General features: G+C 46.7%; 1 protein-coding gene and 2 long non-coding RNA genes across 9 annotated transcripts; 2 read left to right on the top strand and 1 right to left on the bottom strand.

Moving 5' to 3' along the window:
* The first annotated feature begins 22,255 nt into the window (after positions 1–22,255).
* MEF2D (myocyte enhancer factor 2D) lies at positions 22,256–159,297 on the top strand. Of its 5 annotated transcripts, XM_082203929.1 has the most exons (12): positions 22,256–22,351; positions 23,225–23,617; positions 97,868–98,176; positions 122,304–122,507; positions 134,670–134,807; positions 138,975–139,185; positions 140,818–140,874; positions 144,742–144,932; positions 146,027–146,047; positions 150,356–150,485; positions 155,518–155,755; positions 158,880–159,297. In XM_082203929.1, the coding sequence occupies exons 3-12, from the start codon at positions 98,123–98,125 to the stop codon at positions 159,205–159,207; spliced, it is 1,572 nt and encodes a 523-aa protein (XP_082060055.1). In that variant the 5' UTR covers positions 22,256–22,351; positions 23,225–23,617; positions 97,868–98,122; the 3' UTR covers positions 159,208–159,297. The 5 variants fall into 5 exon arrangements, with proteins under 5 accessions (XP_082060055.1, XP_082060057.1, XP_082060058.1 ...); XM_082203931.1 differs by lacking the exon at positions 23,225–23,617 and having other exon boundaries at positions 22,260–22,351; XM_082203932.1 differs by lacking the exons at positions 22,256–22,351; positions 134,670–134,807 and adding an exon at positions 134,953–135,087 and having other exon boundaries at positions 23,041–23,617.
* On the bottom strand, positions 37,755–53,457 carry LOC309521502. Its single transcript, XR_014214690.1, has 3 exons — positions 52,998–53,457; positions 52,419–52,555; positions 37,755–37,983 (listed from the first exon to the last, which is right to left on the bottom strand). It is a non-coding gene; the product is annotated as an uncharacterized lncRNA (long non-coding RNA).
* A 30,482-nt stretch (positions 159,298–189,779) lies between the features above and the next one.
* LOC309521469 lies at positions 189,780–250,447 on the top strand. 3 transcript variants are annotated; one of them, XR_014214677.1, is made up of 4 exons: positions 189,780–189,878; positions 215,501–215,842; positions 218,325–218,429; positions 250,147–250,447. It is a non-coding gene; the product is annotated as an uncharacterized lncRNA (long non-coding RNA). The 3 variants fall into 3 exon arrangements; XR_014214678.1 differs by having other exon boundaries at positions 189,781–189,878; positions 218,328–218,429; XR_014214679.1 differs by lacking the exon at positions 189,780–189,878 and adding an exon at positions 212,859–212,873.
* The last annotated feature ends 12,419 nt before the right edge of the window (positions 250,448–262,866 follow it).

Genomic DNA, 262,866 nt, shown 5'->3' with positions numbered 1-262,866 from the left:
TGTAACTTAGCAGTTGTCCATAGTGAATTTCCCAGGTTATGAACAGCCAGGGCTGGGAACTACTCTCCCCTGAGACCCCAGAGAGCTGCAGGCAGCAAGAGCCAACAAAATTGGGTAAGATGGCTTAATGCAACCTTCACCAACCTGGAAGCTTCCAAATGTTTGGGACCACAGCTCCCATCAGCTCTCTTGGGATACAACAGCGCAAGTACCCAGAACTCTGTGCTGGGCAAAAGGAAGAGTTTGGTGTAACCTGAAGCCGAAGCCTTGCAGATTCCCACACTAGTATATGTTGTTCCCAAACTATTTCAAAACAACATTTGGTGTGTGTATGTGCATGAATAACGCTTTTGTTTGCACATGATAAAAGATGCGTTGAAGCTGTGCTGATGGGGCTCACCTGGCGCCTTCATTACATATCTTTATGCACCTGGTGAAAACGTTCCTCTTCAGCCAGGTGCTGGGCTGATTAATGTTCTGTGGCTGATTAATGTTCTGTGGCCTTTTAAATGAGGGAGGTCATCGGCTTCTTATGCTTTTCTTATGTATTTTGTTATTTCATTTTGTATTTTTATGTTGTGAACCGCCTTGTGATCTTCAGATGGAGTGGTATACGAATGTAAATAATAATAATACTTATTATCCTTAGGAAGCAGTTTCTTCCCCAGCTACAGGGATGGGAAAACCTGATGCCCTCATTGGACTCCAGCTCCCATAAGCCTCAGCCAGAATGGCCAACAGCCAGGAATTATGGGAGCTGTAGTCCAGCAACATCAGGTCCCCAGTTCTGCCCTGCTCCCTTCCTGGTCTGAGGAGAGACAGTGCTGAATCTTCTGCTGCTGGCATTTTGTGCTGTTTTTTGCCGCACTCATTTTCTCTAGATGTTCTTGGACTCCAGTTTCCTGCTAGCATGGCAAGCGGTCAGGAGTTATTGGAGCAGCAGTCCAGCAACGGCTGGAGGACACCAGGTTCTCCATCCCTGAAACAAAGGTGTTGCCCACCTGTGGATTTTGCAAGATGGCAGATTGGATGTGCTTCCTGCACCAAGCTCTGCTTTATCCCTACCATGTACCCTGTCACGCTCCTTCCTACATGCTGTGGATGTTTTCCATGGCTCCTGCCACTATCTACTTCTTACCTTCCTGACCACTGTCCACTCCCCACTTTTGGAAACGTCTGAAATTAGTGGTGTGGTCCCATGTTTAGAAACCACCAATTGGATCATATTGCTAACTCAGCTTCCTGCCCTCCTGAGGTGGCCCTTTCGCCACCCTCCCAGTCATCCCATCCAGAGATATCTCCCCAAACAAGAGAGACATACACTTCCCTTAGCAACCGTGTTCCTCTTCCATGGTTGCCATGCCTGACTCTCTCCTCCCCCCATCTTGTCTCATTATTTATCATAATTGTCTGTGAGAGCATAAAGTATGTTAAATGAACTGACAGATTGGGGATGGAATGGAATCAGAAATATAGGATATGCGGGGGGGGGGAGTGTGGGGTTGGGGAGGAGAGAGACAACCCACATGGCCAGGTGAATGAACAGAGGTGTTTTGAAACTGGAGTTTGTGTGAGCTTATTGTTTCAGTCCATCCATATTTTCAAGTGAAATAGTGCAGTTTTATTTAAAATAAATAAATAATGAAAACAGTGTTCTACCAATATTGTGTTATTTGGGGACCCCTTGAAATGCTGTCAAAAGTTCAAGGTGTGCCAAAGGGCAGGTGTTTCTTCGTGGCTAAGGCCACCAATACATTTAAAGTGCCATGATGCTATTTTAAACAGTCATGACTTCCCCACCCCCACCCCCCAAATTCAGGGAGCTGTAATCTGTTAAGGGTGCTGAGAGGAGGCCTCTATTCCCCTCACAGAACTACAATTCCCAGAGCGGCTTAACAGTCCAATCCCTCTTCATGGGGAACTTCATAGGAATTGTAGCTCAACAACAACTATCCTCACTTGCGATTCTCAGTGATTGGCATTCAAAGGCACACTGTGGTTAGTCTGTTTTGGAGCCTTGAACCTGTTTTGGTTTATGGTTTTGTTTGGGAAAGAGCCATAGCTCAGTGGTGAACGTTCCACATTCAATCCCTGACATCTCCGGGAAGGGTTGAGAGAAACTTCTACCTTAAATCCTGGAGAGCCACACTGCCTGTCAGAGTAGACAATACAGAGCTAGATGGTATGACTCGGTATAAGGCAACACCTTGTGTTCCTATAGTGCTGGTTTTTGTGGTTTTATTGTAGGAGCCAGTGTGGTGGTGTGGTTAAGAGCGTTAGTCTCGTAATCTGGGGAACCAGGTTCGCATCCCCGCTCCTCCACATGCAGCTGCTGGGTGACCTTGGGTCAGTCACACTTCTTTGAAGTCTCTCAGCCCCACTCACCTCACAGAGTGTTTGTTGTGGAGGAGGAAGGGAAAGGAGAATGTTGGCCGCTTTGAGACTCCTTAGGGTAGTGATAAAGCAGGATATCAAATCTAAACTCCTCCTCTTCTTCTTCTTCATTGATAATACGGAAAGTTTACTATTATTGTAATTATATTCAGTCATTGGTATAAATAAATAAAAAGTATATATTTTTAATGTAATCTGTTTTGAGGGTCACTTCTACTGAAAAGTGGTACATAAACACATTTAATTACAACAACAACAACAACAATAATGATAATTCTGCTTCCGACCATGGAGGCAAAGCATAGCCACCGTGAATCAGTAGCTGCTGATAGCCTTGTCCTCCCTGAATTTGTCCAATACTCTTTTAAAGCCATCCATGTTGGTGACTATCACTACCTCCTGTGGAAAGGAGTTCCATAGTTCATAATAATAATAATAATAATAATAATAATAATAATAATAAATTTTATTTATATCCCGCCCTCCCCAGCTGAGCCGGGCTCAGGGCGGCTAACAACAATCAAATAAACAATCAAATAATAACACATTCTAAAAATATTTCATTATAAAAATTAGTTAAAATCAAATTGATGGCAACCGATTAAACAAAATTCTGTGCAGGTTGCCAGAGGAGGGAGTCAGGCTGCGCCCTGACCAAAGGCCTGGTGGAACAACTCTGTCTTGCAGGCCCTGCGGAAAGATGTCAAGTCCCGCAGGGCCCTAGTCTCTTGTGCCAGAGCATTCCACCAGGTTGGAGCTGCAGCCGAGAAGGCCCTGGCTCTAGTTGAGGCCAGCCTAACCTCTCTGAGGCCTGGGACCTTGAGGGTGTTATTATTTGTAGACCGTAGGTTTCTCTGTGGGGCATACCAGGAGAGGCGGTACCGTAGGTACGAGGGTCCTAGGCCGTATAGGGCTTTAAAGGTTAAAACCAGCACCTTAAACCTGATCCTGTACTCCACCGGGAGCCAGTGCAGCTGGTATAATACTGGATGAATGTGATCTCGCAGCGAGGACCCCATAAGGAGTCTCGCCGCGGCATTCTGCACCCGCTGGAGTTTCTGGGTCAGTCTCAAGGGCAGCCCCACGTAGAGCGAGTTACAATAATCCAGTCTGGAGGTGACCGTCGCATGGATCACAGTGGCTAGGTCAAGGCGAGAGAGATAAGGGGCCAACTGCTTAGCTTGGCGGAGATGGAAAAATGCCGCCTTTGTTATAGCTGTAATCTGCGCCTCCATAGAGAGGGAGGTATCGAAGATTACACCCAAACTCTTAACGGACGGTGCTGGCACTAATTGCACCCCCGCAAGAGATGGGAGTTGCCCCCTCGATCCCATATCGTCCCGCCCCAGCCAGAGGACCTCTGTCTTCGAAGGATTTAACTTCAACCGGCTCCCACGTAACCATCCAGCCACAGCTTCCAGACATCTGGTCAGTGTGTCTGGGGCCGAGTTAGGATGGCCATCCATCAACAGATAGAGTTGGGTGTCATCAGCATACTGATGGCAACCCAGCCCAAAACTCCGGACAAGCTGGGCGAGGGGGCGCATAAAGATGTTAAAAAGCATCGGGGAGAGAATCGCACCCTGAGGCACTCCACACACCACACACATCATCTATGCACTGGGTGAAGAAGTCCTTCCTTTTATCTGTCCTGAGTCTTCCAACACTCTGCTTCCTTGGATGTCCAAGGGGTGGAATCTTTTGCCTATCCACTTTCCCCACATCATTTTTGGTCGTATCTGAACAAGGTAGGCCTGTCTAGCCTCCCACAGTGGCCAACTGGACCCAGGTGGGAAATCCACTGAAGGCAATGCATAGCCAACCTGGCGAGTAGCCATTGATAGCCTTCTCCTTCTCCATGAATTTCTCTAAGACCTCTTTTAAGGCCATCCAAGTTGGTGGCCATCGTCGCATCCAGTGGGGATGTTTTGTTTGTGATGCTGCTTCCTCATGATGGTGGTGATTGTGGTGGCGGCGGCGGCCTCCTTTTGGGAAGCAGGTTCGCATGAAAGCAGGGAATCGAATGTTTTGCCAACTGTCTGCACTGTGTTGTTGCTGTTGCGTTTGTGTGTTTTCTCCTGTTGCTATGGAAATTCTAAGGGAGACAAGCCAGGAGATCAGGCGGGTGGGCAGGCAGGGAGGGGGGAGGGGAGGTAATGGGTGGAAAAGGAGCTGATGATTAAAATAGATGTTTTGAATTAAGGATATGTAACTGTGCTTTAAACCAAGGCTAGACAACGCAGTGCCCTCCAGATGTCATTGGACTCCAACTCCCATCAGCCCCAGCCAGCATGTTCAATGGTCAGGGATGAAGGTAGCTGGAGTCCAGCAATAATAGCCAAAGGGGCCACAGGTTAGCCACCCTGCTTTTAAATCCATATATACATGTGTGAGAGAAATTTTCTCATGAGAGATGGTGGGTGGGGTGTCAGACCAGGACGACCTAACATCAAATCCCCCGCCCAGCCATGAAGGGGATGGGCCATTCTCACTGTGCTCCTTGGAAGACATGAAGGGAAAAACATATTATGTGTCACTAAGGGGACCTAAATAGAGAAATAAATAGGAAAGCAATGTGGAGGCCTTTATTACATAGATTTCACCCCCTTATAGCAAGGGACCTCCCTTTGTAGGAAATACACCAGGGATGAGGAACCTCATGCCCGGGGGAGTGGTAAATGTGGCCCTTCAGTCTTCTCAATCTGGCCCCCAGAATTCTCCATGGGTAGCTCCTCCTTCTCCTCCACCACACCCCCTCTGCACAGGCCATATCCCATGCCAACTCTGCTTCCTAACCTCCTTGAAAGTTCTGGTCTGGCCAGAATGTGCCCTGAATTCGGATGATGCCCCACGATTGCCTGGATGGCAGACAGAGAGGGCTGTGTGTGTGTGTGTGTGTGTGTGTGTGTGTGTGTAAACTAGCTTATCGCACCAAGGTCAAAAATGTGCTGCTGCTCCCCTTTTGCCTCTGGCTTCTTTGGCCATGTAACCCAGAAGGCCACCCGAAAGGAAATGTGCTCCTCAGGCTCAAAATGGCTGCCTGTTTCTGCAATAAACATTATTGAAGTCTTCCTAGCCACCTATTGGGGATGCTGTAGGAGGCGCCTTCCTGCGTCAGCAGAGGGTTGCACTAATGGCCTTGGAGAGACCTTCCACCTCTGTGACCCCATGGAGCCGTTCTAGCTTTGGCCACCAGAACCCTGAAGGGCACAGAGGATCTCCGTCCTGCCAAAACACTTAGTGTCCATCAAAGTACAGAAGGCAGAAGCCAGGCCTCGGCCACAGTCCTTCTGGGGTATTTTCCTCCCTTGAGGTGTCTAAAATGGTATCAGGCACTCCTTGGCCAGAGGCAAACTTGGGGGCTGTTTCTCTGCCTGGCAGGGCCCAGGGTGGCTGTCTTTCCTCTTTGCCCTTCATGCCCTCCTCCTGCTTCCTCGCCCTTCATTTCTCCTTCACAGAGCTCTAGTCCTTGGAGATGTGTCCTCTGATCATTCTGAGTCTGCGCTGCAGATTCCCATCCTCTCTTTCCACACACACACACACACACACACACACCAACTTCTCCAGCAGTTAGATGTTAAGCTTGGCCTAGTTTTTCCTTCCTTTTTCTCTGGCTTCGCCGTTGCAATTGGGGCATGAGCTGATTCAAAGCACATTTGCATTGCTTTAAATCCAGACTAACGCAGCACCATCTTGTTGAGTCAACTGAGAGAGAATGAGTCTTCCCACACCCTTTGGGGCTCCTGTCACCTGCTTTGGGGCAGGGAAGATTATTGATATTTATTTTAAAATTGATATCACCTCTTTTGTCCTATTTTGGGTGGTATGTGACACACACACCCATGTTGGTGTCTTGCTAAAACTGGACTCTGCATTCAACTACTTTCCTGGCTGTCCAGAAATCAGCCGAGGGTTGAGTGAGCCGTTATGCCCCCACCAGGCCTTACATACTCTTTAAATTACATACTTAAATACTGGTACATATTTTATCTCAAGGCATGCATTTCTAAATATGTATTTCTATGATAATATATCTCTTTTAATGTGCTTTGGTATGTTTTTTGAACCTGGAACTGCGCTGCAAAATTTGGAGAATTGCAAAATCTGAAGGATTATTATGATCTGACCCATCAGTTAGTCCAGGAGATGTGGATCAGGTGAGTTGGCTTTAAAATGTGAGCCAAAGGAAAATCTCCTCCATCCCTCAGTGATACCTGTTTACCTGTCACAGCTTTCCCCCAAAGAACCGACTTCCCAAATGTTGGGATCGTTATTTTGTGAAGGACCCAATAATTCTGTTCTTAGCTTCTACTCTATTGTTTTTAAATCTGGTTCAAAACAAACTTAAGTATCAGTGCTCATATTAAAATGAATGTGAAATGGGGTTGACATTCCCCATATTTAGACCCAAAGGAGAGCAAGGTCCTCTGAGGGTAAGGCTGCAGTTGCATGTTGCTTTGATCTCCAATGGCCTCTCCAAGTAAGGCTGGGAGAGACACACACACCTGCCTGAAAACCCCAGAAAGCTGCAGCCAATCACTGTGGACAATACTGAATCAGATGGGCCAATGGTCAGACTTGGTTTAATAAGGTAGCTTCTTACGCTGCAATGCCTGTGTCAGGGATGGGGTGCCTGTGGCCCTCCAGATGTTACTGAACTGCAACTCCCATCAGTCTCTTCCTACACGGCCAATTGGCCATGTTGGCAGGGGCTGATGGGAGTTGTAGTCCCAACATCTGGAAGGCCACAGGTTCCACATCCCTGGCATGTATAGATACCAATGCAAGTTCTGCATTGCCTGAAAGAAAAAGAACTTGGTGAGCATCATTCTGACTGCAAGAAGAAGTTGCGTTTGCCATGTGAGACCCCTTCCCCTCCCACAATAATTACTGGGGGCTGTCTGGCTTCTCCTTCAGCCCCTCAACACCAGTGCCTAGAACAATTTCATTTGTTAGATGGCAAACCTTCTTAAAATTAATGAACATAAGGTTGTCATGGTTGCCAAGGTGACGACACGTCGTCTTGGCAACCGCGGCGATGCAGAGCTGGCAGAGTTTAATAAAGGGTCACGTTAGCAAACACGGGGGAGAAGCGAGAATATTTTTTTGAAGGGGGGGGACGAAAGAGGTGGCGGTGGAGAGAAGGAATCAGCTCCCACCCACGGGATAGCGGCAGCCGGCCCAAGGCCTGTAACTCTCCAATGCCCTCCTACGTTTAAGCTGGCCCTCTGGCCACAGTGAGGGTGGGAAGTTGGGAGAACATGGGGAAAGCGCTAAGCAGGAGGCTTGCTCCACATTCAAGCTTCCCTCTGGGGCCAACCAGTGGGTAGAGGTAGCCTTGTCCAACCTGGCGCCCAGATGTTTTGGGCTAAAACTCCCATCAGCCACAGCCACCACAGCCATATCATTACTGATTATTATTATGTATTCATTAATGAATTTTATTGCCTACCCTTCACCAGCCAGATCCTTCGGCAGGGTTACGGCCATTTATGGTTGTAGTCCAAACATCTGGAGAACACCAGGTTAGTGAATGTGGTGTTTATGTATCTTTGCAGGTGAGCTGAGGAAGGTGTGCATGTATATATTGGGGGAGTCTGTCTATCTATCTAAACAACTGCAGCATCCCCCTCATTTGAGTGCTCAATATTACTTTGCATCTGCACAGTCCTGTGTATTGACATCAATAAAAGGCTTTTCCCCCAAGCCTAACTCTAACTGGGGGAGTGTGTTTTCTTTTTTGGGGGGTCACAGCTGGAGTGGGGAAAGGGTGTGAGAGAATATGGCCCTGCCCATGTTTGGCCCCACCCATTCTGGGTTCCGCACCCCTTATCAGGCTGCTGGGTTGTACAAAGTGTACAAATGCTTATCATAAACAGGTTGTTTTGAAAATCACACTTAGATGTTTTTGCCTGTGAAGATTTTCCATAATTTTTAACCTTCACACAAACAACTGAACCCCCATCACCAAAAAATAAAAGGAGGAAGGAAAAAAAGAACAAACAAAAAGATCAATACTGTTTGTTACAATGCATGTTACACATTAAAAAGAAGAAGTAAGATTCAGAATATACTAACTGCAGGCATCTGCTTAGAATTATTTAAACCCTATTCAGAGTATGTTTCTCTAGTGCCTGTCTGACATTATTTCCTTACTCTAATAATTCCATCTTCCTTCCATCATGGAACCAAAGGCAGCATGGGACATGGGGTGGGTGGCCTTGAATGTCTTCAGGCCATACCCAGGGACCATTCGTTTTTTCCAGCATGCTCAAGATGTGGACCCCATTTTGCCTGTAAACTATAATAACTTTATTTCAATAATAATAATAGATAATAGATAATAATTGATATACCACTTGATTATCCTGCTTTTCAGGAAAACATCCACACAAAGCAGGTACAACTAAACAACACACAATGGCAACATTTGACAGGTGAATGCCTCTGTGATGGCTTCATCCCAACATCCTAAAGTTCCCCAAATAAAATGTGTGTGTGTGTGTGTGTGAGAGAGAGAGAGAGAGAGAGAGAGAGACACTTTCAAGCATAATGGGCAATGACTTTTCTTTTAAGATCAGTCTGTTGAACTTCTGTGACATCACAGCTACTCTACCAATGGCTGCTGATCGGTTAACTTGTAAGCCTATAAGCTGCCTCTCATGCAGCTTGTTCTGGTGGAAGCGGAAGGTTGTCAAGGCAGATGTCCTGATGGAGCACTCCTGGGTGCTGCTGACAGATCTTTCACTATAATTAAGCAGACAGGAAGCCAAAAATAACACAGAGAGCTATGAAATGTGGGCAGGATATTTAAGGGGAAAGAAGCATTCTCTGGGGAGCAGCATCCTTGTCTGTTTACTCCCTACTACTAATGAGTCAGAACCATCTTTCAGCTGAAAGGACTTACACATCATTGCTGTGCCATGGACCAGCCTTCCCCATCCTGATGCGGGACTACAGTTCCCATCAGCCCCCCGCCAACACAGCTGGTCTGGACTAAAGTTCCTCAGCCTACGTCAGCATCACCATAAAGGTAAAGGGACCGCTGACTGTTAGGTCCAGTCACGGACGACTCTGGAGTTGCGGCGCTCATCTTGCTTTACTGGCCGAGGGAGCCGGCATTTGTCCGCAGACAGCTTCCAGGTCATGTGGCCAGCATGACAAAGCCACTTCTGGCGAACCAGAGCAGCACACGGAAACGCCGTTTACCTTCCCGCCGGAGCGGTACCTATTGATCTACTTGCACTTTGACGTGCTTTCGAACTGCTAGGTTGGCAGGAGCAGGGACCGAGCAACAGGAGCTCACCCCGCTGCGGGGATTTGAACCGCCGACCTTCTGATCGGCAAATCCTAGGCTCTGTGGTTTAGACCACAGCGCCACCCACATCCAGTATTGCCATACTGGAATTCAAAACAGGCTGATGTGGGGCCAGGCCATGGCAACTCTTAGATCTCTGGCCTCAGAAATATACAGCAACATAATGTGCGTAATTCAACATTTCCCAGATACTGTTAAAACATGAGTGAGATACCCATTAAAGTGCTTGGAGAAGTGTGTGTGTGTGTGTGAGAGAGAGAGAGAGAGGATGTCCTTGTGAAAATCTGGATGCTGGACCAGACAGAACTTTGGCCTAATCCAGCCAGACTCTTCTTCTGATCTTGGGCTCTTTGGTGCTGCCCTAGGAACTCACAACAGGGAAGCGGGGAGGACGTAACAGCATTTACAGTGGTACCTCGCAAGACGAATGCCTCGCAAGACAAAAAAACCCGCTAGACGAAAGGTTTTTCCGTTTTCGATTTGCCTCGCAAGACGAATTCCCCTATGGGCTTGCTTCGCAAGACGAAAACGTCTCGCGACTTTGTTAAACCGTTAAAACCGTGCTTCGCAAGACGAAAAATTCGCTAGACGGCAAAACTTGCGGAACGAATTAATTTCGTCTTGCGAGGCACCACTGTACTTTAAACATTTGTGGTGTTCTCTCAGGCCTTTGCCTGTTCTAATACTTTATCCTGGGCCTAGCCTCCCCTGTGGAAGGTCTCCCCACGCCTCACCCTGTCCCGCCTCACATTGCCCTTCCAACCATTCACAAATCTTTGCAATAGCACTCAATTCAGATGTTTTCTCCCTCCCTCTCAAAATGTAGGCTGCATTTATTTAAAACATTCACACGCCTCACCTCTCTCCCTCAGTTCCAAGGAGCTTACAACACATTCCGACCCTAAGGAGACGCGATCTTCTGGAGGTTTATTACACTTGAAAGCTTCTTTGGAACAGGCAAATACCTCTCTGATTTTTTATTTATTTTGCCTATGCTGCAAAGCAGGTTTAGCTCCTCCCTGACTTCAACTTGCCCACATTTATTTATTTTTTTTGCGCCTCAGTCTTGTGAGCTTGCCGAGGCTTAGATCACCCAGAGACACCCTTGCCTATTAAACAGAGTTGTAAATGTGTGGTAATTGGTTTTCAGTGGTTATTTTAATAAATTTGATTGACGCTTTACATTCCTGGTTGTTGTTGTTGTGCCTAGTTTATTGTACTTTATTTTGCTTGTACTGTGGTTATCAGCCACCCTGAGGCGGAGTATAAATTTAACAAATAAATCAGAATGAATTACGATCCAGCCATTCCTCCATAGACTGAAGAACACATGAAGAGCCCTGTTGTATCAGGCCAAAGCCAGGCCCATTTAGTCTAGCGTCTCTCCTTCTCACAGTGGCCAACCAGATGCCTGAGGGAAGGGCGGCCTGAGCACAGCAGCACTCTTCCGTCCTGTGGCTCCCAGCAACGGGTTTTCAGAAGCATTGCTGCCTCCATCCAACCTTGGAGGCAGAGCACAGCCATCATGGCTAGTAGCCTTATACCACCCATGAATTTATCCAGGTCACTACTGCATCCTGTGGGAGCGAGTTTCATAGTTTAACTACATGCTGCATGAAGAAGTCCTTTTATCTGTCCTGAATCTTCCAACATTCAGCTTCATTCGATGTCCTAGCATTATGAGAGAGGGAGGAAAACTTCTATATCTGCTTTCTCCACGCCAGGCATAATTTTATAAAATTCTAACATGTCGCCTTTTCCTTGCCTTTTCCGTAAACTAAAAAGTCCCAAATGCTGCAACCTTTCCTCCTAAGTGGGAGTTGCTCCACCCTCTTGACCATTTTGCTTGCCCTTTTCCAACTCTGTGATATCCTTTTTTGAGGTCAGGCCATTGGAACTGCACACAATATTCCAAATGTGGTCACACCATATATTTGTACAACGGCATTATGATATCAGCAGTTTTATTTTCAGGGGGGCATAAATGGTTCTTCAGCCTCACAGCAACCCTGTGAGGTAGGCGAAGTGAGGAGATGGTAACTGGTCTCATGGGTGAGGTGGGATTTGAACCTGCATATCTTAAACCCTCCTGTTGACATGCTAATCCTACATCCCTTGCCCACAATGCCACATCAAATACCAGAGAGACGTGGGTCCATGTATAGGCCACACCACAGAGTACTGATTGGAGGAGAGGGTTCCCTCCCTTATCTGAGCCTGAACCTGCCCCCCCATCTCCCCCCAAGACACAAATGTCAAAGAGCTTTACTGCAATTTTACGTAACCTAATGAAGACCAGACTGGCCCATGTTTGGCATTAAATTTCTGCAAAAGGTGCTTGGGGGAGAATTTGAATAGCCTGAAGGAAAAATCACATATTGCCAAATGAGCAACAGCCTCCTAAATATATAGGGTGGGGGGTGTACTTAAGGGGAACACAAGAAACAGTCAAGGAAGGGCCTTCAGCAAACCTTGAGGTCTTAGCACACAACATCCATCAAACCCAGCTTAAGGACTAGGAATTTGTCCCCTTTTTTTAAAAAAAGCTGAAATTCTCCCGACTAGCCTTTCCTGACATGATATGTCGCAAATGTCTTGGACTGTAACTCCCATCAACTGCAGCCAGCACCTGTTGAAATCCTCACTTCTACACAGAGGCTCTCCAGGGTTTTGAACTACCTGGAGATGCTACTGGGGCTTGAACCTGGGACCTTTTGCAGGTGCTCGACCACTGAGCTACAGCCCTTCCCCAGTAAAACTTTAAAGCTTCCCTTTTTGTTTTCATTATGCATCTGAAGAGATATGCCTAGGTGGGACAGCGAACTAGCTTCACTTTGGAGGAGCTCAGAAAGAGAGAGAGAGAGAGAGAGAGAGAGAGAGAGAGAGAGATGTTATTACTCACCAAAAAAGGAAAACTTGCAGAGGCCCGGCTGCAGGAGGGAGGGAGGGAGAGCTGGTTCGTTTGAGATGCTGTGCATTTTTATTCCGTGAGATAGGGGCTTTTCGTAGCCTCATGCGCTGATAAGCAGCATCCCTTCTGGGACTTAGGCCTCCTGGGTGGAACAAGGCACTTGGCTCCCTGGGCCAATATATACATCAGGGAAGTGAAGTGTGGGAATGAAAGCAGGGGGGGGGGCTGGGGAGAGTGGGAAAAGGCAGCAACACTGCAAGGAAATGCTGGCACTGGACCAAGGCAGCATGGAACTCCTGTACAAGGCTGAGAAAGCGTGGAGGCTTCCCAGTTTTGCGGCGTGTGCCCCAATCCTTCTGTACGTTTTCCTCAGATGGCCATCACTGCCTCATGGAGTGAGTTCCACAGTTTAACTCTGTACTGCGTGAAAAAGGACTTTATCTGCTCTGAATCTTTCAGCTTTCAGCATCCATCTAAAAATTCAGCAGGTGAATCTAACAGAGAGGCAGTCAAACTGGTGCCACCCAGATGTTTTCGGACTATTCCTCCCATTATCCCTCCGAATATTGCTGGCCGTGATGGCTTCAGGAGGGGGGGGGGGAGACTGGGATAAGTAGTAGCCCACAACACCAGGAGTCCATCACAATGGCAGCCCCCCCATCTAATTCATAAAAGGAGATAATGGTGGTGCAGAACATTGGTGTGTAATTATTTCCCAGCAGATCTGAATGTGCTGAGTCCAGTGCTTTTTTCCTGCTGGTACTGAAGGGTACGCAGTACTGGCACCTTCCCTATCCCAAGGTCAAAAGTGTGGCACTTCCTGGTGAGTTCTGGCACTTGTTCTTTTTTTAAAAAGCATTGATTTTAACAGGGATGAGAAAGCTTTTTCTCCCTCAGTCTGGTCACAGTGCCCATTTTCACGCAGTGCTTAGTTAAACCGTGGAACTCCCTCCCACAGGAGGCAGTGACGGCCAGTAACAGGGATGGCTTTGAAAGAGTACGGGACAAATCCACAATCGGAGGCAGCCATGCTTCTGGCTCTCAGTTGCTGGGAATCGAGGGAGGGGAGAGGGCTCTTGTGCTCAGCTCCTGCTTGCAGGTTTCGCCGAAGAAGCACCTGGTCAGCCACTGTGAGAACAGGATGCTGGACTCGATGGGCCCTTAACCAAAGCATCTGAAGGCGAGTATGTCAACTGCGTCGCTTATGGTGTGCAAACGGCCTCAGGATCAGGCCGTACTGGCTTGCCTCGCTACATGCATGCAAGCAAGCAAGCAGGCGAGGCGGGCGGGCAGGCAACCAACTCCCTCCCTCTCCCTCTCCCCCGCCCCCGCCCCTTGCCATCTGCAGCTGCCTCTGGGAGCCAAAACAGCTGCCTGCCTCTTTAAATCGCTCTCTCCCACGTGCTGTCTGGTTGTGCTGGAGACGGTGACGCACTTGTGACGTCAATGGGCGCTAGGGGAGAATTTAGAGCCGGGGAAGGGAGGGGGGCAGCTGGAGAGAGAGAGATGTCAGCTCATTTGCATTAAAGGGCCGGCCAGGATTTGCTCCCCCGCCCTTCTGGTTCTCTGGTGGAGGGAAGGGGCGCAATAGAGAAACGACGAGGAGGTGGGAGTGGGGGGGCACCAAAGTGCAGAGACGCCCCCTCGGACCCCCCACTCCGAGCTCGGGCTCCCTCTGCAGTCTCCTCACAGTCGCAGACCCTGCAGTAAACACCGTGTCCTTCCGCGCCACCAGCCTGAAATAATCCCTCGCCTGCTGTCACTCAGTGACACGATGCCCGCGGTGGCGGCAGCAGCACGAGAGGGCAGGGAGGGGACACGTGAGCGCTGCGCGTGTGCAAGCGGGGGCAGGGAGGTTGGCCGGGCGGGTTGCGCCTGCCAGGCGCAGCCACTCTGTCACCAACCCCAACTTTCCTTACCTGCCTGAGGCAGCAGGTGAAACTTTTTCTGGCAACGGTTCCCTTCTGAATGTCTCAGAGGAGGAAGGACCTCGACTCTGTGCAGAAGGTCCCAGGTTCATTCTGTGGCATCTAGGAAAGTTTCCTGGCAGAAACCCGGATGAGCTGCTGCCAGCCAGTGTAGGCAGAACTGAGCTGGATGGGCTAATGCTCTGACCCAGCAGAAGTATTGATTCATAACCATTTTGGCGAGAACCTTCTTTTATTTTGCATGGCTCAGTGACAGAGCAGGTGATTTGTACCCGGGAGGTCCCAGGTTCAGTTCCCTGCCTGGAACCTGGGAAAGCCCCTGCCAGTCAGTGTGCGCAGTCCTGAGCTAGATGGGCCTAAGTTGGTAAAATCAGTTTATCCTATGCAAATCAATTCTTTGCACAGAACAATGTGGGTTAGAACCTTTATTTTGAGGGAAGGGTGTGAGCTCAATGGTCAAGCACCTGCTTTGCAATCAGAAGGTCCAAGCTCCAACACCTCCAGATATTTAGTTATGAGGCTTGTTGGTCAGATGCTACCCAAAAGCACATTTAAAATATTAATACATTATACCATACGTAGAGCCGTGGCTACAGGGAGAGACACAGTGTGGAGAGACACTGTTGGTCAGTGTGAACAATAATAGGACAGATGATATGTTTGTAAGCAGCAGCAGGAAGACCAGATTAATGCTCACCCGTCTGCATTTATGCAGCACATTTCAAGCGTGACATGCTTCATTTCTGTAATTCTTACAATAACTCAGTAGGGTAGGCCAGTCTCATTTCCCCCAAATTATAATGTATTGAAGAGAGAGAAAGCCACGTGCTTAAGCTTAGTATAGATAAGAATGGAAGGGGCCTGCTGCTGGGATCTTTATCAAGTCCAGTGTTCTGTTTTCCACCATGGCCACCAGGAAATTGACAGGTAGGAGAGGGAAGCAGCAGATTTCCCTTGCTGTTGCTCTCCAGCAATTGGCGTTCAGAGGTAGACTGTTTCTGAACATGGGGGCTCCATTGACTCCCACGCATTTGAGGGACTGGTGGTTGATTTCTGAGAGATTCATGGTTAGTTTCTGTTTGGCATTTGATAACTGTGTACATGATGATTTGGGTATTTTAATGAGCTTCTGTAGGTTTTTTTTAGTGCTGCGTTTTTATTGTATGGATCAGTTTTAATTTTTGTATGCATTGTGCAAGTTGTCTAGATGCTTTATTGTAGTAGGCAGCCAAGAAATTTAATAGACAGAATGATGATGTTGATGATGAAGAAATTTATTGTACACATTTTGATGTCAGCTCAAGATGCACCTTTTTGAACAGGCCTTTGGGGGTCTGGTGGATGAGATCAGAATATCTCTCAAATTTGGCATTTACATATTAAGTGGTTTAATTGTATTGAGCTGTGTGTAAAGTGCTCTGGGTGATGGGCATAAATGCATGGTGATGGGCATAAATAAATTCTTAAAAATCAAATTGAGCTCTTATGCCTATTAGCTAATGATAGACCTGACCTTCTTAAAACAGTGGTCATCCACACACCTTGTGGTGGTGAATTCTGTATCCATTCTGTGGAGCAAGACTTTCTTCTGATTGGCCAGGTCATCCATCTATTTCATTGGTTTGGAAAAGGGCAACCAGACTGATCCATGGAATGGAGTGACCCCCCCCCCCTGAGGACAGGCTGCAGCATAGGTACTTTTTAGTTTAGAGCAGGGTTTCCCAAACTTTAGTCTCCAGCTGTTTGGGGACTACAGTTCCCATCATCTCTGACCAATGGTCCCGCTAGCTAGGGATGATGGGTGTTGTAGTCCCAAAACAGCTGAAGACCCAAGTTTGGGAAACCTTGGTTTAGAGAAAAGGTGATATTATAGGGATGTATAAAATCATGCATGGCATACAGAAAGTGGATAGAGAAAAGTTTTTCTCCTTCTCTCATAATAACATTAGAACTTGGCGACATCCAGTGAAGCTGAATGTTGGGAAATTCAGGACAAAGAAAGGAAAATACTTCTTCATGCAGTACATAGTTAAACAATGGAACTCCCTCCCACAAGAGGTAGGGATGGCTTTAGAAGAGGACTAGACAAATTCATGGAAGATAAGGCTATCAGTGGCTACTAGCCATTATGGCTATGCTCTGTCTCCACACTTGGAGGCAGTGATGCGTCTGAATATGAGTTTCCAGAAGCCATGGAGATCGGGGTAAAGACAGAGAGAGCTCTTGTGCTTGGATCCAGCTTGTGGGTTTCTCACAGAGATGTAGTTGGCCACTGTGAGAACAGGATGCTGGACTAGATTGTCCATTGGCCTAATCCAGCAGGCTCTTCTTATGCTCGTATTGCATGAGCCAGCATTCTAACATTATAGAGTTGGGCTCCTGTGTCCCCATTGATTCCCTCTTAACTGTGGCTTCATTATCAGATTTTTATTACTAGCAGCAGTAGTAGCAGGCAACAATCAGCTTCATGGCGTGAAAAAATTATGCACATCAAGCTGTCATTAAAGACAGAACAGCAGGCCAGGCTTTTTTCCTTGTCAGATGACAACCCGTTTTATCCACCTGGAATCAGTGACTGACAGCCCCAAGATCAAAATTTGCCATGAGCAGTGGAGAACCCCCTGCCACAGATTGCCAAAAGGAGATGGCATGTTTGGCGCGTAAAGGTAAAGGTAAAGGGACCCCTGACCATTAGGTCCAGTCGTGGCCGACTCTGGGGTTGCGGTGCTCATCTCGCTTTATTAGCCGAGGGAGCTGGCGTACAGCTTCTGGGTCATGTGGACAGCATGACTAAGCCGCCTCTGACGAACCAGAGCATCGTACGGAAATGCCGTTTACCTTCCCGCTGGAGCGGTACCTATTTATCTACTTGCACTTTGATGTGCTTTTGAACTGCTAGGTTGGCAGGAGCAGGGACCAAGCGACGGGAGCTCACCCCGTCGCGGGGATTCGAATTGCTGACCTACTGATTGGCAAGTCCTAGGCTCTGTGGTTTAACCCACAGCGCCACCCGCATCCCAGTGTGTGGCGCATAGCCCCTATCTTATCTTCTACACCCCCTTTCCAGAGAAAGTTGTTGCTGACCAGAGCATTTGTGCTAGAAGAGGCTCTCAGGTAGAAAAAACTGGAGTGCAAGTCGACAGATGACTTAGAAAAGACATTTAAAAATTAGGCATTTCCTACAAGGGACTTTATGTTCTCTGCAGAAGACCTGCACGGTTCAACATTTTCCTGGAATCTTGTGCTTGGCACCAGAGGGCGATAGAGTGCCACAACCTCTCTGTACCTTGTTGCCCCAAACATGGTAGGGTTGTCTTTGAACACCAGAAAGGTCAGTGTGATGATAAGGGGGGGAAATGCTTGAGTGCATTAATGAACAAAAATGCTTTTAAAAAATGTTTCTTCTGGATTGTGGGAATAATATTTGCATTTTTAAAAATCACCAGTGAAGTTTCTGGGGTTGTGACTCGTTCTGGGAACTGTAGGGCCAAGATAGGCAAACCAGATGAAGGCTGCCTGCATAGCTCCATTGCCTTATACTAAGTCACATTATTGGCCCATCTACCTCAGTATTGCCTACATAAAGTGTGGGGAGACTTTGGCCCTGCAGAGGCTGCTGAACTACAACTCCCATCATCCCATTGGGCACACTTGCTGGGACTGGTGGGAGTTGTAGTTCAGCAACATCTACAGGGCTAAAGGTTCTCCACATTGCTCTACACTGACTGGCAGCAGCTGTACAGGATTTTAGGCAGGGGACATTCCCAGCTCTTCCTGCAGATACCAGGGATCAAACCTGGGTCCTTCTACATACAAAACTCTCCCTGTAGATGACAGCTTCTTCAGTGGACAAATTGTCAACACAGGAAGTTGTCACCCTAAAGGAGAGCTATTTAGTTACATGGGGGGTTTTGTGCAATGGTAATGGGTAACTTGTAAATAATATGTCCAGTTTAGAAGCTCTTTGGGGAAACTGGATGTAATTACCCAAACTGGAGCTGATCTAGGAGATTGTGGAACACACACACAAAGGAATAATTAGTACAAGGAAATGAGTCTGGTGAATGTGGTTGATATTTTATTTTGGCTGTGAGTCAGTCTGTGTATTTTTAAAATGCAACTTCATGAGGATACTTAGGACACATCCAGATGGAGAACTCTTCCAGGAGCAAACAGATGCAGTCAGACCAGGAATAAAAGTTGAAGTGTGATGGCTTTGTTTGCAAAACCAGACTCAAGCAACTGAGGCTCCAAAAAGGTTTGAGAAGGGGAAATCACTCACCATGCAAAATACATTTTAACAATTAACTTGCAGATGGATTCTTCTCTCCCCGTCTCCTACCCTCCTTGTTTCTAAGTTAAACTTATGGAAATGTGATATTTTGTTGCATTGTTCTCTGACACTGAAAATGGCTTAGGTGTGAATTCATGCAGTGTAACTGGTCTCTCAGCTGTGTGGAAAGCGAGTAAGGTGTGTGTAGGTGTGAGTGGGTGTGAGTGTGAGGTTTCTGTTTCCTGATTTGCCAATTGCAAGTGGATGATTTTGCTATGTGGCACCCCAGGCCTGAAGAAATTCTCTCTAGCTGCATTGTAAATGAGAAGAAAGCCGAAATCACAAGTGCATTTAATGTTCTTTAATTACACACGGGAATCTTCACCCACTTCACCATGAATCACAAGTCCTGCGACTTCTTTTCAGGGGAGATTGTGGCCACATTCGCACCGTACATTTAAAGCACTGTGATACCACTTTAAACAGTCATGGCTTCTCCCAAAGCATATTGGGAACTGCAGTTTGTTAAGGGTGCTGAGAGTTGTTAGGAGATACCTTCCCCCCTCACGGAGCCACAATTCCCATAATTCCCTGTGAAGAGGGATTGGGTCAGACCCTCCAAGTGTCCCTATTTTCCAGTGACAGTCCCAGATTTACAGAAGCCGTCAGAGTTTCTGATTTGATCATGGAATCTTCTGCTTTTCCTTAGAACATCCTTATTTTCATCGGAGAAATGTTGGAGAGTATGGAGTTATTTGACTCCAGAGTCAAGGAGAAAAGTAAGATATCTGAAGGCAGCCATGTATACGGAAGTTTTTTTAATCATTAATGTTTTATTATGTCTTTATTTACGTTGGAAGTTGCCCAGAGTGGCTGGGGCAACCCAGTCAGACGGGTAGAGTATAAATAATAAAATAATCATTATCACCATCATCATCATTATCATCATCTAGTATGTCCCTATTTTCTTGAAGAAGAGACAAGCCCATTTTTCAGTTTCACGCAGCGGTTCTCAACCTGTGGGTCCCCAGATGTTGTTAGACTACAACTCCCATCATCCCTGAGCTCTGGCCTTGCTAGCTAGGGGTGATGGGAGTTGTAGTTCAACAGCATCTGGGGTCCCACAGATTGAGAAAGGCTGCACTAGAGTATCTCAAGCCCATCCCCTAGGCATACCTCTTCTCAGGTGAATATAATTTGGGGGTAGTTTTAGTAATATTCTTTTATATAGACTAGAGAAAAGTCTGCCGTGTTCCCTCTGAAACACTTTTGTGTACCTCCTGGGGGGGGGGTATGCGTGCCACACTTTGGGAAACAGTGCCCTAGGGGAACCCTTCAGACTCCTCATGGACTCATGAGGGAATTATTTTCATTCATTCTAGTCTGTACCTATTTAGAAGTGCTAACTGGCCTTGCAAATGCTTCTATGTATATGTATTACAAGATCTTCTCTCAGTGCTATTTTTTTTCCAGAAAAAGAGGTGCCAGAACTCACCAGGAACACCTCCCTCATTCTCTTAGAATTGCAATGGTGCCCCCCTGAGAGGTGCTGGAACTGAGTTCCAATGAGTTTCCTTCTCCTAAGGGGGAAAAACCACCTTTTTGAATCTGAAATTTATTTATTTATTTGGTGACCCTCTAGAAGAGATAACAGGCCCTCCAGCTGTTGCCTGTGGAAACGTTTCCCTGGCCCTTCAAACCTCGAGTGACAGTGTCAGCTCTCTAAAGAGAAATGTTTTTGATACTCTGGCGCTTTGAAGCGAACAAGTACCCATCACACTTATACAGGGAAGACAAGTTAAATATTATTATAGCTATTACTATTATTATTACTAGTTACAGGTAGGTAGCTGTGTTGGTCTGCCATAGTCGAAACAAAATAAAGAAATTCCTTCCAGTAGCACCTTAGAGACCAACTAAGTTTGTTATTGGTATGATCTTTTGTGTGCATGCACACTTGGTATCTGAAGAAGTGTGCATGCACACGAAAGCTCATACAGTGGAGGTCCGTTCTTAACCTGAAACTGTTCTTAACCTGAAGCACCACTTTAGCTAATGGGGCCTCCTGCTGCTGCTGCTCCGCCGCTGGAGCACGATTTCTGTTTTCATCCTGAAGCAAAGTTCTTAACCCGAGGTACTATTTCTGGGTTAGTGGAGTCTGTAACCTGAAGCATATGTAACCTGAAGTGAATGTAACCCGAGGTACCACTGTACCAATAACAAGCTTAGCTGGTCTCTAAGGTGCTACAGTATTATTATTATTATTACTATCATCATTATTATTAGTTATATACTACTTAATGCCAATGTAGGCTTCTAAGCGGTTTACAAAGTACAGTGGTACCTCAGGTTACATACGCTTCAGGTTACAGACTACCCGCTAACCCAGAATTGCTGCTGGTTTTTCAAGGGTTTCCAGAGGTTTAGAGGGTGTTTGCTGGCTTTCCTTTCCCAATGGGCATTTAAATTATGTGTGATTTCATGTGCAGTGCCTCAGAACATAACCCCCACATAAATTGGGAGTTGCCTCTCTCTGTGTATAGATATACAGTAGATATAAGGGGCAGGGAGTGTCCATCTGCCTGAGTTTTTTTTAGGAAGAAAAAAAAATACCATGTTCTTTAAATAGCTAGTGTAATTTGTGAGTTTGGACCCATCAGGCCTAAATAACGGATGAAATCATGCCAAGTCATGATTCATTCTTGAATCAAAATGGCGCCAGCATCCAAATGTTCATGAAGACTGCCACCTCCACCTCAGAAACCCTTGTGCCAAGTTTGGCAACAGCATTTTGAGAAGTGCCTGAATGCATGGACAAGAGACAGACGAGTTCCTGTAAAGAATCCTGGGAATCATAGTTTGTTAAAGGGTGTTCGGAATACTAGCACACTTTTGTTTTCAAATTTTATGTACCCTTACGTCGCAGTAGCAAGGACCCTTTTCAAAGAAGTATTTCTGGTGATCTCTGAGAAAATGCAAAAGGTATTCTACAGCTTTTTATAGTACTTGAACTGAAACTACCCCCCCTCCCACCAAAAACACCTGCTGCCACATTTTGGCTACCTTTTTAGTTGATTGAAAAGTTTTCTTTATAAAAAAAAATGCAAAAAAGTAGCTGCAAAAGAATAGAATGTGTTTTCTATATATGTAAGCATGAAATATAAATACAATATTATAATGTATTCATGTACAAAAAGCCAATAATGGTTCAAAGAGCTTTGCATATATGTATTAGGTGACCTTGATTTCTATCACATTTTAAGCAAAATGTCAAGTTTGATGAGTGAAAATAATCCATAAGGCCGGTCGTTGTATTGGAATCGTCTTGACCAAATGCAGTTTTAAGCGATTAATCTAACCAGCCAATCAATTAAATGCCACCACCCTCTTATTTATTCTGCTCTCTTTCTCTCTTTCTCCCTCATGGCTTCTTTAGGAATGAACGCACTGAATATTGATGTGTCCAGCTGTTCTTGGAGGCTGGGAGGGAAAAAAGGCTGATTAAGAAAAAAGAAACGAAAGAAAAGGTAAACACACACGAGAGACAGTGTTGTGCAGTGGTTAGAGCTTGGAGCTAGCAGGCATTGCATTCTCCACGCAGCTGCCGCTCCGCTCGACCTGCCTTGCAGGGCTGTTGTGTGGAAAGAACCGGCCCATCGCCCTTTTGATGAAGCGGTAGCATTAAAACGCAAATAAACCTTTGAAAAATAGCTCGTAAAACCTTTTAAAACGCTATAAATCTTTTAAAGGGAGAGACCTTTTAACCCGAATTGCAGGGCTGGTGTAAAAGGTTGGGGGGGGGGGCGGCGGCAAAGCCACGTCCGCTGCCCTTTTGAAGAAAAAGGTAGCATGCAAGAATGCAATACACTTTTAAAAGAAAAAGTGTGCGGAGGAGCAGAGGGAAATCCTAGTGCTGCCATTTCTGCCAAGCCGTCAGAGGGGGCCCAAATCCAGTTGCAATTCGGGAGGAGAGGGAAAAGAGGGCAAGGCGGAGCGCGGGCCGCTTTAAGCGCTCCTTTGGCGAGCTGAACCAACTTCCCGCAGGCGGAAGGATATACAGGCAGAGGCCGCACTGCAACCTAGCTTGCATGTTTGCAAGGAGGAGGAGGAGGTGTGTGTGTATGTGCGTATGTATGTATGCATATATATAAAATTTTGGGGCCTGGTTGGCCCCGCCCTTTCTTTCTCTGGGCCCTCTGATTGGACCCCGGTCGCCATCTGCTTTGCTTCCTCTTAGCCCCCCCCCTCCTTTTCCAATACTTGGGTTGCACACACACACACATACACACACACAAAATCTCTCTCTGGCAACGTTGTAGCCTCTCCTCCACCCCCCCCCCGGGTTGTGCAATGTAGTTGCCTTGTTATTAATTTATTATTATTATTATTATTTAAAAAAGAATTGTCGCTAGGAAGGAAGCGAAGGAAGAGAAGCGCGAGAAGAGGAGAGAGAGAGAGAGAGGCAGAGCGAAGAAAGAAAGAGGAAGAGGAGGAGAAAAAAAAAAAAATCAAACAAGGACGCAGGATTGCAAAGAATCGGCGGCGGCTCCCAGGAGGACGAACTTTAAAGCTGAGGGGGACTGAGATTGGCATCGGGGCTGTATGCTGAGAATGTGCTTGCCCTCCTTTTAGGGGGAGGGAGGTTGTCTGGTTTTTCTCCCCCCCCCCTTGCACTCCCCGCCGCCTTTTTGTTGTTGTTGTTCGAGAGAGGCCCTTGAGCCAGCCAGCCTGTTCTTGGGAGATCAGCTGTCTTTGGAGGCGCTCCGAGGAGCCAAAGGCAGAGAGAGGAGAAGGTAAGTGAAACTTACACGCCTTGTGTCAGTTTTCTTGGGGATGGTGTTGTTCTTGGGTCCTCCAACCCCGCCCCCGCCTCTTTCCGGGGTGCAAAGCAGGATCTTTCTTGAATTGGGTGGGGGAGACCAGATCCCCCCCCCCTTCCCGGGGCCTGGGGTTGTTTGGAGAGGAAGACGGCAGGAGGCTCAACAGAAAAATCAGACATGGACTCTTCCAAGCTCATTTCCTCATGACATTTCTGTTTCCACCCCCCCCACTCCCACCCCGCAAACAAACAAACCAGCAAAATGGTACAGTACTGTAAAGCGAGGAAGCGGGGAGGAGATGTACCAAGGAGAGGCAGCGCAGAAGTGGCTGCTTTCTTAAGTGGGGGGAGATATGTGTGTGAGTGTTTTTAGGGGTCACCGTTGGGGAGGGGGAGATGAGGGAGAAAGTGGAGATGGGCAGCTTCCAGTGGGAAAAGCTAGAGAATTGATCCGTGTGTGTTTGGGTGGGAGTGGTGGGGTGTAAAAAGAGAGGCAGAGAAGGGAGCAAGCACTTGAGGTGGATGTGGAGAGTTGGGGTGTGAAATCTAATGTTGCTGGAAAATCGGAATAGAATGAGGTGAAAGGGAGAGCTGTGGGTGAAAGTGCAGGTAATGGGGTGCATTGGAAAGTGGGGTGCTTGGGTGCCTCTTCAGAGGTGGGAGGGAGAGATACAGGGAACTTTAAAATAGAAGATAGATAGGGAAATTGTCCCAGTATAATGTATCTTGGGGTTATCCTGAAATGCAGGTTTCATTATGGTGTGTGTAGTCAAAGGTTTGGGGCGAAAAGTGCATTGGAAGAATAATTCTAAGTGTGGGTTGTTTTTTTAAGAGAATGATGAGAACTGAGGGAGAAATATTGGGGTGCCTTGATTCTGATGTCATGAGAGGAGGGGAAGAATACCCCCCCGTCCCACTGAATTGGGAAGAGTGAATGGTTAGAAAGGAAAGAGGAAGGATAATAAGGAAATACGATGGGTACAAATTATGCAGTCTGGTTGAAGAATATAAGGGAAAGAATCATGCGAAACTGGAGGAATGGTTTCTTGAGATGTGGAAGGAACTGGTGGAAAGCAATTCTGCAGGAAATGAAAGGGTTTGTGTGTGGGGGGGAGAGGGTTAAAGGGGAGCATCTTTGAGCAAAAAAGCCAACTATTATTTTATGTAACTGGTGCTCTTTAAAATGTGCTAGCCTCTCTAGATCTTGACGTCCTGTCAAGTCAACAGTGTTCCCATTTGACAAATGGAGGACTGAGGCCCAGAGAGACCAGCAGTGCAGGCGTATGTGCCTACCCATAAATAAACCCCATTGAGTTCGATGGCACTTACTACTCAGAATTAAGCACATAAAGTATTTCAGCCTAAGTTTGCTTAAAAGCCACTAATGGAGATGAGAGTCCACCACCTTCCAAGGAAGGCTGTTCCTAAGTCTAGTAAAAAACCCAAACCCTGTCTTGTCATTTGAATCCATCGGTTCTAGAGCAACAACGAAGAAATCTGCTCTATCATCTGTGGGACAGCCCTTCTCAGGACCTTTTATGTTGGTCCTCAGTTGCTGCCCCAAATCGGAAACTGTGTCTCTATGTGCGGATATTCATTGGCAGCTCACTGTCCTTATCAACATCTGCACAAAACAACAGAGCAGCTACGCAGGATTTGTGGGTTGTCCTGTGTGTTGTGTGTAGGACTGTGAGAAATTGCTTTATGCCCCTACGAGGTGTCCTTCGCAAGCCTAGCACCCTCCAGAAGTTTTGGACTACAACTCTCAGTTGTGCTGCCTGAGCTGATGGGACTTGTAGTCTAAAACATCTGGAAGGGGGCAGGTTTGTGAAGGCTGGCTTAGAGGCTTAAGATTCACAGAGACACTTTATTTTAAAGCGTCACAAAGTCTCTAGGATGTTTGCTGTTGGTGGTTCAAGAGTATGAGCCAAGAAGTCTCGGGTTCAGATATTACCTCTGCCATGACCTCCCCAGATACCCTTTGCCAAGTCCTCAGCACACACACACACCTTGCCCCCATATGTCTTGATCAAAGCAAATAATTATTGCTACTAGCCATGGTGAGCCAAATAGAGCCTCCAAAATTGGAGACAGGGTACCTGTGACCGCTAGATTCTGAAGAAAGGGCTGTTGCCGCTGTGCCCTATATATGGCCTTCCTGGGAGTCTTTGTTGGACCCACCTTGACTTGACCCAGCAAGGCAATTCTTGAGTTCATAATACTGGCCTTCTTGCCAGCCTCGTTGCAAGAATTACCATCACAGGGCATGTAAAGAGTTTTGAGTGCTTAAGAGAGAGAGATTTATGGCAGTAATATTAGATTTGCTACGCTACCCCAAACCTCCAAACAGACATTTATATGACAAACTATTTATGACCTCATTGGCCTCAGAAGTAATTCGGAGCTCGAATTAGGCCAAGTGCCATCTTCCAGTGGGACTGATTCTCTTGGAACACAGCTGTGCAAGCCATTGTATTACACAGAATTCTCTGCTGGACAGAATGAAAAGCTGTGTGTAACCTGAAGCCTTCCAGATTCTCACACCAGTATGTGTTGTTTTTAAAACATTTCCCATGTGTGTCAGTGTTAATAGCAGTTTTGTTTGGCTATGCTACGTGGATGGGGCCTGGTAGTTATATTTAGCAAACTGTCTCTTCCCCAAATCCAGAATTGCGAATAGGCAAGGATTATGGGAGTTGTAGTCCAGCAACATCAGGTTCCCCCATCGCTGACCTACTTTGTTTCTGTTCTGATGGGTGATGATTCTGCTGCTGCTGCCATTTAGTGCAACCATTGCAAGCTGGTGTCCTCCACTCAGCTGGCTGGGGCTGATGGGAGATGTAGTCCAAAACATCTGAGTGGAGGACATTAGCTTGCAAAGGCTGCACTGGTGAAATATTAGTGTGCGTATGTGTGTAAGCAATACTTACACTGGTGCCTGTGTTTGGAGAGGGCAGTGTGTCTGGCTTTTACAGCTGGAGAAGTGAAGCACATTGGACTAGCAAAGGCAGATGCTCTTGATAAGCAGAAATTGTGGGCTTTGCTGACCTTCTACTTTGTGAAGGCTGCCAGCTCTGGTTGTTTGGAACCGGTTAAAAGCCTAGAAAAAGCTGGTTGTGTGGACTTCTTCAGCCATTTCCCAGACAGGCTCCATGGGGGAAGAAGAGGAGAGATGATGGTGGCTCTCAGAGGATTGTCGGAAGAGGGCGGCGGGGCATCTGCAGCAGCTGTGCTAAGTGTCAAATTGTTCTTGACATGTTTTTGGGTGTTTGCGTCTCTCCGGCACCCTTTTGGGAAGGGAAGGCTGTAACTTCTGGGCTGGTCCACTGGGCACTAGTACCTTTTCAGGCAGCAGGGAAGACGGGTATTTTGAATTTTGCCAGGAGTGAAAGCAGAATCGTTGTGATGTGCCTGGTGATGGTGGGGACTGGATTTTTTTTATAAAAAGGATGAGCAATTGTCTAGATGGCTTGCCAGCCAAGGAGTGGAAACAAGTCACTTCTCCCAACCTGGCTTATAGCCAGTCCATATTCATCTGCACACCAAACATACTCCTTTTTCCTTGTGGCAGTGGTATCTTCCCCACCCCCCCTTTCTGTTTGCCATCTTAGTTGTGCTCTTGCACAAACATTACACACACTTCAACACTACCTTTGATCTACTTTGTTGTTCTTGTTTTCATAGCTGTTTCCCCTGTGGTACAAGTGTGTTTGTCACTCGGTTGGACCCTTTCCCCTTTATATTACGGTACTTGTTTGCTTGTGACTGATGCTTGTGTGCGTTTACGCAAATTTTTCTCACCTGGCCGAAGTCATCCTCTGACATCCAGTGTTTGCATGGTGATTATTCTCTGTCTGTCTGTCTGTCTGTCTTTGAAACAGAGGCCCATCTCTGTCTGCCCCTGCCTTCCAAAATGAGGCACGTAATGTCTACAGCGAGGGCCTTTTTGGTGATGGTGCCCTGTTTATGAAACACCCTTCCTCACGCCCACCACCCACATTTTGGAACTCCCTGCCTTTTGACATCAGGCAAGCACCTTCACTCTACTCTTTTCAGGGCCTGCTAAAAACAATGTTGTTTAGACAAGCCTTCCCAGATATAAAGAATGTGGATGTGTGCTTTAATCTGTTTTTAGCTTTTCATTCGGTTTAATTATTTTTGAATGTTTTAAATAGCTGTTTTTACTAATAATTTCATTGTTTTATTCTTTTGTAAACTGCTTTGAGGTGTCTTGTTTTTTGTTTCAAGCAGTATATAGATTTTTATGATGTGAATAAAATAAATAGACAGATGCCAGCTCAGGGCCTGTGTCTTCAGTGCTTGATCTGTTTGTTTGTTTGACATTTGAATGGCTAATTGGTTTTTTAAAAAAATCCTTGCATACCCCCATTTCAAGACTTTGAGGTGTATTATTTGCATGTATGATTTATCGCCAACCCTGTTGCAGAAGATTATAAATGGGCAGAACAGGATCTGAATCGATCTGTGTCTTATAAACCGTTGCTGGTGCTGCCTGTTTGAACAGTTGATGGGATGGCAGAATAGAGAGCCTGGGGTTTGAAGCCGTCAGCCTGTTTCCCCAGGATGTTAACTGGCTCACCTGCCCTTTAATCTAGGCCTGGCTGAGTTCAGCTCCAGAGGGATAATCTGTGGTAATGAAGCTGGCTGCTTTTCACCGGTTTGTGCGCACTCTTATTGCCTCCTGTTGTTTTTGCTGGTTTCTATGGTTATTGTTATAATTTGTCACTTTTATGAATGTTGTTGTTGAGCCGTTTTGCAGGCTGGGATGTGGCCCAGTGGCATAAACCAGCAGTGTACATGTTCACCCCACCCTCACTCAAGTAAATATAGGCTCACTTCTGTAAGCAGAGGTGCACAGTCTTGGTTGCTGTTAAGAGTCCCTCTCTCCATATCCAAACTCTATGCAGGTGTGAGAAAGGGGAGCTCCACAACCCTCACCCCAGTATCACACTCCATTTCTGCTTTGATGTGCCCTCTGCAGGGATGTTGGCCTCTGTTATTATGTAAAATTCATACGCCAAGTTTGGATGGTTAGATATAAAAATATCCTATTGGGATACTTGTATTATTATTATTGTCATCGTCATCATCATCATTATTAAAGGTAAAGGGACCCCTGACCATTAGGTCCAGTCGTGACCGACTCTGGGGTTGCGGCACTCATCTCGCTTTATTGGCCGAGGGAGCCGGTGTACAGCTTCTGGGTCATGTGGCCAGCATGATTAGCCGCTTCTGGCAAACTAGAGCAGCGCACGGAAACGCCATTTACCGTACCTTCTCGCTTTGACGTGCTTTCGAACTGATGGGTTGGCAGCAGCAGGGACCAAGCAACGGGAGCTCAGTCCGTCACGGGGATTCGAACCGCTGACCTTCTGATCAGCAAGTCCTAGTTTCTGTGGTTTAACCCACAGCGTCACCCGTGTCCCTATCATTATTATTAATATTGCATTTATATCTTGTCTTTCCTCCAAGGAGCTCAAGATGGCAACATGGTTCTTCCTCTCCTCATTTTATCCTCACAACAACCTTGTGAGGTAAGTCAGGGTGAGAAATAGTGACTGAGCTCAATGTCACCCTGTGAGCTTCATGGCTGAGTGGGGATTTGAACCCTGGTTCCTAGGTCCTTGTCTAGCATTTGAACCACTATACCACACTTGCTCTCAGATTTCAGGTTTCTTCATGGCCTAGAAACATCTTAAGTCAGCCTTCCCCAAATGTGGTGCCAGCTGGGGCTGATAGGAATTGTAGTTCAAAATGATTGCTGGCTGGGGCTTAGGCTTGAGGGGAACTGTAGTCCAAAACATCTGGAGGTCAGGGCACCAGGTTGGGAAAGGCTGTATTAAGGTGGCGTGTTTTTAGATGTCTTGACGGACAGTGTTGCTTGTACAAGGTTTGTTGGGCTCCTCTTAGGACTAGTCCATCTGGCCTCTGTTCCTGATAGAGATGGACTTTACCAAGAGAGCGTACTTTTATTTATCTGCTAAGATAATTTATATCCTGTCTTTCACAACATGCTGTTGGGGCAGGTTACATTGCATCACAAATACTACTCAGCAATGCAAACACTTTACACCTATGAAAATATTGTTGTGCAGTTCCTTTATTTGGCGGCATAATAAATACCGTATTTTTCGCTCTGTAACACGCACCCGACCATAACACGCACGTAGTTTTTAGAGGAGTAAAATCCGTAGGCATGGCACCCGTAGGCATTCCCTCCATAACACGCACAGACATTTCCCCTTACTTTCTAGGAGGAAAAAAGTGAGCGTTATGGTGCAAAAAATATGGTAAATCCTTTCTGCCGGTCAGAGGCAGAATGAAAAAGCAGCATTTTTACCTGCTGTTGGAACCTGCCTGCCATGGGTACCTGTCTAATATGAAAGCGGAGAGCCCTCTGGGTATGGGGTGCCACTCCCAAGAAGGCTCTGTGCTGTTTTTTCTGGACAATCAGATCTTTGCTAATGGTGCAGCTACCAATAGAGCCTCACTAGCTGGTTTCCACTTAGAGGCAGGACAGTGTTTGGAGAGGGTCCCAAGTCGTTCAGGGCTTCATACGCCAGAATCAACACCTTGAATTGCTCATCTGTGTGGGCTCCCAAACTCATAGCTATTTTCAAGGGTCACCCACAAAACACCCAGATTTGGTTTTAACACATGATCTTAGGGAAAATGGGGTTCCTGAGTGTTTGAGTCTTTTGTTTGGCTGCCCAATGTGTCTCTAGCAGGTGACTCTGTTTTCTGCCTTCATTCTCAAGTTTTATTTTCTCTCTCTCTCCCTCCCTCCCTCTCTCTCTTTTCTTCCTTCCTTCCACCAGCTGGTTCAACTGCCTGCCTGTCTCTAACGCAGTGCGGTGGGGCTTATTGCTCTTTCCCCTTCCTGTTTCCTTCCTCCCCCCACTTTATCGTCAGCATCAAAGAACCTGTTGTAAAAAATAATAATATTAAGATGATAGTTGACGGTCTTTGGGTTCTGAACCGCTGTCTGGAGCTGATAATGATAACTGATCTGAGACTGAATCCAGACAAGACAGAAGAGGGTCTTGGTTCCATAGGAACGGTCAATCTAGTACAGTCATACCTCGGGTTGAATACGCTTCGAGTTGAGCGCGTTCGAGTTGCGCTCCGCAGCAACCCGGAAGTAACGGAGCATGCGCAGACGCTCAAAATGACATCACACGCATGCGCAGAAGCGGCGAAAAGCGATGTGCGCAGGCGTGCTGTCGCTAGTTACGTTTACCTCTAGATGCTAACGGGGCTCCGGGACGGATCCGTTCGTATCTAGAGGTACCACTCTAATAGGAGTTGGGTCCATGGGCACATTTGCAAATGGGAGAAATTGTGGTGGGTATCTCTCTCTCTCTCTCTCTCTCTCTCTCTCTCTCTCTCTCTCTCTCTGACACACACACACACACACACACACACACACACACGGGTTACCTGCTCAGACCCTGAGATTTCAGGGCCCAAACCTGAGATCTAGGGGTGATGTTATTAAGTGTGACACATTAAACATTAACCACAGTCACTGAGGGCTTGTCATTAGAATAAAAAAGTATTACAAGTGAGCAAATATGTTGCTGGTTGGAATTTAAGATCGAAACTTTAGCTAAAGCAGTAGTGAGGGGACCGTTCCTTCTCACCTGCTTAGGGAGCCTAGGTAGGGAATATTTAATCGGGAGCCTAGGTAGGGAATATTTAATCTAAAAGGAGAGAATGAAGGAGGACAGAGGACTTCAGAGAGGCTATGCAGTAATTTGTAGCTGGCTCCTGCCAGGCTAAAGCTTGTAAGCTGCATGCACAGTCTTCTTAATCGGCACCACCACCATCATAAGTAATCATCATAATAAAATTTAAGGCACTCTTCCCCACCTGGAGCTTCAAGCGCTCCTCCTGCCACCTGGAGGGGCCTTGGAAAACCTGGAGAATTCAGACAAGCCTTACACACACACATATACACACTGCAATCAAACGGACATCTCAACCTCTTACATTGGCTACAACAGGATGCTTCTTTCAAGCCTAATCGCAGTGTATCTGATACACTTGGTATCTGAAGAAGTGTGCATGCACCCGAAAGCTCATACCAATAACAAACTTACTTGGTCTCCAAAGTGCTACTGGAAGGATTTTATTTTATTTTTATCCTATGAGGTAGGTTATGTTGGGGGAGAGTGGCTCAATTCTGACATGGGGTCGGAAACTTAACTCCGATTTTTGACTTCTGGAATCGTAAACCTTGGTTATAATTCCGTTTCCATCACTCGGGACTGGTGCACCAGGGAGGCATGAGTGAAATTAAGAAGCATGGGTGTTAGAGGATACTGGCTGGCCGCTGTATGAAAATCTAAACCATAGATTTGGCAGTATAAACGATTGGTTTGCGCAAACCATTATTTGATCTTCCTTCCCCTCCTCTACCATGCCAGCTCGTTGCACCCCAGAAGTTTTGGGCGACAACTCCTGCTGATTTGTGTTTTGAAATGATTTCATATTTGATTGTTACTGTAATGATATGTCGATGTGGCCTTTTTTGTTCTGTTTTGTGTGAGCTGCTTTGAGCGCATTTACGTGGAAAAGCAGCATACATCTTTTAAAAAAGAATGGTGATAACTTCCATCAGCTCTGTGCTCGTGAGGCGTGATGGGAGTTGTATTCCAAAATGTCTAGAGGGCACCAGGTTGGCAAAGGGCTGTTCTGTTCAGCTATTGGCCAATGACACTGTTGAGAAATCTGTGGTGGAGGAGAAAATCTGCAAGTAATCTGGGGGAAATTGGCCACGGCAATAGCAAATTTGGGATGTGTTTTGATAAAACATCGGGAGGATTTGAAAACCACCATAGTGTTCCCTTTTTGTCTTCTTTTGCAATATTTTATTTTTTTAAAAAAATTGGGATTACTAATTTTTATGTGTTGTCAACAGTTTAAGTATGCGTGAGGATCTGTTTTGATTTACATTGCGAAATAGGATTCAAAGGTTTTTAAAAGGATTGCAAAACCACAGTGAGGAAGCCCATCAGCTGGAATATCAAGCAGTTCATACCAATTTTTTGGAGGGGGAAGGGAAGTTAATTTGCCCTCCTCCTCCTTGACAGTTAGTTCAAGAGTGGGACAAACTGAGTGAAGGCTTGGGCCTACCACTGTTGAGAGTTGCTGGGCTTGGGGACACCCCAAACCCTCTTATAGAGTAGGACTTCCACCTGCTCAAACTATTTTGCAACGGTTGTGACCTGGATTTTAGATACCTCATCCCTGATCAATGCCTGTCATGATCTTCTCTCTCTCTATATATACAGTACTGCTTTTCAACACTGTTCCCACAGCCAATTAAAACCAATATCAGCAATTAAAATGTCTTTAAAATATTAATATAAAAAGACTGTGGAATACATAAAATCAAGTTTGTTTTTTCCGATTAAGTGGGTCTTGGAATCTAAATAAATGAAACAACCTATTGATTCAATTATCAATAAGTGAATGAAATACTTGGTTAGTGTGTACTGCTAGATTTCCCCTTCTTTGTAACAGAAGAGCACCCCTGCTGGATCAGGCCTCCTAGTCCAGTATCCTGTTTCTATGCCCAAATCTCCAGGAAGTCAGCAGACGGGTGCCACAGGTGTCCTACTGTTGTTAAAGTTCTCATTATTTTAATCTGTATGCTATCTTTCTACACGAGTGTGTCCATGGTTGCTCACAAGACGAGGAAAGCAAGAACAAGAACAGCAATGCATATCAAAGCGTCATCACAACAGTCTATTGTTTAACCAATCAATTTCAAAACAGAATACAGCAATCCAAATAAAACCACACCTCGTTTCAGTCATAATTGCAGCTTTGTAACATTTTAAATTCATTACAAATAGACAATGTCAATCATCAAAGCACCACATCAGTTCCTGTTCTTTATCTGCTGTTAAAATGTGTAAGCCCTCTAGAGTCAAGTATGATAAAATGGTTCCAAGTTTGATATTAATAAGACAGCCTTTGCTAACCTGGTGCCCTCCAGATGTTTTGGACTCCAATACCCATCAGCCCCAGCCAGCACAAGTTGTAGCCCAAAACATCTGAAGGCAACAATCATAACCTGGAGGTTGAGAATGGCTACAATGAAATTATGCCTGGCATGGAGAAAGTGGAGAGAGAAAGTTTTTCTCCACTAGAACTCAGTGGAGACTGTCCTATGAAGTTGAATGTTGGGAGATTCAGGACAGATAAAAGTTCTTCATGCATAGTTAAACTGTGGAACTCTCTCCCACAGGAGGCAGTGATGACCACCAACTTGAATGTCTTTAAAGGATAACTGAAGAAATTCATGACACAGTAGGCTATCAATGGCTACTAGCCACAATGACTATGCTTTGCCTCCACAGTCAGAGGCATTCATGCTTCTGAATGCCAGATGCTGGGGATCACAGGTGGGGAGAGCACTGTTGCTAACATGTCCCACTTGCAAATTGCCCACAGGTATCTGGTTGGCCACTGATAACATGCTGATCTAGAAGATGCACCACAGACCTGATCAACTTCATCAAGGTTCTGCTTAGCTAGATGGTCAGTAGCCATCGGCAGGCCTATATAATATTGTGCAGGCAACTCCCCATCTATGCAGGGTTACATTCCAAGGCACCATGCATTGCATATATTTTGGAACACCATTGAAAAAGCCTGCAAACACCCTCCAAATCTCCTTGCTCAAGCTCCAACTCTCCACAGGCCTCAAAGGTCGGTGCAAAGGCTCCTGGGATTGCATTTGCAAAGGCTTGTGTGGGATTGCTAGACACTGTTTATGTGGTATTTTTGCCGTTTTCACACTCTTTTAGGGTCATTTTTGCCCCTTTTCGTGCTACTTCCAGGTTCATAGAGATGCGTGTGTCTTGAACGTGTGTAAATGAGGAGTTGCCTGTACTATCCTTGTGGATTTGAAGCCCCAGTGGAGATTGGCTGAGCTGTTGTGGTGGCACAGAATGTTTGGGTCTTGTTTTGGAAACTATGAGGAAAGGGACAGTTGTCAGCTTGACTGGGATTGAAATGGCATGTGAGAGTAAGAGGAGGATTGGTAAGTAGGGTAGGTAGATGACAGGGGGCCTAAAGGAAGAATACAGAGCATATTTCAAAAAGTAAAACCAGGACACCCCAAAAGTAGCTGATCTCTTTGTTACGCAAAGATCTAGGACAAAGCTCCGCCTTTGGGAAATCCCTGCCCCCTGGACGTCAATTCTGCCTTTGAAATCCCGTTAATGTCTGAGAAAATCTGGACATATAGCAGCCCTATTTGTGGCTCCCAACTATGGAACTCTCTACCACCAGAGGCAAGTCTGTCGCCTTCACTGAGGTGTTTCTGCCATCTATTAAAAAAAATAAAATACTCCGTTTGGCTGTTGGGGACTGATGAGATGGTCTCCTTTCTGTTCACTGTGAATGATGTATTTGGGGCTGATTTTTGAATGTGGTGATTGTTTGGTTTTATTGTTGATTTTTTACTATATATTTTGCTATATTTCCTATGCACCATCTTGGGATGCTCAGATGAAGTAATAATAAAGTAATAATATTTAATTGAAAGGACAGATACTGTCTTTGCTTTTCAACCAGTTCAAAGCAATGAGGTCCAGCAAGACTTGATTTTTCTCTTGGCTGAGACATCTCTATGATGTAGAGCCTTAACTAAACATGTTGACAAGTTGAACTGCTCCATTTAATGGTTAGTCATTTACTCAGCACTTGTAGTGTTTGGTTTACAAGCCTGATGCCATTCGTCTTTCCAGCCCTTGCAAGGTAAGCCATAATAATGTTCCCATTTTGTGGATGAGACACTGAAACAAACTAGTCAGGGGGAGTGTGAGCTGGAATCTGAACCCTGATGCAGGTCCACTCAAGGTGTATTTGGTGGGGTTTACTCCCAAGTAAGAGTAAAAGGGATTGCAGTAATAATAATGTCTTTTCAAGTTCAACTCCTTCTCTCTGAAGTGTTTATGTTGAGGATGCTGCTGAAGAAGCTATAAAAGGAGGACCAGTCAGACCTTTTATTATTGGCATAGATGATATAATTATTTTGGGATGAGGTTAATAGAAGGGCTTTGGGGTCAAAGCAAATGCCTTAATGCTTAAGCCATTGTTGTAAGAACACCAGTGGTTATGAGTGACCTTTCAGGCAGTCAATCAATAGCAACTGCTTGGCTTTTTAAAAGAAATTGATTATAAATTGCCTCCTAAATGATTGATTTTAGCTCTTTCTATAAGCTGTAAAATACTCTTGGAACCCAGCATCTTGTGGCCACATCTCCAAGCAAAGAAAATAAATTTGTACCGTACAAAATCATGAGGTGAGAGTTTTTTAAGGGAGAACTTTGAATCCCAATCAACTCATATTCTTATTTTTATTATTAGACAGCCTTTGCTAACCTGTAACCCTTCTCCAGATGTTATAGGACTCCAACTCCCATGAGTCCCCAGCACAGCCATTTTGGACTCCCAACTGCGGCTGATGGGAGTTGTAGTCCAAATCATCTGCAGAGCACCAGTCTGGTTGAACGAACAACAGAAGCACCCATTTGGGTCAGATCAGGCTGGGTCCATCTGGTCCAGTCTTCTGTTTCCAGCTGTGGCCAAGCAGGTGCCTCTGGAAAAGCCCTCAAGAGAAAGTTTGGACTTTCAGCAGCTCTGCTGGTTATTTGAAAACAGAGGAAAGGGACAGAATCTGATGAGTAACTTGATTGGGATTAAGAAAACAAGTCTGTCTGGGGCCCTACCAGAGGTGGCCGGTGGCCACGGATGCTGGTGGGTGGCGCTGGGCACATACTTCAGCTTCCCAAGAATTCTCATTTCTGTTTTGTCTTTTAAAAAGTAAGTCTCTAGTCCTTATGGTTGTCAAGATATGCTTGGATTGTGCAGGGACAATTTCCATGGAAGAATTCAGGGGCTGAGCACCATCCCTGAAATATCTGTGTTCTGCAGTCCTCTGCTCTGTCTGTGTGTAATTGACAGCGATATTGTTTTATTACTTTTGTTCCCTCTTGCTTTTTTGGTCAACTCTTGAAGCACCATGCAGATTATTAAATTCTCTGTGCCAGTTCGACTCAAGATCTGGCCTCTAGCCGGGCAGTGAAAGCCCGCCTCCTGATTTCCTGGAAAATGTCCGGGACCTGTTTTATCCTTTTAAATACCGGTTGTTCCAGACTTGCTGAGATGCAAGGCAGAGGGAAATGAGTTTTTCTTTGGCATGGAAGAGGGAGAGTTCCAAGGGGTAGGATGCATCTCTTATTTGCCATTTTCCCCTCCCTTCCCCTCCTGTGATAAAACGGGAATAACCTGGCCAGAAGTGGTCACGTTAGATCAGAGGTCTAGAATGAGTTGCAATTGCAGCCCAGGCTACTGTCAGAGAAACAGTTCCTTTGCGGGCTGAGTTTTGGCACAGCTTTCGCCTTTAAAATTATGACTTTGCTTATGATAATGCTAAATTTGGGACTGGCACACACAAAAAGATTTGCTGGCATTTGAGACACACACTGAGAATCTTGGTTTTCCCAAGGGTGGCGATTTCTCTGGTTATGTTTCTGAGGGCCAAATTTCATTGTTAAGTTTTCTCTGTAGGAGAGAGAGAGAGAGAGAGAGAGAGAGAGAGAGAGAGAGAGAGAGAATATTGGGTGGTGGGAGAAATCTCTTATGTCAAAGATGATTCTGAACAAGAAGCTTAAAAATTTGTGGTTTCTAAGGCTATCTCAGGAGTTTTAGGAAAATCTAAGGCCAGCTCTTTTAGTATTAATTAGACGAGCCAGTGTGGTGTAGTGGTTGTAGAGTTTTGGGCTTGGTCCTGAGAGACCAGGGGTCAAATCCCCACTTTATAATGAAGCTCACTGGATGATCTTGGGCCAGTCACTCTCAGGCTAACCAACCTCTCAGGTTTGTTGTGAGAATAAAATGAAGAGGGGGAGAGTTATGTACACCACCTTGAGGTCCTTGGAGGAAAAGGTGAGATATAAATGCAATAAGTAAAAGTAATTTCCAAACTTGGATGTTTTTTGCTGGACTGTGTGGCCAGCAGTGATAACTTTGCACTCATACATCTGATCACAGTTGCTCTTATGTGTGTGGATTATTGAACAGGCACTGAAAAATCCCCCAGTAATAATGATAGTTTTAAAAACAACAAAACAGCGTTGGGTGAGGCTTTGTAGTACCAAACATCTGGAGGCACCAGGTTGGATAAGTCTGGTCCAGAGAGATGTTCTTGCAACAGTGTTTTCCAGGGTGACCATGGCCTCTTCCTCTAATAATAGGGCATTTGTGACTTCCTAGATCCAGCTAGATGGTATTCTTCCACTGGATGTTAAGAGCCAAGCGAGACAAGGCTTTAGCACTGGTACCCTAATGGCAACACTTCTAACATTTTGCACCTGTTGGAGATCTTAGACTTCCACATACGGTATATTAAAGTTGTCTTGTGTAGCTTTGCTGTATCGTAGCTATAAAAGTTGCCTCTTGCGAACCCCGTTTACTGGAAATTGTGACGCATTCAGTCGCTAATTTACATTAAGAGCGGAATCCCCTGTAAATTCCCAGGCTGTCTTGAAGGGAGCAAAATCAATAGGCCAGGAAGGTGCCAGCAAGTTCAGTGTCATGTCAGGAAACTGCGACCTTTGCCTCCTTTGAAAACCAGCACCTGCCCTCCTACGCAGCCAATCCCTGTCTCTTCTCCCCGCTGTCCCAATTTTTGATCAGTATGCAGACGAACATACATGAACCTCTGCAGCAATCTGTTTCAATTTCATTTTGTGTACCCTGATTTTAAATGCCTCCCCTTCTTTGTTTCCTGCTTGGCAGGGGGTTGGACTCGATGGCCCTTGTGGTCTATTCCAACTCTATGATTCTATGATTCTATTCTATGATTCTTTCCTGTTTTGAAAATGCATAAACAGAGCCTCCTCCCCATGTTGGTACAACCTTAATCTGACACATCTAGACAGCTGGGAAAAACAAACTCACAATTGGATAGGAAGGACATGGGAGGGGGGTGGGGAGCAGAAATATTTTTTGCTCTGTCAAGGCCTGACGCTGCTGAGTCACTGGATCTAGGTGGGGACCCACCAGGGAGTATTTATTGGAGTGGGAGAGGGTGGATGTTGCTTGCTAGGCCTCTTAGCTGAGAGATTAAGCAACACAGAAGAATCTTGCTTCTGCAGAGAACCTGCTAGGTGGCCCTGAATGTGGCCATTTCTCTCTGCCTTGGCCTGTCTGTCTTCAGTCCCTTTGAGGGATAATTCTATCTTACAAAGCTGTTGTAAGGATTAGGAGAAGTGCTTTAAAGGCTCTAGAGCAGCCTTTCTCAACCTGTGGGTCCCCATATGTTGTTGAACTACAACTCCCATCACCCCTAGCTAGAAAAGCCAGAGCTCAGGGATGATGGGAGTTGTAGTCCAACAACATCTGGGGACCCACAGGTTGAGAACCGCTGCGCTAGAGCATTAGGCCAACAGGGTGCCTTGGTTGAAGCTGGTGGGAGACTGGGAGTTACATCTAAAACATCTGGAGGGTTCCAGGTTGGAAGTTGCTGTGCTAGGTGATGATCAGGTAGACGGTGGTCACTATTCCCCTGCCCCTCTCTGCAGTGTTATTTAATGTTTGCGTTTATATCCCACCTTTTTCTCAAGGTGGTGTATACGGTTTGATTCCCACAACAACCCATTGAGTTTCATAGCAGAGAAGGGATTCAAACCCTAGCATAGGAGCCAACTCCTTGGGGCTGAGGTCTCTTCCCCTCCCCCAATAAAATATTTGAGGTAGCTGGGCCCCTCCAAAGTTAATGGGCAATGCCATTCAAATGGCGTGTGCACGCTGCGTCCTGTGATTGATTTATGTGGAGCGGAGCTAATCTGCACCCCCCCAAAAAAGTTATTCAAGTTGACACCCCTGAACCCTGATCTCCTGGGCCCTAGTTTGACGCTCTAACCACTACGTGGCACTGGTTCTCATTTATACAGTGTCACCAGTTTACAAAGTCAAAATGCTCTCAAGTAGGTCACAGTATTCTCAAAACCCATATGCAACCTTATATTATCAATGGGCTTCTTTCTGGTGTGTAGTACATTTTTAAATTCTCCCTTTCTGCTGCTTAGTGTAATTATTAAATGTATTTGTTGTTTCATGCCCATGCCATTTTTAATGATACGTAGAGTTTGGTATTTCTTATTTTAGCTTAGTTTTATTAGTTTAGTACTGTAAACCCCTCTGGAATTTTTTAAACGAAGAGCGAGCAGTAAAAAAAAGGAGCAATAATGCTTGTGGTCATGGTTTATTTATACATTGCTTTTTGGCCCAAAGGCCCCCCAAAGCAGTGAGCAAAATATTAATATGAAAGAAAAAATATGAAAACAGTACAATAAAGAGAGGCAGTGTGTTATAGTGGTTAGAGTGTTGGGCTAGGAACTGGGAGATCAGGGTTCTAGTACTCACTCATCCATGAAGCTCACTGGGTCGCCCAGTCACTGTCTCTCAGCCTAACCTACCTCGCAGGGTTGTTGCAATGAGAAAATGGGGAGAAAGAGAACCATGTTTGCCACCCTGAGCTCTTCGGAGGAAAGGCAGGATAGGAATGAAATCATAATAATTTTTTAAAAATCAATTACAGCAATAGAAATGGAGATGTTTTTTGGAGATGTTGACAAAAAGAAAAGAAAAGAAAGCTCAACAACTTTGTCCTGATTTTCACTTTTGGGATTATGACAACCCTATCTAAAATATCTGGAGGACATGAGGTTGGTGGAGACTGATGTAGGTGCTCCAAGACCGAACTGCAAGGGAGAATGGGCTGAGGCACTGATGGGAACGGGAGACCTTTGGCTTCCTGTATGATCTTTGCTGAACAGGCTAGGCAGTTTTCTTTGCAAGGGGTTTTCTGTGGGTGTCTTCTTAATTTTTTCCTGCCCTCTCACAGTTCAGGGGTGCGTTTGGGATTTCACGATAGCCCAGCTGTGCTTGAATGGAACTGTACATGCATTGGAGGAGGGGGCTGTATTGTGGAACTCTGTCGTAGTGTTTTCCAAACTTCCAGTGTTCATGCAGCACTTGGGTTTCTGAATGGATCTTGAAGGAAAAGCCTTTCTTATGCTTGCTTTTGGGGTTTGGCATGAGGGCACCTAATGAGTTGCAACAGGGAATGTCTTCTTGGGGCAGATAATTTGGCTGCTGAGCCACCTGCTTCTCATGTAGAAGGCCCCGGGTTCAAACCCCAATGTCATTTCCAGGCAAGGCCTAGAAAAGGCCCCCTCCCTGAAACCCTGGAGAGCAGCTGCCAGTCAGTGTAAACAGTCTTGAGCTAAGGAACCACCAGTCTGACTTGGTATAAATTGGTTTTCTATGTTCCTAATTAAGAATCCAAGAAGCTGGAGTCAAGAGGAATGTCTTCACTTGGTGCTGGAATGATGACAATGTCTCTGCTTGATGTACCTGCAAGGGGAGATTATTTCACAAACAGGTTTCCATTTAGTAAATTATACCACTAACTTACTTCTCATGAGCACGGTAGCATATCTCCTTGGGGCAGGCAATTTAGATATTACAGCTTGGGAAAGTGTATATCCGACTTGCGGAGACACAGTAGACTTTGGTGCTGGTGGGTGTTGCTCCTAAGTTGAAAGCCTTTGCCACTTACTCATTGATTATTAAATTTATATCCCGCATCTCCTCCGAAGAGCTCAAGGTGGTCTCCCTGTTTTATCCTCGCAACAAACCTGCAAAGTGGGTTAGGCTGAGAAACGGTGACTGACTGAGCTCAAGGTCATCCATGGAGATTCACTGGATTTGAATCCGGGTCTCTCAGGTCCTAGCCCAAAGCTAGAATCCCTGCACGGAACTTAGCCACCCCCACAGCTCTGGTAAAGAGCATGAGCAGCCACCCCCCTCCAATTTGAGCAAGAAGCTGCACTGTAGGACCCAGAGGGCATCCGGGGAGATCTGACCTCTTAAGATGAAGCAGAGCACTCTCTCCAAAGGGCCCTGGGGTGGTGTGGCTACCCTGGCCTGACCTTGCCTCCTTTCAGAGCTGCTCGCACCCTCAAGTATACATCATAAATAATAGGTAATGCTCGCTCGCTCCTCCGCTCACTCACTTACGTAAGGCTTTTTAGTCAAGGACCTCGGAGCACTTTAAGGAAAGAAGGTCAGTGCCATGATGATGGTGCATGTAGAGAGAGCTTGTAAACTGAGGCAGTGAGGAAGCGGCAGGTGACCTTGGCTAAGGTCACCCTTCAAATTGCTTTTCCCCAGCCTGGAGTCAGAATCCCAAGGAAGCTACAGCCGCGGCTTGCTGAAGCGAAGCCAGCCGTGCTTCAGAGATGAGAGCAGATGACTCTCCCTGCCCCCCCCACCTTGCCAACCCCTTTGCAAGCAGTCATACAGACTGCAATGGCGTCTCCCTGCCGTTTCGAAAACCGTAACAGCCGTTGACTTTCTCTTTTTGATACTTTGGTAATTTAATTTCCTTTCCCTTTTCCTAGATCCTCTACCCTGGTTCATCCTCCCTCCTTGTTCCCACCCTCTTCCTGCCCTAGAATAGCTGGTGCTGATTCTGTAGCATCCTGCTGGTTCCCATGGCAACCCTCTTTAAAGCCAGGCATCCAGACAAGTCATGGGATTATGTTTTCATTGTGGGGGGATCAGGCAGTAAAGGTGTGAAGAAGGGAGCTAGAGAATAGGATGGGTTTTCTCCCCCTTCTCTTGTCTTTCAGAATTCTAAATGCTTGCACTTTGCAAACAGGCAGAAAATGCAAAGCGATATAGGGATGAAAGTAATATTGCCTCATTGCATGCCAGGGACACTTTTAGATACTAAGAAATGGATCCTTCCCCCCAACAGCATGCCAGCCAGGAAGATGCTGTGCCAGCCTTTGCCAACCTAGTTCCCTCCAGATGTTAAGCATAAGAAGAGCCCTGCTGGATCAGGCCAATGGCCCATCTAGTTCAACATCCTGTTCTTACAGTGGCCAACCAGATAGATGCCTGTGGGGAAAACCACGAGCCGGACCTGAGCACAAGAGTCCTATCCCCTCCTGTGGTTTCCAGCAACTGGAAATGCCGGGGGGGGGGGGGGTTGAACCTGGAACCTTCTGCGACCAAAGCAGGTGTTCTGCTAGGGAGCTAAGACCCTTCCTCTAATTCAGAGGTCGCCATTGTGGGGCCCACCAGATGTTCTTGGGTCTTGTTCTCGCTTGAAACTGGCACTGCAACATAGCACTGCCATGGTGGAAGTTGTGTTCCAAAACATTTGGAGGGTGCCAGGTTGAAGAAGTGCTAATGTGCTGCAGTTTTAGAGTGTTGGGCTATAACAGGGGTCAGCAAACTTTTTCAGCAGGGGGCCGGTCCTCTGTCCCTCAGATGATGTGGTGGGCTGGACTCTATTTTGGAAAAAAATAATGAACAAATTCCTATGCCCCACAAATAAACCAGAGGTGCATTTTAAATAAAAGCACACATTCTACTCATGTAAAAACATGCCGATTCCTGGACCGTCTGCGGGCCAGATTTAGAAGGCGATTGGGCCGGATCCGGCCCCCTGACCTTAGTTTGCCTACCCATGGACTAGAGCTTGGGAGAGACCAGGGTTCTAATCTCACTTGGCTATAAGACTCACTGGGTGACCTGGGGCCAGTCACTGACACTCAGCCTAACCTACCTCACAGGGTGGTTGTGGGGATGAAATGAGGAGATTTGGGAGAACTATGTTTGCCACACCTTGAGCTCATTGGAGAAAAAGGTGGGATGTAAATGCAATCAGTCGATGATACTAAACTAGATGAACATAGAGCAGGCATAGGCAAACTCGGCCCTCCAGTTTTGGGACTACAACTCCCATCATCCCTGACTTCTGGTCCTGTTAGGAAGGGATGATGGGAGTTGTCATCCCAAAACATCTGGAGGGTCAAGTTCGCCTATGCCAGACATAGAGCTTCATGCCTTCTTAAGTCCCAGAGTCCCTGACATCACCTTGTATGTCTGGACGTCCCATAATATCTGAACAGACCCTTTTATATATTTGGAATGTCTCTCCCTCTTCCCAGTGCAGCCACGGTTCTGGTGCAGCATTGCATGTGTTAAGGCAGCATATTTTGGGTTGCCGCTGTGGTTTAGGCACCGCTGTGTCCCCTCCTCCCTCCACACAAATAAACACACTGTTGTTGTTTTTCTCCACACCCCCAGAGCTGCTGTTGTGGATGGCAAAGTGCCCAACTCTCTTGCTCTCCTTCCTTCTAAAAGTTACTCACAGCAGTTAGGTCTTGGCCACAGGGGAAATAAAATGGGAGGGAAACTTTTTGTTGGGCTTTTATTTATTTATTTTGGATATTTATTTTTAGAGGATTCCCCCCCCCCTCCAGGAAATGGCTGGACAATCTAACCTCACCTCTCCAGTAGATTTCCATCCTATGTAAATGCCATGGTTAATAACTTTGCGGGGTTGGTAACGCGAACGCTGGAATACTGTACTGTGATTGGGGTTTGTTTTTGCAGATGCAACACTCATACAAGAACAAGCTGTGTACAAATGCTCAGTGCTCAGGACCCTTCATGTATGTTAAGGACATAAGAAGAGCCTTGCTGGATCAGGCCAGTGGCCTTTCTAGTCCAGCATCCTTTTCTCACAGGCCAACCAGATGTCAGAGGGAAACTAGCTACCAGGAATGGAGCACAACTCATATTGAGAAGCATTTCTGCCTCTGAGCATGGAGACAGAGCATAGCCATTGCAGTTGCATGGGAAAGGTCCCAGATTGAATCCCCAGCCCCTCCAGGTGAGGCTGGGAAAGACCCCTGCCCGAAATCCCAGAAAGCTGCTGCCAATCAGTGTAAGCAAGGCATAGCTAGATGCACCCCTATGGTCAGTGACAAAGGCAGCTTCCTGCATTCCTAATAAATGTGTGGCTGGGCTGAGTTTTCAATCGGGAACCTTGTGCATCATGTTCTTAACTATGATGCTACACTGGGAGTGCTTGAAAAAATATGAGTGATGCTTGGTCTCTCAGTAATTGCCAGTATATAAGCATGTCACGTAGGGAAGGCAAGTCTGCCAACCCAGCTAGGGTTCTGTTGGCCAAATTAGAAGTTTATCACGGTTCAGTTTCTGAGTTTGGAGGTTGTGGTTCTCCCAGTGTGGCCATGCGCCCCCTCTTCCATTCTGTCTAATTCCCCTTTTTGGTTGTGAAAGGCTAGTCATTGGCATCTGGAAGCAGAACCCATAGACTTCCCCAGCCTGGTGCCCTCTAGATGTTTTTGGCTACAACTTCCATCAGCCTCTATGACCTGGTCAGCAAGTGGGACCTTATAGTGGTGCCGCCACCTGGGGCTGCCTGGTTGGTGCTGACCCACGGCAGGCTTTTTCCAATAGTGGTTCCCCGGTTGTGGAATGCCCTCCCTAGTGAAGGAGAGCTGTAGCCATCATTGATAACTTTCAGGAGGAACTTGAACACATTTCTGTTTATTCAGATGTTTAGTGGCTGAAGAAAACTGTTCTAGACAACCCAAAGGATGGAAGAATGTTTCCAGTTTTTTTAACGGCTTTTAGAATGTTTTGAACTGTAACTGGTTTCAGGTGTTTTTAATTATAATTGTTTATTGAAAGTTTGCTTCATTTTTCTTTCAAATGTCTGTTTGCTACCCTAGGCTGCTTGGACAGGAAGGGCAGGATGTAAATAATAATAATACAGTTGCGCTGTCTGGGTATTGTAGTCCAAATAACCAGAAGGGCTGGACTAAGGAAACCCAATTTCATAACTCTCACTCAGCCATGAAGCTTGCAGGATGGGCACTGGAACAGTCAGTCCCTCTGTCTCCCAGCCTAATCTACCTTGCAGGGTGGGTGTGAAGGTAAAATGGAGGGGGATCATGCATGAGGCCTTGAGATCCTTGGATGAAGAATGGGACATTGATGTAGCAATGAAGCAAATCTTCTGTGTTTATAAGCACACTGAGGGTTGAGTAATTTTTGGCTTGGGGTTTTATATGGTAACATCCCGAATTACTTAAGGGCAGGGGACAGCAAATAACAACAGTAAATCAAACAGGACCCTTTCACAAGGGCCCTCTCCCCTCCTTTGGTTTCCAGCAACTGGTATTCAGAAGCATTACTGCCTCCAACCGTGGAAGGAGAGTGTAGCCATTGTGGCTCATGTTGGGCTGTGGGTGGAAGGGCCAGTCCAAAGCCTGTTCGGTCCTCCTGTTCGGCAGAGGATGCTGGCAGGGATGGTGGCAGCAGGGAGCAGTAATGAGGTATCCATGTATGGAGCAGTGTGTCTGTTTGTGCGGACGCAGGGCCTATTCTGTGCCCCCTAAGCCAGCTTACTGCCTTCAGATATGAGGGATGATGGTCCCATTGTGAGGTTGCTTGCCCATTGCAAAAAAAGAATAGGGTCTGCTCCCCCCCCAAAAAAAAGAGGATGCACATTTGCAAGTACTGATTTCTGCGTATAGATGCAAATTTAAAACAAATGACTCTCACTTAAATAGAAATGTGTCTTGCCAATGTGGAGAGGGCCTTGACATATGCTATACGTTTAAAGCCTGCCCACTGTACATTTAAAGCACATGGCTTCCCTCAAAGAGCAGTGGGAGCGGTAGTTTCCCCACCACAGTTCCCAGCATCCTTAACAAACAGCAGTGCTCAGGATTTTGCGGTGGAAGCTGTGTGCTTTAATTGTGGGTTGAATATTCTTTAAATGTGTGGGGTGGATCACCCAGCACCTTGCAGGCTGAGGCCAATGCAGTTTGTTTTTTCAACATTGCAGTATATTGTCAGATCGCGATGTTTGGCTGGTGATATACTACAATGTTGAAAAGCTGATATCGCCCAACCCTAGCACAGAGCTGTAGAAAGCCGTAGGTTTCAAGAGAGCCCTTAAACTAGCTTTTTATCATGTGCAGGGGTCAAGGAGGTTGCTAAGGCCCCCAAATCTTTTTCTGGCTGCCCCAAGAGTTTTTGGGATGGTGACGAACCGGGGTGTGGGGGAAGAGTTGAGAGGCTTATCCTGGTTACTGAAATAGGGTATCAATTTGGTAGTAGAGAAAAAAAGAACTTGAGATGATTTGGGGATAATGAAAGGTGGCCGTTGAATTGATATGGAGCAGAATTTGTTGAATGTATTGGGATAAATAGGAGCATGACATAAGATGGGCCTGCTGGCTCAGTCCACTCTGACCCATCTAGCCCAGCCTCCGGTTCTCACAGCGGCCAACCAGATGCCTGTGGGAAAGCCGCAAGCAGGATTCAAACACAAGAGCACTCTCCCCTCCTAAGATGTGGAACAACTGAAACATTGCTGCCTCTAAGGGTGAAAGCACAGCATAGCCAGGGGCAAAACTAGGCTTTATTTCCCCAGGGTCAAGGACTCAGTTTGGCACACCCCCCCCCCCACAGAGGCTAGGAGCCTCGATGGTGCCACTCTGGAGAATTTGGGTGGGAGATTAGTTGCCTTGCCTTCTGAGACGTTTAACATCTAAATGTGCTATCTACACATCTCAATTAGGGCTGGCAAATTTGCATCTCTATGCCAGTGCCTGAGCTCTTTTATCTACCTCACAGCATCCCTTTGATGTGTTGGAGCTGAGTTTGAACACGTTTCTCTACTTAAGGCAGTGTGAGAATCCAGGTTTTCTGACAATGCCTGATGGGTCATGGTGGCAACCAAGTCATTACTCTAGTAGCCATAAGGTTTTATTGTTCCTGCCTAAGTTTAGGGCAAGCCAAGCTTAGACTGGCATTTATAGGCTTTCAGGGAAGCAATGAGTCTTCTTGTTTTCCTTTTCAATGTAACCCCTTCATCTCCAGGGCTGACCCATCTTCCTCCCTCAGTAGTCATGCCTTTCCCCCAGCTGTAACCTCCCGCCCCGAACAAAATACTTTTCTTTGTTCTGGTTGGCTACTCTTGAATAGTAACCTACTAAAAATGTGTGTGTGTGTGCACCCTCTTGTGATAATGATACCCAGTTGTAGTGTAGGGGTTAGAATGTTGGACTAGGACCTGGGAGAGACCAGGGTTCAACAGGGATGTTGTGAAGAGAAAACAGGGAGAGGGAGAAGCAAGTATGCCAGCTTTTGCCCCTTGGAGATAAAGATGGCACACCAATGCAATAAATATAGAAATTAAATTCTATCCATATGTATTTTTGCGTGATACACATATCTATCTATATTTCTGTTTGTGTGTGTCTTGTATATGTTTATGTACAACAACACTAGCTTGGCTGCTGTTCTCAACCTCCCTCTATGCCCTGATGACTTGGGTGTCTAAAATGGGGTGTAGGCCTACCAGCCAAAGACCTGGGTGGTGTTTCATGGAGCGAGTCTATTTCTGAGCAAGGTGTAGCTTCTAAAGCCTTGGGGAGCCCTTCTGAGTCTGTTCTCAGGGTAAGATCCAGGAACAAAGTACACCAGGCTGCTGGTGTATCTTTGAGCTGCTTATTGCCACCCAAATTGCCCTTATGGAGAAATCTAGGCCAAATCTGGGGTTTCCCCCTCAATTCTGAGAGAAGTTCAAATAATTAAATCAAGGCTAGTGAAATGACCTGAGGGAGGTCTTCTGTTGCATCACTTGATTGTCGCTAGATTTCAACAACAACAACAACAACAACAACAGTTTTGATTAGGCATGGGGAATTTCTCAGACATGTCTTGCAAATCTTTAAAACATCAGAAGGGAGACAGACACACTCCCCTAAAAGTTGCAGTGAGGCATTTAAATATTTGCAGCTTTGAGCAAGGCCAGGAAGAAACCCAGTTTGCAAAGGTAGGTGTGTGTGTGTATGTGTTCCTGCTGGGCCAACGCAACCCTGTGCTAGAGAACCTTTCCTGGAAGGAGAGGGTCAACGGTCACACTTTGGCACCACTGTGAACATGTCACTTGTGGTTGTCGTCATATTTGCTGGATCCTGTGGCTACGGGGAGGCACTGCCCTTAACCTGCCTGTTCTTCCTCTCCTGCTGGATAGCTGTGTGGGCCGCAGGCCTCTCTCAGTTTGAAAGCTGATGATGAGCATTTTGACCTATGCAGTGTATGAGGTGGCTCCAGCTGCCCCAATTAACCAAGGGGATTCTCCATTTTCTGGTTCCTGCCCTTGGAAAAAAAATCCCTCTCTATTTTTGCCCTTTGGGGGATACTTATTCATTTTTACTTGTTTATTTCATTTCAGAAATTTATATGTGTCTTGTTAGTAAAAAACAAACAAACCTCAAAGCAGGTTACAAAAAAAGTGTAAAACAATAAATTCATCTGTAAAAGCAGCTATTTAAGACATACAGATCATAATTAGAATCAGTGATAAGCTAAAAACTAATTAAAACAAGCCAACTTTCATTCTGTGCCTCCACATTTGAAGACTGTAAATGCTTCTGAATTGGTTGCTGGCAGGAGGGGAGAGTTCTCAAATCCTCCTTGTGGGTTTCCAGAGGCTACTATGAGAACAGCAAGCTGGGCTAGATGGGCTATTGGCCTGATCCAGCAGGCTTTCCTTATGTTTAGTGCAAAGAGGTCCCATCCTAATGGCCCCTGTCCTGTTGAGACGGACGACGAATACTGAATCCTCTCAACAGGCGCAGCCACAACAGTGTGCTATTTCCCCACTGTTTTCTTCTCTCCTGTCCTCAGAGCGGTTATTGCTTTTGGCCCTTAATGCCTGTTGATTAATGAGATTAAAATCTTAAATTCCTAGTGATTGTATTTTGCATCTGGCTTTCTTAAGGTTTTTTTGTTTGTTTTTGTTTTCAGTTGGTCAGTGGGAACGAGGGAGGAACAGCCTGTCCTGGATCCCGATTTGATAAGAAAGAAAAGGATGGTTTTGCAGGGTGGGTGGGGAATTAATTCCTTCAAGATAATTGTTTCTACACCCATTTGCGTCACCAGTAAACAGCTGGACTGTCTTCAGACTTTTTCGTGTCATTTGCTGCAGAGTTTTTGCAGCTTCTCAGTCTTCTTCCTCTCCCTTCCGTTTTGATTACACCTGTTGTATTATGGAAACCATTGCCAACATGGTGCCCCTCAGATGTTTTGGAGGGAAACTCTTCTCAGCCCCAGCTGTGCTGGCTGATGGGAGTCCAAACTGGCAATGTGGGAGTTTGAGTCCAACACATTGGGGTGGGTGGGCTATGCACTTGAGAGTGGTAGTTTCATGGGGGTTTTTTGCATAAGGCCACAGCTGTTAGGAGGGACGCAGGTGGTGCTGTGGGTTAAACCACAAATCCTAGGACTTGCTGATGAGAAGGTCAGTGGTTCGAATCCCTGCGATGGGGTGATCTCCCAGTTCTCGGTCCCTGCTCCTGCCAACCTAGCAGTTCGAAAGCACATCAAAGTGCAAGTAGATAAATAGGTACTGCTCCGGCGGGAAGGTAAACAGTGTTTCTGTGCGCTGCTCTGGTTCGCCAGAAGCGGCTTAGTCATGCTGGCCACATGACCCGGAAGCTGTACACGGGCTCCCTCGGCCAATAAAGCGAGCTGAGTGCCGCAACCCCAGAGTCGGGTTGGACTTAATGGTCAGGGGTCCCTTTACCTTTTTTACCTTTACAGCTGTTAGAGATTGTGGGCATTTGTACACTCCAGTCCCATGATAGTTCTTTGTGGGCAGAAAATATATGTCACTTCAAATTGTGTTGGATGGAAGGGATTGGAAATAAATATTCCTGCATTGCAGGGGGTTGGACTAGATGACCCCTGGGGTCCTTTCCAGCTCTACAATTCTATGATTCTATGTAGATTCTGTGAAACGATTATATACAAACCATATTTAAGGAAAATAGGGTCTAGGACTGGTCACCTCACCCCATCTCCAAAGAGGATCTTCTAGCATTAGAGAGAGGCAGGTAGAATGATAGTGCAGTATAGTGGTGACACAGCTTGACCAGGACCCCCGGGGGAATCTCCTCAAAGCAGAGGAGGGACCTCGTGGAGTGTGGCTTCTGGCAGAACAGGAGACCTCAAATAACCTGGTATCACGCTAAGCGAGCAGCGGCAGCTCCCCCTTTCACTGCCAGCCTCCTCAGGGTGCAGATGGTGTCATTTCGGAGAAGGAGCATAGAGCTCATCTGACCACCAGGGGCCTTTATTCTTGGGGTCTACATGGGAGTAGGGAGAAGCCAGGAGAGGACCCTGGGAGCCAGCAGGTGACCAGGAAGGGGGAGGAGCTGCCTGAGGATATCATGTTCCCAGTGGGACCTTTACTAGGATAACAGCTCATTTTTGCACTCCCGTAGGTGACTGTAGCTCACCTTCTCTTCAAATCTTGATCTTGGATATTTCAGCTGTGAATGGGGACTCCATGATGAGACTTCTTCTGCCTTGAATTGCTGGGTGCCGAGGGGCAAGCAGCAGGGCACAGCAATTAAATGCATTTTGTGGTTGGAAGGGGCACTGTGCGTCCCCTTGGAATAAAAGTGCCCCCTCCTCAGGGTTGAAGGCCTGGCTGCTTTTCACCTGGCTGCCAGTGTCAAAAGTGTTTGGACGCAAATGGCCAGCCATTAATCTCTTCCCTGTGCTGTTTTGCTAATCCTTAATTAGCATCTTGTTGTAAGTTCGTTATCTAGTTATGAGTTCCATTTAGCAGGCGTTAGTGGAGTTGGCGGCAGGCTAGCAGCCTTCCGTGCTGTAGGTTTTGTTCCAGGATCTAAAACCTGAGAGAGGTAATATTCCAGAAGGGAATCGAAAGGACTTCTGGTATTCTGACAGATGGAGGTGGAAACGAGTGACAGGCTCGCTTTTTCCAAAACCTGGCATTTGAGATTGGCATTATCGTGTTACACACATTTGTCTGCAACTGTTCAGTGTTTAAATGAAAAGGATAGCGCTGTGAGGCACTGTGGAGACCATCTTGTCTAACATTCTGCAATGTGGTGGGATCTGTAATCATCTCCTGCTAAAGCAAGGGTGGAGAATCTCTGCCCTAGGGTGCAAAAGCAGGCCTCTGAACTTCTCTTTCTGGCCCTTGCCAGGCTGGGTTTTGTCTTTGAACTCTGAACACGCATCCTGCTTCCCCTGGAAGCTTGCTCGGAAGGGAAGGTGGCCCTTATTCTGAAAAGGGTTCCCCATCTCTATGCTATAGAAGCTACCTAATATACAGTTTTGCAGCTGCAGCTAAAGAAAGAAAAATGCTGCAATTCTCTAAAGATGTGGACTGCAAAAAGGACCATCTGCAATAGTATACTGTATTGATGTTGTTACTCTCAATTTGTACTGATAATTATTAAAGGTAAAGGTAAAGGTACCCCTGCCCGTTCGGGCCAGTCTTGACAGACTCTGGGGTTTGTGCGCCCATCTCACTCTATTGGCCGTGGGCCAGCGTTGTCTGGAGACACTTCCGGGTCACGTGGCCAGCGTGACAAAGCTGCATCTGGCGAGCAAGCGCAGCACACGGAACGCCGTTTACCTTCCCGCTTAGTAAGCGGTCCCTATTTATCTACTTGCACCCGGGGGTGCTTTCGAACTGCTAGGTTGGCAGGCGCTGGGACCGAGCAGCGGGAGCGCACCCCGCCGCGGGGATTCGAACCGCCGACCTTTCGATCGGCAAGCCCTAGGCGCTGAGGCTTTAACCCACAGCGCCACCCGCGTCCCCACTGATAATTATTAGCTTTATATATTAGCAGTATTATTGGTGCTATGTTTTGTCCCTGCTTCCCTGGTGGTTGTCCCAGCAGGGGGTTTAGATTCAATGCAAATTTGATTGTAGGTCTTCGTACTATTCCCATTTTTTTGTAATTGCTATTGGGTCACAGACAAATAGAATCACTCACCTAATTTACATTTAACCACATGCCTCATTCAGATCTTCTAGATCTGCGGGTTTCATAATGTTATCTATGCACTGTGTGAAGAAGTACATTCTTGTGTCTGTCTTGAATCTTCCAGCATTCAGCTTCATTGGATGGCTCTGAGTTCGGGTGTTATAAGAGAGGGAGAAAGCCAGTGTTAGAAACTGAGATACAAAAGCTAGGTTCTAAATGGCACCTTAAACCTAGGTTATGGGCGCAACAATGGAATGTTTAGGTGCACTTTTTTGTAACAAGAATATAAAGCTAGAAATGAAAGAACTGCAGCTAAAATCTTATGTTTATTTTTCACATGGTCTAGTCCTTCCCTTGCCCACCCCCCTAATATTCTTAAGAGGGTCTCTTCTTCAGTCTTCAGAGAGTGTCTGGAAGTGGGGAGGCAGAAAAAGGCCCTCCTTTCCTTCCACTCTGCAGTTTTAATCTGAAATCTTAGGCGCAGTGCTGTGCCCAGAGCTCAGAAACTGTTTGTGGTAATGAAATTCCCTGTCGCAAAATGGGACTTGCGAACACTGGAGAAAACCATTTCTCCATAATTTCACACACCTCTGTATTATTTGTATCTGACCAAGGTGGGCCTCTCTAGTCTTCCACAGGGGCCAACTGGATGTAGATGGTAGGTCAGTCAGCAGGACAGGAAGACAACAGACATCCCCCCACTGTTGCTCCACAGCAGTTGGTATTCAGAGCTAGACTGTTTCTTAGCATGGAAGTTTCACAGAACCACCTTGCCTAGACAAATTCATAGAGGATAACTCAATTAGGTGTAATGGCATAATGTATTCTCCTGCAATCTTGTGCCCTACAGCTCCAACACCCTTGATCCCTGGCAGTTGGCCATGCTGGCTGATGGGAGTTTGACATCCAACAGCTTCTGGAAGGCATTGGATTGTGGAAGGCTGCTCTAGGGCCACTGAAATCTATGTCCTGATTGAGCTGGAATATGTAGCCAGAAAATCCATCACCCTGTTTACTATATATTTGAGAAGCATTGATCACTCAAGATCTGGCATAATTTTGAATATCAATAATAATAATAATAATAATAATAATAATAATAATAATAATAATAATAATAATAATTAAATAAATTAAATAAATACATTAAATAAGCCAGCTCCAGGTTTCATCCAGCAAGGCCAGGTTGGACATATAAATGCACAAAGTGACAGCAAGTGTCATTCCCTTGTGTGATGCAGACTTGCCGGCTGGATTGAGTTTCCCAAGGGGATGGAGCTTCTCAGTTACACATTTGGAGCTTTTAATTGTGCAAAGAGACTCGGGATTGTGGGGATGGGGGAATATCGCTCTTCCTTCAAGAACCTGGTATGCTACTTCCTCCCCCTATAAAGGCAAGAGATCAACCACAGAAGGGTGGCAGGTAGCTTGTCAAAAGTCAGCAAATCTGAACAAAAATATTGAAGGGGACCCCCAAGCTGAAATGTTCTGGTTTTTTTATTTTACCAAATGCTTATTTGCTTCTTCTTTTTTCAAGAACATAGCTTGCTGGCCCTTTTAAAAATGAGATTCTTTTCAAAGGTGCGTCTACTCCCCAATATTATAGATGAGTGTTGCAAATTGAGCCTATTTAGTTACAGGCTGGCATGCATAGTTTGGCAAGAGAGCAATACGATTCTATAAATAGACCTTCGCCTATGGTGAGAGAGAATCTTCTTGGGTGAACAGACAGGAACCTTCTGTAATTAAGGAAGAGAGTCGGTCCTTTCCCCCTCCTCATTCTTCCCTTCCCAGGCTGTTGTGGTGCAAATGATCAATATAGGTATGTATTGGCAGTTGTGCATGCATATTTTATTATTATTATCATCATTGTAGGCTAGTAAACTGGCACTGTTGGCCAGGCTGGGCTATTCTAAGATTCCTTTCAGATTGGCCTTTTCTCATTATTTTTTTTTTTTAAGGGCACATGTAATAATGTAAAGATTACTCCCCCACTCACCTCCTGCCAACTAGTGAGTAGAAAGGAGCAAAGGGAATGTATTTCGTGAAGGCAGGTGAGGCTGAGGATTTTGTCCCTGGGGTTTCTTATCTCGATGAAACGCTCCACAGTGTTCTTTTCTTTCTGGCTGAGAAAGTTTTGCTACATTCCTAGGGCTGGAACGCACGCAGAAAGTCTGACCCCCTTTCCAGGACTGCAGAGTACAGAATGGCAAGGGGCCAAGTTTAATTATAGGAAAGAAGGAAGAGGAGTGTGTGTGTGTGTGTGTGTGTGTAAAAATTGCCTTTGAAAATTGTCATTGGGCACAGTGCAAATGCAAGTGGTACGGTTCACATCAAATTTCCCTTCATATTGTGCCCAGTGTGCGACAGCTGTGTAAAAGGTGAATTCCATGTTAGGGATCGTTAGCAGAGGAATTGAAAATAAAACTGCCAATGCCATAATGCCGTTATACAAATCTGTGACTGCAACTGGAATACTGTGTATGGTTCTGGTCACCTTACCTCAAAAAGGATGTTGTAGGGTTGGAAAGGTTCAGCAAAGGGCAACTAAAATGATAAAAGAGAATGGAGCAGCTCACTGCAGTGTTTGGGACTTTTTAGTTTAGAGAAAGGGCAAATATGAGGTTTTTTTTCTCCCTCTCTCATAACACTAGAACTGGCCAACATCCAGTGAAGCTGAATGTTGGAAGACCCAGGAGAGATAAAAGGAAGTACTACTTTATGCAGCACATGGAACTCACTCCCACAGGAGGCATTGCTTGCCACCAACTCAGATGGCTTTAAAAGAAGATTAGAAAAACTCATGGAGGAGAAGGCTATTGATGGCTACTTGCCACAATGTCTGTGCTCTGCACTCTGCCTCCACAGTTGCCGGAAACCACGGGGGGGGGGGGGAGTTGCTCTTGCGCTCAGGCCCTGCCTGCAGATTCCCACAGGCATCTGGTTGGCCATTGTGAGAGCATGATGCTGGGGCAGCTGGGCCATGGCCGTGATCCAGTCCCAAACACTGCAACTTCTCTTTATAGGCGAGTCGCTCTTAGTTGGCTTGCAGCATTTTCATTCTCTTTCTTGTTGTGCTCTTAAAAGCCTCCATTCTGACATACACAAGCATCAACTCTAACCAAACCCCAGGACGGTGGGTGGGTGCAAACTACAGATGGAAGGAGCCTGGTTGTGCAGATGGGGAATGGTTTGCTTCCTTTGGATTATATGGGACAAAGGACATTATTTTCTCTGAGAACGCTGTGGATTGGCACCTTCTGTATCTGTATAAGACTCAGGCTCTGCCACGGAGCTGTGCCCCCGTCCTCAAATAAGGCAAATTTTGTTTGCAAGCTTGATGTCATCCAGAATCTGGGGGAAATAGCTGTCCCACCTCCCTTGCAGGGCTTGAACGTGAGAAAACAGGGATAAATATAGTCATGTAGCAACAGCAGAAAAGACTGAAATAAATGACGTGGGTTGTAGTAGCTCCATTTAGGGCATTAACAGCAATGTACATCATGGGCATATAGAGCCCCCCAGGTTGATGTGATTATCATGGACTGAACAAACTGGGAAGGAGAGGCTTTTTTGGGGGGGGGGAGCGCCATGAAAAAGTTTCATCCCCCTCCCAAGGATAGAAACCCAGTTCTCTGAGGTTTGCAGGTTGGCACATTATGAATGTTGCCATCTTGGCTCATTCATCCAAAGTCCATAAGAAAACTGTCTGCCTTCATTCTGAATTCCTCCTCCCTGCACCCTCTTCTCTATTGACTGAAGTCTTTCCCAACCTGGTACCCTCCAGATGTTTTGGATGACCGCTAGAGATGTGAGACCTCCAGGTCTGACCTGAAGTCTCCAGGTTTTCCTGGCCTCCTCCAGGGGGCGGCTGGAGGGCTTTAATCTCCAGGTGAGCAGGAGTGCCTTTAATAAAAATAAAAAAACAAAACAAAACATGTTAAGACTGTACATGCAGACTGCAAGCTTCAGCCCAGCAAGAGTTGGCTGAAAATTATAGCCAAGACCTTTTTTTGGGGGGGTCTGCCCTCCTCTGCTTCCCTCTACCCAATTAACCTACATCTCCAGAGCCCTCTCTGTGACATCACTAAAGGTGGCCTCTTAAGTCTCCGGTTTGGGCCCTGATATCTCAGGATCTGGCATACTTCTGACCTGGCAACCCCATCAGCCCCAGCCCAAAGATGTACATGCTCGCTGGGAGTTGTATTGGGGCTAATGGGAGTTATTGTCCAAAAATGGCTGGGACCGGTGGAAGTTGTACTGATATTTTGGATTCCAGTTCCCATCAGTGCCAACCAGCACTGGAGGGCATCAGGTTAGAGAAAGCTGATTTCCTGTAAAGGAGGGTTGTCAAGTTTCTGGAGGCTCAGATGCAAGGAGCAGAGGCTGGGAATGAGAGAGTGATTCCTGGCAGGTAAGGGAGTGTAGCTTGGTAGTTTAGGGCTGGATCCCAGAGGCAGGAGATGTAGGAATATAGGAAATTGCCCTTATATTGAGTCAAACCATTGATCCATCTAGTTCAGTACTGTCTGCACTGTTAGGCAGCGTCTCTCCAGGGTTTTAGGCAGGGGTCTCTCTCAACCTAACTGGAGATGCCAGGGATCAACCCCTGGGATTTTCTGCACACAAAGCAGATAGTACCATTGAGCTATTGCACTGGTTTGATCAAGAGGGAAAATTGGCAATGCCAGGGCTCTAGGAAGTATAGTTGGAAGAGTGGAATCTCTCAGGCAAATACCGTATATAGCTGTGTGCCCCTTGCGGACACCAAGGAATCAAACCAAAGCTCACAGCCACATCCTGACACCTGGAAATGATCCCATGGTATCCTACATTCCTTTACTCCAGAATAGCCCCTCCCATATTGGATTCCAAAGCAGGTTGAGGGAAGTTATAGAAATGACCACCAACATTTTCCCTTCAAAAGCCCTGCAAAACTTTAAAGTCATGGCCCCAGTTGTACTTCTGACTGATATACCAGCGTGATGCGCTAAACTTCATTCACATCATGCTGAGATACAAGAATGAATGTCATTGGACAACATCGCTATTCCCGCACCCTTTCTGCGCATACCTGCTTCTGTTCCCCCATGATTCCCCCACCAGAGGCGGTGGGCTTTCCTTCCTTGGAGGTTTTAAAGCAGAGGTTGGATGGCCATCTGTCATGTTGAGATTCCTGCATTGTAGGGGGTTGGGCTAGATGACCCTTGGTGGTACCTTCCAACTCTACGATTCTCTGGAAACGGCAGGAAAGAACTGTATGCTGTTGTACTGCCCCAAATTTCACCATTTTATCCCTTCGATTTTCCAAGTTTAAGTGGGCTGCAAACAGATTTTTTTTCCCCTGGGACCGAATAACATGGAAATGTGTGATAAACGTGCACTATATTCCCTTCGTTTTCCAGAAGTGGTTTTTGTGCCATGTGAAAGCCCAAATATGGTGTGGAAATTAGCAGTTAGGGAAATGGAATAAACTGCAGTGTGAATGCAGCCCTGGAAAGTTCCTGCACTTCTGAATGTAACTGCTGCACCTGGTGGTTAGGACACTTGATTTTTCCAGGGGCCAGTATATTGTGGAAGTATGAATAGTAGGAACAGTTATGTTGGCACAAGTTTTGTACATAATTGGGGAGGAGGGGACCATTTAGAGTGGCCCCCCAAATGCTAGTTGTGCCAGTTCCCCTCATTGCCTTCCCCTCAGCTCATGGGCAGCACCAAAAGGCAGGGCAGGAGGTAAATGCCCCCCCCAAAAAAACCAAGGAGTTTGCCCCCCATTGCTGGACTCTTGGCATTAACATACAGGCGTCAACCATTTTGCATGGGGATTCCATTTCTGGCCCCACACACGTCAGCAGTCACACATTAGTTGGACGTGTGCAAAATAATTGCCGTTTGTACTTGTATACTGTTACTTTAACACAGGGGTCAGCAAACTTTTTCAGCAGGGGGCCAGTCGACTGTCCCTCAGACCTTGTGGACGGCTGGACTATATTTTTTGGGGGGGGGGAATGAACGAATTCCTATGCCCCACAAATAACTCAGAGATGCATTTTAAATAAAAGCACACGTTCTACTCATGTAAAAACACGCTGATTCCCAGACCTTACGTGGGCCAGATTTAGAAGGCGATTGGGCCGGATCCGGTCCCGGAGCCTTAGTTTGCCTACCCAAGCTTTAACACATGGTACACAACTCACCCACCCAGAAATATACTTTACCCTTTCTGCGCCTGCCCAAAAATTCTGGTGCCACTGTTTCAGCTCCATTTTGTGGCCTAAGCAGCAATTGCAAGGCTTGGCAGGTGTGCCTGACTGCCGCGGCCCTGGCAATGTGGATAGGCTGTGGTTAGAAAAGCTGTGAGGTGATTCAGAGCCGCCCAGCTCATGTTCACAGCTCCCCTCCCCAGGAATGCTAGCAGCTGCTGCCTCTCTCCTCCAAACGCCTTTTCGCCTAACCTTTTGAAACCCTTCCTTTAAAACTAAAAGCAAATAAACCCCCCCCCCACTTCCTGGGTTAGGTGAAATGACCACTGCATGGGGCATGTGAGGGGATGGCAGGCAGGCACAAGAAAGAACAACTTCACCCAGGGCGTAGCTCACCTATGGAACCTCCTCCCACAAGAGGAGGCCACCAACTTGGATAGCTTTACAAGGGGATTAGGCAAATTCATGGAGGAAGTGGCTGTCTTGCATTTCTGTTGCTGAGAATAACACCTTGGCCACATTCACACCATACATTTAAAGCACTGTGGTTGCCCTGCAAACAGTAGTAGCTTTCCCCAAAGAATCCTGGGAGCTGTAGTTTGTTAAGTGTGAGAGACATTGGGAGGCCTCTAGTCCCCTCATGGAGCTATAATTCACAGGGTTCCCTTTGAAGAGGGATTGATTGTTTAAGCCACTCTAGCTTCATATGAGGGGGATAGGGAGCTCCTAGACACCCTCAGTACCTTTAACAAACTACAGTTCCCAGAATTCTTTGGGAGAAGGCATGACCACTTCAAGTAGTATCATAGCGGTTTAAATGTAAAGTGTGACTATAGTCCTTGGGAGAGTTGTTGTTTGGGTAATAATAATATAAATTTATATGCTGCCCATCTGACTGGGTAGTCCCATCCACTCTGGCGCCTTTCAACAGTTATCAAACCACAGTAAAACATCAAACATAAAAAAACTTCCGTATTCAGTTGCCTTCTAAAAGTCAGATACTAAGACTCTGGGGGACAACTCGAAGAAGGTTCCTCTTCCACTCATTGCTTCTTGCTGAAGAACCCCCTCCCCAACTGTTCCCCCAGCCACCCACCACACAGAAATTCAAATCCAGATTTTTTTTTAAAAAAACAGCAGAGTGGCCCAATGGTCACAGAAAATAATAAAAATGCAGAAAAAAACCGCACAACCTTCCAGATTCTTGCAAACCCCTCCCCAACACCAAGTCCTTGAATTCCAAACACCCCAACCCAAAATCCAACCCCCCCAAAAAAAAAAGTTTTAAAAGTTTAAAAGAAGTTTTGGAAAAGCTTCAAAAATCACCAAAGTCTTCAAAAACCTCAAAAAAGGCTACCACACCGCGTTCTATGAGTTGCTCCTCGAAGTCAAGTCGCAACTGTATTAACGGTTATTAAAACTGTATTAAAAAGGAAACAAACTTGCAAGACGTTTTCGTTTTTCGTCTTGCAAAGCAAGCCCATAGGGAAATTTGTCTTGCGAAGCAGCTCAAAAAACGGAAAACCCTTTCGTCTAGCGAGTTGTCCATCTTGCGAGGCATTCATCTTGCGGGGCATCACTGTAGTTGTTTATTTCCTTGCCATCTGATGGGAGGGCATCCCACAGGGTGGGCACAACTACCGAGAAGGCCCTCTGTCTGGTTTCCTGTAACCACATTTTGCAACAAGGGAACCGCCAGAAGGTGGATCTCAGTCTCCGGCCTGAACGATGAGCTTCCCAGAAGAGGCATTTAGATTTGCCGCTGTGCGAAAAGGATCTTGCACTCAGTGGGCCTTTGGCCTGATTTAGCAGGACACATTTTGTGTTGATATGATAAGTAAGCCACTTGGAGTGGCCTCCTTTTGGCTATGTCCACCCTTCTGCTTTCCCTCCAACCTCATCCAGCAGTTTGCCCCTCCTGGCAGTTTTCAAAGACTTTGGAGGAGAGGGACTTGAACTTGTGTGTTTTGCCCCCCAGCCAGGAGAGGTTCTGCTTCAAACAGTTTTTGGGGAGCTCTCTGTATGTGTGTGTTTGGTTTCCATGGGGATGATGACAGGCCCAGCTGTCACTCAACCTGGGAGCAGGGTGTTTGCGCAGGAGGCGTGGGGGCCTGCTGCCTGAAGTGTTTCTTTAAAGTTGCTGACTCATGTGAAGGGCAAGTGTGTGTTTGTGTGTAGGTGAGCCAGAGAAGGAAGGAAAGCTCTATAGCTTGATCATTACTTCCTGAGCCCCTTTTGACCATCTCTGGATGCTGTCTCCAACCTGCTGGCTTTCTCTCCCGCTTTGAAAGGAGCTGGGAGGGGGAGACCAGCGTCAATACACAGCTTTCCTTCCCAAAATAATACCTCCCATTTCTGGGGTTTTTTTTGTGGTGGTGGTGGTTTGTCAGGTTTTGTTCAGTTTAACCTCTATTCCGTTTCTTGCAATAGCTTCCCACTTCAGCAGCTTGAGAATCGTGCTTTTCATTTGAAAGAACCCAAGCAAGCTTTTAGCCCTCATGGATGCTGTTAGAAGTTTCAAAAAATATATGAGCAGCACCTGCTGTGTTCTCTGAAGCCAAAGTAGGGACACTAGCATTGGCAGAACGGGACAGAAGACATAATTCTTTGCTGGAACCCCTCCTATCAAACATGATACATGATGGAAGCTAAATAAATATACATAACTTGTAATTTGCTAAATCCAGCTTGTTATGCAGAATAAGTTCATCATTTCGATTTTGCAGCTTTGCTCTCAGGTATCTGGAAAACAAAACTTTACTTGAGGTTACCTGCTACCTCCCACACCCACCTTCTAAATGGGAGAGGGCTTCCTTCCCATGCCTTCAAACCTCCTGGGATATTTTTACACACACACACACACACACACACACACACACACACACACACACTGTTCTTGCCTGTTTGCTTGCAGTGTGTTCAGTGGCCTAGGGTGGGGGAAGAGGTTCACTCTGTGATATGTGAGAAGTGACACCTCCGCCTACGTGGGAATTGGCCATCTGTAAGGCAAGCCTGTTCCAGACCAGCAACCAAAGACCTGTAAATCCAGCGGGTGCTCAGCTCCCTCCTCGTAGGTGCCATTGCGTGGCAGATAACGACAGTATTATATAACGCCGCAGCCTACCTTGGCATGCGCTTAGCCGGAGGCTTCTAAATCATTAATGCCGCTGCAATCTTTGCCGTTAAGTAGGTCAGAAATGAGATGAGAATTCGGGAGGGCAGTGCGGAGACTTGGCAGGCAGGATCGTGAGCGCAGTTGGCGAGTGAGCGTGGCTGCCTTCGCCACCTCTGATGCTGCCAGGGACAGGCTCGGGAGGTGGCAGTGGCGAGGGGGGTGGTGACAACGTCTGTAACCAAATCTGGAGCTGGGGACGGGTGCCTTCCAGCCTAAGGTGCTTGCTGGGACTGGCGCTAGGGGATGTGAACTAGGATTAGGTGTGACCTAGCACCTGAAGGTCAGAAGGTTGGCCTGGGAAGGGCAAAAATGTCTGCTCCAAGTGGGGAACACCCCCCCAGGCCCCATCTGTCTGATGTGGTTGCTTCTGTACATGCAGGTCCTCTGTTGTTTACTAGGCTGAGGGGTGCCGCCTGCTCATCCTAAATCCAAGCCTTGGGTGAAAAACATCCTTTTATGACCCAGTTTTCTTTCGCGGTGGGAGGTTGGGGGGGGGAGAACTTGATAGTGAACTTCAAACAACAATTTTGCTGTGTGTGCCAATTTGATCAGGTATTCCCTTCACAAAAGAAAGATCCCTGTTTGCCTCAGGCCCTGGGCTCTTCTTACGCTCTTCTCAGGAATGCAAAGTTGCTTGAGCTACAATCCAGGGAAGGTGGGTAGATAGCTCCTGTGTCCAGAAGATAGGCCAATTGCCTATTCCAGACACAAGGTTGCACCACCTCTGAAGGAGCAGATATTTAGCTTGGGGGTACTCCTGGATTCATCTTTGTCTTTAGACTGTTGATGGGAACGGACAACCGACAGCATATGACACCTCTGCATAAATATCTGCCCATATGCTATGGGGCCAGGTTCAGGGTTTTTATAATGATATAGAAAGCCACAAACAGATTAAATCTGGGGTCCATTAAGGACTGCCTAAGTAAGCTCTTATATCCCAGCTTGATCACTGACATCTCCTGGGGGAAGTGCTGTTAGTTGCCCCCCCCCATGTTTCAGGAACCCCACTAACGTCAACTAGAAATTGGGCATTGAGTGTTGCCAGCCCTATGCGGAGAAACACTCTCCTGCAGAGTTTAGGCAGGCATCTTGGCTACTAACCTGCTTCAGGTGTCTCAAAGATGTTCTGTATATGCCGCCCTGATATTTCACATTAGGGGCAATCCATACATAAAAACGTATGAATTGTACAAGTTGTCAACTTTTGATGACCTGGGTCCAGGACTCTGACCTACAACAACAAAACGTCATTTGGTTCATTTTAACTTTTGACCAGGTCGCTTAAGTCTTTCTTGACAAGTCCTTTCTGCCTGTGCCAGCAGAGTGACCAGATGCTTCGTAGAGGATTGAGCTCCTATGCTTTTTTAATTGTGATACGGAAAAGGGGATTTTGGCTCCCCACCCCCGCATGCAGTATTACAGCAAGGCTCTTAAAATCTATCAATAACACTCTGACCACTAATGTTTGTGGCCCCTCTGAGGGGTGTTCGTTCTCTTCAACCCACCCGCAAAGCGCATACACACAAACATTGTTTTTACCTCTCACCCTTCCAACATTCATCCATCTGTTGGTTTCACTTCTGTCTCTCCCTTTGCAAGAAGGAAGTTGATCAGTGAGACTGAAACTCGTGGTTCTAACAGTCACATTGCTCTGAGGATTGGCAGGCCTAGGGTGAGCCTGGATGATCTTGCAACACACACACACACACACACACACACACACACACACACACATACACATGAAAACACTGCTGCTGCTGCTGCTGCTGCTGTATCCTGTTCATGTTATTATGATTGTTGCAACTACCTCTGCCCCTCCTGATCTAACATCCCCTCCAAATAGGGCCACACTTGTCCCACCCCCAACCCCTTTTAGCACAGATTGCTGACTGAACCTTTCCGCGCCATTGCACATTGTGGAAGGCTCTCCACCGCTTGTGGATTGCTACATTTGTGTTTTTCTATAATTTCTTCTTCTATGGCATGGGTAGGCAAACTAAGGCCTGGAGGCTGGATCCGGCCCAATCACCTTCTAAATCCGGCCTGCAGACAGTGTGGGAATCAGTGTGTTTTTACATGAGTAGAATGTGTGCTTTTATTTAAAATGCATCTCTGGGTTATTTGTGGGGCATAGGAATTCATTCATATCCCCCCCAAAAAATATAGTCCGGCCCCCCACAAGGTCTGAGGGACAGTGGACTGGCCCCCTGCTGAAAAAGTTTGCTGACCCCTGTTCTATGGACTTGAAAATGAAAAGGGTGTCTTATTAAGAACATAAGATGAGCCTCTGTAGTTGGGCTAAGGACCCGCCTAGTCCAGTGTCCAGTTCACACACTAGCCAACCAGATGCCCCAATGCGAAACCCACAAGCGGGACCTGATCACAACAGCATTTCCCACCCCCCACCCCAGTGGTTTCCAGCAACTGGTATTCAGAAGCATTGCTCCCTCCAAGTGCTGAGGCAGAGCAGTGCCATCATGATTCATAGTCATTGATAGCCTTCTCCTCCATGACTTTGTCAAATCCATTTTTTTAAAGCCATCCAAGTTGGTGGCCATCATTGTTTCCAGTGGGAGAGAGTTCCATAGTTTAGCTGTGCGCTGCATGAAAAGCACATTCTTTTGTCTTTTATTCAGATCTGTGGTGTGACCACACTTGGACAGTTCTGTTCACCACATTTCAAAAAGGGATGTTGTGGAGCCAGAAAAAGATGCAAAAAAAAATATCCTAAATTATAAAGGGGTTGGACTGAATATGCTAGGAGGAAAGATGATAATTTTGGGCGTTATTTAGTTTTTTAAAGAGTAAGCAAGTAGGAGGGGGTATAATAGAAGTTTCCCCCCCCTTATTTAACAAGATCTGTATAGTGCTTAATCAACATAAAAACTCTAAGTGGTTTACATATTATGCCATGGTGTGGAGAAAGTGGATAGTCGTTTTTCTTATAATTCAAGAACCTGGACAAGTGGGGTGAGGGGCTTTTCCAGTGAAATATGGTTTGCAGTAGATTTAGAACTGACTGCTGGAACCTTTACTTCACAAAGAACATGAATTTATGGAATTCAGGGTCATAAGGTTGTAGTAGCTTAGATATGGTGGCCATGTGAGAAGATACAGCAGTCCCGGGGGGGGGGGGGCATTTTATGAAATGAGACTTATGATCGGTCAGAATCTAGACTTAGATTCCAGGATGGCATTGTCATCCACAAATCAGAATATCGTTAATAAGACTCTCACTATCGACAGCAAAAGTGGGAGGATTTAGGAGACAACTTGCTGTCGGAATGGTTCCAACAAACTCGGGCAGTTCCATTGATGGAAAAACTGATGCAAAAGGTGAAATACAGGAGCAATCTTTAGAAGACAGAAGGAGAGTTTCAAGCGGCATGGGATCTCTTTATTAAATACATGGCAGAAAAGGAACATCACTGGCCACGTGTGGCCTTCTGTGGAGTGACATAAGATGACACTGTAGACAAAGACAGAGAGAGAGAGAATTCCAGTCATAAGTAAAGTAGAGTAAATGTTGTACAGTACAGTACAGTAGACTCGCAACTCACATGTAATTTACTTATGTGATTGCAGCTTTGCGCAGGTGGCAAGAAAATAAATAAATGGAGGTGGGGGAGTCAGAAGGGGCAATCTGAGACCTCTTATGACCATCCCAGAGCTCTGGATAGGTAGGGATGGTTGCGCAGGCAACAGTTCTGGGAACTTCCTAGCTTTTTGTGATTCTGCCTTTGTGTGTGAACCCTTGCGTAAGTTGCAGGTCCACTATGCATCAGAGATCTAACCAATGCTCATAACTGTATGCTGCATGTATGTTTATGATGCTATACTTTGTTTTGTTTTTGTCGCAAAACAACTATTTTTTAAAAAGGGACTAGTAACTTTCAGGAAAGAGAAATGTGTTCCATCTGGTGGTGCTAGCATGATGGGTTTTAGCAGCCTTTGTCCACCAGATATTTTGGCTTACAATATCTGTCACCTCCAATGAGCACAGCTGTCTTCCCATCGGCCCCTAGCTGACTGGGGCTGATGGGAGTTGTAGGCTGTCACATCTAGAGGGGAGCCAGGCTGGCGAAGGTTGAGCTGTAGGGCCCTCCATATCCACAGGCTGTATGCCACTGAGTGCCAGATGCTGGGGAGAGCTGTTGCCTTAATGCCATGCTTGTGGGCTTCCAGGAGGCATGTGTTTGGTGGCTGTCACTGAGGAGAACAGGGTGAGGGACTAGATGGGCCTGCCTTGGTCTCATCCCAAGGAAAGAATGGCAAACTTTTGGAAAGTTGTCTCCTTTCTTTGTCCCTTGCACTTTTGCCAGCTTTGAATAAACATTACAGACCATGTCCTGGATCCAAAGAATTGTGAAAAACAATTTGTTGAATCCAGAAGGACTTTGGGCTTACTTTATTTGAGTGCTTCTGCTGTGTCACATAGCAAGCTGCGTTTGAACCTGAGGGAGGTTCTTATAATAGTATTGTGGAGCGCAGGGGTGTGTTCCAGTTGTCCTTCCCTTCCCTTGGGCTACCACAAGCCAGTGTGGTGTAGCATTGAAACTGATGGGCTAGAGACCTAGGCTGAAATCTTAACAACCATGAAAGCTCACTATGTGGGTAGCCAGTTATATACCTCAGCCTTAACCTAACTCACACGGTTGTTGTGAGGATAAAACTGAGTGGAAGCAGGGCGGGGAGAGAAGCCGTAAGCTCCTTGGAGGAAAGTTTGAATAGCAATGTAATCAATACCGTAAGTATTATTTGAACCCTGATGGTATATTTACAGAAATGAAATGGTTATCAAATTGGACTCATTTTTTCTGTTTAGACTACTGGCTCTGAACAAAATTGCCTTTGGCTTGTGGCATCTGGCATGTTGAACTGGGAAGGGAGAGTCCTACTGAGGACAGTCCTCTCTTTGGAAGGACTGAGTCTGCTCCACATTTGATTAAACCCTAAGAAGGGAGAGCGGGATGTTGAAATTGTCCATCAACAGTTGTTGTTTTTTAATGGATGCTTATATTTTGTGTGTCACACACACTCACTCACTTGTAAACCATTTGGCTCATTATGTGGCATATAAACAAATCATCATCATCATAATAATGAACACCTCCCGGACAGCAGACTGAGGGCCTGCATACAGCTCACCTGATCACTCTTTCTCCATACCATGAGATGTGTCTCTATTTAAACGAGAGCAATTATTTCTGAGGCTGCGTAGACACACTGTACCTTAAGAGCGCATAATTTTTTGAGGGAAAGAATGCGATTCGAATGTGCTCCAAAGGTACATTGTGTATGTACACAGCCTAAATCTGCAGCAGTGCATGATAAATTAGCCTGTGCATATTTTATGCAAATCTGTTGTGTTTGTTGGTGATGCGTGACCGGCCAAGTTAGTCCAGCATGGAAAGATGGGGATGCTGAGGATGGTGGTGGTGCAAGCTGCTGTCGTGGCTGTGTCGCTTTAATTCACCTCCCTGCCACCCGTTGCCAACCTTCTTCCATCCTCCACGAAGGGAACAGCTGACCTGGTGTGACCTTGGTTAGCTTGAGTGCATTAGGCTGTGTGTGTGCATGCGCGTGTCTGTTGTTTTTGGGGGGAGGGAGAGCATACTTGTATGGTTTGCTGTTAAATCAAGCCTTTTCATTGGGACCGCTTGCTGTGAAAGGCAACCGTCTTCCCCCCCTGCCCCCAAGTTGTAAATAAAAAATAAAATAAAAGCTGAACGTGTCCCATAAACAAGGCGCACAAAAGGCCAGGCGGGGTTAATTCTTTGCCACCTTCTGTTTGACAAGTAAGATTAGGGCTGGCACTTCACCCTGGCCATGCCTTATCGATTAGCGCTAAGGAGATTACTTGGTTGTTCCAGAAGGGCCGGGAAAACTTTTGCAGCGCCTGTTGTCTGTAGGAATTGGGTGCCTCACGCTCCAGGCTCTGATGCAGGCTGATGGCAAAGGCATTTTCCATTGCTAGTGTTTTTTCTTCTTCTTTTTTGGTAATCACACACACACACACACACACACACACACACACAGTCCTGCTCAACGCCAGATGGAAGGGGAACGAGGCAACAAAGGGTCTTTGGGCACCTGAAAGGCCAACTGATTTACTGTGCCAAGAGCTTTTGCTGACAAGAGCCCAGTCACTTGTGCCAGCTGCTCCCCTGCCCAAATTGAGGAGAAGCATGTCATTGACACCTTGTGGCATGCTCTACTCAGGCTGGGCCACAGTCTGGAGGCACTCAAGGCCAGTGGTCCACCCACAAAGAACAGGCTTCAAAGAGAATCATCCCTTTGGAGATGGACTGAGAGTGAAGGACCTGTTCCTGGCCTGTATTTTTAGGCACGGCCCGATTCCTCTTTTGAGAAGGGACAGACGGACAAGGGACTGCAGTCTGGTTCAAGTAAGGGCTGGCCAGCCCACAGGCTTACAGAGGAGAACCATAGAACTCAAGAGGATGAGTGTCTTCATGCAGCTTTCCCCAACCTGGTGCCCCCTAGCAGTTTTGAACTATAACTCTCATTGGCTTAAGGAGAGGTTTCTTGTGCTTTTACCCCCTTTTCAGTAGGAGGGAAAGTTCCACCCGAGTTGTTAGCTTCTGGTTTTTCTGCAATTTAGCTCAAGCATCCAGAGCTGCCCATTCATTTTGCTAACCCTGCTCCTATGCCGGGGTTGGGGAACTTTTATTTCAGCCCTAGGGCCACATTCTCTTCTGGGCAACCTTCCAAGGGCCCCAGTGCGACAAAACTGGTTGTGCTCCCCTAAATCTGCCTCTGCTAGCAGGCTAGTTTCTGCCCACACCTGCAGGCCCCTCCAAGGAAGCAAGAGGCATTATCTGGAGTTCAGGGGCATGATGCAACAAGGGGGGAAAACACCTGAGGAGGGGGTGAATCAGGTCCGGTGAGGGGTGTAGCATCGGGAAAATTGCGAGGGCCAGATAAGGATACCTGGGAGGCACATTTGCCTCCTAAGTCTGTGGTTCCCCACTTCTGTCTTGTGCCTTTCCAGACAGCCGCTCCCCAAAATTAAGTGGGAGGAACTTGTTCTCATTACTTCACTTCCATGCCAGGAAAAAGCCTCACCGATAAGAGTCAGTGTGGTGTAGTGGTTAGAGTTTCAGACTACGATCTGAGAGACCAGGGTTCAAATACCCATTTGGCTGTGAAGCTCACTGGATGTGACTTGGGGCCAGTCACGGCCTCTCTGCCTAACCTACTGCACAGGGTTGGTGTGGGGATTAACTGAGGAGAGGGAGAACAATGTGTGCCACCTCGAACTCCATGGTGAAAAGGTGGGAAATAAGTGCAATAAATAAAGAAATAAATGGTCTCTCCACATCTGCCTGTTGTTACCACCACAGGAACTGAGGCAAAAGAGTGAAAGTTGGCAACCTTTTCAGTGTCTCTGGGCTTCTTTTGCTTTGCACAGAAAAGGAAAGGCGGGGGTGGAGTTTGGGAGAAGGGAGGAATCTCTTTTCCCTCCCGGTTGGGTATATAAGAGATTGTTGACCTGTTTTATTTCATATATTGTAACTCTGATGTTAATCTCGGCCTAAGCCACCCTGAGAACTTGGTTATTTGGCATGCAGATGCCTGAAATAAAAATAAGAAATAAGAAATTTGTGCTTCCTTGGGTCAAGGGGGTGGTGAGAAGCTCCCAGGGAGCAGGACACAGGCATGGTCAGGATCTGAGGGAATTCATGTTCCCAGGCTTTTGGCCATTAGTGGCTACTGGGAAATTCTCTCTGCCCACTCCCTCCCACCCCACCCTCATGGTCTGTCAGATACCATTACTGATGCTATCTGAGGTTTCCATCTCAGGAGACTGCCAGCCCACAACTTTAATGTTTCAGCTCCAAAACCTTGAAAATACAGTGGTACCTTCGTTCTGGAGGTCTGTTCTTAACCTGAAACTGTTCTTAACCTGAAACACAACTTTAGATAATGGGGGCCTCCTGCTGCCGCTGCACGATTTTTTTTTCTCATCCTGAAGCAAAGTTCTTAATCCAATTTACTATTTCTGGGTTAGCGGAGTCTGTAACCTGAAGCGTATGTAACCCGAGGTACCACTGTAAAGAGAATGAGGACTGCTGATTTTGATTCTGGAAATATTGACCTCCTTGAGCAGAGCCAGTGTGGGGGGAAAAGTGACCCAGTCCGAATAGGCAGCCTTGGTTTTCAGACCCCAGGGAAGCCCACTGGAATGTGATTTTACTGGTCAGACGGTTAACATACTAGCAAGGAGGCAACCATCACAGTTCCAGCATCTGCCATTGGGCTAATTGCATTTTGAAAGGCATACACTTGGGCAAAGTAGGAAACAAGAACAAAACCATCCAATTATGGATAATTTGAGCGTTTTGGTTTTTGACATTTATATCCCTCCTTTCTTCCTAGCGCTGCCAGGTGGCCTGTGTAATTCTCCCCCTCCCCATTTTATCCTCACAAACACCTTCTGAGGTAGGTTAGGCTGAGAGATTAATACTGGCCCATGGCTCACCCAGCAAGATTTGTGGCTGAGCTGGGAACTGAACTCTGGTCTCCAAAGTCCTGGCTCCACACTTTAACCCCTAACCCATGCTGGTTCAGCACTCCAGACTGATCCAGTCCTAATCCTGATAGGAATTGCCCATTGACCTTTGCATGTACTTGACTGGCTATAGTTCAGCATGGGGTGGGGGGTGCTTCTCCTTTTCCCCTGCCAGATCTGATTTCTGAATCTGCCAGGTTTCTGTGATTCACTTTTATGATAACTTAAAACCTGCAAGAATCTGGCCTGCGTGAATCCTACTCCTAATGCGACTTTTTGCACCATTTCCACTTTCGTGTGAGAGAAATCCAGTGGTGATTTGAGAGCAAAACCCGACAGATTTTCTCCTTCTCCATATCTCAGAGTTGCCATACGTCTGGGAAAACCCGGATATGCCCTCTTTTTGGGGCCCAAAGTGCCCACCTGGACATATTTTTATTTTTTAAAGGAAATGTCTGGGTTTTTCAAGCTCGGGCTGGCAGCAGCTGGGCTCTTTGCTCTTCAAGATATGCCAATCGTACCATATCTTATCCTCACAACAACCCTGTGAGGTAAGTCAGGCTCAGAGGCAGTGACTGTTCCCGGGTCACCCAGCAAGCTGCATAGCTGAATTGGGACCAGGTCCTAGTCCAATACTCTAACCACTATACCATGCTGGCTCTCCAGGTTGTTTCTAAAGCTGTCTTCATGACTTTCAAGAAAACTGAGGGAGTAAGGTAAAGGAGGGGCGGTGAAGTTAGAGAAATGTATGGGCACGTTTTATATAAATATATATTTTCCTTCATGTTGTAATTTATATCCTTGTTTTAGTGCCCTTACCGTAAACGCTAGCATCTTTTCCGTCTGTAATGAGATTTGTGGCAAGCAGAGTACTGGCAAAACTATTTCTTTCTTTCTTTTTAATTTAATAAAGGTTTTTGGTTTTGTGTAATGTACATTCTGCTGTTCAGAAATCAATAGGAGGGAGCAAATATATATATATATATACACATGAAAATGAACCCAGCGCTGCAAATGTGGGCATCTTAAGTTCATGATGGTTTTAAGACCAGGGGCGGGGGGGGGGCGTGTATATGGAAGGTATTTGAGACTGGATGCATTTGAAATGCAAATTGTTCAACCAAGTCATTTTTGTTAATGTTCTCCCCGCAAGGTCAGGATCGAAAGCATTGATATTTTAATTTATTGTACAATGGGAATGGTAGAACATCTGGACTAATTTCATTCATTTTAATAACTTGTATGGCGCTTAATATAACAAAATCTCTTTAAGTGGTTCGCAACCATAAAACCACAAGCAGAAAGTCACTGGAAAAACTGAAATTAAGCCTTCAGCCTGTAACAGCGCTTAGAAGAAAACATGCAAGTGACCCATGCTCAAACCTTAAACAGTGGTTAATCTTAACCACTTACTGCTGTAACAAGCCAATGTTTGAAGCTGGACTCCAAACTTCCATAATAACCCCCAACCATTGGCCATGCTGGCTGCTGGGAGCTGGAGTCCAGCAACATTTGGAGAACCAGAGGTTCCCCACCCCTGGAGGCAACTGGAGAGCTCTTCCTGCTCCAAGGAAATGAGTGAGATGCAAATCATAGGAATGCCAGAAGCACTGAGATAACAGACATCTCTAGGCCCATTGGCTCCAGAATTGTCTGATTGGCAGCTTGTGGGTGGGGATTTTCCCAGTAGGACCACCCGAGCTCCTTTAATGTAGGGATATGGAACTTTCTCAGCCCAAAGGCCACATGCCAAAATAGGGCTGGGGAAATGGATGTGATTCTTACCTTTCCATTCCAGCAACATACAAGTCAGGGCCTTCTGCACCCACATACATCTTTCTATCCTCCAGGCGCACCCTTTCAGGGCTGATGTGATGCATTTGATGCAGCCAGTCCCAAAGGCCTCACCGCTACTTTTTGTTTTAATTTACAATTTCAGCATAGTCTTCAAGGGCAGTCCCACATTGGATATATTGCAGTAGTCAAAGCATGTTTCCAAGCATGGATACTATGGGAGGCTATCTTCATCTGGGATAGTCCATAGATGGCACACCAACCTAAGCTGCTGAAAGGTGCTTTGTGCCAACAAGGCTACTGGGGTCTGTAGAGACAGAGTCTTAATAGCACGCACAAGGGGCAAGTCTGGATGAAACACCATCCAGAACATGCTGCACAGCTTTTTCCTAAATTGGACAAAGCACCTGCCCACAGTATTCAGTATACAGCATTCAGCAGTGGAGGACAACACTGATCTATGTGATACAGCCTAGCATAAATGTCATGAAGCAGAGCAATAATTCGCAAAGTACCACCACCTGGAATTTGCCAGTGAGAGATGACTAGAAATGCCAAAACACAATGTCCCCGATGCCACATCCAATAGCCACCCCAAGAGGATTCCTTGATGTTTGGTAATGAAAACTTGCCCCCCACCCACCCGGTCCTCCATAGCCTCCCCTTTTAGATGATGGCACAGGTTACTTAAGAAAAAACAATACATGTCCTTTGACATACTGTGGTGTGTTTGGGTGGAATTGCAGCAGGTGTGTTGTTTAAGTGCAGCCCCCACCTTTCGTTTTCTGAGTGTACCTGGAGAAACTGCATCCTTTTTTGTAATTTCCCTCTTTCATGACACTAGAACTAGTGGACGTCCAATGAAGCTGAATGGTGGAAGATGAAGTACAGATAAAAGAAAGAACTTCACTCAGCACATAGTTAAACTTTGGAACTCCTGCAGGAGGTGTGATGGCCACCAACTTGAGTGGCTATTATTAATAGATTGTTATTAATAGATTATTAATTAATTAATATTAATGGTTCTATTAATAGAGGACTGGGTTCATTCATTGAGGAGACGCTTCTGAATATTAGTTGCTGGAAGCCCCGCAAGGGGAGAGTGCACTTGTGTCTAAGTCCCTGTTTGCCTGTTTCCCACTGAGGCATCTCAGGGGCGCCTGTGGGAACAGGATGCTAGATGGGCCCTTGGCCTGATCCAGCAGGGCACTCCTGATGTTGCGACGGGTTTTTTCTGTGCGCTGGAATCCAAACAATCCGGCCAGGATCCGTCTCTCCTGAGGGGGCCCACGAGTCCGCCTCTCCCACCAAAATGTCAAGATCCCTTTGGGGGGGGCCAGTCCTGCCAAAGCCAGAGGGCGGCCAAATTTCCACCCGGCTCTTGCACACGCGCGCGCCTTCCCTCCCTCCTCCTCCTCTCGGCCACAAAGGAAGCGAGAGAGCCCCGGCTGGCTTCGGGCAGCTGCTCCAGCCCCCCCCCCCCGTCCTGCCCGCGTGCGCTCCTCGCCTCTCGCTCTGCGGCGCTGCAGCTGTCGCTGCCCTTTAGCCAGCCCCGGCCGGGCCACCATCCCGGGGCAGGGTCTGGGCCAAGGAAGGAGAGAGAGGCGAGGCTGGCCTTTGGAGGGAGGGCGAGAGCCGAGCGCGTCTGAGCCTTGCCCGAACTGCTCCCGCAATAGCCTCTCGGACCCGATCCAGGGCCGTCGAGGCGCAGACGTGGAAAGAAAGGCCGCCGCCGCCGCCGCCCGCGCGTCTCCGCCCCGCGCCGTGAGTCCCGCTGCGCTTCAGTCTTTCCACTGGAGAGCTAAAATTAGCCGCTCCTCCGCAGGGCCGGGAGGGAGGGAGGGATCCGGCGGGCTTGGCTGGAACCGCGAACCGCAGAGGTAGCCTCCCGCCAGCCAGCCCCCCCTTTTCCAGGCGAGGGGTAGCGTTGGGGGGGGAAGTTCAGCCGGGACCCCCAAGCTCCCCTCTTGGCCCGGCTCTTGGGCGCGCACTCAAACCATTGTGCGCGTTTTCCTGTCCGGGGGCTTCAGATCCCCTCTTTCCGACGGATTTCTTTCTTTATTTTTGGATCTTTTTTATTTTTGGCAATTCCCAAAATAGAGCCTGCCGAGGCGTGTGCTGCTTGTGGGGGAGGGCGCGTTTTCCTGCTGGCTGCGTGGCGGTTTGGAGACGGCTGTTTAAGGTGGTGCGGGGCCGGAGAGAACTCGAGGCCGAGTTTCTTTCCGCAACTTTTTTGTTTGTTTCTGCCTGGGGAGGTTTTTCTGTTGCTTCTAGGCCGAGCTGGTGGGGGTCGCGCACCGATCGTGTGTTTTTCAGGGCGAAGGTTGATCTGGGTTTTGCTGGAGGGGCTCTGTGTGACTGCTGGGTTTCTGACTCGCAGGCTGCTCACTTCCAAACGACCTGTTTGTTGAGCGTTTCCCCTTATTTGTTTGCCCAGAGTTTACAGGGAGAGTATAAGAAGCAGGCTGCATATTGCATATTAATTCTGGTTTGTTTGTTGGGAGGTTATACAGTGTCAAGCAAACTTCAACCCAACACTTTCCAGTGCATTTTGCCGGTATGCAGTTGAATCCTACTGGCAATTCAGCGGTGGTATGAAATTGCCTCCAGTTGTTGAGCACCCATCCTAAATTATACTGCTGAAATGAAGAAATTGGGGTAACCAGGAGTGGGTTTTGCTATAGAAGGACTGCAAGCTCTTATCAGTTCTTGTACACAAAACAAATTGCAGGGCTCAATATTCTATTACTATTAATATATTTGTAAGAGCACATCAAATTTCCTAAAGCACTGTACATCCTTTAAAAACGTGAGACAGCCCCTGTCCTCAGGCTCACAATCCAATGGACATGATACAAAAGGAAAAAGGAATGGGGAGGGAAGAGGAAATCTTAAGTGTATGTTGTGTTGTTGGGTTTGTGGACCAGGGTGGTGGAGCTCACATTTATAATATAATAAATCCCCCCAAAACTGAAGTTTGCCTGTCCTTATGTAGAACTCTAAAATATGTAGAACTCTAAAATTCATTAGAACTTTTATGTGGTTGTTTTCAACAAAGAACCGAACCCTGAGATTAGAGCCATGCTGGGTAATGGCAACCCCAGTGGGACTCCAGCACCCTTCAACACATGTACGTATGTTTCTTGCCACTTGGACCTGCTCTGCTTGGAAGTTTTTCAGGTTGGAAGCAGAGAAGCAATGACTAAGGCCCAGCCCAGAACTGGGAGGCTAGTGTCTAGTTCACTGGACAGTCCTGACTTTTCTTCATTGGTCATCCTTTTCTTCTCAAAACCTTCTGTAGCTTCTCCAGTGAATCCTTCCAGATTTGTCCATGCCCTTTTATTTAACTGAGATGCCTGGAGCTGAACATGGAATGCTAAATGCCTTTGGAAAAGAGAGTGTATTTTTCGGTTATGCCTGATGCTTTGCAATGGAATTGAAGAAAAAATCAGCAGCGTAGAGTGACTGATGTGAGCATATTCTAACTAATAGACTTAAACCATTGCTCAGTAGAAGAGCACCTACAAAGGTCCCAGATTCAGTCGCTGGCAGCATCTGAAGGGATGGAATAGCTGATGATGCATCAGAAAGACCCTTTCTCAGCTGGAGACCTTGGAGACATGCTGCCAGTCAGGGGAGAGCAGCCTTCCCCAACCCTGGGGCCTTCCAGATGTTTGGAACTTCAGCTACCATCTCATCGGGTCCAGTCAGCACTGGGTGGGGCTAATGGCATTTGTAGTCCCAAACATCTGGATTGGAGGAGGCTGGAGCTGAAAATATTAGGTTAAGTGGGTCAAAAGGCTGATTCATTATAAGGGCCAAACTAGACAATTTTGGAAGAAGAAGAAAAGTTGGTTGGGGGTTCTGAGTTCCTTGTATTTCTAGTTTACAGTCTCCTATTCTGCCTTTCATGGGACAACTTACAGGTATAACTATAACTCTCTCCTGATGGGACAAATACTGACCAACAATGTGTGTGTGCATTTTAGATGATTGAGAGGGAGAACTGTGCAGGGAGAAAGGGTTATTACCTCCTGCTCTCATACCCCTCCCACACAGTGCTGTGTCCCTGATCCAATTCCTTCCCACCTGCATTTTGTTTGTTTTTAAAGGAAGGATCTGGAGAATTGGTCTTGGATCTCCTGTGTCTCACCTTGTTTAATCACTCATTTGCTGAAGCAGAGGCAACCAACTGCCCTGTGGCATTTGAAAGATGAACAGATTTATTGGGGTGTAAGCTGTGATGGGGCCGGAGCCTGTTTTGTCAGATGAGTTCTATGATAACATTTTTTTTACAGCAAAAAGTACCTTGGGGAACCATTAACAAATTTGTTAGTTAGCCTTTAACAAATTTATTTGTTAGTCTCTAAGGTGCCACCCGTAGTGGGACGCGGGTGGCGCTGTGGGTTAAACCACAGAACCTAGGACTTGCTGATCAGAAGGTTGGCGGTTCAAATCCCTGTGACGGGGTGAGCTCCCATTGCTTTGTCCCTGCTCCTGCCAACCTAGCAGTTCGAAAGCATGTCAAAGTGCAAGTAGATAAATAGGTACCACCCTGGCGGGAAGGTAAACGGCGTTTCCGTGTGCTGCTCTGGTTCGCCAGAAGTGGGTTAGTCCTGCTGGCCACATGACCTCGAAGCTGTACGCCGGCTCCCTCGGCCAATAAAGCAAGATGAGCACCGCAACCCCAGAGTCGGTCACGACTGGACCTAATGGTCTGGGGTCCCTTTACCTTTTTAAGGTGCCACAAGACACTCTGCTTCTTTTGTTGCACAAAATATGAGTGCAGCTACTCCCCTGGAAATAATATCTTTGGTTGGTTAAAAGGTGCCACCAGATGCTTGGCAGTTTTCTCCCCCAACTGGAGAGCAGTATCTTCAGAAGTTGCCAGATATCTGTAAAGGGGGAACTACAGCACCTTTGCAAGACTAGAATTCTCAGGATTCTTTGGGCAAGGGAGGGGACCACTATGCCTGCATGACCAAAGTGGCATCAAACTAGTTTAGTTTGTAGTGTGGACAGGGTCTCCTATACACCTTCTTATAAGAAACAGGCTCAGTTTTCTGGTCCCTGGTGTTATGCAGTCAGCAAACTCTTTTAGCAGTCCAGTGTCCCTCAGACCTTGTGAGGTTGTGGGGCTGGAATATATATATATATATTTGGGGGGGAATGAACGAATTCCTATGCCCCACAAATAACCCAGAGATGCATTTTAAATAAAAGCACACAGTCTACTCATGTAAAAACACCAGACAGGCCCCACAAATAACCCAGATATGCCTTTTAAATAAAAGGGCACATTCTACTCATGTAAAAACACGCTGATTCCTGAACCGTCTGCGGGCCGGATTTCAAAGACAATTGGGCCGGATCCGGCCCCCGGGCCTTAGTTTGCCTGCCCATGTGTTATACCTATATAAGTTCAATATATGAACTGTGGAGGGCGGAGACAGCTTGTCTCGAGTGCATGTAGCACCTGCATATCTCACACAGCCTGCCATTTTTCACACACTGGCAAAGTTCACCTGTGTAAGTGTTAAAAGTAACTGTTGATAACAGATTGTAGGATGAGAGTGTTTTTCCAAACGTATCTTTAGCCTCTTCTTGTTGTTGTTGCTTTTGGAAACAGTGCTACTGCAAAGTAAGTGGATACAAAATCATATAGCCGTCGGAGCCTTCAGGAATATGAGAGGATGGGGAAATTCCTTGGGGTGAAAATAAGGATGCCCAATTTTTGTCTGTGAAACGTTGGAAGTTATTTGTTCATTTTGCATGCGGCCTTTCTTCTACCGTGGAACCCAAAACAGTGCATGTTAATTAATTGATTTATTTCATACATGGTTCCTAGACTGTCTCCCATCTAGGCTCTGATCAGACTGGGGCCTGCTTAGCTTTAGCAAAGCGGGAACCTTGTGCACTTTCAGACCATAACCTGGGCTCTTCATGTCCCTGTCGAGGGGCATGTAAGGAAGTAACAATCTGAAAGCCCATGGTAGAGCATCTGCTTTGCACGAAGAAGGTTGCGGGTTCAATCCCTGACATCTCCAGATAAGCCTGGGAATGTCCCCTGCCTGGAAACACTGGACAGTTGCTGTCAGTCAGCGTGAGCAGCATTGAGCCAAATGGATTAGTGGCCCGGCTAAGACTTTTCCCCATTTCCTTATGTACCAATAAATACTGTTGTCTAATCCGTCAGTCTTCAGCTGGTGGGAATAGGAGTCCCAAACATCTGGTGTCAGGTGGGTGAAGCCAGATTTAGGTTGTTGATAATTTCTGAATGGATTTCTCTGGCCCCAGACTTCACATCATACACCCTTAGACACACACCCTCTCCTTCATTGCAACATTAGTGGCCGCAGGCCTGAGATAATATGGGTACTGTGTGTAAACTGGGTGATGACCCCCCCCCCACACACACATTGCAGTGTGACACCTGCCAGAGCCTCTTCTTTGCTTGATGTGAAGTTTCACAAGCCTTGCATGTTTTAATATTTTAGCCAGGGTTCCTTTGTGGTTCTCTCCTTGTCGTCACCCTCCCCCCCAAAAAACATTGGCCTGTGTTTCATTTGTGTGGGTGGGTGGGATGGGGGGGTTAGAGAAGGGAAACAGGTGTAGAGGGAGGGCGGAGGACAGAGGACAAATATAAGAACATAGTAAGAGTCCTGTTGTATCAAGCCCATGTCCCATCTAGTCCGGCATCCTGTTCTCAAAGTGGCCAAGCAGATGCCTGTAGGAAACCCGCAAGCAGGACTCGAGCACAAGAGCCCTCTTCCTTCCTGTGGTTTACAGCAACTGTTATTCAGAAGCATTAGGGCCTCTGACCGCGGAGGCAGAGCATAGCTATTGGGGCCAGTAGCCATTGATAGCCTTTAGCTTTCATGAGTTTCTCCAATCCTCTTTTAAATCCATGCAAGTTGATGACCACCACTGCCTCCTGTGGGAGAGAATCCCACGGTCTACCTATGTGCTGCGTGACTAAGTAGATGACTTGATACTGTATAAGGCAGATCATGATGTTCTGAGGCTGTGTCAGGTCCCAGAAGGGTCGGGTTAAATACTGTACCCTTCATGATTTCATAAAGGAAAAGAGAGCCATGCTTGTAACACCCCCAGTTCTTGTACAGCGGATCACTGCCTGAGCTGCATTTATTTATGTCGTTTATTACACTATAGAGGCACCCCTTATGAATGTGTCCAAACCAGGAGTGGCAGAGAAGTTTGTATGGCCCACATTTTTTAAGCCAACTGACCTAATTTTTACTTCCCGGACTGAGAAAAAGGACCATAATGTGATCCACTTTTCAATTTTGTTCATTTTGTGTTGCAGTTCTTGTAGCAAAAGTCACAAAGTATGCATTTTATATTAAATATCTTTAGAAATGCATGCATTGAGGTTAAAAAGCATGCTTAGATGTGCATTTTGTGATGAAACACATTTAAGTATGTGTTTAAAGCCTTGTGGGGAGTTTTTAAAAAATAAATAAATAAAAAGCTTTCAGATTCATGCTGCCACGGAACAGAATGGACTTATAAAATAAAGACCTGCAAAAACTGATGGAAAATGGTCTGCTCCATCAACCCTTACAGTAACAAGCAGTTTACAGTAATTTAAGGGTGAGGAACCTAAGTGTGCCCCAAATGTGGCCCTCCATGCCTCTCTATTGGGCCCTTTGGATTCTCCTCAGACCATAATCCCTCCATGCCTATTTTCCTGAATTGAAGACGGGGAAGCATAGGGAGCTGACTCTTGCATGGCAGGCTTCTGTCACATCTATTGCCACACCCACTTTTGCCTTTGGCCCCACCCACCACTGACATGCGGACCTCCAAAGCTTCGACAAGAGGGAATGAGGCCCTTGGGCTGAAAAAGATTCCTCACCGTTTTCGTAATTTTTGGTAAGATGTGTTAAAACAGTACATTTAAACAATTCCTAACACCAGTTGAATTAGAAGAAGAAGCACATTCCACCCCAAACTGATCAGTCAAGTGGGATCTGAAGCAATGTTGGAGGCTCCTCTCCATCTTTGTCTGTTGCCTTCATTGAATTAGCAACAGCCCAGTCTCTGCTGATAGGAAACAGTTTTCTGGGTTAAAGCTATGTATGAAGAAACACAGTGCTCTTGAGATATGCTATCAACAGTTCAAAATATTCTCCCACCAGTTGCAGGGTGTGAAACAACAGGCTGTTTGGAACATATGCTGTAGGAGAGTGGATGCAGGGCAGGGACTTTCAAGCATCCAGGATTGTATTCGTCATTTCCCCACCATGTGCTTGGTGCCAACCCCAGAACTTTGAGCAAGATGCCCACAGTGAAACCCATCTTACCCTGCAAGGGGAGTGGGCAGGGGAGCATGCTGCAACTCAAGAATCACCCCCTGCTTTATTATTATACGCCACTTTTCATTTATAAATCTCGAAGTTAACAAGAGCCAGTGTGGTGTAGTGGTTAGAGCATCAGGCTAGGACCTGGGAGACCAGGGTTCAAATCCCCTCCTTGGCCATGAAGCTTGCTGGTTGACCATGGGCCAGCCCCTGCCTCTCAGCCTAACTTATCCTGCACTGTTTTTGTGGGGGTTAAATGAGGAGGTGAAGATGCAGCACCTTGAGCTCCTAGGAGAAAAAGGTTGGATATTAAATAAATAAATAAGAAAGAAAACCATTAAAATGAAAACATCCAGATAGCCACAACACACAATTCTAACAACCAAAGCAGCCAGTACTATGAAAGAACTCATTAGCGATAACCAGGAAACACCAGGAAGAGAGAAGGGTCTTTAACCTTTGCGAAAGGCTTCCCTATCGTTAGTGAGAGCCTAATCTTGTCGGGGAGCTCACTCCACAAAATGGAATTCCTTCCATTCCAGCTGCTTCTGATACTCTGTGCAAGGTGAGAGTGATGGGACTCTGGGTCTTTTTGCCCTCTGGGCTCAGCCCTGCTTGGACAGAAATGCCAGAGATGATTGGCTGTGCCTACAGTATACATCAGCATGGTGCCCTTCAGGTCTTCCAAAGGAGGAAGTTGGAAGAGTGGCACTCTTTCCCACTTCCTCTTTCAGCTCTATTGCTTTTCAAAGCTCAGGTTAATTGCACTGGATCTGACTTTTGCCCAGACCCCTTGGAAAAGCAAAGTGTGCGTGTGCACTTACTCCCCATCTGATTATCTTTATGGATTATAAACGAATTACAGGCTGGTGAGATGGATTTGAAGGCCCATAGCTTAGTGGCAGAGGAAAGAGGGCTAGGAAAGGTCTCTACCTGAGGCCCTCCGAGCTACTGCCAGTCAGAACAGACGACACTGACCTAGAGGGACAGAATCTGAGGCAGCTTCATATTTTTTTTTAGCTTTGCTGCAGATCCTTGTGTTCTAATATGAGAGAATGACTGAGGCAGGGCAGGCTTGCTTTATGCACACAGCTTTTCCTTTTTTAAAAAAATGTGCAAAATCTGTTCCTTACAAGTGCTGCCACAGCTGATCAGCAGCTGTCCTAGATTATGTGCATGTGTGTGTGTTTTGTTTCCAGTGAGTGACAGATTCCAGGGTATTTACAAAGGGCTTGCTTTTTCAACCCCTTCTGGTGGGGAGACATCACAGAGGCCCCAAGCGTAATGCGGGAGGTAGTCTGGCTGGTGAGGGAATAATATACTTGAATCCTGCTTGCTTCCTGCTTACCTGTTTTCCAGAGGCATCTTGTTGGCCACTGTGAGAATAGGATGCTGGACTGGATGGGCCATTGATCTGACCCAGAAGGCTCTTTTTGTGTTCTTATGTGCTCCTAGTTTTTTGTTTATTGGTTTGCTGATGAAAAACCTGGGGCTTCCATGAGGGAGAAGACACCAGTCTATGTTTGGGACCTCTGAGATGATTGGAAGGGGCTTGCTCTTTGGAGTGTGGTGCTGAGGGGTCACATTCTGCCTTTCTGCCACGTTTTGGTGGGATCCAACTGGGCTGGAGTGAGAAAATGGCAACAGATGGGAAGAGTTTTGGATATTGATGAATGATGTTCCCTGATTACCCAAGCCTGGTTGCCTTACAAATGTTTTGGATGACACACTTCCTTCAGCCCAACCAACATACAGTAGCTATTTCCAACTCTCAACTCCCATCGACTTCAAGCAGCACTGCCATTTTGGACCACAAACTCACGTCATCTTGGCTGTTTTGAATGTCAGCTCCCATCATCCTTAGCCAGTACAGCTGCTTCTTGGGGCTGATGGGAGTTGTAGTCCAAAACATCTAGAGGGCACTAAGCTGGGGAAGGCTGTGTTTCTGGTGGTAAATTGTGTAGTGATTTTAAAATGATCTGGTTTTTGCTATTTCTAAAGATTGACCTTGAAATCCATTGGTTTTATATACTGGCTCTTTTACACTGAACTTGAATGTCAGTATAATAGAGTAATTAGTAATAGTGTTTCTGATTGTAATGTTGTGAAATGAATTTGAGGGGAGATGGGTCCTTATGCTGTCGATTGATATGTATGTATTTTTGCAGTTATGAATTGCTGTAGAATTAACTTATTGGTTTGTTGCTCTAACAACACATTCAACAGAATCATGGGCAGATGCGCATAATCCATTTAGAGCATCCAACTTCCCCCCCAAAATCCTGGGAACTGTCGTTCCACCTACAATTGCCAGTAGCCTTAACAAACTACAATTCCCAGGATTCTTAGAGGGGAAGTCATGTGCTCTAAATGAGCATTGGGTGTGCTTTAAATATACAGTGCGGACCTCCCCTTTAAGTGTCAAGTCTGAAATATAATGCTACCCAATTGTAGGTGGAGGATTGCATCTCTGACCGCTCACCCTTATTTAAAACTCCCTGCATGTGGGGGAGAAGGGGTTCCATCTTGCCCCCTTCCTGACTTGCTAGTTTTCTATCTGCTAGAAGATTACTTTTTTATGATGTACACAAGCGTGCGTTCTCTTCCCCTCATGCTGCCCACCATCTTAACACAGTGTGAAGTGGCACAGCTCAGGAAAAGGTTTGCCACTAGATCAGGCAGAATGTATTAACTGGCCCTTGGAGAGGGTCTAAGTCTCAGGGACTGACCTCAGGGCGACACCTCTAGGGGAAAGATGCATAACCTAGTTGCCCTTGGTGGTGTTTCTTCTTTTGTAAAGAGGCCTTAAGCTTCTCCTCCTTGGCCTATCTCTCTGATCTGCAGTGCATAATTATTACAGTGTTTCCTCAAAACATGTTTGCTGGGCCAATCCTGATGACAAGTGAAAGGGTGTGTGTGGAGAGCGGCACAGACAGGGATGGGGAACGTCACTCCCAGGGGCTGAATGCCCTCCAAGACCCTCTGCCTGGCCCTTGGGACTCTCCCCAGGCCACTCCCCCATACCAGTTCAGCTCCGCATCCTGCTTGAGTGTTTTGGGCTGGATTAGAATGCGTACTTGAAGTCTGATAATTTGTCTTGCTTGCCTGGGAGAGAGATGTTTCTGTGTATAGAGACGGGCTGTTTTTGTATGAAGATAAAATTAACATGGGTTGCTCCGCCTACTTCCTTCTGACCCTGCGGACCCCTGGCAAGTGAGCCCTGGAGATTTGCGTGGAAGTGAATGCAGCTTAGATTAAAGTACGGTGAGGGAAGACTGGGTCTGGGTCTGGGAGGGAAACGGCCCCAGCTCTGGAACACAAGAAGAACCTGCTGCCTGTGGGAAACCTGCAAGCAGGTCCTGAGGACAAGAGCCAGGGCTGTCTTAAGCATATCCGGCGCCATGGTGCAAAGCTTCCTCCGGCGCCCACCCCCCTGTTTCCCAGAGTTGTCAACCTTTTTTTAGGGAGGACGGTGCTGCTGGGGCTGGAGGAGGCGGCGGGCAGCGGCTGGAGGGCGGCTCCTCTGGCGGGGAAGAGGCAGAGGCTGGCTGCAGCGCCTTCTGGCTGAGCTGGATGCTTCGTGCTGTGGTGGCCATGGCAGACGGAGGCTCCGGGCGCGGCATGGCGGAGGCGGGCAAGGGCGGCGAGCTGGTGCCGGGAGGCGCCGCGTCCAGTCTCTGCCTCTTCCCTGGCGCCCCCCAGAACTTGGGGCCCCATGCCACTAGCCTCTGTGGGTAAAACACCCCTGACAAGAGCATCTCTTCCCCTTGTAGTTTTCAGCAACTGGTATTCAGAAGCATTGCTGCCTCTGACTTTGGAGGCAGAGCAAAACCACCATGGCTCATAGCCTTGTCCTCCATGAATTTTTCTAATCCTCTTTTAAAGCCATGCAAGTGGTGGCCATCTGTGCCTCCCGTGAGAGTGAGTTTGACAGTCTAACTACGTGCTGCATGCAGAAGGACTTTCTTGTTCCTGTCCTGAATATTCCATCATTCAACTTCACCGCACGTCACTGAGTTCTAGTGTTAGGAAAGAGGGAGAAAACCTTTTCTGTATCCACTTTCTCTGTGCCAGGCATAATTTTATTTATTTCTATCCTGCCACTTCTTACTCGACTTTTCTCTAAACTAAAAGGTCCCAAGCGCTGCAACCTTTCCTCATACGGGAGGTGCCCTGTCCCTGCTACCAGGCATTACAGCATTTCCATGGAGACCCAGAAGAAGAAGCAGTGGAGTCGGCTAAGACCTTGCCTCTTTGGCCCTGAGGAGACCTGATCCAAAAGGGGGGAAATATCCCGCAGCTGCTTGAAACATCATATTGTGTTTTTAGAGCAAGCTGACCCTGCGCACCCAAACACCCTGGCTGAAAATACTTCCCAGCCTCGACCAGGTCATTTCCTGGACACAAGCCAGCCTGGCCTTGCTTGTCTGGCTCCTTCTAACCGTCCCTTCTGGCCAGGGGTGCCTGGTCCATGGATCCAAGACTGGGAAGCAGGGGAGTGCTGGAGGAAAAGGGTGGTGACTGGCATATCAGAGTTCGTAGCCCAACGCTCAACCCCTATGCCACACTGGCTCAGCCTTCCAGGATGAACCTAGGCCTGATCCTGATGGAAATTGTCCATTATCCTCTCCACTTCACTGGCTTCAGCTCGGGTTGGGGGGGCTCCCCCTCTCCCCCAGCCCCTTCCAGATCTGATTTCTGCATCTGCCAGGTTCACAGAATTTGCTTTCATGCTAACCAAACACCTGTAAAAATCCCGCTCCTGCCAATGCAACTTTTTGCACTATTTCCGCTTTTTTGCAAAATCCGGTGGCGGTTTGAGAGCAAAATCCTGCTGAGGATGATAAGGTAACCTGGAGGAGCAGAGGTTTTCATTTTTCTCTTTAGTAATTCTTTTAATGAGGACACCTCTCATCCTCCATGCTGAACCTCCTCATTATCAGGGATCTGAATTTCCACTGTGAGGCTAGTGACAGGGAGAAAATCTTCCAGCACCACCTTCTTGCAGAGAGAGATGGCAGTTGGTTATTTCATGCCCTGCAGGGTGCTGAAAGGCGTGTGGGTGGAGGCTGCAAGCTTAATGGCCCCTCACTTCCCTCCATTTAGAGAGGAAGTTCTATTTAGTGCAGGCTGATTGAGGGACGCAAATCACCTGGCTTGCGGCTGGTACCTTTGGAGTGATGGTGGAATGCTCCTTGGAGATGAAATAGAGAAATTCACCGGCAGTTGCCCAGTCTTATTTCCTTACATCAGGGTAGGCAATGTGGCACCCTCCAGACATTGTTGGACTACCAGTTGCATCATCTCTGACCATTGCCTGTGCTGCCAGGGGCTGTTGGGGCATCCAATGAAGCTGATTTTTTTCTTTCTTTCTTACAATCTAGTCATATATAAATTGCATGAAATTAAATAAATAAGTATTGGACTATGTTTCAGATACACCAAGGGTGGCAGTAGGAAGACCACGGGGTTATGGTGTATCATACAGGAAATCCCCGGAAACTTTGGATTCTGTTCGAGTCAGCTGCTGCTTATCCACCCTTTTTTGCTTGTCTTCAGGCAGAAATGAAATATTTCCCCCTATCCCTTAATGTATGCTTCTATTGAGCTTTTTGGTTTTCATACCTCTTTCATCAAGAGCAACAAAATCAGAAGAAGGGAAGGGAAAATGGAGAGCGGAGGAAAAGGCTTCAGCTCACAGGATAAAAGAAGCAAAAATGCCCATGTGGTTTGAAGTGGATTGGCCCCTATCCAACGGAGTCGCACAAACGTGTCCATGCAGACCAGGCTCCTTCAACTCCATATATTTTGGACTACAGCTCCCATCAGCCCCAGCTAGCATAGCCACGGTGGGAGTTGTAGCCCCAAACATGTGGAGAGCGCCAGCATGGAGAAGGCAGATGTAGGCAGTTGTTTCAAGCGGTTTGCTGTAGGTTCAGATACAGAGAGGGTGGTATGGTCTTCAGTCCACTGGTGGATGGCAATAGAAACTTCCCTTTGTTAAGTAGGACTGGTTCTGCTACTTCCCCAAGATCTGGTTTTTCTTTTTCTGAGGGAGAGCCCCCAAAGTGCAGGAATATGATTCAAGACATTAGGGAGTCTTGTTTAAATCTTGATTTTCTGTTGTACAAGCCGCACAAAGAGAAGAGGGCCTAAAAGTCTCAGCTGTGCTCTGCTTCCCTTCTTTAATTCCTTTCCCACTTGATGGGAAGGAGAGACCTGGGGGCAGCTGGCTTCTCAGCAGACTTGATGCAGGCCCCTTCTCTCCCACTGTACAGGTCAGTCTGTAGTTAGGAACTTATTTGGAGCCGAGAAGTTCATGGATAAAGAGAAGACTAACGGCTGGTAGACAGGATAGCTAAAGAGAACTTCCATATCCATATTCAGCAGCTGGATGCCTCTGAACAGTAGTTTCTGGGGGCCAGGAACAAGCAACAATGGGTGCTATTGCCTTTTAGGGAGTTTCCAGAGATAGCAAAAATGTTTGAAGCAAAATGCTGGGCTCAGTGTGGTTTTGGTCTAATCCAGCAACAGCTCGGCTCCTTTATGGCTTAACCGTGTGTGTCCCCCCCCCCCCCATATTGAGTGGTGTTGCGTTGATTTGTCCCTTTATATGTTGAAGCTGGAAAGAGGGATTGCATGGGCCAGCCATGCGATAATGCATCTTGAGCTGTTTCCTTACTCTCTTTTTTTCTACTTGCCTGGGCCTGGGCCATCACTTTGAAGACGTTTGATGATGGCCCCTGCTTCCTTGGGAAATTGCTTGTCATAATTGCTTCCAGGTCCTCCTTTGCCCTGAGACTATAAAGCCCCCCCCCTCTTTTCCCCCTTAACCTTCTCTGTTCTCTCTATCCCACTCTACATTTTCCTGGGCTAATGCAGGGTGAGAAAACCATCTCTGGCAAGCAGTCAGTAACCTCCTTGCCAGCTGGCAGTTCCCCCTTCCATGGGGAGTGGAAGGGCAGGAATGCAGGAGGAAAGGTTGCAGCAGTTGGGACTTCTTAGTTTGGAGAAAAGGCAAGTAAGAGGCGAGTTTATAAAATGATGCATAGCACGGAGAAAGCGAATAGAACTTGTTGAAATGGAATTCAGGGCAGATAAATGAAAGAAAGCACATCTTCACTCAGCGGCATAGTTAACTATGGAACTCACTGCCACAGGAGGCAGTGATGGGGCCTCTTGCATTTCATCAGAGAGGGCATTCTGCAACATCACCACTGCCACCATCGTTGTATTTGTATGCCTCCTTTCCATAGTTGAAACCATGTTCGAGGCAGCTCGCAACATGAGAAGATGTACATAATTACAAACATTTCAAAAATGGTTATAAACGATAAATAAAACACATTAAAAAGTACACTACCAAACTGAACAATTTCCATGTCAATCATAAGAAGATCTAAAGATACAAAATTTAATATCAGTAACAGCAGCACCCCCCCCAAAGAAAATCCCACTAAAAATCCCACATCACCCCAGCCCAAGACTGGTGCCAGCAGTGGAAAAGCCTTCCTCTGCGTTACCATCATGGCCAAATTGTCTTGGTTCCGCTTGCTGATCTGAATGCCTTTACCTAGGCAGTAGAAGCAAAGGTGAATGATGATGATGATTTTATTTTATTTTCATGTTGTTAGTATTATTAATTTAGTTTGCCCGAATGTATGTTGGAACAGGTGCCTGTTCTCTGTTCTGCAAAAACTTGGAAGTTCCATGCATAGACAGGCGCTTGGCTGCTCTCAGCTTGTTGCTATGGTACCTGATTTCCCCCCTAATATGCTTTAGTAAAATGTGCCATGATTAAACTCCCCTTCCTCCCCGCAATAAGGGATAAGTAAATGATTAGTGATCACCTTCTTCCGTTTGAAAAGAATGGGATGCAAAGATCAGGGGACTTGCTGGTCTGTGTCTTGAGATTGCACAGGTAAACTCTGCTAGCAGTTTGAGAAATAGAGAAGAAGAAGAACCTGAGAGTTATTGGGAAGCCCCCTGCTCCCCTCATAGAGCTATAAATTCCAGAGGGGATTAACAGTCATTCCCTCTTCCCAGGGAACCCTGGGAATAGTAGTTCTGTGAGGGAAATAGGGGGGTCTCCTCATAACTCTTAGCACCCCTCACAAATTACAGCGCCCAGGATTCAGGGCAGGGGGAAGCCATGACTGTGATATTAAACTGTTTTAAATGTGTAGTGAGGATGGGGCCTAAGTGCTCGAGAAGGCTGAGCTAGGTGGTGCACTTGTAGATCTAGAGCTCAGTCTGCCAGGTTTGTAGCAGGAAAGTTCCAGAGCATGATCACTGACTTGATCCCGAGTTGAGGCATTCACATAACCTTCTGCATGTTCATTCCACTTATGACCTGGACAGTCCAAAAGATGTGCCGTCTGCTGATTGCAGGAATTGATGTTGCATCTCTTTTTCATTGTGCCTGGATTTTTTGCAGAGTTAGGACAGATAAAAGAAAGTGATAGTATTTTTACAAAGTGAGGAAGTTCTTGTGAGAAAGATGAGCGGGGGAAGGGGACATGCTGGGGAAAGAAGAAGGGAGCACACACTGCAGAAAAATTTCAGTGTGCAAATTATCTCTCTCCACACACACATGGGCATTTAGAATTTAAATCTCAAAGAAGGCGAGGCGACTAATCTTCCCATCCAGTTCACACCAGAAAAAATCCTGCAATTAATTTGACCCCCACCCAGATCAAATCAGTTATGCTTTGATTCATTTACCCCCCCTCAATAAATTTCCCAACTCCAAAACCTCTGAAGCCTGCGTCAATTGCCTTTCGACCACCTTCCCATTACAGTGGTACCTCAGGTTACATACGCTTCAGGTTACAGACTCCGCTAACCCAGAAATAGCACCTCAGGTTAAGAACTTTGCTTCAGGATGAGAACAGAAATCATGCTCCAGCGGCGCAGTAGCAGCAGGAGGCCCCATTAGCTAAAGTGGTGCTTCAGATTAAGAACAGTTTCAGGTTAAGAATGGACCTCCGGAACGAATTAAGTACTTAACCCGAGGTACCACTGTAATTAATCTCCCCTAAATCATGTTTAGATAAAGTCATCTGAAATTAATGCAGTCTCGCAAATTAATACTCCACCTCCTAAACCCAGATCAACCTCCCAATTCAGTTGTCTTCTCCTTCCTCAATGCATTACCCACCTGGAAAAACTTGGGGAAAATATTTTTGGGGAAGGGGCAGTCTTCCTGGACCCACCCCTAGCAACTGTGTTTAGGGCAGAGCAGAATGAGCAGTGGCAGGAACAAAAGGGTTCTCCCTCTCTCCCCCCCCCCCAGCTGCCCATTTTCCTCCCTCTTGGCCCCCCTTTAAAGAGACATATTAAGGATTGCACTTCTCCCCTTCCTGCTTACCCCAACATGCATGGTGTAGAATTTGGCAGGGGCTGTGAAGCCGCAGCTGGCACCTGATATTCTCCAGGGAATGATTCAATCTGGGTCAGGAATATAACATATATGTGTGTGTGTGTGTGTGTGTCTGTCCTCTCTCTCTCTCTCTTTCCCCTCCCTTACTTAAATTCCTCGGGGGACCTGATAGAATTTGTCCTGTCATTTGAGCTTCCTGCAGGTAGAACTCACCTGCTGGTGTTGAGTGAGGGGACTCTGGCTGTTTTTCCCAGGTGGAAGGGCCTGGCCAGCAGTCCTTTGGAACTGGCAAAAGCTTGCCCCTTGTTTCTTTTGAGCGTTCCTGTTTCTTAAGCAGAAAGGGAAACAGGATCAGCTGGGCAAGGGCTGGTCACAAAGGATCTGGACAGGGCAGTGGAAACATGTCGATGTTCCCCTTGGGACATGTCTGGATTGTGCTCCTGGCTCAAGGTCTGGATGATGACAGGAATGGAGCTGGTGAAGGAATTTTCTCTCCTCCCTCCCTCCTCCCCACTCCCAGTTCAGATTTCCCGGGTTGGATTCACATGGTTCCTCATGGTTAATGCTGCAATTAAAAAATAATAATCACCCCCCCCCCAAGCACTTCTGCTGCTCCCACCCTTTTTGCTTTTGCAAAAGTGTATTCCAAAAGAGGGTGGGTTGGATTTTTACACACACACACACACAGGCTTCATTTAATTCTCACTCGCTTCCCCCCTGCCACCCCCCCATCACTGCAGAAAGCAAACTCTTCTCCCCCTCTTCAATTTGAGGCAATTTATTGGGAGTCGGGTATGAATTACAAGGCACAGTGCTAACGAGCACCTGCTTGTATGTAATTGACTTGACTGCTAATTGCTGGGATAATCATACTTTGTGCATAATGGTTTTCACAGAGAAGGTTTGTGGTGCCGTGCACCAGGCGGTAGCTTGCTTGGCTCAGGCGCGGGTTGCAGCGGGGGGAGGGGCGGCACAGACCTGGCTAGTTCTTCCATTTTCGAAGCCTCCAAAAACACCCACACACCCATCTCAACCATTTCACCAGTCTTGGCAAATATGTTGCCTGCCAGATGTTTTGCACTGCAACTCCTCTCCCTCCCTACCCCAAAACTGAGTGATTCGGCAAACTCCAGATTCTTTCGGGTTCGACCCATAACATACCAGGTAGCACCATTTTGGGTTCAGCTCTTGATCCATGAGAGGTTCTGCCCTCTGGTTCATCAGATTAGCACAAGAATCGAGGAGGAGCTTTAGAGGTGGATCAGGCCAATGGGAGCCCCATCTAATTCAGCTAACTGTTCTCACAGTGGCAAACCAGGTGTCTCTTCCGGGAAGCTCACAAGTAGGATTCAAATGCAACAGCCACTCTCCCCACTTGTACTTCTCAACAACTGGGTATTCAGAGGCTGAGACTGGAGGAAGTACACAGCCATGATGAGTAATAAGCTTTGATAGCCTCCTCCTCCGTGAATTTGTCTAATCTCCTTTCAAAGCCATCCATGCTGGCGGCCATCGCTACCTCCTGTGAAAGTGAGTTCCATAGTTTAACTTACACGCTGTATGAAAGACTGCTTTTGTCTTTAATTTTCCAACATTCAACTTCATTGGACATCTGTGAATTCTAATGTTATAAGAGAGGGAGAAAAACTTTTCTCTATCCACTTTCTCCACTAAATGTATAAACTTACAGTCCGAAGTTCCTGCCTGCTTTCTTGGTTGAATTCATATCCAACAACAGCAACATTTGTACCCCGCCCAGCTGACTGGGTTGCCCCAGCCACTCTGAGTGGCTTTCAACAAACTATAAAAACACAACCAACCATTAAAAGCTTCCCTCTACAGGGCTCCTCTTCAGATGTCTTCTAAAAGTCGTATAAACACCTCCTTGACATCTGAGGGAGGGCGTACCACAAGGTGGGTGCCACTACCAAGAAGGCCCTTTCATCCAAGGAGTTCCAGGGTGGTATACATGGTTCTCCCCTCCCCATTTAATCCCCACAACAACCCTGGGAGGTAGGTTAGGCTGAGAGTGAGTCATTCAGTACATGACACCAGTCAAGCTTGCAAAAATCTATCATTTGCCCGATAATAAATGTTGGAAATGTAAAGAAACTGAAGGCACATTCCTTCACCTTTGGTGGACGTGCCCAAGGATTAAGGCTTTCTGGGAGATGATCTATAATGAAATGAAAAAGATATTTAAATATACCTTTCTGAAGAAACCAGAGGCCTTTCTCCTGGGCATGGTCGGCCAATTGCTGCCAAAGAAGGATAGAACTTTCTTTATGTATGCCACAACAGCAGCAAGAATACTCATCGCGAAGTATTGGAAGACACAAGATCTACCCACCCGGGAAGAATGGCAGATGAAGGTGATGGACTACATGGAACTGGCGGAAATGACTGGCAGAATCCGAGACCAGGGAGAAGAGTCGGTGGAAGAAGATTGGAAGAAATTTAATGACTATTTACAGAAATACTGCAAAATTAATGAATGTTAGAATGATGTCAGAATGAAGTTAAGTGGTTTTAGCAGCACTGTTACAAAGGAGTATGTAAAAATGGTTTGTTAACAGGTGAGAATCCAAAGTTACAATATATTAAGTTAAAGGATTAGGATAAAAACAAAGAGGGAAAGGATTTGCTGAATTAACTAACTGAACTGGAATACAAAAAAGGGAGGTGTGAGGAGGTCAGGGAAACAAGTAGATGAAAGACAAGACATGGAAAGATTGATTTGTTTTTAAATGTTTTTATTTTTCTGTATTTTGTATTTTTTCTTTTATTTTTTTCCTTTTTCTTATTTTTGTAACCTTTTTTGAAACTTTAATAAATATCTTTAAAAAAGAAAAGAAAAAGCGAGTGAGTCATTCAGTGAGCTTTACAGCTGAGTGGGGATTTAAGCCCTTGTCTTTCAGGTCCTAGTCTAACACCCTTAACCTCTGCACCACACTCGCTGCCCCAGTGGCCTCTTATTGGCCTCCTTCCCAACCCAAAATCAAAGTAGCAAGAATCTGAGCCTGAGAGTCAGGGTTGCAGTTTTGTGCTTGACTGCTTGCTCCTGTTCCTTCAGAGAATGAGTTGAGGTGGCGAAGACTCACTGATCTGTTCATTTCAGAGAATATGGTCATTGCTAACATTCGTTGCTAACACACATTGCTGTGTGCTTTTAAATTTTGCAGAGGGGTGCTACATTCTGTGTGATGTATTTATTAATGACATGCTTCGTAAGCTTTTCCCTCCAGTGATCTCAAGGTGGCATACCAGGGTCTACCCTCCACCCCCTTAATCCTCACGACAACGCTGTGAGGTAGGTTAGGCAGTGACTGGCATAAAGACACCGAGTGATCTTCATTATTTACTTATTTACTTATTGCCCGCCCTTCACCCTAAGGTCATGGCTGAACATGGGTCTCCACAGTCCTAGTCAACATCATTCTGTCCACTATGCCACATCTACACTGCAGTCAATTTTGAGGTTCCTGTATTCTGCTGATTCCCCGATTCTTGCATTAATTTGGTGGTCTTGTTGGGTCTAACAGGCAAAATAGTTTATGAAGGGCAATGAGAAAGATTTGTGCACCTTACATAGTTTTCTGCTTGCATTGCTCAGTTACTTGGTGGTCATATCTTCTGGCTCATTGAAAGTCTTAGAGTGTAATGAAGTGGCTCTTAGCTTGTGATTTGAAGGAGTCCCCACCCCTTCAAAAACGTGGCGCTGCCAAATCTCTGTGTTATTACTATTATTTATTGCATTTATAACCTACCTGTTCTACAAAGATGGCGTGTGTGGTTGTCCCCTTCCTCATTTAATCCCCACAACAACCCCTTGAGGGAGGCTAGGCTGAAAGGCAATGACTGGAACATGGTGAGTGTCATGGCCGAGTGGGGATTTGAACCTTGGTCTCTCCCAGGTCCTAATCTGATGCTCTAACCACTACACCATTGCTAGTTCTATGTAGTGTGCAGAGAGGAAAGGGAATGAAGGAGGCTGAGAAAGAGAATGCGCGCGCGCACACACACACACACACACACACACACACAGTGGTACCTCTAGTTATGAACTTAATTCGTTCCAGAGGTCCGTTCTTAACCTGAAATGGTTCTTAACTAGAGGCGTGCTTTCGCTAATGGGGCTTCTTGCTGCTGGCACACGATTTCTGTTCTCATCCTGGGGCAAAGTTCTCAACATGAGGTAACTCTTCCAGGTTAGCAGAGTTTGTAACCTGAAGCGTTTGTAACCTGAGGCATTTGTAATTTGAGGTACCACTGTACATATGAGAGAGAAGAATTGCTCCATGGTAATGGTTACCATGGTGACCTCTCTATCTATATCCATGCATCCCAGCTGCCTACATCTTTATTTCTCTGTTTTGCCCCTTACGTCTTTCAGCAATTTAGGGTGAGAGAGAAAAAAAGAAAGAAAGAGTTTGCTAGCTGAGGTGAGGAGAGGCATTCTCCCCTGGCAGGGGTACCAGAGACTAATTGCTGGAGAGAGGCCTGCCTCCCCTCACATAAAGCCATTTGCAGCTCCAGATAGCATTAAACAATTTGTTGTCGATGATGTTGTTATTTACCTGCCCTTCACCCTTAGGTTAGGTTGCAACAATTGAAACACAATGTTAAAAACAGTTTAAAGCAACTTGAAACCACAGATAGGAAATCCAGATCTCAGAGTCCAATCCTCCGGCTCCCCAGTCGTTTGTAAATTTGGCTGTCTCATTGTTCATCCTTCTTTCCAGGTTGTTTTAGGGCGACTGAAAGGCACCAGTCCCAATACTGATCTTTGGGGGACTCTACTGTTTATATACCCACAGTGTGAGAATTGTCCATATTTCACTGGGTGGCCCAGGATCTAGTGTCCAGCAACTAGGAGGGCATGGATTAATGATGCTCCTGAGCTGTTTGGGCTTCCAAAGGCCGCAGTGTTTCTGAGGACATCTTTGTCCGGCCTGTCTCCTTCGAATTGCTGTGCTTGGCATCATCAATGCCACAGAGGTGTTCATGTGGTTAAAAAAGCAAACAAACAATTAAAAGCTTCTAGTCCTCAAGATAGCAAAGGCAGGCGCCAAGGTGTGGGCAGCAACACCGTGCTGGTGAAATTTCAGAAGACAGCTGGGCCAGGGAAGGAAGCGGGGTCAGGAAGTGGGAAATCAGCATAGGATTGTGGGGGGAGAAGCAAAAAACCATGTTTTCTGTTTTCTGACTTTGCTTAAAAATGTATGTAGACTTGCAATAGTCTGGTTGTTGTTGTTATTAATAACAGTAAGTGATTTCTTCCCATCAAAAATTCATTCTTGCTAGTAGGGGTGTGTTGGACCCTTTTAGAGGGTACCATTTTCCTGTTCCAGCTTCCACACTTGCACATGTTCCTTCCCACCTTCCAAAAAGCTGCCAGTTTGTGTTGTGTTGAGCCATCAATCCTGGGAAGTTGCAGAATTGTTTCATCGCAGTGCAAAGGTCCCAGTGAGCCAGTGCTTTCTCCCCAGCAAATATAAGGAAGGCTCACAGCTGCAGTGTAGAAATTATAGGCTTTGAACTCCCTGGTCAACTTCTCTTCCCTACCCCACCCCCAACACATTGATTGAGTTGTTACGGGGTGTGATCAGAGAGAAATGAAAGGCAGAGAAGTTTGCAGAGATAATTACGTGCTTCTTCGCAATGGTAAATCACCCAGTAGTTTTTGATGACACACACTGTCCTGGCATCAGTAAGCCAGTTAACACATACAGCATGCTAGAAATCCTTTGTCCCAGTTTGATCCACAAGTGATAGCATTGGAACTCTTTGGCATGCTTTTCATAAAAGAAAGCACTTCTTCACAAAGCACAGAGTTAAACTATAGTACAGTGGTGCCCTGCAAGACGAATGCCTCGCAAGACGGAAAACTCGCTAGACGAAAGAGTTTTCCGTTTTGGAGGTGCTTCGCAAAACGAATCTCCTATGGGCTTGCTTTACAAGATGACAATGTCTTGCGAGTTCCTGCTGGTTCCCCCCCTTTTTCTAAGCCGCTAAGCCGCTTATCAGCTGATCCGATCAGCATATAAACAGCTAAAAGCCACTAATAGTGCTAATAGCGCTAATCCGCTAATCCGTCAATGGGCTTGCTTCGCAAGACGAAAAAACCGCTAGACGAAGAGAATCACAGAACGGATTCTTTTCGTCTTGCGAGGCACCACTGTACTCACTCCCACAAGAGGCAGTGATGGCCACCAACTTGTATGGCTTTAAAAGAGGATTGGACAAATTCATGGGGGGCTACTAACCATGATGGGTCTGCTCTGCCTCCATGGTCAGAGGCAGCAATGCTTCTGCATATCAGTTGCTGGAATCCACAGGAGAGGAAAGCACTCTTGACTTGGGTCCTGCGTGCGAGTTCTCCGCATGCATCTGAGTGGCCACTGTGAGAACAGGAAGCTGGACTAGATGGGCCCTTGGCTGATCCAACACATTCTTAAGTTCTTACATTTTAAAAACTTGTTTCCCTCTGGTTTACAACCCTGTCCCCCAACCATATAGACATGTGCCTGAATCCAGGATAATACTTCCTACACCTGATGAAGTGAACTGTAGTCTTTAAGGTGTCACAAGAGTCTTTGCTAGTTTTCCTGCAAAGTGACATGTAAACACTAGATGCCCCTCTGGAAATCCTTTGAAGTAGTTTAGGCTTAGGGGGTCCATACTTAACCAGTGGGTTTTAGGGCCATGTAGGATTTGAACTCTGATCTCCATTGCAATAACCACCATACCACATTGAGCCCACATTCACAGCATACATTTAAAGCAGGATCCTATCACTTTAAACAGTCATGGCTCCCCCCCCCCAATGAATTATGGGAGCCATAATTTAGGGGCCTGAGTCAGGAGACACTCTCCTCTCTCTCAGAACTACAATTCCCAGATTTCCTTGGGAAGAGGGATGGATTGTTAACCACTCTGTGACTTGAAGCTCTGGGAGGAGCCTCCTAACAACTCTCAGCGCCTTTAGCAAACTACAGCTCCCAGAATTCTTTGGGGGAAGCCATGGCTGTTTAAAGTAGTACCATAATGCTTTAAATGTATGCTGTGAATGTGGAGTCAAGCAACTGATGCTTTCCCCCTTCTTTATTTTTCTTTAAAAGAGCTGCTTTTCTCGAAGTTGCAAAAGGGGAAAATGATTCAGTTGTTTGTTATGTCTCTTTTGTCCCTGGGTCTTCCAGGTGTACAATGAGTGCTTCCTGTTTATGGCCTTGACACTTTCAGGACTTGTTCTAAGACAAAGTGTTGTGTGGAAACTTTTCCGTAAGGTGTTCCCTGGGGGTGGGGAAGGGGGAGGGCTCCAGAAAAATGTGTTCCAGAACTGAGCTGTTGGATTCTTCTGAGTTCAGTTGCTTTTAGGGCAGAACAGATTGGTGCCATTTTGCTGCCTTAAATGGTGCTGTTTTGCCATTTTAATATACATTTCAATAGTTTCACATGTTGTCCATTTTCACCCATTATTGTACATTTTTATGAATGTGAAATATAATTTTTTGAACTACTACTATCATGGTCAAATGGGGATTGAAGTGGCTTTCAAATTCTACAGGTTCCTGAAGTGTTGCTGACCTTGTCTGTTGCAGCTAAATTATGCTGTAATATATTTGTTATTCTTTAAAATACTGCTTGTAATGTCATGGGAACACAAGGTATATGGGGCTTTATGGAGGGAATAATATCATTTCTAGGGAAGACCTGACTTCCAAGCAGCTGTTCCAACATTACATTCCTCATAAAGCTTATCCAGATGTTTAACACTTATCCCTGTAGGTAGAAAGGCAGCATCTCAGGTTGCAGGGTTCTGATACACTCTTCTGTCTGGCACATGCAGACCTTTGAACCCCCACTTTTCATTTAAAATCAGGCTCCACTGAACCCTGAAGTGTGTCTATGATGTATGCAGATTAATCACCCCACCCCATTTTCTCAATGTAAATCTGTCCTGCAAGCTACTTCTGAATGTACCATATAACAAGAGAAAAAAGCAATAGTGTTAATTCTTTTTCTCCCCCTCTTTCTTTTGTAGGCTTCTTTTATTAAACCTCATCACAAATTCCCAACGCATCTGGATTTGCACAGACAAGTGGAATACCATGAACTGAAAAAGCGGCAACAAACCTTTTTTTGTGCTTAGTTTTTTATTTTGTGATTTTCTACTTTTTTGTTTTTTCAAAACGATTTTTTGGATGACAGCACTTTGAAAAACAAGGTGTTTTCCTTTTTTTAATTTTTGGAAATTAAAAAATTAAGCCGCCCCATACCGTGAGGATCTCCGGAGAAGATGGGGAGAAAAAAGATCCAGATCCAGAGGATTACGGACGAGAGGAACCGGCAGGTCAGTTTGCATTAAATTTTCTCTCTTTATGGTGGTATGGGTGGTGGGGAGAATTTGCCATTTCTGCAGAGTCCCAAAGGGAACGTCACTTTCCCCTTGCTTTGTGCTTCGACTTTGCTAACTCTGAAATTGAACCTGTGCTTTTCAGTAGCACAGTCTCTTGTGAGTGGTGCATCAATTAAGTGGTTTGGAGCTGCTTGGGAGCCTAGCTGGGTTTCCAGGTCTCTTTCCTGAGACTGGGATGGAACAGAGGAAGCTGCCTTATGTTGAGTTGGACTGTTGGCCCATCTAGCTCAGTATTGTCTACACTGATTGGGAGCAGCTCTTCAGGGTCTCCCAGGCTGGGGGCAGGGTCTTTCTCAAGCCTCCTTGAAGGTGCCATTGGGATTGAAGCTGGGGCCTCATGCCAAGCAAATGCTCTGGATCTGAGCAGCTGTGATGGTGGATGAAGTATAGGAACTACAGAGTGTGGTCTTATAGGCCAGGGAGCAAAGGCTGGAAGTTATGTGCCCATCTGGGGAGCAGTTCACACCATAGTTTGTTGTCACTCCCGCACAGCAAAGCAAGTTGATGCTTTCCATAGATTTCAATATCCAAAATTGTCATTGGAAAGATGTGGGGTGGCCTCAGATCAGGGGTCTTGTGCGTTCTGGGATGGAACTTCCTGCCAGAAACCACTGAGGTCGCATTCACGCTACACATTTTCAGCACCCTGATTCCACTTTAAACCATCATGGCTTCCCCCAAAGAATACTGGGAGCTGTAGTTTGCTAAGGGCACTGGGAGTTGTTAGAAGACCCCCCTGTTCCCCTCCCAGAGCTTCAAGTCCCAGAGCGGTTTAACAATCAATCCCTCTTCACAGGTAATTCTGGGAATTGTGGCTCCGTGAGGGGGAAAGGTGTCTCCTAACAACTCTCAGCACCCTTAACAAACTACAGCTCCCAGGTTTCTTGGGGGGAAGACATGACGTTTTAAAGTGGTATCATAGTGCTTTATGTGTGTATTTCCAATGTGGCCACTATCCCCCCCCCCAAAAAAAAAACCACTCATCAGTACGTTGCCAGGTCTAGCTTGAAGCCTCAAAGCTTTATTTTTCCTTGTCAAGGTCACTGGGGAAGGACAGACATCTCAGAGTCATGGCCCAGAATCAAAGGTTTGTGGTGGTAGGCATGCTTGGCTTGAGGGTTTTTGCTATCTACGCCATCTCTGTCAAGCTCTGAAATAAACCATCCAGGCTCTTTCAGCCGCTTCTTCATAACCTGCACTTCTAAAATATCAGGAATGAATCCAGTGGCCAGGAATATGGCTACCACAAGATGCAGTGGCCAGCAACTAAGGCGGTTGGACAGATTCATGGAGGATAAGGCCATCAGTGACCACTAGCCTTGGTGGCTAGTGTTGTTATCTATTTGTTTCATTTAGAAATTACTTCCCTTAAAACATGTCATAGTGTTTTAGACCCCCTCCCCCATTCTTCTGATGGTAAATTGTTTTAACTGATTTTAATATCCTGCTTGTGTAGTGTGGTAAAGTGGTAAGAGTGTCGGACTAAGACCTGGCAGGGACCAGGGTTCGAATCCCCACTTGTTGGCCATGACATGCACTGGGGGTGACCTTGGGCCAGTCAATGCCTCTCAGCCTAACCTTCCTCCCAGGCTTGTTGTGGGATTAAATAAGCGAGAGCTACTTTGTGCTCTTTAGAGAAAAGGGTAGGACCAAAATGCAGTTAATAATAATAAGAAAAGTATTTGTGGTGGTGGTTGTAGTAGTAGTAACCTGCCTTGGGGCCTTCTGCTGAAGACTCGGTAAAATATCTAATGCATAAAAACATTGGTAACAGAAACCATTTCGAGTCCAAAGCAGATACAGACTGGGATAAAAACAACCTTCATTTAAAAGGCTTGTTGAAAAAAGGTGGGGAAAGAAAGGTCTACAGCAGGCACTGGAAAGACAATGCAGGCTGCTCCTGTAATGACATGGTGTGCCTCTCAACCCCCGTTGCTAGGATACGTGAGTGGGGAGAGTAGCTGTTCGTGTCCTGCTTGCTGGCTTCCCAGTGGAGCATCTGGTTGGCCCCAGTGAGAACAAGATGCTGGACTAGATGGGGCCCCATCTCCTCACAGAGCTAAAACCCCCAAAGTTCTTTAGGAAGAGGGATTGGTTGTTAAAAGACTCTAGGAATTGTAGCCCTTAACTAATTGCACTTCCCAGGATTCTTTGGGGGAAGCCATGACTATTTAAACTGGCACCATAGCGTTTTAAATATATGGTTGTGAATGTGCCCCCCCCCCCGCCTAGGATGGAATCCTTGCCTACTTAAACCCTACAATTTCCTTACCTTGGAGGTCCTCCTAAGCCCCACCTTCCAGAATCAGAGCTCAGTTGAATATATATTTATTTCAGGTGGCTTTTGAGCGGCAATACAATTGCCCTAATTGGGTTTTTGTGCTTCTTAGCTCACCCTTGGTCTTTGGGGTGCAACAGGCTATAAACCAGGAGGTACAATAACATAAACGCTGTGTCTTTATGAACATGACATTTAGGCAATTTCTAATCTGCTTCCCACTGGCCAGGGTGACTTGGCCTCCTTCAACTCCCATGTTTGTTAACTGCACCATGAGGACTTGTAACTTGCATACTTAAAGCAAGGATAAAAGCGACTACCCCAAAACAAGCAGATTTGGGGTTTTCAGGGGTGACCTGGAAATCCAGAAGGCTTTTTTAAAAACCCAATTTCTTCTTAGCACCAAAACTACGCACCCTGCCTTGACAGTGTCCTGCACCATGCTTGTTGAAGTGGGGTAGAGGACTGTTAACAACAACAACAACAACAACAACAACAATAACAACAACATGGAACAAGGTACCTGCTGTTCCATTGCTAGCAGAGGGATTGTTCTGCCAGGCAGCAAATTTGCTGCGGCAAATACTTTCCTACCCTTCAGGGAACCACCCTCAAGGTTGTGAGGTCTTAAAATTAACCCATCGTGACAGATGGCCTAGTTCGATTTCCAGCTCCCCAGCAGGTCTGTTCTCTTGGCAACGGCCCCTTGATGCAGACTGAGGTTGTTTCAATAAACACCTGAGAGCGAGCTGTGAATCCCATTTCAAGAAATTAAAACACCAGCCCTCCTTCCCCTGGACTCCACTGTTGACAAAGCCCAAGGGCAGGAGAGAGTGGTTAGAGAGAAGGCCACATTCACATGTACAAAGGCAAGCTCTAGTGTTAAGGACTTCTGTCAAGCTGCTTTGGGAGGGTGTTAATGAATTGTTTGTTGTTGTTCTTTATCTAGAGAGGCCTCTTCCTCACAGTTTCAACCCCCACCCCACAAGGCACTTGTGCAAGGTTAGGAACCACTTAGGCCTCATTCATATCAAACATTTAAAGCTCTATGATTTCATTTCAAACCCTCATGGGTTCCCTCAAACTATTCTGGGAGCTGTAGTTTTTTAGCGGTGCTGAGAGCTGTTAGAAGGCCCCTGTTCCCCTCACAGAGCTACAATTTCCAGAGTGTTTTAGCAATCGATCCCTCTTCTCAGTTCTCTGGGAATTGTAGCTTTGTGTGACAGAGATGAAATACAATTAAAACACCGCTATGACAGCAACTTTCTATATGAAAATGCAAAGTCAATTAAAGGCTGACATTACATGTGGCTAATCTAACACGTGAATCTAACAGCTTTGGAACACAGTTTCCAAGGGTTCTTCACCATGTATCAGAAGCTTTTAGTGTTGTAGACATTCACGCCTGTAAGGGGAGAAAATTCCACTCATGGGGCACTACCACAAAGAAGGCCCTGCTCCAGGTTCCCCATAATGGGCAGCATCAGTTACTTGGGCTGGAAGCAGCCCCCACCTCTTGATTTTTAGGCCCAACCTGGCTGATGTGGAAAGAGGTGCTCTGACAAATATCAAGGTCACAAGTTATTGAGGACTTTATAAGTTAATGTTAGCACTTTGATGTGGGCCTGGTAACATATAGGCAGCAATAATAGATTCCATAGAATATGTGTCACATAATAAAATAAATTCTTGTGACTGCATTCTGCACTAACTGCAGAATGGAAGAAGGAACTGAGCTGAAGGAACTGGAAACTGCAGCAAACTTTGCACTCTTTCAATTCCAGATTTTCATTTCAGAAATTCTCCTAGTTTCACCAAAACTCAGAGCTGAGCAAGCCTACTGAAGAATCAAGGGAAGGAGCCTAATAAATCTCCTGGGTGGAAAACTTGCCTCCTGTGCTCGTGTCTGTCTTTTTGCTGATTGTGTTCATCCCTCGTAATAATAATTAGGGGTGTTACTTGATAAATCAACGTAGCGTGATTTTTAAAATCTTAAAAAAGGTGCTCCCAAACTAATCAGATAGACATTTTCCAAATTAAATTGTTTATTACTTTTACATGGACAAATCCATGAAGGATGCCCATCTTGAATGAGGCATTGTCTTCCTGCCCTCGGTTGCCCCCTTCTCTCACATACAGGAGGGGAACTGTCTTGCCTGCTGCAGCAAGTGCATGTACCATCAAAGTAAAGCCTTTTTAAAATAAAAAATGGAGCTTTCTTCATTTGCATCATGGAAGCATTTCGTCATTTGCAAATTATTGAATAAATTAATTAAAACACACATGATTCTTCCATTAAGATTTCTTTCAGTTGAGTGGCAGCCCTAATAATGATCCCATGTGGCATTCATGCAACACTTGAGAGAGTTCAAGGCATTTTGCATGATCTAGTTCTCAGTACAACTATCCCATGCAGTAGGGCAATAGTATTAGGGACAAATGTAAGGTTCTGCACTTAGGAAGAAACAAATACACAACTACAGGATGGGGGACACCGGGCTTACTAGCAGTATATGTGAAAAGGATCTAGGGGTCTTGGTGGACCACAAGCTTAACATGAGTAAACGTGTGATGCAACAGCAAAGCAGCTAATGCTATTCTACGCTGCATCAACAGAAGTATAGTGTCCAGATCAAGGAACTAATAGTACCACTCTATTCTGCCTTAGTCAGACCACACTTTGAATACTGTGTCCAATTCTGGGCACCACAATTTAAGAAGGATGCCGACAAACTGGAACGTGTGCAGAGGAGGGCAACCAAGATGATCAGGGGTCTGGAAACTAAGCCTTATGAGGAGCGCTTGAAGGAGCCGGATATGTTTAGCTTGGAAATGAGGAGATATGATAGCCATCTTTAAATATCTAAAGGACTGTCATCACATGGAAAAGGAAGCATGCTTGTTTTCTCCTGCTCTGGAGGGTAGAACTCGAACCAATGGCTTCAAGTTGCAAGACAGGAGATTCCGATTAAACATTTTGGAAAACTTTCTGACAGTAAGAGCTGTTCAGCAGTGGAACAGATTCCCCTGAGAGGTGGTGGACTCTCCTTCCTTGGAGGTTTTTAAACAAGAGGTTGGATGGCCATCTGCCATGGATGCTTTAGCAGATATCCCTGCATTGCTAGATGACCTTTGGAGTCCCTTCCAACTCTAAGATTCTATGATTCTATTATTCCTGTCTGCAATATGAGTATGAGGCTAAGGGGAAGAGGGGGCTTCCCTAGTTAGTTCCTGGCAGGGGCAAGAATGGAACTGCAGGCTTCCAGATTCCCTGCCTTAGTCCTTCATCCTATTATAGCTGTCTTCTTGGTGCGGAGGTTTGGTTTTTATACACACCCCTTTCAGTGCACTTAATTCCAAACAGGACATTATGCTGCCCATAACAAGCAATGGCAGGCAAATTTGGTTGGAGTGGTTTTCCTGTTCCCTTTGGAACAACGGGTCTTTTGAGTTTTACTTCTTAAAAGTTTGGGGGAGCCATTTTGCCTGTAAGAGTAACGTCTCACTCTGAATATGACTGACTTGTTTGAAGGATACTATGACTTGAAAACAGAGACTCTGTATGTACTGTTATTACCCAAGAAAATATTTTAATAAAAGCATATTTAAAAACAAAACAAAAAATGGTGGGGGAAGGGGTGATTGAGGAGAAGAGGAAATTGTGAAAGCATCCCAGTTGTTCAAAGCATTTTGTTTGGTTTGGTTTTTGTAAGGCTAGCAGGAAACTTCCTATTAGCAATTATTATTAAGAAAGCTGCTGGAACTTTTTATTGGAGTGGTCATGCTTTGCAACAGAGGGAAGGCCAGCTCTAGGTGCCAAGGACAAGCTGGATGTATGTCTTTCCATGGTTATTTGAAGCAGTAAAAGTGAATGGAAAATACTTTCCAGTTCTTTGGGGGCTTTGATTGAGTCCAGGTTCCACAATCCCGTCAGGAAGGAGGGGAGGCATCCTGTGTCAGAGTGCAGGGCCAAATCGATTGCCTGTTTCTCATCTCTTTCCATTGAGCTGCTGTTTGTGCAGCTAAGCTTTGCAGGAGAGAGCTGTTGAAGAGGCTTCTTCAGGTTAGCAGGTTAAAGTACCTGGCTTATTATTTATTTTGTTACATTTGTCTGCAGCTCTTCTTCAGTCACAGAACCCAAAGTGGTGTGCATGTGGTCCCCAAGCAGTCACCCATTCAGGCACTGGCCAGATACAGACCTTCTTAATTTCAGCAAGGTGCTGGACTCGCATACCTGCTGGCCTGCTTTTACTGCAGTGTCTTTAGAGCCAGAAATGTTCCCATGGGAGACATTGCATGTGGCTGGTTCTCAGTGAGTACTGAAAGCATTCTAAAGGTTTCTGGAAAACCTCATAAGGGTAAAGGGACCCCTGACCATTAGGTCCAGTCGTGGCCAACTCTGGGTTTGCGGTGGTCATCTCGCTTTATTAGCCAAGGGAGCCAGTGTACAGCTTCCGGGTCAAGTGGCCAGCATGATTAAGCCGCTTCTGGCGAACCAGAGCAGTGCACAGAAATGCCATTTACCTTCCCACCAGAATGGTACCTATTTATCTACTTGCATTTTGATGTGCTTTTGAACTGCTAGTTTGGCAGGAGCAGGGATCCGAGCAACGGGAGCTCACCCTGTTGCGGGAATTCGAACCGCCGACCTTCTGATCGGCAAGCCCTAGGCTCTGTGGTTTAACCCACAGCGCCACCCGCATCCCTGGAAAACCTCATAACAGCTAGCTATTGCTACCTTGCAGTGTGTTTACACGCACACAAACCATCAGAATCTGAGGTTGGGCAGGTGTATTTATGTGCCTTCAATGTATGTGCCTTCACTGTACTCATTTATTCCACCGTAGCCCATTTTGCACAGATGTAGGACAGTGGTGCAAAACCAGCACAAACTCCACAAAGCGCCCTGAAAACATGCAGATTTTTTTCCTAGTGTACTTTACCAGTGGCACAAAATGAACCATGCAGTGGGAAGGCTGTGTGTTGTATCATGTGCTAGTCCTACTCAGAACAGGCCCATGGAAAATAATGGACAGGGCTAACTTAGGTCTACTCTGAGTTTAACTTTATTGGATCCAACCCTGTGCCTTAGATCTCATATACATGTGTTACCCTGGGCCTGGGGTCATGATGCATCTGCCACATCTGTCAAGAGATTTAACTTCTAGAGACTTGGGGATGGCAGGGGGACAAGTTAAGGCAGAAGGACAGAGGCTCCTAGAGTCTGTGTTTTCTAAAAGCATCCACATCATCTCCACAAATCAAGATATAAGACAGTGGTGCTTATCAGCAAGAGATCCCAGAAACTCAGGGCTATCCCTGGTCAAGAGGGGTCATTGAAGATGATGTCCTATTCCAGTGCTGGATTTGCCCCTCCTGCAGGGGACATGAGCGGGTGGTTTTTCACTGGGCTGGGAGAGTTGGCAGAAGCCAAAGGCAAGGATGCCGAGCCTGTAATAGTCCCTAATGACATTACAGGGATTTGCAGAGGGGATTTGCCATTGCAGATCAGTCCACTGGTCCTCAGGGCCTGGCCGACCGGCTGGAGAAGCGGCTGGTACCTTGATGTGTTGGGAGGGAGACAGAAATCCTCCTTCAGTTATGCCAGCCTGGACGGTCCAGTAATTCCTTCCACAGTCCTTGGTGCACACGGCTTACACCCTGGAGAAGGAGATTTGATTACCCTCTTCGTCTTAAAAGGTTAATGCCTCCAGATGAGGGTGAGGAGGCCTGACTAAATCCTATCTTAGCCCCAAACTGAGTGAAAGCCTTTTATCATTGTTCTGCCTTGCCCTCCCCTCTTCCTTTCCCTCCCACCCTTAAGAGTTGGCTGCGTTGCTGCAGATGTGAGGTTAGTGCAGCCTTGGCCAACCTGGTGGCTTCCAGATGTTTTGACAGGCTGTTTTGGACTGCAATCACCAGCTAGCACAGCCCTTTTGAACCACAGATCCCGTCAGCCCTAGTCAAGACAGCTCCAGCCATTTCTTCTGCATATCTGTCAGCCCCTAACTTCACCACTACTGAAAAGACAGTGAAGAAATAAGTTGCTGGTTGGGGAAGTCTGTTCAGCAGCAAAATAATATCTGAATGTGACGTATGCATAGATAGGATGGACCTCCATTGCACTATTCCAGCTGTTAAGAACATACTTTTTATTTAATTTATGGTGTTTATCTTTCTCCTTTTTCTACAAGGAGCTGAATGTGGTATACATGGTACCCCCCCCATTTAATCCCCACAACAAACCTGTGAGGCACATTAGACTGTGGCTGACCTAAATTTACACCTAGAGAGCTTCCTGACTGAGTGGGGAATTGAATCCTGGTCTCTCCCAGGTCCTAGCATGACACTCTAACCACTACACCACCACTTGTTCTCTGCAGCTTAGCAAGAGCCTGGTTGCCCCATCTGACCAAGGTGGCTTCATTGAGTTCAGCATCCTGTTTCCTGCAGATCTCCAAATAGGGCTGGGGAAAGACTCTGTCTGAAATGTTAGGAAATGCTGCCAGTCTGTGTGCACAATACTAAGTTAGATTGACCCAATGGTCTGACTTATATTAAGACAGCATTCTAGGTTCCTAGCTGTTATCTGGAGACATGCTGCCTCTAACAGTGGAAGGTCTGCTTAGGGGTGCTGCTTAGGGAGATCCCCTAAACTGGTGGCTTTGGGGGAGTTCAGTATGTGTTCTAAGGCTGCACTCGCAGAAGAATAGATCAGGATTTCCTGACATCTGTGGCAAATGATGAGTCTATTTCAGGCCCTGCCTGGTACCAGGACTTGTGCTGGATCTGTGTGTGTTCATTCTGGATGGAAAGATTGTGACCTAGGTAGACACTTTGCTACCTGGTGAGGTTTAGGCTTACTGAAATTCTTAATCTCTTGTGGGGTAGGTGAGGAAGGTGTCTGTTTTTGGATGTGATGGTTCTAGGAAACACCCTAGAGAGGTCCGATCTGGCCACAGTCATGTCTCAAATGGGATCAGGCATCCTTTTCCAATCTTGTACCCTTCTGGTGTTGTTGGACTACAACTCCCACCATTCTTGATCACTGGCCCTTCTTGACATCCAGTTGTGAAAGGTTGGATTACTACAATGTGCTCTCTGTAAAAGGTAAAGGACCCCTGGACCATTAAGTCCAGTCAAAGGTGACTATGGGGTGCGGTGCTCATCTTGGCGTTTGTCCACAGACAGCTTTTCTGCATCATGTGGCCAGCATGACTAAACCGCTACTGGCTCGCGGAGGAACGTGACGAGTGCCAAAGCGCACGGAAACACTGTTTACCTTCCTACTGCAGCAGTACCTATTTTTCTACTTGCACCGATATGCCTTCAAACTGCTAGGTTGGCAGAAGCTGGGACAGAGCAACGGGAGCTCACCACCGTTATGCGGATTTGAACCACCAACCTAACGTTAGCAAGCCGAAGAGGCTCAGTGATTTAGACCACAGCACCACCCGTGTTTTACCTGCTTTCTGTAGGGCTGCCCCTGAAAAGTGTCTGGAAACTTTGGCTGGTCCAGAATGCAACAGCTAGAAGTATTCTGGGGCCAGCAATGCTTTAGAATACCAGAATGCTGGAAACGGCAGGTCCTGCTGGACTAGATGGGCCATTGGCCTTATGCTCTTAGTGAATGTGCAGTAAATAGCTGGTGCCACCTAACCTCCTTAGCGAACAAGTTTGAAAGAATGCTCAATAGACATGTTGTCTAGAAGTGACCAGGGCTTAATTACTTCTTATAATAAATTTCATAATGAAAGACAGGAAAAAAGGGCTCTCTGGGTTAGGAGTTCCACACTGCCAACTGGAGACCCTCTCTTCTTTCTCCATGCCTTCAAGAGGGAGTGCGTGGTTGCTTGTGGTCTCAACAGGTGAAGGGGTTGTGTGCCATCTGCCTTTTGACAGCTGAAGAAATGAAACTGGAGGAAGCCTGTGGTTTAATGGGGGAAGGGAGAGATGAACCCTAGGAGGGGCGGTGGGGGCTGCAGAATAGAAAAGAACCATAATTACCTCTGTGCCAAGAAACCTCGCAAACAATGGCAGCATACGGAGTTTGGAAGCCTGACAAGCTCGGTGTTTCCATAGCATCCTGGCAGTGAAGAGGCTGAGTTGTGAATCAGGAGGTCCCTACTTCAAATCTTGCCTCTGCCAGGAACTCGCATGGAGGGTGGCTTTGTTAAGCTGTTCTTCCTCAGCGCTCCCCTGCCCACAATATGGGAGACTGACACTCCCCTACTTCATGGGGTTGTTGTGAGGATTTCAGAAATTCATCACGGAATTTTTTATTGATTTACTATTGCTTCTGACAAGGTTTTAGTCTTCTGGGTCGCCAGCCTGTAGCAATCTTGCTTCAAGGGGGTGGGGGGGGGGAAGTAGCCAGTAGTTTTCACATTCCTTTGGAGGAGTCAATGTGCCTCTGCTGTGCTGAGTTAACATAACATTTATTTTTTTAATTAAAATATTTATATACCGCTGTATCATAAAAATATATATCACAGCAGTTTACAAAAATATAACACCAAACAAACAGCAACATAAAAAGTTAAAAAACAAGTTTAAGGCAAAAAGAAATTTAAAAGGCCATTGTGGGGGGTGCACTCTTAAGCACCTGCATAAGCCCGGAGGAATAGAAAACCTTTCAGCAGGCGTTTAAAAGTTGGCATTTAAAAATATGTTATTTTTGGAAAATTAATAAAATATTTAAAAAATAAAATAAGAGTTGGTGCCGTGAATCTCTGTCGGTTGAGTGTTCCACGGCACTGGGCCAGTGACATTAAAGGCTCATTGTTGTCAAATGAGCCCCACCAGCACAGGAAGAGCCTGTTGGACCAGGCCAATGTCTCTTCCAGTTCTCACAGTGGCTGACCAGGTGCCTGTGGGAAACCCGCAAGCAAGACCTGAGCACGAGAGCCATCTCTCCTCCTGTGGTTTCCAGCGAATGGAAGCATCATTGCCTTTGACCAAGGAGGCAGAGCATAGCAGCCATGGCTAGTAGCCATTGATATTCTCTTCCATAGGTTTGTCCAATCCTTTCTCAAAGCCATCCAAGTCTGTGACTATCACTGCTTCCTGTGGGAGCAAGTTCCATAATTTAACTGTGCATTGCATGAAGAAATACGTTCCTTTGTCTGTCCTGAATCCTGAGTTGCAGGGAGGGGAGGAGAGAAGTCCTCTTTCCATTCCCTTCTGTTCTTGCAGTGATGGAGAGTTTTGAGATATTCCTGGTTGGGACGGTTTTTTCAGGGTTTATCTGTGCAAATGTGTGCACGTGAACCCTGCAGAAGAAGGTGGGAATGAACTGAAAGAAAAGAAGGTTGTGCTGTAAAGCTCCTAAGTGGTGCTAAGGGCAAATATGAGGAAGGGAGAACAAAATTGATATATTTTTTAAAAAATTAAATTTATTCAAATAAACAGCACAGTACCACGTGTGTATGAAATAGTGATACAAATACTGTATGAAATATTGATAGAAATACATAGATGTATAAATTGCATGAATAAATACACCATCATTAAATATTGATAGAAATGAAAAGCTGTTGGGTTGTATCCAGCTCAGACAGACTCAGAGGTGACCTATTGAAATCAATGGACTTGAGTTATTCATGATTGACTTAAGTCCATTTGATGTCAACAGGCCTGATCTGAACACTCCCCATTATTTACAATAAGGATAAACTTCTCTATTGAGCAGTATCTAAATTATTTCTAAAACATCAAAGGGTTTTGTGGCACCTTTAAAAAAAGGCTAGAAAATTTTATTGTGGCCAAAGCCAGCCTTCACCAACTTGGCACCCTCCAGATATTTTGGACTACAACTCCCATCATCTGGGGCTGGAAGGGACTTGTAGTCCAAAATATCTGGAGGGCACCAGGTTGGCTAAGGCTGGCATAAGATGTTGTAGATTAGAGTGGACTAGTGCCTTAATAAAATCTTACATATGGCGCAATATCCTTTGCAGCAACAAACCAAACTGTACGCTGCCTCTTTAGAATGTATAGAAGTCTGGGTCTAGTCTTCAGAACAACAATAAATGGAAGTCAGTCATTCTTAACCTTTTTGTTTGTTTTTGTCTTCAGTCTCTCAGCTGCATAAATGCTGTTTCCCCCCATCTTAGCCAACTACTCTCAGTTTAAGTAGAGCTGGAGAGAGACCCGTCTACTTCCGAGCCACCAAAATAGTTTAACAGGCAATCTCTCATCACAGGGAGCTCTGGGCATTGTGGCTCTGAGAAGGGAATAAGGGGTCTCAGCTCCTTTGACAAACTACAACCCTCAGGATTCCTTGGCGGAAGTCACAGCTGTTTAAAATGGTCTGATACTGCTTTAAATGTGTAGTGCAGATGGGGCCTAACTCAGCAGCTGCTTTGTATGAAAGGGTTGGCTGGGCCCCCATGAGTGAATGAGAAAACTATCATTTTGCCTTAAGGAGAATGCTGCCAAGGCATGTGCAGATCTACAGATAGCAACTCGGATTGATCATGGAGAGAAACCAGAACACAGGGCCAGTTGGAGCCTATGGAGAAGATAGCCGATTTTGCATGCAGATAAGACATGAGCAATGGAGGATCGCCATATCTCATTTTAAAAATATTTCTCTCACGCTGGTCTAAGTACTTCTCCAAAAGGAGATGTGAGTTTTCGTTCTTTAGCAAAAGGTCTTCAGAGCAATGCAGAGTACGTCCAGCTCTTCTCTGTTGGAAGGGGTGGGGACAGACTGATGGAGAGAGTGCCTCTGAGCATGTATAAAGTGTCCTTCTACAGGGCTGACCTTACCATTAGGCAGTGAGGTGCTCTTTTTGTGAGGATGAGGTAGAATAATTTTTATTTCATTTGATAACGTATATAAGAGAGAGCAGTTACAACAGCAGGTGAAAATTAAAAGACGAAAAACAAAACTATAAAATAGTCACATAGAATATGCACATGGGTTAAAAATTACAAAGTCCAAGTAAAGAATATCAGCATTATCTGATCATCAAGTATAGTTCCAGATTTGCCAGGCTTGTGACGAGGGTTGCATTGAAAATGATGGCTCCATTGTATATATGACTGAGGTCATGAAAGGGCAGCAAATTGTTGTTTATGTAATTTATTGCATTTTTACTCCTGGGGAGAGGCACTTGTGGGATTTTCTGCCCCGAGTGCCAAGATATATTGGCCAGCCTTGAGTATTACGCACCTTGACTTGGCAGGGGCAGGGAGACGGTACACAGGGGATGTTTGGTTGGGGGCACCAAATGTCTTGCTCTAGTCCTGCCCTTGTCTGAAGAAGCAAAAACTATTAGCCAAGATAAATGAATAGTACTTCCATGTGCTGAAGAAGCATATCTGGAATACCAGGCATGGAGGTAAGCAGAGAAACGGCTTTCAGAGGTGCTGCCTGGACTAGATGCAACCTCACGAAGGACTGAACAGGTTTTAGGCCAGGGAGGTCTCTTTCCATGGCAGTTTGCTACCTTTAAATGGAATATCCAGATTTAGGACCAGTGTACCTCAAGATGTCAAGATGTCAGGGACAAACACAAGGGATTCTCACTTCCCTGTCCTCCTGGAAATACCTGTGTGGAGTGGGTTGCCAGAAAAGATGGACCTGACCCAACATAACAGAGGCCTTGTACAGAGACATTGTACAGAGACATTGGTCCATCTAGCTCAGTATTGTTTACACTGACTGGCAGTGTCTCTCCAGGGTTTCAGACAGAGAGTCTTTCCCAGCCTCACTTGGACATGCCAAGGATTGAACCTGGGACCTGGTGCATGCAAAGCACATGCTCTAATACTGAGCTACAGCTCTTCTCCAGAGGCTGCTCTTATTAAGGGTTCAATGCATTAACCAAACTCCTAAAGAGAGGATTGTTCAAACAGTTAATTTTTATTTTCGATTCTTTTTTGCGAGATGGGCTGGTAACATTCCAGCAGTTTGGCGGCTCTGAAGGGGGCAGCTTATAGATGGACAGGAAAGGTCCAGAAAGGAGAGACAGGAAAAGGCAGGCAAGAGAGATTTGATGTGCAACATTAACTAGTCTGCAGCAAAGCCTTCCAGATGTTTTGGGCTACAACTCCCATTGCCCACAGCTTAAAGGGAGTTGTTGTCCAAAACATCTGGAGGGGCATTAGGTTATATAAGAGCACAAGAGCCAGCTGGGTCAGGCCAATGTTCTGTCTAGTCCAGCACCCTGTTCTCACGGTGGCCACCTAGATGATGCCCATGGGAGACCCCAAGCAGGACCCCAGCACAACAGCCCGATCCTATCCCATGTGTTTTCCAGCAACTGGTATTCAAAAGCATTGCTGCCTCCTGCTGTGGAGGCAGAGCATAGCCCTTGTGGCTGGTAGCTACTGACAGCCTCCATGAGTCAGGCTCTTCTGCTGTCGGATGAGATAAGCAAGAGAGAGATAAGCAAGGCTGGTGAAGTAGTGAGTGCCACTCTGGTGCCCTTTGGACTGAGACGCACCTCACCTCCACCCCCTGGTTCTCTGTGGAACCACTTGGCAACTACAGTGGAACCACTTTATCCCCCTCTCTTGCCAGGGAGCCAGATGGGCAAATAGCAAGAGGCCGCTCGGCTTAACGGGCAGCCTACGGTCTGCAGCCGAAACCTCCTTCATAACGCCGCCTGCCTAAGCAGCCTTGCCTGTCTGTCGGCACAGGCTGGCGAAAGAGGAGGAGGAGGTCAGAGCCGGCCGCTGACCCCTGCCTTGATTCTGAAATGAAGTGATTCGCTTGACGCGGAGCAGGCCAGAGACCCTGGCAACGTGACTGCTGCTGGCTCTGAGGCAGCGAGCCCAGAAGACAAAGTATGGGGCGGCTTAGCCACCTCACGTGGCGGGGAACAGCTGTGTCGTGTGCCATCTTTGCGCTCTGAAGGGGTGAGGCGATTAGAGCCCAATCTTGTTAGGAGAGAGAGTGAGGGAGGGAGGTGGGGCCTGGGCTGCTGCTTCTGGCAGAATGCAGAAAGAGAGGCATTCGCAGACCTGGGCCCTGCTTTCCTAGCTTGCCCCCTCCCTTGCAAAAACAAACAAAAACAAAAACCAGCCTGTTATTTTTGCCTGTGGGATTGTGGTGAACCTCCTAAGGGCTTGGCCTCTTTTGCAAAGCTGCTTCATGCTCCAGCTTTAATAGCATCTCTGAAAAACAATGTACACCACCTTGAGCTCCTTGGAGAAAATGGGGTATCCAGTGTTAGAAACTCAGATATTTAAGCTAGGCGACAAAGGGCTGCTTAAACCAGGGTTGCAGTCAGCAAAACGGGATGCCATTTTTGCATCAGGCGGCTTGAAAGTCACATTTTTCAATACGACTTTGGACTTTCTGAAATTCATTCTGATTGTGCAGGTCAAACGTAACGGGTAGAATTCTATAGGATGTGTTGCTAGTGTGTGAAAACAGGCAAGATCCAAGGATCCACAGACATGCACCTCCAGATGGCAGAGACGTCAGGCACTGTCTTGGCGCCCGGGTGTCTTCACTAGGTCGCAAGCAGCCGATAGCCAGGTGCAAAATGTGCCTGGCAAATTTCAAACGCTGGGTATACCTGTAATAAATGAAATAAGAGGATCCAGGCTGGTGGACCAGACAAAAGACCCATCTAGCCCAGCATCTGGTTCTTGCAAAGGTCAACCAAGGTGTCCTAGTAGGAGGCCAGTAAGCAGGACATGAGTGCAACTGTGCTGTCCTCAGCTGCAGGCCCCAGCAGCTCGTATTCAGACGCAGACCACCTGCAATAATGGAGGGAGAACATAGCCATTCTGACTAGTAGCCTTTGGTAGCCTTATCTTCCATTCATTTCCTCTGGAAAGCCCTCCAAGTTGGTGGTCGTTGCTGCCTCTTGTGGCAGTGAATCCCAGTGTTTAACTACAGGCTCCATGAAGGACTTCTGTTGTCTGTCCAGAATATTTTGATACACAGCGGCTTTAGAGCACTACACTGGATTCTAGTACCATGTGAGAGTGAGGAAACCTCTTCCTCCATTCCATGTCTAATTTTATACACCTCTGCTATATCCCCCCTTCAACCCACTTTTTTTTTTCTGTAGCAGGGTTTTGTTTTTGTTTTTTAAATATTTTCCCCCATTGTATAAGGTATATAAAACAGAGAGAACAGTAGCAACAATAGATGAAAATTAAAAGACGAAAAGCAAAACTTTAAAATAGGCACTTAAAAATAAGTACAGTTACAGATGGTTTAAAGTAACAAAAAATAAATAAATCTAAGTCATAGAAGCAAGAAGCAAGAATAAATGTCTTCACAAAAAGAAAGAGCATTTGATTATCAAGTACAGATTTGCCACACTTGTGACAAGGGTTGTCCCGCTTTATACGTAGTAAAGGAATGCCAAATCATGTGAAAAGTTTCTGGAGGCTCTCATCCTTGTCAAAATCTCAAATTATGTGCCATTTTTTCCATTATAGCTGTATTCCAGAGTGAGTGGTACCAAAAAGTTCAGTGTAATATTTTTTTGGCTGTTTCCCATTGAGTTGCAATTACTATTTGAGCTGCCAGGGTCATATACAAGACCAATTCTTTGGACAAGCAGGGAATTAATTCCTTGGACCTTTAGGTTTTTTCCTCTGGTTCTCCCTTTGCTTCTCCCATCCCTTTGCCCCACCTTGACACACAGGCAGAGAGCCTGGTAAGGAGTGAATCCTCTGAGGCGTCTCAGGTTTCAGCTTGCCTGCCCTCTGCAGTGGCGTGTTCAGGGCATCCTGTCATGGATCAAGTGGCTTCATCAGGAGAGAAGGGCAGCCAAGCCTGTCTCCATTTGTCAGGAGCCAAAGCGGGAGGCAGGATCCGTCCAGCTGAGAACGGGTGGGGAGGTGACATTGCCAAAGGACAGCGCTGGGAAGGGTGGCCCCCTCTGCATGTGATGAGCAATAAGGAAAAATTCACAGGCAGGGTTAGAGAAGCGGCTGGGACGGAGCTTTAATCTGACTGTTTAACCCAGGGGTCAGCAAACTTTTTGGCAGGGGGCCGGTCCACTGTCCCTCAGATGTTGGGGGGCGGACTGTATTTTGGGGGGGGGAATGAACATATTCCTATGCCCCACAAATAACCCAGAAATGCATTTTAAATAAAAGGAGACTCATGTAAAAACATGCTGATTCCTGGACCGTCCACAGGCCGGATTGAGAAGGCAATTAGGCCGGATCCAGCGCCCAGGTCTCATGGTTTAACCACTTTCAGGGGGAGTGGGAGGCTCTGGGTGGGTCTTGCAAGGCACTCTGGGGATTCACCAGGACGGCTTCTTGCCAGTTTAGCCCAGAATGCTCCTGGACATGGGATCTGGTGACTCAAGACAACCAGTCTTATTCTGCTGCTTGGATGAACAAATAATGTCAATTTCAGTTTCTCTCATTTTTCCATTTCCAAAATCAACTTCCTTTCCCCACCCCCCGAGGCTTCAGTATTTTTGTGTGCATTTCACCTAATATACACATTTCGGCATGCAATTTTGCCTAAAATGCACATTTTATGCAAGTAATTCCCACTGTTATAATGTCTCTCAGTCTAACCAACCGCACGTTGTTGTTGTTGTTGTTGTTGTTGTTGTTGTTGTTGTTGTTGTGAATATAAGAAGAGCCTTCTGTGTGTCCACCTCAAAGGTCCTGCAGGTGCAAAGAGCATTAGAGGTGGTTTGTCTATAACTGTCACAGTACTGCCACAAGCACAGATAATCAAGAACGCACAATTTAAAGATTTTGGGAGACAGGGGTGCCCAGTGTTTTCAGTCATTGTATTGGGTAAAGTTATTGAAACTGAGCTATATGGCTGTTCCTGGACTGTTCCACTTTCACCTGGAAGACATAAGAATGTCTCTTCTCCTGCCCCCAAGAAACCCTCAATCCAAAACCACCTCTGCATGCTGCAAACTAGCGTATATGGGGAAAGTGTTCATCTGAGCCTTCTTCCTTGATAGTCCATGTTAGTGGTTCCCAAACCTTTTGGAGCCTCCTCCTCCTAGATTCCATAAACCCATTCCCACTGCCACCTACCTTACCCTATTAAAAACATTATCCAGTATAATGGCTTGCATGGTCCCCTAAGGAAGATAACACTGCAATAAAATTCAGAACAGTAACAATTCATTGCACATTTATTCAAAATCCAATTAAAACTATTTAGTTTAATTAATTCAACACGATTGACAAACTTGAGCCGGTGATCCCAGCTCTTTAAAGTCTCTTAGCACCCCCTTAGGGATCGCAGCCCCAGCCGCCCCCCTATGGTACTGCCCAGTTTGGGAGACTCTGGTCTTTGTGAGAAGAGGAGCCTGTATGTCTGTGAGTATACCATCTCTGCTGCCTCCCATCCTGAAGTGGGACTGCCTGGCTTTAACGCTTGATTTGCTGCTAGTTTGGTTTCAGCCTCTGCAATGTGGAGCAGGAGACTGGGCCACCTGCTTTCTCTGGTTGCTCGTGCGTGCAGTATCTCTCACTCTTCTCCTATCAACCAAATTATTTGAGATGCTCAGCAGGCAGATGCTACGAAAACACACAGGCTGTTCTCACTATTGGAAGCCACGTAGCCCGGAATCAAAGGGAAAATAAATTTCACCCGAGTCCCCAGCTGAGCTTCCATCTGTCTCCTCCTCAGCACTACAGAACCTCTCCCCTCCTCTCTTCCTCCCCTTCCCCCACTCTGCAGACTCCATTGCCTTGGAGTTCACAGAAATACCTCTCTCTTATACTCCAAAAGCAGCATCTACATGCAGCAGACAGCTGGACCCATAGGACTGGAAGAAATGTCATGCATACTGCCTTTTAGGTGTGGGTGCTTGGGTGTCAGGACTCAAGCAGCCCTGGCTGCCCCAATGAATCCCAAATTCATCCCTGCAGCAAGTTATGGTGCTGGTTTTCCACAGTCATCTGTTTGACCACTGTGAGATTAGATGGGCCATCGACCTGATCCAGCAAACTCTTCTTACGTTCCAGACATTCAGGATGTGAATGCAGCAAGGCTAATTGAGCAGGAATCACAAGGAGTGAAGCGAGGCTGTGCTCTGGCTCCCACTCTTTTTAACTTGTATATTGATGATTTGGCACCATATTTAGCCAATGCAATCTCCCCTTCTCCAGTAATTAGGAACAAAAATATTTCAATCTTTATGTATGCAGATGATTTAGTGCTTCTCCTTTTTTCCTGATTGGGCCTCAAAAATCTCTTAGAAGTGTTCAGCACATCCTGTAAACAGGAAAGCCTATCTATATATTACTCTAAGACTAAGACTGTGAATTTTGGCAGACCCAGTCCTAGGTGTATATGGTGCTTGGATCATCCGGCTGTTGAACACTCACTCATTTACTGGTAGATATGGGGTGTACTTTTTAATGCAGAGCTTTCCAAACTTTCCTGTTGGTGACACACTTTTAAACATGCATCATTTTGCAACACAGTAATTCAATTTTACTAGCAAACTGGTGGTTAAACTAACCCCTTTCCAGCCACCAGAGGAGCACAGGGAGCATTCGCACGGCACACCTACACACCTCAGCTGACACACTAATGTGTCGTAAGACACAGTTTGGAGGCAGTCAAAGTCAAAGCATAGAAAACCATGGGGGCATTGATGAAGTTCTGTTACAGTAGGGGAGGGCAGCAGGTTGAACCTGCCCTAAAAATATTTGGTAGCAGAGTGCTTTTCCAAATGCTAGTAAATGTTGTTGAAATCTAGGGCTCTGATTCAAATTCCATTCAAATTTTAGAAACCGCAGAATACTTTTTTTCAGAAGCTATCCACTCTGCCCTCAAGAATTTCAGTAGCTCTTCTTTGTACAGAATCCAGGTGGCCAACAACTGAGACAAGAGTGGGTTGTGCTCAATTAAAGTATACAGTATTTTAAAAATTGCTATGATGCCTATTGAGCATTTTACTGCTCTGTGCTATATGGAATTGGATGAAAACCAACTCTGGAAAGCAGCTTGTCAAGATGTTTTAGCCTATTATTATTTTCCAGAAATGTGTTCTTCTTTGACCTTGAATAAGTGTCAACTAAGGGATTGGCTCTTCTGTATAGAATCCAGAAAGGACCTGCAACTAATTAAAAACGCCAGATTTCCCCCTTTGAATCCACTCTTGAGAACAGAGTATTTTAGAGCTAGTTATCTGACCTAACTCTCACCAGCTTCCTTAAGAAACGCCTTTATTGAGCTGCGTTTCCAGGTGATGGTTTGGTTTCTTTTTTCACTGACTGCAAAAATCAATCAATCAATCAGGAAAAATGAGTTCGATAAAATCACTATAAATTTTTGTGGTGATTTGGAGGTTTAATTTGAAATCGAGCTAGATTCGAGTTTTCTGGTGTCTCTGGTAACCTCTTACATCATGGAAGTTGGCTCATATTATGGATGTATTTTTTATTGGGATTGTTGGTGGTTTGTCGTGCAAGGCCTTTGGCTAGAACGATAAACTTTGATTGGTTGATACTTGAGCAGGGTTTGAAGATGGTGGGGGGGCATTTGCAATCCAGATTTTTACCCTCAAGGTGTCTGTGTAGGCCTTAACATTAAAGGTAAAGGTAAAGGGAGCCTTGACCATTAGGTCCAGTTATGGCCGACTCTAGGGTTGCGACGCTCATCTCGCTTTATTGGCCGAGGGAGCCGGCGTACAGCTTCCGGGTCATGTGGCCAGCATGACTAAGCCGCTTCTGGTGAACCAGAGCAGCACACGGAAACGCCGTTTACCTTCCCGCCGGAGCGGTACCTATTTATCTACTTGCACTTTGACGTGCTTTCAAACTGCTAGGTTGGCAGGAGCTGGGACCAAGCAATGGGAGCTTACCCTCTTGCAGGGATTTGAACCGCCGACCTTCTGATCGGCAAGTCCTAGGCTCTGTGGTTTAACCCACAGTGCCACCCATGTCCCTTCAGGCCTTAACATTGCATTACCTTAAACACACACACACACACACACACAAAGATTTTGGCACAGGAGCATGCCCCCAGAGTTCATGGCTGTGTATGAGTAATGCTCCTGCTGATTAGTATGTTTGTGTGTTGCCTCTGGATTGGCTTCCCCCAACCTGGTGAGCTTCAGATGCTTTGCACTACCACTCCCAGACAGACAGCTGTATGATGGTGCAGATGTTGAGAGCATGATTCTGCTGGCTGGGGCTAATGTGAGTGCTGATCCAAAATGTCTAAGGGCAGCAGTTTGGGGGAGGCATTTCTAGAGACTAAAGCTGCCACCTCTTTTTTTGTAGTTCTGTTTTCAACAGCTGCATACCAGGCAGGGATTCAACTGGCATAGATTTCCCAGGCTTGAAAGCTCAGTGGTGGGTAAATCTCCATATGTACTTCTGACTGTCAGGGCAGCTGCTCCAAAGCATTATGGCCCCTCAGAGAAAGGCAGTGTGGCAATGTAGGGGGCACCCTCGGGGGCTAGTGTCCTCTGGAACTCCCTGCCTATTGACACCAGACAGGTTTCTTCACTGTACTCTTTTTGGCACCTGCTAAAAACATGTAGCCCACCCAAATATGTGGAATGTTGGCAGCTGTTTAAATCCGGTTTTAATTATTTTTCAGAATAGCCATTTTAAAAATAATTTTACTGGTTTATTCTTTTTGTAAACCACATTGAGTGTGCCCCCCCCTTATAATCAGGCAGTGTATAGATTTTATGAAATTAAATAAGTCGTGTCCCAGTTACAGGAAATGTAAGCGTTCTTTAAAGAGCTCCCCACTGAGGGCAGGGTTACAAGTACAGCGAAGTCTGAACAAACCAACATCTAAAGTCGAAAATCAGTCTAGGTCCAAGCAGGGAGTTAAGGTTAAGTACAGCCTAGCAAGACGGAGGAATTAGAATTGGGAACTAGGCGCCAGAAGAACAAGAAGCCAGAGAGACCTAAGTTGCTTCCAGCATCTGGACGCCTCAGGGGGGAGGCCTTATTTACTCTGGCATCCTAACCCAGACCCTTACCACAGTTGCTGATAATGAAGGAGTATCAGGGATTGGTTGCTTGTGGACGGCCCCTTGCTTGCGAGTAGACCAACAACTTGGGTCTTTATTTTATTTATTATTGCATTGATATCTAAGCTTTTCTCCAAAGAGCTCAAGGCAGTGTACAAACTTAGCCCCCTTACCATTTTATCCTCAGAATAAGCCCTCATGTAGGCTAGGTTGAGAGGCAGTGACTGGCCCAAAGCCACCCAGTGGGCTTCATGACTGAGTGGGGATTTGAGCACTGGACTCCTAGTACTAGTCCAGCAATCTACCCACAACTCCATCCATACTGGCATACTGTGTCGTGGCTCTTTGGCCTGGACCCGAAATTTTTGGTGCTCTCAAGGACTGGAAGACAGGCAGGCCATTCCACCTCCCCCTGCTGATCACTTCCTGCTGGAGCTCGTCTACAATGACCTTGCCTTCCAGGTCCTATATCCCATGGTACCACCCTCAGCATTGGATTCAGGATCGTTGGTCAGTGGAATATCTGGGTCGTCTCCTTTGGACTCCCTGCCTGGGACGAAGTCAGGTGGGACAGTCCTTTTCATTGTCTCAGCAGCAGTAAAACGAAACGAAACAGGGAGCCTTGATGGGGCTTCCTAAATGTAATTTCTAGGCTTTATTGAAGGGAGATTCATTTGCATAAAGCTTTAGCACTGTACTTTAGTCAAACACCTTTGAAAAAAAATCCTGATACAACTACATGTACAGTATGTGCGTTGATAAAGATCACACTGAAACAATCTTGATGCAGCCGGCCTACCACATATAAAAAGATTGCTTCCCCCGCCCTTTTCGTAGTGTTCTTCAGTGCGTTGTTAATGTGGAGATGAAAAGACTTGAAAGAATTCAAAGCTGCAGCAAGCTGCCCACGCACCACACCTCAAGAAATATAGGTATAAAATATAGGTATGAAACAGAGAATTCCTAATGCATCAGTTCCGCTTCCGAATCACCTAGGGTGTAAGTGGGGGATGTTGCATACGTCTTCCTGATTATAATGCTAGTGTTTTCTAATGTTAGTTTTGCACGGTTGTACCTGCTGTTTGACGGAACTGTGGCTGTTTGACCGATATACCAGCATGTCACGCTAAATTCCATTCACACCATTGGGTGTGAAGTGACACAAGAACCAACATCAGTGTACAATGTCACTGCTCCCCACCCCTTCCGCACATGCCTGATTCTGTTCCCCCATGAAAACAACACGACAGAAATATATATGCTGGTATACTTCACTCCTGCTATTTTCTAGGTCAGGGGGACTGCAAATGGACATTTTCTAGAATCACATGACACTGAAATGAGCACTAAACATGAACTATATTATGGAAGTGGCTTTTTCACTGTGGGAAAGCTCAAATATAATCTGGAAATTACCAGATAGGGAAATGTCAGGGAACTGGAATAAACTGTCGTGTGTATGCTGTGTCCCAGTGTGGTGTAGTAGAGTGTTGGACTAGGATCTGGAAGACAAGGATTCAAATCCGCACTCAGCCATGAAGCTCACCCAAGGGTGACCTTGGGCCAGTAACTGCCTCTCAGCCTCACGTACCTCACAGAGTTGTTGTGGGGATTAAATAAGAAGTGGGAGAGCCATGTACTCCACCTTGACCTCCTTGGAGATGGGGGGATATAAATGCAAATAATAGTAATAATACATAAAGTCAGCCGTGGGTTTGTTTTTGACACCAAAACCAGAAATTTGGCTGAGAGAAATTGTGGAAGTATCTCTATGGCTACCCCCACCCCACCTCAAATAATTTGTGATATCTGCCATTCAGTTATGTTGCTGTCTCCTGATTTGACCCTCCTTGCTTTCTTGACTTGCTTCCCACAGGTGACATTCACCAAGCGGAAGTTTGGGCTGATGAAGAAGGCCTATGAACTGAGCGTCCTCTGCGACTGCGAGATTGCCCTGATCATCTTCAACCACTCAAACAAGCTGTTCCAGTATGCCAGCACCGACATGGACAAGGTCCTCCTCAAATACACAGAGTATAACGAACCTCACGAGAGCCGGACCAACGCGGATATCATTGAGGTACGACGTGCTGCCCGCAACCTGTGGGTTCCCAGCCTTGTTGAGCTAGCAAAGCATTTGCCAGTGCAATACCCCAATCTGTTGAGGTGGTCTGTCTTTGCTGTTGACAGCTCAGTTTTCTAGCTTTTGTTGGTGTGGTGCCTTCTAGGTGTTTTGGGCAGCTGGAATCCAAAATGGCCACACTTGTAAGGACTGGTGGGCCCCGCTGGCTGGGGGCTGATGGGGGTTGGAGTCTAACAACATCTGGAGGGCACCAGGCTGGGGAAGGTATCTCATTAGTAAGATCTCAAAGCAGCTGACACTACCAAGGCACAAAAGATGAAGACAATATAGGAAACTCCCAGTTTACAGGGGGGTTATGTTCTGAGGCATCATATGCATCAGTGAAATTGTGTACATTTGAAACACCCTCTAAACCACTGGAAACAATTGAAAAACCCTTTAAAAAACCAGCAGTACTTGCCAGATGCCAAACTCCCACCACCTTCTTACTCAAACTCAAAACTCTCCACAGGCCTCAACCATTGGGGCAAGGGCTCTTAGAATTGCACTTGCAAAGGTTCCTGGGATTGTTAGGCACTGCTTTTGTGCCTTTTTTGCACTTTCTGGGCTCTTAGGGCCTTTTTGCCATTTTAAAAGTCACTCCTGGGTTTGGCGCAATGCGCAGTCATGCATCAATTGAGAGTTGCCTATATCACATAGCATAATGAACTATTATTGTAATAATATTGTACGGACCATGTTGTTTTATGGATAATATCTGGTTCCCATGGATAAAGGAAGGGGAAAGCTGTAGCATCTCAGATAAGTGTTGTAGGCTGAGCACTTGCTTTGTACACAAAAGATCCCAGTTCAATCCCCAGTATCACCAGGAAGGACTGGTAGCAAAACTATACAGTGGTACCTTAGTTTAAGAACAGCTTAGTTTATTAACAACTTGGATTAAGAATGCTGCAAACCCAGAAGTATGTGTTTTGGTTTGTGAACTTTGCCTTGGAAGCACAACATGTTTCGCTTCCTGTTGAGTGTAAATTGAGTCCCCTGCTGCTATGGGAAAGCACACCTTGGTTTAAGAATGCTTTGGTTTAAGAACGGACTTCCGGAACAGATTAAGTTCGTAAACCAAGGTACCACTGTACTTGAAACACAAGGGTCTGACTAAGGCCAAATTAACACCATACATTTTAGGTAGTATACTACCAGTTTAAACAGTCATGGCTTCCACAAATGAATTATAGGAGCTGTGGTTTGTTAAGGGAGCTGAGAGTTGTTAGCAGACCTCTAACACCCTCATGGAGCTACAATTCCCAGAGTGGTGGAACAATCTCTGTTTCTTCATTGAGAAGTATGGGAATTGTAGCTTTGTGAGGGAAATAGGGGCCTCCTAACAGCTCTTTAATAAATTGCAGCTCCCAGGATTCTTTGGGGGAAGCCATGACTGATTAAAATGGCATCATAGATCTTTAAAAGTACAGTGTGAATGTGACCTAAGTACAAGGCAGCTTCCTGTGTTCTTGTGTCTGGGGCAGAAACACTTCCAGGGTAATTGCGACAGTAGGCCAGAGGTAAAATGTGAGTCTGAAGTGAGAGCACCCTGTGGCAGAGACTGGCGGGGTCTTAGTCCTCAGCCTCCCAGGTGGCCGCCTGCCTGCCCACTTCCTGCTGCTTCCCTCTTTTTTCTCTAGCGGATTTGCAAGCACAAAAGGTTTCGTTCCTGCCTGCGCTACGTTCCAGAGAGTGGGACAGAGCTGAGATTGGAGCAGTTGCTTTGTCACCTTTCAATGAAAAACTGTGTGTGGGCAGCTCCCTTTTATGCTTGGCAAGATTTAGACAAATGAACGGTTTGGCTGGGTAATTATTGACATTACAAGTGAGCAGAAATTAAGGCACGCAAAACCTTTAGTCATTCAATTTATCTGCTCGAGACGGCATGGAATAGGACAGCGGTGGAGAGTGTGTATGGGGGGGGAGCGGGAGTAGACATTCCAGGGAGGGTCGCCTTTTGGGGGCGCAAGGTGCACATTTCTTACCAGGTTTGCGCATATTTTTGCAGTAAATACATTGTTTGTAATATATGTGTGTGCGTTCCTATATCTATATATTGCATTAACATTGATTTGCAGCAGATGGAATACTTGAAGACAAAAAAATGGATATCAATTCAAAATGCTGTTTTTTAACTGAAGTTCTTTTGTCATACTTTGTGAACAATGAGGCCTCCTTCTCTGGCAATTGTCCAGGGGTTTTGAACCTGGGTTTCCTCAGCCCTGATGTCTAGCCACTGCACCGTACTGCCTATGCCTTTGTCAGCAGGGAGTGTTGCCCCATCCCCTGTAGTCAGCTGGAGTCAGGGCAGGTGCCAGCTGCCTCGGCAGGGTGGGCCTCTTTAGACCACTGAGTCTGCTGTTCAATTCCACTGCTGGCCACCTAGGATAGAATAGACGGGAGGAAGCAAATGATACTTGAATGTCCCAGAGCCCAGCCGTTGTGTCTCAGGGTCTGCTTTGCATGGGGAAGATTCCGTGTTTAACCCACAGTGCCTTCAGTTCAAAAGATCTTGGTTGGCTGGGCTGGGCTGGGCTGGGCAAGATCTGAGATGCTCAAAAGCATACATTTTCAGGCTGGATGGACCACAGCTTTGTAGGCCAGGAACTGGGAATCCCTTTCAGCCTGAGAAAAGCAGTATGGGCAGTCTTCCGGGAACCACATGGCACTGGTGGGTGGGACCAGAGGTGAAAGTGGGTGGAGCAAAGGAGTATTGATTAATTTATGAATTGCCTTTTACATGTCTGCTTCAAGGCGATTTATAGAGAAATAAAAAATGGTTTTAAAAGTTTTTAAAGCAGTAAAAAAACAGCAACTTGAAAACAGGTTTTAAAACAGTTCAATGTGAATGGCTTTCCACCCAGCTGGAAAAGGTTGTTGAAACAAAAATGCTTTCATTTGCTTCTGGTAAGTACAGATAGTGTGCACCTGCCATATCTCAACAAGAATGCTTTTTCACAGGACAAGGGCAGCTGCACCAAAAGCCCTGCTCCAAGGTGCTGTGTAGTGGGCTTCTGAGATTTCGGATGTGAATCTTCCCTTGGTACAATAGCCATGGAAAAGTTAGGAGGTTTTTGCACATGCATTCACCTACTCCTTTCCTTCATTCAAGCAGCTTAGAGGCATTATCACAGCTTATGTGCACATACAAGCCATGCAAAGCATGAGAACATCAGACAAGCCCTGCTGGATCAGGCCAGTGACCCATCTAGTCCAACATCCTGTTCTCACAGTGGCCAGCCAGGTGCCTGTGGAAAACACTGGATCAGGATCCAGGCGTGAGAGCACTGTCCCCTCCTGTGGTTTCCAGCAACTGGTATTTGGAAGCACTATTCCTTCCACCTGTGCACCTAAGGAAGGAGTGGAGCAGGGTTGATGCAGGGACATGGCCTGGTAGAGGACCACATTCAGCCCTCAGATCTGACATTCCCGACCTTTGATGTATTCCTTTGCCCAGTGGTATTCACTTCTCTTAGTGCACCATACTGAACACATTTGTCTTGGCCCAAAAGCATCACCAGCACTAGGAATGGTGTCTCCCTGTCCTCCTCACGGTATGAACTCTCCAAGTGCTTTGAGTCCTTGGCACTGAGAGGAACCCTCTGTGGTTTACCATGTGAGGCTGCCTCCAAAGATGTTAACTGAGCACAGGCTTCTGGGCTCTGATTTTTCATGCCAATTCTTGCACCCTTTGTGAGCCTGACACGTATGCTTATTCTCAGTGAGTCTCACTGGAGTCTGCAGAGCTGAATCCCACACCTTGCACCTTTCATGCAAATGAATCACATTTGCTTTTATCTTCATCCAATGAAGCTGAATGTCGGAAAATTCAGGATAGATAAAAGAAAGCGCTTCTTCACGCAGCATATAACTCAGCTATCGAACTAGCTCCCATCGGAGGTAGTGATGGCCACCAACTTGGATGGATTAGACAAATTCATGGAGGATTAGGCTACCAGGGACTATTAGCCATGATGGCTATGCTCTGCCTCCAGGTTCAGAAGTGGTAATGCTTCTGAATACCAGTTGCTGGAAGCCACAGGAGGAGAGAGTGCTATTGTGCTCAGGTCCTGCTTACGGGTTTCCCCACAGGTATCTGGGTGGCCAGGGAACAGGATGCTGGACTAGCTTGGACATTGGCTAGATCCAACAGGTTCTTCTCATGTTTCTGTGTTCAGGTTCAAGGAGCCAAAGACTTGTGTTGTTCCCAATAACTGGGAGTCTAAAAAAGAAGGCCTTACATGGTGTGGCCTCCCAGACCACACACTAACCACACTCCCTCAGGAGGATACTCAGTGCTGGTTCTGGGGGCCCTTGCCGGCTCCCCAAGGTCCTTGGTTGTGTGTCTCTCCATGTTGGGTTCATCCTCTGAGGAGTCCATCTCTCGTGCTGGGTCAGGGCTAGGCCTGCCATGAGCAGGCCTCTGGTTCTGTGGTTCTTTTCCCAAAAATATCTGACCTACTTTGTCTCCTGTGATCGTTTTGCCCTTCGCTTCTTATACGGTTCCCTATTGCAACCTCCACCGCTGTTTGTCAGCCAAAGGAGGCTCTCGTCTGCCTCACATGCGAGAGGTTGCAGCTGCCGTGCTGTTACACATAGCTAATTCTCGGGGCTTTGCTCTTGCCTATTATTTTTCCGTTCTGAGATGTAGGGCCAGTGGACGGAGGAGGAGAGGGAAGTCCACTGACAATTAGGGCTTGTGCTCTCCGCACAAAATGCTAAGCAAACGGAAGACCGATTTAAAAATAAAACAAATGCACTGTCCAGAACATGGGAGATGATTGTCCTATTTCAACTTTTGGTAAAATGAGAGCATTGGCTGTTGAAATACAGGTGGGTGTGTGCTTAGGAGATTCTAGAGGCGCTGTAATTATTTACAATAGCCCTCCCCAGCCTAGTGTAGTTCAGATGTTTTGGACTACAACTCCCATCAGCCCCAGCCAGTGTTGCCAAGGAGTTTGAATCCAAAATGGTTATGCTTTCTGGGGCTGATAGGAGTTGATTTGCTTGTATATTGGGGTTTTTACAATCATTAGACAAATATAACAATTACAAGTATAAAACAATAAAAGTGTAAAAACAAAGTATTTTTTAAAATTATTATTAATTTCAATGTATACCCACCTTTTCCTTTTATACTGCCAGGGAGGCAGTATAAAAATAATACAAACTTATAAAACTAGTTAAGAATAGTTCCAATACAGCTGCAGCCTTGGATGAAGATCTCCCCTAAAAAGGCTTTCCGAAGGTCTTCATCAGGCACTGAAAAGATAACAGAGGAATTGCAAAGGGTCAGTGCCACCATTCTAAAAGCCCAAATTGTACTTTGAAACATCTGTAGGGCACCAGGTGGGGGGAAGCTGGTTTAGGTGATTGTTTCTTGGGTTTCTTTTTTATGCAACTAATTATCTCAAGACTTAATGAGTCCTTTCCTGGCTTCAGCTTCTAATTTGATTACACCAGTGTTTCTTGGCCTTTTCTAAGATTGCATCTCTTCCTTCCACTTCAGAGCTCTTTCACAGATCTTGAGAGGCTGGGGGCCTCTTTGGCTATACCCACTTGACTCTTCTACCCTTGTGCCACCTCTGAATCCACTATCTGGACACTTAAGGCAAGACCATCCAATGATGACTTGCCCAAAGTGCCTGCAGGAACCCTTTCTACAACCCTGTAAGGGAAGCCAGAATAGAAACATAAAAAGAGCTCTGTTAGAGCAGATCAAAGTTCCAGTCTAGTCCAGCACCCTCTCTCTCAGAGAGTGAGACAGAGGATTCTGGGATTCTCCCAAAAGCAGGGTGTTATGGCCATCCCTTGTGGCTTGTTCCCCAGCACCTGGTATTCAGTGGTAGACTGCAACGGGACGTGGAAGTTAGCTATCATGAATAATTCTGTCAGCTTATATAACCCTTTTCCTGCAAAGACCCAAGATTCTGCTGCTGGGTCAGACCATCTATGCCAGCAAACCCTTTGCCAAAGTGGCTAGCAGATACCTCTTCCAGGAAGCCCACTCACAGGGCAAGAAAGCACCAACCCTCCACCGCAGTCTTCCCCCACCCCACATCCCTCTGTCATCATCCCCTTATCACAGATGAGGATCGTGGCTGAGAGATTTATTTAATCCATTTATATCCTGCTTCTCCACAAGATTTGAGATGGTTTGTTTAAGGTCACCCAGTGGATTCATGGCTGAGGGGATTTGACTTCAGCAAAAGCCTGGTGCCAGCAGTAGCCCAGGTCAGACCCTGGCCTAAGGACCCAGTGGCTCAGGCTCCTCAGTGGCCTGGCCTGGCTGTGCTCCCTGGGTGCCCCGGACGGCTGTTTTAGCCACATACTGAAGGTGCCTGGTGGTGACGTAGGGTGAAACAAGTCAACCCCCCGCCCCTGTGGTGTGGTGTGAATCCAGTCATGGGATACCAAGGACCCCAGGGGTGCCAGAGCAGTTGCGAGTGCTCAAAGAGCCTCACCATCCAAGCACTAGAACATTCTGCAGCCCCTGTTTGTCTAGGAGCTGTTTCCAGCCTGAGGGCTACGTTTCCTCATGAGCAACCTCCTAGAGGCTTCATCGGAGTGCTTGGCATGGCCAAAAGTGGATGGAGCCACAAATTTTGCCTTTGGAAAGTAGGCAACGCTTAAGCCACACACAACTCAGAGAATCCTGCATATCCCTCTCTCCATCCAGGCACGTTCAGAGGCATCTTCACAGTGCAAGGACACATTCCAGCCTGGCAAAAAGCACTTAAGGAAGGGGTCGGACAGCATCAGGTTAGGGGTGTGGCCTGGGAAGAGGCTTGGCCTCGGGGAGACTCCCAAGGGCCACATAGAGATACCTGGGATATGCCACATTTGGCCCATAGACCTGAAGTTCACCAACCATGATTTAGAGCAGGGTTTCTCAAACTTGGTCTGTTTCTGGACTACAATTCCCATCATCACTGATTGCTGGTTCTGCTAGTTGGGAATGATGGGAGTTGTAGTCCAAAAACCACTGGAGACCCAAGTTTGGGGAATCCCGGTTTAGAGCGATCTTCATTTCACTTCCTCTCTGTAAGGGAGGATTGACTGGAAGGTAGAGATTTGCTAGCTCACGGCTGGGCAGGGATTTGCATTTGGGCCTTCCCCATGCCCTGCACAAGCTGTGTAGAGATGGAAAAGGTTCAGAAGAGGGCAACCAGAATGATCAGAGGGATGGAGCGACTCCCCTGTGAGAAAAGGTTGTAGCGTTTGGGACTTTTTAGTTTAGAGAAAAGGTGAGGTAGAGGTGACATGGTTGGCGCTTATAAAATGATGCCTGGCATGGAGAAAACTTACGGACATCCAATGAAGCTGAATGTTGGGAAATTCTGAACAGAGAAAAGAAAGTACTTCTTCACACGGCACGTTGTTTAACTGTGGAACTCCCTGGCACAGGAGGCAGCGATGGCCACCAACTTGGATGACTTTAAAAGAGGAATGGACAAAGTTTTGGAGGCTAAGGCTACTAGCCACAATGTCTATGATCTGCTTCTACAATCAGAGGCAGTAATACTTTTGTAGTAATACTACTAGTTGCTGGATGCACAAGAGAGGAGAGAGTTCTTCTACTCGGGTCCTGCTTACAAGTTTGGCCTCTGTGGGAACAGGATGCTGCACTAGATGGGCCATTGACCTGACGCAGCAGGATCCTTCTGGTGTCCGTATGGTCTTATATCTGTTGCTGCTTTAACAAAAGCCCCTGAGCCCCCCAAATTCCCATGTGGTGAGATCTAGGAAACGGCAGGCTGCCCCTTCTTTTGCTTTGTTTTTGCTTGTGTTGACACTCTGCTCAGGTTACTGACATAAAAGTACTTTGCGTCTTTCTGTAGCAGAGCATGTTGCTTGTAGTGACTGCCAGCTGGAACGGGCTGGATCGGCCCGGCCGGAGCTCCCTCCTTCCGACTCCAAGCCAGCTGCTCAGAGACCCGGCCGGTGGCAGGCCTCACTAGCAGGGCCTAAGGAATCTGCAGTCTGCGTTGCACATGGCTGAGCCCTTATCTGCTGCCCCAGGCTGAGCTACCAAACACTGGCTGTCCCCTGTGCCCAGAGAAAGGCAGACAGCTACGGAAGTTGGATGGTTGTTAACTGGCTCTCATACAGTCTTCTGTGGTGGTTTGCAAAGTAACAGGAGCAATTTAAAACATGGAGGTGTGTGGAGAGAGGGAGAGATGATTCTGAGGAGGAGCCTACAATCTGACTTTCTATGCTGAAGATTCATAAGAACATTGGGAGAGCCTGCTGGATCAGGCCAATGGATCCATCCAATCCAGCCTCCTGTTCTCAAAGTGGCTGACCAGATAATTGCGGGAAACCCGCAAGCAGGACCAGGTCAGACTGAAGGGCAAAGACTTTCATATGTGGGTATGAACCTGGAGTCAGAGCTCTGCTCAAGAGCAAGCAATCCTTGCGGGTAGCAGTTCTGGTTGGAGTGTGGTCCTTGGTAAGTCTTCCTTTTCAGACTCCCAGTTGCTGGAAACAGCACAAGTCTCTGGTTCCTTTTACCTGAACATAAAAATACAGTGGTACCTCAGGTTGCAGATGCTTCAGGTTACAGACTCTGCTAACCCAGAAATAGTACCTCAGGTTAAGAACTTTGCTTCAGGATGAGAACAGAAATCGCACAGTGGCGGCATGGCGGCAATGGGAGGTCCCATTAGCTAAAGTGGTCCCTCAGGTTAAGAACATTTTCAGGTTAAGAATGGACCTCCGGAACGACTTAAGTTCTTAACCCGAGGTACCACTCTATAAGAAGAGCCTGGTGGATCAGGCCAGTGGCCCATCTAGTCTAATTCCTGTTCTCACTGTAGCTAACCAAATGCCCATGGGAAAACCTGCAAGCAGAATATAAACACAAGAGTCCTCTCCACACCCACACACACACTGGTGGCTTCCAGCAGCTGATATTCAGAAGCCTTGCTGCCTCCGACCGTGGAGGCAGAGCGGTGGCTAGTAGTCACTGGTAGCCTTATATTCCATGAAGTTTTTTAACCCTCTTTAAAAAACCATCCAAGTTGGTGGCCATCAGTGTCTCCAAGAGTGAGGTCCACTGTCTTAACCATGCGCTGTGCCGTGTGAAGAAGTCCCTTCTCTCATCTGTTCTTTATCCGTGCATCATTTTATAAACTTGTATAAATCCATTGCTTTCCACGTCTCTTCTCAAAGTATTAGGATCATTCTGTGGTATACATTTAAAGCAGTATTGTGCAACTTTAAACAGTCATGGCTTCCCCCAAAGGATCCAGGGAGCTGTGGTTTGTATAAGGTACTGAGAGTTGTTAGGAGCCCCCGATTCCCTTCACAGAGCTACAAGTCCCAAGAGTTCCTGGGAAGAGGAACTGAATTTTGAACCACTCTGAGGACTGGAGCTCTATGAGGGCTCCACCTCCTTTGAAATCAATGGGTTCTGTGCATGGAGAAGCGCCATCATGCCCATTCATTTCACTGGGCCTTGAGATTTCCTGCTGAGACAAAAGCAGTCAGGGTTCCCATTTCTAAAAATGATTCCTAGCCCCATTTCTGAAACTGCTGAGAGAAAGAGGAAATAGAGATAGGGATTGATTAATAACGTTCATTAATTTCAGTGGGTCCACTCTGAGGATGACTAATGTTGGATATAACCCATTATTTCCAAATCTTCAGCTATATTAGCGTATGCATTTTTCATGCATTTCTTTTTCTTTGGTGAGGTACAAGTGGCTGGTCTGGTCACAGAGACTGCTCACTTGGGTTTTGAGCTAAAATGGTTACCGTAGTTAGGAAAGTCAGGGGCTGGGAAGAACTTTAGATTTTCTCTTTTACTCATGCCCCTTTCAGTTTCTTATTGGCATGGAAAGAGCCCAAGACTTCCAGGAAACATTGCAGCGTTGACTTTTTAAAAGAAATTGGCAAGTGATGATCCCATAATATGGGCTAATTGCTTCTGGTATTTTGAAAATACAATGATTAAGTGTGGCTGAGGAAAGCAATCTTCAAATTGGCTGCCACGCGTGGAACCAAAACTTCTTAGACACGGTATTTGATGGAGGTTTTCTGCCCCAACTCTCCGAGCCCGGTCTTAATGATGCAGATCCAGCATGCATATGAAATGTATAATTGCTCTTCTTCATAGTGGTAGGTGACCCTTGAGAGAGAAAAGTGCAATCCTCTCTCACAGTTCATTAGTGCTTGAGTAATTCTGGAAATCTAAGATCACTGCAAATCCCCAGTATCAGCGTCTTAAGTCTCCAGTTAATTCCACCTCTGGAGATTTATGGTCCCTGGTTCAAACTAGCTCTGCTATTAGCTGCTTCAGAAGCCAGTGGTGACCTCAGAGCTAGAATCACTGTAGTTTGGGGTTGCAAAACATCTGAAGCGGCTCAGTTTGGCTCTCCTCACTCCAAACCCTGATGTAGGATGCTTACAAACCATGGCTCAGCAAACTGGAATAAAATATGGCGTTGTGAAGGGAATTTACAAATAGTGGTTTTATATGAACCCTAGTTTGGCACCACATGTGAACTGACTAACCAGAGTTACTGTTGTCAGACTTTCCCTCCAGGGTTGGTGCACCTAAATATGGGAGTGTCAAGTAGATGGAAAATGAAAACAGACAAGCCATGGTGCCTGTTTTGCCTGTTGTTTGTTTGGAAATTCAGCCTGTGATCCGGAGTTCTAAAACCTGTAGTTACTACAAGCCATGGTCAAGGTGGCATCTGAACTGATCCAGTTACATGGTGGCTTCCACTCCTTCCTGCCATCAACATACCGTATTTTTCGTCCTATAAGGCGCACCGGCCCATAAGACGCACCTCATTTTTTGGGGGGGAAATGAATTAAAAAAAATTATTCCCCCCCCCCCCAGCCCTGGCTGCCGCCCCAAGCCTTGCGCTCAGCTGCCCGAAGCAGGGGAAGCCCTCCGGAGGGCTCCCCGTGCTTCGGGCGACAGGCTGCCGCCCCAAGCCTCGCGCACCCGGTGGGACATCCTGCCGGGCGCGCAAGGCTTGCAGACACTCGCCCGAAGCAGGGGGAGCCCTCGCGCACCCGGTGGGACCTCCTGCCGGGCGCGGGAGGTTTGCAGACACTCGCCCGAAGCAGGGGGAGCCCTCCGGAGGGCTCCCCGTGCTTCGGGCGACAGGCTGCCGCCCCAAGCCTCGCGCACCCGGTGGGACCTCCTGCCGGGCGCGGGAGGTTTGCAGACACTCGCCCGAAGCAGGGGAAGCCCTCCGGAGGGCTCCCCGTGCTTTGGGCGACAGGCTGCCGCCCCAAGCCTCGCGCACCCGACGGGACCTCCTGCCGGGTGCGCGAGGCTTGCAGACACTCGCCCGAAGCAGGGGGAGCCCTCCGGAGGGCTCCCCGTGCTTCGGGCGACAGGCTGCCGCCCCAAGCCTCGCGCACCCGGTGGGACCTCCTGCCGGGCGCGCAAGGCTTGCAGACACTCGCGGGGGCTGCAGGCTGCTGCCCGCAAGCCTTGTGAGCCCGCGGGTACTCCCACCGGGCTTGCAAGGCTTGCAGATAGTTTCCTGAAGCCTGGAGAGCGAGAGGGGTCGTTGCACACCGATGCCTCTCGCTCTCCAGGCTTCAGCGAAAGCCTGCATTCGCCCCATAGGACGCACCCAGATTTCCCCTTCATTTTTGGAGGGGAAAAAGTGCGTCCTATGGGGCGAAAAATACGGTACTTGGCCAAGTCATAACAGTGGGACTTGTCATCGTAGCAACCATCCTAGCCTGATTCACACATAATGCTAAGCCTTGGTTTCTTAAGCTAGGGTTTGTTTGATCATCTGAATCCTGTCTAACAGCTTAACTAGGGTTTATTTACTGCTCGCAAACTACAATCTGAAGCCATTGCTCATTTTGGCCTTACAAACCTTTGTTTTATTTGAACTGTGGCTTGGTGTTACATGAGAACTCAGCAGCCTTCCTTTACTGTGGTTTATTTTGCAAGAAAACAAACTGATTGTTGGAGAAATTAGCCATGGTTTATTTGATCACCCGTTCGACAACTTGAGGTTGCTTATTAAACAAACCATGGTTTAGTGGTCTGTGTGAACCGGACCACTATCTCTTCCTCACTCTCCACCTTTGGTTTTATCTCTGGACCTAAACTTCTCCTGGTTGTGCTTTCAGACATTAAGAAAGAAAGGTTTTAATGGTTGCGACAGTCCAGAACCCGACGGGGAAGACTCCATTGACCAGAGCCCTCTGATGGAAGACAAATACCGTAAAGCCAGCGAGGATCTTGACATCCTGTTCAAGCGCTACGGTGTAAGTAGCTCGCCACCCCAGGCAAAAAATTCTTCATTGTCTCTTTTTTTTCCTTTTTTTGTTCGTTCGTTTGTTGGATTTATCCCTCCCCTCCCAACCCAAACTACCTTCTCCCCCCACCCTCCCCCACCCGGCCACGTAACAGGCGCTGAACAAGAAGCATAGAGAGTGTGAGAGCCCTGACGGGGACGACGTGTTTACGTTGACGCCTCAGACGGAAGAGAAATATAAAAAGATTGATGAGGAGTTTGATAAAATGATGCAGACTTACAGGCTCACAGTGAGTAACAGCTGGTGGCCTGCCAACGCCTCCCCCTCCCACCCGCCCCATGGATAGGGCTGCCAACCTGCCCGATATTTCTTAATAATACGAATAACAGTCCTGTTGAAGTGGCCTAAGCGCTGGTCAAGCCGCTTTGTCCTGAATGCTGATGGCCTGGCCTGGATTTCTTACTCGGTTTTAGAACACAAGGAAGCAAACTGAGGAAGATGGGAGCTAGGAGAATTTTGAGATTATTTCCTTTCTTCATATAGTTAACAAAAGAAAGCAATCTCGCAGAAGCAGCAAAAAAGAGATGGCACCCCTCCAGGGAAATGGTTCTGCGCATGCTTGCTGTCTTAATGGTGAGGCACTCTGCACATGCTCAGAGGTACCAGGACCATAAGCCAATGTAGTTGTGGCTACATATATAGTTATATATACATGTATAGTTGTGGCTATATATAAAATAGCCAGTTCCCTTCATGAAGGAATTGCACTCAGAACATGCCCAGATGCCAGGATTTTTTGTTTGTTAAGCAAAAGTTGGCTGCCCTAACCCATGAGGGAGGGAAAAAGAATATTACGGAGGGGGGAATCTTGCATGGTTTGGCTTTCACAGAGCCTCAGCTAATTTGCACCCCTAAAGCAAAGGAGATGGTTAGGAGAAAGTCCCTCTGACACCCAGAAGGCAATGTGTACCTCGTTGCTAAGGTACTGGACAGCGAGGGATGCTTAGTTACGCCGAGGCCTTGCTAGGCAGCGCTGTGAATTTGTTTGGAAATGCTCTCTTGAAAAATACTTCTGAAGGACAGGCCTTAGTATAAACCTCTGAAATACAAACCTCTCTCCCATCCCCTCAGCATAGGAGTAGGATGAGGATGTTTATTTTATTTTAAACATTTCTATTTATCTGTTTCCCACCCTCTTCCACTAGAGCAGCCTTCCTCAAGCCGGTGCTCTGCAAATGTCTTGGACTCTAGCTCCTAGCAGCCCTGGCCATTCACCATGCTGGCTGGGACTCAGGGAAACTGTAGTCGAAAATGGCTGTGCCGGCAGGAGATGTAGTCTTAACAACACCTGGAGGGCATCAGATTGGGGAAAGGATCTCATTAACAGGATTTCAAAGCAGCTAGCACCAGTGAGGCACAAAGGATCAAGACAATATCCAATAGTGTGATGAACTATTCTAGGGAAAAGCTGAAGCTTTGTTTGCTCCCTGCACCAACAGCGGACTAGCTACTAGATTTAAACTGGTCCAGTGCCAATAGCTGGACAGTGCTAGCATCTATAAAAGGTGCAACAGAAGATTTATTAATCTATTAATCTCATTGTTTGAGGTTTGATGGCTCCATTCTTCAGGGGAGGCGGCGGAGAATGATCCTTATACAATCCTTACTTCAGAAGTGTCATATGAAGCTAAGAACACACACATGTCAAATAATCACCCTGTAAAAAGCAAGAACAGAGCACCAGTAATGATTTAGTCCCAACAAGGCAGCATTTTTTAAAAACGGAAGTAAGATGGTGCAATCTGTGTGACGTTAAATCCACACGCTTCAAACCTTTTGGGTTCAGCATGTGCTTCTCATGAGAACTAACCCCAAATCCTTGGCCAAACTAACCTGTAACCCAAGAACAGCTCCCGCATTCTCAGGATTTTAATTTGCCTTGTTGGTGTGGCTAAATTTGTACCTGGCTGACTAAATAAATCCCCAAGCACTTCTGAGAGATGGTCCAGGCCCTGCCCCACCCAGGTCTGGGACTTTCTTGAGCAAGTCAAATGTGGTTTCTGAGCAGAAAGACTCGGGGGATTCTCTGGTTGCCGTTCCATAGGAGAGCGATCTCTCGACATTAAACTGCCTAATGCAAGGTGAGACCTTTGGTCTATCCAAGCAAGGCACTGTTTATTACAGCCTTCACCGCACTGGCACCCTTCCAGAGGTTTTGGACTACAGCTCTGCTGGCTGAGGTTCATGGGTGTTGTAGTCCATCAACATCTGGAGGTAACCAAGGTGGCTAATGTCTGGTCTTCTCTGATGGTAGGACCTCTCCAAGGTCTTTCCCCCTCTTTGCTACCTGAGATTTTAAAAAAATACTTTGCTGATGAGTTATGGCCTTAACCCAGAGACTCATGTCTGAAAATTCCTGGTACTTCTTGCCCACTAAACCAGGAGTTGTGATCTCGAGGTAATGATCCCAAAACAGTTGCTTCTGAATCCTCATTGTTTGGCACACTTTTCTGACCTTGTGCTCTGAAATAAGACCCTCCTTCCCTTTCTCTCATCTTCCCTTTTCTTCGACTTCTGTAGTATCTGGCTAAGATACAAATAGGCAGGCAATCTTTTTCACCCCAAGGGCCACATCCCGTCATGGGCAACCTTTTGGGGGCCGCATACCAGTGGTGGGCATGGGCAGAAGCAAAAAGTGGGTGGGCCAGAGGCAAAAGATGAGCCGTGTGATGGATGCAACTCTCATCTTTCCACAGTAGGCTATAGTCATGCAAAAGTCAGAGGTTTCCACACAGACCAATTTCTCCATCCTCTGTCCACGCCAGCAAGACACATTTTCACAGTTCAAGGACATACTCCGGCAAGGCAAAAGCACTTGGGGAGGCGTGGCGCAGGGGTGGAGAGAGTGTGTATCCTGGGGAGATTCTCGTGAGCCCAGTGGGGATGCCTGGAGTACCACCACCATCCCATAAGGCTGGTGTTCCCCACCCCTGATCTAGGAAGCCCATTCCTGTTCCTTTCAATGGCATGAAGCATCTTTTCAACTCCCCTATTGGCAAGTGGGGAAAGGGGAAGGCACAAATTGAGCACATTGGTTTCAGTTCACCCTCAAGTGGCAATCTGATGTTGTGGGGAGATCTGGGAGCTTCTGCTCGAATCCTGCTTGTGAGTTTCCCACAAGCATCTGGTTGCTCGCCGTGAGAACAGGATGCTAGACTAGATGGGCCATTGGCCTGATCCAGCAGGCTCTTCTTACATTATTAAACAGATGTTCCTTCAGGCAACATATTTTGGTTACCATCTTTGCTGGGAGCACTGCAGAACCCGGCCCCACCCCATATTTTTTACATGTGCTATTACACGATGTGGGGGGTCCATTTGAAACTGCGCCCATCAAAACATTGCTGAGTTTCATGGTGCCCTCAGTGAAGATTGTAATCAAAACATGTCAGGTAAACAAATGATAATTTACTATAACATACAGCACCCCCTATGGTGCTCTTAAGGGCAACATTTACACCATACATTTAAAGCACCATGAAACATGTCTTCTCCCATAGAATCCTGAGAACTGCAGTTTGTAAAGGGTGAGTTGTTAGGGGACTGCACTTCTCCCAGAACTACAATTCCCAGGGTTGGTTTAACGATCATTCCCTCTTAAGACAACCAGTGTGGTGTGGTGTTTAGAGTGTTGGATCACGACCTGGCAGAACAATCAATCCCTTTTCATAGGGAACTCTGGGAATTGTCATTCTGTGAAGCAAATTAGGGTCTCCAATAACTCTCAGGACCCGTAACAAACTACAACTCCCATAATTTTTTTGGGGGGAAGCCATTACATTTTAAAGTGTTATCATGGTGCTTTAAATGTATGGTGTGAATGTGACCCCCAACTGCTTTGGACTAAATCTCCCATCAGCCCTGGGTGGGGCTGATGGGAGATGTCATCCATTACGCCTGGCAGGCATCTGGTTGGTGAAACCTGCCTTTGCAGGTTCTCTGTTTTTGTTGCTGGAACAGTACAGGGATAGTGGCTGATAACAGAAAGCATCCAGCTGGAAGCCTTGGCTCCAATATGCACTTGTGGTCTTGTGAATGCTGCTTGCCAAACCTAACACCAAAACCCCTTCCTATCAGATTCCTATTTTAAACATGCTTCTCTCTCTCTCCCCTCAGTCTGCAGTTCCGGCTCCAAATTTTGCCATGCCTGTTACGGTTCCAGTGACCAACCAGAACACGCTGCAGTTCAGCAACCCAGGAGGCACCTTAGTGACCCAGTCCCTCGTGACCTCCTCCTTGACTGACCCGCGCCTCCTCTCACCACAGCAACCAACGCTCCAGCGAAACACAGTCTCTCCGGGCCTCCCGCAGAGGCCAGCCAGCGCAGGTTCGCTCTTCATTTATCTAGTTTTATTTACAAAAGTTTCTGCACCGTGAACTCTTTGGCGGCTGTGACAAGTGGGGAGGGGGGTATCATGGTAGTGAACATCAATTGGTGGTGAACATCAATTAAATTGCATTCATAAAACAAGTACCAAATATTTCACAGATTATTATTATTATTATTAATTGAATTTATAAGCCTGCCCTTCCTCCCCAAGAAACCCAGGGCAGCAAAGAACATGGACCGTTTAAAACAAAAACAAAGCAAACATTTTAAAACAGATAAAAACATTCTAAAAGCAGTTATATTTAAGAACATTGAAAATCAATTACCATTAGATCAGCTTCAGACATCAACATTGTATGTGACAACTGAGATGTGTGTTTTCTGGTTCTGCACTCTTCTCATGAATATACTATGTTTTAGCTGTTTTTAAATCTGAATTCTAAATTGTTGTATCTCACTCTGGGACCTCTTGGTTAATAATAATAATAATAATCATCATCATCATCATCATCATCACCAGGAGGTCCCAGGGCACTTTACGACATTTTAAAATTCAGAATTTAAAACAGTTAAAACATATTATATAATATTTCAATTATTATTTTTCAGCATTTTATTAATGTTGTTGGGTCAACATGTTTTGTGTTTTATTTGATACTTCTTCCATATATATCTGTGACCATAGTAAATGACCAAAAAGATTATCCATATCTGGTTTCACAAATGGATGAGAACATCGGAAGATCCTGGCTGCTGGATCAGACTAAAGGACTCCCTAGTCCAGCATCCTGTCTCTCTTAAGTAGGACATGAGAACAATGTCCCTCTCCTGCTTGTGATTCCTAGCAACTGTATTCTGTGACATGGGTACCGAAAAGTTTATAAAATTATGCCTGGCATGTAGAAAGTGTCTAGAGAAAAGTTCTTCCCCTCTCTTGTAACACTTGAATTCACGAACTTCCAATGAAGCTGAATGCTGGAAGATTCAGGACAAGGAAGTCTTTCTTCACACAGTGCATAGGGAACCAGGCAGAGGGCCACCATGTGGATTGCCTTCCCATCAGATGTCAAAGAGATAAATAACTATACAGCTGTTAGAAGACATCTGAAGGAAGCCCTGGTTAGGGAAGTTTTTAGTGTTTGATTTTTAAAAAGGTTTTTATATCTGTTAAAAGCCGCCCAAAGTGGCTGGGGCAACCCAGTCAGATGGGCAGAGTACAAATAAGGTGATGGTTGTTGTTGTTGTTGTTGAACTATGGAACTCACTCTCGCAGGATGCAGTGATGGCCACCAACCTGGATGGCTTCAAAAGAGGATTGTATAAATTAAGAGAAGGCTATCAATGGCTGCAAGCCATGGTGGCTATGCTCTGCCTATACATACAGTAGGAGGCAGTAATGATTCTTAATACCAGTTGCTGGAAACCACAGGAGGGGAGGGTTCTCTTGTTCTTGAATCTTTCTTGTGGGTTTTCAGCAGGCATCTGGGTGGTCACTGTGAGAACAGGATGCTGGGTTAGATGAGCCCTTGGCCTGATCCAGCAGGCTCTTCTTCCATTCCTCTGGATCAGCATGTTGGAATGTAGCGAAACGTCAAGTCTAACTCTCTTTGCCCATCTTCTTCTCTTTAGGGGCAATGCTTGGAGGAGACCTCAACAACACAAATGGAGCCTGCCCGAGCCCAGTAGGTGAGTAGAGGCCAAGTGGAAGCTTGTTGTTCCAACAGCCAGATGTCAGGAAAAGGGTTCTGGAGAGCCTTCCCTTGGATGAATTGTGGTGGGAAGGTTGTTGGCCTTGGGTCCGAGCCATTCCATGCACAGGGACAAGAAAGGGGGTGACTGGGAATGGGGGTCCCACGTAGATGAGGCCCACTCAGCAAACTCAGCCCAGGGTCAGTGTGCAAGCTGCATCCTGGGCGCTGTGACTATAAGGGAGCAGCAGAGCTTTCAGGCCTTGTGATAGAGGAAGGAGCTCCAAGCTTAAAGAGCCGAAATAGAACTTAATGCAGTTTGGGGTGTAATGACTCATAAGGTCACATGTTGATCTAAGGAGCTGCTGATCTATGTGGGTGACACAGAGCAGCTTGAGAAATTTCACATCGCAAGCGGGTAGATGGCAGTGGAGTCAAGGAGGCCTCTTGATGGTTTTCTCCCAGGGCTGGTCATGCAGAGATGCATTTCAGTGTCAGCATCTAGGAGCCAGCTGCTTATGCTCCCAAAGTGGGCCTTGAGAAAGCTTGTCCTGGAGAGCCCCAACCTCAGGCCCTCCAGACCACTCTCACTGGCCCCCAGAACTCTCTCCAGGTCACATCCCTCCCCAGCCCTGCTTTGTACCTTCCTTGAGTTTTTTTGTCTGGCTGGAATGGATGCTTGTTTGGTCAGAGGAACGTAACAGAGAGCTGGGACTGTGTGTGTAGAAATTAGCCCATGCTACAGAGGTAACCTTCACATTAGTGGCTCCATCCACTTTTGCCTCTGGTCCTGCCCAGCGCTGACTTGTGACTTCTGGAAGGTTGCCCAGAAAAGAGTCCCCCACCCCAAAATCAGGTAATTATGTCAGTTAATTAAACAAAATAAATCACACAATATATTCTCATTTAAAAACTATAACATAACAGTTAAAAAATATGGCAAAGCAACAGTGGCTCGACTAATGGTTAGGAAACACTTTCTGAAAAACTTATCTGCAAGGCTGACATAATTACCCACTTCAGAAATCTGCCCTTAGAGGAGGAAAAGGGGTGGAACCCACATTATAGGGCCAAACCAGGCCGAGTCCAGACAAGCAAGTCTTTCTGCGCCAGTTTTAATTAGAGACTGCGCTGCACTTGGGATCACTTTATTTGACCTTGTCAGTTTCAAAACCAGCCCTTGTTTTAAAACTCCTGTTAAAATGACAACCCTTCTGGGTGGCTTCAGAAACCATGCCTGAATCCCTTTTAAACGACTCTTTGTTTGGTTTAATTGTCGCATGGCAATGGGCAGGGATGGCTCTAATTGGACACTGAGACATCCTGGCCTTGAGATGAAATATATCAAGGTGTCCTGCCTCTCGTGGCTTTAATAATTGTGTAGCAGAGAGAATTTCTGAAGGTGCGGCTTCTCCCACCTTGATAGCACTGGAAGGCGAGGAAGCTGCACCCTCCCAAGGGCTGTCTGCTTCCGATGCTTTTAAAGGCAAGTCTGGCAACACTCCCCTTTGTTGCGCCTTGGTGTCCCACTTAGGATCCAGTGGGGGAGGCAGATTGCAAGGTGGATATATGTGTGTTTATATGGATACACATGTCATACATGCATAATGGGGCTGCCAGCCTTGCTCAGCTTGATCCCCAACCCCATCCTGACTTCATCCCAATCCAGGATTGTGAGGTGGCACTACAGATCCTCCATTGGGGGCTGTGTGATGACAACTTTACATTTTACACATCCTAGTGAAACGCATATAGATATATGCCTGGTCTGCCTAAGGCGGTAGAGAGAAGGGATGACAGTAAGGGCTGATGAGAAGCTCAGGCTGTGACTGGATGGAAGGCCTCAAACCTCAAAGACAGATCCCCATGGTGGAGAGGCAATTACTGCTTGTTTTAGAATTGCAGTGTTTAATTGGGTGTGCTTTTTTGAAGATAATTTAAAAAGGTGTGCTGACTATTCAGAGACCAGACTCATTGGAAAATAAAAAACTTTACAGTGGTACCTCGGGTTAAGAACTTAATTCGTTCTGGAGGTCTGTTCTTAACCTGAAACTGTTCTTAACCTGAAGCACCACTTTAGCTAATGGGGCCTCCTGCTACCGCTGTGCCGCCGCTGCACAGTTTCTGTTCTCATCCTGAAGCAAAGTTCTTAACCTGAGGTAATATTTCTGGGTTAACTGAGTCTGTAACCTGAAGCGTATGTAACCTGAGGTACCACTGTATTTTATTTTATTTTAAACCCATAAATAACAGCAGCATCTTAAAAGAAGTATCCCCTTTTCTTTCTTACGTAGGAGGGAATGCCTCTTAGGCCCCATTCACACCACACAGTTAAAGCACTATGACACCATTTTAAACAATCAAAGCTCCCCCCCCCAAGAATTATGGGAGCTGCAGTTTGCTAAGGACGCTGAGAGATGTGAGGAGACCCCCTGTTCTCCTCACAGAACTGCAGTTTCCAGAGTGGTGTAACAAACTGTCCCTCTTTGCAGGGAACTCTGGGAATTGTAGTTCTACGGGGGGAATTGGGGTCTCCTCACAACTTTCAGCACTCTTAACAAACTGCAGCAGACTGTGTGGCAAGGGGAGGCGGATACTGCTTTAACTTCACCTGAGATCCCTGAGTGCCGAGCCTTGGCCCTTCCCAAGACTCCTAGGCACGCTTGCTGTCCCTGTCAATCTTCTGCACACACAACGTCCTGCCTCTCCCTTCATCTCCCCCTCCCCAAGCATCTCCCCTGTCTCCAAAGCAGCCCCCATGTCAGCTGCCGTGCGCGGCTGTTCCGGCTTGTAACTTGGCAGGCCCTGTGAATGTCATCATTGACGTCACCCAAACATTCCCCTCATTCCAGGAAACAGGAGCAGGGAATCAGGAGAGCCCAGGGGGTAGGCCCTGAGAGAGACCTCGCCAAGCCCTGGGACTTTCTCAGGACCTGTGGGGTGTGGGGAGACTTGAGACTCCCCCCTCCCCCACCCGCCCTCTCCTAGCCTCTTGTTCCTCCTCTTGGTGCCAGTCGCAAAGCCAGGAGGCAGGTTGGTGATCTGAGACCTGCCTTGATTTCTCCTGCTAGCCTTATTGTGACATTGAAACACAGCAGCCAGATTATTGGCTAGGGTTCCATTTTGATCTCACTTAACCCGTGTTTTAAAACAGCTGCAATGCTTCCCAGTTCGTTACGGGCCCAATTCAAGGTGCTCACATTAGTGTTTAAAGAACTGTACAGCTTAGGCCCCAAACACCCAAAAGACCCCCTTCTTCCTGCAGACCCTCTTGGGTGCTAAGATCGGCAGAGGGGTCCTCTCGCTAGTTCACTTCCTTCAGAAGCTCGAGGGTGGTGGTAACCTTGGACAGGGCCTTCTCTGTGGCAGCCCTAAGTTGCGGAACTCTCCCCCCCTTCATTATACAGAATCCGACAAATTCTGAAGACACATCTCTTTACCCTGGTTTTTTACACTTGATGTGTATGTTTTGGGACCCACCTTATTTCTGTGTTTGTAAATTGTTTTAAACTGTTTCTAATATTGTGTTTTAATATTGTAACCCACATTGTGACCTTAGGGTGAAGGACATGTAATAAATTATCATCATCAACCCTGGCAGCTCCAGGAAGAGCTGGCCATTTCCCCAGCCTAAAACCCTGGAGGGCCCCTGCCAGTCAGTGTAGACTATACTGAACTAAATGGACCAAGAGTCTGACTTTGGAAAGGGCAGCTTCCTGTGTAAACCGGGAGAAAATAGAGATTACTTGAGGCACACTTACTTTGACTTATGTTTGGGCATGGGGACAAGTTTAAGATATTTCCCAACGTTGTCCATTCTTTGAAAAATAATATCTGTTTTTCCCCCTCTCTCCTTTTTCTCCAGGGAATGGTTACGTCAGCGCCAGAGCCTCCCCGGGTCTCCTTCCCGTGTCCAATGGCAACAGCCTAGGCAAGGTCATCCCGGCAAAATCGCCACCACCACCCTCCCATGGCACTCAGCTGGCTGCCAACAACCGCAAACCGGACTTGCGCGTCATCACCTCACAGAGCGGAAAGGGTCTCATGCACCATTTGGTGAGTCCAACTTAGGGCAGAGAAATCCTGTGTGTTTCCAACTTCAACAGGCTCCTGGGCCTGATCCACCACCCTCCATTTTACTGAAAGGCTGAGCCAAGGAGGAGATACCAGCCCTGACTTTGGTCTGCATGGAAACCTCTTCCCACAATCCTCAGGATATCTTTTTGTCAGTGTTTCACAAGAACGCATGATGTTTTAGACCATGCTACACTCTTGAGAGCGTGATGATTGTAACTGTTTAGACTGGTGCTGCAAAAATCCCATAGCTGTGCTTGCAGATAAGTGTATCAAGCAGGGCTGTTACGGCACAATTCTAAGCATGTTTATGCAGAAGCCATTCCCTCTGAGTTCAATGGGAATTATTGCCTAACAAGCAGAATTCCATCCCGGGTTGGTTAATCAATTGCATCTGCATAAATGTGTTTATCAGAAAGGAAGACTGGCTACCTGGTGTAGAGATGATGAATCTGCCCCTTCTTCTCTCACACACACTGGGAATGCCACTTCTAAAACAAATAAAACTTCTGAAATAAAAAACACTCTGCTTAGATATTTTTAAAATACATACTGAGTTGTCTATAGATTGATTAAAAAAATTAAGAGCCTGTTTCTATTTTTTTTAAAAACCTGATGGCCAATTAGTTGGTGACAAGCAGTGAAAGGTTTATTATCTATTAATCTAAGCAATTAATTGATTAAATGTTGCAGCGAGAATTCCAAATATACGACACCAGCATGTGTGAAACTGAAAATACCTTTCTGCTCTCCACACTTGTGACTCTCAGCAGCTTGCATTCAGAGGCATACTGCCTCTGACAGTGGAGCTGTATCATCGCCATCCTAGCTAGTAGCCATTTCCACCTTGGATATTATCTGGCACTCCCAAGCACAGCCTGTTCTTTCTGTGGTGTCCCCTTGTCATCATCCCCCCACCCAATGTTTTCAACCAGTATCACACAGCAGACCCTTGAACTTCTGGTCTGCCCTGCGTGATAGAGAACAGGATACTCAATTAGTGTTAAAAGTGGCATCAAAATTAAGCATTAAACATAACAATTTCATTTTGGTTTCATTTTTATTCCACACCCCAGACAGAGGATCACTTGGATCTGGTGAGTTTCCATGCTTGCAAGTGTTCTGTGTGTGTGTGTGTGTGTGTGTGTGTGTGTGTGTATGTGTGTGTCTTTGGGTTCTGTTCCCTTTTTAAAAAGAATAATTGTCTTGAAATTGTGAGACAGGGGAATGTAGGGACTTACTAGAGGAAACTCAGTCTGCTTTCAGGCCTCTTCTAGGGTGCCTTGATTGGTCCAGGAAGGTGGGCTGGCAGCCTGCCCCCCAACAGCTGGCACGACTTTAGCAGCTGCATTGAATGGGTATGTGTGCCTGCACGTTGCCTCTTCTGTGTCCTGGAGTGGTGGAATTGCAACTCTAAACCAGGCGAGAATGGAAAGTGTCCCCCTCACATGCTGTCACTGGGCCTGCTTAAGCAAGGCCCCCTTTGTCCATCCCATCTGGCGTTAGATATGGGTCTCTTCTGCCTCATTCCTTCAGCTGTCTGCACAACAGCCTTTTCTGTGTGGGGTACTCTGCCCCATCTTTTCTGCTGCTGAGGGGCTACCTTCAAACAGCCCTCCTCCTACCCCTGTTCAACGTTGTCACTGCATGTGATGCATTTCCCTGCAGATTGTGGGAGTTCTCACCAGGTTGGCAAAAGCTAATCTGGGCTGCTGGTGGGGAATGGTGAGCCTGCTGAGGGAGGTGGGGTGCCACAACAGAGAAGGCCCTCTCTCCCCACACATCACCCTCCTCACCCTGGACAACAGCAGCACCTAGAGAACAGTGCAAAGTTGCCTGTATGGCAGTCAAGTGAGTCCCTGTGGTGAGGCTGGCAGCTTCATGAGCTACTTTTATTTGTTCTCTCTCACATTCTGCCTCAAACAGCCACCCAGATATCCCTGGGGATCAGGCTGACCCCATTTGTTTACTTGTCCAGTGGGATTTATATTCTGCTGAATAAAAACAAGCAAACTTCTGAAGCAGTTTACATAAAACGATAAAAGTACCCCCAAAAGATCACACTTAAAAGCAAGCGGGCATAATAAAATCTTATCAACAAAGAGATAACAATCAAACAGTTGAAAAAGGAAAACACCCCAAAGAAGCATCATATAAATGCAATAAAATTAGGATTCGCTTATAAGTGAGCCTCGGATGGAAGCGCAGTCCCCTGATCAATACTTAACTCCCCAGATTGCATGGGCAAAGGGAGTGCCTTGCCTTTGTGTTCATCTGCATGCTCTGTCCGGCTGCTGCTCTGCCCCCCCTTCTTTACCCCTATCCAAGTTTATTTTCCCACCTGAATTACATCCTGCTTGTGTTCATGACTGCGTGACTTCTTGTGTTTTGCAACCAAAAGTGGACTCTGAAATCTAGAGCTCAACAACTTATAGGGGGGAAATGCTTTGCAGACTGAGCAAGTCCATAAAGCTTATTCTTATTATTTTAATGAAGTGTATGTGTGCGTGTTGCATGTGAGGTAGAGAATGTATAGAAATAAAACATATACAGACATTACAGATCCTAAAAACAGTATTAAAACATAAAAACCTAGAAGAATGCAGAAAAATAAACCTGCAGCAGAAATAAAATAGACTAATTTGGGAAGGCACAAGCAAAGAGAAAGATCTTTTGACAAATGCCAAAAATTATGCTGGTGCTTGCTCTGCTTCTAAAGAGGGAGCATTCCTGAGAACTGGTGCCACAATGCTGAGAGCACATGGCTTGAGCCACAGCATGCCTTACCCCAGGGGCAGGTCTACATGACCCAGGGTGGGATGCAGTAGGAGAGACAGCGTTTCAGATACCCAGGTCCATAATCCTAAGGGGCTGGTAGCAGACTGGCAGCCAGTGCAATTCTTTCTACAGCCGTGTCACATGTTGGTGATAGTTTGCTCCAGAGAGCAACTGTGCAGCCGTGTTCTGCCCTAGCTTCATCTTCTGGACCACATTCAAGGAGAGCCCCACATAAAGCACATTGCAGGAATCAAGTCCTGAGGTTACTGGTCCATGGAACGCTGCTGCCAAGCTATCCCTGCCCAGGAATGGTTGTAACTGGTGCACCAGCCGAAGCTGGTGAAAAACACTCCAGGGCACTGCTTCAGTGATCACTTGGGTCAAGAAGGACCCCAAGACTACACACTTGTTCTTCTAGAGGGAGTGCAACCCAATCCAGAACAGGCAACTCACCACTCCCACCCCAGGGCCTCTGCTTTGCCGAGATTCAATTTCAAGTTTATTGGCTTTCATCCAGCTCAGGCACTGGTTCAGGACTGGCTCAGCACCTCCTGGTTCAGATGTTACAGAGAAATAGAGCTGTGTGTCATCAGCTTACTCATGATGCTGTGCTCCAGATCTCTTAATGACCCATCCCAGAGGCCTTGTGTGGATGTTGAATAGCATTGGGGATGCAGTACAAAACAACTCCCAGTGGGCTGAAAGGAGTTGGCCCTGTAGGAATTCCTATTATTAGAACTGTAGAGCTGGAAGGGACCTGAGGGTCATGTAGTCTAACCCCCTGCAATGCAGGAATCTTTCACCCAATATGGGGCTCAAACCCACAACCCTGAAATTAAGAGTCTCATGCTCTACCAACTGAGCTATCCCAGATGATTATTATTATATTTATTGTTCCTAATATTGTTATTAATCCTACTTCCTATTCACGATGTGGCCAAGGTGGTGGGATAAACTGCCTCGTGTTCCGGTTCTTCCTTTGTTGACATTCAGGGGTATCCCTTAGGAAACGTGGCAGTTCCTAGGTTGAGGCTCTCGTGGAGGCCTGATGGGGCCAGTGGGGACTCCTTCTACCCTTCAGTGCCCTTTGGGGAGGGTGGTGTTCCTTGCAACTTTTGGCTTGTGGGCTTCTTGGACTAATCCACCTGACCACCTCAGGAAAGACGAAGCTGGTCTAGGTAGGCCTTTGGCAGGAGTGGCCATAAGGCCAGCAGATTCCAGCTAGATAATTTCCAGCGATATTACAGCCACTTCCAAGAAAGTTGCATCTGTTTCTCAGCAGATCCTGGTAAGGCCTGATTTTTGAACAGTGAGCAGGTCATTCCCATCCCAGCTGGTTGTTACAAGAACCTTGTGAACAGGGTTCTGTTTGGTTGCCTGGGTTTGTTTGTTTTCCTCTTCCCTCTCATCACTTCCCCCCCCTTTTGTGTGGTGTCTTCTTAGATTGTAAGCCTGAGAAGGAGGGACTGTGTTTATTTTTGTTGATATGTAAGCTGCAGGGCCAGATAGAAATGCTTCGACTCCGTCAGCCGTGGTAGCCAGTCTCTCCATATGTTCTGCTATGAATCTTAAAAGAGCCTTCCTGCCATCTCCCCATTCCTCCCCACCTCTGCCTCCCACTTGAAGGACCTGATACGACCTTCTGAGCGAAGAAGAGGGCAGGGGAAATCCCCGCAGCTGCACCACGAGGGAATTTGTTCTAAATACCCCTAAGCCTATTGGGTCAGTGATCACATCCCAGGCTATTGTAAGCTGCAGGTGCCTTGCCAGGCTCCTCCAAGCTCAGGGGCTTAATGCTTATCTTCAGCGTCATCTTGACTCTGTAATTGGGAGTCAAGGGGTGCTTCAGGGTGGCACAAGCACTGCCAGCGCCTTCTTCCTTCATCTTGAAAGCCCCAGTAGTAAAAGGGCCATAGCTCAGTGGCAGAGTTTCTGCCTTGCACGCAGAATGTCCCAGGTTCAATTTCGGCATTTCCAGGTAGGGCTGGGGAAGACCCCTTGCTTGAAACTTGCCACTGCCAGTCAGTGTGGACAATACTGAGCTAGATGGGACAGGGGGTCTGACTCAGGATAAGGCAGCTTCCTGTGTCCCTGTGTCACTTCTGTGGGGTAATGGTTAGAGTGTTGGACTAGAACCTGGTAGAGATCAGGGTTCGAATCTCCCACTTAGCCATGAAGCTCACTGGGTGACCTTGGGCCAGGGTCTCTTGGCCTAGCCCACCTCACAGGGTTGTCCAGGGGACAAAATAGGAAGGAAGAAAACCGTGTACTCCTCCTTGAGCTCTTTGGGGGGAAAGGTGGGATATAAACGTAATTAAATAATAACAAAATGAAAAGCAGGGCTGGCAAACCTGCAACCCTCAGGCCATATAAGGCCCCCAGTGAGCTTTTCTGTGGCCCCCAGAGAGACCCCATCAGCTCCACCACCCAGTATATTCAAATTGATTGAATAAAGCAAAAGGGTTTCACAGGCCTGGCCTGTACCTCTGCTACGTTATACCCATTTCAAACACTTCCTTAAAGTGGCTCTGTTGCTTTGCCTCCAAGCGTATATTGCCTCCTTCCGTATATTTTGACCTCCTTTCTCTTTCTCTCTCCCTCTCTTTCCCTCTTCTTCCTTTCCCCAGCAAAACACACAGAGGCTGATGGTTTCCCAGGCGACTCATTCTCTGACCACACCGGTTGTTTCGGTGGCGACTCCAAGCCTCCTGACCCAAGGCTTGCCCTTCTCAGCAATGCCGACAGCGTACAACACAGGTGAGCCTGCCGCATATGCCCGCGCGTGAAACACAGTGGGAGGGAACTCTCCTGCACACCCTTCTGCTTCCAAAGCAGTCCTGCGGAAAGCAGACGGCAACCCACTTGGCGAGGGGCTAGCTGTGTGTTGTGTTCACGGTGTGCAAGCCAGACTGTGTGATGAACATCTGGAGATCCTGCCACCCTCGAGGCAGACAGAGCAAGCTGGAAGGTGCTGCAGCCAAGCAGAGGAAGCCCATAGCCACTAGCTGCCTCTCTCTGGTCCTTAGTTATAGATCTATACCACCCTTTATCAACCTGATGCTTCCCAGATGTTCTGGACTACAAACCCCTTCAGCCCCAGCCAGCAAATTGATGGGAGCACAGTTGTGCTCGCTGAAGCTGATGGGAGTTGTAGTCCAATCATCATCATCATCAGGGACCAGGGAGCAGGTTGGCAAAAGCTGGTTTAATTTGACCTATTTTCTTTACAAGTGAAAAGCAGTGGGACAGGAAAAGTAACTGCTCAGTGGAGAGAACTATGTGGACGAGAACCCTGTTGTATTTTGGACCATAGCTCAGAGCAGGTGTTTTGCATGCAGAAGGTCCCAGGTTCAATCCCTGGACTCTCCGAGCAGGACTGGGAGAGAGAGACTCGTACCTGAGACCTCTGAAGAGCCACTGCCAGTCAGCACAGACAGTAATGAGCTAGGTGGACCCAATTAGCTGACTCAGTACAATAGGGCAGCTTCCTATGTTGCAGCGTTCTTGCATGATTGGGGGGTTAGAGGGGATGGTTTCAGAAACCAGGACTAGAAGCCTGAAGCTGACGCAGAAAATGAGAGGGAGCCGGTCTTAAGGAGCAGCTCTGATGCTGAGGAATGGAATGAGGTGTGAGGTCAAACACACCCATCTTAATTAGCAGACGGAGCTGACACCTGTCTGCTCAGAAGCGATGCCTTTCTCGGGGTGACGGCAAATCATCCTGAGGTGTGTGAGAGCAGTTGGGCCGTGGGGCTCGGTAAATTGCAAACAGAGACGCCCCTTTGAAACATTATAATTATGGGGCTAAAGCTCAGCGTTGGCCATAGCCTGCTAGCCAAAATGGGTGCCTAGAAGCTGACACCCAAGCCCAAGAGCTACTTTCTCCAAAGTGGCTGCTGTTTCTATTATGGTACTGTAGCCTTCACCAACTTGGAGCTCTCCAGTTGGTTCGGACTACGACTCCCATTAGCCTCAGCCAGGAGCCCAGAACCGCCATGCTGCCTCGGGCTGATGGGAGTTGTAGTCCAAAGCATCTGGGCTGCCTGGGTGTTTGTCATCCCAAACATCTGGAGAACAGCATGCTGGTGAATACTGCCATTTTCTCTGGTTGTTGCTTCAAGCTTTTCTCTCTCTTTTTCTCTGCATGGCTGATAACGTTCATATAGGAACACATGTGTGTCTTGGTTATAGTTTGCAATGCAGGGTGTTTGCTTTAAGACAGTCGGCTGTTCTCTCTCTCCATCGCCCACGCTGGCCCTTCTCGTCTGATGGGCTGGCAGGCAGAGGTGGATAAGATGCCTAGTGTGATGCAGAGCATTGAAACCTGACCCTCAGAGCAACTAGAAACCATCCACAGCCACCTCTCTGCGTTCTGAGACATCAGCAGGCCTTGTTTGCTCAGCAACTGATGAGCATACCTTCAAAAACCTGATTTTGAAAAACAGAAGGCAGCTGAGATTCTTCAGAAGTAAAATCGGATGGCCCCCTTTCCTGTCTTCGACACACTAACTCCTGCTTTGCTTCTGTTGCCTTTTCAAGCGCAGAAGGTGCTCCCTCCCATCTCGCTGATCCTTGCTGTGGAAGAGAATCTCGCAGATCCCATCCACCCTATTGCACCCTATTGTCCGGGCGGGGTGGGTGGCAGGCAGGTCACCTCAGAATTTCCCAGCAAAGGCTTTGGCAGCTGTTCACGCTTTGCTCTCAAGCAGTTTTGACAGCTGAGGAGGGGAGGGGTGACAGAAACTGCAGACACCCTAAGCAAGAATGGGACAGTGCAGCCAAGCAGACGGGTGGGGGGATGGACGGACAGACAGGACAGGACGGGACACCCGACATTCAAGTTGCATTGTGTTCACATCACACCCAGAAAGGCATCTCAGCAGAACTGCCTCTAGGGAATCCTGATGGGAGCTTGACAGCTCCTTGAGAGGCAAGTGAATTTTCCCCTTCTTCAAATATTTGAGGCATTGTCTCTTGGGGTTTGATTGCAACCCCAAGAGGGTTCCCCTCCTCTCCTTGTCATGGGAGTTTCACACAAGGAAGACAGAGACCCGTTTTTCAAAGCACAAAAAGCTTTTTTAATTTATATAAACTTTGGGTGTTGAAACCAACATGAAGCGGAATTACAACAGCAGGTCTAAGAAGCGCTGGTGCCTCTTCCCACCCCAAAGCACTGGGGGTGGGGGGTGGCATTTAGTGTGAAAAATAAATCATGCTGAAAAACAGGCCCAAACCTTATTGTTTCCCCAGCCCCGAGCACTGCAGTTTTCTGTTTATTGTCTTGGCGATTCAGGATGGTGTGTTCTCAGGCAACCTCGGCCTGTTCAGCCTTGATAACTCTCCTTGATTTTCATGTGAGATAGTTAGCACACTTTTCAGTCCTGTCCTGTTGAACTGTGTGGGTTGTGCCATTTGTTGTTATATTGCCTACACTGACTGGCAGTGGCTGCCCATGGTTTGGCCAGCCCAACCTAGACATGCCAGCGGTGATGATGCTGAGGAGTGTGATAATTCATTGCCTGCCCTTCACCCTAAAGTCCCAGGGTGGGTTACGATATTAAAACACAACATAAAAAAACCAAGTTTACTTACAGCCACAGAAATAAGGCGGAGTCTAGAAATAACACCTCTCAGGTGTCAAAGGCCAGCATAAAGAGGGGTGTCTTCAGCATTCAATGGAAGCTGTTAAGTGAAGGTGTCAGGCTCACCCCGGTGGGGAGTTCCAGATCTTAGGTGCTGCTACAGAGACAGCCATCTCCCAGGTCATCTCCACCCTTAACATCTTAAGGGCAGTAGAACAACCAAGGCCCCCCACCCACTGACCGTAGCACCCTAGAGGATTTGGAGAGAAGGAGGTCTTGCTGATATTTAGGGCCTGAGTCATTTAAGGCTTTAAACACTTACATGAGTGTATTGAATTGGCCCCGGAAATGAGCAGGAACCACAGTCCATGGTGTATATGAAGTGCACAATTTATTTAAAATAAATAAATAGCCCACTGTATCAGCCAGCTTTTTCCCCAGCATCTACCTAATTCTGTAACTAAACTCCCCACCTTCATCCTTTCTTACCTTTATCCCCTCCCCTGTTGTCCAAGTTGCCTTTGTCAACCTGCTAGTCGCTTTGGACCAGAACACTCCCATCAATTCCAGCCGGCACAGCTGCTTTGGACGCCCGACTCTCATCAGTCCCAGCCATATGATGCTGCTACTGGATGGAAGCCTGGTCATAATGACTGGGGCTGATGGGAGTTGTAGTGCAAAACACCTGGAGGGCAACACGTTGGGGCAGTTGTTCTTGCACTCCCCTCTTTATCTCTTTTTGTTCTTATAAAATCTCTGCAGGCTACTGCTGCACACTCTGCTACTTTTAACACGACCACCAACAGAACTTTCTTATTTGCGTATTGTTTGTAGCTGTAGATCTGTATCCTCCAAGCGTTTCTGTTTAGTAGACAAAGTATCCATTCTTCCTCTGTGTTTAAGCAACTGATTAATGGCAGAGGTTCAACTGCATCTCATAACCAAACCAACCTTCCAACTCTCACTCTTTGTTATATTCCAAGTGAGGTGTGGCTGGTTATATATAAATGCAATGAACGAATTTGCAATTTAAAATACACTTCCTGTGCTGCATAATCTTGCAGTTAATATTTCCTACCTTTTGTTTGATGGGAGCCATGTCACTACTAGACCTCAAGGAACATTTTGACTCATTGGGCTTGTTTGTGGTCGCAGGCGACTGTGACAAAATGCTCATAGAGTGCACACAGTGTGCTGCTCTTCAGCCCGTCGTGATCCAGCTGTGTTGCTTTTAGAGCAGGTTGGGAAACGCAATTGCTAATACTCATAAATGTTCCCCGAAAATGGATTCCTGCACATACTCTGCTTGTGAAGCTGCCAGGGGCAGTTGGCTGCTCACAGAAGACAAACGCTGGACTTGAGGAAGCCTAGATCTGGACCAACAGCAGGGCAGCTTCTTACCTTGTTCATGGATACGTTGTCCTCTGCACATGACCCCCCTCGTCATCACAGCTGGAGGGGGGAACTGTGATATGCAGGCTTCTTTGGCAGCAATCCTGCATCCAGATGGTCACATGACCAGGTCCTCAGCAGCCCCCCTCCCTCCCCTCTCAACCTTAAGCAAAGTGTGTCTATTTTTCCATTCTAATGTTAGCAATGGGCATGTGCATAGGGTGCCATCTTGTGGTAGGTAATTTTATAAACCTTGCCTTCCCTTCAGCAGTGTGTGTATTTGCATTTGCTAGATCTGATGAACTGGGCTTCTGGTACACTTAACAGGCTCACTGTCAGTACAATGTCTGGCTGTTTTTTGGCACGGGGTTTGGGACACCCTTGCCTTCCAAGGGGCCCCTTTTCCAAATGCCGGTGTGTCTGAGGCTGGTCTGGAGGGATCAGAGACTTCTTCTGTTGGCATTTTAATGGGAACCTACTGAATTTCCCCTTCTTGAAACAACTTGCCAACCGAAATGCCACTGTCCTTTGAAATTTGCACTCTTCTGAATCTTGCAGTGCAGTTTTGTAAATGGAAAAAGTGTTCAAAAATGTGTTCTTGTGGGGAAGGACTGCACAAAAATGTGTATATTCATGAAAATAACCTGCAAGAAAATATTGCGATCCCTGCATTTCAGGGGGTTGGACTAGATGATCCTTGGGTCCCTTCCAACTCTACGATTCTATAGGAATACATCATACTAGGGGAAACTGCTTTCAAAGGCCCTACTGGTGTGTCTTCGGCTGCTGAAACCTTGTCCCCCTTTTCATTTCAGACTACCAGTTGACCAGCGCGGATCTCTCATCCCTCTCGTCGTTCAGTTCACCCACTGGTCTGTCTCTGAGCAACATTTCTGCTTGGCAACAGCAGCAGCAGCAGCAGCAACAGCAGCAGCAGCAGCAGCAACAACAACAACAACAGCAGCAGCAGCAGCAGCAGCAACAGCAGCAGCAGCAGCAGCAGCAACAGCAGCAGCAACAGCATCTGGTTCCTGTATCACTAAGTAACTTAATGTAAGTGCATTGCAGTAATCCACCCCATTGCAAAATAGGGCAGAATAGTGGCATGGCCAATGTGTATGCGCTACATGTGTGCAAACAGATAACAGAGTGTGCATATAGGCTACGCACAATCACCATACACGCACATTCAGCACACACCCTCACCAAACATACAGGCGCGGAGGACTCAATGTCTTTCTTTCTCTCCCTTGGAGAGTCTAAAGGGTTGGAGAGACAAGACCAGGAAGGCTGCATTGACCCCTAGGCCTGAGGTTCCCCGTCCCTGAGATAAACCATCCTCTCTGCCCCTTTGAGACCTTGCTTTCTTCATGCATGCTTTTGCTGCCATCTCATCTCCTCCCTGCCTTTCCACTGCTGGGCATAGAATCGATAGCATCTTGTCCTGAGAGATGTGAGGAAACAGGTAAGGAAAGTCACAGGAGGAGGAAGGATGCTAAATTATTCCAGTGAATTGCAAACATCACGTGGAAACAGATAACTTTTTAACAGGACATCCCCAACCTGGTGCCCTCTGTCTTTTGGACTACAGTTCCCCTCAGCCACAGCATCATCCGGCCATACTGGCTGGGCCTGATGGGATTTGTGATCCAAAACATATGGAGTATGCCTGAAGAGGGACATAACAGATAAGGTTGGGGCAAAGCTTCAGCCCTCTTACAACACATTTTGCCATTCTAGCATAAGTGATGCACAAATAGAGGCAAATTGCCACAATTCAGGCTTGTTGTTGTTTAGTCGTGTCCGACTCTTCGTGACCCCATGGACCAGAGCATGCCAGGCACTCCTGTCTTCCACTGCCTCCCGCAGTTTGGTCAGACTCATGTTTGTGGCTTCGAGAACACTGTCCAACCATCTCGTTCTCTGTCGTCCCCTTCTCCTTGTGCCCTCAATCTTTCCCAACAACAGGGTCTTTTCCAGGGAGTCTTCTCTTCTCATGGACAATTCAGGCAGGTCGGCAAAATTCAGAATGTAGAATTCTGTCTTGCTTTTTGAGTGCAAGCTCTGCCCTCAAAGCTCCCCACTTACCATAAAACCTCTGAATTTCTCCCCAGTGTGCAGTGTTTGAGTCAAACAAGATTGGTGTGTGTCATGTCAGTAAATTGGATGGTGTGTGCATGTGTAGAGGGTGGTTGAGCCCAAGCAATACTACCATGAGGTGGAACGTGGGTCAGAACATTCCCGCCACTTGCAAGACTGTGATCCAAAGCTACGTGATCTAATTGGAACACAGATTTTGCAATTGCTTGCTTCAAGAACTAGGCTTTTTTGTGGGGCAGGGTAGAAACTACATCCTGGCCTACAGTTACCAAAAAATGTCAGTGCTGAGCTCTGCTTTCTGTCCCAGAGCATCCTTCAGCCATGATCTCTCCTCAGTCACATGTTGTGCTGCTGGCAGAAATTTCTTGACGGGCGGCTTGGGGGAACTGACATGAATCTGTCACTGGAGCATACAACCCAACCGGTCACTGTCTCAACTTCCGACCTGCGAGAGGCCAAGGGGTGGTTGGTTACATAAGCAAGGCCAACCAAATGACTCTGTGTTGGCTGAATCTAATGGAAGAGGCGCCTCTTTTGCCCCAGGAGCTCTGCAGCTCATTTGCAAAGCCCAGAGCTCAGCAGCAGAGGACAGTCTCTGCCTGCAGAAGGTCCCAGGTTCCCTGGCTGGTATCTCCCAACAAAAGGGACCTCAGTTCTAGGCAAAGGACCCCTTGGAGAGCCCCAAGAATCCAGAGCTAGATGGACCCAGGGCCCGATGCAGTTGAAGGCAACTCTCTGAATGCTGACATTTTCAAGGCCACAGCTCAGTGCTAGATCACCTGCTTTGCATTTGTTTCTCCTTGCAAATTTATAGAGAGAGTACACCAGACATATAAAATAACCTGCAGCTGAAGAGATCATAAGAATGCCAAATTAAAAAGTATATACACTAAGACATTGAGAATCCCTTGTTGGCTCCAGGAAATTGATGTGGACATCTCTGGTCTAACTTGCAGGTCTTACTATCCAAACACAATGCATTCTCAGGATATTGTTTGTTAAGCAAGCATTTGCATAATGACGATTTCGATTGATTCCTATAGAGAGATTTCTAATGCGTTCCTGACCACGGAATTTCAACCCGCAGAATAATGAAAAAACTTGGGGAAACCCTCCAAAACCTTGCAAAAGGGCGAATAAGGAATAGGAAAAAATGCTCTCTCCTCCTTCCTCTTCCCCTCCCTCCCTCCCTTCTACCATGGTTTCTGGCAAAATGACTGCCACAAACCACAAAAAATACGGGTTGTTTAAGGCTGCTTATTTGTTTACAGTCCTACATGCAGGTCCAGCTGTTTGGCTGTCTGAGTCTGTGGTGTGTATAGCGAGGTGTGGGTACTAATTCCTCGTGTTTGGATAACTCAGTTTTTGTATAACGAGCATTTGGATAGCGGGACCTGCGTGTAACACTAAACCAAAGCATAGCGTTACATGTTAGTGTTCACCACACCTGGTAGTAGGCAGGGCCAGCGGAATTCTAAAAGAAGTCCAAAAGAAGAAAATATGTTTTTTCATGTGCTTTTCGTCTGCTGCTGTGTGCCCCTCCCCCAAATAATTTCTCAGTCAGCCTCTAGCTCTTTCCGTACTCAGGCTTGCAGTTCTCACTCAGTTGCTCTTTTTTCCCTTCACTCTTTCCTTTTTAAATGCACTTCTCTGTAAAACTGCTCACTGTGGGTTTCCCACCCTATCTTTTCTTTTTTGAAGCTGCCCCTTGCAAATCAACCCCAAAGGCCCACACTCCCCCTATAGGTGGTCCCAGCCTTGGGGCATGCAGGAAAAGGTGTGAAATCAAACTAGGAAATCTCAGGTCCTGGCCTCCCAGGTCTCTTATTTCCAAATCAGTGAAGTTTGGAATGGTTTGTTCCGCCATCTTGATTCAAAATGGCGCCCATAGATGAAAACTACCTCCTCCGTCTCAGGAACCTTCAACTTTTTATGTGTGTGTATGATGTTGTATTGTGCTTTTACTATTTTTTGTTGGGAGCTGCCAACAGAGAACAGGTGGACAGTCCCGTTTCCGAAACATATGCTGGATAAATAAATGAGCCCCTGTGTGCCTGTCTCTCCCCCCCCCTTGCAGACAAGGAACCCACCTGTCCCACGCCAGCACCTTGACCGTCAACACCAACCCCAACATCAGTATCAAGTCGGAGCCTGTCTCACCCAACCGGGAACGCAACACGGCCACCCCGCTCTCCTCCTTCCCTCACCAGGCCCGGCATGAGCCTACGGGACGTTCACCCGTCGACAGCCTCAGCAGCAACGCCAGCTCCTACGAGGGCAATGAGAGGGAAGATCAGTCCCGGGCCGACTTTGGCTCCTCTCTCGGCCTCCTGAGACCCACCGCCGAGGCCGAGGGGGAGAACCCGTCCGTGAAGCGCATGCGGTTGGACGCTTGGGTGACATAACTGCCTCCCCCGGTGGCCCAGCGCCCTCCGTCAGAGCTGGTTTCCGCTCTCCTGCGTGTGTGTCTGGGGGGGCGGGGGAGGCAGTGGTTGGGGAGGTGGGGGGGACGAGGAGGGGAGGTGTGGGAGGGGGGAGGCACAGGGTGGGCCGGGTGGGTGGGAGGGGGGCTTATTATAAACTGCCTGAGAAATAGCTTTAGGATTTTGTAGGCGTCCGTTCTAGCGACATTATGCAGTACATTAAAAAAAAAAAAAGGCTCTTGAGGACCGTTTTGAGAGCCACTCAGAAGTCTGACTATATAAACCCCCTCACTGGTCACCAAATTCTCTCCCGGCCCTGGGTCCCACCTGACACAGCCCCTCGTGCGAATGCCAGCCCTGGGCTAGGCCGAGGCTGGTGAACGGAAACGTCTAGGGTGGGAGGGGGTGGGAAGGGTGGGGTATCTTGGGTGGCAGATGGGGCGAGGCTTGGCAGACTGCCATTTATTTGTCTATGGCTGGTCCTAACGTAGAGACGAGAGAGAGAAGAGTGCCTTTGGAAAGTCAGAGTCGTTACAAAGAGCTAGGAGGAAGCGTGTCTGTTTGCAGGCTTTGGGTGGCAGGGGCAATAGGCAGCTCAAGGAACATTAGCTTTAAGGTGGGGGGCAGTTTCTAGTTTGGCACAACTTGGCAGAAGGATGGTGGAGATTGGAGACACCTGCTTCGAATCTCGCCTGACAATGTCTTGTACGGAGACATGGTTGTGTGTTTCGTTTTGCTTTGTTTTTCGTTGTTGTTTTTTAAAAAAAGAAATTAGTTTATCCAGGTAAACGAAGGCTGGAGAAATGCAATAGCTTTAAGAGAGCTGAATCTCTAATCCAGTGTTTCCCAAACTTTTGATAATCTGGGATGCAGGGTTTTTTTCTGGAGGGAGAACAAGAGGCACACTTTGTCCATAGCGCTCCAAAAAAGGGACAGCTCCGAGGAAAAGGGGCATGAACTCTCCTTCTCCAGTCTGTTTGGCCCCCTGGGATACCACCCGCCCACAGGATTGGACCTCTTTGCGGCTACCCAGATGTCAGTTGGGTTCTTTGCTAGTTTGCATTGATGTCACTGCCCTTGCATTGATGGATGCATCCGACATGATGGCTTAACACTCCCAGTCATGCTGGGCTCCTTTTCTCTTGTGTGGCGCCCCAAGGTTGGCAGCTGGGAATTGTCCCTCTGGCAGGGACAAAGGAACAGTGGAAGTGAGTAAACCGGGGCAGCCACTGAGCTGGGGTGCGTGAACACCCACAGATGGGGAACAGTCAAGGAAGGTGGTCCTTCCATTCTAGAAAGCTTTCCCTGAGTTGATGTGGTCACGACTTTCCATTATTGCTTCAGGGTGTGCCCATGGTGTGTGCTGCCTTCTCTGCAAGGCAGCACACCCTGAGAAGCCCTCTTGAGGGTCAGGTTAAAAATGGGGCACCTTGCAATCTAGAGGGTGGTGATGCCAGGCATGGGCCATCCGCTGTCCTGCATCACAGGGAGCTCTGCTTCAGGGGGGCTTGTTGGGGCCTCTTCACACTTGCCATCACATGTTCACTCGCAACCACAGTTCCCATCAGGGTGCTTGCCTCCCCCCCCCCCAATACCTACGCACCCTCAGTGCATCCTTCCCCCTTTTTACTAGGCTGAAATCTTAGGCAATTACTTGAACAGGTTTTGGCTGATCCAGCCATCAAGTAAATATGCATAAACTGAAGTAGGAGAGAAAACAATCATTTTGGAGGAAAGGAAAAAAACAACTCACTTGGACTGAGTATGCAGCCTCTGAGAAGGACCATGGGCAGTTTTTTTGCTTTTGTTTAATATGTATTTATTTAAATAATCGGTGCCCAGGCAATGGAGGGGGCAAGGTTTTTATAAAGTCACTTAAAATGTTTTTGAATGGGTTAACTTAACCAATTGCCTGACTAAGGCTGCATTCCTCACCTCACTTACCTGGGAACAAGTCTCACTGAATTCAACAGGGCTCACATCTGAGTAAACGTGGCTGTGAATGGGGTAACCCTGATTTTTATGGGTTGTGGTTTTTTTAAGGAACCTGCTGGGTGAAAAGGCTCTCAAGAAGATATCCCTGGCTGTGTTGATTAGGAAGCACATCAAAGGGCCCCACTTCAATTAATTCATAAGGGAATCAAACACTTGTAGGCTTCCCCTTTCTCTTTGATCTGAGTAGCTGCACAGAACAGTCCATGCCCATCTTTCCAGCAGCAATCCTGGGAGCAATTCTTATTGGACTCTGTGGACATCTAGGATCGCATGGCTGTCCTCTTACGAGGAGGAGGGGTAGTCAACCTGCTGCCTTCTGGATGCTTTGGACTACAACTCCCATTGACCCCAGTCCCCACAGCCAATAGTGATGGGAACCGTAGTATGCAACATCTAGAGGGCACCATGTTAACTATACATGTCCCAGAGCATTCCAGCTTTTGCAAACTCACTTTGCTAGTCCCTGTCTTGGCTCCTGGCTCCAGGACAAGATGGGCATCCCTCATCAAATAGAGCCTTGAGAGTCCAGGACAGGTGGGTCAGATGATTTGGCACCAGCAAAAAGCCTGTGGGCAGGGTGATTTGCCTCTTCCCTTTCCCACGGAAAAACCCTGTGTCCCTCCACGGGGAATTGAACTACGAAAGGAGGGCAGTCATGTTGTTAGCTCAGGAATCTTGTATCGAAGGGCTGTCTGGGAGCTCCTGGAGGGGAATGGTGGGGCACATTCCTCCGCTTGAGAGCTGCCAAGTGGGGCAGGGGGGTATCAGGGCTCAGTGTGTCGTTTATTTTAATATTTGGGCGGGTAGGGGGTTAGGCTTTGTTTACGTTCATTCTTGTCCAGAGTTTGTGGGCTTCCAAGCCCCGCACGACCTGCAGGCTTGCTTCCTTGGCTGTCTCAGCACGCAGGGTGTCCTTTGGCATGGAATCGTTCTGGCTCTGCCCCTCCTGTGGGGAGGGCAGCTGTTGATCCCGAGCAGCTTTCATAGTGGTTGGGGAGAGAGGCAGAGAGGCATGCAACTCTGGGCAGGCAGAAAGGGGGTGGCTTGGTGCATGGAGAGAACAAGACTGCTCTGCCGCTCTCCTGGCGTAGCTCAGAGTGTGTGTGCATCCAGTCGTTGCAAATATCCCCCCACCCTGCCCTGCCACCGTTGCAGTGGGACGTTGCAAGCCGCTGCCGCTGGTTTTGTCTTTTGTGCATCCACAAATCCTCTGCGAATCTTCCACGTTGACTTCCCTTGGCCACCCACCCTCTTCCTGCACAGCTTTGCATATTCCCCCAGCTAGCCTGCAAATAAATGTTTTTTCCTCCTCTTGTCAGGAGACTTACGGCAGGAATCGCGGACATTTCACGAGAAAACCACCCCCATCGGCTAAATAAGCCTACCTGAACACCAAAGTTGATGTAACTTTGGGTGGAGAAACATGGGTGTTTTCATACTTTCTTTTTGAGGGGCTGTTATGCTCTCTGACACCCCGCGTGTGGCTCACAACTTGGGAGCCCTGGTTTGGAATGGAGGGGGGGTGTTTGAGCAAGAGAGAGAGAGAGAAATGGACCCATGGCTTGTGGGGCAGCAACGTACAGAGGAAGGAAGGACCAAGAGCCAGCTGGCCAAACGTCAGCAGTGGGTTCATTGGGGATCTGGGGTAGAAACAACTCAACTTTATTAAGGCGGATCAGGCTTGCAATATGGCAACTCTTACCATTTGTGGGAGGGCACTGCAGAGGGAACTGGCATTTGCACTCTTGGCTTTTTGGAAAGAAGGCCTTTGTGGTGTTTCCATCCATCTGGGTTAATTCATTGTTTCACACCTGGGACTGTGTAATTCTACCCGTCCTCCTCCTCCACCTTCTCATTTTTGAAAGACGAGCAGAAGAATGACAATCTGAAATCAACACCCTTGTTTGTATTTCTATAAATATATTTCTCAAGATCTTTTAATTTTATTTCTTGTGTTCATCCGTACTGTTGACAGTTACATTGTGTATATTTTTTTTTTAATTTGGAAAAAAATAATAATTTTTTTTGGCGTTTGTATAGGGTTTTAGTTTTAAAAAGTTATCTATATATAAATATAAATATATATATATATTATATATATTTTCCATTTTTAAAAAGGGGTGTTGCAAAGAAACACAAAATTGCACGATTTAAATATGACTTTAGTTGAAAATGCTGCAGTTTTTAGAGATGTGGGGGGGAAATGGAGCTTATTTATTCTCAAAGGCTACAAAAAAAGTGTACAATGCATGAAGAGAAAACATTTACAAGAAAAAAGACAAAAAAAGACAAAAAAGTGTAACCTGAACAAAGTGTAGCGTTTTGAAAAACACACAAAAAAATTTAAACAACAAAAATGGCTAATATATTGTGTTTGGCTGGTTCGCTTTTGGTTTTTAAATGTTTCCTTTTTTTTCTTTGAGAATGAAATACAATAGTGTATATTTTCATATAAGAAGTATGCACTGATATGTTTAAAAAATGATATATTACTTTCTAAAAGCGTGGTTACTTAACCAAAGTCTGTTTCTGCTCTTTTCCTTTAAAAAAAAAAATCTCTATGGTTCCTCAAACATTCAAATGTTGGGTTTTAAATATAGGTGATGTTGTCCATAGGCCCCTATACACTGCCCTGAAATTATGGTGGGGCCTTACAGTTCTTTATAAAAAACAAAACGTGTATATTAATAGCCCTAGAAGTGAATGAAAACTTGAAAATGTAGCTGCAGCACCCTCTAGAGAGAGGCTGGGGGACCTTTCTTCAGGGTTCAGGGCTATATTCCTTCAAAGGCAACCTGTCAGGGGCCGCATGCCAGGAGTGGGTGGGGCCAGAAGCAAAAGTGGGCGGAGCAACAGATGCGACACTCACCCTTGTGCATTCCAGCTTCACAAAAGCCACAGGTTTCTATACCACTGTCTCTCTATTCACCCATCATGCAAGAGGTGCAATCACAGTTCAGGGATGCAGGGCCAGTGTGTGGCCTTGAGAGAATTGGCCCCCCAGGCCTGAGATGCCCTACTCCTGCCCTAGAGGTATAGCTTTAAAAACGCCCCTACATAACACATTTGCTACAGACACTGGGCTGGTTACCACGTGAAGCTCCTTGATGAGGGATTGTGTGAAATCCAGCCCTCTTCTCATTTCAGCATCCCTCCGCCCCTCTTCCATTGAGATTCCACACTGAACCATCCCTGGAGACTCTTTCTGCTTCGGAAGGCAATACTGGTGAAGTCTTGCATATGCTCCTTTATGCTACTAAAATAATATCCTTTTTGCAACTGCCAAAGAACCCTAAAAACACAGGAGAGCCTCAATTTACAGCCCTTTCATGAATTAAGAGGGCTATTGGTTGATGGACTGGGAGAAACCAGCATCCACTTTAGGTAGCCTTTGTGTGAGCTGTCACTCCATCGTTTATTTTCAAAGAAGGTCTGGTGGGAAACAGAGATTGGACATCCCTGAATTTTTCTGTCACTTTTTTACTTTTATGTATTGCATTTATCTCCTTCCTTTTTCTCCAAGGAGTGCAAAGTGGCATACATGGTTCTTTTCTCCTAATTTAATCCCAACAACAACCCTTTGAGGTTGAACTTACACTGAAAGGCAGTGACTGGCACAAGCTCACCCAGGGAGCTTCATGGCCAAGTGGGGATTTGAGCCCTGGTCTCCCAGGTGCTAGTCTGACACTCTAGCTCAGAGCTTTCCAGACTTTTCATGTTGGGGACACGCTTTTTAGACATGCATAATTTCGTGACACCGTAATTCAGTTTTGCATTATTTCACGACACAGTAATTCAGTTTTACTATCAAAACAGGCAGTGCTTTTTTCTAAAAAAAATGTTTAGGGGTACTCTCATTTTCCTACTCATATTGAAATGCTGCCCCTCAATGGGGCCGAACTTGGATTCACAAAGTGTTTAGGGGTATGCGTACCCCTGCATACTCCCAGAAAAAAAGCACTGAAACCAGGGGTTAATGCAAACTTTCCAGCATGCGAACTTTCCAGCCCTGGGAGGAGCGTGGGGAGCATTCGCACAACACACACACTGCAGCCGACACACTAACGCCGCGACACACAGTTTGTAAAGCTCTGCTCTAGCTACTGCACCACATTTGACCCGTTTGTGTAGAGTGGCATCAGCCTGGAGGAACAGGCGAATCGGCCAGTTTCAATTTCTCTGTTTCTCCTTTTACTAAATTCAATTCTCTATGTTCCCAAATCAGTTTGTGGTTAAAAAATATTTTAAAGGCCTCAAGGAAAGTTCATCAGCATTTTAGTGCCGATTTCTTCACAAATACACACATCTTTGTCTGCAGGTTTGCCAAATCAACAACTGCAGTTGCCAGACATCTGGAAATAAACAGGGTCATAAAGGTAAATATAAAGGTACCCCTGACAGTTAAGTCCAGTTGCGAATGACTCTGGGGTTGCGGCACTCATTTCTATAGGCCAAGGGAGCCAGCATTTGTCCGCAGACAGCTTCTGGGTCACGTGGCCAGCATGACTAAGCCGCTTCTGGCGAAACCAGAGCAGCACATGGAAACGCGGTTTACCTTCCCGCCGGAGCGGTACCTATTTATCTACTTGCACTTTGACGTGCTTTTGAACTGCTAGGTTGGCAGGAGCAGGGACTGAGCAACGGGAGCTCACCCCATCATGGGGATTTGAACCGCCGACCTTCCGATCGGCAAGCCCTAGGCTGTGTGGTTTAGACCACAGCACCAACCGCATCCCTAAACAGGGTCATAGAATCATATAATTGCTCCCAGAAGCAACCATGGGGCCTGGAGTCTTGCAGAGGAGATGGGCAGAAGCAGGAGGGAGGGGGCGTTAAACCAAACCCTGATAGTAAAAATCTGAGGGAAGCAACTGCCGGTGCTACCTTAGCTGCAGATTTTAAAAAACCTTTCTGCCTTACTACCACTTAAGAGAGGAGGTGGATTTTAAATAAATAAAAACCAGAATGCCATCCTTCCAGCCAGAACATCAGTAGGTCATTGCAAACTAATGATGGAGCAAGTGGGGGCCAAACAGAATTAAGTGAAGGTTCGGATGGGCCCTGAAGGTAACACATTAGCCAAAGCCATGAAAGAGATGTCTACAAAGGAAATTTATCCACAATAAAATAGCTGCCCCTCCGCGGCAGGGCTCGCATCTGCAACGCAGGCATATTAGTTGTAAACACCTGAAACTAGAAAGGCTTGGCTCACATGCTACTTGTGAGTGTGGGGCAAAAAAAAAGACAATAATTCAGTTTTCTTCTCCATTCATTTCAATGGGGACATTGGAATGGCAGTTCTTTCCCCACTGAGACCTGGACATGCTCAGCTTGGTCTGGGCTGCGCCCTTGGTGCTTTTTTGTGGTCGACTGACACTTCTTGTCCATCTGCCTTTCCTAACCTGATGCCCTCCAGATGTTTTGGACCGGAACTCCCATCAGCCCCAGCATCATGCATCTCCACTGGCTGGGAGTGAGGTGATGGTGATGGAGATGGTGTTCAAAACATGGAGAGTGCCAGGCTGGTTCACCCCAATCTCCAAGCAGCGAGAGGTTCCTGCACTTACCCAGGGTTTGGGTTCCTTGTTGATGGAGACTGGGGAGTCTTTAGGACAGTGGTGACCAAACTTGGCCCGCCAGCTTTTTTGGGACTACAATTCCCATCATCCCTGACCACTGGTCCTGTTAGCTAGGGATGATGGGAGTTGTAGTCCAAAAACAGCTGAAGGGCCACGTTTGGCCAACACTGCTTTAGGATATGTGGTTTTATTGTACATATATACAACCTGAGCATAGGATGGAGGGGCTCAGAGCATCAATACCCCAACAGATCTTGCTTCCCCCATTAGTTTCCAGGGGATCCGCAAGCAACAGCTGTTGGGTTCACATTTCTGTGTCTCCAGCTTGCAGTATCAGGCAAACTCAAATGCACAATTCTCCCCTTTGTCCTGCTGTACTCCATCCTAAGGTGACATCCAGCCAGGTGAGGTGGGAAAAGGCCTTCCCATTTGTCTCTCTGGTAACCGGGCTCACCAAGATAGAAATGATGGGTACTTAGCCGATTACATGGATTTGCCCACTAGGTGGCAGCAGAGGTCGCTAATATTTCCACTCAGATATAGGGACTGGGTTTTCTGTCACTCTCTCTCCCCGCTGAGTCTCACCTGAACTGTCTCCAGAAGAGTGGTGCTGTGCACCTGCAGCTGAGAGGAGGAGGAGGAGGAGGAGGAGGAGGAGGAGGAGGAAAGTGGAACCTCAGAGCCGTCTGACTCACTTTTAAAACTCACCACCCTTCTATGCACCCTTCAGCTTTGCTCCCCACGCTACTTTCAATCAGTCCCTGTCTTCCTGGCCTGGGTTTCATCACCAGCTCTGCTCTTGGATATGAATCTGGAGGCGGAAGAGGGCTTCAGCGGAGGGACTACTCTTTACTGAGGGGAGAAGCACCAACAGCATCGGCTAGACCTGTGGTTCCCAATTAGGGATTCAGGGACCCCTGGGGGGTACGCGGAATGCACCCAGGGGGTCTGCGGCCCCATCCCTTGCCTCCCTCCCAACTAATTTTTTGCATGGTAATGTCACAAATTTTATGGTCTGTTTTAGCGCTGTGCGGTTTTTCATTATATCGGCCAAAATCAGTTTTGAAATCACAGCGCAATAACAATTTTGACCTGGCAATACGCAGCAGTATATCGCTCCTCGCGTGAGGGAGAGCAGGGCAGCCAGTTTCAAGGCACCACCGATATCGCACAATGATCTCAACCAATAACACTGCTTCTTTGTTGGCTGCCTTGCTGGCTTGTTGCAGAACCCACCCCCTGCCACCCTCTCCCACTCAAACCATGCAGCAGAGGTGACCCCACTTCTTCCCCCACCCATCTGATCTCTGCAGCTGCTTCTTCCCTCATCCCCACACAGGAGTGCCAACTTGGCCCCACGACTGTAGGTGCCCACGACCATGGGTGCCATGCTGCACCCACAAGGCTCAGGCACCGAAATTTGTGGGTGCCTGGCCCCTTCGTGGGGAATTTTGTGGGTGCTCTGACACCCAGGGCTCCAGGAAGTTGGCAACTATGTCCCCACGCCTGATCTGCACCCACCCCACCCACGAGATCTCTGTGACTGCTCCTTCCCTGGAGGTGGAAGAAGGTACCAGATGCGTTTCTGTGCAGAGGGAATTCTACAACTTAGGGGCTGCCACAGAGAAGGCCCTCTCCCGGGCTGCTGCCACCCTTGAGCTTCCCACCCGGATGCAGCAGGTGAAGTTTAGGCAATACATTAAAAATGACATCCAAACAGGATAATAACTTCCTATCCCAAGCAACAATCTGTAGAGAAGGAAATGTACAGAATTTATGCTAACCAATTATAATTATTGTGAAGAGGGTCCTCTGCTTTCATTCATAAAAAGCTGGACCAACCTATTGCAAAGGAGTGTGTTTTATTTTTTGTTTTATTTTATTAGTCCATTTCCCCACAATTGCTATTTGCCATACTTTATTGTACCACATTCACAAAGCGCATGGTTAAATTATGGAACTCCCTGCCACAGGAGGCAGTGATGGCCACCAACTTGGATGGCTTTAAAGGGAGATTGGACAAGAGGCTATCAATGGCTACAAGTCATGGTGGTTCTGCTCAGCTTCCAAGGTCAGAGGCAGCAGTGTCTCTAAATACCAGTTGCTGGAAACCACAGGACAGAGGACCCTTCTAGAAATTCAAGCACCACAAAGTTTTGCTGCCTTCTTTCTGTTTCCCTTAAGCCACCACCCCAACCCCATTCCCCAGTCTTAAATTCGCTTGAAACATTTCTTTAGCTAAAGTTGGTCTTGAAACAAAAATGGGGAGGAAATCTTGTACTCTATAGGAGTACAAGAACAGGTGCCAAAGTGCCCTGTGTGTGCAGTAAGACGTATCCAGACTTTCAAGCACACGTTTGAATCCCTCCCAGTGAAATCCACAGGACTTCAAAGTACTCAGCTCAGCCTGGTTTATTCTCAGATTCTGCTCTGTCTCATTCAGTCCGTATGTTGGGACTTCCAGTTTTGTCAAATGTGAGGTTTTGCTTCTAGGACATTTACAGCATGTGGTCACAAGGTGGCGCTAGATGGCAATTAAGACATGTTTGAATGGTAAGACTGGCCACAAACCAGGAAATCTTGGAGCGCACCTTTCTGGGGCTAGTTTGCAGTCACCCCACCTGGGGCGCTGATCTGCCCTGTCTAAAATGTTTTCTCAAATCAGATCCTTTTAATTTATGACACAGCAACTTCCTTTAAGAGAAGAGAGCTTGTTTTCTGGTAACAGGACTTGAGGACCTTCCCAACTCTCTTCTTTCTCAAAGGCTGTTACTGACCTGGGCTTTCCAAGATTGTACTTCCTTATTTAAGGAAGATGTTTGTTAGAAGTAAATAGGCGTAGATAAATCTATCATTTTATTTCAAAACAGACCCCATGAAAATTCATTTTACTGCATGTTTTCCCTAATATACACAAATGCAAGTGCAATTTTGTCACACATAACAAAAATATATGCATTTTCGTATGTTTTGTTCACTAACATATGCACTTCCCCCGATATATGTATTTTTTTGTTGTTGCATCACACAATTTTTCCTTTTTGCTTGGGAACACTAAGAAACTCAGAAGGATGGGTGAAAGATTGGTGCAGTTTTGAAATCAGTGGGGCTTTGAAAGGTTCAGTTCACCATCTTGATTCAAAATGGCGTCCAGCTGTATCCAAACATAAATGAAAACCTGCTCCATGATCTCAGTAACCATCATGTCAAATCTGGTCATGATGGCTGCATACATACTATACCTACCTTTAAGGCACATTCAGAACACATCCTTTCCCTCAAAGAATTCTGGGCGGTGTAGTTCATCCCTCGTAAAACTACCATTCCCAGCAACCCTTGACAAATGACAGTGTCCAGAATCCTTTGAGGGAAAGGATGTGCTCCGAATGTGCTTTAAAGTGTGCACACAGGTCACCCCTTAATAGGTGTCCGAATGTATTGGGAATGGTGCTTTTTTCAGGGGGTACTCAAGGCTACGCAATGCCATAACCTCTTTTTGTTGTTGTTGTCGTTAAAAAGTGTGCACTTACTATAATAACTTCATGGTGAGTACCGGCACCTGCTTTCCTAGGGGGGGAAAGCACTGATTGGAAACAAACAGATAATATTACTAAATAAAATCAATCATGGTGTTTTGCTGTGCTTCCTAAAAGAGGCTGAGGAAAATGTGGGGTCTCTTGCTCCGCAGTATTTTGAGCTAATGCTGCAACTGATTTTGAGTTTGTTTTGCCATCTGTTATTGCTTTAATTGTTGCTCTGTGTGTGATTTCACTGGGATATTTGATAATTTGCAGGGAAAGTTGCTCAGTAGTAATGCCCCATTCCCAGCAAAAAGGGTTTCACAGGCAAGAGGAAAGGAAGACCTCCTCCTCCTCCCTTCCCAAAAGCTGCTGCCAGTCAAAATAAATAGTGTTAAGTCTAGCTCAGTGGTGAGGAACCTTTTTCAGTATACAGTGGTACCTCAGGTTAAGTACTTAATTCGTTCCGGAGGTTTGTTCTTAACCTGAAACTGTTCTTAACCTGAAGCACCACTTTAGCTAATGGGGCCTCCTCCTGCTGCCGCGCCGCCAGAGCACGATTTCTGTTCTCATCCTGAAGCAAAGTTCTTAACCTGAAGCACTATTTATGGGTTAGCGGAGTCTGTAACCTGAAGCATATGCAACCTGAGGTACCACTGTAACCTTATAAGCATCCAGTGGTGGGTGGGGCTATGATCCACAGTGGGCGGTGCCTGAGGCACAAAGTGGGCGGGACCAGGGGGAAATGGGCACAGCTATGGAGGGGGCGCTTCCCTTTATACATCGGCTGCATTCCAGCCATGCGAAAATTTGAAGCTCCTTCACACCTACAGGCCTCTCCACTCCCTATCCAGGCAAGGAAATGCATTACAGTGGTACCTCGGGTTGCATACGCTTCAGGTTACAGACTCTGCTAACCCAGAAACAGTGCTTCAGGTTAAGAACTTTGCTTCAGGATGAGAACAGAAATCGGGCTCCGGCGGCGTGGCGGCAGCAGGAGGCCCCATTAGCTAAAGTGGTGCTTCAGGTTAAGAACATTTCAGGTTAAGAACGGACCTCCGAAACGAATTAGGTACTTAACCCGAGGTACCGCTGTATTTGCAATCCAAGGACACATTCCAGCCAGGAAAAAGCAACTGAGAAGGGTGCCGAGTCAGGCCAGTGAGGGATGTGGCAGCGGGGGGCAGGGCACATTTTGCATCCAAGCCTGAGGTCCCACTCCCCTTGTCTCAGTTGATACACATCCTGATTTACAACCTGAACCCGGAGGTTCAGGCTGTAAATCAGTATGAATAAGAGGCAGGAAATCAATATTTTAAATTAATAAATTGGGGCATGGTGAGGCCTAGACTGTTCTGAAACAAAGGGTGCATTCAGACATGGGGAATATTGTGTTCGTTTTTGTGATTATGATGCTAGTACTTCTGTTTTCTAATGTTCCTTTCAACCTGCAAATGCCTGTTGAGTTATGGAAAAGTGACTTTTTGACTGATATACCGCCAGGTTGTGCTAAAATTCATTCACACCAGCAGGCATGGACCCACACAACGATGAACAACATTGCTACTCTCCCATCTATTCTGCACAAGTCTTGAAAACAGCAGGAAAGGACGGCATGCCAATATCCTGCCCCAGATGTCATCACTTTACTTCTACCATCATCTGGGCTAACGGGGCTGCAAGCAGATTTTTATTTATTTATTTATTTTATGAAATAACATGGAAACGAGCGCCAAACATGAGCTGTATTCCATCACTTCTCTGGAAACTATGCAAAAGCTCAAATATAATGCAGAAATTCACAGTTGGGAAAATATTGGGGATACGGAATAAACTGCTACACAACCCAGTTTGGACTCTGGTAAGACATCTGTAAAGCAACTCGTATATAATTAAATTAATCACACCTCAGGACAAGCAAGAAATGTACGCCTCAAATCTGGTGTGGCCCCTCGGGGACTAAAAGATTCCACCTGATCACTTGGGAAATCTGGAGATAGGGCAATAAGCCCCCTCCCCCCCCCCCATTTATTTTTAATTTTTTACACACCCAGAGAGAGGCACACATTAAGAGGAATGTACCAAGCCATGTGGAAAAGAACCGCCATGTTTCTAATCAAAAGGCGCTGAGCCCCATAAGCAGGTGCTGGTCTGCCAAAGAAGGCCTGCAATTTGCAAGCAACAGCTGAAGAATTTTTGTCACCCCCTCCCCTCCCCACTTCCCCTTCGGGCACAGAGGAAGGGGCAGAGTGGTGGGAGGGGGGAGAGAAGGGGGGCTAATTAGCAATTAGCCTCCCATCCCAGCTGAAGGAGCCCTCTTAATGCGGAGAATGGGTTTTTGAGCCTGTAATCGTGAGAGACTCGAACAATGGCAGCCAGAAATAATGTTGGCAGATGTCCCGTGGCATTCTCACCCCCCCAACTCCCCTCCCTCCCACCCCTCCAGCCCCTCTGCTCCTCACCTGATTCTCACTGTACACTCAGGGAAGAAACATGCCAACAGCGGTTGCCTCTTCCAACAGCTGGGGCCCTTGTTACTTATTATATCATACTTTACTGCTTTGCCAATACATCGCTGCTGAGATAACTGGAAGCTTGTTCTTCACCAGGCCTGCTCTTATACAGAGTTCTCAGGTCCCGAAGACAATTCCTATACATGTGGATCAGATCAGTGGCCTATCTAGTCCAGTGTTTCCCAACCAGTGTTCCGCGGCACACTAGTGTGCCGCGAGACGTTGCCTGGTGTGCCGTGGGAGGGAGGCGGGCGAGTCGGGCGGCGAGAGGCGGGGCGGCAGCGGCGAGGAGAGGCCGCCCAGCGCGGGGCTCTCGCCGTCTGCCTGCCTGGCTGCCTGCGTGGCGCTGACGTCACGGGGCTGTAACGTGCCCCACATAGGCACACGCGGGGCGGCGAGCGAGCTCCCTCCCACATCCCATCGCCGCTCGTTTCGGCCGGCCTACTGGGCTGTCGCAGGCGGAAGGCCTGCGCATGCGCGAGGTTTTCGCGCCTTCGGGATTCCCTTCACGCCTTCCTCCTCCCAGGTCCTTGAGAGCGCGGGAAGCGGCAGCGCGAGACCGGCGTTGAGCCTGGTAGGTATTGCGCTTGCCAAGGCAGTCATTTGGGAAATGAAAACTTGCAAAGCAAGCAACCAGTTCAATCTGAAGTACGTGTATGCTTAATATCCTGTATCTGAAACCTGTTCTGCCCCCTCCCCCACACTTGGTGCCATTTTCATCTACACATGCAGCAGAGTAAGTTGACCCAGAATAGTACCAATTCAGATGGCAGATGGGAGAATGACAGTGCTGAATGCTTTCCCATGTAGAACAGTCCCTGCAAATAAAAACCTAGCATATTTGGAAGAGGGATGCTAGCCTAACCATTACCTTCTATGCTGTTACTATTTTTTTATTATTTTTTTACATAAGTAAAAAGTGACCTTTCCCCATCTGGCATGGTGGTGTGCCTCGAGATTTTTTTCATGAAACAAGTGTGCCTTTGCCCAAAAAAGGTTGGGAAACACTGATCTAGTCGAGCATTTTGTTCTCAGAGGCAAACCAGAAGCACACAAGCGGGACCAGAGCAGAAGAGCACTTTCCCCTCCTGCTGGTATTCAGAAGCATTACTCTGCCTCTGACTGTGACATTTTGATGTTTGCCACCCTGGGCTCCTTTGGGAGAAAGAGCAAGATCATGGCTAGCAGCCACTGACAGCCTTCTCTGTGAATATGCCCAATCCTCTTTCAAAGACATCTAAATTGGTGGCAGTCACTGTCTCCTGTGGGAAGGAGTTCCATAGTTTAACTCTGCGCCGCAGGAAGTACTTTCTTTGATCTACCTTGAATCTTCTAACATTCAGCTCTGTTGGATTGTCCCAGAGTTCTAGTGTTCTCAGGGATAATTTTACAAAATTCTATCATATCACCTTTTACTTCCCTTTTTTTCTAAACTAAAAAGTCCCAAAATGGTGCAGCAAAGGGGAACCTCAGGTCAAGGGGACAAATGAGGCCCTCCAGGCCTTTCTGTGTGGCCCTTGGAACCCTCCCCAGTCTTCCCCCCTCCACCTCCACATCATGCTCCTCACTTGACCCGTCTCACATCACAATTATATGTGGATAGGTTGTGTCCTTCAAGTCTACCTTTTCCAATTTGGCGCCTTTTGGTTGTTTTGGACTACAACTCCCATCAGCCCCAGCCAGCACAGCAGTTTTCAATTCAAAACCAGCCCCTGAGGGCACCAAGTTGGCAAAGGCTGCTACAGATCCTCAGGGCAACCGTGTGCCCAAATTAGAGCTGAAACAAATATTTGAAGCAGGTCACGCTTTCCAATTCCATCATTTACAGCAGGGCTTGTCAGCCTTTTTAGGCCCGTGGGTCATTTGGAGTGAGGAGTCCCATGGGTGTGCCACACCAGCAAGTTGTTTCTCTCCCCTTGATCAGATCCCCTCCCATCCAAAAAAAAAGCAGGGGAGGAGAAAGAGAGAAATCGCACACATGTTCACTTTGCTTTTCCAGGGTATTTGAATAAAAATTGCAGCCAGTAGATCCCAGCCTTCAGAAGCACATAGAGCTGAAACAGGAAGTGAGAAAGAGTGTCACTTTTTCTAACTTCCTCCTCCTGATCTATTTACCTCTCAAGGGAGAAAAAGGTAACCACCTTCACCAGCTCATAACCAAGGGGGCTGTGAGTGAGGGTGGGGACTCAGAGGCTTTGTGGGCACAGGGTGGGGGTAGACCTCAAGAGTGCCAGTGCTCCCATGGGTGCTGTGTTGGTGACCCCTGATTTATAGTTCAAGACAGCAGATGCAGTGATTTTTTTTTCTTTCGTTACAGAATTGCTTTTTAAAAATCTGCATACTGTATATATTTGAGTTTCCACAGCCCAAAGTCTGGATTTTTCTTGGGGCAGGGGTCCCAGTCCAATCCTCCCAGTCCAATCCACTGGGGCTCCTTCCCACTTTTGCCCCAGTTCTCTCCTGCCCCTGTTCATAACCTCTTTTCTGTTACAAAACAAGTCCCTCCGGCCTTCCTTCCTTTGCCCTTACATACTGACTATTGGACACCTAGCTCAGCATTCCCTACACTGACCGGCAGCGGCTCTCCAGGGTTTCAGATGGGGGAAGATGCTGGAGGATGAATTGGGGCTCTTCCGAGTGCAAAGCAGGTGCTCCACTGCAACTCTTCCCCAAATGGCATATGAACACAGGAAGTGGCACTGCACTTCCTGCCCGTTGGTTTACTTAGCTCAATACAGTACTGTCTGCGCTGACGGAAAGCGACTCTCTGGGGCAGCTTTTTGAGCAGGGGGGAAAAAGCTCTTTTAGACCTCATTTCGCTTATCTGTGACAATCCTCTTAACGCGCGCGCGCGCGTGTGTGTGTGTGTGTGCGCGCGCGCGCGCACCCATTCCGCACCCGTTATAATGTGTATATGCATACATAATATTTCAACTCAATGCGCCACGCTTTTAAAAATATTATTTAGGAGAAAGGAAGGAAGGGTTCTTTTTAAAAAACGAAATGAAATGAAAAGTTGAAAGGCACGGAAGGAAGGGCGAAGGCAACGTGTAGGTGAAGAGAATGATACGGGAAAGTGTGGACAGTGGAAGAAACGACTGGAAAGCAAACGAAAAGGAGCAAATAATTTTGGAGAGAGAAGGTCACCCCTCGCCTCCCCCTTGCCAGGGCTAATATTTTTTAAAAGCTATTTCCCTCCACCCCCTATGACAAAATGCAGACCAATCCTAAAACAATGTCCCCGGAAAGGGACACCCTTTTTGGCCCCGCAACTGTGGGTGCCCGCGGCCGTGGGTGCCATGCAGCGTGCATGGCCCTGGCAACGAAATTTGTGGGTACCTGGCCCCTTCATGGGAATTTTGTGGGTGCTCGGGCACCCAGGGAGTTGGCAGCTATGCACCCGCCCATCCTCGGAGTCAGAGACTCAGAGTCCCTGAACTACGTGGGGCGGAGGGCGCGGTGTCCCGCCAGCGAAAGGGGCTCTCACTGTTTCCAGCCCTCGCCCTTGGCGCGGACTAGGGCGGCGGGAGCGCCGAGGACGCCTCCTCCGGCCCTGCTGGGCTCTTGCGCGGGGCTTGGAGAAAGGGCCAATCTCAAGGAGTGCCTTGCAAATTTAAAATTGCGTTCGACTCACGGGCGTCCACGGAGGAAATCTTCCCTCCCTAAACCCCAATCCGCAGCTCTCCACTAAGAAATAAAATAGTAATAAAAGAAAGTTTCTAGCATTTGTAGGACCTGAGCTACGAGGCTAAATGGACAGGCAGGATCCATCTCTCTTTTTTTGTGAGAAACGAGCAGGCTCCCACATTTTCAGCGTTGGAAAAATCCTGCAGGACTTAAGCCAATGTCAAGTCCTACTCAGAATGGGGGGAAATGGGCACGGCTAGCAGAGATCTAGTACCTTTTGCTCTGAGTAGGCTGGATTCATTTGCTGCTCAATTTGTGCGTCTCAAGTCATACTTTCTGGCTCCTTCAAAATATAAGACCTAAGAAAAAAAGCAAAGGGGGTGATTTCTGGAGAACGGGAGACACTTTCCCTTTCTGAGACTCCAGTCCCTCGTGGAACTCGAGGGAGCCTACTTCTGAGTAGTCATGTAGAGCAGGTTGCCCTGAGAAGCTATCCTTGGTCCTTGGCCCCCGCTCCTGTTGTGCATCTAGACATCCCAAGGCAAGTCTGTGTCCTCAGAATATTTTATACCCAGAGGGTCTTTCCCTGAACTCTTTTGTAGAGTCGGGTTTGGACCATTACTTTAGCTGATAAATTAACCTGTCAACTTCGAAGAGCACAAAGACCCCCCAAAAACACAGGCAGATTTCTAATCACTTGGTTTTATTCCATTCATCAATTCCTCGGAACAGAGGCGGGCATCCTTCTGAGCCACACTCGGTCACACGTGGAGAGCAGACACGCTTGGACAATGATCTGCGCTCCGGAAGATACTCTGATGTTGCAGGCTCGTTCCAGGGAAAGGTCTCTCACTTCCAATTGCTTTCAATGTTTTTCTGTTCTTGTTCGGAAATGACAACATATTTTACAACACCTTCTCCCAATGTTGTATAAATTGCATTTTTAATAGTGAGCGTATTTTGAAAACGGGTTAATCGCTACCTGTTTTTGTTAAGCTGTAGAAAAATACGTAAAAACAATCCTCGAAAGTGGCGATTTACGCGGTAGCACAATCCTATAGGCTTTATTTAGGAGTCAAATCCCACGGAGTCCAATGAGGCTTATTCTCCCTTAATCTTTCTTAGTAAAGCGTGCCCTGGGTAGGCTTACATGAGAGTAAATCCAATCCAATTCACTAGAACCGATTTACAAGTAAACATTTAGGAACCCTCTTGGATTAAGATATTATGTTTGTTTTGTTTTTAAAACTATTTGTTTACAAATGTTTGAGATACGGGGCGTGCAGGGAGAGAAAGGTGTTTGGAACTTTTTCACGTTTTTTCACTTTTAAAAAAACCCCTCTTCTTTCCTGTGCCTTTTCCGGCATGTCAGTTCCCCGCCCCCAATACATAAACCCTCCCAAGGTGGCTTCTCAGATGCGTTTCTCCATATTATGTTAGCGTAGGTGGGTTGGCGTACCTTCCTCCCAGGGGCATGATCCAATCACCCTAAGCAAAATTCCCTGTCCTTCTAATTTTGGCTGCGGCAGAAGAAAAAAAAGTTTAAGGAAAATGAAAGTCGACAGGGCGCTGGGGTGGGCGGAGAGATTTCTCCATTTGGCTAGCTTAGATCGCCCTGATAGGGGTGCAAGTCATCAGATGACCATTTGATGAGCAAAGAGAGCAAGGTACAACCCCTCTCCCGCTCATCTGTGTTTCTACTTGCATAGGTAGAAAAAGACCCACCCCCTGCTATACAGCTTGTTCCCACTTATCCACGATATAATTTAATTTAAAACATTTAATTTAAAACATTTATGCTTGCCTTTTCCAGCTCAGCAGGTCGCTCACGCGGCTAGCTGTCGAAGGAGAATAAAGTAGCCATAATGGAATTCTAAATAATACTTTTTGGGACGATTGTGGGGGGGGGTCTTTGCTTTCGAGGTTTCTGGTTTAGAAAGGATTAAAAGTTGCTGCTGAGAGGACATGACATTCATTCATGCTGCGTCATCGGTGTGCCTTTGCTTTCTACAAAAGAAGCAAACCGCAGGTCTTGGCCCCAAGGCGCTTACAATCACAGTTTGACTGCTGTGGGGAGAGGGAGAGAAAGAGGAACCCGTAACAAAGGAAGGCACTGCGCGGGTGGGGAGTGTACCTGGGTAGGTAAAGGACAGGATGCCTCCAGAACGAAGCAGCTTATTTTAGAAAACCAGGCAGTGGTCTGTTTCAGTTGGAGAGGTGTACGCGCAGGCTTGTATATCTCTCGATGAGATTTTTTTAAGCGATGCTTTGTAGACAGTGCCCCTCCCATCTGTGGAAACCCTACCATTATCCCTCAGTTTCTCCTATGGCGGTGCAAAAGCAAATAGCAGATAGTAGCACCCTCCGACGCGCATCAGCTGCGCTATGTCCCCAAGCGCCTTCCTGAGAAGGAGCTCGTTCCACTGCGCACGAGAGGCTCACCTAACTCACAGTGTTGATGTGAGGATAGAATGGGGGAGAGGAGGACCGTGTGCAACGCCTTGAGCTCCTTGGAGGAAAAGGAGGGGTATAAATGTAAGAAATAAAACAAACAAACAAATAAAAATTGATAGGTTTCAGCTGATGGCGACGGGGAGGGAGGCGCCCCGATCACAAGCACAGGCGCTTTAGGCAGCCACGTCCAGAGCCCTTTTCAGCAGAGGAGCCCCAAGCCTCATGTGCTCCTACTTCCCAGGGAACACAGACAACTAGCTACCTTACACCGAGACTATGGGCCCATTGAGTTCAGTATTGCCTACACTGGCTTGCAGCTGCCAGTGGTACTTTCTCCGTGGTACTTTCAGAGAAGCGGCGCGGAGGTCTCAGCCACAGAGGGAGATTGAATTTGAACCTGCAGGCAAAGCCGACACTGAGCCAAGGCCCTTTCCTTCCAAGACGAGGTGGGCTGTTTCGCCTGCTCCAGCAGGGCTCTTCTGGCGACGTAAACCCCATTCAATGCTTCAGCGTGAGAATGCTCGCAGGACTGGGGGGTTGGACCTTGTACTTGGGTAATATTTTTGAAAATGCAAAAATGAAGATTATACAATGAATCTCTTCCCCCACCCACGACCGATTCAATTTCAAAGAGCCCCCAAGGAATAATAATAGGATCGTGCACCTAATATATAGTAGAAAATAATTATCATGACGTCTCCCATCTTCCCTCTAACGACCTGGTGGGTGGCGTTATACCCCAGGGTCCTGTTCCCCCAATTTTTCGTCTCTTTTGGTCCACCTCTTCAAGAGTAAAGGAAACATCTGGACAACTGAAACCATGGCGACACCGCACGGCGCGCGGGGGGGGGGAATCCTAATTTTAAGGCACAGAGCTGGTGGGATTCCACCCCCATACACATTGAGATGCGTTCATTGCCGAAGCGGTTCGCTTTGCAGACATCCTCACCCCCCCCCTTTGGTGGTGTATCAGCGCGTAAAGAAGAAGTGCGGGGCTGCGGGCCCTTCATTGGCTCAAGGGCCACATTCCCTTTTTTGCCATCTTGCCGGGGCCATATTCGAAAGAAAAATGCATGTAAGTTTTCCCTTCTGGTAGCTTCTACACTGGCGCCTCGCTCTAGCCTCCCTCCAGGCAAGCAAGTTCCTGCCATGCAAAAGAGCTCAAGGGAGAGCGCGAAGTAAGGCTGGTGGGTGTGACTGGGGAAGGAATGTCGCGAGGGCCAGAAAAAGGGGTTGCGAGGGCCACATCTGGCCCACAGGCCTGAACTTCCCCTATTCTGGCTTATAGATTAAGCCAAACATGACCAGCCTTCCTGGAGAGCGTAGTTTTTGACGCGCCCAGTAACTAATGAAGTCCCGGATGAGCAAAGCATATACTGTACAGTACAGTGGTACCTCGGGTTAAGTACTTAATTCGTTCCGGAGGTGCGTTCTTAACCTGAAACTGTTCTTAACCTGAAGCACCACTTTAGCTAATGGGGCCTCCTCCTGCTGCTGCTGCGCCGCCCGAGCACGATTTCTGTTCTCATCCTGAAGCAAAGTTCTTAACCCAAGGTGCTATTTCTGGGTTAGCAGAGTCTGTAACCTGAAGCGTATGTAACCTGAAGCGTGCGTAACCTGAAGCGTGTGTAACCTGAGGTACCACTGTACAAATTAATATAGAGCTTCTTTCTTTCTTTCTTTCTTTCTTTCTTTCTTTCTTTCTTTCTTTCTTTCTTTCTTTCTTTCTTTCTTCAAAGCTAGTGGGCTCAGGGATGCAGAGCGATCCCGTCCATTCCTTTTTTCCATCATCAGGACAGAAAGGGAGAGGGGGATTTCACGCGAAGAAGAAACTGCAATGGAGTAGGAATTCACGTGCGCAATGGGGCAGGGGTGCCAAGTTGAATAGATTTTTTTTGGGGGGGTAAGCCCCACCCTGCATAATAGATCACAAGATGCAGTGCACACACACCAATTGAATGGCAATGCCCATCAACTGGGGGGCGGGGGGCTGGTCCTCTCAGATATTTTATTGGGGAGGCTAAGGCACCTCGGCCCCTAGGAGTTGGCTTCCATGCAACGCGGATTTTTTGGGGGGAGGGGTATTTATAGTATTTGGGGGGCGAGGGTCTTTGACGAAAACCAGAGGAATGTGACACAGAAGTTGGATTAGGGCTCGGGACCAGATTCTAAGCGCCACCTGAGATGGTGCCTGCAAGAAGTGGGTTTCTCCGAAGAACCCCTTTGTATCCATCCTATGACAGAAGTAAATGAAACTGAGCCTGTTAACTTGGCCGGAAGCAAACCTCCTCTCTCTCTTATCCATACTTGGGAAAATCTCGATCTTGTCTCAAGGCCGTGGCGGCTGAGAGAAGGGAAGGGGGCTTGGGCAACGCGATGTGCTCCCCGCAGGGAGGGAGAGCGAGGAGGCAATCCAGGCCATTTCATCACAACAATAAAGTTGCGGAAGACGACTGCGCTGCTGCCCCGGTCGCGGGCTTTACTTCCTGTCTAAGCAGGAAAAAAAATTTCAGGTTGCCTTGCGCTGGTTGATGCAAGGCGGTTTGCGTAACCGGATTTCGCCACAGCGTGCTCCGAAGGCAATTTAATGGGACTTGCTCTAAATAAAGTCCATTCACATTGTTGTTGGTGCGGACCCAGCTTGGTACAATGTCAAGGGACTGTCACTGATTTCATTCGGCCCAGTATACAGTGGTACCTCGGGTTAAGTACTTAATTCGTTCCGGAGGTGCGTTCTTAACCTGAAACTGTTCTTAACCTGAAACACCACTTTAGCTAATGGGGCCTCCTGCTGCCACCGCACCTCCGGAGCACGATTTCTGTTCTCACCCTGAAGCAAAGTTCTTAACCTGAGGTACGATTTCTGGGTTAACAGAGTCTGTAACCTGAAGCGTCTGTAACCTGAGGTACCATTGTACCTGAAGGAGCGTCTCCACCCCCATCGTTCAGCCCGGACAGTGAGGTTCCCTCACTGCGAGAAGTGAGGTTACAGGGAACCAGGCAGAGGGCCTTCTCGGTGGTGGCGCCCACCCTGTGGAAAGCCCTCTCATCATATGTCAAGGAAATAAGCAACTATCTGACTTTTAGAAGACAGCTGAAGGCAGCCCTATTTAGGGAACTTTTTAATGTTTGGTGTTTTGTTGTATTTTTAATATTTTGTTGGAAGCCGCCCAGAGTGGCTGGGGAAACCTAGCCAGATGATGGGCGGGGTAATTATTATTATTATTATTATTATTATTATTATTATTATTATTATTATTAGGAGTGGGATGAAGGAGAGCACAAGGCAGCTCTGCCTTTTCCTGGACCAGGCCTCACCTGGTATGGAGGGTGGAGGGGCTTTCTTTATTTTCGTTCCCCCCCCCCCCTAATAATTTTTAATGACTTCAAGGAAAAAAATAGGGCAGACCTAAGGGAATCCAGGTACAGGGGCAGGTTGCAGAATACCTAGTTTGGAATCGGACCAGATCACAGCAAATTATTCCATTGTCTTAGAAGAGTGGTTCCTAGTTATGGGTGATGATTGAATCAGCGTAGCTCCTCCAAAGCAAGTTGTGGGGGCTGAGAATCTCGATTCCATTAATAAAGGGAAGAAGAAGAAGGCGTGTTGGGGGGGGGGGGAGACAACCACACTCCCCTGAGCGCTCAGACAGAGCAGACATGGTTGAAATCTGCCTCTTTAAGGGAACAACATGACGTCCACTGTTGAGCAACTACCATCGGAGTCGCCACCAGTAAGAGAAGCGAGCCTTGTTTTCTGTGTTGTCTCTCTAAGGCTCCTTGAATCGGACTTTGCCTCAGGTGGAGAATGTCCGATGTAATCTGGGATGACAGGGCACTCTCCTCCAAGTCCCAGACGGCAAATGTGCGTGGGGTGCGGGGCAAGCCCTTGGGATTTATTTGTGAAAGGGTTTGGCAGGACCAGAAAACTGAGAAACACGCGGTATATTGTGAAACGCCCTGGGATTTTAGGTTGAAAGGCGGCATACAAAATTAATACATAATAATATCAATAACATCTATAGCTATCTCTTGGAACAAAAACAGAACATATAGATACATCACACACGCCACGCCACCCCCTGTTGTCCTTGTTCCAGGAGATGGGGCTTCTTTGTGGCTGCTGCGACTGTTGTAGAGAAGAATTAGCAGGAAGGGAGAGAAAATTAAGATTAAACCGACAATAACGCAGTGTTTTTCACAATCAACATTTTCCTCTTCCAGATCGTCCCCCCCCCCTTTCACTTGACAGTCTTGGGCTAGAATGGAACAAAACGCCATCCTGCCTGCTATTTTTTGGGTTTAACCTAGGTGTGTTGACTCGGGAGTAAGCCCCGCTACATCCCGTGCGTGGCCACTCCATGGACGTGTACCCGGCATGATCATTATCAATAGTGGTAGTAGCATTTATTAATTTTGTGTACCGCCCTTTATCTCAGGGCCTTACAGCGCAGCGCTAGGCATGTCTACTCAGAAGTAAATTCGCGGGACTCCGACGGGGCTTGCTCCTAGGGAAGCGAGCCGGCAAGCTTTCCCTTGTGGAAAGAAAGTCTCCTTTAACCCTCACTGCGCAAACCAAGCCGCCAGGTTCAATACATTTGAAACAAATGAATAATTTCACTCTGTGGTCTAATCCTGAACACGCGCACAGTAATCTAATAGTAAAAGTCCCGTTGCCTTGCATAAGATCCGGAAAGGATTCTGGGACACCCATGCCTCCAAAGGGTTAAATACTCGCAACCCCTCCATCATAGAGACCCACCCCCTGCTGCATACAAAATTGCTCTGTTTTAGTCAGTCTCTACACCTTTGGTTTGTTTTCATCCCTCTCTGACTTTTTGGTTGACGTGTTAATTTCATCCTGTGCCAATTTCTGCTCCAAGATTCTAGTCCCTTGGGTTCTTCCGGACTTTCTTTGCTACTGGACTTCTCTCTCTCTCTCTCTCTCCGTGTGTGTGTGTGTGTGTGTGTGTGTGTGTGTGTGTGTGTGAGAGAGAGAGAGAGAGAGAGAGAGAGAGAGAATCATTCTTCGTACATGCTAAACCTTGACCATTGAAGAATTCCCACTAACCCCCACCCTTCCAGCTTTAGGAACAACCCCCCCCCATCCTATCCCCGAATACAGGCTGCCCATCCGCCACTGCAGGCAGAATGACCCAGGGATACCTGCACCATCTCCCAGCCAGTGCCGTGGCTCGCGGTTGCCACATTTTGCATACATGGTAATGAGAGTCTAATTGAGCGGCCGTGCAGCTCGTTTTCTCACGGAGCTGTTCAAACCATCTCCAGCCGCCTTTGGCCCAAGATATCTCGGCTCCCCTGTATATGCGCCAGGAGGACCTGACAGCTTTTACACCTCCTCGAAAATACAGGTGTAACACGCCTATGGGGGGGGGAGGGGACAGAAGATCTAGTGGTGGATCTGTAGCAGATTAGCAAGGGCCGGATTCTCCGTTGTCTAATAAGCGCTACCCTCCCCCAAAAAATCGGCTGCTGAAATGAAGAAATCTGATGGGGAGAGGCAAAAGTGAATTTTTCGTGTGACAGGACTCGTGAGCTCCGTTCTGGTCCAGGAAAAAATAAAAATAATTTCCTGACCGAGGTTGAGCATATTCTCAGAGGCGCCCTAGCCTTTAAGTCTATGCTGCGCTGTTTTGCATCTGGCTCCGTTGAGAAGCGGGGAACTTGGGGTTTTGGGGACACGCACGCACGGAGACTAGATCTCCCAAGCTCGCCCCGGATGCCAGCTTCCTCCGAAGGCTTCTGCGGGGTCCTCCGCTTGCACGTATCCTGCCAGAATAAGCGGGGGGCCCCCTCCCCCCACGACATCATCTTCAAATCCGTCTCCGTTTATAAAATAAAAAAATAAAAAGGATTGCTTTCTCGTTAGAGGATCAAAGAGGCAGGGGAGAACCAGGAGGGAGAAATTAATCTGAATTAATTAAAAACAGAAATATATTTTAAAGCTAGAGACCTGTCCCAGTGAAAATGACTCCTAAAAATCTCCACACCAACCTTTCAGAGTCGTACAGGGGTAAGGAAGGGATCTTGGTCTTTTGGTAAGTTGTGGGAAAGGCTGGAGGCCACGAGAATATGAGAAAAATATATTTAAAACAACAGCAGGAGAGGCAAAGCTGAATTTTGCTGGGGGGTGCAGAATAAAGCCCCTCATTGGGATTTTAATATTCCGCTTATGTTATTTTAGTCATTCATTTGTTTTAAATTGAGAAAAACTGGGAGGGTGGTGTGGTGGGTTTTTTTGCCTATTGCGTAAAATGGATGGCGTTTGTTGCCACACACACACACACACACACACACACACACGAAATTATCTTTACCAATCGGGAGAAACGACAATAGATGTATAATCAGAATAATGAGCTCAGAGGCGGAGATGGGATGCTTGCGAATTTATTGGGGGGGGGAGAGAGGAAGAAGGAAGTGTGTGTGTGTGTGTGTGAGAGAGAGAGAGAGAGAGAGAGGCAATCAGGAGGTGTCTAATTATAATTGCCCCCCTCTCTTAGATTCTTTTCTGCTAATGAGCATTTTCCTAGGGGGGGAGGAGGAGGAGAGCAGGGCGACCCACGTGGTGGCGGCTGCCAACGCCGCGTTTAAATCAAGCCCTGTGGAGGAATTGAACAAAAGGTAGCGCGCCTTGGTTTGCTGGACACGTCTGAGGCCAGACAAGAAAGCCCAATTTATTGGAGTTGGTGAGAACATCATCGTCATCATAATTCTTTTTTTAAAAAAAATCATGCTCGAGGAAAGACTGGAGAGAGAAAATAAGATGGGGGGCACCAACATTTGTCTCCCCCAAATGATGGAGAGGTCCAGAATCCGATGTGTGTCTCCAAACTAGCCACTGGCCGATGCTCCATCAATAAAACTTTGGGTATAATTTTTTTGGGGGGGAAGGGAATCCCCCATAACTTTAAACGCGGGCTCATTTTTAATGTTGTGGTTTAACCCGCCCCGGGACCTTAGGGTGAATAGCGGGTAATTCATACAAATAATAATAACAATAACGTACATAAAAACCAGCGTTTTTATAAATAAATAAAAAGCAATCTAAAATACAATTTTTATTTTAGTAATAATTCTTAGAGCAGGAGTGAAACGATGTGCTTTTTAGCACGGACTATTCCACCATATATATATATATATATATATATATATATATATATATAGAGAGAGAGAGAGAGAGAGAGAGAGAGAGAGAGAGAAATAGAAGAGAGCTGGCCGAGAAATGAAGAGAGAACGCAATAGAACTGCCATGGCCAGAGGCAGTCTACCCCTGGGTCCCAGCTGCCGGGGATTCACGCCCTGCTTACGGGCTCCCCCGGAGGCATCCAGTCTCCCGTCAAAATGTGGGGAAGACTTTGCAATTGCGCTGTCCGTGGCCTGATGCGCCAGGCAGGCGGTGCTGCGTCCCTATGGGAAGCGTGTTTGGAGAGGGGGGGGGCGCAGAGGATTCTAAGGTCACGTGCAGAGTTTTCTCGGAAGCCAGCTTCAAGGACTGCAGTGGGATCTACTCTCGAGGAAGCCTGCAGAAGCTGGCAAGCTGGCTTGGGAAGAAGCCCCATGAAACTGAGAGCAGGGCTGATTTAAGAATAAAACGTTGACTAGGACCAGGCAGAACGCTTTGGCCTTAGAATACAAACCCCGTCCCGCCCCTCCACACACACATACACACACCCCAAACACACACTTCCTCCTCGCGAGTAAGTCCCATTGAGCCTAGTGGGAATGGCTTCTGAATACAACAAGCAGAAGACCTGGGCTCTGTGTTTCTGTGTTTCTGTGTGTAATGTAAAAACAAGACACAAAGATCAGGTTGACATGATTCTATGACATGTTGGTTCGCAAAAACACTTAGTTTAATGGGGCTTAGTAGCAAGCAAAGTTGCAACCCTGCGCACAATTTCTGAAGCCTAGTCCTTATCAGGCCATCTCCAACGGAGTCCTACTCAGAGTAGACACTTTGCAACCAATGGCATCGTCTCTTGGTTTCGTGGAGTCTGCTCTGAATAGGACTTAGTTGGATTCTTACTTCAAGTAATTTTAAAAGCAAAAGTCCTCGCCGAGGAGCGTGGAGGGGGCTTGGCGCTTGCAGGGCGGTGTGTGTGGTGTGGTCGGAGATTGCTTGTTGTCCCCCAGAGTGTGTGTGATGCAAAAAAGTATTAGACTTTGGGAATTGGGGGCCGGGGGCTGTCTGATCTGTGGCTGACAATGAACTTGAGACAGCCTGCTCGCCCATTCTCAAGTTCAGCTCTTATTTTCGGTTCCCAGGCATTGTGAGGTTTAGGACGTGCCGGGGGTGGGGGGAAACGGGGAGGAGGGAATGAATTAATTGCCCATTTTCTACGGGCCGTTAGATTCTGCTGTTTTGTGGAGAAATCTGCCTTGGAAACCAGACTGCCTAAGAAAACGCACCATCTATTCTGTGAAGTTGATATTCTCCCCCCACACCAACACCACAAACACCCCAGAGAAGGAGGGGGCAGTGAAATCTCAGCTCATTGGCTCCTTGGGAAAGGGAGGGGGCAGAGATTTGCAACCCCCCCAGGGGCATCTCTCCTCACCCCTCTCTTCCAGTCTAGACGTTCAGTCTTATGTGTTTTCCTAACGCCTCTATTCAGAGCGAGGCGTTGGAGATGATATTATGATGGAAATTTCGGTGTGTGCTACCCTCTCCCCAGCCCCAGTCTGGAAAGCTACACTTGGGAAGGAGAGAGGAGGGACAGAGGGACAATTGAGCCGCCACATTTCCACGGTCTTGGATCTGACCCAGACACATTCCTAGACTTAAAGAGCGGGGGATGGGAGAGCTTTCCAAATACGTGTTTATTTTTATTTATTTATTTCATTTTAACTGCTCACACAGCTCCTTTTCCATTGAAATGTTTTATCCAGCTATCTGTCTTCATCGCAAACAAGCTGCCTGACCCTCCTTCCTTGGAGGCGGATGACCACCTGTCAGGGATTCCTGAGCCGTGGGATTCCTGCATTGCAAGGGGTTGGGCTGGATGACCTTTGGGGTGTCCCATCCAACTCTACCTTTCTATGATTCCATGTCCCAAAACAGACCGTCAAGGGGAATGCAATGGAAAGATTTATGGTTCCTGGAAGAAGCAGTTTTGATGCTGGAAATGGCTCTAGAAGAGCATTTCTCATAAGAACATAACAACAGCGTGCTGGTTTAGGCCAATGGTCCGCCTTGTTCAGCGTTCTGTTATCCAAGCAGCTAAACGCCAGGCCAGTGGGAAAGTCGCAAGAGGTCCCGAGCACAAGAACACTGTCCCTGCCTTTGGCTTCCAGCTCCCGGGAATCAGAACCTACACAGCCTCCATCCGTAGAGGCGGCAGAGGATAGAGATCATGGCCAGTAGTCCCTGACGCGCCCTCTCCTCCATGGACCTGTCCAGTTCTCTTTTAAAGCCATCCCAGTTGGTTACTATCACTGCCTCCTGCGACAGCGAGTTCCATAGTTTATGCGCTGCGTGAAGAAGGGCTTCCTTTGACCTCTCCCGGCTCTTCTCTGATTTTCGAACCAGAAAATCCAGCGAAGTCTAAGGGTACTCAATTGCTCCGTTCAGGGTGAAGAAAAAATTGAAACTGGAGGTGGCACCATTAACTGATGGGTACAGGGGTCCCTTTACCTTTACCTTACAGGAGTAAACCCAGTACTTTCTGGGAATAAGCCTTCCATGAAGTCAGTAGGGCTTAAACTCTGGGTAAAAAGGGGCGGAGGGGTTAGGGACTCTGCTTACTCTCTGGCGCCTCTGGAGTAAAGGAAGCAGGATCTCTAAAGCAGGATGCAATGGCCTATGTATGTATGTATGTATGTATGTATGTGTGTATTGATGGATGGATGGATTGATTTTGTATACCGCCTTTCACCCGAAGATCCCAGGGCGGTTCACAACAGAAAAATACAAAATGAGAATACAAAATACATAAGATCCGAAGTCGGTCAAGATTAATAAACATTTGTGCCACCCAATTAGAGATAAGCACTTCAGACTGCACGATTTAAATCGGAGAGATTTTGGGGGAAGGGCTTGAGCGCTGTGCTGTACCTGCAGAACTGCTTCCACTGGCTTACTGGACCAGTTATCTATTTGAAATACAGTACTATAGATCTCCCCTGCCTTTACGCCAAATGATCCCCAAGTCGGTGAGATGGGGGTCAGACCTCCGAAGTATGGCCATTCCTCAGGCAGAGACTGGTTTCATGAGCTTATGTACTACATTCTAATCAAGAATGTACGTTTTCTTGGAAGAAGATCACACACACACACACACACACACACACACACACACGAAGACGCCAATTTAACGAGACATACTCTCAGGTCAATGTTCCTAGGATGGCAAGTTTCCTGCTGGCGATCCTATATGAGGACTAACTTGGGAATGAGGCCCATTAGGCGCACAGAAAGACTTGCATCTTAGGAAACGTGCACAGAATTGGGCTGTTCAGAGAAAAAACGCCGTATGAGCTGATGACATTCTAATAAATAACAATAAATCATATCATATGATCATCATCTGCAACGTGTGTGTGCATAAATTCATCTGTGAGAGTCTTCCTCGTAGGCGCAAAAAGATCAAGGTACGGTATCTCTAGTTTCCTTCCCTCCACCCACCCAGTCTAGGCATGCAGAGAGAAAAAAGAGGGGACAATGAGCTAAAGGAGGCCCTTGTGTTTGTGTGTTGGGGGGGGGTGAGGTCTGAAGCCTCCTGAATAGACGCTCCTCCGCGACGTCATCCCGCCTGCCCCCACCATCCCTCCACAAGAGCGAAGGGAACGGGAAGAAAACGCTCATTCCAAGGTCCGCCTGGCAGGCTGCGAAATCCCCTCCCGGGGAAAGGCAGCCTCTTCTTCTTCTTCTTCCTTCTTCCTCCTTCTCCCCCCCCTTCCCACCTCCACCCCACACACCCGGCTCGCTGCAAGCCCAGGAAAGGGTAAGGAGAACTCGCGTCACCTTCGCGATCCGCAGGGCGAGGCTTGGAGGTGGGTGGAAGGCGCTCGGATCCTGAAGCGCCTAGCAAGGCAGAGTCTCGCTCGCTCTTCTTCCCCCTCTTTCTGCAGAGATGGAGCGGCTGCTCACTGCCCTCCGAGGCCGGAGGGGCTTTCTCTCCGGGCTGAGCGACCCCTCGGCTGCGGCAGCTCGCCGTGGAATTCTTTAACGCCCGTAAAAATCAGGGTAGGATTTGGGTTTATTGATTTATATTTTAAGGAGAGGAGGACTTGGAAGGCAAAATGGAGTGGCTCCTTTTTGCAGTCAGAATCAGATTCCTCCTCCTCTACTTCTTCACCGCCTTCTTTTTGAAAGCAGGTAGAGCTGAACAGGTATAGAGAGTTGGTAAAACCCACCCACTTCCTTTCTGGATTATTGGTCCTGGCCCCAGAAGCATATCTGAAGTTTTTGAAGAGTGGGTGGGTGGGATCTTTTTGCCTTGTTCGAAGCAAGCAAGGCCTTTGCAGATTTCAGAAACTAGGTGGCTTTGGGTGCTGTCCAATTAAATTTCTCTTCTGGGTATGTGTTTTAAACCCCTCTTTCCTTTAAAATGTGGGGTTCAGGACGACTTGGAAGTGCAATTCAAAATGTTTGGATAAATCAGTCTTTTAAATCTCCCTCATATATTACCTTGCCAGAGGTGAGGGACCTCACCTTCTCCATTTTTGGCAGTGTGCTTGGACTACCCCCCTTGCCTCCCCCAAACAACAGCAGCAACAACATCCCAAACCCTTGAGATATTTAAAAACGATTCCCCCCTACTCAGCGTCTTCTTTCTGTTTGGGTATAGTGGGATTTATTTCTGAGTAAATGTGTTTAGGATCAGGTGCCCAGTTTATTTCAAATACACTGAATTTTCAGCCTGGTGGCATTGAAACTGAAAGGGCGAAATCGGGAGATAAGGAGGGACCCCCATCTTGCAGCCTCATTGATTTCTGTATGATGTTGTGGGCAGAGTGAGGTGTTGGTCAGGTGAACTGGAGTTCATATTTGTGGTCTGCCAGGGCTGCCGTTGGACCACTCATTCTTTTTGGCCATATACAGGAATGTGGTCAGCATCAAATGGGGCAGACACAAGGATACCCCCACAAGCACCTTGGAAGGATTGTAATTCATTGATAAATACAAGCAACCAAAAGGGTTTATTTGGGGGGGGGGGTGACGGCAATTAAGTCTCTCCAATTCAAACTAATAAGATATAACAGTGCTCAGTTTGGGCTGTGATCCTCACATTTGGGAATAAATCACATTCATTTTGATAGGATTTACTTCTATGCAAATATGTGTAGGATCAGGTTGAAAACCTTTCCCAGATCTCCAGTTTCTGTTTTATTTTCATTTTGACTTCACCCACCAGCAGCACAATCCTATATGCCTTGTCTACTCATTTGAGATTTTCTCCCAGGTAAGTCTCTCAGATGCAGCCTTCAGCTCATGCACTTGGAAGTACTGTAAGCCCCATTTAACTCAATGGGATTGACTTCCAATTGGACCTGCATCTGAGAAATGCTATAAGGCTGCAGCCCTGAGTGCAGCTACAAAGGAGTATGTCTTTAAGAACTCGCTTGGATGTATTTCAGAGTAGATGTGCTTAGAAAACTGCATTTGCAGGTTTTTGATACCTGTTTGTTTGGGAATAAGCATTTTTGATCACAGTGGGGTTTACCTGTGAGTAAACATGCACAGGATTGAGCCGGGAAAGGGATTAAATGGGCATTATTCTTGAGGAAGGGGCGTGTGGAGAGAGCATTGTTCAGTGGCAGAGAAAGGGCTTTCCATGTGGAGGGTCTTCAGATCAACCCCAGACATCACCAGTTAAAAAGATGTCAGGTAGCAGATGGTGGGAAAGGAGACTCCGAGAAGACTGGGCTGGCAGGAGAAATATATCTGGTCTGGCATAAAAAGAGCTTCTTGGGCAGCTAAATATTTTAAGTAGGATTAGGAAAACCTGCCCATTTCACTTTCATCTCATTCTTCCAATCTGCAATTAACTTCCGCACATTTCCATAACAGTTTAGGATTTTTAAAGAGAAAACTCACATTTTTGTCTAATACACACCTTTTTTTGCAAAGCAATTTTGACCACCATAATGCATTTTGCATGTTATTTTCTCCAATGTATTTGCATCTTAATGCACACTTCCTTCTAGTATATGCAATTCTGTACATGTTACTTGGCAGGAGAACTGCATTGCAAAATTCAGAAAAGTGCAAATTTCAAAAAATAGTTATTGTTTCAGAAAGTGTGAACTGACATAGTTTTGCCTTTAAATACGGTATCTTGCATCCCCCTTAACTGCAAGATACCAAACTGTAAAAGAAGTACTTTACTTCTATCTTGGAATAACCCTCACTGAACACTGTGGGGTGTTCGTAAGTATAGATAGTCAGGGTTGTACTGCACAAGTCTGATTCATCAGCTTCTGCAGCTGCAGGGCTCGGACCTTTTCACTGGGAGATGAGACACCCTCTTGGATTCATTGGGCTTGAGTAAACATGCATATTTGATCCCAGAATTAAAGATCAGACTGTGAACATTGTGGTTTATTTTTTTTAAAGGATAATTTCAGTTTCCATTCCTAAAAGAAAGGAAAATCCTTAAATAGTTTACAGCATATGATTCGAACATTACAAATGCAACATTTAGAAATATCTGCATACAAAAAAACAGTTACAAAAATGCTCTTTAAATCTCTTGAACAGACCAACTGTATCAATGGGGGCCGTGGAAACATTTGCTAAGTGTTTTAATTACTAGAAAAGAAAGAGAAATAAAAGATTACAGATATTAGAAGGCTACATATTTTTTCTGGAAGGCAAAACCATCCCATTTTTTTCGGCGGCTCCTAAAGTAGTCCCTAATGTGGCGTGATTTGGCTTTCCACCCAATGGGTGCTCATTACATAGAGGCCTCCTCAAAAATGCATTTATTTCATTTTTTTTCATTCACAGCATTTGTGTGCCACTCCATGATGTAAATAATTATTAAAAAACAATTATTTAGGTGCAGAATAAGACATTGCTCATTTAGCCAATGGATCTGATTTAAAATAAAAAAGATTACACCATGTGTGTGAGGGGGCGAGAGAGAGAATGTTTGGATGTGAATGCAGCAGACAAAATGGCTATGAGGCAGCCCATCTGAAGTCCTGGCCTGGGGTAAAAGCATTGGCTTTTTTCTCTCACAAAATGGACATTTCCAGTTGTCCTGAATGCTTCCCTCACGCTGAATGGGGGCCTGGATTGCAGCGAGCATCAACTCTGCCCACACAGCCAACCTAACGACGTTCTGGGCGAAATAGTTTCACAGGGCTCAGAAGACCTATAAGTAGAAAATATGGTGGCGAGTCTGCCTTAGGGATGATGTTTGTGTGTGTGTGAATCACGGCAGAACAGTCTTTCTTAAGCAGAAGATGCCTGATTCATTAGGTACTGATATGTGGTGGGGTTTTTTTTCTGTTTTACTTTTTAAAAAACTAATGTTTTGATTTTTTAAATCTTAAAGGTAAACATCAAGTGCATGTTGGTTATTTTGGTGCTTTTGCAAACATTGGATGGTGTATGTGCTGAGAGGAGTCGGAGGGAAAATGCTTAGTGATCAGTTGGCTGGCTTTTCCTTCCATGTTTTTCTGCCGCTGTCCTCAAATAGACTTGTTGGTGTTTCTAGCCCCCCTCCCATGAAGTTGAACATTCAGGAAAGGGGACCTGGAATATCCCTGTGAAGGCCGGACCCTGTATAGCTTTAGCTGCCAAATTCAGGCTTTCATTTTCCCACTCCCCCAACTCTGATGACAGTGACCCAAGGGCTCTTTTTCTATAATACAAAAAACAATATGCAAAATGACTCTCATAAATACACACTCTCTCTCTGTTTAATAATAGACTACAGTAGAAATCAGCTTCCTGGTGTCTTGTGGCACCTTCAGACTTTTAAATTTATTGTGGCTTCAGCTTTCTCAAACTACAGCCCCACTGGGCTTAAAAGCCAGCGCCGTAATAAATCAGTCTGTTTTGTTTTCTGCACAAGACAGGCAATGCCATCCTGCCTGTGCTTATTCCAAAAGTAAACACTGCTTGGTCTTAATGATACTGGGACTACCTTACAGGATTGTTGCCCAGATGGCCGAAACAAATGTCTGGGATGGAAAATGGTTTGAACATTCGGTAGGGAGAGGATGGTAAACACACACACACACACACACACACACACACACACTCAATTGTAACGTGGTAATTTCTCTGATAGTGTAGAACTATCTGTCTGCTATTTGCTAGCAAACTCTTGTCTGGTGCCAATTGCAATAACCCACCCTTATCATAGCTACAGCTTAATTTTTGATGAGTGGCTTATAACAGAAATATGCCAGCAAATCTGGTCTGCCCATGTGTTACATAAAAATATTGTATATGCACAGAAAGAGAATATGCTGGCAATTCTGATGTAAATGTCTATGCTATCTAAAAATATTATGTGCATTAATAGTGTGCATTTAATAGTGTATTATTAAAATAAGAAAGTAAGTGTATACTGTATTACATTTACAGCACAGCCCTATATATGATTACTCAGAATTAAGTCTCATTGTTTAGAATGAAACTAATTCACACGTATGTTTGTATAGAACTGCAGGCTAAGAGGCAAGAGGGTCATGATTTCTAATGGAAATAATTTATGGATTGCTTTTAAAAAAAAGGTAAACAGAATAAAATGAATCATGCTTCCCCTTCAAAACTATTTTATTTTGAAGGTGATTTTTAAAAAAAATCTATTGCCACACTATGGCAATTTTTTTTTAAAAAAATATGGCTTTCAGTTTGCCTTTGACCTGGATTGATTATGGATTCTTTAAGATGGTAAAAGAAAGGCAGGGAAGAGAGGAAATTAAAAACCCAACAGGATGACCTGTTTAAAATCAACTCACTGCTGCCTTGATCTCTGACTTTGACTCCAGTGATGGGGAAATAATGGACAAAAAATATACCGTTTGTGAGGAAGTCACATGATGATGGGGTAGGGGCATAGGACTTTCACAGGTGACTATAATGGCTGTGATTGGATGTAGAGGAGTATCTGTTTGCAAATAATTTTAAACCATGACTGCAATCCATTTTTAACGTTGAGTGACGGCTTGCTGAGTGACATGGTGATGGGGGGGGGCCCTCCAGTTTGAGAAATGCAAGGCCATAACCTGGTTTTCCTTTGCCCAGAATCGGTTAAATAGTTCTTTTGATTCCGCCTTCTGTAGGCCTACATGGCATTAATACATATTGTGTATCGTGTTTGTGTCAGCATACTTACATTTGCTTCATATAGGGAGATATGCAGGTGGCAACGGTGGTTAAGGCAATCCCTTTCCCAGCTCCGACTGGCCTGCCTTCTTGACATAGCCATTCAGGTCCTGGTGACCTCCAGGTCTGATTCCTGCAAGGCGCTCTTCGAAAAGCAGCTGGAAACTCCTACTAATGCAAAATGCTGCAGCCAAGATGCTGATGCGCGTGAGGCATTTTGATGAATGCAAAGCAGAGTTAAGGCAGGCTGCCAATGAAATGCAGATCCATAACATATAAAGGCACTTGAAATAAAATGTTATAAAAGCAGTCTCGTAGCCAAATGGCCAGTGGACTTTCAAGATACCATATTATCAAACAGGTGTATGTGTGGACACTGGGGGAAGTGAATTCCATAAGGCTAATGTCTTCTGAAGCCCATGTTGGAGCCAGACATGTTTTGACCATGGAAGCTTCTTCAGTGGCTGAAAGACATCAATCTAAGCATGAGCCCAGAGGGCAAGGTCATACTTAATAATGCAATGAAAAATCATTTATGGACCCAAAAGTCTGCACAAATGCAGCACCAAAAGAATTTTTCTTCAAACAACAACTATCATCACAGAGACAAGTTGCTCCTCTACCTTCTTGAATCTCCCCCCATTATAAACATGTGTGCACAAACACACACACCTGCTTGACAATGTCATTGATTAGGAAATTCCACTAGCCATTTGGCTGTGAGCTTGTCTTTATTTCAAGTTGCTTGATTTGCTATAGATTTGTGTTTTATTTACAGGCTGTTGTGGCTTTGTTTAGCATCTAGTAGGACTCATCAGGGGACACATTCTCTTCTTTGTTTTCTCAGGGGTTTTCAGTCCCTTCAGACCAATCTTGGGTGATCTGTGCTGGTTACTGATTTCCAGGCATGATGTGAATGGCGTGCGCTAACCTTTGAAACCGTAAATGACTTGAGACCTGGGTACCTTAAGAACCACTTTCTTCCAAAGGTGTTTTCCAGCAAGCTCCAGGCGTCACCTGAGGCCTGCTCCAGATCCTACAATACCCAGAAGGTACACTTTAGCAGTGACCAAGGCTAGTGACCCTTTACTTTAGGCTGGGACGGGCACCCATCCTGCGGCATTCTTTGCCTTCCAAGCTGCATCATATTGTTTTAGAGGGGCATTAAAACAGGCCTTTGGTTTTGTGGTGATTTTGCTGGCTGCTTTGGAATTGCTGTTGGTTGGGCTATGCAAATTTTTTCATTTATGATTTTTTTTGAAACTGTGGACTGGTTTATATCTGACTCTTGTTATGATTTTAATGTGTTAGCTGCTTTCAGTTTCTTTTGAATATTTGGGGTGGGGGTGGGGTGGGAGAAATTGACTTGACTTGTCATTTATTTCAAATGGGAAGCAGGACAGGGTAGGACTGCATTGCAGAATATATTGTATACTATTGTTAACCAATCAAAGAATGTTTGGGTTGCAATTCATTTTCTGCAAGTCACATTTTGTTCAGTTGGAACCTACTCCCAAGGAATTGCGCATAGAACTGCACAGTTAATCGTTTAACTTCCTGCCTTTTAACCGATTCATTAAATTTAAATAAACATTTTAATTTTACCAAAACTTCACTTTGAAGCATTAGGAGTGAAAGGACCTGTCAATTTCAGGTTCTCATTCCCCCCCAATCTTAAATTCAGTTCTCCACATTTCTGTAGCAATCTGCATATTATATCTATCTATCTATCTATCTATCTATCTATCTATCTGAAAAAAACCAGCATTTTACTCAGAATTTCTCCAAATAAGCAAATTTTTGCTTGCAGTTTTGGTGTACGTATTTTTGCAAGTAATTTTCTTAATGTAATGCAGTTTTGTAGGTTATTTTAATTAATGTATATCTTTAATGCATACTTTCCCCCAGCATATGTATTATTTTGTAAATCATGGCTGGTTGGAGAACTGCACCACAAGATTTGATAAATGTGGAAATTTCAGTGGATGGCTGTATTTTGGTTCTTCACAAAAGTGTGGATTTAGTAGATCCACATTTAAATGCAGGCTGAATCAAATTTCTCCTCCATCCCTATGAAGCGCTGTGGGTGTACACACGCACGCACGCACGCACACGCACGCGCGCGCACACACACACACACACACACACACACACACAAAAAAAGAACCTGCACCGTCATAAAAAATCAGCCTGAATTAATATTTCCCCCTTTTCAGTTTCCTTTGTGGTAACACCATGGAATCCAAGCCACCTTTAAAAAAGTAGGACTCAACTCCAACACCTGAAATTTACTTATCGAAACTGGGTCCCCTCAGTCAACAAAAGTTCTAGTTGTTTCATCTGCTGATTTTTAAAGGTCGAGATGTGTTGCATGCATTTAATGAAAATCTTAGACTGGAAAGTCCCCCAGAGTCTCCCAAACCAGTCCTTCTCTTCCCCTCCTTTAAGGCAGGGCTATCCAACCCCTTCCTTAGTGAGAAAGGCAGGACTCTTAGTGCTAAATTTATATTGTGCATCAAAGGGCAGCATAAACGCACATAAACCATGGAAAGGAAATAATCTAGCTTGTTAACAGAGGATCTGGGTCTATCAAGCCAGGTCTAGCCTGGAGACTTAAGGAGGCTTGGATATCTCAGTTGGTAGAACATGAGACTCCTAATCTCAGGGTTGTGGGTTTGAGCCCCACACAGAGCAAAAGATTCCTACATTGCAAGGGGTTGGACTAGACACCCTTGTGGTCCTTTCCAATTCTATGGTTTTAAGACACTTAAAGATGCAAATGGACTGAGAAAGAGAGGGATGCTGTTTTGGAGTTCATTTAGGGCAGCCTGCCTTTTTTTTAGCTATTCCTAAATGCCGATCACTGCAATTTCACATAAATTCACCAGGGGAAAGATTTCTCCTGTATGGAGATAAAAAATGATTCTCGGTGGAGGTTTATTATGGAATGGGTGCATGTTTGTCTCAGTGTCCACGCAACACAGTCAGCGTCATGTATTCTCTTCCCCAACTGCACACATTTAATATGGATTTACCCTTTCTGGGGTAGGCACCCTGGCCCCTTCCACCTGTTGTTAGACTACAACTCCCATCAGCCCCAACCAGCATGGCTAGTGGGCAGGGGGTGATGGGAGGCGTAGTCCAACACCTGCCTAACCCCACCTGATCATACCTGCCTCCCCCCACAAAAAAATCCTTTCGGAGTAAGCTTTCCTTACTGGTTTCTCTTCACAGTTCTTCACAGATCTTCTCAGTTATTCAACTGAGTCCTGTAAGCCACCAGCAAGACTTGTATTTATGTATTTATGGGTGGATAGAATACTATTCTTATTATCATTATGAATAATAATCATTATGAATAATAATATTATTATTCCATTTATGAATAGCTTCCCACGAGGCATCTCAAAGCACATGTTTAACTGTTTTTATGTATGGAACTGTTTTAAACAATTGCATACAAAAACATTTGTTTTTTTAAAAAATTATAAATATAAATCTCATTTTAGAAAACAACTATAGAAATAAAAACATTTTGGGGGGAACACACATATATTAAATCAATTCAGATCCAGGAGAGATAGAAACTGGAATGAAGGGAAAGTATTTTTCTTCAGGAAAAGAGGATAGAACCCAATAATACATTTACTAAAAACTCAATTTACGTAGAGCTGAATGAGGCTTTACCCCATGTTATGTTATTTTTCAGAGTCCCAATAGCATCTATGGATTTTTTTTTTAAGCTACAATAAAAATATTTGGGGTTGAGGTGTCAATAGGCTGAACTACCGACCTCACAGACTGAATTGTTTTTGGTTTTTTTTTTTGATTGGTTTTTCACAAGGGCTGGGTGGGATCCATTTCATTCAGTGACATGGCCTTTGAGTGAGTCTGTGAGTTTTGCCTGCATGACATTCATGAAAGAGATGTTTTATGATATTTGTGATTCTGCAACTAGTTTTTTCTGTGTTAAAATTAAAAATGAAACAAAGCATTTTGATGGCATGAAAACAGCTTTTGTGGTGAAGAGCAGGGCAGAGAGAGAATGCATGCACTTATTTTATTCCGCGGTTACTGAATATCAGTCAAAGCTACTCTCTCAACCCCTTTTGACCAATGAGATGTCTTCCACCTCTCCACAGACCCTCCAAGTGTCCCTATTTTCCAGCAATGTCGCTGAATTAGAGAAGCCGTCCTGGTTTCTGGTTTGATCCCAGAATGTCCCACCTTTCTTTAGGATGTCCCTATTTTTATTGGAGAAATGTTGTGGGGTATGGAGTTATCCATCCCCCCAAGCCGTCTGAAGGCAATCCTTTATAGGGGAGGTTTTTTTAAAAAAAAGTTTAATGTTTTTATATATGTTGGAAGCTGCCCAGAGTGGTTGTGGCAACCCAGGAAGATGTGTGGGGTATAATTATTATTATGGAATGGGAGAAATGTTGGAGGGTATGCAATCACAATTTCAGTTGATTCACAATTATACTTGAAAGTGACAGGGGAATGCACCTGAAAGTGTGGGATAAACTTCCTTGAGGCGACGTCATCTAACCACCCCGCAAACCAGTCAGAATTAATGCTCAGCAAACAACTGACATTGTGTCTAACAGCCCAGCAAACTTTGTACAGACAACTCAGCCTGAATGTTCAATACGCAGGTCATCTGGAATGACCACAGGCAATTTCATTTATTCCAGTTTGACTGGCATGTGGAGAAACCTCCCACCTCTTTGTGATGTTGGCGCACGGTAGCGTTGACCTGTCTTAAAGGTAAAGGTACCCCTGCCCGTACGGGCCAGTCGTGACCGACTCTAGGGTTGTGCGCTCATCTCACTTAAGAGGCCGGGAGCCAGCGCTGTGTGAAGACACTTCCGGGTCACGTGGCCAGCGTGACGAAGCTGCTCTGGCGAGCCTGCACCAGCGCAGCACACGGAACGCCATTTACCTTCCTGCTATAAAGCGGTACCTATTTATCTACTTGCACTTAAGGGTGCTTTCGAACTGCTAGGTGGGCAGGAGCTGGGACCGAACGACAGGAGCTCACCCCGCCGCGGGGATTCGAACCGCCGACCACACGATCAGCAAGTCCTAGGCACTGAGGTTTTACTCACAGCGCCACCCGCGTCCCACAAGACCTGTCTTAGGTAGGATTAAAGCAAAGCATCTATGCACCGCAGCAAATTTGTGCAGCACAGATTCTGAAGAACTGGAGCAATGGAAAAGATTTTAGTGGGTGTGCAATAATAGTGTATAGAATGTATACCAGCTAATATGTAGCTGGCGATCCAGCCGAAGTCCAGCCCTTGGGGATCCTGTTTATTTCAATGGAAGAGGTTTTCATCACAATCTTTTCTTAGGGTTTAAAGGGGCTCAAGATGAGAACTCCCCATACATGCCTGTTCTTCACTGTGTCCACACAACATTGTTGTCATCACAATGCCAGCCGGCATTCCTGCCCCACATTTAATCCAAATTTACAGTGTCCATTCAGTCTACTGGGCCCACGTCTGTGCGACGCCCTCCTGACTGAGATTAGAGAACCTCCTTGCCAAATTTCAGGTGCTTGACTAAAACGTCCTTGTTCCAGCAGGCATTCTAAGGTAGTGTTCGATGATAATGTTTGTACTGTCCCATTTTCTATGGGTTGCTTTTTCGTACACAGCTTAGAAATGCAAATAATTTGTCAGTGTAAGAATGCCAAGTAAATAAAATATATAAAACAGCTATCCTTTACACAGAAAATACAGTGTTTTAAAAATACCTCTTGCCAAAGAACCATTTGCAATATTAAGTCCCTATCGGGGAAGCACCATTGCTCCCTCATAAATGTGCATAGCATTGTAGCCATTGAAGCTAAGGTGTGTATGCGTGATCTTGCCCAACATTGTAACGTAACATAAAATACTTACATATTTTCAATGTCAACCAGTGTGTGTATGTGTGTGTGTACGCACGCTGCTTGATTATAACACCCCACAAAGCAGTTTACAAAGAATATATGTATATGCACATATCTTTGCTGATAGTCTTTGGAGCTTATTTACATCAGCACAAGTTGAGCTGGTTCCTATCGCTGTCTGTCTTCCTGCAAACCCCATCAGTCTTAATGCAAGCTGAGTTGCACTTCAGTTGCACTTCCAACACACACACACACACACACACACACACACACACACACACACGATAATGCATTTACATATGAACCACAATATACTCTATACTGCAATTTACCCACATGCCAAGGCAACTGAGAGAGGTTCTCTTCACCCCTGCCCCCATTTGGACATCCTTAGAAACAGCACGCACACAAACACACAACCTCCACCTCATCATGAATGTGGTGCCTTACGGCTGTAACCCTAAACCCACTTTCTCCATTGCACCCAGTGAATTGCCTTCGAGTCTGTCCTACGCCTTTAAAAAACCAACGGGCTTATGTTAGTTGTGGCAAACATCTCGCTCCCACTCATGATCTGCAGCAGGGATGCCTCCTCCAGTGAGGCCATAGAGCCAGGCCGACCAGGAGCCATGGACAGCCTTATCTGAGAATTTGTCTGATTCTGTTTTGAAGTCGCTCACTTTGGCTGCCATCGCAAATGCCCTGGTCTACCCATGTGCAGTGTGAACAAGTGCTTCCTTTGTCTGCCCCGAATCTTCTGACCTGCAGCTTCACAGCTATCCACCAATGCTGAACAAAGGAAGCTACCTTATACTGAGTCAGACCATTGCCCCCCAAACCTCAGGCTTTTATATACATTATTTACACAATGAGTCTTGTCTGATTGGCTGATTCTGCTTCTCTCCTGGAGCCTGATTGGTCTTTTTCCTGCAAGCCAATCAGTTGTTGCATTCTAGGATCCTACTTGCCTATTGTTCTAGGATCCAAGCTTAGCACATAACAGGATTGAACCTGGGACCTTCTGCATGCAGCGCAGATGCTCTACCGCTGAACCACGGCTCTTCCCCATACGCCATGATGAGCGAGGGAGGAAGGCTTCTCTCTGCCCATTTCTCCACCCTATGGGAAGGCGAGGTGCACATCTCAGAAGGAAATTCCATGGTGTTCAGTGGGGCTGGGGGCCGGATTTCCTGGGGCCGTGACTGCAGCCTTAATGCTTAATAACAGGAAAGCCCATGTTCACAGGCCACCATCATGAAATTCAGGCGTTGGGGGAAAGCCAGAGGGAAATCACAGCATCATAGAATCGTAGGGTTGGGAGGGGACCTAAAGGTCATGTAGTCCAAACCACCACCACCCCCGTAATGCTTTTTTGGTTTCTTGTGTGGCTGCCCTAGGTTGGAAACATAATGCTTCACTGAAAAGCAGGCCAGACCTGATGCATGGGTGGCAACTCCCTGGGGCCCTGGCCTGGGTGCCCAAGCACCCACAAAATTCCCCATGAAGGGGCCAGGCACCCACAATTTCAGTGTCAGGGCCATGTACAGTCACAGGGCCGTACATGGCACTCCTGGCTGATGGGAGCTGTAGTCTGCAACATCTGGAGGGCACCAGATTGGAGAAGGCAGGGGGCTTCAGGCATTTGATGGTGAGCCGTGGTCCACAAAAGCATCTACCGACATAATTTTTTGCTAGTTTTTAAGCCCACCCCACCCCAATTATTTATGTTGCAGCAAACCAGCAAGGCTGCTACCCCTCTGAAATTAGGTTCAGGCAGTTTCACTCCTCTCCATGGAATGGCAGATTTACTGATAAATGACTCCAGTCGATGATGAAGGGCTGGTTCCCAATTCATGTATTTTTAACAAGTCTATCTAAATGTCTTGAGAATCAGGAAATGCATAGCTTCAAACTGAAAGACTTTTTGCTTAATGGGGACGTGGATGATATTTGCATGCTGCCCCATAATATAAAATTTTCTGTCTCCGTTGGTGGTGCTGGTACTGCGTACCCTTGAGTACCCCCGGGGGGGGCAACACTGATGACATCCATGTAGGAGCATCGTGCCATGCTATGCTATAGAAATAAACTGGCTGCTTTACCAATGCAGAATATGTACACAGTATAAAATATGATGCGATGTAACACAGCCCTGTCATCCTAGCCACACTTATGTAGTGGTAAGTCCCATTGAGCTGAACTGGACTTACTTCCGAGTAGGGATCACAATGGTTTCTAAAGAATCAATGCACACATTTCCAAATAATGAGGAGTGTGTGTTGTGGCACCTTAAGGTCTAACAAATATGTTGTAATGTAAGCTTTCATGGACTAGAGCAGGGGTCAGCAAACTTTTTCAGTAGGGGGCCGGTCCACTGTCCCTCAGACTAGACTATATTTTGAAAAATAATAACGAATGAATTCCTATGCCCCACAAATAACCCAGAGATGCATTTTAAATAAAAGGACACATTCTACTCATGTAAAAACACGCTGATTCCCGGACCGTCCACGGGCCAGATTTAGAAGGCCATTGGGCCGGATCCGGCCCCCGGGCCTTAGTTTGCCTACCCATGGACTAGAGCCCACATCTTCAGTATTCTGCTCATTTGGGGAGCAGGTGGGCTAGGATCCACACACACACAAAACACACAAACTTGGGAGGAGGATGCAGATGTTGTGGCCAAATGGCCATGACATGCTAGATGTTCATTCTCAGATGCATCTCCTTGAAGCTTCAGGTGTATTCAAGGCGAGCCCAGCATCCATTCACAACAGCACTGAATGGATGGCAATATAATCTTCCTAGCTTAGCTATGCTAATTCAACACCTGTGTTTATAAGTAATATGAATTATATGTGTGTCGGAGGAGGGAGGGTGTCAATAGGCAGGCAGATATCTATAACAGAGGAAAGGGTGCAGCAATCTGAGGAATCCTGGCGAAGGTGGACCCATCCTGTGTGGTCCCCTCCTCCTCCATCACGTCCTCAGAAGGGGCTGGGCTACAGGAGCCAGCGCAGTTGTTTTCCAGCAAAAGAAACAAGCTCGTTACAAGGAGATCTCTTCAGAGACAAAGTCGTTAACACTGTACATTTTATGGACTTGTTTATATGGAGAAGGCACTAAATAAAATCCTCTAGTCAGCCTCTGCCAGCCTCCAGGAGGTGGGCCAAAGGATAGCAGGAAAAGGCTCCTATTATATTCCCTGCTTTCTCTCGCGCTGTTGAAGATGGATATTTCTGGGGCTTTTGCCAGCTTCATGTTTTCCCCTTTGTTTTTTGTAAAGTGTGTTGGCAAGGATGCCAAGTGGAAATGAGAAAGAAAGGCTGTTTAGAATGGAGAGCTCAAACAGGAACAGAGGAATTATTACGAGGCTAGAATCCTGCGTTGGGGAGGAAGCCCTATTGAATTCAGGGGGACTTACTTCCAAGTAAAAAATCAGGCGATCAGGCGACACAGTGATGCAATTCAATGTCGGGTAGATTTTAGCATATAGGCAGACCTCAACGCCTGGACTAGGAGGAGAATTTTTTTCAATGCACACTTGGCAATGATGGTGGGGGGCTGCAGGTAAGCAAGGGTGGGATGTGATAAGATTCTCACTTAGCAATTCCAAAGCCCCCCTCCTTGGTAGATTCAAGATTATCATTTTTTAAAAAATCTGTGTCTGAAACAAAAAAGGTCACACTGCGTATTAACATTTTTTTTCAGTGCCAGGTGAAGATATTCCATGTGTCCAGGCATTTTGCAGTTGAGATAATTTTTTTGAAATTTTGCCCTATTTCGCTTCGCATTTACCTTTAATCTAATTTGTTTACCTGCTGTTTTTAAACTGGATTTGTAGGTTGCATGAATTCACATGAGTCGTACTCCTGGCATATTTTGATGAGGGGCTATTGAAAAACATTTTAAATCGATAAAATGAAATGTATGCTTTGCGACAGCTCTATCTAGTCATGTTGTTATCAACACATAATTCTCACCCTCTCTCTCTCTCACACACACACTTTTTAAAGAATATGTGCCTTTGGCTCACACTCCTCCAATGCCATGGTAGCAAGCCATCATTGGACATGGAGAGCCGTCAAATGGCAAACCACCTATAGGCGAACAGTCCCCAGGTCCAGGCATGTTGAAGCTGGGATTTGGCAAGCCAAGTTCAGCCCCACAACAACATCCTTCATTGCAGGGGGGTTGGACTAGATGACCCTCATGGTCCCTTCCAACTCTATGATTCTATTATTACATCTTGAAGGACTCTTTCTGTTTTGCAGTTCAAGGCAGGCAGGAGAATACAAGTCACCCCACCCTCCCACCTTACTGGCTGCAGTCATGACTGGAGTAGCGTGTACAGCAGGCTGTGCAAACTGGTCAGCTGTGATTATGCCCTCTGCTATTATTTAGAGAAAACTACTAGGTGGCAATGGCAGGATGCGTAAACTTTTATTTAGACTCCCGGTTGCCACCTTCTTAGCTCTGAAAGCTGCTCCAGTTCTCCAGTTCCATGGGAGTGTAGATTTAGTAGGGTCGCCATATTTCATAAAGTAAAAACCAGGACACCCAAAAGTGGAAGGAAGACCCCAAAATGTGATTTTGTTTTTTTATTACACACTCTCTACATCACAAACTACTTCAGAAAGTGATTTTCCATGTAGGATTAGAATCATGGAATCTTAGAGTCTTCTAGTCCAACCCCCTTGCAATGCAGGGATCTCAGCTGAAGCATCCATGGCAGATGACCATCTGACCTCCCTAAATAGTTAGTGTGTGCATCTAACCAGATGAGGAGTTCTTGGCACCCTGGCTTTGTTAAACACCCACAAACACGCACCCACGCTGCGTCCACCATAAGCCTACAAGCAATGCAAGCCCATCAAGATATCATTCTGAGCAGTAACATGTGCAAAAGACATACCTGTGGGTAGAGGGTGGATGAAGGGTGGTATACAAATGTAATTATTATTATTATTAATAAGATAGTTAGATGCTTGCATGTGGTGGGAGCAGAGTTGTGGAAGGCTCTTTGCAGTCAGGAGTTTCATTCAGCGCTTGATGGCTTTTGCTGGCACCTGAACACTTGAATTGCCTTCACTGGAAAACAGTGTATGGGGTCATACGAAGGTGCTGGCGTGTGTTTGTGTGTGATCTGTGAACACCACCCTCACTGCTGCCATCTGGTGCTGCTGCCACAGCCATTAAATGGTGAGCATGCATTTCCGCTAGAAGGATGCATGCAGCTCGAGTGTCAGGGCTGATTGACACATGCCTTGCACATGGGGACCTTGCATTGTTGGATAATTCAGGCTGAGCATGTGAACTGTCTCCTTTAGAAGGTCGTTCTTGAGGGTGTAGGAAATAAGTGGGGGGAACCATGCAAAGCATCTTAGAGCTCCTTGGAGAAAAAAAGTGGGAAATGATAATATAAATAGTAATATCAACTGCTGGTGTCAGGTTGAGGACTCTAGCTCCTGTATGCCTAGCAAACAAAGAATGAGCTAATAGAGGAAGAAAGTTACCAGTCTAGAATTTTCCTGCTAGATGTGCTAGTTTTTATTATTATTTTCCTTTCTTTTAACATGGGGAAGCTTTCAAAAGTGCACCCCCCAAAAAAAACTGTGGTCTATCACCTCAACACCATCATATGTGCAGAACCAGTCTATGTTGCAGTAGAGGCTGAACATGCAATTAGGTTTCTCTGGATCAGGGTCATTATAGTCATTTAAGCTGAATTGGTCCTTCCAGCAATCCAAATTATGGTTGGTGTTTGATGGATGGGAAAGGGGAAGAGAGAAACACTTGTAAGTCCCATTGAAATAAATGGGGCTTAAAAATGTTTCACGTCTGTCTGGAATGTGTTCAAGATGTTTTAACGTGTTGCTAAGTTGACTGCCTTAAATTCACCAATCTAGACCTATTTTTTAAAAACGTTTCCAAATATTAGTACCAATGATCCACTTGCTTTTAATACATTGCATTGGGGTTGTGGAGGGGAAACAACCACTTTGAATATTTCAGCAAAAGTGTCCCCCTGAGTTTCAGTAGAAGGCATAAGCACTTGCTAAAATCTCTCCCACTGAAATAAATGGGACTCCCAGTATTCCATGTTGGCAGGATTGTACCCCCTGGGTCTTACTGTTATTTAAAAATTTTTTTTAAAAAAAACTTTATTTGAGAATACATATATAGAGAGAATTATCTTCATTGGCATTTTTTATTTTGCAAATAATAGTAAATAATAACCATTAATAAGTGTAATCATTAATTAAAAAAGCACAAGTAAACTGGGAGTAAGTTCGAGTAAACATAAGGTGTTGTAAGAAATGTACGCTTCATTTCTCTACATTCCAAATTGTGAGAGATAAATGCTTTTGGAGAAGGGAATCAAAATTCGGGTTGTGCAGAATTCATTTTTGGCTCTGAAATAGACGCGGGAGTGTTGTTCAGCTCGAAATATCCCGAGTGAATTGAAGGAACGCGCCACAATTCCAGCCCCCGGAATTGTAACTCCTTCGGGCAGAGATATCTGACACCGTCAAATTAGATCCGAGCACGTTATGCTTTCTAGAACCGCGGATCGGGTCCATTGGAAAAAACAACCCAATTCCATTTGTATCAACGCTTGTGGCGGGAGAAGTGATCACAAACTAGCAGTCCTCCCCCAATTTACTGAAAGCAAGGAGGTCTTTCGTTTTAAGCTCCTAGTGGTTTATTTTTTTAAGACACTGTTCTTCCTTAGACCTCAGATGCGAATAAAGGCGAGGGGGAAATGCAGACTTCACGGTATTACATTGCAAGGGGCTTCTGTCCCCCGCAATGAATCCATCGCGTTGCGTTTCTTGATTCATCGGACGGAAACGCATTTTGAAAATAAATTTGTTAGTTTTTTAAGGTGGGCTCCGAGGCTCTCTGCTGATGCAACAGACAGGCTAGCGCGACTGGGAATCTTGAGATCTGTTTTCATCCGGTCCCGCGCAGGATATGTGGCTGCTCCCGCTGCTTGCGGATCAATACTCTGTTCACAAGCGAATTAAACAGAAAGCACTTGGGCTGCAGCCGGTTTAAACCGGTTCAAACCGCAAAGCAGACAGTCCGGATTAAAACAGATTGCAATTTCAGCGGAGTTTCATTTTCATTTTTATTATTAAAAGCTCTGGAAGGAAGAGGTCTCTTGGATTAAAATTCCGACCCGAATGCGGGTCGGAGTTGCAATCAAATACCCTCTTGCGCGAAAGGCTGGCCACAGTGGGATTTGCTTCCGAGCCATAGGATCGGTCTGCGAGGCTGCAGTTCTGTACGCCTCCGAATAGACTGAACCTTTGCATGTTTGCAGGGAAGTGAACCACACATACGTCAGTAGGGCTTACTCGCAGGTAAATGTGCATTTTAAAAAATGTCCTGTACTTGGCAAAAAAGGACTGCAATCCAATACATACTTACCTAAGGGTAAGTCCCATTGAACTTAGTGGGACTGACTTCCGCGTAATAGAACCACGCTGTTAAATCCCTTTGAACCCAGTGGATCTTTCCTTCTGGGTCACAACTGCAGAGGATTAGTTGTAAAGTGGAAATGAATTCGTCCTGGTTTGAATGAAAATTCCCTTCATAATTCATCAGTTCATAATTCATTAGGTTTGGGATGTAAGGGCTAGGGGGGAAACAAGAAGCAGATCTAAAGTTGTTTGTGTGTTTTAAAACAGGACTTTGAAATATTCCATATACAGACATTTACGTGTGTATGTGTGTGTGTGTGTGAGAGAGAGAGAGAGAGAGAGAGAGAGAGAGAAAGAGAGATGTTGTTATAAATATTAGCATAAAATGGCAAATATTCAGGATCCGTTTCCCCTTCGTTTTCAGCTTCCTTGCTCCTTTGGCCTGGGCAGGGAAGCGGCGATCCTCGGATGCAAACGACCCGGCCGCCGATTGCGCGGAACCGGAGGAGACACCCGAGGATGCGGGATAGAATTCCGCAAGGGAGAACTGGAACTGGGCGCGCCCAGGTGCTGGGCGGATCCTTTCCTTGTGCAGCCCGATCCTAGGCGTCGTTCCTCGCCAGCAAAGCCTCTCTCAGTTCAGAGGGAAACGACCCTCAAGTTGTGCAATTTTAAAAAATGGATAGGATTGCGGGCAGGGCCAAACCCTCTTCCCTCGTGGGCGTCTTTTGGGAGGTAAGTTCTCCCGGGCTGGGGGCTGCAGGTAGATCTCTAAGCAGGTTATGCACAGCTGTTAGGATCACAGATTTACACGGGGTGGGTGAACTCAAGAGAGTATAGGTGGAAGCAAATTAAGACGGGTTTGAATGGAGGGATTTCGCAAATCCTGCTCCAGAGACACGATCGGGAGTCAGGGATATTCTTCCCAACGCAAACCGTGAGATTTGTTCTGCGTGGGTATGTAGACCGGGAAGGAAAGTCCACCGTGCGGCGGAACCTCCTCCCAAGTAGCACATCTATCTATCTAATCTATGTGAAAAATTCGAGCCAGTGCGGGCAATGCAATAACAACCTTATAAAATACTGAAAGTCTATATGGCTACTATTTGCGATACGTTTATTAGTGTAGTTCCTATAATAAACATCTCTCTCGATCGCTACGCCAATAGTGGGGTGGCATCTGAACCGTCGGAGGTCGGAAGAAGCCTCTCGGTGAGTGGGGAAAGAGGCCTTGCATCTAAAATCCAGGCCAATCATTTGGGGACCCAATCCACCGGCGAGAGAGGCTCCTGCTGACACCGGTGGATGAGCCCCCACCCCCGGCGGATCGAGACCATGGAGAGGTGTGCAAGACCTCCCTCATCTTTACTTAGACGCAGCCTCCCCGCACCCGCTTCCTTATCACATAAGCTGCAATTTTCAAAGGCGAGGAGGCGCTTTATTAAAGCCCGGCTGGGAAGCGCGCGAGGGGCGAGGACTCCGGTGGGGTCCAGAAGGCAGCGCGAGTCCTGGGCAACGCAGCCCCTTTGGGATGGATGTGCGTGCTAGCTATGGGGCCAGGAGGCCGTGGCTTTTCAGAAGCGAGTCTCCCCACTCCTCCTCCAGTTTCTGCGCCATTCCTTACACTAAGGACGCACCAGGGCTGCTGCCTGTGTCCGCCGGATTCCACAAGGCTCCTCGCTGTTGCCTCGCCGGAGCAGACTCAAGGCCACGGCATTTACTCAAGAGTATTTACTGGAATTAAAAGGGAAGGGGGTGGCTTGTGTTCGCGCCTGCGCAGCCGAACCTATGCGTGCTTTCCTGGCTGAATTCAGTGAGTTTTCTCCCAGGTAAAGGCGCGTAGAGGTGCAAGCTAAAAGCTCTCCTCCTCCTTTCTCTTCTCTTTCATTTTCGACGGGCAACAACAGGAAGCAGAGGCTGCCCGGCACCAGGGGGAGATGTCCCTACCCCCGTTCTCTGTATCCTTAAGGAAGTAGGAAGGGCAGCAGCTCGGTGGCCCAACCTGCGATTTGCCTGCAAAGGTCCCAGGTTCAATCCCCGCATTTATGATGGAGCAGCTCAGTCGGTAGAGTATGAGACTTTTAATCTCAGGGTGATTGGTTCGAGCCCCACGTTGGGCAAAAAGAGTCCTGCATCGCATGGGATGGAATTAGATGACCCTCGTGGTCCCTGCCAACTGTGCAATTCTGTGATTTGCTAAGTATATATTTGTTAAATTTATATGCCACCTTTAGGCACAGCAGGGCTTTTATTTATTACTTACATTTACTGTTGTTGTTGTTGTTTAGTTGTTTTGTCATGTCCGTCTCTTCGTGACCCCATGGACCAGAGCACGCCAGGCACTCCTGTCTTCCACTGCCTCCCGCAGTTTGGTCAGGCTCATGTTTGTAGCTTCGAGAACACTGTCCAACCATCTCGTCCTCTGTCGTCCCCTTCTCCTTGTGCCCTCCATCTTTCCCAGCATCAGGGTCTTTTCCAGGGAGTCCTCTCCTCTCATGAGGTGGCCAAAGTATTGGAGCCTCAGCTTCAGGATCTGTCCTTCCAGTGAGCACTCAGGGCTGATTTCCTTCAGAATGGAGAGGTTTGATCTTCTTGCAGTCCATGGGACTCTCAAGAGTCTCCTCCAGCACCATAATTCAAAAGCATCAATTCTTCGGCGATCAGCCTTCTTTATGGTCCAGCTCTCACTTCCATACATTTATACCCCACCTTTTTGTCCCAAGGAGTGGAGTACATGGTTCCCCCGCTCTCTTTAATCCCCACAGCATCCCTATGAGGTAGGCTAGGCGGGGAGACTGGGGCTAGTCAAAGGTCAAACCCAGGGGTTTCATGGCCATGTGGGGATTTGAACCCTGGTCTGCTAGGTCCTAGCAACCCGGCATTACACCACGCTGGCTCTCATCACGAGGAATGTCGTTAGGTGGACCAACAGTCTGACGCAGAATAGGGCAGGTTCCTATTAAAATTTGCTTTTTGGTCAGAAACATATGGACCAGAGCGCCTGCTTTGCCTGGAAAAGTCCCCAGGTCCGACCTCCAATTCAAAGTAATTCATTGAATCTGTACCCCGCCTTTTCTCCGCTATGAGCCCAGGGCGGCGGAAAGCAACATTATATTCCAAACAATTTCCAGTGCTGGTTGAGAAAGCTCTAGATTTAAACGGCTTGTTGAAAGAGGAAGGTTTTCAGGAGGCGCTGGAAATACAACGGAGATGGCGCCTGTCTAATATAGTTTCAAAGGGTTAGGAAGCCACCGCCACCAAGGCCCGGTTCCTACATCATGCAGAGAGCAGACCTCCAGGTGAGATGGATTCTGCAAGAGGCCCTCACCGGCGGAGAGCAGTGATCAGGAGAGTATAGAAGGGGTGAGGCGATCTCTGGGGCATCCTGGGGTCCCAAACCGTATATGGCGTTGTGCGCCCAAACCAGCACATTGAACGTAGCCAATGGGCAGCCAGTGATGGCAAAGGGTTTTTCTGAAGGCTGCTTGTGGCAGAGTGTTTAGGATTAGTGTTAGGACCTGGGAGACTAGGGTCCAAACCCTCGCCCCTTAGGCCAATCACTCCCTCTCAGCCTAACCTACATCGCAGGGTTGTTGTGGGGATCAAATGAGGAGATGGGGCAGAACCAGGTGTGCTATCTTGAGCTCGTTGGAGAAAACGAAGCGATACAGAAATGCAATAAGCAAAGGAAAGCCTCGCTGTGCTGTCCACACACAGTCCCGAGCCGAGGTGTCCCTGTGGTCTGACACGGTATATAAGAATGGACTCCTCTTTTCCTAGACGCTCGACAATGCGCTTCCTTTCGGATGCTGCGCTCTACTCTAATATTTACGGCCCTCGCTCGCTCCATTGAGGAACTGGAGGGGCAGCTGCGGAGGGAGAGCGCGCGAGAGATTGCGGAGCGGGGGGGGGGGGAGGAGGAAGGCGAGAGAATCAGGACGGGTGACGTCAGCCTCAGGGAGCCAATCGGCAGCGGGCGAGTGGGGCGCGAGTGTGAAAGAATGAATGGGTCGTTCGCTCCTCCGCCTCCTGCCTTTTTCTCTCAACGGAGGAGCTGCGGGCAGCAGGGAAAGTGCTCACCAGAGAGGCCGGAGCTGCGCGGGTCCCTCTCCCGCTCCGCAGGGCGCGCAGAATCCGCGCTCTCGCTCGGCAGCAGCCAGCCTTGCTCTTCGGGGGATCGTGCCTTTCTGGGCGGAGGAGGAGAAAGGAAAAGGAGGGCGGGGGTCTGGGTGGGGGTCGTGGTGCCTGGGACCCCCATGCGCAGCGGGATCCGACGCCCGTCTTCACCGGAGCGAAGGCTGCTCGCGGCTTTCTCTCCGTCCGCGTAAGTTCAAGAAGCGAGTTTCTTGCTGGGACCCGGGTGGCGGGTTTCGTTTCGTTTCATTTCTTTGCGGTAGCGGATCTGCGAATTTTCTAGCTAAGGCTGCCTCCGTTTGGGCCGCGAAAGTGATCCTAAAGCCCCGCTGAATTTGATACGGTTTACTTCGGAGCAGGCATGGCGAGGATCGCGTTGCAGCGCCAGGAAGAGGGAGCTTCCCTCCTCCCCAGATCTTCACACTCTGCAACGTTTTGACAGAGGCTCTATTAATTGTTTGGAAATCTATTTTTGCACGATTTAAAAAATAAATAAATTCTTTTTGCTCTGGTTCATGCCTCCCCTCCCCGCCGTCCAGGGGTCCGCAAAGGATGGAGAGGGGCTTGAGAATATATGGTATAAATATAACTATAAATTAGATTGCACTCTCACAGGCGAAAAGAGGGCCGCCCTTGCGCGCTCGGGAAAAGGCTTCTCTGCCTTCACCCCGCTCCTCCCAAGAGTAGCCTGAATCCTACGCAAGGTTCATGATTTAACCGATGGATTCCTCTAGTCCCGGGTCTGTGGGTCCTTGGTTCAAAAGAGCTGGCAGAGCTTTCCCGTACCTGGATAGGCAGCGCTGAGAAAGGAGGATCAAGGCTGCTGGGTTTGCGATTTTAGCTTCTAGAAACCGCAGGAAGTAGGTAACGACTAGCTGGCTGAAGACATGCACCCCGAGATAGGGACCCCAGGAAACGGGGACTGTCTCCTACAGAGGGATAGCGAAGCTTAAGAAAGATAGGAAGCTGCTGCCTCATCCCGTTGGTCCATCCATTTCAGCGCTGTCTTCACTGACTGGCAGCGGCTCTCAGGGGTTTCAGGCGCGCGGGGGGTGACTTTCCCCAGACCTACCTGGAGATGCGGGGCGGGGGCTGGCCTGAACCTGACACCTTCTGCATACAAGTAGATGCTCTTCCTCTGAGCTACGGCCCTTCGGCCCTTCCGTGTGGAACACGCAAGTATACAACAATGCTATTTAAGTTTTCCCCACCATCCTTCCTTTTAAAAGTAAACGCAAGTGGTGCGTGCCTCTGAGAAACCGGGGAAGTAGCAGCACGGCTTAGCAGAAGTGTTTTTAAAATTTAAAGAGAGGGGAATTTCCCACTTAAAAAAAAAAAGCAAGCACCCCGATAAAGACTGAAGTTGTTTGGTATCTGAAGGGTGTAAAATGACCCGGGGGGGGGGAATAAAATGGAATATTGGCAAGGAGACAACCTTCTTCCTCTTGGGCCCGACCCTTTTCTGTGGGGCTTCATAGATGGAGGTTTTCTATTTGGGAGGGGGGAATTGTGACTGAAGCCCTGGCAACATTTTGAAAAGCTGAGATTTGGGTGGTATATACATCTGGAGGGAGGAGTAGTTCTAGATTTGTTTGTTTTTTAACCTAACCGTTTTCCTGAGTGGTGTGACCAGCCACAGAGTTGTTTTGCAAAAGCAGCCAGCAAATTGAACAAAAAACAACCCTCGACTTTTTTTTTTTTTTTTGCTCGGCTCTTTCCCCCCTCTGTGCAGTGGCAGAGTCAAAGATGGGGCATGATCTTTGGGTTTGTAAATGTAGCCGTGGGGATGTGTTGATGGATCTTGCAAAGCTAAAGTAGTTAGGCTAGATAACCTCTGGATTCTGTCGGCATGTTTGATGCTGCACGTTTGCGGCTACGCTGGGTAAAATGAGATCCTACGAGTTCTTCACCAGCAGAATCCACACGCCTCCAATTTTCATTTTGGCTAAATAGGCTGCAATCCTGTGCACACTGACCTAGGTGCAAATCCCATTGGCCTCCTTGGGACTTCATTTATCTAGATTTTGTACCCTTTGCCATAACGTTCTAGGGCACATTGCAGCATACAGATGTAAAAACATGCAAAACCATTACAGTTGTAAAGCAAATATACTCATGCGTAGACACGTGTAGGATCATGCCTTCAGACTGCAGTCCTATCACCACTTACCTGGGTGTACATTCAATAGGATTTCCCTCTGCATTGACATGGTTAGGTTTGCGCTGTTAATTTTATTTCCTTTGGCACTTCCTTCCTATGTGTTCTTATGTGTGATGTACATTTAATGGGGGAAAGGAGGCCAAACCGTGATGTTTATAATACAACCTGCATGAAATAATGTAGAAGTTTAAATGAGAAGTTTAAATGAGATCCTCAATTTAAATTTTCCTGGGAGGGAAACTTTAGCGCATTAATGTGCTGAAGTTTTTATTTTATTTAAATTGTATTTTTATTTAGCTATATATCTTTTTGCATTTTATTTCCCCCTACTTCACTTTTTATATGCCCTCTCCCAACCATGTAGGTATATGTTTGCATATAACCCAAGAGAACCCTTCTTGCGTCTGACAATGGACAGTGTTTTACAAAGGTTTTGCCGTAATAAATGTGTTCATCTTTACGGGGCCACAGCACTTTAGCTAAAAAAGAAAGAGAAGAAACCCTCAGGCTTGTAGACAAAATCTAGCACACACCCTCACAGTAGTTCATATTTTCTGAGGCGCTGTCCTTTGGGGTTGAGAAAAATTAAATGGTGGCAAATGGATGGGTTTATGTGTTAATACATTTATCCCCTTCCTTTTTTCCCCCCAACCAAGAGACCCCAGAAAGAAAGACCTGGAGGAGAAAGGAAGGTCTGTTCCTCCTCCTGGTGCTGCTGCCCTTGCTGGTGAAGTAGATAGCCGGGGTTGGTTGTTATCTTTGGTTATCTAGCTGTATGAGTGGGGTCAAGTCTTCATAAAGCTAGATAACCGAAAGTAAAAATAACCCCATTACACGCCTGAGGAGGAGAAGAGAGAAGACTTTTAGAAAAGCAAAAGGAAAGATCTCTAAGAAAACAGAGACCGAAACAAAAGCCCTCTTCATGCTCATGCAGTGAATAGAAGACGTGGAAACAGAAAGAAAGAGAAAGTCTCATTTCTGGATGCTAGAAGCTGGAGGTAAGCATTCTGAATTCCCAAACCCACTTCATTTTCATTCTTGGAGTAGCTGTGCTTAGATGCAGCTGTGGAGTAACGGCCGCACGAGGCCTGATGTTTGATGCTGTTGTGTGGCTGGATCTTGCTTTGCCGTTGTTATTCAGACTGCTGTGGCCGGGGGCTGGGAGGGAGCTCCCTGGCTTCCTCCCCCACTGACAGACCCCTTTTGCTGACTTTTCATGTTCCACGGAAGCTACATTGCAAAGGTGTAATGGGTGGCACATCTGTAGGGAGCACAGCATAGCAATTACTAGGATTCCACATATCATGGAGAATTCCAAAGTGGTGCATGGAATAAAATCCACAAAATGCCAATAAAACATCATAACGCATTGACTCGAATGTGTGATGAGAGAGGCATCATGGAAAGCCTGTGTGAACCAAGTCTTAAGTAAGTGCCAAACACTTTGCAGTGCACATGCCTATCTAATATCATTATAGACATGTGTGAGATTCTTTAGATGTGATTTCTCCATTGCAGGGGATTAAACTAGACTCTACAGTTCTATGAGATTGCACTGTAAGTAAATGCTAAAACATAGAACATGATGGGTTTAGTATGTATTTGCTTTTCAGGCTCTTCTCCTTAGCTACCACAACAAGAAGCACATTTTCGGGTAGCAGGCCTGTTAGTGATCATTGCCACAGCGGCACAATTCTCTCCCATAGGTTTTGGAGTTGAGAAATGAGCTGGCTTGATTTGCCTCCATTAGTTGGCTTTGTCCAGAGATCCCATTGGGGAAAGTGCTTCTGTCATAGGCAGCTTGGCCCCGTATGCCTGAAGGAGCGTTTCCACACCCATCGTTCAGCCCAGACACTGAGGTCCAGCTCCGAGGGCCTCCTGGCGGTTCCCTCCCTGCGAGAAGTGAAGTTACAGGGAACCAGGCAGAGGGCCTTCTCAGTAGTGGCATCTGCCCTGTGGAACACCCTCCCATCAGATGTCAAAGAGATAGATTATACAACTTTAGAAGACATCTGAAGGCACCCCTGTATTGGGAAGTTTTAAAAAAATAAATAAATGATTTTTTAAAAATACATAAAATACAATAAGAATCAAATTATTCTACAGAACAAGAATATTAAAAAGAGAGAGAGAGAAAAGTAAGGAGAGAAAAAAAGGGGGAAATATCTATATGTCCCTTTACCATACAGTCGTACCTTGGATTCCGAATGCCTTGCGAGTCGAATGTTTTGGCTCCCAAATGACACAAACCCGGAAGTCAGTGTTCCGGTTTGCGAACATTCTTTGGAACCTGACCATCCGGTGAGGCTTTCGTGGCTTCCGATTGGCTGCAGAAGCTTCCTGCAGCCAATTGGAAGCCACGCCTTGGTCTCCAAATGTTTTGGAAGTTGAACGGAGTTCTGGAACGGATTCCATTCGACATCCGAGGTACCACTGTATTTATATCATATATATCCTGTCATTTATCCACATGCAGAGAAGAAGAGCCTCCCATCTGCCAGCTTTTAAAAGACACCTGAAGGCAGCCCTGTCTAGGGATGTTTTAAATACTGTATTTGATGCTTTATTATGCATTAATATTTTGCTGGAAGCCTCCCAGTGGCTGGGGCAACTCAGTCAGATGGGTGGATGATGATGATGCTTTTTAGACAAATGGTCCATTTAGCTTGGTGTATGATCCCAGCCTGGGGACGCGGGTGGCGCTGTGGGTAAAACCTCAGCGCTTAGGACTTGCCGATCGCATGGTCAGCAGTTCGAATCCCCGTGGCGGGGTGAGCTCCCGTCGTTCGGTCCCAGCTCCTGCCCACCTAGCAGTCCGAAAGCACCCTTAAGGGCAAGTAGATAAATAGGTACTGCTTTATAGGGGGAAGGTAGACGGCGTTTCCGTGCGCTGCTCTGGTGCTGGTCACCGGAGCAGCTTCGTCACGCTGGCCACGTGACCCGGAAGTGTCTGTGGACACCGCTGGCTCCCGGCCTCTAGAGTGAGATGAGCGCACAACCCTAGAGTCTGTCAAGACTGGCCCGTACGGGCAGGGGTACCTTTAAAAATGATCCCAGCCTAATACCGGCTCGGAGGTGGCATCTGGAACCATCACCACGGGAAGAAGTTACCCTCAGCCTTCCTTCCTGCCAGCTTTTCACCATCCTGAAGGAAGGAGCTTTTGCTTTTCAGGGACAGTTGAAGTATATCAGGAAGAGAAGACAAGGAGATCCTGGAGGAACCAGTCAGCAAGGGGAAGGCATGCGGTCAGGGCTGGCGTCAGACGAAGGCACTGTTGGGCACCTGCCAGCAGAGTGGAGGAAGGGCCATAGCTCAGTGCTTTGTATGCAAAAGGCAGGTGCTGCCTGTCAGTGTAGACAATACTAAGCTAGATGGTCAGACCTATGTATAAGGCCATTCCCTATGTCCCTAAATTTTTTATGAGGTTCTTCTAATTCTCTCTTGGTCTTTTCTTTCTCGCTGACCTGGATTATTCCAAGAAGTTGCTCCTATGGGGAACCTCGTATCACCTCTGCATTCTTCCGACTCTCTTCTACAAGGAAATATTGGACTTCCAGCTGTCGTCTGCATTCCCTGGAATTACGGTCAGTATGGTTTCCCCAGTCATTTGGAAAGATATTGTTTAGCTTTGGTGGAGTAGAACTGGGAAAGAATAATAATTATTACTGGTGCACTTTTACAGTGAATCCTGCCACCCTTATACAACAGAGGAGTGAGTTTTCTTAATTTTAAAAGAAATATTAAATTGAGTAGCAGTTCACACAAAATAGGCAGAAGAGGGAATGATTCTCCATGGTGTACGTGTGTGTGTGTGTGTGTGTGTGTGTGTGTGTGTGTGTACGCGCAAAAATACGTGTGGAATTAATTATTTAATCTTAGAATTACTGTTAGTTCTTCCTTACAATAATGAACACATTAAAAACTAAGAAATCCTAGAATATTTTGTAGTGTAGGGATTTGAACGCTGTCCCTCCTGCCCCTTGATTTAGATTCCAAATTCCTAAATTCCTAAATTCCTTCCTCATTATATGCCCATTCAATGGCTTCAATCTGCAGAACTGGCAGTGATACAGATGACACATAATACCAATTCCACATTTGTAAGAACAGTTTTGTTTAGACAAGCCCACCCAGATAATATAGGATGCTTGAATCTGTTTTTAGTTTATCAGTGTTTTTAATTTTTTAGACGGTTTAAATAGTTGTCTTTAAGTGTTTTTACTGTTAATTTTATTGTCTTATTCTTTTTGTGAACTGCTTTGAGGTGCCACCAAAATCTGTTTGGATCAGCTTTCCCCCCTCCAGAGATTTTGGACCACAACTCCCATCAACCCCCAGCCAACATGGTTGTGCTGGCTGGAACCATGGGGCAACATGCCTGTGCTGCAAGAGGCAGATGGGAGTTGCAGTCCAAAGCATCTGGAGGGCATAGGTTGTGGGGAGGAGGCTAAGCTAGTGGATGTAGGCACACAGAAGTGAAATTTTAGATGATAAACTCCATCCTCAGGACTTGGGGGCAGGGAATCACGCCAGGATCAGAGGCTGCAACAAGTGGTCTTTCCTCTCCCGCCTCCTGCAAAAAGGCCTTGTATCTCTTTCTAAAGCTGTTGTCCCAAGCATGTTTTAGGGAGGGGAAAAACACTACTGAAAACAGTGGGGTGGTATCTCTTTCTAAAGCTGTTGTCAGAAGCATGTTTTAGGGAGGGGAAAAACACTACTGAAAACAGTGGGGTGCTTGCAGTGGACATTTGGCTAGGACTGGAGTGGGTAGCAGTGGTGGGTGTAGTAAATTCAATGCAGGAGTCGATCTGGGGTTGCATGATTCATAACACAGTCCACAGTTTGCTGATGCTCAAGAGTCACAGGTCAAAGTGCCTTTGCTTCGGATGGGAGGAGCTCTTTATGCTAAAGACCCCAGCTGAACCAAGGCAGTGCAGGCCGGGGTAAAGGTGAAGGTACCCCTGACCATTAGGTCCAGTCATGGATGACTCTGGGGTTGCACGCTCATCTCGCTCTATAGGTCCGCAGACAGTTTTTCCAGGTCATGTGGCCAGCATGACTAAGCTGCTTCTGGCGAACCAGAGCAGCACATGGAAACACCGTTTACCTTCCCGCTGGAGCAGTACCTATTTATCTACTTGCACTTTGATGTGCTTTTGAACTGCTAGGTTGGCAGGAGCAGGGACCAAACAACAGGAGCTCACCCCGTCGTGGGGATTCGAACTGCCGACCTTCTGATCGGCAAGTCCTAGGCTCTGTGGTTTAGACCACAGCACCACCTCTCAGCAAAATTTGAGGGGCAAAATTTCCAGGATCATCAGGAAAAACTCCCAAGACAGGGGTGGGGCTTAACAGGGTCTGAATGCGGCCCTCCAGGCCTCTCCGTCTGGCCCCTGGAACTCTCCCTAGACCACACTCCTTGCTGTTCCCATTGCATACAATTTTTGGGTGCTTCTGCCTGGCTGGAATGTGTTTCCGAGCTGTGATGTTGTTTGCTTGCCTGAATGGACAGTAGAGGAGTGTGTGTAGAAACCTCTGGTTTTTGCATGACTGGGATGGAGCCTTCTGCACAAAAGACAAGAATCTCATCTCTTGCTCTGCCCATGTTTGCTTCTAGAAGGTTGCCTGCAAAGGACCAGGGGTTCCCCAACCCCTATTCTAAATGAAGCCTGGCTTCCCCCACCCCACTCACATGCACACTTGGGACATCAGGGTCTGAGCAATGAGATGAGTCTCTCTCCGGTTTCCCTGATGGTGCCCCTCTTCCAGATTGCTTCATGCAATGAAAACTAAGAGCTGTCCACATCTTGGCTTAATGTGGACTGTGAGCCCTTGTGCCTCTTTTAAATGCCCCTCCTCCATGAAGGTGTTTTCCTCCAAGTACTGCTGCGCCACACATTCTCCTCCCTAGAGTCAGAGATTCCCCATACTTTGGAGATCTGAACAGGAGAGCAACTTCAACTGTTCAGGGAATAGGAGGGGGAAGGGCAGCAGTGGGGGGAAACCTTCAAAGAGGAAACACAAAATCTCCCCTGAAAAGGAGATGTGAATAATTTCTCCCTTGGGCGGCAGAATAATTTGAGTCCTCCCTGTCATTGCTCCTCCTGTTCCAGAGTCCGTGCTGCTCCTAGATTCAGCAAGCAGTGGCAAGATGACCAGGTGCCCAACATGGGCTGCACTAGGCTGGCATATGCCCCAACTGTCCCTGCTAACCTGAGGCAGTTCCTCTTCTGTGGTCCCTGCCCCTGGTAAATCAGTGCCCCAGTCATGTCTCAGTTTGGCCCTTTGGGGAGATTTGGGACTGGAAAGTACCTTTCATTAGGAGTTGCTGTTCTTGAGGTTCAGCCCATCACCCCTCCTCTCTAAAGGGGGGGACACACACACACGCACATACACCTATCTAGATAGTAAATGTTGCTGCGTATTTTCAACTTGCAGCGGCTGTAGAATGACCGCCTTCAAGATGCATTGCAAGAGCGGTTCCAGAAAAGCAACCATCTTAATCTCTTGAGACAATGCAAAAGAAAAGTGACCAGTCGTACTCAGAAGCTGATGCTGTAGTAAATTTGTCAGCCTCCAAGGTGCCACAAGACCCTCTGTTGCTGTGGCAAGACAAACCAATTCTAAAGCTTCCTTTTAAGAGTGCAATTATAGTTAAGCTTACTAGCACCATGTTCAAGTGGGAAGTGAAATAGGGGGTGGGTAGCATTCCTTGCGCAAGGACAGTGTTTTCAGTTTCATCTGTGAAATGCTGGCAGTGGGGAGCGAGTTTTGCAGTGGAGGGATTCCGAAATAACAGGGAACAAAGGCAAAGAACAGGGAAGTTTGGTGTTAGCTATCTGTCCTCGGTGCTGAATCTATTTCCTTAAAGTAATATGCTGCTGAATGCTGGTTAGTGGGATCCACAAGTGGGGACAACATCATTGCTCTCAGGTCCTCCTTGCAGGCCTTCCATTGGGGCAGCTGGTTGGCGACTGTAGAAACAGGATGCTGCACTAGATTGACGCCCTTTGGCCTGATCCAGCAGGGCTTTTAAAGCAGCGGTTGGATGGCCATCTGTCATGTCTGCTGTAGCTGAGATTCCTACCTTGCAGAGGGTTGCACTAGGTGACTCACGGGGTCCTTTCCAACTCTATCTTCTATGATTCTATTATTCCTGTCAGTAGCAGTGAGAGAGGGCCCTTGCTTCCATGCCCTGCCTATGGGCTTCCTGGAGAAATCTGATTGGCCACTGTAAGAATAGGATGCTGTGCTAGATGGGCTTCTCGTCTGATCCAGCAGCCTGGCTCTTATGCCCTGATAACCTATCAGAAGAGTGCATTTGTTTTGTAAACATTGGCAGTGCTTCTCCCCCAAATTCTGAGTCAGGGACCCCAAAGCTGGTCAATTAGAGGAATGAAGCAAGGCGAGCAAAATCATGCAGAGTTTATTCTGCTTCCCAGATCCAGGTTTTCAAATGATTTGGGCGGAAATACAAGCATGGGGATTTGGAAGAGAGGCAGACAACTCCCCCACCCAGCTTCAGCTGCAAAGTAGGTCAGTTTGGTGATGAAAAGTTGTCTCAGAAGCCCACTTTGCAAGAGGGAAAATATATAGAGACAGTCCCAGACAAAGCATGAGATGGTTTGCCTCCAAAAGACTTCTGTAGCCTTAGAAGGAGAGGCCCTTTCTCTGCACAAGGTATGGATAATGTAGCTTTCACTTCTTGTCTTATGTCACATGAGTTGATGATTCATATGCTGCACCTCATAAAGAATCTGTGGGAGTCAACATATATTTAGATTTTCCAGGTCTAGGTTTTGACTTGGAGACCATGCTCAGGTCTTCAAGAGAGAAACTTGAGAGTTGCCTCCAAGTTTCAAGAGAGTGAATGTGGCACACATGGAAATAATTGATGTTTTGATCAGGACTGTGTTGGCATTGGGAGCTGGTTTGAGCATTCCAATAGCCAGAGCTCAGCACTATCCACTTTGGAGTTATTCATCATGACTCTAGCAGGCAGCGTTCAAAACGTACAGGCCTTGTGGAGTTAGTTTGGGGTAACCAAACACCAATCTTTAATCTGTTGCTGGGCAAGCTGCATCTTCAGAAAGCTCAAGTGATCTGATTTTTCTCACTAGGAAAATGCAGTGTATTCCCACAATGAAACACAGAAAGCAACTGCATGTTCTGAAGGCACTGACTGGACTTGAGGTTAAGCCCTCCAATTGTTTTTGGACTCTTAAGTACCTTGAATAAATCCTTGGACAAACAAGCTTGTGTGTGTGTGTTTGCGTGTTTGTACGTGTGCCAGTATGAGGCACAAACATAGCTTTAGAAGAGGGGAGTGCTTGCAGGCAATGCAGGGATTTCAGGATTGCTGGCGCATGATCCCATTTCATTGCCCTGATCAGCAGTTGCATTCTGCACTCACTGCAACCTCTGGGCCATTTTCAAGCAGAGACACATTGCAGTAGTCCAGCTGTGAGGGTTACCAACCAGGGCATGGATCACTGAGGCTAGGCAACCTCCACCTCCTATGTTGCACAGTAAGCTCTGCTCTAGTTATATTTGACCTGCCTGTGCAGAGAAGGGGTGGGAGGAGAACAATGTGACCCCAGTTTCAGAGCTGAGGGGAATTAAGGCACTGAATCACCTGGTGCAATGGTGGCTTAGTGGTCTAAGCACTGGCTTTGGGCATTCCTGCATTCCTTAGACCCGTCAACTCAAATACTTCTGGATCTGCAGCCTCTCTTTAAATTTTAAGCCCATGAGATCAGCCCCAGCACACAAGGGCAATGGAGCAGCTTTGGATGTTATGTGAAAGACCACCAGTTGGATGTGTGAGCCACTCCCAGCACCTGATATTTCAAGGTGTCCTGTTTCCAACAGGGGAGGGTAGGACATAGTCATTGTGACTTTCCAAGTTGGCCAAAGGTTGCTGTGATGTGCCGAGTGGAGAAGTGGCCCTTGGCCAGCCCACCCTCTGTGGATTTAGGGTTAGCTTTTGATGGACACGGAGCTGAGAAATGTAATCAACCATAGTTTTAGTTGATTATTTGAGATTATTGATTATTTGAGTCAATTTTTCAGAAACTAGGTCAGAATTACTTGTATTGGAACAAGCTCCAAGGACAGGGCATTCTGGGATCTGCATGGCATTGAATGGAAATGCTTTTCTCAACATTTGAGGGGTGGGGGATGTTTTGTGTGCGCGGTGTGAGTTAAGAGCAGGTATATTTATTTATCTGAAACTAGTTTTTCCCCTCTTCTCCTTTTGGCTCCAGTAATGTGAGAGGGGAAAATAAAAATCTGGGCAGCCAGCTGCCTGAATTCATGTGCCTCTGCAAATCATCAGCAAAGATGATTCATTGTGGATCCTACATCAGTTAAATCACACATGTGCAGTTAAGAAGAGATGAAGCAGTCTTCCGCAACCTTTTCCCTTCCAGATGTTTTGAACTTCTACTCCCATCAGGCCTAGGGGCTGTGCTCTCAACAACCTGGGCATCTTGGTGGCTTGGGCTGATGGGAATTGTGGTGCAAAATATCTGGGAGGAACCAGATTAGGAAAGACTGGTGTAGTGGCATGGCTGCAAATGGAGTCTACTACAGTTCAGTTGTTTTCACACATTCAAGGCCCCAGACGGACATGTGTGAGATTTATTCCCGGAAGAGGTAGAGAAGGCCACCAATTTAGATGGCTTTGTAAGCAGGTTAGATGGCTATATGCTCCCTCAACTGCTGATATTCAGAGGCCTACCACCCCCAACTTCAAGGAGGAAGCACAAGTGGGGAGCAGGCTCTTAAGCTCAGGTCCTGCTTGGGGGCTCCCCATTGGGGCAGCTGGCTGGCCACTGTGAGAGCAGGATACTGGGTCCCCTTTGGCCTGATCCAGTAGCCAGGCTCTTCTGATGTTCCTACACTCAAATTCGACCTTGTGACCTGCCTGAGGCATCATCCTGATTCATTATGGCCGTCTCAGCCTGAAGTGGCAAATATTGTGGCTTTGGGTGATCTTAGAGATACAGTTCTGCTGCCAGACCTGTCGCCCTGATTACGCCCTGGCTGTTATTAGATGTGATGTTGGCAGAGCACCTGACATTGGCCTGGGGGTGTTTTCTGAGGGCCTTAAGCCTGCCTGGATCCTCCTGGTGATGAAAATTCAAGTTGTAGCATGTCCAGAAACCATGACTCAGCAGCATCCCCAGATCACCCACAAAACTGCATTTGTTCAGCTTGTAAAGCAAGCAGTTGCAAACAATATTTGTTTGCAGAGGGGTAGGAAATAAGGTGGCTTGTGTAAGCAACTATTCCATTAGAATTTGGGGAGGAGGGGAAGGAACGTTAAATCAGTTGCTGGCCTCTGAATCCAGAGATTTCTATGAATCTCAAGCTTAATTTTTCTCTGTCATACAAAAACATATTTGAAATTACATGTAGAATAATGCATAATATAGCCTTATCTATAGTCTGAAGTACTTCTGGAGTGATAAAGAATATGATATATTGGATTTTATGTTAAGTTTAGTGAGATCCTGAGGGCAGCAGGATAAGACAGGTCAGATATTTGTATAATTTCTGCCGACGTGGGGATCCAGGGCACAGTCCTTCAATGGCTGCGCTCGTTTCTCTCTGGTCGGGGACAGAGGGTGGCGCTTGGGGGGGAATTGTCATCACGCCACTCCTTGGTGTGTGGAGTGCCTCAGGGTGCAATTCTCTCCCCGATGCTTTTTAACATCTTTATGCGCCCCCTCGCCCAGCTTGTCAGGAATTTTGGGCTGGGTTGCCATCAGTATGCCGATGACACCCAACTCTATCTGTTGATGGATGGCCATCCTGACTCGGCCCCAGATACACTGACCAGATGTCTGGAAGCTGTGGCTGGATGGTTACGTGGGAGCCGGTTGAAGTTAAATCCTTCGAAGACGGAGGTCCTCTGGCTGGGGCGGGACGATATGGGATTGAGGGGGCAACTCCCATCTCTTGCGGGGGTGCAATTAGTGCCAGCACCGGCCGTTAAGAGTTTGGGTGTAATCTTCGATACCTCCCTCTCTATGGAGGCGCAGATTACAGCTATAACAAAGGCGGCATTTTTTCATCTCCGCCAAGCTAAGCAGTTGGCCCCTTATCTCTCTCGTCCTGACCTAGCCACTGTGATCCATGCGACGGTCACCTCCAGACTGGATTATTGTAACTCGCTCTACGTGGGGCTGCCCTTGAGACTGACCCAGAAACTCCAGCGGGTGCAGAATGCCGCGGCGAGACTCCTTATGGGGTCTTCGCTGCGAGAGCACATTCATCCAGTATTATACCAGCTGCACTGGCTCCCGGTGGAGTACAGGATCAGGTTTAAGGTGCTGGTTTTAACCTTTAAAGCCCTATACGGCCTAGGACCCTCGTACCTACGGGACCGCCTCTCCTGGTATGTCCCACAGAGAAACCTACGGTCAGCAAATAATAACATCCTCAAGGTCCCAGGCCTCAGAGAGGTTAGGCTGGCCTCAACTAGAGCCAGGGCCTTCTCGGCTGCGGCTCCAACCTGGTGGAATGCTCTGTCACAAGAGACTAGGGCCCTGCGGGACCTGACATCTTTCCGCAGGGCCTGCAAGACAGAGTTGTTCCGCCAGGCCTTTGGTCAGGGCGCAGCCTGACCCCCTCCTCTGGCAACCTGCACAAAATCTTGCTTAATCGGTTGCCATCAATTTGATTTTAACTAATTTTATAATGAAATATTTTTAGAATGTATGATTATTTGATTGTTTATTTGATTGTTGTTAGCCGCCCTGAGCCCGGCTTCGGCTGGGGAGGGCGGGATATAAATAAAATTTATTATTATTATTATTATTAATTTATTATTATTACTTTTATAGCCCAACCTTCACCAAATGGTTCCGGGGTGGGGGGGGGCGTTTCAAACAGTTCCCCCCCAAGCTTATTTCATTGATTTTTCACAAAAAAGCATTAAATTGTTGTCCAGTATCATAACTTGTGTTACCTAAACAATACAAGAGTGCCCTTATTTGGGCTTTGGACAAAACAGTTACTTAAATAACCTTTCCAAATATTTTTCTGAGTACAGTGGTGCCCCACAAGACGAATGCCTCGCAAGACAAAAAACTCAGTAGACGAAAGGGTTTTGCGGTTTTTGAGCTGCTTCGCAAGACGAATTTCCCTATGGGCTTGCTTCGCAAGACAAAAACGTCTTGCGTTTTTTGCAAGTTTGTTTCCTTTTTCTTAACACCCTTAATACAGTTGCGACTTGACTTCGAGGAGCAACTCATAGAACGCGGTGTGGTAGCCTTTTTTGAAGTTTTTGGCGATTTTTTAAGCTTTTCCAAAACTTTCCCGACACCGTGCTTTGCAAGACGAAAAATTCGCTAGACGAAGAAACTCGCAGAACGAATTAATTTCGTCTTGCGAGGCACCACTGTAGTGGGCAATGGGAACTCACTTTCATAGTCAATGACATAAGATATTGATGGATGCTACACCATGTCAAACTTGTCTCTTTTGGAAGTTCCTTGTAGAACCCTTCTGTGGCAGGTGAAACTTTCTGATAAGGCCACATCCCAGACAACATTAAACAGGGCTGTTCTTAAACAGAGGTACCACCATAGTTCTTTATGACCCTTAGCGCTACTTGAGCTAAAGTCCAGGGCGGGGAATGCAAGTTTTGGGTTAGGCTGCAAGGATTCCTTAGGGGCAATAGAAATAACCATGAAAACACGGATCCAGAATTTTGGTTCAATAATACATTCCTGTCATACATGCACACAATATCCAGGCTTCCATGGACAGGGAAGGATGGAGGAGCTAGGAGAGCCTGCTCATGCCTTTCCTTGCACAGCTGTCTTGCCAGATGGACCAGTTGGGTCCCCAAATATCTGGGGATGCTGCCGCCACACATCCTATTAACCCTTACAGCCCCCAGGCTGGGTGAATTCTGGGAGATGGTCTTCTGCCCCCTCCAGAGCCAGTGTGGTGCAGTGGATAGAGTGTCAGACTAGGACCTGGGAGATGAGGGTTCAAATCCCCACTTGGCCATGAAGCTCACAGGGTGACCTTGGGCCGGCCACAGCCTCTCAGCCTAATATACCCTCATGGGGTCATTGTGAGGATACAATGGAGCTGGGGAGAGAACTTTGTACATCAGGCATAGGCAAACTCGGCCCTCCAGATGTTTTGAGACTACAATTCCCATCGTCCCTGACCACTGGTCCTGCTAGCTAGGGATGATGGGAGTTGTAGTCCCAAAACATCTGGAGGGCTGAGTTTGCCTATGCCTGTTGTACATCATCTCAGGCTCCTCGGAGGAAAAGTGGAGCATAAGAGTTATTGTTATCATTGCTTTTATCTCCAGTAATGCCCACAGTGAAAGGTCTTCCTGCTTGCGGTGATATCAGCGAGGGGTTGACAGAAAGGCCCCCTTCTTCCCCTTGTCTTATCCTGCTAGCCGCTGGCCTCTCTCGGAAGTGTGTGGGTGTGCTTGGCTCATTGAGCTGAAGCACTTGCATCTGGAAAACCTTGAAAGACGCTTTTGTTGAAACTGCAGGGTTTGGAGAAAGACGTGTGGATTGCGCTTTGCTAAGGAGCGTGGGTCTTGGGTAAACGCAGCGACTCTCCTCCATCTCAGCATTCTGCCTTCAGAAATGTTATTGTCTTCCTGCTCTCCCTCCCTTGCTTTCCAAGAGGGCGATTTAAACATTCCGTTTCTTTTCTTTTTCTTCTCTTTCTTGGTGTAACTCTGCAGACTGATTTCTGCAGAAGTTAAATTTTAAAACAGCAGCGACAACAACAACAACAACAACAACCAGGCTAGTGTATTAATTGAGAAGTGAACTCTTCTTTTCCACATGTCTTAGAAATTTTAAAGCTCCGGGGAAACACCTTTTCTTTGTTGTAAAATGCCCTGTGTTTATTGAAAAGTGTGCATAATATGAAGAGCAAACTTTAGAAACAACAAAAGCGCAAAAGGAGCAGCCGTGCAGCAGAACAATGAAAACCATAACATGCATGGAATAAAAATATTAAAAGTCCTTGCCACCAAAATGACAACAGGCAAGCACCGCTGGAGAGTCACAGACTTGGACTAGTTAACCTTGAAGGACAACTAGTCCAAACTCTGCTTTCTCAAGAGACACCCCACTCAGCCTCAGCTTAGAGGCCTCCAGCCAGCAAGAGCCTGCCCAGCCACCCCCTCTGCCTGGGGGGGGGCAGCATGGGGGTCGGGGCTCCAATTCTCTTCTGTCTTCCAAAACCACAAGGCGCTGCTGCTTATCAAGAGGCAGGGGTGCCAACTTGAATAAAATATTGTGGGAGGGGGCAGGTAAGCCCCACCCTGCATAATCGATCACATGGTGTGGAGCACGTGCAAAATTTGAATAACAATGCTCATCAACTTTTTTGTGGGGTGGGCCCCATCAAATATTTTATGGGAGGGGGGCAAAGATCCCTTGGTCCCTAGGAGTTGGCTTCTATGTCAAGAGGGGAGAGCTGAAGGGGTGCCTAAACAGGAATATTTTTAGCAGGTCCTGAAAAGAGTACAGTGAAGGGCGCCAGCTTGATCTCAAAAGGCATGGAGTTCCAAATTTAGGCACTGCCACACTAAACGACTGAGTTCGTATTTATTTATTTATTTAAATGCTATACCGCCCTATACCCGAAGGTCTTACCAATGCGGAATGAGGACAGTGGTATCTCGGGTTAAGGACTTAATTCGTTCTGGAGGTCCGTTCTTAACCTGAAACTGTTCTTAACCTGAGGTACCACTTTAGCTAATGGGGCCTCCCGCTGCCGCCGCGCAATTTCTGTTCTCATCCTGAGGTAAAGTACTTAACCCGAAGTACTACTTCTGGGTTAGTGGAGTCTGTAACCTGAAGCGTCTGTAACCCAAGGTACCACTGTATTATGTGGCACCTGTAGCGGTGCCAGTTTCACAGATCAAAGTGGTTGAGTGGAAACATGTAGGGGAATGTACAGAGTGGAGTCTGATTGGCTGGTTTCGTTCCCTTACGCCTGAAGGCATTGTGAAACCATCACTGTCTCACAGTGGAACCCTGTTTGTGGGTATTCAGATGTATGTTCCACTGTATTTGATGGGGCTTACTCCCAAGTCCATGTTCATAGGCACGTGACCCAACTTTCTATGTGGCATCAGATTGGCTGCGTAGAGCTGCACAATCTTATTTGCAGAAGTCGTTGCCAAAAACGGGAGGGGGGAAATAAACATTTCAAAGAGGGATTGCAATTTATTGGGGATACTTTTAGCTTGAGCTCCATCCTAAGATTTCAGGGTGGGGGTGCAACAGTTTTAAAGCCGACAACTGCAATTAAAAGAGCAGGTTGAAAAACCTGCAAATAGTTAAAATTGCAATAAATAAAAATAAAAAGCCATTTGAGCCACCACCTCTGTAGGAGTAGCATGCTGGCATCTCACAAAACCTCTTGCAAATAGTTAGGTCTTTACTGTTACTTTCTGACAAGGGTTGTCTGTGTTGCGCAGCCCCAGTTGGACTACAGTTTTGGTATTGTTGAGCTGGGAAAGGTTCAGAAAAGGGCAACCAAATTGATCAAGGGGATGGAGTGACTCCTATGAGGAAAGATGGCAACACCTGCAGCTTATTGGATTAGGGGGAAGAAAGGTGAATCACATGACAGTGGGGTGTAAAAATGTTCCCCACCATCTCTCATTTTGGGTTTTTCCTGTTTTCTAATCAGAACTTCAGCTCTTCACATTTCCGCATCAGTTTGTGAATATATTTTTTTAAAGTCATATTGAAAATTCATGAGCATTTTTGTGTGAATTTCTTCTAAGAGACACAAGTTTGTGTGCAGTTTTGCCCTGTGCACACACAGTTTTGTAAAGACGTTTCCCTCAATATAATGCATGATATGTTATAATGTGTGTTGTTTACAACAACATATGCATTTTTATGCACAGCTTACCCCAGTAAGTGTGTTTTTGTACTGGATAACTGCACTATATAAAATTCAGAGAAGTGCAAATTTCGAAGGATGGCTGTTTTCTGGTTCTCTTTATCATTTAGGAAAGCATGAATTACGTGGGTTCGCCTTTAAATGTGAACCAAATTAACTTTCTCTCTCATCCCTCCTTATATTATCATAATCCAGCAGGATCACCCAATGAAACTGAATATTGGGAGATTCGTGGTAGACAAAACGAAGAACTTTTTAAGCACAGCACATAGTTAAACTATGGAATTTGCTTCCTTTGGATGTAGAGGGAGACACCAATTTGGAATAGTTTAGAGGGGGTTCAGACAAATTCCTAGAGCAGTGTTTCCCAACCTTTTTTGGGCAAAGGCACACTTGTTTCATGAAAAAAATCTCGAGGCACACCACCATTACAGCCCCGTGACGTCAGCGCGCAGCGTCACGCCGGGAGGGACATGAATTGCTAGCAAATTACATAATCACCTCCTTGAGGGCTGGCTCATCTTCTCCGAAGGCAGAACCCCATTAATTAACAGCACAGACTCACACCACAGCCAAGACGAGGGGGGAAAACCTCAGTCATGCACAGTCATGCACATGTGGGGGCTAAATGAGGATGAAGACCGGGCAGAGAGCAGGGTTCAAATCATCCCACCTGGCCAGGACAATCCCTGGGTGCTCCCTTGGGCCACTCGCCTGACCCACCTCGCAGGGCTGTTGTTGCGAGGATAACACGGGGAGAACCACGCGCGCCCCCGGGAGCTCCTTGGAGGAGAAAGCGGGCGATGAATGCAATGCATGAAATATATGAGAGGCGACCAGGTTTTGCAGGTAAGGGGCCCCCGCCAGCCTCCGCTTCCAACACCCGGCACAACGACGCCGAAGTTTCCCCCCGGGCTCGGCTCGGGGAGCAGCACTGCTCCCCCCCAGCTCCCCTTCGCCCTCCCGGCTCTCTCTGCCGCCCACTGGGGACCCCCCTCACCTGCCAAGTCCGGAGCGCCGGTGGAAGTTGCATGCATGCATGCAGGGCGCCGCGTTGCCATTGCATTGCACTGCACTCCATGCAACGCCTGCACGCATGCATTGCCTTGCACGCCCGCCAAGGGGTCTCCCCGCGGTCCGATGTGTCCCCTCCGGCACGGATGCAGCATTGCAAAAATAACACACACCCCGACGCAGCCCTACCTGGGGGGCAGCCTCCGCCTCCGCCGCTCCGCCTCCGCGGGGATCCCCGGGCTCCATCCTGCCGCCTGATCTCCGCGGGGGCGCAGGCAGGCTGCGCGGGGTCTGCGCGGAAGAGCCCCTGCCCGCCCGCCCGGCCGCCGCCGCTGCGCTCATTCCATGCCCGGGAGAAGAGCGCTTCAAACAAAACGCCCGGCCCGCCAGGCCACGCTGGGAAACGTAGTTTGCGCACCCCGCGCGGGCGCGGAGCCCAAGGGCGAGGGGACTGCGGATCCCGGCAGCCCCCGCGCCGGGGACGGAAGGGGAGAGGCTGGGTGCAGGGATGGACGGGTGGGCGAGCAAGTGAGTGAGTGGCAGCCGCCAAGCCTTGGCCGAGAGCCAGGAAGGGCCTCCCCGGAGGAGGAGGGAGGCGCAGAGCGGGAGGGAGGGAGGGAACCCCAGGGGTCATCTAGTGACGGCGCCCCAATCGAAAATTTGACTTAAAAAAAAAAATCTTTCGAATTTTTAAATTTTTCCCGCGGCACACCAGGCAACATCTCGCGGCACACTAGTGTGCCGCGGAACAGTGGTTGGGAAACACTGTCCTAGAGGATAACGCTACCAATGACTCTTAGCTGCAGTGGCTGTGCTTACTACCCCCAGAATAAGAGGGTGACATGTTTGTTTGTATTTTATAATGACGTTTTTAAATATAGGAATCCCAACTTGGGAGAAAGGTGGGATATAAATACATTAAATGAACAAGCAAGCAAACAAATAGACAAATTAATAAAATGAAACTAGTTGGAAAAAACAGTTAAAAAATCAAAACACATTTAGAACAAGCAATTAAAAGAGAGTTTGCCCTGGCAGCAGCCCAGTGGACAGCATCTTTTGCCCCTTGGTTTCCAAAGGCCTTCATGAATGAAAAGGCACTAGTCTGCCAACAGAAGGATAGCAAAGAAGGAACCCCACAATATGGGAGCAGCCATAGCCCCCCCCACCCATAATACTACCAACTGTTGCCCTTAGGAAGCTGGACTAGATGAGCCTTTGGTCGTAGGATTTTGGAGCAGCTTTTAAGCAATTTGCTTTGGCCACTGACAAAGGCTGGTCCAAGAAAAGATGCTAGCTGACCATTTCCACTTGGTAGTGGTTGCCTTTGCCAATTTCCTGCTGAACATCTCTTTGTCATGGCAGGACTCACATTCAAATCATCAATAGCTGCGTGCAAAATGGACATTGGAAGAATCAGCTGTAATTTCAAGCACTTCAGGTAAACCTGCAGCAAAGGGCTATTGTTAAACTCAAAAGCTCGTCCCACAGGGAGGCAGTGATGGTCACCATTCTGATATATGGCTCTTGCAGATTTCATCTCAGTGCCCCTAAAGAGGCTGGAGAAATGATGTAAAGAGCAGAAGTGGGGGGAGAGAGAGCAAGGGAGCTTGGGAACCTGCAAGAATGAGGGCACTCATTTGTCAATTTGTTAATACCTAAAGGAGCGTCTCCACCCCCATCATCCAGCCCGGACACTGAGGTCCAGCGCCGAAGGCCTTCTGGCGGTTCCCTCGCTGCAAGAAGTGAGGTTACAGGGAACCAGGCAGCGGGCCTTCTCAGTAGTGGCACCTGCCCTGTGGAATGCCCTCCCTGCAGATGTCAAGGCAATAAACAACCATTTTACTTTTAAAAGACAACCGTTTAGGGAAGTTTTTAATGTCTGACACTGTGTTGTTTTTAATATTCGGTTGGAAGCCACCCAGTGGCTGGGGAAACCCAGCCAGATGGGTGGGGTGTAAATAATAAATTATTAATTTTATTATTATTATTATCAAGGCCTTGGGAAATACAGACAAATTCATGGAGGAGTGTGCTATCAACAGCTACTCCTCTTGATGGTTGTGCTCTGCCTCCATGGCTGGAAGTAGCACTGCTAGCTGCCAGAAGTCACAGACGGGGGAGAGGGTTCAGGGCCTGCTTGTGGGTTTCCCATTGGGGCATCTGGTTGGCCCCTGTGAGAACAGGATGCTGGACTAGATGGGCCAATGGCCTGATCCAGCAAGCTCTTCTTACGTTCTTATTATCCTGGAGTGGGAACAAAATATACTTGCCTTTCCTTATGGGCAGAAACATTTGTGGCTACGTTTGCCACCCTACCCTCTGTTCAAGGGGATTCTTTATTTGACGTAAAGAACTGTGGCTGGGTTATTAGTTATTTCTGTCCTCCTGGTGAGGAGGATGAGAGACTATGCCCCCCCTCCTATCCCTGCAATTGGAAGAGGCTTGAAATCCCCTCCAGGTGGCAATGTGAAGCAGCCGCCAGTTCCCCAGCAAGAGCACATCACTCATTCACTTGCACGGTCTTTAAATCCACCCAGTGCACCATTAATCCAGGCAGTGCTGCTCAGGCCGTTTCTGGAATCCTTAATCCAGCAGGTGACTGGCGGGGATAACGGATTAGCGATGGCGTTCCGTCCAAGGCTTCATCCTGCCGGGCTCTTGAGCCCTCCATGGGTCCTGGGCAGCTGCCTGTCTCTACCAAATGTGGATGCCAGCCTTGAGATGAAGAGCGGTGGCTAAAACCAAGATGAAATTGCACAAGATGTGCAGGGTAGAAACAGGGTGCTTTATATGAACATGAGAAGAGGCCGCTGGATCAAGCCAAGGGCCCGTCTAATCCAGCCTTCTGTTCTCACAATGGCCAACCAGGGGCCCCCAAGGGAAAACCAGTGGTGGGAGCACACTGGGTGTGGAATAAGCTGTCATGTGAACACACCCTAAACTGTCTAATCTGTTTAAAAAGATCTTGATCAAATGAAATGGTGGCCGCAGAGAACTGGGCAGCAGATTTTAGTGTTGTTTTTTAATGCAACAACAGTGGTACCTCGGGTTACATACGCTTCAGGTTACATCCACTTCAGGTTACAGACTCCGCTAACCCAGAAATAGTACCTCGGGTTAAGAACTTTGCTTCAGGATGAGAACAGAAATCGTGCTCCGGCGGCACGGCAGCAGCAGGAGGCCCAATTAGCTAAAATGGTGCTTCAGGTTAAGAACAGTTTCAGGTTAAGAACGGACCTCCGGAACGAATTAAGTACTTAACCCAAGGTACCACTGTATTTGTATTCTTGAATGCCATCTCAAGAAGCATTCCTTTTGAGTTTGAGAGGATGGGCAATGCCTCTCATCTACAGCAACAACCAGTTCATGTCAGGCTGGATCCTGGTGCTGATGTTGAGTTGTAGTCCAAAACACCTGGAAGAGAAGAAGCAGGTTGGCTAAAGCAAGGACATCTCAAGAGATGGCTAGGTTCCTGGTCCACCTTATCCCTGATGCCTTGTGAATTAGCCTAGAGGTTGTTGTGCCAGACCCTTCATCATTCCAAAGAAAAATCATATTGCTTCCGAAAAGATTGTCAGGCTCAGATCCCGAAGAGGAGGGGGGGAAATGTAGGAGAAGTACGGTAACAAAATAGTGTTGCTCTATGTAGAATCATAGAATTGTAGAGTTGGAAAGGGATCCCATGGTTCAACAAGTCCAACCCGTCCCTGCACAGGTAAAGAATCCCAGCTAAGGAAGCCCTGACAGATGTCCATCCAACCTCTGCTGAAAAACCTCCAGTGAAGGAGACTCCCCCACTTTCTGAGGTCATCCATTCCACTGTCAAACAGCTCTTGCCCTCAGAAAGTTCTTCCTAATATATAGTCAGAGCCTTTTTTTTAATCACTGGAATCCATCGGTTTCAGGTTCTGAAAACAAGTTTTCTCCATCTTCCATGTGACAGTCGTTTGGCTGCTTTTTTGAGGACCATTGGCATCTTGGGTTTTAAATCAATGGCGGGCAAGCAACTGCAGAACCCATGAAATCAGGCAGGGAGGCACAGAAAGAATTGGGGGCGTCAAGGATGGAAGGAATCTGGTCTGAACACTGGAGTGTTCCAAACAGATCCTGATTTCCATCTGCAGAGATGTTGGAGGCCCTGAGACTCTAGCCTAGTTTAGACAGGACCAATTAGGCCTCCCATCACGATTGTTTGGTTTGTGTGCAGATTTTCACGGTTAAACTGACGCGGTCAATGTTTGACCGCCAAGCCGTCCTGTCTTCTTTTGGTTGTGGCTACCATTTGAATTTGAGGCTTAATTTTGCTTTGTCTCTCTCTCTCTCTCTCTTTCTCTCTGCAGACGCATTTTAATTACAGAACTAGCCAATCCCAGGCCATCATTTTGTTTTCCTTGCCACTGCCCGGGTCCGTTATCATGTTCCACCTATGCGCTTGCGCATGAGTCTCCCTTGGCAAAGCAGACTGCGGTGGGGAGGGGGGTAGAGAAAGAGGCGCTACCGCCTGCCTGGTGCGCCTTCCTAATGACCAGTCTGTTCCAGATTGGGAGTGGCAGGAGGAAGGGAGGGTACCTTGTGAGAGGCAAGCGGTGGTGGGAATGGTTTGCTCAGGATTTGGGGGGGATTAGATAATTCATCACAAGAGCAGCAGCAGCAGAACTCACGCCAAAGGCAGACACAAGCTCCTTTCACCACGATCATGGTGGAGAGCAAAGGCATTAACCCCCCCTCTCATTAGGCATTCCAAGCCCATCTCTTCTCCTTTTCTTTTAATAGTTAAACCTGATTTGCATGCATTTGCATAATGAACATCATTTGCATTCCCGGTTTGTTGGCTACCTCTGTGGGAAAAGTCAAAGCGGGCGATCTGGGGAGAGGGATTTCAGCAAAGACAAAAGGGAAGATTTCAGTTACCCCCCTTCGCTTGCTCCCCCCCCAACAGTGAAGAATTTAACACACAACCAGTTCCCCCCTGCCTCTTTGTGGAAGACAGAGAGGCCTGTCAGGATCAGTGTGTATCCTAGCATTTGTTACTGTCTCCCCCAACCACTTCCTGCAATCCTTCATCTCCTCCTGAGCTCTTTCCCCCTTCCTTTTGGTTCCTTCTGAGGGTGTGAGGTGAGAGACAACAAACTGTGTGTGAGAGAAAGAAAGGGAAAGAAAGAGAGAAAGAGAGTGAACGAACCACCATTTTAGGTAGCTGGCATCTATAAAATGGCGGATCCCTCACACAGGTCTTGAGCAACATGACTGGTGATGTGTCTCAGATTTTGGTGGATTTGCACAGTTCAGAACTTACCTCATGAATTGTCCAGTGTGGGCCCACATACGAGCAACACTACATGCACCAACTCAATCTGCTTTTAAAAAGAAGATTATTTTGGTGTGGGTTGTTGTGGCTGGACGGTTTCACAAAATGACACAGGCACATCCGATTGTGTGATTACCAGGCAAAATGACACAAGCTACTAGCCTGAGCATTCTTGTCTATTTGCTACATATATATATATATATATATATATATATATATGCAGGTTTTGGTGTCTTCGGGTGTCTTCCCGTGTAAGAGTCGGGGTGTCTGTGCGACGTTTCGACGAGGTCTCACTCGTCATCTTCAGGCTGGTGCTTTCGGCTTCTTGTTACTGGAACAGAGCTCTGTTCCAGTAACAAGAAGCCGAAAGCACCAGCCTGAAGATGACGAGTGAGACCTCGTCGAAACGTCGCACAGACACCCCGACTCTTACACGGGAAGACACCCGAAGACACCAAAACCTGCATTCCTGTACCCGTGAAAATCTACGAAAGCGAATATATATATATATATATATATATATATATATATATATATATATATATATAATATATTATATATTATATATTATATATATATATATATATATATATATATATATATATATATATATTCGTATATATATATATATATATATTCTTTTTTGATGTTAGTCTGTACGTTGCACCTCTTTCAAAAGCAGAGTAGTTCTAGGGGAAGTAGTGCTCAGTTGTTGCTCACCAGAGGAGCGTTTGAAGTTGCCTCATGGACCTTTGGTCCATATCCCTCAGTACAACTTAACAATGACTGGCAGTGGCTCTCTTTGGACCCGCCTGGAGGTGCTAGGGAATGAATCTGGGACCTTCTGCGGGCAAAGTAGATGTTCTACCAATGAGCCCTGGTTTCCCCCCAGGTGTTTCTGAAAAACAGTATTTTGTTATGGGGTATAATGGAGTCTTCCTACAGACAAAAAACAATAATTAGTTTCTGAGTAGAAACTAATTAATTAATTCTAATTAATTAATTCACCCCTAACTCACACAGGGGGAATGGTTGAAAAGCAATGCCTATGAAATTTCTAGTGATGGGTGTGGTAACATTTCTTCTCCCTTGAAAAAGTTTTGGGTCTTATGCAACTAAGTCCCACTCAGAACAGACCGACTAAAATGGATGGGCTTAAGGTAGTTATGGTCTTTGATTTCAGTGCGTCTGTTCTGAGTTATTTAAATGCATTATTATTATTATTATTATTATTATTATTATTAGCACATCTTATCATCATTGTCATAGTGCTCCAAGAATGAGATGTTGTGCCTCCTAAAATTCAGTTTCCTACATAATTATTTAGGGAATTATGTCTTCATCCTTCTCAGCATGTTGTTCCTAGTTTTAATGACACAGTAGCACCATGTATCATGTGGTTGCTGTGAAAGACTATCTCCAGAGCTCTTCTATTCCTTTTCTCCCCCACCCCCCACCCCTGACCTATATAATCTGACAATGACAAACCAATGGACCACCATAAAGCCGAACAACAGCAAAATTTTGAAAAGTTTAGGACTTCAGGGAAGCTATCACTCCTTGAGATCAAGTGAAGAAACAAGCCAGCCTAGGATGTCCATAAACTTCCAAATTCAGCAATTCACCTGAGAACTGTCCTGTTGAATCAGGTCAGTGATGCATCTCTGCAGTCATTCTGGTTCTGGCAGTGGCCAGCTAGATCCATCTGAGAAGCCCACAGACAAGTCATGAACATGACTTCCTCTTCTTTCTTCCCAGCAGCTGTAAACTGGTGGTTCCATTCAACTCTTGTGACTAGTACAGTAAAGGCAAGAACCAGCCACTTACAAAGCTACCCTAGAAGAGTTGCCTGACTCTTAACTTCAGTCATTACCTAAATGTCTGTCGTTAACTAAAACTTCTGTCATTAGTTGATTTTTTCCACACACTAATGTGAGTCTGACTGATGGACCACGGGAGCACTCAGGGTTTCTCTGAGGGAGACAGAATTCATAGAATCATAGAATCATAGAGTTGGAAGAGACCACAAGGGCCATCGAGTCCAACCCCCTGCCAAGCAGGAAACACCATCAGAGCACTCCTGACATATGGTTGTCAAGCCTCTGCTTAAAGACCTCCAAAGAAGGAGACTCCACCACACGCCCTGGCAGCAAATTCCACTGTCGAACAGCTCTTACTGTCGGGAAGTTCTTCCTAATGTTTAGGTGGAATCTTCTTTCTTGTAGTTTGGATCCATTGCTCCGTGTCCGGTTCTCTGGAGCAGCAGAAAACAACCTTTCTCCCTCCTCTATGTGACATCCTTTTATATATTTGAACATGGTTATCATATCACCCCTTAACCTCCTCTTCTCCAGGCTAAACATGCCCAGCTCCCTTAGCCGTTCCTCATAAGGCATCGTTTCCAGGCCTTTGACCATTTTGGTTGCCCTCCTCTGGACACGTTCCAGTTTGTCAGTGTCCTTCTTGAACTGTGGTGCCCAGAACTGGACACAGTACTCCAGGTGAGGTCTGACCAGAGCAGAATACAGTGGCACTATTACTTCCCTTGATCTAGATGCTATACTCCTATTGATGCAGCCCAGAATTGCATTGGCTTTTTTAGCTGCTGCATCACACTGTTGGCTCATGTCAAGTTTGTGGTCAACCAAGACTCCTAGATCCTTTTCACATTCACAACTTGACTCATGAAACAGCAAGCTGCAGAGCAAAAGAGACCATGGAAGAAGCATTGTTGCATCAGGTTTTATAGCATTAGACACATTAGTGAAAGTCAGATCTCTCAGTTATCCACATGCTATTTTATTTAATGCATTTCATATCCCTCCATTTTCTCCAAGATCAAGGTGACATACATGGTGCTCCCCCTCCTAAATTAACCCCCACAACAACCCTGTGAGGTAGGTTAGGCTAAGAGGGGGTGACTGGCCCAAGGTCACTTAGTGAGCTCCATGGCTGAGTGGGGATTTGAACCCTAGTCTCTCAGGCCTGGTCTGACACACTAACCACTATACCACACCAGCACTCAGTGTGTTTGCTGTTAGAAGGCCTTCCTCCATTACTGCAGGTGAACGGGAAATGTTGCAGCTGAGACCTTAATCTAAACATTATCTAGGCTGGAAGCTATTTACTGCTTCAGCTGTGCTGGTGTGATGCCCTTTTCCTCAGAAGACTGTGTTGGCCATGGTGGCATCTTCTAGAGCAGGGCTAGGCAACCCTTTTTCTCTTGAGGCGTTCATTCTCTCCAGGATTATCTAGCTGAGGGCCACGAGCCAGGAGCAGAAGAATTCTGGATTAACTAATCTGGAATAAAGATCACCTGCTTCACTTTTCATTATAGCTTACTCAGACTTGAATTGCCAGTCCTATGCAAATCTATTCAAAATAAGCCCCCACCAGCCAGGATGGAGGCACACACACACACATATATATCAAGCAGATGTGGAACTGAGACCTCAATTTAAGAATGGCAAAATGGGGAACTGAAAGAAACCAGCAGTGACAGATTTGCCCATCCCTAACACACACACGCGGGTGGCGCTGTGGGTAAAAGCCTCAGCGCCTAGGGCTTGCCGATCGAAAGGTCGGCGGTTCAAATCCCCGCAGCGGGGTGCGCTCCCGTTGTTCGGTCCCAGCGCCTGCCAACCTAGCAGTTCGAAAGCACCCTCGGGTGCAAGTAGATAAATAGGTACCGCTTACTAGCGGGAAGGTAAACGGCGTTTCCGTGTGCGGCTCTGGCTCACCAGAGCAGCGATGTCACGCTGGCCACGTGACCCGGAAGTGTCTCCGGACAGCGCTGGCCCCCGGCCTCTTGAGTGAGATGGGCACACAACCCTAGAGTCTGTCAAGACTGGCCCGTACGGGCAGGGGTACCTTTACCTTTACCTTTAACACACACACACACACACACAGAGAGAGAGAGAGAGAGAGAGAGAGAGAGAAGGAAGGCTATCAATTTGTTCTTTATTTTTAAAAATCCATTTCTCTTTATCAAATAAAATAACTATGCCCTTCCAAATGTTCTGAAACAGGGAGGGTGGGGGGAGGCTTAGCTCAGTGGCAGAGCATCTGCCTTGAATGCAGAAGTCCCCAAGTTCAGTCCCTGGCATCTCCAGGTAGGGCTGTGAGAGGTTCCTGCCTGAAACCACGGAGAGCTGCTGCCAGTCAGTGCAGGGCATGAGCAGGAAAGAAGGACCTCTGATGGGACCTTCTGGAGCAGCTTCAGGAGACATCTGGGTCCATTTGTGACCATAGCACCTTCACACAAGAGAGATATTTATTTTAGTCGGAGCATTTGCAGCTCACTCTTCAGCCAAAAAGGCTCCCACAGCTGTTTACATACGAACAAAACAAGACCATCCCTACAATTAAAAGACATGACACACAAGGGAAAAGGGACAAGGAGGGAAGAGGAAGATCAGAATCACAACTTGGGCATCCATTTCTAAACAGCTGTTCCAGAAATGACCAGCTGGTCTAGGAAGTGCCTGATGGAGCTGGGCTTTCAGAAAGCTGATGGAAGGACCCCTCTGCTTCCCATCTCTCCCACAGAGGCAACCCTGATGGGGTTGGCCTACCATAGCAGAGTCGATGAAGTGAGTCCTGCTTTCTGTATTCTTCTTCACTCCCTCAGCAAGCCCCCTGTGTGTGCTCACGCTCAGACCCCCTTCCCAACAAGAGGTATTTTCCCCCCTCTGTGGTGCTGGTAGGCTTGTCAAAGGCTGACCTGAGCAAAAGGTTAGTTAGCTGAGTGGAGGCCAAAGGGTTGCTGGGTGAAGGGAATTGCGGGGCTGGGGTGGGGGGAGGAATTGTGAAAGGACCGGGCTGCGGTGTAGACGGCACATTGATTAACGAAGCCCCACCAAAGCAGTTCCATTGCCAACGACCTGCTTAATTCACAAAACTCTTAATTGTTCCAGAGTTGGTTCAGTATTCCTTCTCCCCCCAACTCCTCATACAAAGATGCCATTGTGTGTCGTGGTGATGACAGCGTTGTTTTTTGGGCCAGAGAGAGAGAGAGTGAAGAAAGAAAACTCTTGCCTGGGGGGGGGGACGTCTCCCAACAGGGTGAAGAGGTTTAAATCAGCTTAGCCCAAATGCCAATTAATAAGGAAGAGGATTAGCCTCTGAGATCTATGGAATAGAGCATCATTGTATTCCTGGGAGGCTGTGGAATTTTATTTCCCTTTCCTACAACTTGGCTGTGCTCGTATTTTCCTCCCCAACAACAGCCAACTGCTTTTCTTGACCTCATGTAGCTTATGGAGTTGGAGCCTCTGTGGGTTCTGCCATGGTCCAGTCTAATCATTTATATGGTTCTGCAGTCGTTTACCTGGGGATGATGGGAACTGTAGTCCAGCACACCTGGAAGGCACCAGCAAGTTGAATGCAGATTCATCTTCTTCACACGGGACTTAGTTGAACTATGGAACTCTCAGCCACTTGAGGGAGTGATGGCCAGCAAACTGGATAGCTTTAAAAGAAGGCTATGCTCTGACTTTGCAGTTAGAGGAAGCAGTGCTTCCGAATCCCATTTGCTGGAAACTGCAGGAGGGCAGAGGGCAGCCACAGGCATCTGGGCAGCCACTGTGAGAACAGGATGCTGGCAGGACTTTATGCTAGATATCTGTGAATATATGTGTGCATTTTGTCCTCAAAGAAGGATCCAAATATTGCATGGCGGAGAGCCAAACTGTGTGCAGAATGCCGTTATGAGAGTGAATTTTATTTTCTGTTATTTTGCATAGATTTATTTGGCTTCTGGGAGACTGCAGAGAGGCTTAGCAAGCTGGACAGTTCCAAGCGTGTCTCTTAATATTTGTTGCTACAGCATAATGACCCTAAGGCTCATATTCCATCCCTCTCTTTACACTGGATGACTGATGAAGCTCCTAAACTCCACTGGCTAGTTTAGCATTGCTTCCCCTTGCTGATAGCCTGGCTGAACTCTTAAAAAGAGCCACCATCCAACTTGATCCACTGGGGATTGAACCTTGGAAAGCCTTCAGCATGTGCTCTGTGGACTTTATATGAATCTTAAGATGCCGCATGACTTGGAATGTTAGCCCCAGCAACGAAAGTGGAGTATATATGAAATTGGATAATATTTATGAAAAAATCAAAGTTTAAATGGGTAAAAATGATAATGTGTTATATTTTTAGAGTAAGTGGAAAATAAGAGATTTAAACTTAAACTGCAATTGAAAGTACAAAGAAACACATGAAACAAGGTTATAATTTGCTGATAACTTTATTGTCAGGAATGCATTATGTGGGAGATGTGGGGAAGTCCGATAGAAATTTGAAATAAGTTGTTGAAATGGTTGTGATTTTTTGTCTTTTCTTTCTTTCTATTCTCTATGTTCTTTCTCTTTTCTGTTTTATCTGCAATTTGGAAAAAAAATGCAATAAAAATTATTATTAAAAAAAAAGCATGTGCTCTGTGGACTGATCCATGAAGCTGACATGTTCTGAGTCAGGCAGTTGGCAGCTGCTTTGAGGCAGAGAGAGAGAGAGAGAGAGAGAGAGAGGAAAAACTCTTAACCAGTCACTTTAACTGGAGACAGGGCCGGACCACTCGTGAGGCAGTGGCCTCAGAAGAAGAAGAAGAAGAGTTTGGATTTTATATCTCACTTTATCACTACCCTAAGGAGTCTCAAAGCGGCTAACAATCTCCTTTCCCTTCCTTCCCCACAACAAACACTCTGTGAGGTGAGTGGGGCTGAGAGACTTCAAAGAAGTGTGACTAGCCCAAGGTCACTCAGCAGCTGCATATGGAGGACTGGGGAATCGAACCTGTTTCACCAGATTACGAGTCCACTGCTCTTAACCACTACACCACACTGGCTCTCCTCAGAACAGCATGCTCCACACAGTTGGGAGAGCAGCAGATCTGCCTCTTGCGCTTGTCGGCCTATTCTTCCTTTAGGGAGGTGCCCCAGCCTAGCATTTTTTGCTTTGCCTCTAGCAGGAAAATTTCCTGGGCTGGCCCTGACAGGAGACTTCAGAGATACAGCCTGGGACTTCCCACTGAACTATGGGTTCTGACATACGATGATGCCTTTGACCTGGTCTACACATACTGACATATGAAAGAGCATAGTTTTCAGTGTTCCCGTAAGAGGAAAACCTGCTCAGCAGGAAGCAGGCTAGGTTCTCTCTCCCTGGTGTGCTAGTGCTCTACTTGCAGGGATTTTGTACGGGGGAAATGGCACCTCGGCTTGCAAAGGTGCCAGCCTAGTCTCCCACTTCAAATTTTCACTGTCTTTCCCTACCCCTGCATATGTTCACGGGGCCTTGTACTGAGTCAAGCACTGCGAGCTGAAGAGATGCTAGGAATTGTAAGAGAAGCATACACTAGGTCACTAAAGTTATGGCCCCCTTCCCTTCAGAACAAGTCCCATTGCATGTGGCATAAAAGTAACGCAAAAGATTTTGGCTCCATTCTGTTAGAGCAGATCCAGCTTGGTGGTGTTATGGGAAGGTTGTGTGTCCACTGAAACAGCACATCTAAGGGCTCATCTACACTTCTGCTTGTGCGTTGCCAAGGAAGCATGGGTCCAAGCAGTTTTCCTCTTGCCCCCTTCCTTTCCAAGGGAAAACCTGCTCTTTAGCAATAGATCGGAACAACTGACAAAGGAGGGGAAAGGTGAATTGCTGTTTGTTCCAACTGTGTGTTAAAGAGCGGTTTTCCCTGGGGGGAAAGCAGCAGGAGAAGAGGAAGTGTGGATAAGCCCTAAGATTTGGAACGATCCGCATTGCATATTTGGGATGATTTCAAAGTGGTGTAAGTGTCATGGCTTCCGTTGCCCACCAAATTGATGTGACATCATTCTGTAAGTCCTCGTGGGGCTGGGAAATAAGAACATAGGAAGACCTGGCTACTGGCCTAAAGGCTTATCTAGTCCAGCATCCAGCTTCCCACACTGGCCAACCAGATGTCCATGGCAAGCCCATAGGCAGGACCTGATTGCAACAGCAGCGCCCTCTCCACTTGTGATTCTCAACAACTTGTCTAAGGAGGTAGCCATCTAGGTAGTGCACACCCATCATGGCTAGTAGCCATGGACAGCCTTATAGATAAACTCAGAATTGTAGAGTTGGAAGGGATCCAAAGGGTCATCTAGCCGAACCCCCTGCAATGCAGGAATCACAGCTAAAGAACCCTTGGCAGAATCACCCTCCACCCATTTGTCTAATCCCCTTGTAAAGCTGTCTTGAGTTGCTTTACAACTACATCCTGTGTCACTGAATCCCACAGATTAACTGTAGAAGCTCTTCCTGTTTTTTTGGTCCTGAACCTTCCCACGTCCAACTTCATTTGGATGTCTCCGTTGGGTTTTAGCATTACAAGAGAAGGGGAGAGAAAGAGAAGAGGAAAGAGCGTTGAGGCTCTCCTGTAAAAAGCACCCATGCCACTAGTGCATGAATGGCCAGAACATCTTTGCCCAAGATGTTGGAGGAGATGGCTCGGCTGTTGTAGCTGCCGTGTAATTTATGACAGGGGTTTGCGCCATTGTCTGGTTCCCTCCTGTATTTTCGTGAGGGCTCTGCCTCTCTTCCCAGACCCCTGCTGCGCCCTGGCTACTGTACGGTTGCTAAGGGACATGTCATGTTGTCTATCACTATGCGGGGAGGTGGGGACGGCCTTCAGTGGGCCCATCTGGAGCCTGAGGCCTACATCCCCACAGGCGGGACTGATCGTGGCCCCAAGAAGTACAGAGGGCCTGGGAATGGGACATTTAGATTCCCCTCAAGTTCATGGCCACCGGAGGCCTTTGGTTCTCAAGGGTGGGTGAGGAGGGGTGAAGAGTGGATTGTTGGCTGTTCTGCTCAGGGTTTTCTGGGTTTCCCCCCTCCCCCCCTCAATTCCGTCCGTATCCTCGCCTGCATACTGATCCCCCCGGCCTATTCTCCTCCCGACATGTGCCCACATAAATAAATTACCCCCACTGCTTCCATTTTGCAGAACAATTGGCCCCCTAAACTCTATTCATCTCCAGACAGCGCCTATTATTCCCCCGATTAAAGCCAACAGAATGGTTTGCAAGGGATACTGTTAACTCTGTCAAACTGTAAATAAGATGCTAATATAAAAATAAATAAGGGAGAGTGAGAGAGAGAGGGGGGGTGTTGGTTAGCACGGAGGGCTTGCGAGGTGGGGAGAAAATGGAGAAGGGACAAAGAGAGGGAGACTTCTGCGCCTGCCGCCTTGGGAAAGCAAATGAATCTGTAATGACCACTGTGTACAAACTGCAGGAGATAATATAATGGCAGCCCTTGCGAGCACTTGGGGCTGTTTTCACCGAGGCCTGTTTATTATGAAAGCCTCATTGAGACCTTGGTTGTATAAATGGCAATGTTGCCAGTGGGGACCTTCTCCCTATCCACTCCTCCTCAGCCTGATTCGCCACCTCTCCAGATAACGCCTGGCAAAGGCTGGGGTTTTAAAGGATTGGGGAATTGTTTCCTTTTTTCATTTTGACACCATGCACCCAATTCCTAGCATTTAATACCACACGATACACTGGAATGAAGAATTATAGGCATTTGACTGATCAGTTGAACATCATGGATTTTCTTCCGCAACCAGAAGGGCAAGATTTCAGCTGGGGCTCCTCCTGCCTCCTTCCACCCTTTGGGACTCCCTCTTCTGCTCAGGGGTGGGAGGAGAAACTAAGTTCAGTTTACATTCAAAGGCAATCCTACAAAATTTGCACTTTCTGAACGAATGCATAAAAACCAGAAATGCAGCCATCCCCCACCCAAATTCGCACTTCTATGAATTTTGCAACGAAGCCCTCCATCCCAAGTATGGTAATTTGTTGTTTTGTTTATTAACTAAACTTATTTGTTTATTGTCACGCAAGGGTCTCCAAGTGATTTACAGTGCATAAGATCTAAAACAATAAAAAGGGAAGTATCATATTGCATGCAACGTATTCGGAAAACAGAAACAAAATACCAGCCCCCTCCCAAAAAAGTAATAGAAAATATTAGCAACAATAAACACAGCAATGCTCCCACCTACTTACCAGCAGAGAAACATAACATCTAAGGATCAACCCCCAGACCATTCACATTAACCCATCTCCCCCTTCTTATCTCCCCAAACAACCCAGAAGTCCAGTGTCAAGGCCAGCTGCTGTAAATCGGTGGTGGGTGGGTCTTCCAGGGATTGTCTGGCATCTCTCCTTTCAGTGGAATTGGAGGTTTTACAACAGAGGTTGGGTGGCCTTTTATCAGGGATTTGTTAGTTGTGGTTCCTGCATCTTCAGGGGCTTGGACTAGAGCAGCCTTTCTCAACCTGTGGGTCCCCAGATGTTGTTGAACTACAACTCCCATCACCCCTAGCTAGCAAGGCCAGAGCTCAGGGATGATGGGAGTTGTAGTCCAACAACATCTGGGGACCCACAGGTTGAGAACCGCTGGACTAGAGGACCCTTGAAGTCCCTTCCAATTCAGGGAGAGTAGCAGCAAAAGCCAACCAGGAAGATGGTTCAAGGGTTTACCTGCTCTTCAGTTGCTCCTGTTGTAACGTACAAAGATGCATTATATTTGGGGGAATTGCTTTGCACTTGTGTGTGTATATTAGGAGGAATCTCCACTGCTGATGAATTTTGGTGGTGACTTTTTAAGAAAGCAAACATTTGCAGACCAATATGGAAATGTTGGTGAAAGGGATTGCAAAAATGAGAAACTGGAATGGATGGATTTGCCACCCCTACCTCTGTTCTTAAATCCACATTAATCTAAAGCGTCTAGACCAGCACGCATGAAAAATGGTCAGAACTATGTTCATCAAGCATTTAATTAATTAATACACATACCCCCACCCTTTCCCCAAAGAGCTCAAGGTGGCCTATACAGTTCTTCCCCTTCTCCATTTTAACCTCACAACAATCCTGTGAAGTCGGTTAGGTCGAGAGGGCTAGCAGCCACTGACACCCTTCTTCTGCATGAATTTGTCTAATCCTCTTTTAAAGCCAGCCAAGTTGATGGCCCCACTGCTTCCCGTGGGAGCAAGTTCCATAGTTTAAATGATATGCTGTGTGAAGAAGGATTTCAATTCATATGTCCTGTTCTGATGAAGGTAGGATTTTGCCCAGTGGTTGATGGCTCCCCATTCAGTAGTGAGGGACCAAGACTGCAATCTGGGAGAACTGACAGTGGGCAAAACCTGCTCTTTGTCCTGGAAACCAAAGGCAAGTTTAGAAACCTTGAGGAAACCTGGTGTACTCTTCCTGTATCAGTAGCATCTCCTTAACTCCTGGGAAGGAAAGCGTTGCCACGTAGTGGGGGCAGAATATGACCTCAACCAACAGGAACATGCCTCTGTGGACACTTCCTTTCCTGCTGTGCCTTTGCAAACCTGCAGAGGTGGAGAATCTATGGTCCTCCAGCTGCTCTTGAACTCCTTACACCCTCCAGCCCCAACTAGCTTTGTCTGTGGGCAGGAACAGAGGCAGTTTTAGCCCAACAGTATCTCGGTGGCCACCCCACTTTGCAGGCACTTCCCTCCCCGTAAAGACAGGCTCATCACCAGCTGATAGAGAAACAAGACATCACAATTATATGCAGGTTGTCCATGAAAGGGAATTATTAAGTGTTGCTCGTTCCAATGACTGCAGCCAGAAAGAGTCTGAGAAATAAGCCCCTTCATTATAATTATTCGGATTTGCCCTCCATCAAAGGCTGGGTGGGGGGATTGAGCCTTTTAATCTGACCACATGCTTCTGCTTTGGGGATCTCGACTGGTTTGTACCACCTGCTTCCAACTCCGTGTGCCTTTTGGTAAAAACCTTGGCAATTTTATAAGGGAGGCATGGGACGTGTGTGTGTGTGTTCTCCCCTGTTTGTTTGTTTTTTAAATAAGAAAATAATGTCATTTAATTTGAAAAAAGCAATAAATAAGGCTAGGATGTGGCTAGTTAGGTGCAAATGCATTTGCTCCCGAGAGGACACAGTTCTGTCACTGCCGACCATACCCTTTGCCACCTCAGCATCCTCCAGATGTTTTGGACTGCATCCTCAAGCCTGCATCCTCAAGCCGTGCTGGCTGGGCTGATGGGAGTTGTGGTCTAAAACCATCTAGAGGACACCAGGATGGCAAAGACATAGGTCAGTCTTTGCCATTCTGCTTTCCTCCAGGTAGAAATATCAATAGTAGATGTTTACAGCTGGGCTAGGATTTTAGTGTGGGATACAGGTGTGCAATTGTGGAAAGTCTAGATGGGATCAAAGTACCATCTGGATCATTTGTGGCCTGCCAGATACTTATGATTCAAGCCTGGAGGCCTTCATACAAGGACTGAAATGGTTTCACCCATTCATCTAACTTCGTTGTTCCAATATGTATGTTCTCGTCTGCATCCTACCCCCCTGGGATTCCATATTAACTTGGAGAAATTCTAAAATTGATTCTTGCCATGGATTCTTGAATACCAGTTCTTGGGAAGCCATAGAAGGGGAGAGGGCTCTGGTGCTCAAATCCTGTTTGCAGGTTTCCCACAGACATCTCGTTGACCATTGTGAGAACAGGATGCTGGACTAAATGGGCCATTGGCCTGATAGCCAGCAGGCTCTCTCTAAGTTCTCACGGAAATGTTACCTTGGTACGGTAGTTTCTAAACTCACTCACACATCCCTCTCTGTCCTCCCATCCAGACTAGCAAGTTGCATTATCAGAGTTCACAGGCAAAAACTTTGAAGGAAGATGAATGAACAGGGGAAAACTTTGAAGGAGAGTTTGAAGCAAGACTAGTGGCCTGGGGAAAGGGTGTGTGGGGCTTGGACGTGTCACAAGTGCCAAACTGAGAGTCCTGGAAGCTCCCAACACTTTTCGATAAATGGTCCACTGGCTGCATCCAGCATGATACACACACAAGCGGTGTAAGGGCTTAACTTCCCTCAGTGTTGTTATTTGAAACAAAAGTGGTATGGCCTAGAGATGGCTTTGAATTTGGTGGCAGGGGCACCAAACCGAAATGAACAGTCTGTTACATAAATTGGTTTTTAAATCTCTTTCTCTTGCCTCCCCCCTCCCTCCTTGTCTCCGTCAGGTGGATGCAGTATAGAACGACAAAAGCGATTCTGCAGGAGATTCTTGCAGCACAACTGCTGAAAACGATTCCTGTGATGTCCTTGCATGTGCTTCATGATGGCCAAGCCTGTTTCTTTTTGTCCTTTTTAATTGGACCAGGACTATGACGACTTCAAAAATGCAGCGCTATTGAAGCAAAGAGGCTTATGAGTGTCATTATTTTTGTAGACCTTGCCTTCGTTGTCGGCGGGGTGTGTGGTTTAAAAGCGGGGAATGTACCAAATTATTTTTATATGAATAATAAATGCAACTCAAATGACTGGAAATGTTTGTCGTGACTTTACTGAAAGAACAAGGCAAAGCTGGCAAGTTGATGGGGTCAGCTCACAGGAGGGTTCTTTGGGAAAATATGGAAGGCTCAGGTGTTTCCTGAGGAAATAGAAGACCAAAACAATGTGTTAGTGTGAGGGTGTCCTGGTCTCAGCCAAGCACCCCATCCTCTCTATCCAGATTAAGGCCTGAAAGACCAAGGAAGTGGGGTCAGTGGGGGCACATGGAGCACAAGTTACATGAAAGCCCAATATGTGACATTGTACCACATCCATAACTAATCATGGGGCACCTCTGGTAGTTTAAGCATCAGCCTTAGCTTCTAATTTTATCAGCTTTGCAGAGATAGCCTTAACTCCAGTCTGAAAGCAGCAGCTTTTTCTTTTAATTACTGTATTTCCCTTGGTTTTTGAAAAGGAAATGTACTAAAATTCAACTTTATTTATTGACTCATTTGCATTTATAGTCCACCTATCCTCTAGGAGCTCAAGGCAGCACACATGGTTTTTCAACCTCAATCAGGCAGCAAGTTAGTGCTGTACAAGTCTTTAGAAACAACTCTGCATATAAGCACAGTTTAAAATGATTTCAGCACAGATGCGGAATAAAGACACTTAAAGGGATTGTTGAAAGAGGAAGATCTGTGGCTCAGTGGCAGCGCATCTGCTTCGGTCCTTAGTTCAATCCTCAAAGGCAACTCCTGGTAGGGCTGGGAAATACTCCTGCGGTGAAGACAATACGGAGCAAGTTAGACCAATAGTCTGACTCGGTATGAGACAGCTTCCTGTCTTCCTAACATTGAAAAGGCATACAGAGCCGCTGCCTGTCTAAATGTCTAGTGGGAGGGAGTTCCAAAGGGGAGGTGACCAATTCCTATATCACACGGTGCTCCTGCAAAGCACAGTGACCCCTGGGTTACATAAGGGGTGTGACTTTCTTACATAAGGGATGCGACTCCCAACATTGCCTCCCTCTTGCTTCAGTTTCCTGCAACTCCATACCCCCACACCCTGTCAAAACACTGACAGAGAATTGACTTGCCACATAACGTCTTTGCCCTCTGTTTCTCTTAAAGTCCACTGAGCTAGTCTCAATGAAATTTAGCCTATTTACTGGATATCTGCAAAACCCCATTTATCCAACCATCCCCATCACTCTTATCTTCTGTCTCTGAGACCTCAGCAAAAAGGTCTAGATTTGTATATAAGGAAGACTCCTATGCCAGCATAAATTGCCATAAGGGTTTATCCAAACCATGAGTAGGCAAACTAAGGCCCAGGGGTCAGATCCGGCCCAATCGCTTTCTAAATCCAGCCTGCGGACAGTCCGGGAATCAGCGTGTTTTCACATGAGTAGAATGTGTGCTTTTATTTAAAACGCATCTCTGGGTTATTTGTGGGGCATAGGAATTCGTTCATCCCCCCCCATATAGTCCACCCCCCAAGGTCTGAGTGAAAAAGTTTGCTGACCCCTGATCCAAACAACTGAAGAAGAAAGCGAGCAATTCAACAGGTGCATTTTGAAGAAGGAAGCTAGCAACTCAGCAGGTGCAATTTGCTGCCTCTCTAGCCATATACAGATGTTCTAATTTTACCTGCTCCCTGAGGGAACTCTACAACCAATAAATATAAACAAGTAACTGTAAGCTAAATGCAATAATAGATGTACCAACCATCCACACATTCAACTCCTTCTAATTATTTTATTAAATCTGGTTGGGAGATTCAGGACAGACAAAAAGGAAATAGCTAAATCACCTGCAGTTAAATTATGGCCACCAATATAGGTGATTTTAAAAGGAGGTTGGACAAATTCATGGGGAATAAGGCTGTCAGTAGTTACCAGCCATGACTGCTGCATCCTGCCGCCAGTGACATAGCATGGGGGGGGGGAGGGGAGGTCGCCTCAGGTACAAAATGTGAAAGGGGCACAACAAGGTGCAATGCCCACACAATGCCCTTGGGGCTGGCTGAGCTGGGAGGTGGTGGAGTGGCAAAGCCAAGAAGGCGTGTGGTCACTGCCACCAGCAGCAGTAGCGCTGGCAGCCATGTGCCTTGTGGGCTTCGCACACATTCCCTGACATGAGCTTCCGACCCACCCTGGGCACTGGCAACCCACGCTACGCCACTCCCTGCCAATGAAAACAGAGGCGCCATACCTCTAAATGCCAAACACTAGGAACAACAGTGTGGCCACATTTGCACCATACGATTAAAGCAGGAGGTGGTATCATAATGCCTTTGATGTATGGTGTGAGATAGGTCTAGGCTATTATTCTCACACTTGGTCTTAGCCAAAAGGCCAAGAAGCGATTCTTATATTGAATTGCTTGTAGGCTTTCCAGAGGCAAGAACTGGACCAGAAAGAGCAACTGCGATGGTGTGGATGAGCCCAAGGGGAAAGGCCTGCATGGCCCACAGAAGGGCCTTAGCTCCACATGGAGCTGCCCTTGAAGATTACTTGGGAGCTTCAACTGGCCCCAGATGCAGTGGGTAGAGTATTGGCTGGGTTTCCCTTTAGAAATCATAGAACCCTTGTACTAAAACAGCCACACTGACTGCCAGTTTGTTTCCAGGCTCCATTCTTCAAGGTGCTCATGTGAGTGTCTGAAGCCCTAAACGACTCAGACCTCAAATATTCGAAAGGCCACCTCCTTCCCTGTAGCCCATCCTGTGTGTTAAGATTGGCAGAGGGGTACCTCCTGCTAATTTCACCTCCCGCAAAAGCAGAGGCACCATCTTTCCAAGTTGATTGAGGGGCTCCGATGTGACATCTTGACATTGCCTGACGTCACAAGGAGCCAGGGAGTGGAGCTGAACATTGGCGGGTGGGGGGTGAAATTGCCTTGGCCCCTAGGAGTTAGTGTGTATGCTCAGAAGTATGGTAGTAGCTGGGGAGAGGGCCTTCTCTGTGGCAGCCCCTGAGTTGTGGAACTCCTTCCCCTCAGAAGTGCACCTGGCACCTTCACTGTACAGCTTCCAACAAATTCTGAAGACACATTTCTTTACACTGGCCTTTGACACTTGAAAAGTGTATTTTCAGGGCCCACCCTATTCCTGTAAAGGTTTTAACTGCTTTTCATTCTGGGTTTTAAATTGTTGAAACCTGTCCTGGGAACTGCAAGAAATCAATTTAATAATTAATAAAGCAGCAGCCTTTCATGGAGAAAGCTCTTGGCTCAGTTCCTGGCATCGCCCCATAAGGTTTAGAGAGACTGAAACCTTGGAGAACTACGGCCAGCCGTTGTCAGCAAGACTGAGTTATATTGTTAACAATCTAGAACGAGTGTGGTGTAGTTGGTGAGCTTGTCAGCAGAGGCGGAGCTACATGCTCCAGCACTCGGAGTGGGTGTGCACCCAGGGGCGGGGCTAGCAGTCTGCAGGGGCGGGGCTAGCATCCCAGCAATGTCACTCCTCCTCAGGATGGCACCCGGGGCGGACCACCCCCACTGCACCCCCCTTGCTCTGCCTCTGATTGTCAGACTGGGACCTGAGAGACCAGGGTTCAAATCCCTACAAATCCATGAAGCTCGCTGGGTGACCTGGGGTCAGTCGCTGCCCCTCAGCCTAACCTACCTTGCAGGGCTGTTGTGGGAAAGAATAGTGAGAACTACCTTGAGCTCCTTGAAGGAAAAGGGGGGGGAGATATAGAAGCAATACATAAATACAGTGGTACCTCGGGTTACATACGCTTCAGGTTACAGACTCCACTAACCCAGAAATAGTACCTTGGGTTAAGAACTTTGCTTCAGGATGAGAACAGAAATTGTGCTCTGGTGGCGTGGCAGCAGCAGGAGGCCCCATTAGCTAAAGTGGTGCTTCAGGTTAAGAACAGTTTCAGGTTAAGAACAGACCTCAAGAATGAATTAAGTTCTTAACCCGAGGTACCACTGTAAACAGTCCTCATTGGAAGAAGTGTGGCCTAGAAAGGAACCAAATAAACAAAGAAATACCAGAGAGCTCTCTTTCAAGTAGGCTGTGACAGGGAAGAAATTAAGTCCAGTTCCCCAGCTAACACAAACCTGCCCAATTCCTGCTTCCTGGAACAGCAGCGAATGGACTTACACCCATCCTTCCACTTTGGTATTTTTCTGAATTTTGCAATGCAGCTTTCACCACCAAGAAATGTGTTAAAAATAAAGAGTGTGTATTGTATTAACAATAACAATGCACAATGTACAATGTACAAAAAATCACTATGTGAGGACAAATTGCTTGCAAAAATATGTATATTAGACAACACAGCATACTAAAAGGCTGACAAATATTTGAGAGGGGGTTTCCCCCCTTTCCTTTTCTCATACTGCAAACTGATGTGGAAATGGGCAAGCTGAGTTTAAGGTTGGAGAATGATAAACCCAAACGGACAGATCTGCCCATCCCTCGGTCAGAATGGGACAGCTTCAGTTGGCACCAGATTGGCGGTGCCCAGCCAGTGGAGATAACTGGGGGGCAAAGGGGTCTTTGTTCTCAAATTTACTGCATTAATCTTTTCCCACGGTGGGCAAGGAAAGGGGGGTTGTCATGGGCTGGCGTTGGGCTCTGTTTGTTTTTTTGTTTTGATGTAAAGGTCTTTCAGACGTCTGGGTTATTGCTATTGCACCATCTGCCATCGTGAAGCCAGCGCCTGGGGAGGCGGACGCAGCTGATGGAGGCGGGCACCATCCCTGCAAGTGCATGGGATTGGGTCAGCCACAGTTGGGAAGAGGCATCTTGATGACCCACATAAAACCCTATGAACCTGCTTTCTCTTTGAACGTGGAGGGCAGTGGTTCCTCTGGCCCAGAACAGGGCCTGAGGCCAAGAGGGGTCTCCCCTCCCCAGTCCCAGGACAGGCTCATGTGTCCATTGCAGTTTCTCATTTTTTCCAGTCCTAGGAATACAGGGAGTGGCCTTATATTGGGTCACATCTGTATTACCCAGTCTGGTTCTCCAAGGTTTCAAGCAGCGGCTGTTCCGACCTGGAGATACCAAGGATTGAACATGAGACCTTCTGCACACAAAGCAGTTCCATCTGAAAAACCGCTTTTCTACATCAGTTTGCGATTTTTGTTATGGTCCTCTGGCAAATGGTAGCTTACATTTCTCCTGATCTATGCATTTCTGTACACAGTTTTGCCAATCATACACATTTTTGCAAGAAACCTCCGCTAACATTAAGTTGTTTTAAACTGTTATTAATATTGTGTTTTAATATTTATGTTGTGTTTTCATTGTTGTAGCCCACCTGTTACCCCTGAAGGGCAGATAATAAATTGTAATAATAATAATAATAATAATAATAATAATAAATGTTAGTAAGCTATTTTCACAAATATATGCATATCTATGCACATTTCCCCCTAATGCACATAGTTTTGCTCACATTTTCTTGGCTGGAGAACTGCATTTGCAAGATTCAGAAACATCACAGCTCTATTCAGACCTGTTTCCTAAAAAGCACCCGTCAGTTCCCAAAGGTCTGTTGGAATAAAACAGTCTTCACCTGCTGGTGGAAGAACAAGAAGAAGGGGGAAGCTTAGAAAAGACATGTGTTTACAGGGGGAAATGTGTGAAAAATGGGTACGAATTAAGCGCAACAGTTTGGTAAATTCTTTTTTAATCCAGAAAAAGAGAGGATGAGATGAGGGAGCGCATGTGAACATGACACAAAGTGGAAACAGGCTGTTCCGTTCACCTGTAGCACACTCTAATGACTTATCCACATGTAACTTTTGTTTGCGCTTTCCAGGCACAACCCACACTTTAAAGCTCTGTGCCTGAGCGCACACACACACACACACACACACACCCTGGAGCTTTCCCTGCAAAAACTCACTCTTTACCACTGAATTGGAGCAAACAGTAATTCATGGAAAACTCGAATTGCCATTTCAACTTTAGAGACCAGGTTTTCGCAGAGAAAGCTCCGGGGTGTGAAAAATAGAGTTCTCAGACACAGAGCTTTAAAGCGCAAATCTGTGCTTGGAAAGTGTAGGGCAGAAGTTAAGTGTGAATAAGTTCAGAGTGAATAAAAAAACTTTTTTCTCTCCCTTCTTCACATCACCAGAAATTGGAGCTGTCCATTGAAATTGAGTGGTGATCTATTCAGGACAGGTGAAAAGATGTGCCTCCTTCACTGAACACATCCTTGACTTGTGGGACTCAGTGTCACAAGATATCAAAGAACTGTAGAACTGTAGAGTCGAAAGGAACCCCGAGGTCATCTAGTCCAACCCACTAGAATGCACAAATCACAGCTAAAGAATCCCTGACAGATGGCCATCCAAACGCTGTTAAAAAAACCTCAAACAAAGAAGAGTCTATCACATTCCAAGAGAGTCCACTCCACCGTCAAACAGCTCCTACCGACAGAAAATTGTCCCTAATGCTTGGTTGGAACCTCCTTTCTTGTCATTTGAATCCATTGGTTCAGGTCCTGCCCCTGGAGCAGCAGAAAACAAGCTTGCTCCATCTCCCATGTGACAGCCCTTCAGGTATGTGAAGATGGCTATGGTGATGTCCCCCAGCTCAGACGAGGCAAAGGTTTATCAGGTGGTGCCAAAGTGCTTAGCTGTATCTAGAATGAACCATGGTTGACGTCACTTTAATAGCTATGATCAAAAATAGAGAAAGTTCCCATGGATCGGTCTTTCTCAACACAGTACCCTCCAGATCATGGGTAGGCAAACTAAGGCCTGGGGGCCGAATCCAGCACAATCGCCTTCTAAATCCGGCCCGCAAATGGTCCGGGAATCAGCGTGTTTTTACATGAGTAGAATGTGTCCCTTTATTTAAAATGCATCTCTGGGTTATTTGTGGGGCATAGGAATTCGTTCATTATTTTTTAAAAAATATAGTCCGGCCCCCCACAAGGTCTGAGGGACAGGGGACCGGCCCTCTGCTGAAAAAGTGTGCTGACCCCTGCTCCAGATGTTTCAGACAGCCACTCCCACTGGCCAGCAGGGCTATTTGGGATGATGACTCCCATCACACAACTATGGTGGTTGGGACTGTTGGGAGGTGTAACCCCAAATATCTGGAAGGTAGCAGGTTAGGATAGGCAATGGTTTTGAATTCTGCCAATTTTCAAAAGCAGCTTGTAGGGGAAGAGGCCACTGTGTGAATGACAGTCTGATTCTCAGCAATTTGATAAAGCAGTCCTGTTTTGGATCAGGTGGCCAAAGATCTCAGCCACAGCCAGAAGGAATTATTCTTGTCTTAGGAGCATAGGAAGTTACATACATTGAGTCAGACCCCCGGTCCATCTAGCTCAGAATTGCCAACACTGACTGACAGTGACTTTCCAGGGTTTCAGGCAAAAATCTCTCACAGCCCTACTGGGAGATGCTGGGAATCAAACCCAGGACATTCTGCATCCAAAGCAGAATTTCGCCACTTTGCTACAGTCCTTACTTTGAAGGGGATCACATATACATATACCTAAACTATGCAGAATTCCAAAAGTTCAGCTCTCTTGCTCATTTGCTCTTCTTAAAAGTCTGGCAGAAATTCAATGAAAGAAAGAGGCATTAGAACAGAATTTGCATTGTGATAATGCCCATTAAAAAAAATTTAATACACTATCTGCCATCCCACATTCGCTGTTCAATCTGGTTCGTTTTCTCAGGAAACTCACCAAAGGTTCCTGGGGTGTGTAGATATTAGGGGAGGGGGTCCAAAGGAGTGGGGGGGGGCTCTCTCTCTTTAATTAATCAAGGTACTTGACTCGGGTGCATGCTTTTCCACATGAGCAGGCATGAGAAATCAGGGGAAGGGGGTGTTGAAGCTTTTTTATTTTTTGTCTCATTCCATTACAGCTTCAAATGGTTAATTAAGACAATAGAGCAACTGAGACCGGCTCCATGAATGGACGTCTAGACTCTATAGTCCGGCCTGCACGTTCCCCATCAGAATGTTAAGGTGGCTTGTCGGCCTCCACCAACCCCCCCCCCCAATAGCTCACCACCAACCACTCCGCCCCACCATCCACTTCCCTAAGCCCCCTGCCCGCTCCCCTTTGTTTTTGTCCTCAAACAATCATGCCTTTGAGAATCCTGGCCAGATTGGCAGTTCGTCTGGTGTGAGGCCGGGTGTCTACCTCAAAGCGAGCCTTCCCAGAGCCTAATATGATGAGGAGGACCATTAAAGACTGTAAAAGGGGGGGGGAGGACTTTGCATTGTCTGGTCCTTTGCTGTTGTTGTTGTTGATGGCTGAGGTGGAAACAATCTTGGCGGGGCCTGATTAGCATGAATCCCCTGCTTAACTCCTGTGAAGAAACCATAGCATCAGCAAAGGGGCCTTAGAAATGGAAAGCTGAGTTTTTGAAGTGAAATTTTGAGGAAACATGCCCCAGATTTCTGACTAGTGAGCCAGTGGTGGAGCAGTGGTTAGAGTCAGACTAGGACCTGGGAGCCCAGGGTTCAAATCCCCACTCAGTTACGAAGCTCACTGGGTGGCGTTGGACCAGCCACATTTTTCAGCCTCACCTACCTCACAGGGTGGTTGTGAGGATTAAAAGGAGAAGAGACATGTGAGCCACCTTGAGCTCCTTGGAGAAAAGAGAGAGGATAAAATGTAATAATAATGTGATAACAATAAAGGAGTAGAAATTACATACACGTGTCCACTAGTTAGCATGTTTATCATATAAGCACTTCCTTTGGAAGATACAGAGGGACTGAATCTTAACCACAGTGTGTTTTTGTGATCTCAGAAGCCTGTTCCATAGTATCTCAGAGCAGGGCTTTTAGAGTGGCTGCCCTTCTTCTGTGGAATGGCAGTCCTGTGGAGATACGACAGGAATCCACTACCTGCACTTCCCGCAATCACATTTTTGTTCTGTCAGGCTTTCCCAGTTGGTTAAATGGGTCTTTACCATGAGTGTCTGCCTTGTGAGGGTCTTAGTCTTGCTTTAAATGCTTTTGTTGTTCTGTGTTTTTAATTATCTTATAAGTAAATGGCCTTCAGTCAGTGGTTTAGAAGGTCATCAATACTGTACATCATTAATAATAACTTAGCATTTCTATTAAACCATCAGTGTAGATGATGCAGTACTGGAAACAGAACATACAATGGCTGGTGGCCATTGATAGCCATAGCCTTTATAAATTTGTGCCATCCTCTTTTAAAGCTGTCCTAGTTGATGTTGATCACTATCTCTTGATGGAAACTAATCCTGTGGTTTAACTATGATCTGTCCTGAATCTTCCAACATTGTGCTTCATGGTGTGTTCACAATTTCTACAATTCTATGAAGAGGGGGGCTTTTCTCTATCCATTTTCTCTACCGCTCCTGGATCCAACCCTGCGTCCGGATGGTTAGGTGGCAATGGTGGCAAAGAATGTACCGTATTTTTCGCTCTATAAGACGCACCAAACCACAAGACGCACCTAGTTTTTGGAGGAGGAAAACAAGAAAAAAATTATTCTGAATCTCAGAAGCCAGAACAGCAAGAGGGATCGCTGCGCAGTGGAAGCAGCAATCCCTCTTGCTGTTCTGGCTTCTGGGATAGCTGTGCAGCCTGCATTCACTCCATAAGACGCACACACATTTCCCCTTACTTTTTAGGAGGGAAAAAGTGAGTCTTATAGAGCAAAAAATACAGTATTCTCCCAGCTTGATCTTATGTGCCAGTCCAGCGGTGCCCCTTCCTGGAGAAGTCTCAGTCAATCACATCCAGGTTAGACTACTGCAATGCTCTTCATGTGGTGCTGCCCTTGAAGACAGGCCAGCTCTGGTCAGTTCAAATTAGGATGCCAGAGATCAGGCTTGAGCCAGCTGATCAGATCATATAATGCTGATCTCATAACAGAGTCATTGGTTGCCAGTAGAGATGTACAATTTTCATGTCAGTTTCTAAATTTTTTAAACATAAAATTAATTTATCATGAGTGTGCACAGATGAGCACTGGTAACATAGAAGAGGGTGTAAGACACATATTGGTCAAACATTGCATATACACAGATCTCTACAATATTTCAGAAAAGAAAAATGGGGCATGGAAGATTTGCAGAGTATCGCAAACAGAATCAGAAACAGGATTCAGAATTCCAAAATCCAGAAAGAAATTCAGATCATAATTGTAGAAACTTCTAACTCTGCCTCTTGAGATGCTCACTGGTTTTTTGGGGGAGGGAGTTTTTCAGATTTTATTTATTGTCCTATTGATACTGCTGTAATGCTTCATGCTTCTTGTACAGTTTTCAATGTAACAGATTTCTTTTGTACCTTCTTCTCTTGCCTCCCTCCTCCCCCCCCCACTGCCTTTCTGATTGTAAATGTCTTAGGGCAGGGACCTGTCCTCACTGGGCATGAAAATGCCATGCATGTTGATGGCACCTCAGAGCAGGGGCAAGGAAAGTTTTCCAGTCAAAGGCCACACTCCCTCATGGACAATCTCTCAAGGGCCGCATTCCAGTGGAGGATGGGCTGGAGGGAGACATGGGCAGGGCAAAGGATGTGACACTTATTGACAGCCAACCATGTTTACCACACTAGAACCAGAAGGTTTGACACATAAACACACACACACACACACACACACACACACACACATGTAGACCATGGTTGATGGGGGATATGGCTGGGCAGAAGGGCATCACCTGATAAGGGAGTGTACCCTAGAGCTAGGGCCATATAGAGAGGCCTAGGAGCCGCATTTGGCCTCTGTTATATGCGGGGGTGACAATAGTGATGGTGCTCCGTTGTGTGATGGCCTCCAGATGCATCACATTGTAGATTAGATAAGGGATACAGAAACGGGTCATTTTGTTGGTTCCTTTGGCTGGAGTGGGATCTGCCAACCTTGGCAGCTGTTGGAGCGGCTTAACCCTTCATTAAGCTAAGGCAAGGTCTACTAAATGGGTAGTTAAGAAGGGTGAAAAGTCAAGATCCAGACAGTTGTTGAGCTTTTTTCTTTTTATTTTTTGCCAAAGCTGTTGAGCAAGATCTCAGTAAAAGAGAGACGTTTGTGAGCTATTTTTTAGGAAATTCTCCATACGTATGGGTTGCCATACATCCAAATTTTCCCGCACATTTAAGCGATTTCCTCCCGGGCACTGTTTCCAACAGCCAAATCCCAGCAATGTCTGGGAAATTCCGGACATACGGCAATCCTAGGTTAAGCGGCTCCTATTCTATGATCATGGCAGAGTAGGCTATCAATGGCTACTAGCCATAATGACTATTCTCTGCCTCCACAGTCGGAGGCAATAATGCCTCTGGAAGCCGCAGGAGGGGAGAATGCTCTTGTGCTCGAATTCTGCTTCTGGATTTCACATAATGGGCATCTGGTTGGCCAATGTGAGATCAGGAAGCTGGACTCAATGTGCCCCTTTTGGCCTGATCCAGCAGGTTCTCCTTACGTTCTTAACCTTTGCCACACGGCCGCCAGGTAAAGCATTCCAGAGATCTCCTGGACACTGATAGACGTGGTTTTCCATCCTTTATTGCTCACTGATTAGGATTTCATGAGGAAGGACACCTGCCAATCCGTTGTTGCATTCTAGGATCCTACTTGCCTATTGTTCTAGGATCCAAGCTTAGTACATAACACCGCACCAGGACACTGTTGCAAAAGAGGCACCTCCAATTTATCCCCAAATCACAGCACCTCCGTCTTATCGTGATGAACTTTAAGCTTGCTTGCCTTGCTCCTTCCCAAAACTGCCCCCAGATCCTGTAGCCCCTCTGGGGTTTAGAGGTATACAGTGGTACCTCGGGTTAAGTACTTAATTCATTCTGGAGGTCCGTCCTTAACCTGAAACTGTTCTTAACCTGAAGCACCACTTTAGCTAATGGGGCCTCCTGCTGCTGCCGCGCCGCCTGAGCACAATTTCTGTTCTCATCCTGAAGCAAAGTTCTTAACCTGAAGCACTATTTCTGGGTTAGCAGAGTCTGTAACCTGAAGCGTATGTAACACGAGGTACCACTGTACTTGACATCTGTGGAGGTGGCCACCGCAGATTACTAGAAATGTGGCATTGGCCTAAATATTAGCTCCACTAACATTTACCACTGGTTCTATTCCTCTGCGAGATTTTGGCTATCAAAGCTGTCACGCCGCCATGACCTCCCCCCCCCCGGTAACTCCAGTTGACTTCCTTCTGCAATGATGTGCCCATTTCACTTTTTGCAAGTTCTTTAGAGCTCTCATGAGCCTCGCCATGGGAGCGAAAGAGCCAAAGGAATGCTACTCCACACGTTGGAACTTGGGCCTAAATTATTCCAACTGCATACTTGCAAATGAGCTCGCCTATAGATGGTAGAGACAAAAGGTCATTAACTTCCCATGCACAGGCCCTGGCTTAGCTGCTAATTTGTCACCATGCTAATCTGACCCCCACTCCTCCTCCAAATTTCCACCCCGCCTCCTGGCATTTTTCTATTTCAATAATAGGGAGGATACACCCCCCCCTCAACCTTAG

This window comes from Podarcis vaucheri (genome assembly GCF_965113315.1).
Source record: "Podarcis vaucheri genome assembly, chromosome: 16".
Taxonomy (NCBI): Eukaryota; Metazoa; Chordata; class Lepidosauria; order Squamata; family Lacertidae; genus Podarcis; species Podarcis vaucheri.
Note: the sequence above shows the minus strand (reverse complement) of the source record. Positions and strands in the feature narration are given on the sequence as shown.

Bases quoted from the DNA above. Each gene is read 5' to 3' on its own strand.
- MEF2D (XM_082203929.1), top strand. From the start codon at position 98,123: ATGGGGAGAAAAAAGATCCAGATCCAGAGGATTACGGACGAGAGGAAC. The intron at 134,808-138,974 runs GTAAGTAGCTCG...CTCTCCCCTCAG, and splicing joins TCCTGTTCAAGCGCTACGGT to TCTGCAGTTCCGGCTCCAAA. The intron at 155,756-158,879 runs GTAAGTGCATTG...CCCCCCTTGCAG, and splicing joins GTATCACTAAGTAACTTAAT to ACAAGGAACCCACCTGTCCC.